Source organism: Crocodylus siamensis, chromosome 6, assembly GCF_052110815.1.
Source record: "Crocodylus siamensis isolate JL-2025a chromosome 6, ASM5211081v1, whole genome shotgun sequence".
Taxonomy (NCBI): Eukaryota; Metazoa; Chordata; order Crocodylia; family Crocodylidae; genus Crocodylus; species Crocodylus siamensis.
Window position 1 is genome coordinate 62,876,962 of NC_143400.1, and position 288,358 is coordinate 63,165,319.

Genomic DNA, 288,358 nt, shown 5'->3' on the forward strand with positions numbered 1-288,358 from the left:
ACTTTTTATTTTCTTTGATATTTGTAGCTAGCTGGAGTTCCATCGCAGCCTTGGCTTTCCTGATTTGCTCTCTGCAAGTCTGGACTAAAGCAGAGTATTCCCCCTTGGTGGTGGTTCCAGTCTTCCATCCTTTGTAGGTCTTCCTTTTAGGACACAGGAGTTCTGCCAGTTCCCTGGAAAGCCAAGGAGGCTGCTGTGCCCTTTTGCTGTCTTTCCTCCGAGACAGGATGGACTTTGCTTGCGCATCCAGGATTGCTCCCTTGAGGAGCAACCACTCATCCTGAACTCCCCTCCCCTTTGGGTTGTGGCCCTTTAGGGGCTCACTGACAAGCCTCCTTAGCTTGTCAAAGTCAGCTTTCCTGAAGTGGAGGACTTCTGTATTACTGACTGGCTTGCCAGCTTTATGGCAGATGGCGAAGGTGATCAGTTCATGATCACTGTCACCCAGCTTCCCTTCGATTGTTAGGTTGCTGATTAGGTCATCCCCAGTTGCCAGTACAAGGTTGAGCAGTGCTTTACCTCTTGTTGGCCCGTAGACTTCCTGTGTCAGATAGAGGTCATCCACACATGAGAGAAAACTTTGCAACTGCTTAGATTTGGCCAAGCGCTCCTCCCTTGAGATGTCTGGATAGTTAAAGTCTCCCATGACAACCATACACTGGGATTGTGAGGCCTCAGCCAATTCTCTGGTGAACTCCTGGTCAAGCTCTTGACTCTGGGAAGGGGGTCTGTAGTAGACCCTCACCATAGTATCCCCTGTGCTGTGTTCCCCATGGATTTTAACCCAGAGGGTCTCAAGTCATCCACTGTGGGTGCCAATGTTGGCTTGCAGAGACGTGTAGCTTTCCTTGATATAGACAGCTATGCCCCCACCCCTTTTATCCACTCAGTCCCTCCTGTACAGGGTATAGCCATCTATACCCATGGTCCAGTCATAGGTGGAGTCCCCCCAGGTCTCCATTATCCCAATGACATTGTAGTTATTTGCATTTGGCAGGAGAACAAATTCCTCCTGTTTATTCCCCAGGCTCCTGGCATTTGTGTATAGACACACAAGTGTCCCCTTAGGGGCCCTTGCCTTGCCTACATTTTGTTCCAGGGCTGGGGCTCGGGTAGGATCCCTTATGTGCCTTGGCCCGCTGGCTTTGCAAGGGCCACTCAGTGGGCCAGCAGTGGCAGTAGTCCCCCCATTCCCTGGTGGGCTTAGTTTAAAGCCCGGTGGAGCAGGTCAGCCAGTCTAGCTGAGAAGAGCCTCCTCCCCAATGGCGAGAGGTGGAGGCTGTCCCTTCTCAACAGCTCGCTGCCTCTCTCCCCAAAGAGCGGGCTGTGGTCATGGAAGCCAAAGCCTTCCTGATGCCACCAGCACCGCAGTCTTTTGTTGACTACATGGATCCTCCTCTTCCTCCTCAGCCCATAGCCTGAGACTGGGAGGATCAAAGAAAACACCACCTGTTCCCCTAGACCCTTTAGCTCCACACCCAAATCCCTGTAGTGGGGTTCTCTTAAATTCAGGGTCATCTTAGATTCAAGCTAATATAGTAATATTAGTATTTAATAAAATCTAAATGTCCAAATAATATTAATCAAAATGGTCCTATGTAACTTGCTATTAATTATGTCTGTTAAAATGGCAGCAGTGTATGCATGCAACAGACTCCTGGAAATCTTAAGGTGTACTACATAGTAAATACAACAATGATAGTATATAGCTACATACTTCAAAGATTAGAGCCATGATTTACAAAACAGAAATGAAAAGGGCTTCTGAGGCTGAAGAAAACATGGGGAGGGGGAGGTTTAGGAAATAGTAAGTAGATGATCTTATTTATTGAGTGACCTTTTTTTTTAAGCCACTTTGGAAAAAGTTACTTGTAGCTATTTTTATTGACCAGACAAAACTAGGAAAGTAACATTTAGCAATGTGTCTGAGTCTTATGTACTTGAAAGGGCAGAACATGCAGATCAAGAAGGTTGCTAGAAACTCCCTAGCAAAAAGGCTCACTATACTCATGACTAATACAGCAGAAATAGAAGATTTTAAAAAGCCACTTCCTTTTAGCTCCATCTACCTTTTGGCCTGGCTTTTGTTTATTTAATTCAGCATACCACAGAGTGACCTACTTGAGAACAAGTGGGTCATGATTCAAGTTTAAATCAGGAAGCCTATAAACCACCTTCTTCTATTCAAAAAAATAGAAAAAAATGTTTGAGTAAGAAACACTTTCTTTTTTATCTTTCCTCTTAGAATAACACTTTGGCTTAAGAATGAGAGATTTTTGGAGTGTGTACTGTAGAGCATAAAAGAGTTGCGGGAACCTCAGGAAGATATTATTCATTATAGTTGTATTCATTTTGTTCTACATAGTTAAATTCAGTTGTTCTCACTACTTTAGCTGAGTTTTTATTGCAGCCTTTCAAAGGCATTTAAATGTTGACTGAGAAACATCCATCTTAACTTTTTGTAATGTTTACAGAACTGGTGCAGGCTTAAATGCAACAACAGTGGACAGGGAATAGTGGATTTACAAGTTAACTTTATACGGTGCTGATGACAATACTTTTGATCTACATGCTATACCAATTGATAACCCCATCCATAGATTAAAAACTGGTTTATAACTTGACAGGTGGCACGTCTACATGAGACATTTACTGTGCAGTAGACTAATTAGCTTTACAGTAAATGTCACATGTCTACACCTGAGCCCGTATTAGGCTTGAATAAACTAATAAACTCCACAGCAGGATGGTACTTTTAAATACAAGTACTATCTCCGCTGTAGAGTTTTTTTTTTTTGGTTTTTTTTTACTCCAAAGCAGTGCATGTGTAGGTGCTGCCCCAGCTGGCAGAGGCGCAAGGGTGCATTAGTGCGGGGCCTGCCTGCCAGTTAGCCCCACACTGCAGCACCCTCATGCCCCAGCCAGTCCCTCTGCAGCACTCTGAGACAGTGCACAGTAGTACCAGGCTGCGAGGCTGACCCCTGGGGCCCTCTGCCAGCCAGGGCTTCTCAGACACAGGTCAACGTGCTGTGGTACTGGGCACACACTCAAATGGTGTGCCTGGGAGCAAAAAACTCCAGAGCAATTAAGCTCCAGACTTTATTGCTTCTCATTAATAGCATGTGCAGTTGGTGAACTCAGACTGGTGGGGCAGTGGAACGCCCCACAGGAATGGTGGAGGGGGAGTGTTTGCAGCTGGCTGGGAGTGTGGCAGGGTGGGGTTGGGGGGGGTTGCAGCCTGCTGGGAGTGGGGGTGTTTGCAGCCTCCCTGCTACCAGCTGGAGTGCCCAGCTGGCTGCAAACCCCACCCCCCGTGGGATGTTCCACAGCGCCCCCGCCCAACTCCTGTGGGACGCTCCACCACCCCACCAGTCTGAATTCACCAGCCACACCTGATATGTAGATATGCCCAGGGTGTCTCAGCAACTTAGATTTCTTTCTGGTGTCAGTATTTTGAATTACACATAGTGAATGCGTCTTTCAAGTTTGCCATTCTTTTGGTATTTAATGTCTGCTCTCTGAGATTGCCAGGCAGAATGATTTTACAGTAGCCAGGACGACTTGCATCGCCCCTCTATATATTCTTTGGAAATTAGATTGTGGGGGAGGGGAGAAAGGTACTTACAGGTGGATCTCAGCAATAAATGGCAAACTTCTTTGACTAGACTTGGGACCGAACGGATGCCCACAGCTGTTTTGGCTGGACGTAGACTTCCCATTCCAAGGGCTAAAAGATGTTGCCCAGTCTGTCTAGGAGTTTTGGAACATACTATTCATAATGTCTTAGACTCTCCTCTATATAACAATGTAGGAGAAACTATTTATCATTGTTTTTGCAACAATTGACATACTTCTCAAAGAGAGAGAAATGAATATGGCTTCTCCAGCAGACAGATTCATATTTAGTAAACTGTCTTGCAATTTTTGCTTACAAGGCTGAAGTGATCAGAGTTAAACATCCTTTACTGTTGTTATGACCGATATACTTTATCACTTTGTTTTTACTGTGTTAATTGTGGACCTATGCACATTTTTATAGATTCATGATCTGATTTATTACCATATTTGTACTTGATTATTTTAATTCTAGGAATAGGAATAATACTTTTAGAATGGTTGGCCCAATTTTATTATTATATTTGCATTTCTGTTATTTTTGTTTAAATTTATATTATGGTTGTATGTCTGTTATGTTGTTTTTGGGACCATGGCTTTCAGCCAGAATCCTTAAGAAATTGAAATTGAATGTCTGTTCTCTGTGAGCATGTCTACACATTCATTAATGCACTTTAGGTAATGTGCACTAAATCTAGTACCTCTAGGTAGCATTTGAGTCTGCTGGAGTGTGCTAATTAGTGCGCTCCAGCCAGCCTCTTGTGTCTTGTGTATCAGTGTTCCCATGCTTGAAAATGGTCGTGGGGACACTTTAACTAAAGCTTATCAAATGTGCTTTAATAAAAGCGTCCCTGCCACCAGTTTGAAGCACAGGGATGCTGATACACAAGATGTTGCTCTTGGAGTAGCTCCAACTAAAGGTCCCTCCCCCATTAGCCCTAGAGCATGTATAAGAACACTCTCCATTTTGAAGTACAAGAAAAGTGCACATTAGCCTATTTTAATGTGCATTAGTGAAAGGGCACGTGTTTTTTTTCTGATGCCTTAATGTGCGTTAGGGTGTTTGAAGAGTTTTGATGGTTTTAAATAAATTTGTGTCATGCAGACTAAACTACATCCTAATGTAGTGTTTGCCATGTTGCAAATAGCAATGATGCAGCTGTCAGCTCGCTTCCCAGCCACAGGCTCCTCACTGCTCCTGCTTTCAGCAAGCTCCTGTGGCTGGCTGGATGCCTGAGGCCTGCTGGGAATGGACTGGCCTGCCCTGGGGAAGTGTGGGAAGATAGCAGGAGGGTGGCTGGGTTTGCTGGTGGCCAGAGTGGGTGACAGGGATGGTGCATGAAGGGCTGGAAGCTTAGGCTGGCTGGATGCTGCCCCTGCTCAGAAGTGCCTGATCCAATACTTCCCTGAGCATGCCTGGGCTTTCAGCACCCCATGCACCATCCCTACCACATTCTCTGGCCATCAGCAAACCCAGCCACCCTCCTGCTGGCTCCCTGCACTGACCCAGGGGCACGCTGGGTGTGCTGGTGGCTGGAGAAAGCAGTGGGAATGGTACATGAGGTGTTGGAAGCCTGGGCAGGCTTGGGGAAGCATTGGATTGGGTGCCTCTGAGCTGAGGTACCACCCAGCCAGCTAGCAGCCTGCCCAGGCTTCCAGCACCCCATGCATTGTGCCCATCACCAGCAAACCCAGCCACCCTCCTGCCACCTTCCCATGCTGCCCCAGAGCCAAGCTAGCCCATTGCCGTGTGGCCCCAGGCATCCTGCCAGTCACAGGCATCTGCTGAAGGCAGAAGTAGTGAGGGGCCCAGTGTTTTTTTGGGGGTTTTTTTTGGTGGAGTCTGCCTGCCCCTGTCCTGTGGCTGGGGGTGAGCTGCCAGTAGGCCGAGCAGACCATGAGCTGTGGGGGGGTCCCAGTCCTTCCCGCCACGGTGGTGGTGCCCCCTGGGAGGGCTGCTAATGGGCTGGGTGCTACCCCAGCTTGGGGTCGGGGAGGAGCTGGATTGGACTGGGTGCTGCCTCCGAGCTGGGGTAGCACCTGGCCTGCTAGTAGCCCACCTGGGTGGCCCCAGGGGGCACTGCCACCATGGAGGGAAGGATCAGGGCTGTTGGAATCTTCTCCCCAGGCCATGGGCAGGCTCTGGCTTCAATAAAATGAAACAAAACAAAGTGATTGGGCCCATAGACAGAAGAAGAAACTTTTTGGTGGGGGGCTGACTGCTCACTCATGCCTCCGCAGCAGGAGAGTCTGTGGTGGGAGAGGAAAGGGCCATGGGGTTGGAAGGAGTGGAGCAGGGGCGCTCCCCTGTTGGGGTGGGGTGTGGGATGGAGCTGTAGCTTGTCTGGGGGATGTGCAGGAAGGGGTGGCTCCCGTCACTGCATGTGCCCTGGAGGGCACAGGGGTCACATGCCCCTGTATCTGTGTGAGGCAGGGCAGACTGCCACAGCAGGCTGGCTTCTGGGGCAGTCCTGAGCTCTATTTGGTGGGTGGTGGCAGCTCTGGGTGGGGGGTTGGGGGTCTTAAGTTGAATTTTGAGGTGGCTGCAGCTCTGCTTGCCATAGCCTCCTCCTAGAACCACTGCCACACACACTGAGCACAGCCTGGCCAACCCCCTCCCCCTCCCCCCCCCCCTTCCCCCTCCCCACCAGGAAGAGTCTGGAGCCATCCTGCCCCCAGCCTAAAGGCAGAAGCCTGCTGTGCCCCATGCAGATCTGTGTCCCTCATGCCTCCCAGGGTGCATGTAGCAGCAGGAGCCGTGCCCTCTGGATGAGCCGCTCATGGCTCAGTCCCGCGCCCCACTGGCTGTGCAGCACCTGCCCCTCCCTGAGCCCCAGACTGACCCTGTCCCAGTCCCTCCCTCACCACTGCCTGTGTGCCCCTCCCTATTCCTGCTGCAGCTGCTGGAAGTCTCCAGCTGGGCTACCTTGTGGCCCCTACCACTGTCCTGCATTTGGGGGAGCTAAGCACCATTAGCCCCCCTCTTCCATCACCTATGATTGGGCCCCTTGCTGTAATGTAAGGTAAAAACTGAAATGGTAGGTTTAAATTAAAAACCCACCATTTCAATTTAGGAGGCACAGAATAAAACCATGAGGACATCCCTGTCACATGTACAAATGCCCTTAAAGTGCACATAGATGCACCTTCTGAGTACTAGATGGCATCAGTTTTGCCCCATTGTGTTCTGGGCTAAGCTTTCTTTTCTTAACGCTATATATACTGGTTGGCTGTTATCTTCCATCTCGGGGGAGGTTGCATTTTATGAGGCAATATGATTATAATACTAGCACTGATACAAGTTTTAATTAGCTGAGCTATATACAGGCAGTCCTCGAACTTTTGACACAATTGGTTCCTGAAAACTGCATCTTAAGTCGAAATGTTGTAACTTGGAACCAATTTGCTCATAAGAAACCATGTTATAAATATGGAATTGGTTCCTGAACCAAGGCCCAATACCCTATTTTCACCAAAAACACCCCAGAATTTTGTACTCAATCAATCAGCCAGGTCTGACTGCTCACATAGGTTCCTAGCCGAGATACAGGACCTCCATCTAACCCAGGAGGTGCACAGCCCCACCAGGGGAGATGCCTTGTTGGATCTGGCCCTGGCCATGGGCAATGAGCTGGTGAGGGGTCAGCAGGTGCTCGATCACTTGGGCAACAGTGATCATCGCCTGCTGGAATTCACCATTCAGCGCAACGTGGCAAAGGCCTGCAGCAAGGCTTCAGCCCTGGACTTCAGGAGGGCGGATTTCAATGAGGTAAGGAGAATATTTGTGGAGGCACTGAGTTCCTGGAGGGGAGAGGAGTCGGGTATACAAGAAGAGTGGTCGTTCTTTAAGGAGATGATCCTTCAAACCCAAAGGGAGGTAATCCCAACACGGATCAAAGGGGGCAAGACGGCACAAAAGCCCCACCCCAGCCCCAGCCCTGGAACAATCTGCAGTCCAGTAAAGAGGCTGGGGCCCCCAAGGGGACACTTGCTTCCCTGTACATAAATGCCTGGAGCTTGGGGAATAAACAGGAGGAACTTGCTTAACACAAATAATTACTATGTCATAGGGATAACGGAGACCTGGTGGGACTCCACCCATGACTGGACCACAGGTATAGATGGCTATATCTTGTACAGGAGAGATCGAGTGGATAAAAGGGATGGAGGTGTAGCTCACTATGTCAAGGAGAGCTAAGTGTCCCTGCAAGCTGATATTGGTGACCAGGGTGGATAACTGGAGGCCCTCTGGGTTCAAATCTATGGGGAACATGGCACAGGGGACACAATGGTGAGAGTCTACTACAGACCTCCCACCCAAAGTCAAGAGCTTGACCAGGGAATTGGCTGAGGCTGCATGCTTCTGGTCCATGGTTGTCATGGGAGACTTCAACTACCCAGACATCTCATGGGAAGAGCACTTGGCTAAATCTGAGTGGTTGCAAAGCTTCCTCTCATGCATGGATGACTTCTATCTGACACAAGAAGTCTATGGGCCAATGAGAGCTAAAGCGTTGCTCTACCTGGTACTGGTAACTGGGGACAGCCTAATCAGTGACCTAACAATCGAAGGGAAGGTGGGTGACAGCAACCATGAGCTGATCACCTTCATCATCTGCCGTAAAGCTGACAAGACAGTCAGCAATACAGAAGTCCTTGACTTCAGGAAAGCTGACTTTGACAAGTTCAGGATGCTTGTCAGTGAGGCCTTAAGGGACCGTGATCCAAAGAGGAGGGGAGTTCAGGAAGAGTGGTTGCTCCTCAAGGAAGCGATCCTTGATGCACAAGCTAATAGTATTCCATCTCAGAGGAAAGGCAGCAAAAGGGCACAGCAGCCCCCTTGGCTCTCCAGGGAAATAGCAGACCTCCAGCAGCTAAAAAGAAAGACCTACAAAGGATGGAGGATGGGATCCACCGCCAAAGAGGAATATTCCACAATGGTCCAGACCTGCAGGGAGCAAACAAGGAAAGCCAAGGCTGCAACTGAACTCCAACTAGCTACAAATATCAAGGATAATAAAAAGTCCTTTTTTAGATATGTGGGGAGCCGGGGGAAAAGCCAGGGCAACATTGGACCCCTGCTAAACTAGAAGGGACAACTGACAACCAATGCCCAGGAAAAAGCCAAACTAATAAATGGGTACTTTGCGTCGGTCTTTCATCAATCCCACGGGACGCCCCTGCCCATTACGGGACAGGGAGGTCTGGGTGAGGGAGATTCCTTGCCCTCCATAAATGCTGACCTTGTGAAGAAACACCTTGAGAGGTTGGACACCGTCAAGTCAGCTGGCTCGGACAATCTACACCCCAGGGTACTCAAGAAGCTGGCTAGCATCATAGCTCAGCCCCTGGCATGGATCTTCGAGAACTCCTGGTGCTCTGGTGAAGTGCCTGAAGATTGGAAGAAGGCCAATGTGGTGCCTATCTTCAAGAAAGGGAGGAAAGTGCATCCTGCAAACTACAGGCCCATCAGCCTGACCTCTATCCCAGGGAAGGCCTTAGAAAAAATCATCAAAGAGGCCATTCTTAACAGACTTGCTGATGGCAACATCCTGAGGGACAGCCATCATGGGTTTGTTGCGGGTAGGTCTTGCTTGACCAATCTTATTTCCTTTTACGACCAGGTGACCTATCACCTGGACAAAGGAGAAGAGATTGATGTTGTATTTCTTAACTTCAGAAAAGCCTTCGATCTGATATCTCATGATGACCTCTTGGCAAAAATGGTCAACTGCAGCCTTGGGTCCATCACGATCCGCTGGCTGGGGAATTGGCTCTGTGGTTGGACCCAGAGAGCGATGGCTGATGGAAGTCAATCGTCATGGTGCCCTGTGACCAGTGGGGTCCTTCAAGGCCCTGTCCTTGGACCCATTTTGTTCAACATGTTCATTCATGATGTGGACATTGGAGTCAGAAGCTGACTGGCCAAGTTCACTGATGATACCAAATTTTGGGGTAAAGCATCCACACCTGAAGACAGGAGGGTGATCCAGGCTGACCTTGACAGCCTTAGGAAATGGGCAGATGAGAACCTGATGGTGTTTAACACCAAAAAATGCGAAGTTCTCCACCTTGGGAAGAAAAACCTGCAGCATCCTTATAAGCTCAGCAGTGCTACGCTGGCTAGCATTACAAATGAAAGGGACCTGGGGATCATGACTGACCACAAGATGAACATGAGCCTTCAGTGTGATGCTGTGGCTAGTAAAGTGAGGAAAATTCTGGCTTGCATCCTGTAACAGGGAATCCTAGCCCTGTTACTAAGAGACAGGGTGGTCTCTTCAAATCCAGAACCTTCCAGTCATGGCTGGCCAGTCAAGTAGGGGTTAAGGCTCAAGCCCTGCCGGCCGGTCAGGTGACAGGAAGAGGAAGGCCAGGATCCTACAAATGGCAAGTGGAGAAGGCCAGAGGGGCAGCAGGGAGGTGGGCTCCCAATGACCACAATGCCGCAGCTGCAGCTTCTGTTGGAAGACTACACCATGCTGTGAGCCATCCTCATGATCATCTAAAGTAAGTAGGCATGTTGCTGTCTTGTTTCTGTATTATAATTTTTCCATTATATGGCCTTAGAAGCCTGTGTTTTGTGTTGAATGTTAAAACCGGTGGTTTGGGTGAGGCTATTTGGGGAAGGAGGAGGCCTCAGTGGGGGCCCACTGCAGTAAGGGGACCCCAGCACCAGAGAAGGCACAGTATTTTGGGGTGAGCAGACCCCAGTGCCACAGAGGGTGTAGGAGCCTGAGTGAATTTTTTTTTTTGAGAGCTAGAGCCTGGAAGTCAAACCCTGATTATTGGGGTTTTTTTTGACTGACAGGCCTAGCTGGAGAGAGAAGGGGTAGGCCCACAGTGGGTAAGACCCCAACATAAGGAGGAATTTACAAATACCATCTGCGAGGCTTGGGCTGTGGTGTAGGGGAGGAACGGAGCCGCAGATAGTGATCCCTGACATTGGGGCATACAGTGGGCAGCCTCTCACTTAATGAACAACAATTAATTAGCAAGGCATTGCAGGTGAGAAGGCAGGTGGTTGGCCCATAACAGATGGGCAGGGCCACCAGTAGACGGAATCAGAGCAGGCCACCCTGTTACACATCCATAGATACTTCTCAAGCAAATCCCAGGACGTCATTTTCCCCTTGTACTCAGCCTTGGTGAGGACGCAGCTGGAGTACTGCGTCCAGTTTTGGGCTCCACAATTCAAAAAGGATGTGGAGAAGCTTGAGAGAGTCCAGAGGAGAGCCACATGCATGATCAGAGGTCAGGAAAACAGACCTTATGATGACAGGCTGAGAGCCATGGGACTCTTTAGCTTGGAAAAGCACAGGCTCAGGGGCGATCTGATGGCCACCTATACGTTTATCGGGGTGCTCACCAGGATCTGGGGGAATGATTGTTCACCAGAGCCCCCCAAGGGATGACAAGGTTTAATGGTTATAAACTCCTGCAAGACTGTTTCAGACTGGACACAAGGAAGAATTTCTTTACTGTCCGAGCCCCCAAGGTCTGGAACAGCCTGCCATCGGAGGTGGTTCAAGCACCTACTCTGAATGCCTTCGAGAGAAAATTGGATGTTTATCTTGCTGGGAACCTGTGACCTGACTTCGTGCCCCTGGGACAGGGGGCTGGACTCGATGACCTTCTGAGGTCCCTTATAGCTCTAATGTCTACGAAATCTATGAAATCTATAGATAAGTAATACAGCTACATTAATATATTTATATTGTAAATATCAATCATATATATTTGGAAGGACTTTTTTGAGGTGACTTTGTTGGACTTTGAAAGGCTCTTGGTTGGACTTTTTGAAGGGTTCTTGGCTAGAGCCAAGGATTCTTGGCTGCAGGTTTTTCTGGAGTCTTGTCTGTTTTCTTAAAGAAAGCGTCCAAGGAATTTTGGACAGATGTTCTCCAGGGAGATGAGCAACACAGCTACTTGTTCGCTGGCATGGCATCACATCGGATTAAGCATTGTAAAGTCGAAACTGACATCATTAATTTGAGACAGGGTGTCAATTTATAAATGTTGTAAGTGCAAAATGTTGTAAGTCAAAACATTGTAAATAAAGGACTGCCTGTCTGGGAAGACCATATCGCTCCATTCAGGCTACAGTGTAACAAGGAACAGTGTAACCAAGTTCATGTTGGGTTACAGCTGGGCTAATTAGCACAGATACTCAGCATTGTCATTAGCCCACTCACAGCATCACCTGAATATGGCCATACTGTTTCTGGTTTGGGAGGTAGCATACTAAGAGTATACTGTTGCAAGGCACAGTAAGTTATTGATGTGTATGTGCCTTTATTTAATCCAGTTTTTTAAAATTCAAAACCAAGTTAGATGGAACTTTTTAACCAACTCCTACAATGGCTGATCTGCTTCAATAAGTTAGCTAGTATGTAATGATTTTCTAGCAAGACCAATGCTGTTGGAGGAGAGGGTCTCCTAAGTGATGTTCTGAGTGCTATTGTAATTTAAGGATTTTCTGAGACTGAATGAAAGTTTGCCAAACTATATTGAATGGGGTACCTTAATTGAATCACTCAGACATTTACTATAGTTCAGTGCTTCTCACACTTTTTAGACTTGAGGCATTCCTGGATAGATTCGAGGCACTCCTAGTTTTCATTCTTTTTATGCCTACAGAAAAATAATATAGCAGTTTTTTTTCAGTTCCAAAGAACTAAAAAAGACCACAGCTATTAATTTATATTTGAAATTTCTGGGTTTATCCTATTTGTAAACCTAAGTGCGTGTAGCATCCCGCAGTACCCTTGAAAGAATTTCAAGGCACCACAGTGTGCTGTGGCACTCTGGCTTATAACCACTGAGTTAATTACTATCCAATCAGAGTAAGATTGTATACAGTATACACAGGCCTGTACTAAGTATGGGTCTGGAGCTCTGTTTCTCCAGGTGGCCATCTGGGGAAAACTCTGTCTCAGAAGGTATATCTTAAGATGCTGCAGCATGCTGCCCTCTTGTGTACTTAGGTAATTTTTCTGGCCAGTGCACTGAAGCAAGGCAACTAGTGCCCTGTATTTACTACTCCTCTTTTGAATTGTTTGCACATCAGGGGTAACTCAGAGGGGGCAATTCCTGCAACACCTTTCATTCCTTACTCTTGCCCCCATGGGAACATGACAAAAAGGTAAGAGCCAAGGCCAGTTTAGCTCCTGCTGTGACAAATTACTATAAACTAATCTTCCTAATGTACCAGTGATAAAAGACTGTAATGCTGGTGGTAGTATAGCCTCTGAAAATGTTGTCCTAGATTTATGGACATTATGGGCACATCTACACATGCAAGCACATGTGCGTGCAGCAGCTCAAATAGAAGCGGTGCAAATTTGAGCTGGGGCTTTTTGCCTCGGCGCACGTGCTCAGACATACACTTTGGTGTGGAGCAAATTGTGCCACTTGGGGCAAAATAACCCTGCCTGGCTCCTCCCAGATCTGCAGCCAGGGGGAGCTAGAGCCTAGGGCCAGCACCTGTGCTGTCCCCAGCAGTATAAAAAGCTGCTCTGTCCTGGCCCCATCCATACAAAAACCTGCCCTGGCAAGCAGCTCAGGGCTACTTGCTCTCTGGAGCTTCTGGGGCCCAACCAATTGATACCTGGGGACACTACCTCTTGTGCCTGCTGGACTGCTGCAGCAGCATCCCAAATCCATGTTTTAAAATACCCCCAAATCCATGTTCTTCCACATTTAAAACAAAAAACCACTCTATATAGAGAGACAGTGATAAGTTGGGTAATGCTTTATTGGTATATTTACAATGTTAAAGCAATTTGGAAGCCTACCAGTGTCTCTATCATCAGGAAAAAATAAATTCTAAATGCCTATATGTGTTGATGTGTGCTTTTGGTTTTCTTCATACATGATGGGTGTGTGATGGGGGGATGTGGTGTTTGTAGAAAGGGGGTGATAAGGGGTGTGGGGGAAGGCAGGTGGGTGAATGTGGAGGGATGTGGGTTGGTCTGTGGGTAGGAGTGGGGCAGTTGCTGGGGGCACTGTGGGTGTGGGGGACCTTGTGTGGGGGCTGCTCAGGAGGGGTGGGTCCCCTGGCCCCCACAGGGTGCAGGCCCCCCAGCACATGGAATCCCCCTGCCTGCCCAGGGTCCCAGCTCCCCCCTGGAGGGCCACAGCCCCCCTGCCCAGGGTCCCAGGCACCGTAGAGGACCCCCTGCCCAGGGTCCCAGTTCTACCCTGGAGAGCCACAGGGCCCCAGTCCCCCTGCCCAGGGCCCATAACTAGCCTTTAACAGCAGCAGCAGGGGGAACATGAGCTGAGCTGGCCCTGGGGCTGCTCTTGCTGCCCAGCAGGGCTGGTCTTGTGACAGGAGGACCTGGTGCAGCTCGCGGCTCGCCAGCCGGGTCCTGGGTCCCCTCTGCAGCCCAGGTGGGCTGGGCCCATGGTGACAGGACTCAGTGCGGCATGTGAGGACTGCGTGCCAGGCCTAGCCAGGTCCTGGGGTCCCTCTGTGCGCACCTCCCAGAGCCATGCAACCCACTCCGGTGCAAAGCCAGACTAGTGAGTCTCAGGCATCTGGGCCAGGTCCTCACTCCCTGCAGCCCCAGGTACATCCCCCCCCCGCCACTTTCCAAATGGCCCCCATACCCCCTGCCACCCCTTGCCCCCTTGACGCCCATGAAACCCCCATCCCAACTTACCTTGGACAGTGCCGGGGGCAGCAGGAACACCAAAGAGATGCTCTGGCCAAAACCAGAGCGTCTCTTTTGGAGGACTGGCTCTGGGCATGGTCTTGAACTGTGCCTTGCTCTGCGGGGAACATTTTCTTGTTCCTGCACATGCCTGTTGCCCCACCTCAAAGGGGTTTGAGGCGGGGCAACAGGCACGTGCGCGCTTATCTGGACGTACCCTATGAAGCAAGAATGCTTCTCGAGAACAGCACAGTAAAAACACAGGAACGGAATTGAAATGATTCAATATATGGATGAGAGAAATGTTTGCCATAAATTATTTCAGTGGAGTGGCAAGTAGGCCTAATTTATATCACTGAAAGGAAGAATCAGGCCCATAGTGTTTACAAATATTAATAAAGGTGTATGTGTTGTCAGGAGAGCAAAATGGAGGAGTTAATTGGGAAATGGTGTTTGTGACATTCTGGTTCTTACGATCATAACACAAAAATATAGTCTTAAGGATGGCAAATTTGTTTAAACTTGGAAATGAACAATATGACAGACTGCAGATTATGATGATAATCAAAAGAAGTTAAAAGTTTAGGAATATGGAAGCTGTCCAAGGAAATTATTTGTGAATAGCTCTGTTCCCTCTTTATTAACTCAAAGGGAAATCTGTTTCAGATAAATCAGTAATGAAATTAAAATGTGTTTTCATCCACCCCAAAATAAGCAATTTTAAAAATACAAACAAGACAATTCAAAACACTAAAAAAACCCAAAAGTTAAACAAAAAACAAAGGAACCTCTTGTGCTCAAGTAAATCTAGAATTGATTATTGTTTTGTTTCCTGTCTTTCAAGCACAAAGGGCTGTATTCAAAAAATAAGCTGCAGGGAACCATAAGGATGTTTTGAAAGTTGTGAATAATTAAACTCTGACTTATGTTGTCCTATTTGAATGGTCTTTCATCTGCTATGGGAAGAGTTTTTAAAACAAAACATACCCATTGCTTCCTCCTGTAGGTCCTCTGTGTTATTTCTTCATAAAACGTTTATCAGATTTACTAAGAATCATTGTTTTGTGATTCCATACTGATTATTCTGTTCATACAATATACATTAAAGTCATCCATCATTTGCTTCTGATCAAGATCTACCATACTTCCACACACTTGAAATAGAAGTGGTTTAGATATTTGGTGTGTGTGCGCGTGTGTATATATACACCCCCCCCCAATTTCTTTCTTAGTCATTGGTTCCTAAATCCCATTTAAATATTTATTGAAATGGTGCTTCTCTGCCATTACATGTCATATGTTTTATCACTTTTCACTTCATTATTATGAAATGCAATCTGCAGCTCTTATAGGAAATGTCTGAATTGACTTAAATGGCTACTTCTGTGAATGAATGGATAGTAGGACTGGGCCCTTATTCTGGTGTGAACTGAAATTACTTCTATTTTTCTTCTCCTTCGGATCTATTTTTGTCTTTTATATCAATCCTCCAACCTGGAATAGGAGTACTTTGAATATCTTTAGCCTTATCTAAAATATATGATTTAAGATATCAGATTCACCCAAAGAACCTTGTCTGCCTATGTCCTTACACCAACACGGCTACAACCTACACCCCTGATTTAAGCATCTGTATTTTCTCATTTCTATGGCAATTTTATTTTATTGCATTACTATTTACACCAGTGGTTCTCAAGCTTTCTGGACTCTATGCACCTTCCGTAAGTTTTGTGAATTCAGTGGCACCCGATTTCAAGAGCTCATTTATAGATAACAGTACTTCCTTGTACAGGGGTCTGACAGTGGGGTTGGGGATGGTCAATGCAGGGCCTTATCTACTTAGTTTGTCTGCTTATCTCCTAATACCTCACTTACATTTGCACACCTAGTGTATCCTTCAAAAGATCTGGTGGCACCCTGGTTGAGATCACCGATTTACACCATAAAAAATTAGGCAATGGTTAAGAACGGTGTCTTTGTTCCTCTTTAAATGATACCAATTCATCTATACTTACTGCATTGTTGTTCTCTTCTGTTGGCTTAAACTGGTTTTAAAAATGTCTACAATTTCTTAGAAAAGTTATAAACCTAGGAACCAAACTCTTTTCAGTTATCCCCATGTAATACCAACGAATTCAATAAGGATGTAAATGATGGCAGAATCCAGCTCCCTACATTTTATTACTGATTTTCTTTTTATGTTTTTTTCATCAGCAATACACTTTACTTTTTTATGATGTAGGACATCACCAAACATTGCAATGACAGCTGCTGTTGTCAAGAAATTCCAGATGGCCAAGGTATGCAGCATACTAATGAGCATGACCTTTCCAGGTTGCAAAGGATGATTACACCACAATGCATAAATGTAAGCTATTATTTTTATTACTATGATGATTATTGTGGGATGTCACGTAGGACCACAGCATCTGGACACCCTTCATGTTATTTAGAAGTGTAACAATTCTCCAGAGGAACTTGGAAGTGCTTTGAATCTGTCAGGCATGTGCACAGATGACAATAGCTGTTTACAAAGCTGAGGAGGAATTTTGCAATTGGATTATGCCACTTTAAAAACTGAAGTGATTCATGCTGCCTCTTTCTGACCCAGGAGCCCTAGATCACTATGTCCCAGGGGTTTTCCCTGTCGAGATCTGAAGTGCCTACAATAGACTCAAGGTCCCCCTCAGGCAATGGCAGCTCTTGGCTTTCACTCTTTTTTGAGGACAGAAAAGTAATAGAGCTTTTTTTTGTGGCCAAGAGCTCAGCAAAGCCCCAAGCAGAGCAGAAGGTTTTTAACTCCGTGGGTTCCTGTCTGAAATGTGTTTCTCCCCCAACTCTTTTGCTGCATGCCCCATGTCTGTGGCCCCAACCTCCCTCTGGCTCTGGGCAAGCTGCCATCGAAGACTGGGAAGGAGGCTCTGGCGGGGCAGCACCCTGGTGATCCAGACCCATCTTTCTGCCCTGCGAACTCTTCTGTTCATGTTTCCAAGCCCCTTTTCACAGGTTGGGGTCCACGGGCTCCCTCCGCTCATTCAGGGGACAGTGGGTGCTGGCCCGTGTGTCCTCTTCGGGATCCCTTGTTACTAACCGATGACTTTGCTCTGCTCCCTGTTCTATTTGTCCCGCGAAGGCAGTTGGTCACCGGACGCCCCCAGGTCCCCCTTACAGGACCGTGCTGTGTCGGGCTGGGCCCACGGGCACATCTCACGTCCGTCCGGAGCCGCTGGGTTGCTGTTGTGAATGAAGGGTGCGCCCCGCCCGGGCCGAGAGCGGCTGCCCCGCGGGCTCGGGACGCGCCGGCCGCACGGGCCGGGCCGGGGCCGCGCACCGCCCACCCCCAGGGCCGGCCATTGGACGCCTTCGCCAGCCCCCTCTCCATGCCCCGCGTCAGGGGCTCTGGCTGCGCCTGCGCAGTGCGGGCGGCGTCTGTTTGGCCGGTTTCTATGGTAACGGCGCCGGGCTTCCAGCTCGGGCGAGAGGATGAAGCTGAAGCGGTTCCTGCTGCGCTACTACCCGCCGGGTGCGGACGCGGGGCCGGGCCGGGGGGAGAGGGGGGCTGCTCGGGGCAAGGGGCTCTCCCCAGCGCGCGGGCAGCTGTAAACTGCGGGGGCGGCGCCAGACGGCCCCGCCGCCCTCAACCTCCGGGCGCGCAGCGCCCAGGGCCCCAGTTACGCGCCCTGCACGTGGCCCGCTTCTGCGGAGAGAAATGGCTGCTGGGTCCTGCGGTGTCTGCTCCGCTGCACTGGCCGGAGCAAAGGGTTTCGTTTGCATTTTAAAAGACCCCCTTCCCCTCCCCTTCCCTCCTTTCCCCCCCAGCCCTGGGTCCTGGAGCTCCACGGCCTGTGTGCGGGCCCTCCCCGGGGGCAGCCCCGCGGTGCAGCGCGGCCCCTGCGCCCCCTCGGAGTCCCGCTCCACCCAGGCCAGCAGCCTGGGGGACAGCGATGGGGTGTTGGTTGTAGCCGTGTTGAGGACACGGGGAGGTAATCTTTTTTTATTAGACCCACTCAAATAGTTGGAAAAAAAATTCTTTGCATGCTTTTAAAGTGTGCAAAGAAGAGTTTCTCCAACTCTTTGAGTTGGTTTAATAAAAGATATCCTATCTACCCAGAGAACCTGGTCTGGGAAAGGCGGTGGCATTTCTAGTCAGGTGGCACTGTGAGAGGCTCCATTTACTTCATGGTTCATTGTCACCTCCTGCTAGTTTTTCTCTACACCACAGGTATCCTTAGCCTTTACCTTGTACTGGTCTGGAGCCAAACTATGGAAACTCCTTTATCCTGCAGTGCTGCTCTAGCCTGGGAGCCAGCCCTGCCTCCTCTTCTGTTCCCCAGCCCTGCACACTGCTCAGCTGTGGTGAGATTCCCTTAAATGTTGAAATGACTAGTGAAGTATTGGAGCCACTGCCAAGGTGCTCAAGAAGGCTAGGTTTTGTTTGAAGAAACTGGACAAGATATGTGCATTTAACTGTCATAACAGCAGGACTAATGAAACAAGTTCTTATGGCTATTTTGTGGCTCATTTGTTGTGCTTTTTAAAACAAAGCATCTAGTTTCTGTTTAACTGAAGAGAAACATGTCTTGTATTATCTGTGATGATGTGCCCATGGTCATAATCACCAGGAATACCAGTTTCACTCCAGCCTCACTGTATTGTATTTTGTGGGATGGAACAGGTAAAAGTGAGGGTAGTATTTGATTCTACAGTTGAAACTAAGTGTCCTGCCTAATGTCAGTGAGATGCCACAAAGGTGGAAGGTTTCACATATCTAGAGTTTAATTGCAGGATCAGGACTGTAGTCAACCAAGACAGAATCCAGATCACAATCCCATAGCTGCATTGACTCTGTGGCTTGAAAGAATAATCATAAGTAATAATAAAGGAAAACTAGTGTGAACTTGGTTTTTGTCCCTAAGGTGAGTAGCTATGAATCAGGACACATATCTCTTGAATAAAAAGGTACCTGTAGCAGGGCGGTCTGGCCAGCCTTGGATTAGGAACTCAGCTGTGAGTGATTAGATACTAATTAAAAGCTTAAGGTAGGTGTACCAGGGAGCTGGAGCAGTAGTAGTTTGTGGGCAGGAAACAGACTACTGTGATTGGGAACAGACTTTGGACTGCTGTGTTTGGAAAGTCGTGAAGCAGGGTCTATGTTGCTTTGAGATGGAAAGGGTCAATGATGCACTAGAGAAGAGGCATCGGAGGCAGGCAAAACAAAACAGTACTTGGCATGTCAGTGGAAGCTCAACTGGATTTGTATGTGCAACTTGCCACAGGGTCTGCTTGTCGCACATGGGATTCAGGCACTCAAGAAGCTATACCCGATAACCCACCAAGGGTGCAATCTCTATGGTCTTGCAATGCCGATGGGTGCCAATGATGAATGTGGCAAAACACCTTAATTCTTAAGCTCAGTGGTGCTATATCATTCTCAGTCTTGGGAAGTGTGTTTTCAAATATATATGGTTCTTCATGTAGACCTTTGCAAATTGAGAAGTAAACAACACATTTTTGATATATTTTAAAAAGGTACTACAAAACACTTAGTACTACATACTTCAGAGCAGCACAGCATTTGAGTTTAGAACTGGTCAAATATGGCAAAAACATGATATGCAGAAGAAATAAATTATTTGTAATAGTTAATTTGACAAATGGTGGCAATTTTTGAGCGCACCATACATTATCTGCTAATATTTAATCAGCTCTAAGTTACTTGAACAGGGGTTGAGAGAATCCTTAGATAGTTCCATTTTGAGGCAGAGAAACAGGGTAGTGGCTTGACAGCATACAAAAAGTGCTGTATATTAATTCTGCATCTTCCTTGGAGGCTCTACCCATGATTGTTCTGATATTGTTTTCTTTCCTTTATTTGAACTGGGAATACAGCATTTAGAATGATAATATCCAATGTTTTTATGTTGTTATTTAAACACTGAGGGCCTACTTGGTAGTTATCCTAATTTTCATCTTGGTTACAGTGATGTCATTTAGGAATGACTCATACCTCTGTAAGGGTTAGAGCTACAATATGTGTCCTGAGAAGCTAGCCACCATAATAAACATCTAATATGGAATTGTTTATTATGTTTCTTTCAAGGCATTATTTTGGAATATGTACAAGGTGGAGAACTGAAGACTAAATCCATTGATTTACTTGATCTCAGCACTGGGTAAGTATGAGATTATTTAAGCAGTGGAGTTAAACATTACTGTATTGTAGAATTTCACATAAGTTTCACATAAGTTTATGATAACGTTTTCTTGCCTAGTTTAAACATGCTTTGGAATTAATTTTTTCTTTTAAAAAAGAGAACTTAGTCAAGTTATGATCCTAATATTTTCAATTATATGATGGCATTAAAAATAATGTATTCTGATTGGTTATGGCCATGCCTTAGTCATAGAGTCATAGGGTCTCTGTATAGATGCATGATTTACTATTCCTAAACCATCTCAGACAAATGTTTATTCAGGCTGTAGGTATATGTTTGTTTATAGTGCTACAAGCATATAAATGCTTTAATGTATAAGCTGTAAATGTAATGTGTCCATAGTCTCAGCAGCTTCATGCAGACCTCCAATGACAGAAATTCTGTAAGTTCTCTGGCTAGTTTGTTCCATTGTCCTGCTGTTTTGGTCACATATTGTTGCAAGTTGCTCCAAGGATTCATCCTAGGCTGCTGAAGAATTTAGAATCATAGAATCAGAGGACCGGAAGGGACCTGTAAGATCATCAAGTCTGGTCCCCTGCCATGGGAAGGAGATTATTGGGCTCAAGCAGGCTCAATGAGGTGCTTGTCCAGCCTCCTCTTGAACACCTCCGAGGACAGTGACTGCAGCACCCCTGCTGGGAGTGTGTTCCAGATTCTAGATACCCTGATGGAAAATAAGTTTTTCTTAATGTCCAACCTAAACCTTCCCTCAATTAGCTTGTACCTGTTGGTCCTCGTCCTTCCTGAAGATGACTTTCTGTCGCGGTGCTCCCCCTTGACATACTTGCATTGGCGATGGGGGGTGGGGGGGAATACCCTCACTGAAATTGGCCCTTGCTGGCTGGGGAATGGGAAGCACTGGCTGGTGCCCCCTGAGAAGCACTGATGGCAGTTCCGGTTTGCTGCTGGAGCTTCTGGGGTTGGTGATTGGCTCCTGGGGTACTCCCCACCCCCCATCGGTGCATCACTGCTGGGGGAACCCACCCCCCATCGGCAATTCCCTACTGGGGGACGCCCCCCCCCGGTTGGCGATCAGCTGCTGGTGCTCCTCCAGAGCCAGGAGGCACCAGTTGCCCATGCATACTTGTAAGCGACTATCAAGTCTTCTCTTGTTCAGACTGAACAAAGCCAGTTCCTGGAGTCTCTCCTCATAGGTCTATCCTCCAGGTCCTCGATCATCTAGGTGGCCCTTCTCTGCACCCTTTCAAGTTTATCTACATCCTTCCTGAAGTGAGGTGTCCAGAACTGGACACAGTACTCCAGCTGTGGCCTTATCAATGCCGAATAGAGGGGCAGGAGCACCTCTCTGCATCTGTTCACAACATGTTGGCTGATACATGCCAGAATCCTATTTGCCCTGCTGGTGACTTCATCGTACTGTTGGCTCATATTCATCTTCTGATTGATTGTCACCCCCAGGTCTCTTTCAAATACAGTGCCAGCCAGTGGACCACCACCCATCATATAGATATGGTGAAGGTTCTTCCTACCTAGGTGAAGGACTCGGCACTTGTCCCTTTTCAACCTCATCTGATTGTGTTCAGCCCATAGGACCAGTCTGTCAAGGTCAACTTGGATCCTTGCCCTATCCTCAGATGTGCCTGTATTTCCCCACAGCTTGGTGTCATCCGCAAACTTAATCATTGCTTTTTCCACTTGCTCATCCAAGTCACTGATAAAGATGTTGAAGAGCGTTGGCCCAAGCGCTGATCTGTGGGGGATACTACTGGAGACGGCCTTCCAGGAAGAGGCCATCTCATTGATTACAACTTTGTGGGATCGCCCCTGAGCCATTGCCAGCCCACCTCGTTGTAGCCTGGTCTAGGTCTAGGCCAGTACCCTCCAGCTTAATTGATAAGATCTCATAGGAAACCATATCAAAGGCCTTGTTGAAGTCTAGGTAAATGATGTCAACCTTACACCCCTTGTCCAGCTGATTAGTTACCTGGTCATAAAAGGTTTGTTAGGCATGACCTGCCCTCGACAAATCTGTGCTGGTTGCTTCTTAGTACAGGCAGTCCTTAGACTTACGACACAATTAGTTCTTGACAACCACGTCTTAAGTTGAAACGTTGCAACTTGGAACCAATTTTCTCATAAGAAACAATGTTATAAATGGGGGATTTGTTTCTGAACCAAGGCCCGATACCCTATTTTCACCAAAAATACCCCAGAATTTTGTACTCGATCAATTATAGATGAGTAATATAGCTACACTAATGTGTTTATATTGTAAATAGCAATCATATTGATTTGAAAGGATTTATTTGAGGTGACGCTGCTGGACTTTTTGAAAGGCTCTTGGTTGGACTTTTTGAAGGGTTTTTGGCTGCAGTCTTTTCAGGAGTCTTGTCTGCTTTCTTAAAGAAAGTGTCCAAGGCAGTTCGGACAGATATTCTCTAGGGAGGCGAGTGAAGCAGGGAACTTGTTCTCTGGCATGGCGTCACATCGGATCAAGCATTGTAAAGTTGAAACTGACATCATAAAGTTGAAACAGGCAGGGTGTCAATTTATAAACCTTGTAAGTGCAAAACATTGTAACTCAAAACATTGTAAGTTAAGGACTGCCTGTACCCCGCTACTTACAAGCTTGTGATTGATGGCCTTCTTGACAATTTTTTCAAACATTTTTCCCAGGACCAGTCTGTAGTTTTCAGGGTCATCCCTCTTCCCTTTCTTAAAGATGGGTACCATGTTAGCCCTCTTCCAGTCATTCTGGACCACTCCTGAATTCCTGGACTCTTTGAATAGCTTTGCCGGAGGCTCTGCTATGAGCTCAGCCAGTTCTTTCATGACTCTTGGATGCAGGTCATCTGGCCCAGCAGACTTGAATACATCCAGATGATCTAAGAGTACCCGCACCTGTTTGGGACTGATTTTATGTGGACTGTTGTCTTCCCCATAATCCCTGGGCCTCTGGGCAGGTGAACAGCTCCCATCTGATTTTGGGAGCACAATGTGAAATAAGTATTTAGGATTTAGGAGCTCTGCCTTTTCATGGGTATCAGCTGTAGGCTGCCCCTGCCCCCTGCCGAATTCAGTAGGGGTCCCACAGTGCAGCTTGATTTTTTTTTTTTTCTTGCTCCCTATGTACCTATAGAAGGACTTTTTGTTGTCCTTTATTTTGATTGCCAGCTTGATCTTCATGCCTGCCTTAGCTTTCTGCATCTCATACCTACAGACCCTTGCCATGTGATTATATTCCTCTCTGGATGCTGAACTGTTTTCCCATTGCTTATATGCTTCTTTTTTCTTTTTCAAAAGTTCCCTGATGTCCTTGTTAAGCCAAGCAGGTCTTTTGGCCCCTTTCCCACTTTTTGACTGTGTGGGGATGGCCTCTTTTTGGGCAGTGAAAATTTCCCCCTTAAGGAAGCTACACTGACCTGAACTCCCAAGTCATCCAACTGATGGTTGTGGAGGGCCTTTCTAACTAGGCTCCTGAGCTTACCAAAGTCTGTCCTTCTGCAGGCTAGCACTTCTGTTCTATTGGCTGAGTTCCCAGCCTTCTGGTGGATGGTGAACCTAATCAGGTAATGGTCACTGTTGCCCAGATCACCTCCAATCTTCAGGTCCCCTACCATGTCTTCCTTTTTGGTCAGCACCAAGTCCATTTCATCAGGCCCTGCCAACTTCAGTCAATTCTTCTGTAAATCTCTCTGACACACTATTTATGTACCATGATCTGTAGACCTCTCCTTTGTCTATATTAATCTTTGTCTATATTAATTTTGTTAGCTTTCTGTTTGCAATTTATTTTTGTTTGTGAAGATTGAGGCAAAGTAGTCTTTGAGCAGCTCTGCCTCCTTTGTGTCTTCTGTTAATAGCTTACACTCAACCCCAGTTTCCTTCGTCTGTTTCTTTTTTCTGACAGAATTTTTTTGTTGTTTTTAACATTGTTTGCCAGCTAAATCTCATTTTTTCCCCTTTTTTCCCTGATTTTTGTCTCTGTGAATTCTTGCTTGTTGGTATACTTCCTTAGTAACTTGCCCTTTCCATTGACTATGTTTGTCTTTTAGTTTTGATATAGTGACAAAGCTCCTTGTGTGGCCACATTTGTCCTATGTGGTAGTTATCTTTCCACTGTGTTGGAACACCTGACAACAGTAGATCGAGCATTTTGAAAAGGGGGGTCTGGCCAAGATTGAACCCTTGGCTTCTGGCACTGACAGAATCCTTTACTTTCTTGAAGATGGGCACCACATTGGTCCTCTTCCAGTCATCAGGGACCACTTCCAAGTTCCACGACTCTTCAAACAACTTTGCCAGCAGTGCTGCTATAAGCTCAGCCAGTTTTTTCAGGACTCTTAGATGCAGGTCATTTGGCCTGGCAGACTTGAAAATGTCCAAGTGTTGTAGGAGATCCCTCGCCTGTTCAGGACTGATTTCATGTAGTTTGCTGTCTTCCCCATATACCCTGGGCCTCTGGTAAGGAGAACAGTCCCATTTGATTTAAGGAATACTGATGTGAAGTAGGTATTTAGGAGTTCTTTTTTTTCATGGGGGTTGCCTGTTAGCTGCCCCTGAGTATTCAGTAGGGATCCCTACTGAATAGAAGGCAGTCAGATTGGTCAGGCATGAGTTGCTCTTGGGAAATCCATGGTTTCATAGTTGGTAGGGTTGGAAGGGACTTGAGCAGATCATCGAGTCTGACCCCCTGCCATGGGCAGGAAAGAATGCTGGGGTCAAATGACCCTGGCTAGGTGATTATCTAGCTTCCTTTTGAAGACCCCCAGGGTCAGAGCGAGCACCACTTCCCCTGGAAATTGGTTCCAGATCCTAGCCACCCGGACTATGAAGTAGTGCCTCCTGATGTCTAGCCTGAACCTACTCTCAGTGAACTTGTGGCTGTTATTCCTAGTTACTCTTGGTAGTGCCTGGGGGAACAGGCACTCTCCTGTTCCCTGCAGGTCCCCCTTAGCAAGTTCGTAGATGACCACCAGATACCCGCTCAGCCATCTCTTGTGGAGGCTGAACAGGTTCACGTCCTGTAGCCTCTCCTCATAGTGCCCTGCTGCCCCCTGATCATGTGAGTGGCCCTCCTCTGGACCCTCTCAATGCTGTCCACATCCCTCCTGAAGTGCGGTGCCCAGAACTGGATGCAGTACTCCAACTGCAGCCTGACCAATGTTGCACAGAGGGGGAAGGATCACTTCCTTCGACCTGATTGTGATGCATCTGTGGATGCATGACAAGGTGTAGATAGCCTTACTGACTGTGTCCTCACATTGGCGGCCCATGTTCATCTTGGAATTAATAATGACTCCAAGATTTCTTTCTGCCTCTGTGCTGACACAGAGAAGGGAGTTCCCCAGCCTGCAGGTATGCTGCTGGTTCTTTCTCCCTAGGTGCAGTACCCTGCACTTGTCAGTATTGAATCCCATCCTGTTCTCATCTGGTTGTATCCTGTTCCCTCCCTTCTATCGTGTCCACCTCTCCCCACATCTTAGTGTCATTGATGAATTTGAGCAAGGTGCTTTTCACCCTCTACCAGGTGATTTTTCCTAATCACGTTGTTCTCCTCCAAGTGCTTAGAAATGGATTCCTAGGGGACCTGCTCCATGATTTTTCCAGAGACTGAGGTGAAGCTGACTGGTCTGTAATTCGCAGGATTCTCCTTTTTCCCTTTCTTAAATATGGGCACTATGTTTGCCCTTTTCTTGGCCATGAATTTTCAGATGATGACCGGTGGCTCTGCAGTCTTATCTGCCAACTCCCTCAGCACCCTTATGTACCTCCTGTCCAGTCCCATGGATATACATATGTCCAGGTTTTTTCTAAATAGCCCCTAACCTGTTCTTTTGCCACTGTTGGCTGCTCATCTCCTCCCCAAACTGTGCTGCCTGTGCTGCAGTAGTCTGGGAGTTGACCTTGCCAGTGAAGACTGAGGCAAAAAAGGCATTGAGCACTTCAGCCTTTTCTGCATACTCTGTCACAAGGTTACCGCTTCCATTCAGTAAAGGACCCACGGTTTCCCTGATTCTCCTCTTGCTACTGATATACTTATAGAAACCCTTCTTGCTACCTTTCATGTCCCTTGATAGTTGCAACTCCAATTGTGTTTGGCCTTCCTGACTTCAACCCTGCATGCCTGACCAATGCTTTTGTACTCCTCCCTATTTATTTGTCCAAGGTTCCACTTCTTCTTAGCTTCCTTTTTGTGACTTAGTTTACTGGAGAGTTCCCTGCTAAGCCAAGCTGTTCTTCTGCCATACTTGCTAGTCTTCTGCACATTAGGATTCGGCCCGATATCAGATCGGTACTAATATAAAGAAAACGGTCTTTATTGGATGTTGGCCTGATGGGGCCAATAAATTGACCGATAAATGCCCGTGCTGCAGACAGCTGCAGTGCAGCACTGAGGCAGCGAGGAGCACAGCTGGCAGTGTAGAAAGCTGCCTCCAGCTGTTAAGTCCAGTGTGGTGGAAGGGGAGGGGGGAGAGAAGGGACATGGGGAGGGGTAGATCAATGCCCCTGTGGGGTGGGAGGGGGCAGGGGCAGGCACTTCCCAGGTGGGGGGTGGGTGGGGGCAGACCTGCAGCTCATGGGGGGGGGAGGTGCTTCCTGCTGCTGCTTGCACCCCAGGAGGGTGTGTGGGGAGTGTGTGTGCCTCTGGATCTGCGTAGGGCTGGGCAGGGTGGGCTGCAGCTGGGGCTTCCAGCAGTGCTGCCTCCAGCCACCTGGTATAGTCCCATCTCTTCTTGGAGCATGGGTAGAGATGGGGCATTGAACTGGAGCTGCTCTGGGTGGCTGGCGGTGGTGGCACTGGGAGTATAGTGGTACCAAAGTCTGGGGTGGAAGCAGCATCCTCCCAGCACCGCCGGCACCTGCTCCAAACACAGCCCCCACTGAGAAGATCCCTGGCTGCAGCCCACCTTGTCCTGTGCAGATCCAGGGGGCACACATCCCACTATGCCCTCCTGGGGTGCAAGCAGCAGTGGGAGCCACCACCCCCACCAATCTCCCCCAAGCTGTGGCTATGCCCCCCCAGCCCTTTCTGGGCAGTGCCTGCCCCTGTCCCCTCTCTCACTGTAGGGAGCACTGATCTGCACCCCTCCCCCCCACGCCCCTTTCCTCCCCTGTCTCCTTCTACCACACCGGACTTACCAGCTGGAGGCTGTATTGGAAATCGGATCAGTATTGGCTGATATGCCTCCTTAAATATCAGCTATCGGTATCATCCCGAAAAATCTCTATTGATGCACCCCTAATCAGGATGGTTTCTTTCTATACTCTCACTAAGACTTTTTTAAAGTACAGCTACCTCTCCTGGACTCCTCTTTCCATCAGACTGGCTTCCCAGGGGTCCTGCCCATGAGTTCCCTGAACAAATCCAAGTCTGCTTTTCTGAAGTCCAGGGTCCTTACTCTGCTGCTCCCCATCCTTCCTTTCCTCACAATCCTGAACTCTTATCATCTCGTGGTCACTGCTGCCAAAGTTGCCATCCACTGCTACATTCCCCACCAATTCTTCCCTGTTTGTGTGGAGCTGGTCAAGAAGAGCATGGCCCCTAGTGGGCTGCTCCAGCACTTGCACCAGGAAGTTGCCCCATCACTCTCCAAAAACTTTCTTGATTTTCTGTGTACTGCAGTATTGTCCTCCCAGCGGATGTCAGAGTGACTGAAATCCCCCATGAAAACTAGGTCTTGTGATTGGGAAATTTCCACTAGCTTTTTGAAGAAAGTCTTATCCACCACTTCCTCCTGGTCCTATAGCAGACACCCACTACAACATCACCCTTGCTGCTCTCTCCTCTAACCTTAACCCAAGAGTCATTCAACAGGCCTATTTCTAGCGTCATACTGGAGCTCTGAGCAATCACATGGCTCTTTTGCATAAAGTGCAACTCCTCTTCTTCTTTTGTGCCTGTCCTTCCTAAACAGTTTGTACCCATCCATGATAGGGCTCCAGTCATGCAAGCTATCCCACCAAGTCTTTCTTATTCCAATCGCATCATACTTTCTTGACTATGCGAGGACTTCCAGTTCTTCCTGCTGGTTTCCCAGGCTCCTTGCATTCATATACAGACACCTAAAGTAACTAGTTGATTGTCCTGATTTCTCAGGAAGCTTGAGAACATCTATCCTGTTGCCCCCTCCTGCTTGCTCTTCCTCCAGGTGTCCTGCTTCCCCACTTACCTAATGGCTTTGGTCTGCATCCCCTGGTGAACCTAGTTTATAGAGCTGTAAAAGCAAGGTACCTTCACAGGTAATAACTTCAATTTAGTGGGGCTAATGGAAACCTCGTGGGACCCTACCCATGACTGAGCGGTACACATTGAGGGCTTCAGGTTGTACAGAAGGGACAGAGTAGGGAGGAAAGGGGGTGGGGTTGCTTTCTATGTAAAGGAATGTTATACATCCACCCTAATCAAAATGGAATCAGAGGAGAAGAAAGTTGAGGCATTGTGGGTTAGGTAACATGGAGGTCGAGGGGAAAGGGACTTGGTGGGTCTCTGTTGCAGATCACCACACCAAGAAGAAAAGCTAGACTTGGAATTCGTGAGGTAGCTCTTGGAGGCTGTACAGTCTAGGGACATGGTTGTCACAGGGGACCTAAACTAACCAGACATCTGCTGAGAGTAGCAGTTGGCCAAATCCAATTGTTCGCATAGGTGCTTAACCTATGTGCGGGACTTTCACCTAATGCAAGAGGTATATGGTCGCACTAGGGGAACGCCTTACTGGACTTGGTATTACCTTGGGGACAGTGACCACCAATCAATCAAATTCACCATCTGGCGTAGGGTGGGTAAGATAACTAGTAGGGTGGAAGTGCTTGACTTTAGGAAGGCTAACTTCAGTGTGCTCAGGAGTGTAGTCAATGATGCACTGCAGGATAGGAGTATTGGTGAGATGGGAGTCTAGGAAGGGTGGTCGTTCCTAAAGGAGGCAATCCTTTGGGTGCAGAGAGAGATGATCCCAGTACGAGGGAAAAGGGGGAAAGGAGCCAAAAAACTTCCTTGGCTAAACAGGGAAATCCAGGGGAGCCTTAAAGCAAAAAAGAAGGCATATAGGCAATGGAAGCAGGGGGAAGCTACCAAGGAGGAATATACCAGCTTGGCCCGCACTTGCAGGGAGGCAGTTAGGAAGGCCAAAGCAACTACAGAGCTGAGGCTAGCAACACAAATTAAAGACAACAAAAAGTCTTTTTTTAGGTATGTACGGAATAAAAGGAAGGCGCGGGGCAGCCTTCTTAAACAAGAAGAAGCAATTAGTAACAGACGGGGGGACAAGGCTGAGCTGTTCAGTGAGTTTTTTGCCTCAGTGTTCTTGAACAGGGGTCAAGATAAGTCTCCTAATGGGCTGTTAGACGGGCATCAGAGGGACACCAGCCCACGAATGTCGATGCTGATTTGGTACAGAGTTACTTGCATGGACTGGATGTGTTCAAGTCAGCAGGTCCAGATGAGCTTCATCCGAGAGTACTGAAGGAATTGGCCAGTGTCAATAGCAGAACCACTGGCACGGCTGTTTGAGTGTTCACGGCACTTGGGTCAGGTCCTGGAGGACTGGAGAAGGGCCAATGTGGTTCCTATTTTCAAGAAGGGGAGGAAGGAGGATCCAAGTAACTATAGGCCAGTCAGTGGGAGTCCAGCGGGAAAAATAATGCAGCGGGGCAACCAGCATGGATTCGTAGCAGGTAGATCATGCCTGACCAATCTGGTTTCATTTTATGACAGGGTCATAAAATGCTTAGACACAGGAGCAGAGGTGGATGTTGTTTTCTTGGATTTTAGCAAGGCCTTCAATATGGTATCTCATCCCATTCTCATAAATAAATTAAGAGGCTGTCATATAGATGTTTACATGGTCTGGTGGGTGGCAGATTGGTTTAGCGGTTGCACCCAGAGAGTGGTAGTAGATGGGTCGATACTGACTTGGAAGGATGTGGGTAGTGGGGTCCTGCCGGGTTCAGTTCTTGGACCTGTACTCTTCAATATCTTCATCAGTGACTTGGATGTGAAGTGTACTCTGCCCAAGTTTGTGGACAATACTAAATTGTGGGAACAATTGCAGGCAAACCTGGACAGGTTAGAAAAGTGGGCAGTACACAATAGGATGCAGTGCAGCAAGGACAAGTGCAGAGTGTGGCACCTGGGGCACAAAAATATCCAGCACACCTACTGGCTGGGAAGTGACCCTCTCAGCAGCACAGAAGCGGAAAGGGATCTCGGAGCCATAGGGGACTCCAGGATGAACATGAGTTGTCAGTGTGATGAAATCCTCAGTAAAGCTAACTGCACTTTATCATGCATCAGAAGATGCGTGACAAATAGAACCAAGGAGGTCAGACCGCAGTTGGAGTACTGTGTCCAGTTTTGGGTGCCATACTTCAAGAAGAATGTTGATAGACTCGAGAGGGTCCAGAGGACAGCACTCAGAGGCTTACAGGACAAGTAAGAGGTGAGGAGAGACTGAGAGACCTGCACCTCTTCAGCCTCCTCAGGAGAAGGCTGAGAGGTGATGTTGTGGCTGCCTACAAATTCATTAGGGATCGGAGCAAGGGATTGGAGATGATCTGTTCACCAGGGCGCTTCTTGGGGTAGCAAGGAACAGTGGTCACAAACTGACAGAGAGCAGATTTAGGTTAGATATCAGGAAAAGCTTCTTTATGGTATAAGGGTGGCCAAAATTTGGAATGGGCTTCCAAGGGAAGCTCTCACCTATCTTGGGGGTCTTTAAGAGAAGGCTGGATAGGCATCTGGCTGGGGCCATCTGACCCCAGCACTCTTTCCTGCCTAGGCAAGGGGTCAGACTTGATGATCTGTTGCGGTCCCTTTCGATCCTAGCATCTATGAATCTATGAAATAGTGCTTATTAATTAGCAGAATTTCCTGTGACATAATTTGTAATGGTTCATTTAATTATGTTTAGTTCTTATATGCCATAGCATTCTTATCTTTAGAATCTTTCCCAAAGAATAGGCCTGATTCTGCTCTTAGTCATGATTTTCTAATTTAGCCATATTGAAGTCCTTGAAATTACACTGCTGCAAGTAAGTTCACAGTCAGTCTCCTTAACAACACTGTGAGATGGATAAGTATTAACAATTATTCCTTTCTATCTGGGCAGGGAAGCTAAGCTAAGCTAAGCACCTTGTCCTGTTCCAATTGAACTTAACAAAAGTTGTCCTGCTGACATAATTGGGTCATACAGCAGAAAGGATGTGGCCTGACTCTTTAGAAGAGTTCATCATCCCAAACTCCTCGTGTTCCATTCTTCACTTGTAGATGCTTGACATGTCTGAAAAATCAGACTAAATATGAAATTAAAGTATAGAAATTGTTTCAAAACTAGTTTTATAACAAAAGATAATAAGACTTTTTGGTCAGCCTAGGGGACAGGGAAATTTTTACTAGACACAGTACAGAACTGTCGCAGGGCTCTCAGTCGCCCTGCAACTGAGAGTAGAAATGGCTCAGGAGAGACCCCTAGTGGCGGGAAAGCGGAAGCACAGCTGCCAGTCACCAGGACTGTGCAGGTGCTGGTTGCCCTAGCAACCAGGGAAGCCTAGAGCCAGGAAGGGGTGGAGCTTAGCCCTTCTTAAGCCCAGGCAGAAGGCCAGGAGGGCAGTTCCTCTCCAGTAGCTGAAGGAGGAGGAACTCAGCCTGGGCAAGGGGAGAGCTCGGATGGTTGGAACACCCTAGTCCCTTGCTTGGGGGTGGATGAGCTCTCTCTCTCTCTCTCTCTCTCTCTCTCTCTCTCTCTCTCTCTCTCTCTCTCTCTCTCTCTCTCTCTCTCTCTCTCTCTCTGGTAAGGAGAGGTTTCTAGTTTTTCGGACCAGAATGGTCTAGTTTTTATGTTGTAGCCTGGGGGCTTTGCGTTTGTGTTTTGTTCAACTGGAGGACTGGGTGAGGCTGTAGGGGTGTGAGGCGGCCTCATGGGAGCTTCCCAATAATCTGGGGGTTCCTGGTGCCCAGAGGGCACAGCGAGTGGTGCCGAAGAGGGCACAGCTTTGTTTGGGGGTATGTTGGCTCAGCCCCGGAGTTAGGGAGCGAGGAGCCCTGGAGTTAGGGAGCAGCGAGGAGCTCAGAGTGAGTGGGCAGTGAGGGGCCCCGAGAGTGAGAAGGGGCATCAATGAGCCCCGAAGGCAAGCAGAGGGACGGGACCTAATATCATGGCCCTAGAGGGATCACACCAGCACCATCTGCGAGGCTTGGGCTGCGGTGCAGGGGAGGAAAAGGAGCTGCAGACGGCGCCCCCTGTCATTGGGGCGCACAAAAATGGGCAGCTTCCCGCTAATTTGAACCATTCATCAATTATGAGCAAGATCAAGATGTGGCAGGTGAGAGTAGGCGGGTGATCGGCCCATTGCAGGAGGCTGGAGCCGCACGCCCAGCGAGGCTCCGGAAGCGGCACTCCTGTTACAAGAACCTAACATCATCAAGGGCCTGCAGCTCAGGCTCTCAAATTGAGATGGAAGACTGACTTCAGGCTGAGGCCGAACTGTCTTCCCTCTGAAGAATGTGATGTGTTCATTATAGTAATCAGTTGAAGGGACATATCAATCTAGTAGGCCACCAGACTGAATTAGACTGCACACTAACTGAAAGAGTTCTTCTGGAGGCTCTTTGTGACAAGGCAAAAAGTGCTCTGCATACTCCAGAGCTATAAGGGCTTGTTCTGCTGCGATTAGTACCTTCAGGTACTTTGGATTCTCTATGCCTGCATAGAAATCCAGTTTTTGGGACTTTAAAATTATCCCACCAATGCATTATGTTCAAGGATATGATTATCCTTTAAAAATTATCAGATTTCATGCAGCTCTCCAGCCATCTCTTCTCCCATCTGCATTCCAAATGCTTCAGCTGTTTCAGATCATTGCCAAACCATGGTGGCCTCCAAGCATGAAAAATGATGAGGAATGAGAGCTGAGAGCCCTCTAACATTGCTGATAAGAGCAATCAGTGAAATTAACTGAAATCAACTGGTTCTGGCAGAAAGGGATATAAAGAAAGATTAAATATGCCATAGCACCAGTTATGGAGGTCTCTAAAATCTGTGGACCTTTTTAGACTTAGAAGCCATCAAGAATAAGACGACTATGATGCTGATATTGGTGTGGAAATGCGTCTGCAGTAGAACGTGAATTGAGTGGGGTGGGCTGTGCAGCCCTAATTTTCACTTGAATCTTAAACATAAGGCTGATTGACTGAACCTTGAGAGCTTTCCTTAATACTGTGGGTAGACTACAATGAGTCCAATTGCTTACAGGAAACTGCAAATTGGCTCATTATGTCAGCAAAGCTGGTATATGTGTTGAAAAGACAGTAAATTCATATGGGCTTCCGGAATATCAATTTAGAGAACTCGGCTACAAAGTTCTCTATGAAATCACGATTGGTATGCCAACAGAAGATTATACCTTTTTCAGTGGGACTGTTGGTAGACACATGGCTACCAGCAGTTTTAGTTTTCGGTTTTCAGGTTTTAGTTATGTGAACACATGTAAAAACGATTCATTTTCACAAACAGAAATAGCTTAAATGTTGTCCATATAGTTGCTATTGGTTGCTTAATTTATATATCAAGAGGCATCAGCTTAAATTTAAAATTAATTTTGCAATACATTTTAAAAGTAGCAGGTGGGTCTTGGCTGCATATCACTCATAGCTAATTGTTGGAACCTTTAAAAAAATTAAGGATCTCTGGCAAGCTACAGGTGTTTTTTTAAAAGGTCTTGTATAATTTGTTTCTACAAGTGGAAAAGTTATGAGAAACCAGTAGATTTACATATAAAATGTATATTTTAAGTGTCTTTAAACCATTGTGAGATAAAATAGCAGCATAGCATCTGACTCTTCCTCACTTTCTCTGTAAGTAACTAATTGTAGCCAGAGGTTGAGAGAGATTTTTTTTCTATGCATTTTAGCACCGATGTTGCTGCCTTAGCGGAAGAAATCCGAAAAGCAGAGCCTCTTATTACAGCTTCACGTAAAGATCAGGTTGTACATCTAATACTAAGGTTACAAGAGAAGCTTGGGGAGCAAGAGGATCACAAATTCTATCTCTTTAAGGTAAGAGGTTTGTTCAGAATAATTTCTATGCTTTTTCTGGTCTTGGCTATACTGTTTTCATCGTTAGATTTAATTAGAGTAACAGAGCAGAATTTTATTCCCATGGCCAGATCTTTTGGCCTTTTCCATTACCTTTGAACTGCTGTGGTGGCATAATAGGGACCAAATCTAGTCCTACTTGGTTTGCTTGAGATCCTTCCAATTTGAAGGGAGGGCAAAAGCTTCTAAATCCCCTATCCAATCAGCTTGAGGTACAAGGCTTTGGTTGGGCTGGAGAAGGAGGCCTGGGAGGATAGATATACTCATCTGGAATATGGATCTTTGAGGACCATTGTTAACTGGTGCAGATTAGAGTAGCCCCCAGGGTTAAGGTTTACATATAATTTTGAGAGTGAATCTCAGAGGTTCGTAACAGAGCTGCTGTTATCAAAAGTCTCAAAGAGAAAATCATCTAAGGGCTTATAAGCATACGGTTTTCTACTTCATTTAATGGAAGCATTTTTTTTCTTTTATACTAAATACCACAGTGCACAATTGTCAGTTCTTCTTTGCCAGCGAAGTGAACTTTTTAGTCAGGCTTTTTCATTGAATCCCTCACAGACGAGTGTTCCTCAAGCTCCTCCCCAAGCTGCACAGGTGGGTCTTCCCTGTATGCCCCCCACCACTGTACGGTCTTAATGATATAGTGCTGAAAGGATTCTCCTGCATCATTAAGTCCCATCCCCAAGTCTACAGAAGAGCACCAATGTTATCTGTATTTTGTTGTAAAGTCAGCAGTATTGATTTTTTTTTCTTGTGTCCTTGCAATAAATCACACTGAAATCTTGATTGAATATTACATTTTACTATCCAAAATAATTTTTTACTGTATATTGTTGCATTTCATCAGCAGATGGCACTGTGTAACTACTAGAAATTGTTGGTCAGTCATGCAAGTGATTTTAGTGTTTAATCTTCAGGTAAAAGGTTTATAGAAATGCACTTTTAATTTTACAGCATTTACAAAACTGATTTATGAGAAGAGTTGATTAAAAATATATAGCTTACAGCAGCCTGAAGGTGTGTGGGCTTTCTTGACTTTTTTGGGGATTTAGTACATATGACCAATCCTACTGGCAGTGACAGGGTCTCTCTCTCTAACTCTTTGGAAATGTAGCCTCATGCAATAATAGAATCATCTAGATAAAAAATAATGTTGTACCTCCAGGCATATTGTCTGTGTGGTGATAATTATAACCACACTTGTCATTTACAATTGTTCTTTGTTGACATATCAGATATTTACAGGCCATCATATACACGTATTTCAACAGGAAAAATGTATTTAGACTGTGTTAGGGGTAGTATAGCAGTTGATTTATCTTATTTAGCAGTACAAGATCCAGGCTAATTTGACTGGTTTTGGCATGTTTTCTGTTTGTCAAAAGGAACTGAAGATATGTTAATTATGACAGTGAAGACACTCAGTTTTATCTTTCAGTCTCAGATAGCACACACAAATACTACAGAGCTGTCAGCAGCTGCTGTTACATTGTTGTAAAAAAGCCAAAAGTGTCAAAGGAGTACTTGTACTTGTTTGCACTGTTTTGGAAGCTGGAGTTTTACATCATGGAAGGAGGTCAAGCTTAAATTTGATCCTGGAGGTGGAGGCAGTGGTATAAACCTGTTTTCTTTGTTGTTTGTGTTAGGCAAACAGTTATTACACCCACTTTTTTAGGAGCTGGAGGTTGTTATATGGTAATAGCATGTTATATACTGTTCTAGCAATTTAATCTTATGAACTAGTGTTGCCTAAATTTCAGTACTAATTGTTGTGATCACTGCATTCAATAAATGAACAGACATACATGAATGCGTAAAACAAACAACAGATTTTATTCTGCAGTAACCAGCCCTTGCAGACCCTATGTCTGACTCTGACTCCTAACTAGCTGCTCTTTGGGGGACCATCTCCCAGTGCTTAACTCCCTCAGTCTCCCGTTCGGGAGCATCTATAATTTATAACTTCTGTTACTACATGGATTATGTATATTTTCCGACATTGTAATAGAGTTTGATTCTATGGCTATTTTGCAAAGACATCTCTCATTGTCATCAGAGGGGATTCTATAAATGGCTCAGCTGCAGTGTGTCCTCTCAACAAAGAAGAGCTAACAGGGAAAACGTTCTGGTCCATGCTTCAGTGTAAATCCGTCTAACTTTCTTTACTTTGCTGTTAATTGCCAGATACATTTATACCCCCAAGAGGGGGTTATTTCTCAGTATAAGAGCAGCCTGGAGAGAGCCCTAAAAAGCTGGAGATCAAATCTCCATATATTTCCATAATCATTTACGCTAATAAGCCTATATTTGTGTATTCAGAGTGTTTTAAAGAAAGCAAAATGCATTTTTTTTTTATTTCTCCATCTTTATCGTCCATTCCCATTGCAGAACCTTCAAAGACAGCTTATCCTGCTATCCCTGAAGGAAATGTATGTGTGTGTGTGTGTGTCTAACTTTTTTTTGCCTTTTCTTTTTCCCCTTTAGCTATTCATCACCACTTTTCCTCTATTTCATCACCTCATCTTCCTTTAAGATCCATGAGTTCTGCTTATTTCCCTCATTAAACAAGTGGTTAGCTAGGTAGGGGACCAGAGAGAGCAACTCAAAGCTAAATGCTCTGGGTATATGCCAGAGATTAAGAAGCATTGTTCATCATCCATTTTTTCACTCTTAAAGTTCCACATATAAAAAATATAATGCTTCATTACTGAAGTAATGACATCATCGTTGTGTCATTGTCACCAAATGCTGTCATTTAACAAATAAGGTTATGTTGTGACTGAATAACAAGATCAGTATGAAGCTGGTTTGTGAGAAATAAGTTTTATTTAAACACGAACCAGTTTTAAGACTAGGCAAAGAAATGTAGAAACTTGTTGGCAATGTAATTTATTCTTATATGTGGCAGCAGAGTGACTTTTGTTTATCACTATTAATACTTATTTTAAATAAGCCTTCACTTTTGATGTCCCTGACAATTAACAGAAAGTATAAAAATAAATGTTCTTTGGCCCAAAATTCTTATAGCTTATGCTAGAAAAATATATTGGCTTCTATAATCTAAATGATGCAGGAAGTGGTTATGTCTGAAATCTTTTTGAGTTTTATCCTGATGGTTTTCTGTTCTGACATTAATTTGCTTTTTGATTCTATTCAAGTATACCAGATTAATAGATGATTAGATTTAATGGGTGTTTATACATGTGTTCTAGAAAGGGGTGGAGCGTCATGTGTATCAGAGTTCCCGTGCTGGAAAATGGTGGTGGGGGTGCTTTAACTAAAGCTGATCAAAAGAGGGACGCTGATACATGTGATGCTAGAGTTTACTGAAGTACAGTAATTGCCACGCTCCAGCAGACTTGATTAATTAAACCTGCTGTGGTGCAGAGAGCAGCCTCTCTGCACATACATAGGCACTCAATGAGATGACTCTCTAGGTGTGGAATTGTGACTTGGTCTGCCTTTCTCCCCATTTTTAAAAACAGCATCTTACACTTATTTGAAATCTTCCACTATTTTATCTCATGGCCCACAATGTATAATCCAACAGCAAATATCAAAGAAAAGCAGTCTGGGCCATATATATTCCAGTAAAGTCCTCAGTTATGATCCATAAGACCTCATTAATTTCCACACTCTGCAGCTTTGACCTGTGGTTGCTTTTCTCTTCTTAGAGAAGGCAGCATGCTGAAATATGCGGAAAAGATAGTCTAGTCAGTTCTCATATAAACTGAATACATCTTCTGACCATAGCCTTGGTGGCCACTTAGCGGCATAGCTGCACAGCTGTCAATCCAAGTGAACACGAATATTTTCTTTATATGGATTCTTCAGTGGTAATTGCTTTGATGTGCTTTCTGCTACCTAGGGGTTAATATGCTACTGTAACATCTACTAAGCTGGTCTGACTCAAATTGGAAGAAAATATTGAGGTTAGGTTAATTTAAAAAATCATAGTAATTTGATTTATTTTTTCTTTGAAAATTCACCAAATCTTGTTTTTCCTATATTTCAGGTTCTTAGGGCACATATATTACCACTGACAAATGTAGCATTTAACAAATCTGGTTCTTGGTAAGTTTTTTTTCTAATTTAAAATATGTAATGACTAATAGAAAAATATTTTTATGTATAAATGAAATTGTAAGTGGATTTTATGCTCAGATCTAGCTTGGAAACTGAGGTCTTCAATATTATATGTAAGAAGGCTTTGAGTGTGAAATCAGCTCTTTAGACCTCTTATGAAAAAAGTAATGGGGACTGCCAAACTTGTGGGTAAGATTAATAGATGGTACTCTTTCTTTTCAGAGTTGCTGACAATAGCTGCATACCAAAAGGATCAGCATAGAGAAAGTAGCAATTCTAGTATAAGTGGATTTCTGCTATAGCTAACTATTGCTTCCTTAAGCTGTAACTTTTCTTTCATTATTTTCTTTAAAAAGTAAGGTTAGCTTTTCATTGTCAAATAGGATGAATTCAACACTAGTATTATCTTTTCAAGAATGCAATATTTATTATATTTTTGAAAATTGCTTAATGTATGATAATTGCCGTAATCAGTATTTATGAGGATAACATGAAAGGGAAAATAGGTTTAGGATCCAATACAAAGCCAACTGAAATTTATTTCAGAAGTTTGTAGTGTTCAGGAATTCACTTTGTCTTTTTTCATTTTAGCTTTATCACTGGAAGCTATGACAGAACATGCAAATTATGGGACACTGCATCAGGAGAAGAACTACGTACATTGGAGGGACACAAAAATGTTGTCTATGCAATAGCTTTCAATAATCCCTATGGGTAAAGATGTCTTCAAAATGTCTGAGGCACCTTATTATTACCAGTTGTGCTGTGTTACAGAGCCATCATCAGAACTTTAAAGTAAAATAGATTCTTTGTGACAAACTGAACCAGAAGACTTAAACTGGCCAGTCACCACAGGAAGACAAAGTATATTTGTTGTATAAAATAAGTGGTCAAACTTGTTTTCAGCTTGACTTCATAAATTGACATTTATAAATTATTAATTAACTTAAATATTTAGATATTTAGTGTGAAAATTGTTACAGAATTCTGATCAGATACTATATCATAGACAATTAGGGTTGGAAGGGACCTTAGGCAGTCATCTAGTTCAATCCCCTGATCAAAGCAGGACCGTCCAGTTTTGGGCCCCACAATTCAAAAAGGATGTGGAGAAGCTTGAGAGAGTCCAGAGAAGAGCCACACGCATGATCAGAGGTCAGGAAAACAGACCTTACGACAACAGGCTGAGAGCCATGGGGCTCTTTAGCCTGGAAAAGCCCAGGCTCAGGGGTGACCTGATGGCCACCTATAGGTTTATCAGGGGTGACCACCAGTATGTGGAGGAACGTTTGTTCACCAGCGCGCCCCAAGGGATGAAGTCGAACAGTTATAAACTACTGCAAGACCATTTCAGGCAGGACATAAAGAAGAATTTGTTTACTGTTTGAGCCCCCAAGGTCTGGAATAACCTGCCATTGGAGGTGGTTCAAGCACCTACATAGAACACCTTCAAGAAAAAATTGGATGCTTATCTTGCTGGGATCCTATGACCCCAGCTGACTTCATGCATTCAGGTGGGGCGTTGGACTCGAAGGTCTTCCGAGGTCCCTTCCAGCCCTAATATCTATGAATCCCCGAATAGATCATTCTAGCTAGGGCTTTGTCAAGCCAGGCCTTAAAAACCTCCAAGGATGGCGATTCCATCACCTCTCTAGGTAACTTGTTCCAGTGCTTCACCACCCTCCTAGTGAGAGAGATTTTCCTGATATCCTCCTTCTGCAAGGACCAGGCCTTCCTTGCCTCACTGGTGTTACACAGTCACTGTCTCACTTCCATACCAACCATCAGAACAAAATCAACATAAAGTACAGCAAATAAGTAGCTGCTGTTCTGGTTGAGGTCCCTCATTGACCTAGAAACATTTTGTTAGATAACCACATCCTGAAATGTACTCTGATATGCAATATAAACCTATGCTGCTGCAACTTCAGGCTACTGCTCTTCATCCTGCTCTCTGCAGCAGGAGAGAAAGGGTGTTCTCCCTCTTCTTTATGGAAGCCCTTCAGATATTTGAAGACTGCTATCATGTCCCCTCTGAAGTGCCTTTTCCATAAGCTGAACATGCCTATTTCCTTCAACCTTTCCTTATATGGCTTGCCTTCTAAGCTGCTTATCATTTTTTTTTCACCTGTCTCTGGACCTTCTTTTTAACTTTTCTGGCTGTGTCCAGACTAGCACAGCTATGCAGTCTGGCGCTGCACACCTGTATGCAGTGCCACATACCGCACATTCAGGCATTCCTCGCACTGGTACCTTGCAGCATGGAGGGGGGCGGGTTTGACCCTGGGAGATCCCAAGGCACAAAGTGTGCTGCTGCTACTTGTCCTTGGGGAACCAAATGACCATGCTCATCTGAATGCGGCCTCCGTGTCCATTTCAAAATATGGAACCCAAATCTGAACACAACACTTTAGATGAGGCCCAACCAGTGCTGAGTAAAGAGACACTCCCACCTTCAATGTCTTGTACCCACTTCTATAGAAGTATTTCAAAACCACATATACCTTTTGTGCACCTGTAGCATACTGCAGCCTCATATTGAGTCTGTAATCAACTAAGACTATCATGATCTAATGAGAGAATGAACTTGTTAAAGATCTTGATGCAGGGTAAAATTAAAAGCTTATGTCAAATGCAAAATAACTAGTTTACCATGAATCTTTAGGTATATATTATATCCGTTGCTATGGTAGAAGAGCATTTAATGGCACTTGTTATGAAGTATTTTATAATGTCAAAGTGAAAGAAGGCTACAGATATAGGAAAAATTTTTACTGAGCAGAAGATATTTTAGGCCCAGTCTCTCTCTCAGAGAGATCATGATTATTTTCCTTTGTTCTCTATAGGAAGAGAATCAGACCTTTAAAGGTAACTCTGATATTACATATGAGAAAATGGCATATGTAATAATCTTCTTGTATGTTAACACCCTTTCAATTTTTAGTTAGATTGTCTGTAAATTAGGCTTTGGACACCTTTGTACTGATGAGTTGGCACAAAGCTGTCCCAGCGTACCAAGGAACTGGAGTCAGCTTTTCTAATTTGTAAATGTAAATAGGTTTCAAAACAGCTGTGAGACTCTAGTATTTTCTTGTAGCTTTTTCCTTAAAAAAAACTTTTGTCTCAAAGCACATTTCAGGATCTGGTTATCTAGCAAAATGTTTCTGGGTCAATGAGGGAGCTCAACCAGAACAGCAGCTACTTCAGTTGCTGCCCCTTACATTGATTTTGTTCTGATGGTATGGAAGTGAGACAGAGTGACCATGTAACACCACTGAATCAAGGAAGGCATGGCCTTTGCAGAATGAGGGGAAAGGACTCCTTATTAGTCCTCTTTGAAATCAGGATATGGTCAGCCATAACTTGGTGCATAATGTTTATTACTAATTCCTAGTATTGTTCATGAGATGTTGTACTGCATTAAAGACTGGGGGTATTTTGCAAGTTTTTGGGGGAGGATGTGAGGGGGTTACATTTTTTTTCATTTAAATACAAATAAACTGTTTTCCCATTTAGTGACAAGATTGCCACTGGATCGTTTGACAAGACCTGCAAATTATGGAGTGCAGAAACAGGAAAATGTTATCATACCTTTAGAGGACACACTGCAGAAATAGTGAGTGTCTGAATTAAAATTGTAAATCTTTGCCTCCGATTGTATCTTCATATATTGTGTAACCTTCATTTTCCAGCCTTAGTAATCCAAATTCCTCTGCCAAGAGATGCTAATTATTACATACATATTTCCCTCAGACATTGATATAATCAAGATTGTAACAGCATCTCTTTAACAAGCACTGTTGTGGCAGGTCTTTTACTTTTGTTTTCAGAACTAAAGCTCTGCTGGTTTTTAAAGAATTGCGCCTTGTTATTTGTAATTAATACTATTTTCCTGTTCAGCACCGTTAGTAAGCAGCCTTTCAGTTTTTTCAGACTGTATTGCTTTTGACCTTAACTGCACAGGAGAACAGAATCCAAAGAGAACCTACTTACACATGTTGGGCTTTATTTCTCAGTCTAGAGATCTGAGGCAAAGGAGCACCTCTTTCTTAAGGACAAAGGGATTGCCCCACTGGACCATATTTATAGTTCATCTAGTCCAGCAACCTGATTCCACCATGGCTGGTACAAGATGCTCCAAATAAAGGTTTAAACAATCCCATAATAGGAAGACATAGAACAATTTGTCACCCAGGGGTTTTTCCCAGACTCCTAGTGGCAGGGAGGGCCAGGCACAGATATGGGGAGGCAAAGGGCAGAAGGTGAGTGGCAGAGGGCAAGAGGCATGGGCATGAAGGGAAGATAGGTGGCAGGAAGGCAGGTATGGAGGTGGGTAAAAAGCAGGGGGCAGGTAGGAAAGGAGCAAGGGGTCCTGGCCTCTTACCCCCCATCCCTGCTGCTTTCATCCTGTTGTGGGGATGAATTGTTTGATACAACCCTCTGATCATTAGATTGTATACATGGAATAAGAGATTTATAATTTTCCATGTACAGAATCAAATTATTGCAGAGGTCATTTTAAATGTGAAGTTGTCTTGGATTTGGGTAAATATGGTAGAACTTGGTGCTAAGGATATTCTTTGGCAATGAGATCCACATCCTATTCATATCTTGTATTCAAATTGTGTTCTTTTTTTTTTTTTTTAGTTCCCTCTGTTTCACTGAATGTTCCTTTCTTGTTCATCGTCTGATCCATGTTTTCTGTTCTGTATGTTCTTCTGTATATGTTCTCATTCATATTTGTTGCCATCTTCTGTATCAGTGGTGTCAAACTTATGGCCATGGGCCAAGCCCATAGGGCTGCTGTATCTGGCCTGCTGGGCCACTGATGGATTACAGGAAGTTGGCAGAGCATGATGGGGGGAGTGGCTTGCCACAGAATCCAGGGCTTTTGGGCCCTGTTGGACATGGTGATTAGCGACAGAACGGTTGTTACAGTTCAAATTGCCCTTCAGTTGCCTTGCCCATTGCCACTGCCATGGCCCTGCTGCCACTGTCCCACACTCCATGCTAGACCTGGAGCTAGTGTCATCATCTCCATGTGCTCCAACTGGAGCCAGAGCTGCCACCCTATCATACAGTGTATTGGCAGCAGAAGCTCCAACTCCAGTGTTGAGCATGGGGTGGGAAGACTTGTTGTCATTGTAGGAGAGAGCTTAAGTTCTAATGTAAAACTGCACTGAAAACATTGAATGTGGTATACAGAAAATTCAGAAGCATCAGCAATGCAAGAAAACAGCGTGGTTTAATAATTAGGGTGCCTTGTTTCCTCTTCAGGGAGTTTCAGTTAAAAATTAGTGTGGATCTATTGAAACACTTGCTTTTTTCTACTGAGATAATATTTTAGTTTAAAAAAATTTTTAATTTATCATTCAATAGAATTTCCAGTAAAAAGAATTTTAGAAACAGTGGGCATGCATTTAATTTGTAAGTAGCAAAGGTGAAAAATGGCTTGAGAAAAATGTTGCTATGCTGCTTTTTTTTGATGTATAGAGCATGTGCAGTATTTCGTGTTTTTCCCCTCTGGTACCGTGAAGGACCTGATATTTTAAAAAAGGCCTCAGTTTAACTTCTAGCAGTTTTATGTTTGCAAATCAGGTAAATAGATATCAAAAGTTCTGATCAATTTCCTTTGACTTCAGTGTTAATTTAAAAAGGCCCATATTTGTATGAATTATTCCTGAAAAAAAATTGGTAGAAGATTATGCTAGCATAAACGGAAGTTAGTTCTCCAACTCAGGCCTGCGTTTCTAAGAGTGTGTATATACTACACTTGAACAACTGTCCTCTGTGGTGTCTAGATCTGTTTAGTAATGAAATATGAAACATGATGTTTTAATTTACCATCATATATAATTGAAAATGCAGCTTGGTTTTAGCATGCATTTTCTTTTTTTCAAAGATACCAGCTGTTCCGTATTACTGTATTTATTCAAATATAAGATGACCCTTATTATAAGATGAACTCCTAACAGTTAGATTCTACATATGGAAAATTTATAAATTTGTTAAAATGTTCCAGGAATAGAATCTAATTATTAGAGATTTGCTTTGGTTTTTGTCCCCTTCACACTGGTACAGTAGGGGAAATAAGTCTGGGGGTTGGTTAGAGTTAACAGTGTTTCAAGCCATGGTGACCCCATACCTTAGCACTGCTCAGTATGTGTGTATACTCCAGATTCCCCCACCCCAAAGGATTCATGTGTTAATTAGCCCCTTACTCATGACTGGAACTGGGTGTTCTTGTCATAAGTATGGAAATCCTCCAATAATTTATATGTAGATGAGGTGCAAGGCAACTTGGTCCAACTGCTGCTCATGGACGAGGAGACCACACTAATCATATGTGCTAGGCTGAGACAGGGGCCAACAGAGGGAGTCTGGGTAAACTATTTGAGGCCCTGTTTGATGTTTGCAAGACATATAAAGCTGGTGAAGAAATGGGAATCACTGAAAATGGGAAAGACAGGTGCAGCTCAGCTATGGGAGTGAAGAGGATGTCAGAATATATTGAACTCACCATGACCTGAAACAGAGCCAGCACTGAAGGGGGACTGGGCAAAATGGACACTACAATATATCTAATTTAGATGGGTTGTGCTAACCTTTCCTTGTAATAGTCTTCTATCGGTTCTGAAAGCTGATTAATGCCTTAAAGCAGGGGTGGGCAAATTTTGGGCCCATGGAGCATGTAGAGAGTTTTGTGGAATTTGTTACAGACAAAATCAGCAATTCTCTCATTGCAACAGTTCACCAAACCACCTTATATGGGATGGGGCCAAGGGTGGGGAGCTGGCTTGGCACAGGCAGCAGCTTCAGCAGGAGTAGCTCAGCTGGGTCCCTCACCAGCACTGCCTTCAGGCTGCCCTTCTACCCCAGTGGGAACCTACTGACTATGTCCACAGTTGATGCCAGCACCTGCCTGGCGCTGCTTCTGGCACATGGGCCAGGAGCTAGTGTGAGTTGCAGAGATGTCCTGTAGGTGCAGGATGGTTTTGGGGCAGGGGTGGGTGGGGAGAGAGAGAGGTCCTCCTGCACACCCCCTGCCTAGATGAGTGGCAGTGGCTGGTGCTGGGTGTTTGGAAAAAGTGGGACCTGGCAGCGGGTACATTTGCCGCTGCTGGGGCCCTTCTGGCTGTGGCCAACTGGAGCCTTTGCCAGGGCTGCTGTGAGGCTTCTTCCTGCTACCACCAGTGCCACCTCTGGGCCACCCCAGGCTCATGGGGTGGCGATGGGGAGGAGCTGCAGGATAGCCCCAGCGTGGGGTCTGAGTGGCTGTAGCCAGAAGGGCCCCAGCAGCAGCGAGTGCACCCACCGCCAGGTCCTGCTTTTTTCTGGCACCCAGCACCAGTCGCTGCCACTCATCATGGGCAGAGTGTGGACAGGACCATCTTTCTCTGTCTCTCCCTCCCTCCCTCCCACCTCCCTTCCCACCTATAGCATGTATCAGTTTACACCAGCTCCTAGCCCATGCATTGGAAGCAGTGCTGGGTGGATGTCAGCATCAGCTGTGGATGAAGTTGGCAGGTTCCCGCTGAGGATCAGAGCATCTGCCCTGGTCCACAGGTGAAACTGCTGCACCAGCATGTCAGCTGTGATCTCGGACAGTCACCCTGATCCCCAGTGAGAATTTTTTTGCTGGAAGTGTCCATGGCTCATGCTGACGTGTACCTGGCACTGCTTCTGGCACATGGGGCAGAAGCTGGTATAAGCTGCAAATGGGGCCAGGACATACCCACCCACCTGGCACGATGCAGCAGCTGGAGCCACTGGCTCCCTGCAGGGCAGATCCCATGACTTTGTGGCTATTGACCTGGGGGCCAGATATAATCATTTGGCGAGCCGGATTCAGCCCGCAGGCTATATTTTGCCTACCCCTGCCTTAAAGGCAGAGAAAGGGATTGATAGAGTATTTTGGTGTAAGGAATAGAAGAGAGAAACCCAAAGCTCAAAACAGTGGCAGTGGTGGCAAGTAAACATGGGGTGGTAAAAGAGCTGAAGAGCGGAAATGAAGATCTGGAGATAGATGAAGAGTGGATGATGGTGGAGAAGAAAGGAAGAAAGAAAATGGTAGTGAGAACAACAGTGGAGGCAGTAATGGTGAGTGTAATGATGCTAGAAGGAAGACAGGAGCAGAGGAGCGTGGGAGACAGTGGCAGCTGCAGGAAAAGGTACATCAGGCAAGAAGTGGGGGGGGCAGCAGGAATACAATGGCAGGCCAGCCCACTAGGGTTAGCATGGCGGGAAAACATGGAAGTGGGACCAAGAGGAGTAGAGGCTGCAGATAAAGACAACTTTAACTGGAAACGAGGCAGATGGGATCGATAATGAAATGAATATTATTTCCTGGAAAAGGTTCTGTTTGAGATTTTGGAGGTGCAGTTGGAGCATCTCACCCACCTGATTGCTTTCTCAAATCAAAAGACTTGGGAACTGACTTAATGGGATGGAGAAGGGTATGAGAATTTTTGGAAGAAGTATGCAGAGAAATGCGAGAGAGAGGAATTAAGAGGGATAAAGTTCATAGCGGGGGAAAAGTGAAGAGAGAGAGTGATTATAGTTTGAATATACACACATTTACTAGAGACGAAAGACATAGAAAGATGGATGGAAACTTCCAAAGTACTTCCAAAGGGTAATGTTGATAGAGAAAGTATGGGACCAATATGGTATCTAGATGGGGTCTTGAAGGGCATGAATAGTGTTACAAGCGAGCAAGTGGATCCTAGGTGGAGTACTGCATCTCCTATCGGTGATCAAGATTGGGGCAAACCAGGTTTATAATGTAATGCAGGCAACTGGAACAGTGCAGCAAATGCAGAAAGGTGAGGCACCTGTCTGCACACTGTCTCCTAATGGTGTGCTAAACATGCGAGGGGATGGGGCATAAAGCAGCAGAGTGCCAGGAGTCCCTAACATACAGTATTTGTAAGGGAGAGGTACACTTGTATTGTAGGTGTCCCAAAGCCTTTGAAAACATAGTCAGACCCCCTGGGGAACAGCAAAACCTGGAGGAGGAGAGGTTGGACACTGACTTAGAAATTTTGGAAGAAATCCTGCAGGAGAGTGAAACAGAGGAGGGGGGCAAAATTTTTGTGTTTTGAGGCAGTGGAGGAGGAGATAGAATGGAAGGGAAGGCGGGTACAGCAAACAGCTTAGACATGTAGGTGGTGGTGGGGAAGAAGGAAGACACCCTACAGACAACAAAAGTGCAGATGCAACAAGAGAGAGAACCAGAAAGACGGGCCAGGAAAAGAAAGAAAATGCAGGGCGGAAGACCAGTAAGAAGAAACCTGATAATGACAGAAGTGAGTTGGAGGAAGAGCTGGAAAGCAGTTTCCTGTCTCCAGTGCCTCTGAAATCCAGCCTGGAGCAGAGATCATAAGGCAGAAAGAAGCAGGGAGGTGGGAATATGCATGCCTTCCTAAATGGGAAAGTGATTCGGCAGCTTGAAAAGGCTACAGGAAGGTGTGTGAGGAAGGGGGATGAGTCGACCAACCCAAGCAGTAGTGCAGACAGACTTTAAGGGACAGGTACACTCAGCTCAAAGCAAGCAGGGACAAACCTTAGAGGGACAGGCACACTCATTTGAAAACAAGCATAAATGGCATTAACAATAGTTTTGCTTAACATCAGGAGTAATTTAACAAGGAAAAGATTGGAACAGATAAAACCAGTATTGAGCCAAGTAAGGGGAGACATAATCTGCCTACAATGATGTGGTATATCAGGGGAGAGGGATTATAAATGCTTTGAGAAAAGGTGGAGATGGGGATCTATCTTGGTGGTCAGGGACAAATGAAAACAGAACAGCAGGGATAGCAATATTTTTCAAAAACCGAGAGCAGGTAGATGAAGTCATCGGTGGCAGATTGCAACAAATGGAACTATCAGTTGGAATAGAATCAGAATTTTTCAATGTATATGCATCACTGGAGAGGGAGGGAAGGAATATGCTGCTTAGAAAGCTAGCAGTTTACATGGTTGGAGGAGGACCATCCATAATAGCAGGAGATTTCAATTGTATAATTGAAGTGGGTGTCAAAACAGGGGAAGGAGGAAATGGAGTTTTAGATAGCTCATCCAGACAGTTTACAAATGTAATAAGACTTGCTAAGAGATGCATAGGCAGGGGAGAAAGTTTTCACTAGGACAGACTCCAGTGGAAAGAATCAAGAATTGACTTGTGTTTATTTCAAAAGAAATAGGAATAAGGCTGAAAAAACCCCATGCATATGGCTTTCAGTATGCTGAAGGTGGAAATGAGTCTTGATAAGAGACCCATGACAGGGAAGGGACTATGGAAGTTAAATATGTGGCTGTTACAAGAAGAAGAGATGTTAAGCATACATGAGACAGTATATGGGGTGGTGAACACTTGAAGAAATATTTCAGGAGTATCAGAGAATGGTGGAAGAAGGTGAAGAGGGTAGGAGAATTCTTCGGAAAGGAAGGCTGAAGGATGTGCTGGGAAAAGAATGACAGAACTAAGAGAGCTGCAAAGAAAAATGCAGGAGCTGCTAATGGCAGCCACAGAAGGAAGACGGGTATGAGAAGAGGTAGAAGAAACAAGGCAAGAATTAGACACCTGGTTTAAAAGAAAGATGAGAAAGAAAATATTCTTAACGTAAGCACCCTGCGTGGGAGAAAATGAGTGGTCCCAACTGTTTTTGCCAGAGGAAAGGCAGCAGAAAGAGAGCTTAAAGCAGAGTGGGAAGAAGGGGGGAGGGACTTGGAGAAGTAATAAGAGAGAGAGAAATTGCATACTAGGGATCCTGTTAGACACCAAAGGACAAGGTAATACTGAATGGGAAAAGGTGAAAGCCAAGCTACGGGAAATGTTTTGGTTATGGTCTGGAAAGACACTACTCTGTGTTGGAAAAGTTGTGGCATTTAAGGCTCTGCTACTGCCAATCATTCTATATACGGGAATTGTATTCCCACCAACTTGGTAGCAGATAGCAAAAGTACAGAGGGAAATATGTGTGTTCTTATGGAATGCCAAATGAGAGGTTGGCTAGAGCTGACCTGTACAGAGCAAGAGAGATGAGGAGGTGGGGGCTGCAGGACTTGGGACTGTTCATCTATATGAAATATGTAAGCATGATATGCGAGGCCATAATGGAGGCAGAGGGGCAAGCAGTGCGTATGACCCAATTTCACATGGCTGCAATTTTGAGGAAATGGGGAGTATATCAGACCACTTTGAAGAGTCCATGTGGGAAAGGGTCTACCGCTTTCTGAGTGTCTCCAAAATAAACCTGTTATTAGTGTGGGAGGTGGTACTATATGGACATACCTGAGGGACCAGAGGAAATGTCATTAAGGACTTTATTAACATGGTTAAAACTAGTTTATGGAACATACAAAACCTCTGGGTGTTCAAGGGGTAGGCTTTCACTGAAAGAGTGCCTGAAGTTGCGGTTGCATGTATTGAAACACTACATTAATCAGGACAAAGAAGAGATAGAGAGGAAGAGGCAGAGAAGTGGAGGGAAAAGGATGGACACACTTGTTTTATTAAACAAAGGGAGAGGACTGATAGTGGTGGAGAATTTCAGGTGGTTACTGAAGTGTACCAGTTTTTCATGGGGCTCTGTATGAAGAAAAAGATTTCTGTAAGGGTTTTTTTTTTGTGAGAAGTTGATGTATGTTGTTTAAGGGCTTAATATAGTTGTATGTTATGATACGTAGTTGTTTCTGTGATGTGAAGTCTTGATAAAACAAGGGGAAAAAAGGGTTCCCATCAGCATCTCAGCCTTTTTGGCTGATATCAAATGTAGCGTTTTTGGCACCAAGGGGAAAGGGCTGCTTCTGGCCTTCTCAGTGCCTGCCTGATATTGCAGTACCTCCAGGCCCAATGCCATTCCCTGTGGAGGGAATATTCGCCTATTTTCTGTTTAAAAGCTAAAACAAAAAAAAAAGGTTCCCATGAACATTTTTGACACCTGTGGGGAGGATGTTGGAGGTTGCCTTGGTCTCTCTGGGTGCTGACCTGTTATTGCAGACCCAGTGCTCATTCCTTCCTTGGGGAGCAACTGCCAGTTATTTTTGTTTGTTTTTTAAGGGCCACATCAAAAATAAAAGGTTCCCATCGATACAGTCGCCCATGATGGGCTGTGTGTTTTATAGTCATGCTCAGTGTTGGCTGTATTTTAATCAGCTTCATAGTAGGTTTCCATTACTGAGCACCTGCTAGTTTTGGCAGCAGTTTAATGATAGACAGTGTATTTAATAAGGTTTCCTTACATGCAATTGTAAACGAAGATTTCTTTGGGGGGGCGGGGAGAACCTCCACTTATATTTGAGTAAATACGGTATGGGATAGAACTACCATACTGAATAATTACTGAGGACTAGATGTTGATTATATCAGTTTTCAGTGAGAGAGAAGAGTTGGGGACTTTGCTTCATTTTTGTTATTCGACAATATAAAATGCAGCTATATCTGAAAAGTCTAATTTGAATTTAGGCTCAAATATGTTCTTATAAACTTTTTCAACACAAAGTCATTTATAAAAGAACCAGTTAGGTCAGTCCACTGATTTATCACCCAGAGCTTTGATAAAGATTTGTTTCTTCTCTAATAAAATCTCAGAAGGATGCTCCAGTTGTGATCACAGTTTTAAAGTACCATTGCTGTATTTATAGGTCACAGACTGGTAAGCTGTAGTGTTGCCGTATTTTGAAATAGTAATTTCAACCCACTTAATTTTTTTTAATTGCATATTTTTTCTTCTACCACTTCCCTCTTCCATGTGTTTTTTGTTACAGGTGTGTTTATCATTTAATCTTCAAAGCACTCTGGTAGCAACTGGAAGCATGGATGCCACAGCCAAACTATGGGATATACAGAATGGAGAGGAAGTGGTCACCTTAAATGTATGCTTGCATTCTTTATAGTTCTGAAGGTGGTTGCTTTTTTTTTTAAAGTTACTAATTGAGATAGAAGGGGCAGAAGTACTTAATTATCTCTCTTAGTACTTTTAGGCATATAATTTATTACCATCTGAGTCCCTTAATTACTGTAGCTAAAAAGTGGATTAAGAAAATACAAAAGGAGTAAGAAAGCTATGCTTTTTTATTAAAAACCATAAAAGCCTGTTCCATCAAATGTCAGATTGTCACAATTCAGTGTAATTACTGTCCTAGGCCAGAATGCCTGACTTCTGTCATTAACATGGTCTTATCATTATGAATATTGCACTGTAATTATTCTGAGAGATAATGTAAAGTAACTTCAAAAATTTTAATGTTCGAGACTACAGTTCATCTTTTTCAGAATGTATGTAGGGTACTGAGACTACTAAGTTTGTCTAAGCTGTGATTTCTCTTGCCTGTGTTTGACTTACTAAAATCTTGCTGTTCAAATACTTCTGCCTAAACTTATAAGTATATTCAAGTCCCTTGCATAAATTCTAAATATAAGTGCATAGTTATCCTTTTTCAAGTGTCTGACCTGTGGAACAGGGAAGGCAATACCACCTTCTCACTTTCCCATATTATTTGAAGAAAAGCATGCCTGGGAAAGGTGGGGCTGTAGAAAATGTGGATGTCTTTGGCCTATGTTTAAAATAATCAGGGGACATGCAGGAAACTGCATGGACTCACAAAACACTTTGAACAGTTTAAATGCAGTTTAAACCTGGAGCAGACAGACATACAAGTTTGTTAAAGTTGTTTAAAGCCTCCCTGGAGTGGTTCAGAAATGTACCTGAACTATTAAATACTGTTTTGAGCTGGTATACTATGAACTGGTTCAATGTTATGCATGGACACTAAGTGTTCTGTGATACCAGTCTGCACAGTCCTTCACACTGCATCACCCTTTCCCCTTTACTGCTGCAACTAGTTGCTCTAGTACGTGGCCAGAACATTCCTGCCCCCTTTTTTTCCCCCTTTTTTGGCACCTTTTATCAATGAGCTTCCTTTCACTTGTTCAGTAAAAGCTAACATCTTTTTAACAACCAGTTGCAGCCATTCACTCATCATGCTCCTCCAGGCAGCCCTGGGAACCATAACGCATACCTCACTCCTCCCCTATCCCCTTCCATCCCCAAGTCAGCTAGGTACACTGAAGTCTTTGGTCTGTTGCAGGCTATTGAAGTTTATTGAACTCATGTTTGACAAGATAAAGCAGAAAAGTAAAAACAACCCAGCCACAGGTCAACCTTGCCACCCCCTTCCTGGGACCTGCAAAGCATGGTTACAAGCATTCCCGGCCTCTGTCCCACTTACCCTGCACCCCACGCACACTCACTCCCTGCGAGTGGTCCTGGACTGCTGCTTGCTCCCACCCCCTGGGAGCCGCAGCCTTTCACACAATTGTAGACCAGCTCTTAATCAGTTACATTTGGGAACAGTTCAGTTGTTACATGTGCCTGCAGCCTGTTCCACAGCAATTGTGAACTTGTTCCCAATCACTAACGTTTTGGACCATTTCAGTTGTTTTGTGTCTGCACATACTTGCATGCTTTCTCTCATGCTGGCTTGCTATGGCTACTGACAATCCAACCCTTAGTTCATTGTAATTAAATCATCTGATTATATTGTGGTTAGCAAATGCTATTACATGTGAACTAGATGTAGAAAAGACCTATCAGATCACAGTTAAAATTTATTCTTCCTGTCATCACAGAATTGTTTGCAGTATGCTTAGGTGACACAGGCTAATTATTAAATGCCTTTGTAATATAGGCAGTAAGATCTAACAGGCTGTGGTAAAGACAAAGTTACAAGACACTAATAAATACACTAGATTGTCATAGCAAAGGGCTATATGGTATAATAGAAATGGCAATATGTAAGTGTGTATAAATAAAGTCTAGTATTCTTTGTTATTCTTTGTAATGCTACTACACAAGTTATTTACTGGATGAGATTCATGCAAAAGTTTAATGTATATCCTGAATAACCTTTTGTAAATATTTTTAGGGGCACTCAGCAGAAATTCTTGCATTGTCCTTTAATACCACAGGAGATAGGATAATCACTGGCTCCTTTGACTATACAGTTGCAGTGTGGGATGTTGGCACTGGCAGGTACTAAAAGATTCATAAGCCTACTTTGCACTGTCTTGTTTTAATGACTTTTTTTAAAGGGGTACTGCCAAGGACTACAAATTCTAAACCTTGCAATTCTGCTTTGTTTTGAATATTCAGGTCCTTTATATTTCCTTTATCTGCCTTGAGTGCAGACCTGCCCCCCCTCCCCACCAGGAAGAGCTTGGAGTCACCCCCAGTACCAGCTTGCAGCGGCAGCCTGCCCTTGCCCCATGCATGTGCCCTTCATCCCTCCCCTGGGGGTGTGCAGAGTGGTGAGAGCCCTGCCCCCATACCCTTCCGGTGAGCTGCTAGAAATTCCATCCCACGTGCATGCACGTGGCATTTATTGGCAACATTATCGGCCACAACAGCCAAAAAACCCAGTTTGCGATAATGTCGATTTTTCCTTTTTATCGGTGCCTATACGATATGGACCAATGTACTGGTGCATCTCTAATAAGGTGCCATAAATCCAGTGTCTAAATTTAGTTCATGATTTTTTTTGTATTTGGTAGGTTGATGAAGTGAAATTTGTAGGTTCATTTGTGACAGGTGTTTTGTAAATTGCCTTTGAGGATTAGAACTGAGAGACTGGAGAGAGAATGTTTTCTGTGAGAAGTGTGCCCCCACAGGTAATAGGGTATTCTTGTCTTTGATAGATTTCCGGTGTCCATTCATTCTGGTATGCAGTTGTTTGGTCTCTCCTGTATATCTTTCATCGGGGCGTTTAGTGCAGTGGGTGAGATATATTACATTACTGGAGATGCAGGTGTAAGATCCAGGAATGGTGATGGTTCTGTTGTGGGCTGTAGTGATTGTGGGAGTGGTGGAGAAATGTTGGCAGGTTTTTCATTTCTTGTCCCGGCATTTTCTGGATCTGTTCAGTGTGCTTTGGGCCATAGGAAGTTTGCTTCTGGTGATGAGATTCATTGCTTGTTTAAAGGCTAGGATGCATGGTTCTGGAAAGATCTCTTTAAGAGTAGGGTCTTCTTCTATTATGGGTTGCAGTTGTTTGAGGATTTTCCGTGTAGGTTCCAGGGAGGGATGGTATGTCATAACTAATGGTGCGTGATTTGTGGGGATTTTCTTTTTTGTACTGCAGCAGTTCTTCATGTGGGATCCAGGTGGCTCTTTCAAAAGTGTGATCTATCTCTGGAGGAGTGTCCTTGTCAGGTGAAAGGCCCTTTTGAGATATGCATGGTGACGATTGTGGGTAGTCTCCTCAGTGCAAATTTGGTGGTATCAGAGGACTTGCTTGTGTATTACGGCTTTCTTGGTGTGTTTAGGTGATTGGTGGTTTTGTGTAGATATGTATGTTGGTCCATGGGTTTCTTGTATATGGTGGTTTGTATTTTACCATTCTGGATAGACCATGGTGTCTAAAAAAGGAAATGTTGGTGCTGGAGTATTCGAGAGGTAGTGTGATGGAGAGGTGATGATTATTGAATTTGTGATAGAAATCAATCAGAGACTGCAGGTTTTTGGTCCAAATGATGAAGATATCAGCTGTGTATCTTAGGTATAGCACTAATTTGGTTCAGTTCTTGAGGAATTCTTAGATCAACATGGCTACAACCAACAACCCTAAAGAAATCAGTCTTATTATTGTGTCTTTAATAAATAGAGAACGTTTGATTTCCCTCTTATGCTGGTGTTGTGACAATATAAATCTATTGATTTCAAAGACTGGTGTAATTGATAGAAGAATCAGGTGCTTTAGCTAGAGTTCAGGATTATGCCAATACCTGGCATGATGTGATAAAAATAGCTGAACATTGGCTGGTAATCATGGGTGTCTGGTGCCTCTTGAGTCGGGGGGTAGGGACATGTGCCCCCCCGACAGCAGTCAGTGATCTGGGATGGGGAGTGTCCCCCAGTGGCCAGTACCACTGGCTGGGGGGAGGGGGCGGGGATGGGTTTGATTTCACTCACTGTAAAAGTGGCCATGCCGCTTGTGGAGCTCCCGCGGCTTTTGCTGGCATCCCCGCTCCCCAGCTGGTGCTTGCAAGGTGGGGAAAAGATGTTTCCGCCTGACCCCCTGCCTGCTGGCTAAATGGGGAGCATGGCTGGACAGGGGGTGCACGTACACACCCGTGGATCCCCCACGCATTGCCCCTGCCGGTTATATTGTTTTCACAAGTCCTAGTTTATTCAGCGGAAGACTCGATACAAATGACATTCTAAACCACTTGATTATAGTAGATAATGTAATTTATTTTTTATTGTTGATATGAAGACTTCATTACATTTTCATGAGGGATTTCTTTCAATGTGAAACAAGGCAGAATCTCTCTGAAATTAGCTTGTGAAGGGAGTAGTAATAAACTGGGTGATATACACTGCAACCCTGAAGGTAATCCTGCTGAGAGAGAAAATAGTGTGCATGTGAATGATCTTTTGGCCTGATCCTGAAACACTAAGAATTATGCCACTGTGCCTCACAAGATCTCAGCAGCTCACTAGATTGGGTCTCTGGGTGGTAATTTTATTCTTTTATTCCTTTTGTTATTGAAGATATTTGTATTTTGAAATGGGTCTTTCTTTCAGCTTCTTCTTGTCTGATCCTGCAGTGAAGTCAGAGTCTTTGGATTTTAATGTTGCATTGTTTTTCTACAGAAATGGTTGCGATGTTACAGGTTCAGCACTGTGACTTCACTTCAGGATCACATTACAGATGGACTGGTAAGGAGGAAGCTCTTGTTTAAACAACAGTAACTCTGGTAATTAGCAGTGTTGGAAAAAATAAAAAAATGAAAGTCAATTTGTTTAGTTTGATATGCATTAAAATTTTCCCCAGTATAGAAATCACTTATGAGCTGGTTGACTGCTGCCATGTTCATGAAAGATGTTTTCCAGCTGGATGTATCAGTGATTCTTGGCATGTTAATTATAAAGGAATAACATAAGTAGAAAGCAACTGCACAAAATGGAGTAGGAACCAGCAGTGAAACTGCTAAGAAGTGACTAATAAGTAACTATAGGCTAAAATGTTAACTGGTGAAATAATCATGCTTGTGTAGTAGATTAAGAACATATCTCCTTTGAATAGAGAAGTACTAGAAAGCGAGATGATCACACAGACATTAGAGATATCAGGAGTACCCAGTAGTGTCCATGCAGCTTGTAGTAGCAATAGTAACCTGCTTTACATTCTGCATGGGTTGCAATCGCTAGAGGGCAGCATAGCCATGCCACGATTTAGGGCAGTGGTGAAGGAAAGAAACACTTAAAATACTATTTTAGCTGATACAATAATTCACTGTGAAAAATAACCCCCACTAATTTGACCTCGTTTTCTGTCCACTAAAATTAATCTGTGGCTTGTAATTTTTTTCTTAAGTCATTTTCTGTTAATGTGCACCAGATACTTTGTGTTTCTTTTCTTTTCTTTTTTTTTTAATCTCATCAAATGTGATTAACTGCATTCTGTGGAGAACAGGTTTGGTACTTGACATTCTAAATTTCAGTTTTATTGGCTGCTTGTGATTTGATATCAGTGTTACATGTTATCTAATTCTGTTATCCGACTGGCTAAGCACATACTTTATTATCATTAGGAAAGCTTGAGAGGACACGTGGACTTTGAATCTCTCTAAAAGTTAGATTCACACAAGATAGGTAAACAAGATGAAGGAATTTCAGAAAACTTTAACCTTAATATTTTATTGATGAGTCAAAAGATGAAAATTTTCATTTTGTTAAAAATCCTTTTCATCAGAAGTGTTTCAGTAAGGACAATTTTCAACCAACTCTAGTCTCTGTTGAAAATGATACATTGTCTCATTTAATTGCCTATAATTGGGGCTCATGAGAGACTATGAGGTAGTATCTCATCATGTGAGATGCATCATATATGGTGCAACAATTAGACAGTTCACTGTCCATGGGCCTTTGTACCAGTAAGAGTTGGCTACTCTAATGGTCATGGAAAGTAAGCACAACAGAGGTATGCATGTAACTAAATTAAAATGAGATATCTAATCGGTGACTGGTTAGTTTCAGTGATATGTTCCAAACAATGTAATTTATTAAGTATATTGGTTTACTTTTCCATCCAATTGGGGCACATAGAAGTTTGACCAAAGACTTAATCTTCCTTTAATCTGCCTTTGTAAACCTGGGTTTTCCATCCTTTTGTGAGATTTTGGGTTCTGTTATAATATGACAATAGTACTGATGGCCAAGTAATAAATTCACAGAGCCAAAATGCTCCTCAGCGTCTAGTTAGTGTAAAAAGGTCAACTCAATAACAACAAAGCAGGAAACATGTAATTAGAAAATAGACTAATTCTTTAAACGGACACTAAGGTAATAGCTTTATTTGTTGTTGTTACACTAAACAAATATAATGTTCAGTTACTCCGAAGATTTGCTGTTGTGAATGTTTCATTTAGCATATACATTAATTAAGGTCTTTCTATTTCTGGTCTAGCCACTGAAAAACGAGTATTCTGGATTACACAGATTCACTCTGTTGCTTGTCTGGTCATTAATTTGATTACTAGTTAAACCTGTAGCTGTATAATGTGATATATATCTTAATTTGTAGTCCCTTCAATATGTTTGTCAATTAATCTTCTCTTAGTTCTAGTGCTTTATAGCACATCATTAATTAAAGCAGGCATCAGTGGTTAATTATTCAGCACTTCCCAGCTAAAGCTGCTTGAAGCATTTAACAAAACTAGTGTTGCTGGTGTTGTACGTTTGTTCTGATAAGATATCTTGAATTTAACATGATCTGGGCCACTATAATAATGTGGAATCCTTATTTGCATTGTCATATGATCCTGATCCGACCTTCATTACTCTGGCAAAACTATCCGGGATTTTAATGGAGATTTTGTGTAGAATTGGGAACATGATTTGATAATTTTTGATGTTAGAATTGATTTGGGGTCTTCTAGATTTGTATTTAGTTTTGTTGGTAGCTTATCTGAAGAGAAGTACAGTACAGTTATTTTGATTATTCAGAAGCATACTAATAAATTATAATTTTTTTCTGGTGGTTCTGAGGAGTTATTTCTAAAATGATTTCTAGAAACATGAAAGTAGATAGTAGGAAACTCCAAAGAGAAGCCAGTATGAAAGGAACTTCATTCCATTATCCCCCTCTCCATCACTTTTGGGTTGAGAGAAGAAACATGCGTTGATATGCCACTAGTATGTTAAACCAACCTTACTGCCTTCTGGACGTAGTCAGTCAAATCTTGTTCCGTCAGCACTAATACTCTCAATGATATTAGTGGATGAGGCAGGAAGGGTTTTAGCCATTAATTATATTGTCTTCCCAACTATAACATATACTTGTATTTTACTATCACTTTACCAGCAAATGCACAACTAAATTTTAGTTCTCTTTTGGTAGGAAGTTACATACTTTAATAGGTCATCGGGCAGAGATCAGCAGTGCACAGTTCAACTGGGACTGTTCCCTAATTGTTACTGGATCAATGGACAAAACATGCATGGTAAGATAATTGGAACTATACCAAATGCCTTCTGTCAATTGCTGCTTGGGCCATACAGCAAATAATCTATTGTTGGGTTTCATTTATGATGAATACTTTAAAAATGTGTTGTGTGTTTCAGAAAAGCATTGTAACCTATTCAGAATCATTTTGCATACTGCACATTTTGACTGCCTAATGATTTATAATGGGTACCCATTGCAGCTGAACTAGAAGACAGGATTTGAGTGATGTTACAGCTAATTTGGTGAAATAAGCATAAAGAAGAGAGGACAGATATTAGTGTGGTCTGACCTTGGATTCTGACTCAGAAGAGCTATTATCTCCTGGGTGTGCTGCAAACTTCCTTGATACCCTTGGGTAGGACAGATTTTCTAAAGAGATGCCCAAAATCCATGTGGCCTGGGAACTTCTTTTGTGTTGATGGCAGAAGAATTGGCAGACGAATTGGAGTAAATTCCACAAAAGGTTATGGGGCTTTCTTGCTCTGTGACTTTTTTGTGCAGTGTCATGATTTGGTGCATACTTTTCACAGCACTACAGTGAAACAGTGATCTTTACACTGCATTTAATCCTGTGGGGTGTTTTTTTTTCTGAGTAATGTTGTTTTTTGTTTCCTGACTCAATGGAGCTCATAGACTTGGTGCAGAGATGAACTAATTGAGTTAGATTAACTTAAAAATCCTTTCCATCATCTTCAGTACATTTTGCATTACCTACCTTGAAAATAACATTTCTCTTGACTAGCTTTAAATAGCTGCAGCTTTCCCCTCCCTCACTTCTTTAGATTACATTAATAGGATGTAGAATTTCTGATACAGATCTGTTTTATCCCTGCATCCCTATGACTTTGACAGTGTGATTTCCACTGAAGCTTACTCAGCTTCTTGATTTAGAAATATGCATTCCTTACAAATGAGCAACATTAATTAATTAGTACTGTAATGTAGTACCATCAGTCCAGCTCTTATTCTGAAGAATAAAACATCAGTTTTTAGACCTGAATGCCCTGTTCATTTCAGTAGAGAATTCTGCTTAAATAATGGTATGTCCCAAACATATTGGGAGTTTATAGACAGGGTCCAGGAGGGGGGCACTTTTAATTAGAGCGGCTCTGAGAGCTGCTCTAATTAAAGCGCTCGGAGCATTACGTGTATCAGTGTCCCTGCGCTGAGAAATGGTGGTGGGGTGCTTTAACTAAAGATCATCGAACAAGCTTTAGTTAAAGTGCCCCCACCACTGTTTTTCAGTGCGGGGATGCTGATGCACATTACGCTGAAGTAATTACCGTGCTCCAGAAGACTGGATTAAGTCTGCTCCAACATGCTGTAATTACAGGGCATTGGAGCAGCCTCCCTGCACATGGACAGGTGCCTGTTAAGATTAAAACAAAGCAAAAAAAAAATTAGACCTCTAATGATACTTGTTTTGCCTTGTGCTAAGCCAGTACATTTTCCTTTCTATTTGTTTCTATATCTGGGTGAATATCATATTGATAGGTTTCTTAATATATTTACATTCTCTTAGGCACCAAGGCAGTGCATATATATGCAGCAGTCATGGTACTTACTGATTGATTACATGCATATCAAGCAACTTATTTAAAATAAATGGCAAGATTACTATTGATGGCATGTAATTATTTGGATAGGTTTTCATTTATTGCTTTTTATCCTTATGCAGCTTTGGAATGCGGTGACTGGGACACGTATGGCTACTTTAACAGGTCACGATGACGAAGTATTAGATGTCTGTTTTGATTATGCAGGCCAGCGTATTGCAACTGCCTCTGCTGATGGTAGGTGACTTGATCAGGGCTGGACTGCTTTCACATGCTGGTAGTTAACAAAAAATGAAAGCAGCTTTTCTGCCCTAGGGTGATTTCTAGAGTGGAGGAAGATGATTTTGTTTCATTTCTGGTACTTGAGGGTTTTGTTAGGCATATTATTTTTCAAAATATTAATATTCAATGTTAAAGTATCCCAATACCCAAAAGATTTTTCCCATAATACATATTAAAGAAGCCATGTGATACTGCATACTACTAGGTTGTACTGATTTGCCCATTCTGTTGAAATAGTTGATGTTTATCATTGTCAGAAAAAGGATTCTATACTAGATGGGCTACTTATTTGGTCTAGCTTGGTAGCTCCTGTGTTAGGAGGTAAAATAATGCAGTTTATGAAGATAACTCGTCAGTGGTTAAACTCTGACAACAATAGATTGGTGAAAACTATCACTTGGACCATTTGCTAGCTTGTATTTTTGCTCATGTTTTATCCAGAGTGCAAATGGCTTGGTCAAACTGTGGGTATAAATTTAAAGGTTGCACAATCAAAGGTAGTAAAAAGCCAACATTTTCCTACTAGGCCATGGGTTTTTTTTACTTGTGTATATGGCAAATTTGTGGTGATTTAAAATGTCAGTGTTGGTAAATAATGACTTCTTAGTAGTAACTATTGCTTGGATGAACCTTGACAACATGATAGAAGTCATTGGGTTTCCTTGTGTGAGGGGAAAAAATGATTCACGTTTATATGTGCGGCATTGGACCTTAAGTTAGTTATTTATACTCCAGAACAACTTCTGTTTCCATTAGTGTTAATGTCAAGATTCTTATTAAATTCAATAGGTTGAGTATGAGGCCTTTCATTCTAGTAAAAGTAACCATTTATGAAAATCCAAAACAATTACAGATGACCCCCTCTTCTACTCCTACAGGATCAGCAAGAGTTTACAATGCAGAAACAAAAAAATGCATTGCAAAACTGGAAGGGCATGGAGGAGAAATTTCAAAGGTGACTTTTTTTGCGGTGATGTATGCTTATCTATATTATTTCCAAATGATGTGCTAACCATTAATTGTTAGGTGTCCCAGAAACGATGAAAAATGTAAGCAATGTTCAGATTTTGGGGGGGGGGGCGGGGATTGTTAGGGTGCTTTTGACAAGTTCTTATTTAGAATATTACCTTCTGAGATTTCAGTACTTTATCCTATTCTCTTTTACACCTTACTTAGTACAGTACTGTAACTCAAATCTTATGTTTGATATAGTAGCTTGTACCCATTCATTCATCTGAACAAATCCAGCTATCTGAATGGGTTATCAGCCGAAGCTTTCCAAAGCGGGTAGAATTATTGAGGAATGTACTATATTAACATCCCTCAGTGAAAGATGTTAGATTCAGGAGGGATAGTTTTATCTGAGTTAATATAATGTATAAAGTACATCTTCTAGGCTCACCTCAGGCTTGCTGACTGAGGGCTCGCTGCATGGTAAAATTAAAGCTGGATAGAAAACAGCTATAGAGTTGTTGCACATTTTCAAGCACTAACTTTGTAGCTGGTTGGCTCTTTTTATAGCTGGATAGTCATTTTTATGGTATGTTAATTACTTTGTACATGTAGCTGGTCTAAATCGATTGCATGATTTAATCAGTTAGTTGCCTAATATATGTAACATAGCAGGGGCCTGAGGGACATTTCCACAGGCATATTCTTAACAAAGGAAATGGCCAGTGACATCCTCATGGTCTTCAATTCTGGAATGAATTTCTTTATCTGGGAGCTGTAGTTTGCTGGGCATGTTAAAAGATGGATCTGTTTTTACACAGTTCTTTGTGGGAGGATGGATGTGATAATTCAGGGAATTTACTGTTTTGCAGGTTGATTATGAGGTGGGGGTGGGGAACAGGATATGTTGGATATCATTCCTCATCAATAATTCAGCAACAGTCTGTGTAATGAAAACATTAAATTAATAATAAACTTGATGCAGTAAGGCTACTTTTATGATTATACATGCTAGGAATTAAAATATGTAAGCAAACTGTCAACATACATTTAAGAAAGCAAAAAGTCAGCCAAAGTAAATTGCTGGGAATTTAGATATAACAGAGAACTACCCTATTATTGTATGACTGTGGCATACAAATAAATTATGCAGTAGCAGAGCAGTCATTATTTCTGGGGCTTAATATCTGAAGTGTAGATCTTGATATTGGATCTACAGGGAGCTTCAGATGCAAAGGTCTGCCTGTGTGAATCCAGCAGCAGACTACATCAGGGATTGCAAAACTAACCACTAGGCCATGTTCCCTCTGAAAGCTATACAGGCTGACATACTAAAGGATGCTACATGGTCTTGCAACTTTTTTTTAAAGATCTGCTTCAATCCTCAAGGGAGTCGTGTTCTAACAGCCAGCTCTGATAAAACAGCTCGACTTTGGGACCCCAGTACAGGACAATGCATTCAAATATTAGAGGGACACACTGATGAGATATTCTCATGTGCTTTCAACTACAAAGGCAATATAATTATTACAGGTAACTAATGTTTGACACCTAGAAGTGAGACTGTTTTTATTTTTTTTAAATGTTGTTAGAGCTTGAAAAGTTAGACCATGGGCTTGATGTTAGATCATGTGCTGAGACTGTGCTCAGGGTCACTACTATTAAACATAGTATAACCAAGGTTGAATGAAATACTCACTTAAGATATATGGCTCATTGTCATACTGTTGCAATCCAAATTTAAATGTGTTTCAGAGAAAGTGTTAGGACTGAACACTTGTACCTGTTGTATCAGCATGTATACCCACAAACCGTCACCCCTGTTCTCATACTGAATGTGCAGTGAGGAGATACTAGATGGGCAGGATACAGAAAGCTTCTGAAAAAGGGCTGCATACCTCTATATATCTGGACCTGGGGTCTGTGCAGGCTCCATCCATTTTCCAAGATCAGGCATGAATAGTGACTTTGCAATGATTTGGCGGAAATGTCCACTTAGGCTTCAGGGATGAGTGCAGAAACGCAGCATACCTCCACTGTCTCTTCACAGCCTGGAGCTGGAGGGGCTGGAGGATTTTGCAAACCAACTACTTGTGTGGGCTGCACCCAGTAACTATGATTTTGATATTAACAAAGACATAAATGGGAAGGGCAAAAGTAATCCCTTATAATGTGTATTTATTACTAGGGAGCAAGGATAACACCTGTCGGATATGGCGCTGACTGAAGATGAGGTATGACTGATTGGCTAGAAGCTTTGATGAGCATCAGGAGTTTCTTGAAGCCAATAAACAGCAACTCTTTCAAAATCGTTTTCCTTCAGTCTTTTTCTGCCAGGTTTCAGCCTTGCTAAAGGAGACAAATTACCTGAACTTTTGACAGGTCCAACCCTTAGGACTGCTGAAGTCAGCTAATTATTTGAAAGACACCACTGCTAGCACTATTATAGAAGGTTTAGGTGCATGTTTTCGTATGTCCATGTTTGTTTTTCTTGTAACACTTTTAATAAAAAATAGAATCATGATTCTACAAAATGCGTCTAAGATGTCATTTACACATCTTTGAGTGTTTCTATATTACATTAATGCTTTTGATAAAAAAGCTTACCTTTGATAAAAAGCTTAAGTAGAGAATTTGTGGAATGTCCATCCCGGAAAATTTTCAAGTGGAGACTGGACAGACACTTGGCTGGGATGGTTTATTCAGAGATGATCCTGCCTTGGACTAGATGATCTTGTGAGGCCTGCTTTCCTGTGATCCTAAAATGTCAAGTTGTGTTCATTGTAATGTGATTTTTTTCTATCTTGGAAGAAAATCCTGTATGACCAGTTGTTTCTAAGCTGTGTTGCTGCTACTAAATATGAAACTTTATTCTGTTTAAATAATAAAAAAAATATTTTTCATTTAGCTCCCCACCTGCAATCTCTTGTGGTATCTGCCTGTCCCCTCCCCATCCCACCTTCCTCCAAGCAGAACAGCTGGAATATTTTTTTTTCACAGAAGGGCAAGGCAAGTGAAAGGAGCAGAGGCCAGCCTAGACAGTCCTAGCAGCAATGGTGGAACCTGTGAAGAGGTAAGAAAGGAATCAAATAGGCAGTGAAATGAGAGGGGTGTTTAAAGTGTCTCTGTATGAAGAGGAAGAATCAATTGGGAAAAGGTGTGTGCATGTGTGTTGCATTTGGTTGGTATTTTTAATCCTATATAGGGTATCTATAAGCATAAATTAGATGTGTGCAAATCAATGAACAGAATTGCCTGTGGTTTGTTGGGCAAATACTGTTTTCAGGAGATGCTCTCTTGTGAAACTATTGGGTAATATAACTTACGTAATTAAAGAAATCTGTTGCTGAATAGAATTACTGACATAGATGTTGAAGTCATGCCTAGAAGATCTACTTTTGCAAACTCTTCATGCATAAATCCCTTTGATATCTAAGATGTACCTCTAGTACAGGATTTGCAGGATTGGGTGTATAATCAGATGGATGAGATAAGTAGCTGCTAATTAAGAGAAATTGAGGAAAACAGTTTAAAGCACATTATACAGATGTCATCAAATAGTTAACCCCCAGGTTTGATCTCCCATGAAGCTGTCATGCAGTGGGAAAAACTCCTTGGCACTGTAACTAAACAGTAATTCTTGCTTAATCTTTCATCCTGCATTTTCTCCTGCTGTTATTGTTCATTACTGTTCTTTTTCCCCTACCATACATGAGAGATTCCACAAATTACATGTCTTCAGAAGCTTTGCATTTCAGGTCTTGTCCTATTTTTATGGCAAAACTTTCAGTTGTGGTCTCATAGCTTGAGTATGGGACTGGGAATTGGGATAGCTGAGTTTTCTTTCTAACTTTGACTAAGTTTTGCTGTGTGACCATGGACAAGTTTATTGAAAGTTTATTGCTTTATTGAAGGCTGAGAGAGGGATGGGGAAGAGATTTCTTACTACTACAGGCGATGCCCCCCCTGCAAGCACTGGCCGGGGAGTGGAGTGCCATGGCACTTCCAGAAGCAGCTGCAGCCACTTCTGGAAGTGGCCACTGCAGTCAGCCACAGCGATTGGCCATCTCAATATCAGCCACGAGCGGATGCCTGCACCCCATCAGTGAGATTTGGCGACCGCTTACTGGTCTCTGGTGGGGGCATGTGCCGCCCCCCCCCCGACTAATACAGCACCAGTCACCCATGGCTCAGGGGTTATAATACTTCATTAGCTGTAAAAGGGGGAGAATAATGACTAGACACTTGTCAGTCCACCTACATTTAAAGTGGAAGAGTTGCTCCCCATCTGCAATCCTATTAATCTATTGGGGATATTCGGTGGGGCCAGATAGCGTACGTGTTTCCTGATGAACATATTTCATTGGACTAAAATAGTCAATTTTTTAAACATTGCTGCCTGCTCCATGATAAAACTAGCAGTAGACCCCTTCGCAAAGTACTACTTCCTTCTGACTTCCAAATGTTGCAAGGCAGCTCATTTAACTATGTCCAGGTATTCTTGACCCATGGAGCCAGGCAGTAATTGAAGGGCATAAATTTAGAAAAACAAGGACTTTAGAGCTTTTCCAATAGCTGCAAAGCCAAGGCAGTATCCTCATCCTGGACAATAGAATGGTGTGTGTATATATGTGTGTAAGAGAGAGTAGATGATAAGGAGGGCATATAGAGAGTCAGATTCATGGGACAGCTATACTTCAGCCCCACAAATTCCACACAACTACAACAAAGAGATTTCTTTTCACATTATTCTCCAACTCGAGCTTCCTTCCCTCAAAAGCAGCCATAAATACATCAACCTGGGCATTCTCATTTTGGGGGTGCTGAGACTTAATGAAGGGATGGGAGGTCCATTCCAATTTACCTTTTTCCTTTGCTGTTCCTGCAACTTTCTCCACTGTCTTTGTCTTCTCTGCAGCTGGTTGGGGGCACAATGGCTGCAAAACCCATAGAGAATCTTCACTACAAATCATTTTAATTAGCTTGGTAGACCAGCTGTCTCATATAACTGTTTATCCTGTTTAAATGTTAACAACTTTACAGCTACAATCAAATTCTTTTCTAAGGGTCTATTCCCAATTATAATACTGTTCAGAGGACTGGGTCTGAAAAATTTAAACCACTAGCTTTATGTTTGCTTATAGTTGCCAAATGTTGAATACAACCATGAGTAGTGGCTTGGTTTTGAATTAAATGTCTTCCTGTTCTGGTCAGCAGCTGTGTGTACGCTGTCTATCTAAGAGGGAGGTGATTTCTATTTATAAAATAGCTCACATGAGCTGTATTCATTTCAGCATTTCCCCTGACATTCTGAAAGTGTGAATACATGATTCATGGTTAAATTTCTTTTTGGTGTGTCACCCAAGCCTGTATTAAGGCCATGAGACATAAACAAGCTGTATCTGCAGGAAAATCACTCTATAGCAAATAGCTGTGTCTTGAATTTAACTGAATGAATGTGGGTGGAGGACAAGAATTTATACTGTTTAACCTAGGAAAATGTATCCAGCCTTGAGTAATACATCAAAGGTATTATGCGAGGATAATCTTTGATATTGGCACAAGGAATGAAGATTTAAATTGTCAAAAACTAGCACCAATAAACATAAAATCGGTTCCTGTATATATTGAAAATTTAAATTTTTACACTTCCAATGCAGCACCAAGATCTGGCATACTAAACAAAAGTATGTGCCTAATTTTGACGCCATTAGTGACTTGAATAATTAGTTCTATAGTCATACAAATGTGGGCTAGCTTTGCATTTCAGAGAATCTTTTTGCAGGTCAGATCCTGTCTGGTCATTATGTAGGTGTGCAATAAAGTGAATAGAAAGGTCTAAGAAATCTCCATCCTCTTTCCACAGACCCCATGCAAAGGGAAGGCAGAACCACACTTTGGATTTGTGGTGCTTTCAGAGTGTAGGTGTTGGTTCTTACTTAAGTCGTACACAGTATGAAGGTCTCACTTCTGGTGTATTTCCATAATGCTAATTACATTTAAAATGGACCATAATATTCTGATAACTCAAGTCAGTCAGACCCAGCCTTTGGCGTGTGCAGCGTTTGAGCAAATTAAGTAAGCTCACCTGGGCTTTTCTGTATTCATAGAACAATGACAATTACAAACTTGCCTTAACTCCTTGCATTTTTCCTCAGCTGGGTAAAAAGTAGGGTGCAGCTGGGATTATGCTGGGCTGGATACTGAAATACCAAAGTGCTGAACTCTCTTCTGTTTCAGTGGAGGTGCAGGTGCTCGGTATTTCAGCATGAGGCTCCATATCACGTAAATAAAAGCTTGAAACAAAGCCACAGCTTTCATAATGGCAATGAAATCAACCCATCCTTTAAGGAATCTTTTATATAGCTATTTATTTGCTTCAATGTCCTATAATTACAGTGCATTGGAGCACTTGATTAATCAAATCGGGAGTGGCAATTACTGTGCTTCAGCAGCCTCCTGCATCTCGTGTACAGGTTTCCCTCACTTTATGCAGCTTCTGCTTGTGCAAATTCGCTCTTATGCGATGACCCTTTTTATACCAAAAATTTGTTATATGCAATGTAAATTCACTCGTATGCTATCAGTGTGGTGGAAGCCCAAAGTCAGCTGCTTTGTGCGGTGCATTGTGGAAGTGATATGCACCAAGCTATATTCTCCTGTATGGATCTGTACTCCTCACTTATTGTCTGCAACGTGTTTCTGTAGTTGCCCATCCCCATTATGGATTCTAACTATCCTGCTACCTTATCTCCTACCCTTCTTCCTGGTCCATCAGTGAAGCCTTCACCTCTCACTCTTTACACCAACTAAACATTCAACACCACCCTGTGCTTGTGTGTACTGTCTGCTGTTGGTAAGTATCAAAATTGTCTTGTAAAAGTGGTAGAAATGAGTCTGGGGGTCAGTACAGTTGAGGTCTTGGAACGTATCCCAATGTGTTACATTGGGAGCCACTCTAATTAAAGCGCCGCTCTGCTTATTAAAGCACTGCTTCACTAATTAAAGCGCTGGTCTGAGCCACTCTAATTAAGCCTCTGAGCCACTCTAATTAAGCCTCTGAGCTACTCTAATTAAAGCGCTGCTCCCCCCTGAAGCATGTGTAAAAGTGCCTTCAGATCAGGGGCAGGCAATTATTTTGGGTGGAGGGCTGCTTACTGAGTTTTGGCAAGCCATTGATGGCCTCATGGGTAGCCCCACACCTTGAAAGGTGTCCCACCCCCTGGTCGCAATCTTGGGACCGAAAGTCCTACCCCCTAACCCCTGACCTTTGCCACCAGAAATCCCTTCCCTTGCCCCCCAGAATTGTTCCTTTCAGCAAGGGGTTTTGCCATCTCTGAACCAGAAAAATACAAAATTATTCTGAATATACAACATTCATTCATTTCAAAAAATATTTTTGTCCTGATTTACCTGTGTTTGTATAGTGTACATAGAGGTGATAGTATAAAATCTTAAAAGGAAGTCTTACTCTTGTATATTGTGGGAGGGTATGGGGGATATGGGGGGTGGATATATGTTTGTGGGTATGTGGAGTGTGTGGGAAGGTGCGTGTGTGTGTGTGATTTGTGTTGGGGGGGTGGAGGGTATGTGTGGATCTGTGAGTTGGTATGGATTTTGTGGGGTGCTATGCATGTGTTGGGGGAGGGTTGTGGCTTGTGTGGAGAAGGAGGGTTTGCCCACAGTCTGCCCCTCTCTCCCCCCCCATGGCAGGCAGAGCCCTCACCAGCACTTCTGCAAGCCTGGCCTCTGCGTTTCTGCCACTCCTGGCCCTGGGGCACAGGTGAGGGTCTCGTCTTCCTGCTTGCTGCCATTTGTCCTGTCTGCCACTGCTGCCCTTCTCTTGCTACTTCCCTGTACCACCGTCATCCCCTTTTCCTCCCACTACACCTGCTCTGGCATCACATTCCCGGCACTGCAGCTGGGAACCATGTGATGCTGGAGCAGGGTGGGTCGGGGTGGGGGTGGTGAGGAAATGGCTCCAGGAGGCAGGGCAAAAGAAGCACTGAGTGGCTGCTGCAGCTGTTTAGTTCTGCCACCGGCTTCCCTTGGGTCCTACTGTCCCTGGCTCATGTCATCTTTGACAGGTAGGCGGGGCATATAAATATTAATTTTCTTATTTTTTTAAGGGCCCCACAGGCTGGATAGAATGGGTTGGTGGGCTGGATCTGGCCCACTCCTGCTTTAGATACTGTTAGTGGGACTGCTGTGGAGCCTTAGTGTAGGCAGAACTGCCTGGTGTTTCACCTGAAGGCATCCTCCTGCAGCAGGACAGTGCCCTCTCATGTAATGCAAGGATTCAGGTTTACTGCTGATTCACTTTCTTATGGCATTATAAGAAATTATGGCATTTATTTCTCTTGCATTACATATCCACAAGTCTGACCCTGTTCTGGCTTCTGATACAATCTAATCACCTACCTAGAGTTTTAAAAAGAGAACTACAAATAGATATAATTAGTGGGTTCTAAGGTGCTGAGCAACTGCAAATCTAAAGAGTCTCATGTCATTGTGAGCTAAAGGTAATTAGTTTCTTCGAAAAGAAAGGTACAAAAATAAAGCTAGGAGCTTGACCCCATGAAGTGAGCATCCCTAACTCTAACTGACTTTTTGTTGTAAAAGGCTCCATGCCAAATATTGCATTCCACAGAGGAAGCTTTATGTGGATCCAGTGACCATCATAAATGCTGTGTAGTTGGTCAGATAAAATGCATCATACAGTTAGTTTTCAATAAAACTCTTTTGTAACTTTTAGGAAGACAAAGAGGACACATGTTGTAACATAAATTTATTTCTGAATAATTTGCGACAGAACTACTGTACAGAAGAAACTTCATCACACTGTTACAACTCAGTCAAGTTATTTGTGCTTTTTAGGATAAGTAAATATTTATTCTATCACAGCAAAATGTTTACATACTGACAACTAATGGTATTTGGTCTAAAAATAAATACATTTTTCTATTTATTAGATCAAACAAAGTACTTTCAGTCTGGAATACTCAGCAATTTTTTATTAACATTCAGTTTCTTGGAGGTACTGAATACCCATAACTTCCACTGATGTCTGCAGGAGTTGTGGGTATCTAGCACTTGCCAGGAACAGGTCCAAAAGCTGTCCATTCACATTTAGTGTATGTAGTAAACTCACCTTTATACTGACAGTAAAGTGACTTTTACTGTACTGTGTGTACTGCAGAGTAGATGCAAAGTTAGCCATGTAACTTTTTATCGCATGTAGATGTTGATACACTGACAATCTTTTCTTTAACATATGAGTGAAAACACATGCAAGTGTGGAAATGAATTTAATGCTAATATATTATGGCTCTTTTGTTAGAATTTATTTAAAACTATTTCAAAATCTTCAAAAATACTTAGTGCAAAAGGATAATTTCCCAGGACATATTATGGAAGCATATACTGTGATAAGGAAAATAAATATTCTCTTATATATTTTCTCAGGGAAATACAAGCAGAATTTCTTATAGTATTTTATTTAGGGAAACATGAAATGTGTTGTTTTTTCAACTAAGTAAATCACAATATATATGGAGTTCTTTACTATAAGTTCTTTTTCCTTTGAATTCGAAACGAATCTGTTTGGCAGATTCGAGAGAGAGTATAGTTAAATGCATAAAACTAACTGATCATTTCAGCTGCAAGATATTGTAGTTAGATCTTATCAGATAGTTATATAAATGTTTTCATAACATGAGCTATCCTGTTTCATCCAAACATCTACATCCAAAATGAGTGGTTCAATCCAAATGTAAATATACATGTATTTAACAATAATACTTTATTCTTGTAAATACTAAAAACAAAACTAAATGCATAATGTATATTTATGACAACACCGTCTAGTTTCTTCAGGCTGATTTTCTTCTTAATAACCCATTTATTTAAGTTAGATTAAAATTTAAATAAAATAATATGCTCTTATAAGTGTTTTTTCTAAAGATCATAGAGCACTTTACCTAAGAAAGTTACTATTAGTACCCCCTTTTTGTAGCTAAGGAAACTGAGGCACGGAGGTGAAGTAAATTTCCCAAGGTCATATGGCAGGTCAGGGGCAGAGCTGGGAAAAGAACCTAGATCTCCTGATTCACAAGTCAGCGCTTCCTCCACTGGCCTGTGCTGCCTTTGAATAAAATGAAAAGGTCACAGACTGTTTTTAAAGAGCAATATTTTGAGTGTCTGGATTTCAGTTCCTTTAGAATAAAACAATTATAGAAAAGCTTGGAAGCAAATAAACATCTCTCAGAAGAAAATTAAATGCATTAAACAGAAATCTTTTTTTTAATCGTCTACCTGTAAAGATATAAGACCTCCAAGTTTTCTGCCCCTTTTGTAGGTTGCTGGGATTTTAAAAAATAATTATATATATTTCTATATTATGTATCTAGAGACACATTCTCCTAAGCATCTGGAAAACACTAGTAGTCTAATAGTTAAACTGTACAGATAGTGTTTTAAAAATGAACGTTGAGTCTATAATTCCACCGCAGTTGATTAAGTTAACCAAAGGATATTAACAGAATATTCGATTACAGAAATATGTCCTGTTTTCATCCAGTCATTTTTATAGTTTATTCATTTAAAAGGCAAAATTCCTCTTCTCTTAGTACAGTACACTCTAAAACACAACACGTCTAAAGTCCCTCACATGATGTAACAGTATAAGTACACCTTGATTTCACCTGGCTCAGTGCACACCTGTGGAATGGACCTGTATTGTGCCAGTTGAGTTTGTATATTTGTGCTCATTTTATGTACTGATTTCTGAAAATTAGAGCATTACACAAACCACAGCCACTTAAGCGGGACTTAAAAATTAAATGCTGAACATTAACAGGTTCCTTATCCCAATTCGAGAAGCCAGTCAAAGAGGCTTGGTGTTAGCTCTCTGCTTTCCTCATGTAGCTTGCAGTATTGAACCACTGCACGAAAGATATCACCCACTTTCCAGGACTTCTGGTGAACTAACTGCACAACATCTAGAAACTAAATAAAAATGGTATACTTAGGGATTTGTTCAGTTGAGTTTTCTTAAGTAGTTTTCATTAAATGCACACAAACCATTCTACAGTGTTTGTCAGCATGATAAAATCACGGCCCCACTGTGCGTAACAAATAGCATTGAAATAAGTTTGATTCTGTCATTTATAAAACACAGATCTGAAATCCATTTTCATTTGGCTATTTTGAATTTTGCATTTCAATTCAAAGAACCCATGTAATCTACAAGATCCAGATTGTGATCTCAGTGACACTAATTAAATCAATAGTAACTCCTGTGTAATCAAGTTAGTTCCTGCAATGTAACTTTAAGCCCGAGAAAGAAATGCAACCATCTTTGATATTGATAACTCAGTATCAGAATAATGGTATTGTAAATGTTGAGAATTGAGAGTGCCAACATGAAGAGTTTATATTTGAAGTAAAATATATTTGTTCATTACCATCATCACTGGTCTTGTTATGTTGCATTTCATTTAGTCTTGAACAGCTGGAAAATCCTACATTATGTCCACTTTTGTACTTTAATAATGGGCTTCATAATGTCATGCATCTGGTCCTATCCTTTCTTTGGCTTGGAAATGAAAATCAAAGCTTTTCATTTCCTTGAGTTTCACAATCAATAACTAATTAGGTTCCTCTGTATACAGCCTCCAGTTTTAAACCACATGAGAAAATATTGCATATCTGCAGCTAGGGTAGCTGTTTGCCATTTTTATGCTGCACCCTAAACTTTTAATATGTATTTTAATACTATTTAATAGGTGTGCAATCTCCAGAAGCAGCATTGTAGGCAGGATATGCTTCATTATTCTTTAGTGCATTTTAGCAATTGAATTAACTGTTCGCAAAAGCAGATGGGTAAAGCTGACAGCTGCTTTTTAATAAGATGCAATTTGGACAGTTGCTGCTGAATGCATTTTAAATTATGTTTATGATTCCCAAATGCATGTACTCAAGAAATACCAAACAATATCTCTGCTACATAAAATGATCTACTTATAGAAATTATTTTAAAAGTCCAAAATATTGAAGTCAATAATTTTTCTTCATTAATATATTTAAATACTCTAACACTTTCATGGAGTTTGTCACGCTCCATGGAAAATGGACAGTGTGAAATGGCAATCTGTGAGCAGCTCCAACCCCTTAGTATAAGGAACAGCCCCACTGTACCTGAGGAGCTACAGTTTTTGAAGGCATTTGGGGCTTCCATGTTGATCTCAGTGATTTGGTGGCTTGAAATAACATTACAGTTGCATTTAAAAGGTCTTTGAAATCTGCATGCTTCTCCATTGGAGCTATGCTTTCAAGGCAGTGGGTAGTAGAGTAAGTAAGGTTTGATTAGTAGTAAAGGGCCCAGTGCTACATGCCCTACCACCATTTTGCTATTCTGTTTGGCAGGAATTCCTGATGTCCATGGGACTTCACAGAACCCTTCAGTAAGCCTCATTTCTGAAGTGACAGATTTGCCATTGCAAAACTGGTTCAGTTGGAAATGCTGACTCTAGTAATACAATGGTGACTAAGTTTTAACTCGGGTGCCCTGGTGGACAGCCTGCTGATAATAAGTTAACAGATATATTAGCATAGTTTATTTTGCAACATAAGCAATATAAGAGTCGCACTGAATCTTCACAGAACACTTCCCTACATATCTGAGCACGGTGGGTCAAATTCTTCAGTACACTGGAGCGCTGTATACCAATTCCACCAGCCCAAGGATAGTCTGAAGTCAATACATCTGGCCACAGTAGAAATCTTTGAGTGTAAGAGCTGCCATGGCCCATTCAGGGCATCACTGTGTTCCAACTATTCTCAGGTATAGAAATCTTTGGGCAGCACAGCAAACTCAAATTAAGTGAGATTTCTAACTTGTATTGGGGGCTGAAGCAGAGAGAGGGGGCCAGAACAGGCCCATGTCAAATTCTGCCCCTGCTGTCATTAACATCAGAGGGGCTGAGGTTCTGCTAAACAGGTTTAAGTGGCCCCTAAGCAGTAAATAAGACTTTGTTTGTATACTGGAGTGATCAATTACCAATTTGTTAAACTCCACATAACATTTGACACTACCCCCTTTGTTAAGCTCTTTTTGACTAATAGTGTCTGAATTTAAGCAGCTGTCCCTGATATGGCTGACATCAGGAGGTGCATTCTAATTGCTGGAGAATATTTGATTATTTTTGAAGTAGTGTGATTTTAATTGGTGATTATTCATTTGTGCAGCTGCTGTTGTGCACTCAAACTAATGGGGCATTTAAATAATCTTAACTCATCACTGGTAGACAGCAGTGCTACAACTATTCTAACAAAGATCTGTTGCCATTAAATCTACTCTTAAGACCATTTCAGTGACTTCAATACAATCAAATTTGTTTAAGAGCTTTTGAGCTTAAAAAACACTGATGTCTATGCCCAGGAAAGGAAAATACTACCTTTTCAATCCTATTTTCCTGAGATTTCTTGAAGTAGATGGTTGGGATTCCAAGTTCAGAGGCAGCTATCCACTGAAGTGTTGCTCTGAGCTCTGCATCAGGGCACTCTGGCTCCAGATCAAAGTTGATCACTAATAGATCCTTTTGACAATTGGATGTCCCCACTGACAGCCCAGAGGTGCTTTCTGAAACACAGTCATGATGGCATTATTTTTATTAACCTCAAATACTCTATGGCAAGTCAGATGCCAGTACTACAGTTTAAACAGTTCAGCTTACCCTCTGTGTTCTCTGGCTGTTCTTTAAGGAACATTTTTTCTTCTATTAATTCACTTAAGGGGAAAAAACAAGAAAACCTGTTAGTAATATTTTGGAACCATAAAAGCATAGTTTCATGCCAGGTGAGGTGGCATATTTATCTTATAATGCACAATTTGAATCTATAATATTACAAAGATGATAAAATATATAAATGGAAAAGATACAGCAGGGTACTGTATATCACAACAGTTTCATCAGGGCTCTAGACACTACACAATACTACCACAAGAGTACAGTGAACTGTTTGCAGTGTATAATCTACATTGCCCTTCTTTAAGTTTGACAGTATATTTTTATGGTTGATAGTTGTGTTATCTTGATGGGAAACTGCAAGCCCTGTGATTTGGTGAAATACTGTAATTTCTATGTGCGTACCTTTTGATGTCGCATTCTGCTGTAATTGCTTTCTTGTACTCTCTCTGTCTGTCATAGCTGAATGTAATAATAACGCATTAGTACCTCCAGCTGCTATTTTCTAGGATTTTAGTTCTGTTCCGATAACTGGATTATATTAAAATCATCCAAAAATCTCAAGCAATCTATACTTTGTATGTTGCACTATAGCAGACAAACTCCAGTACAGTGTCAGAGATCTGCCTTTTCCTGCCCTCCTTCTCTGAGAAGTAAGGCTATGCACATCTACATTCTGCAGAAGGCTGTCAATCTGGTAATGATACTATTGATTTTTCTAGTATTCCTAGAGGTTTAACAACCACTCACTACATAAGCTTCCATTTTTCTCATCAATCAAGGAGAGTTAAACATTGGAGACTTTGGCTGCTATTATGGAAGAACAGTATTATCTGCCCTTTGGGCCCCTACAGTCTGTAAATGGCATGATGGAATCTGAAGGCATAACTATGGGTTCTTGCACCGGATCCCATTCTGCTATATGGCTGGTGCAGGGAGATCCCGGGACTGACAGGTAACAAGCTTGGTTGTTGGGGAAACACACCATGAGCTCCCTGGCTGGAAGCCCTGATCATCTGGACTCTGAGAGATGTTGGACTGAAGTGTCTGCATGCAGCAACCAGCACTCCATGTTGTTGAGGGAATGGAGTACATGTTTTACTAAGGCTAGCAATCACAGCTGCAACAAAATATTTATGACTTTACAGAAATATCACTGTCCAGTGTGTTTATCAAAAAGGTTAGAATTTCTGATAGCAAGAGAAGCTAGTGCTGCAGGATGGCATCCCTGAGATGAAGATACGCTACAAACCATTAATAGGTTGTTAGAAATGTTGGGGGTCAGGGTTGTGGGGAGGGTGGTCACAGTGACTTCACACTGTACCATGTTTTCTGAATGATATACAGTATACTTACTTCCACGGGTGTTACTGCATCACACCATCTACTAGCAGGTCATACCATGTTTCAGGGTACCAGAATCTTTAGGCAGGTACTTGCACATCTCTCTCTCATTTTATTCCTATTGAGCAAGGTTGGTAGAAACATGCCCAGAGACAGCAGACAAGGAGTATCTTGGGCCAAATGATCACTTTTTTTAAAAAAAGAAGCTTGGTGTTTCTCTTTCTTCAACTTAAATTGGCTGTATTGTACTTAAGCTTACAACTGTTACAGTAAGCCTTGAGTAATAGTTGCAAAGTTTCCTAGCGAGTAGTGCCCACCCAAGGGAAGTGGATATCTCAGTTTCACCTTTAAGCAAAGCACATGGTGGCGATGTAGCTCCTTGAGACATCCACATGGAACAGCTTTACTATAGGCTGATATGGCCAGTCTGCAGGAAGCTAGCTGTATGTACATTTATCGAAGATTAACAACTGCTGAGGCAGCAGCTTAGAAGCACAGTTATTACGGGTTTGGCACATTCTGTATGATATAAATTATTTTCAGCTGACATTAGAATAGTACTTCTAAATACCAGACTTCATTTTAGTAGCTACTTACTTAATCATGGGAGAAGATGGCATGTTTTCCTGATAAATTTCCAGGTCCATAATGCCAAGACTGCTAGTTGTACTGCTGTTGCCATTGCTGACAAAGCAAAAGTTTAAATATCAGTGTCAACCTCCACCCCTACATGTGCCCATACGTTTTCTAATATGCAAGGAAAAGTCAATGGGCTCCTCCCCCTGGAATTCATAGCTACAGCTTTGACCCCAGATTCTACAAAATCAGGGCATGCAACTCCAATCATGCTCAACAAATGATTCCCAAGAAAAAGGGCACTGACATGTTTAAAATAATATGAGACTTTTCTTAAATTACTCCTGGATGAGTCATGCATCTACTGATGCTGTGATATAAAAAAAAAAAAAAGATGGACTCAGGTTTTTTGTTAATAGTTTATGCAGTGATATGTGAATTTCAATCCAACTCCTAGCCTTTAATAGGAAAAAAAACAACTGCATGAGTTCTTGTACAGGATGACTAGCAAGTGGTTAGAGATGTCTTTGACACACCTGCAGAGATTCAGATACCGCTGAATGTGGTGTTTTAAGGCAAGATATTTGACTGCCTGTCTTACTGTTTACCTGCTAGGAGAAGCCATGCTCATATTATAAGCGACTGTTTCGGTGTAGGAGTCAAACCAGCTTAATACTGCAGAAAATCTGATGGAACCTAGAGATACAGTGGCAACCTCTTATCTTCCTGCCCAGTATGAAAGACAGAGATTTCAACTAAAGATGCTGTTTTCATTAAGGGCAATAGCATTTAGAAGTTCTCTCTGGCTACACTGCAAGAATTAAATTCTTACTCTCAGCTTGTCTGGAATAATAATACCTGTTCACCTTATGACACTGCCATGAATCACACAATAGAGTATATATGATCAGCACAACTATATGACCAATATGTGATTTATTTACTGAACCTAGTGTGTATTACACGTTTACACTTGGGATCTGTATGAAATTGAACTACTCTATTTTAACTAAGGCTACTAACATTACAGTTGCTCACTTTGCTGTGAGAAAAACATAGTACCTCTCCATCAAGTTTTACAAAGTCAGTGTGTCAATGCTCAGTGCATTGTGGCTTGCTATACTGATTTTTTTTTTTAGTGCAAAGAGCCGTAAGGCACAATATATTAGATCTCCCATGCTGAAGAATCTACTAATAGCTGCCACTGTGTACATGATGAGATGAACATTCACCCAGACTAATATACACAGCTATGCTCAAGTGTTCAGTTACCCAACAATGCCATACAACGTTCATGCATTCTCTTCCTTTTCTCATTACAATGTAGTGTGTTTCTCATGTCCTCTACAGGGCTTAGGAGACTGACATGACTGATTGGCAACATTTTAAACTTGATCTCAAAAGTCTGTGAAAAAATCCTGCGAATAGGAAATCTTTAAATGGCTAAGGTTAGGCAGATTGTATAACTCTATTTCACTTAGTCTATGTCCTGCAAAGCAGTCTCCTACTCAAGCATTCTACAGAATAGAGAAACCTCTTGTCTCTTACACAGGACTAGTCACAATCTAGCCATAATTTTCAATTTTGTGTTCATCCCAATCAGAAGCTTTAGACTACATCATAGAATGTCAAATGACCCCAGCAGATGGTGGCAAACAGCAACAGATAAATCACTTCAAGGTGTGCAGTAATTAGCTTGTCTGATGGCCCTTTCACTATAATGGTCATCAGGAAGTTGCTTGGGATTGAGTAGTTGCTTCTTTGTATGATTCCAACTACTAATGGGTACAATGTCATGGTTAATAAGAGTGATATATAATGCAAAAAGAAAAACCAGAAACAAAAAACCCCAACATCCTGCAGCCTATCCATTTTTGGAACATTTCATCTACACCTTGAGTCTGTGCTTTGCATATTCAAACCTTTAACTTGGTGGTTAGCTCCTACTGTACAACAAACACTGACAGAAATCAGGTACCTCATGGATCTCTCACTGAGTTGTAAGTAGCTACTTGTATCATCAGGATTATCCTCATCATTCACTAGCTGAGACCAGCTGCCCATGCTTTCATCACTGCTGCTGAGAGGGTTTGGGAATTCTTCAGCTGTTTTTGTTTCCACCACAGTTTCAGCATCTGTTCCATTCCTAGTACTAGTGCTGGCAAGGTTAAAAAGCAAGGCATTACTGAGATGTTAAGTATATAACACAAGCAAACCTAAACTAGAATCTCTAATTTTCAGGTAATGTTGAGCTGTGTCTTATTGTTCTTGATTTTCAAAAAAGCCAGAGCAGGAAGGTATTTTAGGCAGATTCAGATTTGCAGTTGTCTATGGTGGGATACCTGTACAACACTCTTTTATCCTCACATCAGTGTAGATTCAGGTTATGCTCCTCATAGAGTGCTGAATCACAGCAGCGCAAACTCGTGGGAGATCAGAATCAAGCCCTCAGCTTGTGGACAAAATGAAGCTAAGTATATGGAATAACATTCCATTTAAAAAGTCCTTTTAACTATATTCCTGTAAATACAAACACAAAACAAACTGGATCTTTCAATTTGTTGGTAATAATATTTCTCCAAAAGATTTTGTTTAGGCTACAAATCAAAGTCACATTTGTCTCGGGATAAACCATTTTATTCCAGGATGAAGTATAATCATTCAGGTTAAAAACAAATGTTGCATTTGATTCAGTTCTGGTTAATTCCAATCAAAACCTAGGACTGGCATAGCCCTTTACACATGCAGTTTGTCTCTGGAATGAATGGCAATTAACTTGATTTGGCCACAATTATTCCAGGAAAAAGTGTTATCTTGGATATTTCACAGGTACTTGAAGTGGAAATATGGATTTGTACATCTGCAGGATCCCAGGATAAAAGGCTTTTTCCTGGGATAAATCTGATGTCTATTTTTACCCTCAGACATCTGTGTCCATTGTCCCGAGATAAATCCTAAAATGTTCCTGGAATAAGAAGTACTAACAGTTTAGCCTGAGACACTGCAAAGTGCATCTGAATGGTTATCCCAAGACTTCATTACTGAACCCATGGCAGAAAAATGGCTGTGCATTCTGCCACTCACTAAACCCTGATTAAAAGGATGGCAGGTGTACACACCCATTTCGTGATATTTCTGTTCTGAGATAAATACAAACACAACTTGTTGAGGGACAAATGCAATGTCTGTTCCTAGCCATGCAAAAGGAACTGTCATATTACAGAATACATGGTACTGTATTACAGCATGATGAAAGTCTCTAATTATAAATTAGCTATTTAAACCCACATGTGCAAATATGTGCTTGTCTGGCTAGAGAAGAAAGTGGATGAAATTTACACTATACATTGTCCGAGATATATTCTGAATGCCCTTACATTCCTTTGAATAATTCTTAGTACTGATACAATATAGAATGTTTTACTTTCAAAGCACTGTATAAATATTAATTTTTTTCATTATTTTCAGAATTTTAAAAATTTCTTAAACTAAAAAAGTATCACTTTTTATACATTAACTTTAAAAAAATCTTTTTTAAACAACAAAGTGTACAATGCAGATACAGATTGAATCTACATTTAGGTCAATTAAAAATCTGTGGAAAGTAATACTAGTATGATAAAAAGCAATATTAACATATTTCAATGTGAAATTATATCAAAATTAAGGTTAACTATGGATCCCATTTCATCTTAAGTAGCTCTGTAGGACCTTTAATTGGAAAATGAATGTTTTAATTTGATATTTACATTCATATCCCCAAACCTATCTGATACTGAAAGTGCAGAAGCATTGTGCAAAGCCATCTTATGAGTTCTAACTACTTACTATCCAAAAATTCTCTTATATGTTTGCCAACATAAATTGTTCTGAATTGTTTAAAACAGAACATCTTGCTTACATAAACCAAATGTAGCTACAGTTTTGCTCAGTAGTGCAGTCCCCAACTTTTGAACAAAACTTGGCCATTTCAAAAACACACGGAAATCCCTATAATGTTCAACCTTCAGGGCAGTATTGTTTCTATTTACAGGAAATTAGTACAATAAAATTAACAACAACAACTTTCATAATGAAGGATCACAAAGTGCTTAACTTCCTATTTATAAACAAATCTCATGGAAACCCAGCCAGCTCTTTTTTTGGACAGTGATTGATTGAATGAAGCACAGAGGCACGTGAAGGGAAAATTCAACCATGGACTGTGTTACAGCTACCTCTGGAGCATGCCTAGGAAACACGTTCTTTCCCAATAGGATGCCTGTGTATATCCAGAATCATATTTAATTTCTTTAGTCACACGAACTGTTGCTGCTTTAACTCCTGTCTGTTCTGAATAGCTAACATGCCTTAGAAAGTATGCACATTAGATTAATAGGGCAAACATTTTGTCTTTGCTTGCACCAGTGTAATTCTAATAAAAGAGTATGTGGTTGTATAAGTGTTGCTGATTAGAAAAAAAGCTAACACAATGGCTTCAGGAACAGAACCGAGGTGTAACTAAATTGAACTCCAGGTACATTCTAATTGCTGCCTCTTGTCATTTTCTAGCCCAGTGCTCTGTCTTTCTCCTCACTTTGTCTAATGCAGTGGTTCTCAACCTTTTTTGGACTCAAAGCACTCCTCTATAACTTTTGTGAATTAAGTGATACCCAATTTCAAAACTAGTGTATATATTACAGTGCTTATCTCCTTGAAGAGGAACTAGGCAGTGGGTATAGAGGATTGCTCAGAGGCAAGTACAAGCCTGAGCCCTGGCATCTTGGTTGATAATTGCTGGACTACTGCTATGCTACCACTTTTCCAGAGTGTAACCAATAGATTTGGATAAGCTGCCTAGCCTTGTGGCCCCTTATACTGAAGGTGAAAGATCACTCAAAAGTTTCACTACCCTGGAAGAGATTAATTTGGCTTGGGATAGAATGAAACACCATTACGCACATCTGCTCCTGCCTTGCTGCCTCACTTAGGACAGCTTCTGAGAAGTTCCTGTGCCAATGCTGGAGATGAAGCTGAGAGTCAGGAAGTGCAGGGGACTGCAGAGAACAAAACCTACCACATTTGCTTGGTTCACCAACCAGGTTCATACTTGTGGGCACCCATACACATGCCTGATGCCTTCTCTGACACATGCTAATTACAATATGCCAGAGCAGACCCGATTAATCTAAATAGGGCTCTAATTAGAACGCTCCAGCAGCCTTGGCTTTTCATGTATTCAGCATCCCATACCTCAAAATGGTGGTGGGGGGCATTTTAAGTAAAGCTTGTTGATTGACCTTTAGTTCAAGCACCCTGCCGCCATTTTGAAGTGTGAGATGCTGAATACACAAGACATTGCAGGCATTTTAATTAGAGCTCCTAAGATCTACTCTAGTTAACGCCCCCTCTCGCCCTGAGCACATGTAAAGATGCCCTATGGTGTTATGTTGTGTAGACATAAAACTTTTGACCACCTCTACCTATACCCAGTCATCCTAAAACAGCATTCAGCCTGCTTGCTGAACAGGGAGAGAGGACAGTAGAAACACATATCCTTTATTACCGTGTCAGCCGCATCTAATATTTAGCTCTGATTTTCCTATTAATGAGTGTTTTTTCTAGTTAAGCAACTGGAAACCACAACATAAAAATTTCATACTAAAAGATAATTCTTTCCTCATTGATTCTACAGCTTTGCTGCATGTTGAAACCCCTTTGGAATTGCAGGGAGTTCTGGGTGTGTGGAGAGTGACAGGATCAGGTGCCGTGTGTTACCTGCACACTTCCTTTACAGCTACTCAAATGTGCTACATTTCCCCCCACCCTGAGTATTTTTCTTCACCTGTTGCATGAACTAACAAAACATGAAACAACTCTTTTAGAAAGAGTTACCTTAGGCATTGAGAGCAAGTGGAATAATACCACTTTTCTTCTCGGGCTTTTAAACAAGTAGACTTGAATGAATGTTGCACTTTGCTGTTTTTTCAAAGCCTGCAACAGTCTGTATTTCTTGAGAACATGAAAGTGCATGCTCAGTGCTTTGCATGGCAGATCTGTATATCAATTTAGGAGTATATCTACTCCACAAGCGCCTTTTCTGTAAATTTCACATAAGCACATTGAGAACTGTTCACTAAAGGCACTAAGAAAACACTGCATATTTGTCTTAGAGCAGAAGAAAAAGCCATTATCCAAAAGTTTCCTAAGTTACTGAGAGGCAGAAAGCCATGATTCCAGCCAGATTGGTTTCTTAATGAATCCTATTACAAGGTGGCTGCGCTTGAAGCAAGAATCACTGTTAGCAGGAATCAGCATGATACAGCAGAGGCAGTATGCTAATTATCCACATAACAGGTGTGTGTACATGCTTTTCCACTTCAATATAGAGGTCTGCCTAGGAGCCAAAACACAGCCTTTTATTTGTGGGGGGAAACGCAATTATTTAATCCAATAGTTTCTACCATTAGCAATGATAACCTAAGATACTATGATGCTTCCATATGACAGTGACTGGCATTTCAGCTACTAGTCAAGAAGTTGCAGAAGAAACCTGGCTAAAATAGATAATTCTTAGAGGGAGAGTGAGTGACCACTGCTATAAACATTGCCCCATAATGCAGCAGGACTTTTTTTCTAAATGGAGAAAGTGGCAGGTGTAGGGCTCTTAAGAGTGTGCAGTTGCAGTAGGACGGGGTGTGCTAAAACATGGATGTGTATAGACATTTAACTACTAGAGGCATTGCCCATGCTAAAGGAAAAATCATGCCATTCTAAAGTGAACAATGTTAGCACTGTGCTGTAGGTTTTTGTTTGTTTCTCTAGGATGTTGTAATAGCACTTTATCCTGAACAGATTAATGCATAGTTAACTTATGGAATTCATTGCCACAGGAGCTGGTGGAGGTAGACAACATAGCCAGGTTCAAAAAGGGACTCAAAAAATTCATGGATGATAGATCTATTAATGGCTATTGAACAGTATGGTTGGAGATGTTTCCGCTGACATTTCTAAACCAATAATGGTGGATGCCAGGGATAGATTATTCTAGAGATATCCAGTGCAATGGTCTCCCTGCATAGATCTACTTCTGCCTCTGTCGGAGTGAGAATACTGGGCTGGATATACTGTTGGTCTGACCCAACATGTATGCATACCATTGGTCTGACCCAGAGGTATTCTTAAATTGGAAAAGGTAGGATTCCTCCACTAGAAGCTGGTTTTTACTGTTAAGAGTTAAAAAGAAAGCAAACCATTAACTTGTTCTGTCACTCACCTGCTGTTCATTAAGCAGCTTGAAACCACGTGCTTCCCAGAAGATGCTTCTGGAGGCTTTTCTTTGTTGGCATGTTGTTTAGCTTTTCCACAGGGGATGCTACTAGAAGTTAATGGCTCTGGGTCTTTATCCAGGTCTTCTCTTTGATCAATTTCTATCTGAATCAAAGGGACATCCCTTGGGCAAGGAAAGGAGCTTATGTGGCTTAAAGCAGGGGATCCAGGGTTTGTAATATGTTCTTTTTTCCCATCTAAATGTATTCTGTCCCTTGGTGGTTTTGAGTGACCTTGTGTTACACTTGGGAGATGTCTGTTTTCTGTGACATGTTCTCTGCTTGTATGGTCAAATGAATCTTGATGGACAGCAATTAAAGTTTTCCCACTTTCGACAATATTTGCAGCCAGTCTATTTGCATACTGTTCTACATGCGGTGGGGAATCACTGGAAAACTGATCAGGATCTGTAACCTCTGTATCATCCACTATAATTTTGTTCTTACGCATTAGTGATTCAATTGAGCTTGCCCATGTCTCATGAATTAACATGTCAGTTATCTGGTCAGTCCTACATCTTTGGTATAGGCATGAATCTGACTTGCAAAGACCTGAAGAAGATGCAGTACTGACTTGTATGCTTAAGGAGTCCAAGTGACTGCTGTGGGCAAAGCCATCTAAAGAGTTTGCTTTTACTGGGGCATTCACTGTTAGCCTGGACCCTGATGATCTGCTGTCTGGCATAGAAGATTGTCTAAAACAAAATGGTGTTCGCAGAGGAGGTGGTAGCAGACTGCTACTCCAGTCTCTTGAACTCCTGGTGGAAGATAAATTATCTTTATTTTCCTTTTCAAGTTCTCTTAGCATGTACCTATAAAATTCTTCTGTTATGCTTTCTGTGCTAGACTGCTTGGATGGGCAACTAGGCCTTATGCTGAGGTGGCCGTTTTTCCTGGCTACCTGTTGCAAGGCAGAAGTTAAGATGTTGTTTGCATTTTTCCCTGCATAGTAGTCCAGTAACAAATCAAACCCTCTTCCTTCATTTTCCATCTGATTTACCATAAATCTTGAAAATTCATCTGTAATGCTTTCACAGCTAGACTGCTTGGAGACAGAGCTGGTCCGACTCACTGGCTGGCCTAAAGTATTCATTGGGCCCAGCATATTCAAAAAGCTCTTGGAGTCTGAATCCTCCTCTGGTATGCTCTCACAGCTTGAGGCCTTACCTCTGCTCCACCTTTCACAGTAAAGTCTGTTCCTCGGATGATTTGGACCCTGCCAGACATTATCAACCATGGACAATTCAGTTAAATTCATAATTTTAGCAGCCACTTCATTTGCAAAGATATTGACAGAATCTGGGGTATCTTCAAGGTTTATAGATTCATCCACTACCCTGTTCATCAGTCTTTCCTTTAGCTCAGGGTGCTCATCTGTTTTTCTTTTGATCTCACTAAGCCTAGGTGGCCTGTGCTTCCTAACAACTGAGCCATTAGGTTGAGTATCCTTCTTTCTTTTTATGGTTCTGCATGATAAACTTTGGGTCACCAGAAAGTCATTTCCTCTTTTCCATGCACAGAACCAGGGTTGCTTGCCATTTGAATTTTCAAGGCAAATGGCCGCTATTTCTGTTGCCATAGAGACCACTGTTTCTGCCAATTCTTCTGCAAAATCTGTTATGCAGTATTTATCCCTTGACTGTTTTACCTGTAGCATGGGCTGAGAAGGAAGCAAGATATGGTTACCTAATAAAGACACATTAACTTGGACTTCATTGTTTAGCACATTGTCATACTTAACTTTATGCTGACTTTCTCTGTTCACAATGGCATCAGAAAACAGCTGTTCTTGAACACGGTGTCTGCATTCATTGGCTCTAAGTGTGTTATCTCTATCTGAAAAAGATCTGAGATCTTTTTTCTTTTGGTTATTACTCAGATTTGGGGATTTGTAGCAATCTCTTGTGGTTCTTTTCAGATATCTTTTTTTGGGGGATGTTCTTGCAACTAGTGAATTTTGCCCACGGATTCTACCTGGCAGGTCTGACTGTAGTGTGGCACTTTTCATGCTATTTGGCACTATTTCACTCTCACTAACTCTCGTATTTGGTATGTTACTATCGTCTCTGCCAGCAGTAGCACTGTAAGGGGTACTAAGCGGGTAGTGGTTAGAGTGATCTGGAGCATTCTGTGATGCTTGATTAGCTGTTGTCTGTTGGCTTTTTGTTTCTGCATCTTTTTCTCTACTTGAATCCTCAGAAAAGAGAAGTGAACACTCATCAACCTGTGCAATATCGCTCATCTTCTTGCATGTGAAATATATCACATTAAAAAGCAGTTCATTTGCAGTTTCCATAAAAATGTCATATGCATTTGATTTACTGTCTGGTCTAGGGTGTAGCTGCCTCTTCTTTTTAACTTCCTCGACAGAATGCCTCAGAATGATGTTGGATAGGTTTTGTGCAAGTTCGTCACTCATCATTTCATCCACATGTGAAATCTGTGGGCTTGTGGCAGTTTCTATAATTCTCCCATTGATGGATTCCATAAAGTCTCCTATATTTTTGTATGTATTGGGCTTTGTTAAAATTATGGATGCCTCTTTGAGGAGTGCCTCTGCAATGCTATCATTCAGCTTCTCCATGCTGCTTCCTATGGCTATGCTACAATGGAGTGTAATAGCTGCAGAGGCCTCAGCTGCAGACAAGAGTCCACTTGAAGTTACAGGGTACTTATCTTCCTTTGTTTCACTTAAACCACAGACTGCTACAGCACTTGCTACTTGAGTCATGCCGCAGAGAGCAGATGGAAATGAATATTCCAGCTCTGCACAGCCATCAAGCCCTTGTGAAGATTTTGTCTGCAGCTCTTCATTATCAACTATTTCGCCCTGAGAATCTGTGCTTTCTTGTTCTCTTTTGAATCTCTCTGCAGCCTTGGGGCTTGAAATGGTTCCAATCACTGTAGCTGCACAAGCTAAAGCCACTTCCAGTGCACCCTGGCTGTTCCCGTTGGAACTGTCCTCCTCCAAGTAATCTGAGACTTCAGAATTTTCTGATTCAGACCAATGGCATAGATTTGGAAAACCAGAACCAGGCCATTCTGATGTATTTTCGTAACTGTCTGGACTTTGTACAATGACAATTTTTGGAAGTTCATTCCATGATCGGGATGTTGTTACATCTTCATTTGTACAAGTGGCTGAATTTAAGGAATTTCCAATGGAGATGCTAACAGCAGCCTCCTCCATAAAAGTGGGTTGAGATTGGGACAATCTAATAAATGCATCTTGTAAAACAGATTCTGCTAAGTTTGTAGCATACTGTCCTGTAGTTGCTCGTTCATTTTGCAAAGGAGAGTGAGGTTTCCTTTCACATGTAATGTCCTCTGCATTTACTTTACTGTTTTGTTCTGATACTGTGTCATGCAGAGAAGTCAGTTCTTCCTTGGCCATTATGGTTAGAGATGCATCTTCAGAGGTGCACACTGGGCAAGTATTTTCAACCTCACCTGTTAAAGAATCTTCTGAACTCTTAGTACTGTGGGAGGAGCTAGCTCTTCCAGCTAAATCATTCTTCCAGTGTAGTTGCTGGATTAACTTATCCCCACTTTGTAAAAGGTGGTCTTCAGCCACAACAGTCACTGCTGCTTCTGAATTCCCTAAGGTTTTAGCAGAAGCCACATTTTCTGTACTAACACAATTCTTATCGAGAGTAAATGGCAATCTGGCCTGCCTATAATGAAGATTCTCAAGTCCTTTTCCTTTATGCTTCCTGGGATCTGACACAAGTTCTGTGACATTTAGTTTTTCATGGCCTAGGGGAAAAAAACCCAATAATTAGTTTTTATTAGTAGACAACCATCTGTCACTTTCTAAAATGCAGTTGCACTAGAGTGATTTGGACTGCATGACTGCTGCACAGACACTGTCTACCCCATCTCTTGAGCAATGATTTTAAAAAGTGTAAATTATTTTTATTTTTTTCATAATCCTTCTTCTAAACTGCAATTACATGGATGCATGAAAATAACCCCACAGGTGCAATTTATGTGAGCATTACCTTGAGGTTTTTTGCAGTATGGACAGTAACAGAACAGTGGAAAATTGCATTGCATTTACCATTTGTATATTCATCAGTCTCATTCTCATCTTCGAGGTGCTCTGATGCTGTGAGGAAATCTTCTTCGATTGAAGATACTGAACAGTTTGTATCGTCCTCAGGCTTTAAGACATTGGCTTCTATCTGTAGCTGTCTCTCCTGCACAAGTTCCAGTCCAATCAGAAACTTGTTTATTTCAAAGATAATGCAGCTTGTGCTGTTTTTTCTGTCCCCTCTTGCACACTGAACCAAGCAGACATCTGTCAGCCAAGAACACTAGAGGAGAAAATAATCTCCAAGAGTTAGTTAAATAAATGAGGTCCTGTTTTTTCCCCTTACTTCCCCTGCAATAAATTTCTCAGGAATAGTCAGCTGTAAAGAAGCTTGTAACATGGTTTGAAATGACATTTTCAGTTACAAACACGCTGTATCAGGATTTATCAGGTGTAAGCACCTTTATCACATGCATATTTTACCCTCTCAGTCAGTTTCTTGTCCTGCTTTCAGTCAGTTTCTTGTCCTTTATTTGACATGCTGCTTTATCTACTTTTGCCCGTGATGGAGTTTACCACTCTCTGCAGTAGGTACATGCACTGCTGTATATTGCTTAAATCTTTAGGGAATAGTTTAAGGCAGTCTTAGTTCCTCCTTATGACTATTTCTGCAGATTACAAGGCAGCTGAGTTAGATGACCTATTAAAAGCTTGAATTTTAATACTATAAAATGGCTTTGATTTTGATTTTGTTCCCTGGCCTTGTGTCAGTATTTTTTAATATTTATATTACAGTTGTAGCCAGAGGCTCCAGTGGACATCAAGGCCCCACTATGCTAGGTTTTGCACATCTGCACAGTAAGAGACAATGGCAACCCTAAGTAGCTGTTGCTGAATTCTAGTGTAATGTACAGAGTCTATGTACAGACTTTCAGTTTCCACCAGGAGAATTACCATTCTCCTGGTAGAAACCAAAAGTGTGCGGACATTCAGGCTTTTTATCCCGATAGCAAATCTGGCTGCTCCCGGAGAAAAATAACAGCCACAACCAGGGTGAAATCACTCCCAGGAGAGGTTCTCCTGGGAGACTGAATGTCTGCGTGCTTTCCCTTGCCTTTCTCAGTTACTCTGATCAGGCAGATCAGCCTGGGCCCAAGTACTGTCAGGGACTCTGACCAGGCAGGTCACCCTGACCCAACTACCTCAGCAGGCACATCTACAGTTAAGCCTCAGTTAAAGAAATCTGCCCCAGTTCAGGAGCAGTGAGCATCTCGATTGGCCGCTGGGAGTGCTGCCTATCCATTTAACACCAGCTGGGAACTTGGGTTTGCAGGCCAGTAAACAGTTCTGCTATGGCAAGGCTCCTTGTTCCTGCATTCTGGTTCCTGACTCTGGTTTTTGACTTATTTCTGGATTTTAGCTTTGGATGTTCCTGCAGATCTCTTTCTGGCTCCTGATCTCAGCTTGGCTTTGTTTTCAGATTTTACCTTGTGGATTACCCTTTGGATTGGTACTTGGCATCTGACCCCCAGATCCTGACCCTGGACTTTTGTAGACCCTCTGGTTTTTGTAATATGGCTCCTACTCTCTGAGTCAGCTCTAGGCCCCTGCTTTCCCCCAGTGGCCTGACCATTACACCAGACCACCTACACCCTGGTCCCTTACACATTTAACCCCTGGGGACCAGGGGGAGTGCAGCCAGGAGAAAGGCTGTCTGCCTTTCCAAGACTTGGGTCACACTAGTCTTGAGAAGGTGTAGGGGGCAGCTGCTCCCTGCTCCCATAAACTGGGAGGTGACAGGAGCAGCAGCCTTCATTCCCTGTCTCTTTTCCTGGGCAGTCCCTGGTTTGGGGAAAAGGCAAGGGACTTTGCTGCCTTCTGCCAGCTTCCCCTTGCTGCCCCATCATGCACCTGAGCGGCAGAGCAGTGATTTAAAAACCAGTGGCCAGGAGCACCATGGGCCTTTAAATTGCCACCCCACAGTTCAGCTGGTCTGCAGTTGGCACTTGCCACTTGATAGCCTGCCCCTTCCCAGGCAGGGGAGAGGACAGGCTGTTAATAGTTCCCCAAAGTGCCCAGCGAATGCGTCAGTAGCTCTCTAGTGCAGTGGTTCTCAATCTTTTTTTTACCAGGACCCATTTGAAACATCAATGGTCAGTCCTGACCCCTGACCCAGTAAATAGTTTAAATAGAAAACAGCCTCCTGGCCCTGCCAGTGCCCCTCACTTCCAACCCATACCCCTTCACCCCACTAGTACCCATCACTCCTGACCCATTGCCCACCAACCCCAGGCCCTAGCATCCCAAAGTGTGGGGCGGGGGGGTAGGTGTGCAGGGAGAGGGAGTGTGGGGCATGGCGAGGGATGTGCTCCCCCAGATTTGTGCACCCATAGTGGACACAGGGCTGCAGTCAGGCTGAACCGGCATGAGCCTCTGTGGCCCAGTGGGCAGGATTCAGCATGGGAGGGTTTAGTAGGGCAGCTAGACTCATTGCTGCTGCAGCCCCCATGCAAGCCATGCCACCAGCAGTGCAAGGAAGGTGGGGTGCGAGGGGCAAGGAGTAATGGATGGTGGGGAGGGGGACTGCGCGGTCTTCACCTTTTCCTGCTGCTAGCCGCTTGTGTGCCATACCACTGCTCTGCCTGGCTGCCATGACCTGGCCACCACTCCCCTCAAGCCACGGCTCTACCCCGGAGAAGAGGTGGGGTGGCAGGTAGTGTCGCCTGTGCCCCCCACACCTCTGATACATCATCTATGCCCCAACCTTGTCCCTGCCTCATAGCCTTACTTGTGGGGAGCCACAGGAGCTGCTCTCCATGCCACCTGGCTGCCACGTTCATGTGTGCATGTGCACATGGCAACCCCTACCTGATCACCCTCCTTCACTCCCCACAGCAACAGGCAGCCCTTTGCAGGCTGGAACTCTGCCAGCCTGCAAGGTGAAACCCGTGTTTTCCCACGTTTTTTTCCTTTAAAAAAGAATTCATTTTTAAAGGTTGTTCACAGCCCTTTCATATATTCTGGAGACACACTTTTGGGTCACGACCCACAGGTTGAGAAATGCTGCTCTAGTGCCCCCTGGTTTGCCTGTGAAGTTCTCCAGCCAGAAGGCTGGAGGAACATCTGTTCAGTTTGTCTCCTGGGCTATTTTTCTACTGGAAGAAATTTCTTCCATTGAATATGAATGTCTGTAAGCAGCCAGACTACTATGAAAATGCAAAATAATGAAGTAATGTGAAACTGTGAATGAGTTTATATTTTGTGGTACTATGAATTTAAATAGAAAGTAAAATTTTACTTTAATGGGGTTCTTTAATGGACATATTTTTTGGTTAATTATATAGGGGCTATTGAATTTAAAACCTAGAATTAAGGGCAGCATGGGGTGTGGTGCCTGTGCCTGGTCCTGCTATCCCCAGGTGTGAAGCAGGGCAGAATCAGCCCAGCACCCGGACTCAACTTCCGGGCAGCCCCATGGCTCACTCTGCCCAGTTACTGCTGTCAGTCTGTCCCATGCTCACTGCTGGGAGCACCAGATGAAGCAGGTGGGATCTCCATGGAGACAGGCCCAGGACCTCTGCAGGCAGACTGTGCTCAGCTGGGCACATGGGATGGGGCTGCAGGTGGGCAGGGAGTGGCATGCAGGAGCAGGATGGGTGGGTGGGGCCAGGACCAGGATCATGGGGCAGTGACATTGTGGGGTGGGGGCGCAGGGCAGAACCATGATATGCTCTGCATACATCCCTGCCTGTGGAACTGGCGTCTGTTGCAGGGACTCAGAGCAGATTGTGGCTCTGTCCTGGGCCCCAGCCCTGAGCTGTCACTGTCCCGCAATCTTGGCCCTGGCCCTGGCTGTTCCTGGGTCAGCATCCCCTTGCCCCTGTTGACTCCTGGGTCAGCACTTCCCCCGCTGGCTCACCAAAACGCCTTAAGTGGCCCTTCAGTCTAAATAATTGCACACCCTGGTATGGTGATTAGAAAGTGAAACTGACTGGAAACCAAAGTGAAACTAAGGCATCTGGGTGCATGTGTAGATTTAATATATGTGAAAGGACTGATCAGTGAAGAATGAAATCCACTTACGAGGCAGTCCAACCTACATGTGTTTCACTGCCAGTACACCACCTCACCTCACCTCGATGTGGAAAACATAATTCTTGGATGAGATCTCAAAGTCATACTCTAGCTTTGGCCTTTCCAACAGCCTTGGCAGCAAGGGTGCCAACTGTTTTATGATGTGCATACTTTCTTATTGATGTTCTGAAAACTGGATCAAGAGCAGCAAGCTCACTTCACATAGGCTACCAAGTAGCCCTGGGCTTTTTTGGAGTCCCTACCTCTCATTGCAGGTCTGCCCTTAGCTGCAAAACCAAATCCTTTGTTGTTTAAAATATGCTGGACTTTATGTTTTAAATGCGGCCATAAGAACATAAGAATTGCCATTTACTGGGTCAGTCCATAGATCCATCTTCCTCAGTATGCTTTTTAGTGGGCATTGGCCCACAGTCTCTTAAGCAACAAATAGGCCTGTGTCACACAGCCATTAAGTATAAAAAACAAGTACAATCTAATCACCCAGTTTTTCTCTTAAAAGTTCATCAGTGCAACATGAAATACAATGATCTCCGTAGTACAGAGACTACAGGGCCAGCGTCTTGATAATTTATGTGCATGCACATTTCACTAGAATGTTGTAGCTGGACCTGCTTTTTGTAGCTCAGTGAAACAAGAGATATGTGGCCTAATTTTAATCTTAATTTATGTACGTTTTACTTCAAGATAACTTCATGGACTTTATGAAGTATTCTTGATTTACATCTGGAAGAAAAATATTAAAATCAGGCTCAATATATTGAGTTAACATGTAACTCTTCTTGGCACAGCCAGCAACTATAATGAGGAAAAGGGTAGAGCAAAAAGACATTGTTTCACCACAGTAAGTGGTTAGAGCTCCAGGGTGCTTGTACATGTGATGGGGGTTTAATTCCCAAAGGTTTATTTTATGCCCTGTAAACTGAAATGGTGGGTTTTCAATTTTTTTCAAGAGGGCAGCTGGGTGTGCTAGAGGCTGGAGAAGGTGATGGGAATGGTGCATGGGGCGCTGGAAGCCTGCCAAGCCGAAGTTTCCCTGAGCCCGCCAGCACTTCCAGTGCCCCACGCACCATCCCTGCCACCTTTTCTGGCTGCCAGCACACCCAGCTGCCCTCCTGCTGCTTCCCTGCACTGCCCCAGGGGCAAGCCAGTCTGTTTCCAGGTGCTTTCAGGCAGTGGAAGGTGGCAGGGACAGTGCATGGAGTGCTAGAAGCCCCAGTGGGTTCGGGGAAGAGTTGGATCCGTCTGGGTGCTGCCTCTGAGTTGGGGCAGCCCCAGCCCACTAGCAGCCCACTGGGGCAACCCTGGGGAGTGCTGTTGCTGTTCAAGGAAGGACTGGGGCCTCCCACAGCTCACGGGCCACTTGACCTGCTGGCAGCTTACCTCCTGGCTGCGGGGGATCGAGCAGGCTCTGTGAGAAAAGAAAAAGGATCAGGCCCCCCACTGTTTCTGACTTCAGTCAGATTCCTGCTGAAGGCAGCAGTGGCAAGGGGCCTGACTTTTTTGTTTTTTCCAACAGAGCCTGCCTACCTCTCCCATGGCCTCGGGGCAAGCTATCAGCTGCATCATTGCATTTTGCAATGTTGCAAACTAAACTACATCCAAATGTAGTTTAGTTTGCAATGATGCAAAGTCATTTAAAAGTGCCAAAACTGGCACACGTGTAATGCATGATGCCATTAAGCCACACAAATTACATTTCCATCATGTATACGTCACGATGACCCTCACATGTACAAGCATCCCCAAGGCGTACATTTAAAAATGGTTATAGGTCCAGTTTCCTCCTTTCTCTATGGGGTACTGAAAATTATGGGATTCTTGGCATACAGAGCATTGCTGAGCAGAATGCTCCACGATCATCAGAACAAAGGGCCAACCATGCTAGCTCTTTATTTTTGTGGCTCAGAGAAACTAAACACAAGATGGCTGAACCTGGAAACAGCACTTAGGCTATTAAGTCTAGGACTTCTCCATTCTTTTGCTGCGTGTGCTCATGAATGTCTGAATTCCAGACAGAATTCAGTCTAAGGGATGTTAAAGGCCTATTATGAGTTCTTTTCAGTGTTGCGTTGTAAGAAAACCTGGACTGGGGAAGGAACCAGGGAGCACAGCGGAAGGTGGTGGGAGAAGGAAGACTTTACTTAAAAGGAAATCTGTAGAACTAATTTGTTCCACCAGGAATAAAGCATTACATCTCTTTTTCCTGCTGCCTCCAAATGGCCCACTGGCCCTGCGCAAGGTTTACCACCACTGCCTGCCTTTTCAAAGGACACACAGTTAATGTAGCTTAAAGTAGTATTAATGGCTGCATAGTTACCCATGGCATTTAGAGAGCTGGCAGGCTGATCCCTGACTCCTCACTGCCTGTTTCTTGGATTTGGGCTACTAGTTAAATAATTGTACAGATTTTAAAGAACCAGATGTATTCACCTGATGTGTGTATACCTGTGCGGTTCTCAAGCTGATATTTAGCTACGTACTTTCAGCTTGTTTTTTTTCCCTCTCCAAATTTTGGATGCTATCCCCAATGACCGCAATATGCTCCTAAAGATTAATTTACAATTCCTACCTGGGGAACTTCAAAATCAGTCTGAAGGTTTCCTGATGTTAGTCCGCTCAGCAGGATTATTTCATTTTCTTTAGGTGGTTGTACATTCATAGAGCTGATAAGTTTTGGGAGATTTGGAGAGACACTGATCAATCTCTGCAGTATGAAAAATAGGTTTGAGGCAATGCCATTCCATTCAAGTCAGTCATGCTGTCAAACTCATGAGCATTAAGGTCAGTTTGTAGGGACTCCTTTAAAAAAGCATTCTAAAGTAAAGTTAATACTCAGAATAAAGAATAAGTATAGCGCTGAACATGAAAATCCTCTATTTATGTATCAAACAATTACAGCAGGGTAGTACAATTCATGCAGTGCCCTACAAGTGCAATCTGGACACGATCACTTTGAGATAAAGTAGTTCAGTTTCCACATGCATCAATATCCTTGGCTTTTCTATTAAGAGACCAAGAACACTGTATGGAGTGGGGGAGCAGTAGGGGCCAATTTTTTGGCACTCTTGCGAGAAATCAGCCTGGAATCTTTCCCGAGCTCCTGTCTTATTTGCCACTGTACTGCCTGTCCCCTCCCCAAGCTGCTGCATGCCACAAACAGAGGAAGTCTGTGCCACTAGTAGTACTTATGCTGCAGGTTGTCCCCCACACTGTACAGCATTAGCCTATACAGCAGGAAAAGATTCACTAATTCTCTATGGGCCAAATCTTGCAGTTTTTACCTAGCCCTATGATTAGCAAGAAACTAGTTTTACTTGAATGAGACCCTGATTTTTGTCCTGTCAGATTAATCTGGCATTATGCTTTTGGCATAATTATAATAATGCATTTAATACACAGATGGAATGACCATGTCTTAGATTTAAGATGCTCCGCAGGCTACATTGATAGGTTACTGTCTGGGATGTGAAAAGAGACCAGCTTTCTCTGGCATGTGTTTTACAAGACACACAATAAATCTGACCAAATTTAGGATAAATGATGATGATGATGATGATACTTTGTAGAGCTGTTGTATCCTGGGCACTGTCCTAGACCAGGATCACAATTTGCTGTTGTTCATCATACAAACACTGAACAAAACCCACCCAAAATGATTACATAACACCTTCCTGCCATGCTTTATGAATACTATGGAATTAAGCATCACCAAACCTCTATAAGGCAGGCTGTCACTGCATTGTCAGAATTATTGTTGCTGCATTATACAGAAAGGCACATGATGAGTCAACTTGCAGGATCATGAGTGTAATCCAGATCTCAGCATCCAATCCTATGCTTTACCTTTTCAAAATGATAAAGCTTATACTGCTGATATTATTCCTTAGAGTAAATTAAATTAGATATAATAAAACTTTTGGGCTTGGCAAATCCAGTTTAATTTTGGGGAACAATCCACTTTTCAGTAGATTGATCTTTGGTATGACTAAGTATTTATATTTGACATAACTTAAATTCAGTGCTTCAATTCATTCTGACATTTTAGTCTAGCAGAAAAAAAATCTCCTTTTCTTTTTTCAAATTATAACCTTTCTGTTATACACATTTCTTTAGGTGACTATATTTTCTCTTACTTAAGTTTCTACATTTATCAGCTTACTTGGGTTGGAAAATATGACATTTAGAATTTCTCTCTCTCTCTTGTTTCCCTGTTTGAAATGAAAAGGAAAAACATAGGAAGAAAGTTCTTTAAATTCATAACTAAGAACTGGAGGCATGGAAAGTAGGACACCAGCCCTGGATTCTGACTATGAGAGGGAGTCAGAATCATGCCCTCAGATGTTTTTGCCACGGCAAGGGCAACCCTTTTCTGCCCCTGCCCAGCTTTAGGAACTGTGAAAGGCAGCACCACACTAAATAGTGTTACTTGGCAGTGGGGAGGGGGTAAGTGGAGGCATTAGTGGAGAGAGCAGAATGGTGCTCCTGACCCACAAAGAGCCTTTGTCACAGCAGATGCATCCCACTACGTATATGTGGGGGAAGAAGGGAGCAAAAGGGGCACCACGGTTGGCTCCCAGTGAGCCTGGACATAGAGCTGCTGCAACTAGAGCAGAACTGATGCTGCTACAGCACCAGCAGTGGTGACCATACTAGGCTGGAAACGTTCTTGCCTTCCCTTTACTCACATCCTACTCCTTCTACAGTGGTCAGCATGCTCCTGAATCCCCCCACCCTACCCTGGGTGCCAGTGAGCTCACTACGCCTCTGTAGTAGTATTTTTACAAACCACTTTTGCATTTACCTATATTATAAATTATGCATAGAAATTTAGATGGACAAGCTTCTCTTCTAAAGGCTGACAGAAAATGCAGACTTCCATTTTGGTATTATAGGTTTTTAAATGTATGCTACCAATAGAGGAAAAAGAAGTCTTCTCTGTTTATACCTCTCAAGCATTCTGTATATATACTGGAAACCAGATTTCTAAAAGGCCAAATTCTATAGACTGAAGAACGCCTACATACACAGGGACTCTAAGGCTACAGTATCTGTTGTGCTGCATGGGATATCCCACGGAGTGACCATGCAGAGGAATTATGAGGAGCAGTGTGCTTAAGGCAATGTAAGCGCTGGGACCAGTGAATAGACTACCTGGAGAAAACCCATCCATTCGTGGAGTGTTTCCAAAGCTATGTTTTGCTTGTGGGAGAGGATTCTATTCCCAGATCCTTGCAAAGAAAAGATGTATATTTAACTTGGGTTTTGCAAGAAGCAGGGGTTTCTCAATGATATCTCTTACCTGACAGCTGTTATTGGACCAACTGTACAACTGGGAAAGATGTTAGACTTGGATTTTGAACAGATATCCAGATTTAGCCTTTATTAACAATCTCTTAGTCATTCATTAGTCCTCATGACCTGATACAGTGTTAGGTCTTTAACAATATGGAATAAATATGGGCTCTTTATAAACAACAACAATTATTCCCCAGACTTCATGACATAATCCAGAACTTCTGTGGATGTCGTGATGTTAAACTTCTCAATCTGGTGTGCACATTTAAACAGCTTATTCAACAGAAAAAAATAATTTGTTCTGGAAGCTGTACATATTTCTGATGTTTGCATCTTCACAGCTCCAGGATACAGAGAATTTCTTGTGAAAGTAATTCCTGCTAATGAATCACTATCAGAAGGCAATTAGGCCCCACTATCGCTCAACTAAGACTACCTCAGCAAACCACTCTCCATGTTTCATGGAGGAGCTCATTGCAAATGGACAGTGAACCCCTAATGTATTCACTTGCCAAAAACTTAATTCACCTTGGTAGCCGGATGCTTGTCATACATGCCTCGATGGGATGATAGAAATGGGAAGGGTAAGGGAAGGTTTAAGTTAAAAGCGTATTTGTGCTATGCTTTTAAAGTGTAACTTTCATAATGGTGCAATTTTAGTAAGGTGCAACCATGCACTGGTGAGACCTCACCTGGAGTACTGTGTCTAGTTTTGGGCCCTATTCTTCAAGAATGATGTGGACAGTTTAGAAAGAATGCAGAACAAGGCTACAAAAAATATTAGGGGCCTGGGAGGCAAGGCTTATTAGGAAAGGTTGAAAAAACTAGGGTTATTCAGCCTGGAGAAGACAAGATTGGGGGGGCGTGGATTTTCTAATAGTCTTCAAATACCCGAAGGGTGACTATAGAGAGGATGGAGATAAGCTTTTCTCTGTGGCTGTGGAGCAATGACCTGAAGTTGCAGCATGGGAAGTTTAGGTTGGTGATTAGGAAGAACTTTCTGACTATGAGAGTTATTGGGCATTGGAACAGGCTACCTAGAGAAGTTGTGAATTCTCCATTTTTGGAAACTTTCAAAAGCATATCAGACAGACATATGGCAGGGATGGTTTTTAGTCAGGGGTGATCCTGCCTTGTGCAGGGAGCTGGACTAGATGACCTTATGAGCTCCCTTCCAGATCTACTTTTCTAGGATCCCTATAAAAGACCTCAACAGTGTTGTTTTATGTACTAGAACGTCAAATTAAACAATTACACCCTATAACTACTATACCACATGCACAAGTGTTTTTCTAAATAAACCCAAGGCTTAGGAGGAAGTCCACTTACAAGCCTGTCATTTCGCAAGTCATTACGAATTTAAAACCCAATTTTATGGTAGATACTATCTGAGTTGGATGTAGGTCACAAATAGTAGATGTGGAGTCAAATCCAGATTTCAAATGCTGCTGCTTGGAAGGATTCAGATCTGATGTTTTGATTCAGGCTCTATTAGAAAAGGGGTCTTTTTGTAAAATTTAGATCCATGCATAGATGCAAAAGTCCTGGTGAGAATGGGGCAGGAAACAGGGGAAAACTGTATTGAGGAATAGAGCATAGGCTTCGCTCCAGTTCTTGTGATACCTTGTGAATGATGTCAGCATGAGTGCTATACACATTAATAAAGCTTATAAATCTTCTTACCTGTTTTAACTGCTCATCACTGCAGTCATCTTTCTTTGCATCTAGATTCACAAAACAAACCTGGAAAAAGAGACAGAGAAAAATGGTAGCCTCTAAAGTTGCTATAGTAGTTCTGAACCTTTTAGATTCAAGGCTCCCCTTGGAAAATGCCAGCTCTTAATTTTCACTCATTTTTTGACTACAGGGAAATAATAGAGCATTTTTTTTGTTCCAAGGAACTAACCCCCGCCCCCCCCACAACAGGTTAGAATGCTTTTAACACTATGGATTCCTGTTTGAAATATATCGGTTTATCTTGTGATTCATGTTTGCACACCTAACTTGCTAACATTGTCTCACCATATGGCATGCTTGAAAGGATCTCAAAGCACCCTGGTAAGGATCATTACTTTAGAAAATTTAGCAAGTCATTTTAGAATGCATTTAAATTTATTTTCCTCACTCAGGGCTGCACATGACACCATTTCATCAAACAAGGAGAACTATCAAAAAGGTCAAATGGCCAACCACTCAGCAATAATGTACAGTGTATTATGAAGGAGGAAAAAAGGAAGAGAATTAAGAGCTATTATGTTATCTATTCTGACACTTTACTTGTCTTTGTCAAATTGCTAAAGTTACCCTATAAACTAGTATGCAATGGATATAGGAAAAGTTATAGGAAATATTGAATGCCTCAGGCAACTGCTGTTGCTACACTGTTCCTCCACACTTCCTGCAGCATGACTCCCACAAAGGACTAAAATGCACATTAGTAAGATGGGGCTTCTCTGATTCACCTGGGCAAGGAGTTATTGGAAATAGAATGCTGTGGTGGCCAGTTACTCTGTCCAGCACTGCTATTAACAAAGAGATTTTCATGGAGAAGAGCTTATCAAAAGGTATGCAAACAATTATCTTTCATCCTAAAATAGCTGGCCAATCTGGTATAGCAAACTCCCTTGGTCTAAGTTAAACACTGTGTATAGCACAACCCATGTTAAGAGGCTTTAAACCTAAATGTGCAGGGAATGTTTCATACTATGAACAGTCAGAGCTATCATTTTCATAAAGAAATGCATGCTAAAACAGGCTCCTCAATGTAAAGAAAATCATCAGTGCTTTGTAATTATAACCTTGCTTCCCCCTCCCCTCTCTTTTTCTACTTCTAGAACTGATTTTAGTAAAGAACTAGCAGGATTCAGGCTTTCATTCACACAATCTAGTTATCATTCATCATTTGGCAATCCCTTGCAGTCGAGGATGATTGTTTTATCTGTGGGTCCAAAGATGGCTGATGAAGCCTATCTGGGATAGATAGACTTGCATTTTAGGCAGGCTTCTGTGCAAGGTGGGTGGCTCTGGGTTTTTTATTTGGTCTTTAACACGCTGTTTTTACCACTCCCATTTTTCCATTTCCTGTTCTTGTCATAACGTTTCAAAATACTGAGATGGCTGTAGCAGACTTTTCCTCCATTTGGGGTGGTCCTGGGTGACAGTCTCCCACAAAGTCATGTTAATGTTGCATTTTTTCACATTAGTTTTGAGGACATGCTTGAAGCACTTTCTCTGCCCTCTTCTTGAGCATATACCTTGACTAAGCTGGGAGAATAAAACTTGCTTAAGGAATCTGGAGTCAGACATCTGCGTGATATTAGATGATCATTGCCTTGATGCTCATGGTGTTTGCTTGGGAGAAGACGCTAGCTAGCATTGGTAGCTGTCTTCCCACTGGATTTGAAGGATCACTGCAGGCAGCGTTGATGGTACTTCTCCAGTGGCTTAAGATGTATCCTGTACTTTGTCCATGTCTCAGCTCCATAGAGTAAGATGGGGTATTGCTACTACTTGATAAACCATGAGCTTGGTTTCAGATCTGATGTTGCAATCTTTGAACACCCGTTTCTTCAGGCATCTGAAGACTGCCCTTGCACGTTTGAGGCAATGTTGAATTTCTTCATCTATATTAGACTTCTGCAAGAGATGGCTTCTGAAATATGGGAATTACTCAGTGTTTTCCAGAGTCTCACCATGAATATCGATTACTGGAGCTGGGAACTGCTAATTAAGAGCTTAATGATGAAGGACCTTAGTCTTCTGAATGTTAAGTGTCAGTCCCATTTTATTGTATGCCTTGGTAAAGGCAAAGACATTGTCCTGTCTGAAGGTCTGCTTCAGAGTGAGCACACACTACAGCATCATCGGCATACTAGAGCTTGATGACTGAGGTCAGCGTGGTCTTGGTTTTGGCTTGGATCTCACACTTGGGAAGTCTAGTTATCATTATGTATATATTGTACAACTAAAATCCCATGGAAGATTATGAAAACTTCCCCAGAAGCTTTTGTTAAGTAATTCAGAGGTGCTTTTAATTTTTGAAGGGTAACGTAGGGTTGGGGCAGAACTTGGTGCTGGTCCAGCATGGAGGCATGGGCCCCTACAGAATTCCCTGGCTCCCACACTGCCCTGCACCCCCTTGCCAGGACCTGTGCTAACCTGTGCTTCAAGCAGACACATGGGTCACCAGGGGTAATGAGGGAGCTGGAGAATCACTGGCAACCCACGCCTCCTTGCCATGATCTTTACCAGCCTGTGCCTCATGCATAGGCATGAAGCTCCAGGTATTCACCAGCTCCCATGCTGCCTCAGGACCTGTGCCTCTGTGTGAAGCAGAGGTCAGTGTAGGACCTGACAAGGGGCAGCAGAGACCTGGGGAATCCCCAGGCAAAGGGAATACATCTCCTCTTATCCCTCATTAGGTAGAGGGCCTGATGCAGGACAGGGGGTGATGTACGTGTTGCCCCAGAAAGCAGGACATGTCCCACTGCAGCTGATTGGTTTTGGTTTGTCGATGTCTGCTGCTACCCTAAGAAATATCTTTCTCTGAACACTTACTAGATTTTCTGTTCAAATGAGCTACTGACCATTTTTCGACATCTAACACCAAAATCTGCTCAGTTATCATACTTCTGTGTATTGCCAGAATGTATCTGTACCTTTGCAGTCCTGTTTGCTTCTACTGCTTTCAAAGAAGTAGAATATATCAGATGGCACAATATTCCAATTGACTTATAAATGCCTTGGGCTACAGCAGAGCACTCTGGCAACACAAAGACAACTACTGTAGCTGACTTCCTTTGACAGCTAGCACATTTTGTTTAGTAAGTTGATGCTTTTGAAGGACAAATGCACACAACATTGCCATTTTTATACACTACGTCTGAAATCAAAGAGAAATGATTGAGCATCTTCTTCGTTTGGTAAAGATTTTACCAACTCATCTTTTCCAACTCACACAGGAAAAAGATACTGCAGTACTTCTATAGCTTCTAGGTAAAGTCTTGAGCAAACATTTATCTTGAAAAACATACTATAGTCCATCCCCATAAAAAAGCACTGAATTTTGAAGCTAGCAGGAAAAAATCATAAATTTAAATGCTTTCCTGAATAGGATGGAACAAAGCACACATTTTCCTGATATGGATTAAGTCCACAGTTTTAAGACAAAGGGTAGTTTTGCCAGAATAATGAATACAGGGTTGATCCAAGTTTTACAACCTTGGTGGTAATCTCACTTTGGATGATGTGGTTGCTTTCAAAAGCTTTGGTTCAGAGCAGCGCTGCTCAAACTGGGGAATATATACCCTTGGGGGCATGCAGTAAACTTCTAGAAGGTAAGCCAGGGGAAGGCATGAGAAAAGGGAAATATAAATGATATAAAGGAAAGAAAAAAGATAAAAAGAAGAACACATCTGCAATATCTAATAACTTGTTGGAGCAGTTACAGTGTGGTTTAAAAGTGTTACATTATTATCCATAACAGAGCATCATAGGTAGGTATATACAGCTGTATAACAAACTTAAAAAGGAGTATGTGATATAAAAGTTGGAGAAATAGTCTGAGAGATACTCATTATAACATGTAGTTTTAATTCATTTCCTAGTGAGAACAGCAACTGGGACAGGGAAAACTAGAAAAAATTACACAGGTTGATCAACTGGTTGAAATAAAAATAAAGGAGTTTATAGAGCCTTGGTTTGGGGTGACATGGCTTAAGAGTCTGGGTGGGTCTTACATATTCATAACAGCTTAAGTATTTTTACCTTAGTGGCACATGAGCGCTCTGTAGCCTTAACCAGGCGCTGCAGTTACCACAGTTAGCAGAACATTTTTTACTTAGTAAGCTTATACTTGGAAAGTACCTGTGTTACCTAGAAGGGAGGGTTTTTTCAATTGTCAGATGACCAGCTCTAATCATTATTTAACTACCAACAGTGTGCTTGCATGGTGCATTACAAAATTGACAAAACTGGAACCTTATACACAAAGCCCCTTCAGTTTTTTTTTTTTGTGGGAAGGAGGGCTATTTTCTGAACTGCCTTTTGTGATTTGGTGCTGGGTGAGATCCAAATCAGTAATTCCAAACTGGGCTAGCTCCTCCTATTTTATATGTTGTAGAAATCTCATGACAACAGTTTGAAAGAGTTCTGTGTTACCTCATCTTAACCTAAATTACACTCCAGATTCAGGATTTTCTAATTCAAACCACAGAAAAGACTTAACTCAGATTTAGATCCAAACTCTATCTACTTAATAGCACTGGATGAAACTGTTTAGGGAAATAGTATATATAGAAATAAAATATATATTCCCTCACTTCCAAGAGCTATAACATTCACGCAGAAACATAAGAAATTGTTAAAATACTACTTCTCATCAATATATTGTACTTAGACATTCTGGTTCATGTTGTGTGTGTGGTTTTACCTGAAGCACTGCTTTCAATTTATGTATGCACATACCATATGTACAGAATATGACCATCTGTAGTAACAGCCAGCATAGCAGATGGAAAGATTCAGTCCTCTTAGTGTGAATCAAAAAAATGCAAAGAAGAATGGTTTGTACTCTTTAAAATACCGTATTTTACTTTAATAATGTAAGTCCACCCAAACACAATAAATAACATATATTTTCCACTTTTATTACAATTTATAGAAAAACATTTCTCTGCTTGAAGATGTCAACCAGCAGAATGCATTGCTGTCACCAGTTTTACGCATGGCTAGCTTCTAAGAAATACTTATTCTTAGAAAATGGAAATGTCAAAACTATAAAATATTTAAAAATACCCTGTAGCAATGCAGTACTGTAGTTGTATAGATCAGTGGTGTCAAACTCACCCCACGTCCTGGCGTGGTTCTGGACCATTAGGCTCCTTGTGGGCTGGATCTGGCCCAGGGCATGAGGTGGCTCCAGTAGTGGCAGCTGCATCAGCTCCCACCCCAGTGCATAAAGTGGTAGCAGTGACAGCGGCTCCAGCTCCTGCCACATGCCCCATGTATTTCTGAAGCCTCTGATGTCACCATGTATTTCATGCCAGGGTTGCAGCTCTGAATCTGGCACGGAGCACAATCAATGACAACTCTAGCTCTGGGTTTGGTGCATAAGATAGGCAGTGGGGGCATAAGGGGCCGCAGGGGGGTGGGAAAGGAGCTTGGGCTGTGGCAGCTGGAGGGCAACTGGGGCAGTTTCAGCTCTTGGTCTCCCTCCTTGTCCCATCACCATGGCCCCTGGGGCCCAAGGTCCCTGGATTATGCAGCAAGCCACTGGCCCATGCCACATCCACCAACTTCTTATCCCCTCCCTTATCCCTTATCACCTAATAGTCTTTATTAGGTGTCTGGCTGCAGCTCGATTTTTTTTTTGTAAAGACTTAGGCAAAGTAGCTATTGAGTAGCTCTGCCTTGTTTACATCTTCTGCTAAGAGTTCCCCCTGGCTTGTCAACAGGGGACCCACAGCTTCCTTGGTCCTTCTTTTCTAGCCAACATACTTACAAAAGCTCTTCTTGTTGTCTTTAACCTCTTTCATCAGGTGCAGTTTGTTCTTTATCTTGCCATCCTGATTTTGTCCTTGCAGGTTCTTGCTATTTTCTGGTACGCTTCCTTGGAGACCTGTCAGTCAGTAGTCCAGGGAGCCAGATACAGAGACAACCTTGGCATTGATGAACAAAATCCCCTTTTTTCAATTGGTTCTTAAAGGGGATCAGGGAAAATGTGGGTCCCTTCCTGAATGTGGGAGGCAACCTTGTGACAGAGGATGCAGAAAAGGCTGAAGTGCTCAATGCTTTTTTCATAGTTTCATAGTTAGTAGGGTCAGAAGGGACCTGAGCAGATCATCAAGTTCAACCCCCTGCCATGGCAGGAAAAAGTACTGGGGTCAAACGACCCCAGCAAGGTGTTTGTCTAGCCTCCTCTTAAAGACCCCCAGGGTAGAAGCCAGAACCACTGCGCTTGGAAGTTGGTTCCAGACCCTAGCCGCCCTGACAGTGAAGTAGCACCTCCTGATGTCTAATCTGAATCTACCCTCTGCCAGTTTGTGACCGTTATATATAGTCTGAATCTGGCACAGAGCACAATCAATGACAACTCAATGGTAGCGATCGGGGGAACAAGGACTCCCCCAATGCCTGCTGATCCCCTCTGACTAGTTTGTAACAGGCCACTAGATCCCCCCCTCAGCTTTCTCTTGTGGAGGCTGAACAGGTTCAGGTTCCTGAGCCTCTCTCCTCATAGGGCCTGCCCTGCTGCGCCCTGATAATATGGGTGGCCCTCCTCTGGACCCTCTCCATGTTGCCCACATCCCTCCTGAAGTGTGGCACCCAGAACTGGATACAATACTCCAACTGCGGCCTGACCAGTGTTGCATAGAAGGGGAGGATCACCTCCTTGGACCTGTTCGAGATGCATCTGTGGATATATGACAAGGTATGGTTGGCCTTCCTGACTGCATCACCACACTGCCGACTGATGTTCATCTTGGCATCAGTGATGACTCCAAGATCCTTTTCTGCCTCTGCACTGACGAGAAGGGAATTGCCCAGCCTGTAGGTATGGTGCTGGTTCTTCCTCCCCCAGTGCATCACCTTGCACTTGTCAGTGTTCACCTCAGTCTTCACAGACAAGGTCAACTCCCAGACTACTGCTCTGGGCAGCACAATTTGGGGAGGAGATGAGCAGCCAACAGTGGCAAAAAAACCCAGTTAGAGCAAAAAAAAACAGTTAGAGACTATTTAGGAAAGCTGGACATATACAAGTCCATGGAGCTGGATGGGATGAACTCAAGGGTGCTGAGGAAGTTGGCTGATGCAACTGCAGAGCTACTGGCCATAATCTTTGAAAACTCATGGTGATCAGGAGAGGCCTCAATTCATTGGAGAAGAGCATAGTGCCCATATTTAAGACAGCCAAAAAGGAGGATCCAGGGAACTACAGACCAGTCAGCTTCACTTCAGTCCCTGAAAAAATCATGGAGCAGATCCTCAAGGAATCCATTTCTAAGCACTTGGAGAAGAAGGCAATTAGGAACAGTCAGCATGGATCACCAAGGGCAAGTCATGCCTGACCAACCTGATTGCCTTCTATGATGAGATGACTGGCTCTGTGGATGCAGGGAGACCAATGGATGTGATATACCTTGATATTAGCAACGCTTTTGATATGGTCTCCTATAACTTTCTTGCAGGCAAGCTAAGGTAGTACGGGCTGGATGGATGGACTATAAGGAGGATAGAAAACTGGCTGGAGCATTGGACTCAGAAGGGTAATAATCAATGGCTTGATCTCTAGTTGTCAGCCAGTGGAGCAACTGGAGTGCCCAAGGGGTCAATCCTGGGGCTGGTTTTGTTCAATGTGCTTGTCAGTGACCTGGAAGATAGCACACAGTACATCCTCAGCAAATTTGCAGGTGACACCAAGCTGGAGGGAGTGGTAGATACGCTGGAGGGTAGGACTAGGATTCAGAATGACCTACACAAATTGGAGGATTGGGCCAAAAGGAATCTCATGAGGTTCAACAAGGACAAGTGCAAAGTCCTGCACTTAGGATGGAGCAATCCCATGCACCAGTACAGGCTGGGGCTGACTGGCTTGAGTGCAGCTCTGCAAAAAAGAACCTGGAAGTTACAGTGGATAAGAAGATGAATGTGAGCCAGCAGTGTGCCCTTGTTGCAAAGAAGGCTAATGGCACACTGGGCTGCATCGGTAGGGGTGTTGCCAGTAGATCAAGGGAAATGATTCTTCCCCTCTATTCAGCACTGGTGAAACCACATCTGTAGTACTGTGTTCAGTTTTGGGCCCCCCACTACAGAAAGGATGTGGACAAAATGGAGAGTCCAGTGGAGGGTGACAAAAATGGTGAGGGGGCTGGGGGAATTATGATGAGAGGCTGAGGGAACTGGGCTGATTTAGTTCTGAGAGGACAAGACTGAGAGGGGATTTAATAGCAGCCTTCAACTACCTGAAGGGGAGTTCGAAAGAGGATGGAGCGCGACTGTCCTCAGTGATGGCAGATGACAGAACAAGGAGCAATGGTCTCAGTAAGCAAGGGAAGTTTAGGTTAGATATTAGGAAGAATTTTCTCACTCGGAGGGTAGTAAAACATTGGAATAGGTTTACCCACAGAGGTGGTGGAAGCTCCATCCTTTGGGGTTTTTAAGACCCGGCTAGACAAAGCTTTGACTGAAATGATCTATCTGGTGATGGACCTACTTAAGCAGGGGGTTGGACTAGATGACCTCCTCAGGTCCCTTCCAACCCTAATTCTCTATGATTTTATGATTTGTGTAGTATTCTGGTAAAAGCTGTATTAACAATAGAAAATACTGCTGTCTGATTTTTGTTTAACAAATACAAATTTAAACTTTGCAAATATCCATATAATAATATATGTCTGTGTATATAAAATATGTGTGTGTGTGTGTGTGTGTGTGTGTGTGTATTAACATGCATACACAAATATGTTTATGAAGGGACAAAGTAGTTAAGTCAGCAAATATATCAGGGACCTTTTGAAAACCAGGTGGAAATGTATGCCTTCATCTCTTCTCTTCTTAGGCAGGTTCATAGGAAAATCTGTGATTTAGGTGCTTGCTTTCTTGGGATTATACTAAACCCTGTCTCAGTATATTAAGAGTCTGATACTGGACTGTATTCAGTAGGAATATCATTAACAAAACCAATGAAAGATCAGTTTCTTTCTTGTGGGGGTGTGTGTTTGTTCTAAACATTTTGGGGGGGGGTGGGCAAATACTGTTTGTGCCATTTACTGAATGCCTAAGTACTGATGCTGTGTTGCACTGTTGACCTGAATTGCACACTGTCTCTCCTAACAGGGACATAAGCTGCCAAACTAAAAGTATGCCTTTACCAAGCAACTGCACAGTGAAATTCTCAGCTCTGTTGCATGTGGAGCGCATAGTATATATTTAGCTCAGCGGAAGAGGCAGAACCATGTGCAGGTATATCCATTATTTAGAGTCACATCTCATTTTCTTCATATTTTTTTTAAATAACCTAGTGCATTTATTATATATACACCTAGAACAATACTGTATACTCTATATCCAAATACACTGAAAGGTTCAACTTCCGTAGAAGCTGATTTATTACATTACCTAGTTACTGCAATCTCCTGGCATTCTGTACTCGAGTGGATTTTGCTGATGTAAAGCTAAAGGCAACTGCAGAACAGATGCAGTTAGTGCCACAACAGTTGCTGAAATATACACCAGAAATTATTTACTTTTTGCTATTTTACTGGTCTTACAATACTGTCAAACTCTAGAAGATCCAATAGAGTATACATGCCCAGTTTATTCAAAGTATTGGAAGGGGAAAATGGAACCTGGAAACAATTGTTTTTTCCTTGCCTAGTTGGAATGAAATATATTTGGTGCAGGTATTGGGTTGTATTGGCTTGATAAGCATATGAACATGCTCACTGAAAGACTTCTTTCAAAATAGGGTAAGTGGACTCTGGAATATAATCAAATTTGAAAAACAATGTTAATTGTAGAGATTAGGAAAAGAGAGTGATCTTAGGTCAGAGTTAGTTAATTCCCGTTTAATTAAAAGCTTTTTCCAAGGATTGATTTGGGCTAATACCTTTTACCTCAGTTGAACTGGGCCTGAAACCTAATACTGCCTTGTAGGGCTGGGCGAAGCTTTGGGTGGTAATTCAATTTGGAGGAGATTCGGCCTGATTCGGTACCTGAATCTCCAAATCCTAATCAAATCAGGGGACCAATTTAAAGGTCTGAATTGATTCAAAGCTCTCCAAATCTTTGGAAAAGATTCAGAGTGCTCTGATGATTTGGGCAGTCTCTGGTGGCTGCAGCAGGGAGCTGCAGCTGACTCTGCACTGATAAGTACTAGGGGCAAGGGTAGGGGGGCTGGGGGAGGGGATCCCTGCCAGCCCCCCTGACTCCCGCCCACTCCCCCAACCCTCCTCATTTCGGTACTTTAAATTCCGGTACATTCCGGTGCTCACTGGGTGCTGCCCCGCACTGCATGGGAGGCTCTGCATGATCCCCCCAACCCCTCCTCCCAGCTTCCCCAGCCCCCAACAGTTGCCTTGCCCAGGCCAGCTCTGGCCCTTTAAGAAAAAAAAAGCCAAGAAAAGCCCCAGGACTCACCATTCTTGCAGCAGCCTCGGGAATTTGGGCGCTTGCGCAGAGCCCCCCCATGTGGCATGGGGGGCAGCAGGGATTGCCCCCTGCCAGCAGGAGCAGTGAGTCCCAGGGTTTTTTTGGTTTTTATTTTTCCTTAAAGGGCCAGAGCTGGCCTGGGCGGGGCACCCGTGGGAGACTGGAGGGCTCATGCAGAGACCCCCCATGCAATGTAGGGTAGTGGGAATTGCCCCCTGCCCAACAGCACCTGGTAAGTTGGGGCTTTTTTTTTTAACAAGTGCCGGGAGGTGGGGCAGCCATTGCCAGGCTGGGAGAGGGGCATGTGATGGGCCTGGGTGATTCGGAGATTTGGCCGAACTGAATCAGGGCAGTGATTCTAATCACCGAATCAAATCACTGTTCCCTGAATCAGCTGAATCTGAATTGAATACTAGCCGCTTTTCACAGGCCTACTGTCCTGACCTTAGTGGCTGTGTCCTGATGAGTGTGGCCGTGAGGTTTGTGGCACTGCAAACACATCTGCGGTGCCCCATACTGCACATTTAGATGTTCTCCATGTTGCAAAGTTATGCTGCCCATGTGTGCACTGCTCTGCCTTTTTTCTGGTGTTTTTTTTACCCTATCCAGAGGTCAAAAAAATCTGTGGGGAAAAAAGGTGGAGCAACACACGCACAAGAAGCACGTGTTGCTCAAAAGAGAAGCCGGGCCACCCAGAGGCTCTGCGCAGCACAATTGCTGCTGTTGCAGCTCTGGGACACCCCCAGGACCCCAGGTAAGGTTGCTAGGGCCAGCACTGTTACCCCACATTGGGTAACTTGCCGTGTGCCAAAGTGCACAAGGTACATGTGTTTTTTAGGGACAAGTAGCAGGGGTGCAATGCGCGCCACCACTACTCTTCCCCAGGGAACTAAACGTCCACACTCATCTGGACACAGTCAGTGAGGGAATACCCTAATACTTCAACATGCTAATCCTCTTCCCTATCCTGAATATATACCACCCTGAGACTCCAGCCTTGGGTGTGCCTCACTGTCATTATTCTCTTACCATAGTTCTTATTTGCAAAATCTGGTTGCCCTCATCTCATGCTGGGTTGTTATTTTAAAACTACTTACAAACACTAGCTTACTGATTTTTCTTTTACGAAAAAAGAATCAAATTATATATTCTGAAAAAGAAGTACATGCGCTTTATATTAAAGACAGGTCAAAATTCCAGTGCTGAAAGCCAGTATTTCTTTTTTTTAAATGTTTCTCTTGTTCCAATCTTGTTTCCTTCAAGTTAATGGTAAAACTGCTATTAGTTCTAGTGGAGCAGGATTGAGATGTTATAGAAATGTTTGATATCCCTTTTCTTTTATAAAGCCGTATCTTGTACACAAATCGAAAGACGGATTCTGGATAAGGCATGCTCCACAAAATTCTGTACCCATACACTGTATACTGAAGATCTGCAGCTATATTCTCATTGGCTCCATCCGTAACAGAGAGACTGTCCCTGTCAGGAATATACATGTGAACAGGGGCCTATGGGCCACTCACGTGCCATACCAGGAGACCATGTTTCAGTGAGCCCAGACATAGCGGGGCTCACAGAAATGAGATGGACCCAAGGCACGACTGGGCGGTGAATATCAAGGGCTATAGGCAGTACAGGAGGGACAGGACAGGGAGGAAAGGTGGGGGTGTGGTGCTCTACATTAAGGAGGAATACACATCCTCGTCAAGTAGCACAGAGTCAGAGGAGGGGCACACGGAAGTGCTCTGGGTTAGAGTACAAGGCAATCGAGGGGAAAGAGACTTAACGGTGGGGGTCTACTACAGACCCCCCAACCAAGGGGAAGAGCTAGACCAGGAATTCTTAAGTCAGCTCATGGAGGTAGTTAGGTCAAAGGACGTGGTCATCATGGGTGACCTGAACTTTCCAGACATCTGCTGGTAAAAGCAGTCAGCCAGGTCTGACCGCTCACGTAGGTTCCTAGCCAGGATGCAGGACCTCCATCTAACCCAGGAGGTGCACAGCCCCACCAGGGGAGATGCCTTGTTGGACCTGGTGCTGGCCACGGGTGACGACCTGGTGAGGGGGCTGCAGGTGCTTGACCACCTGGGCGACAGCATTTTAATGGTCCCTAGAAATAAATCATGATGATACTAACAAGAGCTTTTCTGTCAGAGAGACTCTTCATCCTTCTGCTTGGTACAATTCTTGTTTTTCTCTCTCATTTAAACTGTGCAATATTCCTTTCATAGTTTCATAGTTTCATAGTAGCTAGAGTCGGAAGGGACCTAGGTAGATCATCTAGTCTGACCCCCTGCCTTAGCAGGAAAGAGCACCGGGGTCAGATGACCCCGGCAAGGTGCTCATCTAACTTCCTTATTTCCTTTAATTGTGTAATATTTGTATAAAAAAGTACAGAAACAACCCCTATATTTTGGTTGGTTGACACTGTACAACATAAAGGATTCTGGAGACCTTTTTTTTTTTCTGTGAGAAGCTTTAATATTACTTTTGTTTGTTTTGCAACAAGTCTTTGATATGTAGTAAGAGGAAAACCCCAGGATAAGAAAGGGCCTTTCTTTCTCCCATAAAATTCTAATTAGTTTTGCCAAGATAAAAATTGTTAAAAATTCCCATTTCTTTTCTGTCACTTGCATTCCTACAGCAAATTCTTCCAGCCTGCCAAAATAACTATGTGCCAAGTATGTGCCAGCACCACAGCAACAGCTGCTAGCACTGTACTGGGAACATTTCAGAGCTGCTTGAGCAGTTTGGGAAGAAAGAGGAAGACAGACAGATTGTGCTCCCAGGCTAGGGACAGAGACCATTTATACATAACTTTTATTTCTTGAACATGCCAGGGATCTGCTGATTTGGAGCTAACTTGATTAATAAACCATCTGGGATGCTGGGGGACTCTGGTTTAAACCAGTTTCTGATAATTTACAGGTTATCAGGTTACAGGTTTAAACCAGTTGCTGGTAACTTAAAGCAGTTACGTATAACTTCTAGGCATTTGAACACATGCAAGCGCCGTAGTGCCAGGCACTTTGAAAACCACTCAGCATTGCATCACTTGCCATTGTCTAAGCAGTGAAATGCACGTTAGCACAAAGAAAATGGCAGAGGTGCTTTAGTTCAATAGCGGAGGTGCTTTAGTTCAATAGCGTGCTGCTGCCATTTTCTCTGCACTGACACACGTTTTGCCACTTATATAACTACAAGCTATGGAGCACGGTGTGTGTCAGCTCCCATGCGGAGCAGATTCGATTAATCAGGTGGGAGATTAGTTGAGTCTGCGCTGCATGGGAGCTGATGGGCACCGTGATGTGCTGCTTGCAGTCGTATAAGTGGTGAAATGTGTAAGCACAGAGAAAATGGTGCGGTGCGCTTTTGCGCTAAAGCACCTCCACAGTGTTGTAGTTAAAAAGTGGACCACTGGCATTTTCTTTACACTGATGTGCATTTTGCTGCTTATACAATTGCAAGTGACGTGGAGCCTGGGTGCTTTTCAAAGCGCCTGGCACTGCAGTGCTTGCATGTGTGCAAATGCCCAGAAGTTACATGTAAACTAGTTTAAGTTATCAGAAACTGGTTTAAACCTGTAACAGAACATAAGTTCAATGCACATAAACCAGTTTCAAAACAGCTGAAACTGCTTTAAGATAAACCTGGTTGATTGTAGTATCAGACTTACCTGATTTGGGTCAAACCAGTTTATGCAACTTCTGTCCCAGACCCCTTCCTGGTTTCAGTTAAATCAGAGTTCTCCAGTATCCCAGATGCTTTGCAGCTCTGGGCAGGGCTGTGCTCTCTGCTCCAGATAGCAGGGCTGGCCCCTCCACTCTGCGTCCTACCCTGAGAAGGAGCAGGGGCATGGCCAGATGCATGGTCCCCTGAGGCAAAGGGAGCAGGGAGGGGGTTTATTCTCTCCCTCGCTTACTGCGGGACTGTGGCCCCTGTCACCCATTCCCCCACTCCCCAACACAGCGGCAGGGGAGGGAATATGGCCAGAGCACCCCCTTCCTCCCCCTGGGCTTTTAGAAAGCCCGAACCACTACAGGCATGTACCTGCATCTCTAGAATTAAACATGAATGTCTGTATACTTGTAAATCTGTTCAATTTTTTCAGGTTCTATCAATTTGGGTTCCAGCTTTTTAAATTTCTGTCCCTAGCTCCAGATATTACACAAATCCCTTGTACGGTGCTCATGACTCATGCCCCATGCCCCTTTTGGCAGTACCATGTGGAATAGGAGCCCTCACAACTCATGAGGAAAGGGAGAAAATAAATAGGCTGGACTCCACAATCCAACTTTTTCTGTGGCTAACTATTGTAACTGTTCTATAGCTCTAGCACTGGTTGTCTGTGCTAGAATCCAGTGGGTAGCACGGGTAGTTCATGTCCATTGGGTAGTTGTTATGGTTGCTTTTAGTTGTTTGCTTTTTATTTTTCTCCTTGAAACCAAAATTTGGGAAGTACATTACAAAAGAAAAGGAAACCCTTTGTTAGAATAATGTTATTCAAGTTATGAAGTCTAGTATTTGAAAATTAGGAAGTGTGAGATGCCCACTGCAACTTTAAGTCAGTCTGTCTGTGTGCTGGTTTTTCTGATGTAGTTTTTAATTACACAGTCTCATTTTTTTCCCAGGATCCCAGGCTCAGTTACTGTGCACAAAGGATGCTGAAACAGAGCTGGAGCTAGACTTCAGATGCCCCAGGCACAGGCCAAGCCCACTTGCATACTGGATAACTTACACCAGCTTAGCCTGGTGAGAACCTACTGCGGACTGAGTTCCTATGCAAAAGCCTTAGCTGTTACCCCTAAAAAATAGCTTTGTTCACTTGAGGACAGAATTAAGGTCAAGCAGATCACAGTAGATCTGGCATGTCCTTATTGAGGACTGAAGTGCAACCTAAGCAATGTTCTCATAGCATGGCTATTTCCTCTGTAATCTGTATTATATAAGAATTAACAGTGCATGAGCCCATAATTAAAGACCCTATATTAATGCAAAAGAGTGGTGGGACTGAATTCAAATTACACATGCAACCTTAATTTTGCCCTTGCTCCATTTTAGAAGCATGCCTTGTATAGACATACCTGAGCTAGCTCAGGTGGCATTTTCAGTATAGCTACAACAGCACAAAGCGAGGCCACAGTCAAGTGTCTGGCTGAGACCCTGCTCTGGTTCTTTGGGTGTTTTGCCTCAGTTACACTTTCTGGTTTAAAGCTAGCTCAGGTATGTCACCACAGCCACTGCAGCATAGATACCCTGGAAGGTTTAAGGCCAAGGCTTTTGTTCTCTTAAGGTAACACAGCGTTTTACCTGACCTAAATGTTAGCAGTGATCATTAAGTACACAGCACCATCAGTGCTGTGGTAGTAGCAGCCCATCCATTTTCAAAGTTTTTAATAGTTTTGGGGCTGCTTCTAGAAGCACTGAAAATGAGGGGAGACAGAAATATTGGAACTGTCTAGGCCTTTAGGGATATACAAAAAGCAAGGAAAGTGAGGGAAGTACTCAGCTCAGCAGGGGCTGTGGGTAATGCCTACATGGAGCCAAGATGCAGCCTCTAGGACAAAGACCTAATTAAGATGTCTAGGTTGGTAAGGCCTAAGGCATAAATGTTTGGTTTGGGAGGGCTTAAGGGCTCATGAAAGATTGTTTTGGGAACTGATTTCCTCTGAAAGAGGAGGACTTTTCATCTGGTTACAGCCTCCAGCTGACAGGAATATTATCATCAAGGCAGACAACTCAGGCTGCAGTTGCATCTCCATGTTGAGGTGAGGTAAGTCTGCATTAAATTGTTATTTTCACAGGAAACCTACTTTGATGATGGGTGAGCAGTTGTTTTGTTCACCCTAAATATCTTCCAGTTAATGTCTCTGGTTCCTGACAGAAGTCCAGCATTGAGAAGAGGTAGGTAGCCTGCACTTGGTAGGATTGAAACTGGGGTGAGTTGGCAATTTCATTGTGTCCCTATTTGGATGATGCAGGTATGATCCTCTCACAGTATGCCTTGAATTACCAATATATGTATGAGTACACTGTTTTTTTTAACCTCTTGATCATCCTGAGTGATATCAGTAATGTGGTCTTAATGTATTAAAACTATGGCTGCTAGAACAGCACCCAAAGCTAAAGTAAGATTACATATTCTTCCAAGAAAATCAAAACTGCCTGAGCTTTCCCTGCCCTGCCCCATGTAATCCTGCAAGAAGAACTGCTGATTCAAGAAAGCTTATTACTTCTGGCCTGCTATTAAGTGTTACAGTGCTAACAACTTTAACTGCCATTAAATGCATAACTTGGAAAGTTACGGGGAATGCTGTTAATTCCACAGTGACTCTAATGGCTTGGAAAGTTGCTTGAAAGCATTTAATGAAGTAAAAAATATTTTAAAACAATCTCAAGTAGTGTCTGACCGTATTCACTTCAGTTCTCAGTAATCACACTCTCCTGGGACAGAACATTGAGCTGTAGATTGGGTTTTGCATTGCAAAAATGGAATAATAAGTAATTTACTCTAGATTTTTTTTTTACTAGAGTAAAATCACCATCTCCTGTCTTTAAGAAAGCTGATTTAAGTTACCATCATTTCCCCATAGCACAATAACCAAATATAGCTACTCAAAGTCATCACTCATTAGAATGATAACTGTCTATACCATGGAGTATACAGCTGCCTGTCTGCTTCCCACAGGAGCTGAAGTTGGCTTGAGCCAAATAGTATTTTTCCCATCTCACTTCATGTATCTTTAAAATGAAGCAAAATGTAACCCATGGGAAATATTAAGGGGATGGCAACATGCCAGATTTTCCCCCAAAACTTTTAGCTTTGCATATCTGAAAATGGCCAAATACAACTTTCCATATTTCTAACTTACACTAGGGTGGCATAAAATGCCCTTTTCAGCAGTTTCTAACAATACAGCCATCTGCTTTTCCAGCCTATATGACAAGATCACTTGTTTTGATGGATATCAAAATGCTGATCTACAAAGCTTCCAAACAGAAGCTTGCATTCGCTTCTACTTGATAGTGCATTTTTATTACAAAGGTTAAATGCCAAACCCCAGTTCTGATTTGTGTGTCCATCCGGTAGTTCCCTTTTCAGTGTTTTCAGTATATATAACATTATCGTGAGTCTTATATATTTTATTTTATATATTGTATATATTTTTCTTAAAACTCCAGCTTCCTGAGTCCTGTGATTATAACAGAATCTCATCTTCTGTTATTTTTTAAAGAAGGCTTTGTGATCATAATTATAGAGATAAGCTTCAAAATATAACATGAAAATGCCCTGAAGGTGGAGAAAAAATGGGGGGGAAAAATTGAGCTTATTATTCAAAAGTTATAAATAAGTCAACCTCTCACTTTTTAAGGGCCCTGGCTCAGGATTTTGGACCATATGGGATTGACAATCAGAGAAACACAATGTAATTTGCATCTGTTGTGCACACCAGTTCAAATATACAGAGGGATCAGGAACAGAGAGATGTGTATCTTGGTGTAGCTGACACCGTATGTAGCTACTAATGTGCTTTGCCAATAGGTGGCAGTGGACCAAATAACAGTCTGGTTTTTTTCAAACTGCTACCCTAGAATGGATATAGATAGGCAACATCTAGACTGGTGGAGTTTTAACCTCTGATTAGCTGGGACTAAATTACATGGGTTTAGGACTTTGAGTTGTTTCTGTGCTATTTTTTCCCCAACTGGTACAAATGTGTCATGTCTAGGCCTCCATTAACTTTCCACAATCACCAACAAATTATTTTATTCATAATTGAATTACCAAACAAATAAAATCATTACTTAAACTATAATTATTTTAAACATATAAGCTCCAGTCAGGGTTTCATGGTGAATCCATGACACAATCCCATCTTGTCACTCCAAGCAGGTTTTTCAGTTGCAAGATTGATACCTAAGCAACTTGTGTTGTTATGAAGTTCACCAACGCCAATATGAATCTTGTTGGCTGACTCAATGGCTTGGACCATGCCAAGGGAAATGTTTAAAATGAGTTCAATGTATCAACAATGTAAAATTCTGCTTGGATGAGGCATGGAGAGTCGAACAAAAAATTTAAAACGATGCAATGAGGAATTAAAATACTAAAGCATCATTTCAATGGACTGCTACCATCCATTTTGCTTATATGGTACTTTCTGAGTCTTTTGATAAATTAAAATTGTGAGTTTAAAGTTTGTTTTTTCTTTCTTCTACTTGCTGACCTGTTATCATTTGCATGGCCTTTCTTGCCTCTGAGTATTCCTGGGTGTGTGGTGTTTCCTCCAAGTGACCTAGTACCATTCTTCCATCCTTCCCTCCCTTCCAGATGCACTTTTGCTCCCAACTAAAGGTAAAAAATATCATACCCAATCTAATATCTCCACTACCTATTCGTATTTCACTTTCTCTGAGCACATTTTATACTCATTCATTAGCGTTTTCATTTACAGGCTTGTTTTATCAAGTGTCTTTGCTGCTATGAGACTGCACAAAATTACTGCTGACAGAAAGAGTACAGTAACACAGCAACTACCTATAAAATCTTGTATCTTCATTAGTCTTCTAAAGTGGCTTAGTATCAGGGCCTTATGCCTACTGATTTCTTTTCTGTACTGTAGCAGAGAGCAAAGGCTTTCTCACTTTAAGAGGAAAAGAGCAGCAAGGCCAGCTGCTTGAAAGTAAGTAGTCCACAGGCAGCAGGGATAGAAGCTAAAGAACTAGGAGCAGCTATCCTGAAACTAGCTGTTTTGCAAGAAGCTGCAAATGAGCAGACTTCCAGGCACTTGGATAACTAAAGGTTGTGGCACAGCTGGGTTGGGTGAAGCAGAGAGAAACAGACTGGTTAGTAGGTAAGGGCAAAACCCCTGTGCCTGGAGATCACATAACCAGAATGGGAGGACCTCATGTTAAAATAAACTCAGCTTCTGAGCCTGAGAAGGTAGTCTGAGTCAGACTTCTTTAGGAACAGGAGCTCCTGGGGAGTGAGGCTGTTGAAAACAGACCTAGAGGCAACTGAGACATCCTACAGAGCTAGAAGGAAACAGCTGAAAGATGAGTAGGAGTTGCTTCCCACAAGGGACCCAGAATTGGGGTTTAAGTTTTACTTGGAAGCAGTTTGCTTGTATATTTACATAATAAATCTGATTCCAGGGTCACTCTGACTAAAGTGCTGACAGAACTAAATCATTGTTGCCATTAAAGATGCCACCGGGTAGAAACAGCTCAGACCACCTCATCTTTGATAATCTTACCTTCCTTAGGTTTCTAAGTTTTCAGGGGAAAAAAACACTTTTTTGGTAGGGGAAGGAGGTGTGAAGAGAGAGAGATGGGGGCAGGGGGGGTGTGGGGTGTGGAATTGTAACTTGTATAGCTTTTTCCTCGGGTTGCTCCTAGGTGCATTAAGAAGGAGATTTGACTCTAAGATCCCTGTGTATCTCTGGGGATCCACCGAAGGCCTGACCTACTGTTCCCTTGGCTCCCTTGACCCCTCTGTCAGTAGGGCTGCTCATATCCTACAACACAAGCATCTTGCCCTACTGGAAATAATCAGTTAATGGCACAGCCTTTTCACAAAAATGTTGCCAAAATTTAAAATCTTTTTAGCTGGCTGGAAATTGGAGAAGATATCTATGGATGAAATTATTATCAGAATGCCACATGTTTTGGCCTGCTACTCTTTAAAAAGAGCCAATTTATGTAAGGGACTGCTTGGATGTATTTATAGCCAAAATTGTGGCCATCGTGGCCTTAAGTTTACTGTAGTGTTGGTCCTCTGCCTGGATTGCTACTACTACTAGCCTCCTCTAGCAGAAAAGAACTATCTATAGTCCTATATACCAGAGAGATCATCCCTCTACAGCTTCAGTTGCTTGCTAGATTGAATTTTATATCTTGGCTATTTGGTTATCTTTATCTGTTCCTCAAAACATTAAAGATATAAAACTCTACATCTTATTATCAAGTAAACATTCATATTCTCTGGAGGACTCAAAAATACAAGTGCCTATAGGGCTGCTCTAAGTCACTATAAAGGTACCCAATTACAATGTACTACCTCTGCCCTGACCCACTTCCCAACTTAAAAAGGTTCTAGCAAGTCATGCTGAAGTAGAGAAAAACAACTAAAAATATATGTATTCAAATCTCATTCCTCTCATCTGCGCAGGCTAAACAGTTCTATAGTACACTAGAGGCAGTCTCAATTCTTGAGAGTGATAATGGAATATAATGTTGTTAAGCTTAATATAAAACTGCAAATGCTTCCACTAAACAAAGGTGCCAAGTGAAAGCATTCCATAACACTGGCAGGCACGGAGGTTGAGCAACCTGGAACTCCAACTGTTCTTAGTCTCCAGACTGCGTGACTGAGTAGGCAGTACCAAACCATAAGCACATCCATCAACTGGATGGAAATATTAGGTGATGCACTACACAGGAGCCTTTTATATTGGATATAAAAGCATAAATAAGAGAGAAACTTAATTTTAGTACTAACACAAGTGCACTAATCCTGTTCTCCTGCTCCTACCCCAGTTATACAGTTGGGCTGTCTGCTTCCCAGGTAATTGTGTGACATTCTAAGTTGGCACTCTATATTTTTCCCCTTTACTAACAAAACACTGATGTACACAAATATTATTCCATTTCCTGTTCAGCTTTGTATTCTTTATCCTCAAATGGACCAACTCTGCTCCAGATTGAGGTTAAGAGACTTCACTGTGGACTACAAGTACATGTAAATCAGAAATAGTAGTTTGTAGTATAGTTGGTATTAGTATTTTATTGGGCTGAGGGGTAGGGCTTTGTTTATGCCTCAATGGTATAATGCAGTGCCTTGTAACTGCCTGAGCTAGATCCAGAAATGAAAGCAGTATAACCACATCAGTGGTTCATCTAGGCTACTTAGCTCCAATTATACTATCATAGAGTGAACCCTGCCGCTACTTAAGTCCATGCAAAGAAAAATATTTCAGATTTGGGCCCTATATATGAGAAAACACACATTCAACTTTGTTTAGGACAGCCTTCCTCCTCCCTTTGTCTGTAGAGGGTTCTCTCCCTATACCCTTAAGAAAGATAAGATAGCTATTGTAGGATCACCCTGTCAAAGTTAATAAAAACAACAGGATTTTTCCATAGTAGCAGAACCTGGGGCTTGAGAGAGGTTGGGCCGGATGAGATAAAATTACATTATTGCTTATAGAGACGATGCTAGAAAAATCAAAGTTCCAAAGCCAAGTAATACATATGCTAAAATCAGACCCTCACCCCAATCTGTGCCTTGCTCCTCTCCCTATCTTTTCCTCTTTCCTCTCTTAATTATTAATTATTCAAACATGCCCCTTGCTGTCTTCTCCTAGCCTGATGGAGGGCATGGGAGAAGCTCCCTGTAAACAACTTATCCACTTCATTGCTTTCTTTCAAATTCCTCCTTCAGAACTCCCCTTTGACACCTAAGTCATGTCAAAAACTTGACACCATTTAAGTTGCAAGTGTGATAAGATTACCACCAAGCAAGTTGGCCAATACTGTCCTCCTTTCTAGTCTGTGACCTGAACTCCTAGGTGCTCCAATAACACACATTCCTCTGCCTCTGACCTTGGTCAAACTTCAGACCCCTGGTCCACAACATGGAACCATAAATTATGAGAGTACTGGGCAGACTTAACACCATTATTGTTTCTGGTTCCACCTACATTAGACAGAAATACATTTTGGATTACAGACTGAGTTGAAATGTAAACTTAAATCTTTTGTTTGTATGACTGTAACAGTATATTGATTCACAAACCAATGACTTAAATACCTTGTCTTCTAAAATAAACTCCACATTGTACGTAGCTTTTACTTCAAGTTAGCTTGTGGAATGCTTTTAGAAGATAGCCCACCCATATCCTAAATGCTGTAATTCATAACACATGGCTCAGACTTTAAAATTCAACAAATCCTCTACACTTCTCCAAGTCCACTATACTATATTAATCCACTTGCACAAAACTCATTAGTTCTGTGTCTTGCCTGAGCCATGAAGTTGGAAGGGAGAACACATTCCTTTGTGCCACACCTTTCAGGAGCAATAATTATTCAAAAGCAATAATATCTTTTATATCTGTGTCTTCTCCTTTTTCTATTAGACTACCTTGAAAGAATGATGGTTTCATCTATCTCATTAGATCTCTTACCGTGGACTTCACACTAACTAAATGTGCAGGAAAAGGTGGGATGGGATTTAATGAGCAATCCACCCAATCATACCTCCTGCTATGCCACTTGTGGATTATGTGGATCATGCATTAGATCCTATTGTGCCTTATTGCTGGTGCAGGGGGAATAATTTCAGGCTGATGGAATCCCATCAGCTGACTTGGGCTCCCAGCTGCAGGGGGGACCTCAGGAGTCTCTGAGGCAGGGAGATAACAGCGACTGTGATCTCCAGACCACAGTGAGGCTCTATGCATCCCTGCAGCTGGGAGATGGCAGCAGCTGTGGTCTCCTAGCCACGGGTGCGTAATGCCCCCCACAGCTGGGAGCCCTGTCAGCTAATGGGGCTCACAGCCACAGGGGCCCCTGCCCACACATTCAATTAATGGTGTGATAAAAAGCAGCTACAAGGTGATTATATCTTTTATCTTTATCACACCATTAATTGATTGAAGTGTGGCTGGGTGATCATGCCCTAAGTGTAACATGTAGATGGGGCTTAAGGCAGATTAAGCCCTGATTTCTTAGTTTTTGATGAAATAATGTTTAAAATGAAAATGGTGTGGGCTTTTTGTTAGCTTTAAAATCCAAAGTGTATAAGCTGACCTTCATTTCTGCTGGAGGAGACTTAAGTCACATCCGGCTGTTTGCAATGTTATAAGCTTCAGGCTATTTCTGTCCCAGCTGTTACAAATGCTCAAAATAGGTATTGCTACTAAGTAGTGAAATTACATGAAAATGTGAAATATTAGTTTCTTGCTTGCTGAGGTTGTTTGAAAATGTTTTCAGGTTATTTCCCCCGTATTTCTGCATTCTTAAAAAAAATAAAAAAATAAAAATCAAATCTTATGATTGTTGAGGTATTCAAAAAGACATACAAAAACCCAGAACTCTTGGTTCCAAAATGATACCTTTTATTAGACCAAAGGTATCACCTTGGAACCAAGACTTCTAGTTTTTTGTATGTCTTTTTGTCTCAGACCAGCATGGCTACCAAGTACACCCTTGAGGTATTCAGGTATGTTTTCTGCTGTACCTACAGAACCATGCTCTAAACATGGTAACCTGTCCTTAACAAAGAAAGGCAATAATTAAAAGTGCAGGCTTGCCCAAGTGAGATTAGGGGGCAGAATTTATTTGCCAATATTGTCCTTTGTGGGCCATCTCATTAGTTCCAATTGCTACCTAATGGTGTTGATTCTCTCTGCACTCTGAAGGGTCCCTAACACACACAATGTAAACTAACATTTGTGTTGTCAGACAGATTGCTCTGTATGCTGTACATTAGAAGCAAGATGTGGGTGAGACCTAAGCTATGATTCCTTATCTTCCCCACTCTCCTCCCAAGCATATCCAGCAGAAGTTTCCATCTCCTATTCTGGCCCTATCTACACTTCAATTTGTATTGTCCAATTTGACTAGGGGCTTATAGTTGCATGGTTTCTTTTTACTGTACTTCTGCAATCCGTATTTTTATCCTGATAGATTCAAAGCATCTGGAATAGAAGGTAGTGGTAACAGCTATCAAGCCTGTCTCTGAAAGTACAAGGCATGTCAGTCTGCCTTCCTTGTATTGAATGGGGGGTTGCTTTCCTGCTGCTTCCTTTTTTCTTTTCTCTGCATATTTTTAGCTGCTTGCTTTTTTGTGAGCAGTGGTAACAAAGAGCATCTTCTCAGCTACCACTACAAATGTTCCTACAAATTTTCTGAAAATGAATTTGTGAATCACCAGCGCTATGGCACTTGTAGAACTTGTTGTTCAGTTGCGTTAGAAAGATTCATCAAGTCAGTTCATTTGACAGCTTAAATATATGCTCTCAAAACCCTAAATGCCACTGCATAATTAGAAAGGAAGACAGGACTGAACTTCTAAATTCACAATCTTTTTTTCCTCTTTATCTGTAGACCCCATTCTTTGGATTTATCCTTGTGCTGCTGTAGCATAAGCTTGAAATTATCACTCTTTATGCTATTAGAACATGGGCCAGAATTTTGGCCCATGGAGTTTCATCATCTAACCCCTGTGCTGCCCCTGGGTCTCAGAGCTGATCCACACACAGTATATGGCACATCCTGGAATGGCCCCATGCACAGGACCTGAGAAATGCATCACATGCAGTGCCTGTTCCAGCTGCCCCAGAACTGCACTGAACACAATGCTCACTCTGGCCATGTGATGCGGAGGGAGCTGTGGAGCTGATCTAAGGCCTTGTACCTTCATACAGCCCATCAGGCCAGATGAGTAGTTTGAATCCCTGTATTGGAGTGCCTAGAGGCCACGAATATGATCAAAGCCTCGTTTTGGAAACATGGGTAGATGTTGTTATTATTATATTTAAGCAAAGTGTACAAAGGCCTTGGAACAGAATCTGACATGGGACACTGGAGATGAACTATTTAATTTCATTTCGTTTTCTACAGGCTTCATGGGTGACACATAAAGGTGGTGGTGGTGGGGAACCAAACAGATTACTGATTAATTATTAGCCTCAAATGGACCACTGAGGGAAAACAGCTAAGATCTGGTGAAATGATGCATGGAATGGGGTTAGCTGTAAGTACCTAAAAGTGCCTCAAAGTAAACATTTTGGATTTGAAATCTGCAGTATTTGTTCTTGTTTCCAGGATGACTGCCCTCACTCTTACCATGATGAAACAGAGAAGAACCAGGAATCTGCAGCATATAAGCACCCCCTCTTGGGATTTCAGTTTATTAATAAAGGGTAACAGGTCACTGGGGCACAACTTCTAATAGCCTGTTTAGATATGTGTGGCATACACATACCTGTAACTATGTCCACTTGTCCAGTGAAGTCAAGGGGCACTTGGCAGAGAGTTCAACAGGAACAGGCCCAAATATAAATCCTATTATAATCATGAATCAGCTCGATTCTTAGTTTGACCATTTTCATTGTCTGCTCTGAAGATCACAAAGCTGTGGGGTTCAGGCTAGATTGCACATGAAAAGATTTCATGTTTATCTATAACGAAGACATACCTTAGTAATGATTTGAAGGTTTTTGAAATGCTACCTTTTTGCTTGGCAGGAATTTTCCAGCCAAACTCCTTGGATCACTGAACCCTAATTTCTTTCTCTCTCTCTCTTGTTTTTGTTTTTGCAAAGATATTTCGTTTGAACTTTCACAGAATTCTAGGCAGGATTCTGTCAGACTTTGACCTACTTTACCAATAGTTTTCTGGGGACTTTGCGTTGCCTGAGACCATAGCACCAGAGTTGTTGTGTGACAGGGCTCCCTGCCATCAGCTCTAACTGGGGCTTAGCTCCTGGTACCCCAGTAGGGAGTATAGAATCCCTGATTCAAACCAGACTTCTCAGGGCTTTCAGTTTCTCTATAGTGGAACAGAAAGACTAGAAACTAGGAAGGTTCTTGGGTTTCCAGTCCTTCTGCTGCTAATTCAGAAGCCTGAAAGCCCTGGTAGTGCCAGATCCCTGCCATGCTATTAGAAGCAATGAAACTGAACATAACCATTTTAACCAGCTTGTGGGATGCTAGCCAATAAGGTATTTCAAAGACACTAAGGGGTTTCCAAGATTTGTTTTAAATTTCTGGTTGTCAGGGAAAACTCTGTACAAAGAAAACTTTCCCCTGACCCACAAGTCCTCAGTTCTGGCCTGTAATAGCTGCACCTGGTAGATGATGATGTTTGAAGGGGTTTTTTTCCTCATGCTTTTCCTGAAAGAGAGATAGTTGGCATTTTGTATACAACCTATGTGTATGGCTGTAATGAATATTTCATGTAAAATGACAAAAGAACACATACCTTTTAACCATTTAAGGATTTTTGTATGTACAAGCTGACTAGCTAAAATACTTGGGGAAAGATTTTGTATTAAAATATGCATACAGAACTTGCGGTATTTCTTGTGCGCTGGCATTTGAAATCAAGATCCATACTTTAAGAGCCTGAGATGGAAACTGCTCTGTGTTAGTGTAGCAAGAGGCACCTAATTACACAGAGTGATTTCCAGTCTTATCACTGAGAATTCCAGTCTGTATCATTTACTGAGTATTAAGCCATGCTCCTATAAAAAAGCAGTATGGGGACCAAAAAACCTAGGTGAGGTAGAGGTCCACTGGAGAATGCAAATGGTAAAACTATAAACAGTGATGCAGATAACCCAGTAACGTTGTAACAGGCATCTGTTCAATACTTGGAATGAAGCCGGAAGACGCATTCATCCCATGTGGTGTGGGTGGAATTGGCTACTTTCTAAAGAAAAGGAAGATATGAGGCAGCACCTACAAAAACTAAATGTTTTCAAGTCAACAGGCCTGGATAAACAACACCCAAGAGTCTCCTTATACTAACATTAGTTAAAAATTAATGTTGGAAAAGCAGGGAAATTTTAAAGATTTGGAGGACTGCCAGTATAGTCCCAATATTTAAAAATGGCAAAAGGAAGAATTAATTAGTTTGACGTCTATCCTGGGTAAAATAATGGAACTGTTAATTTGGGACTCTGTCGACAAAAATGGAGAAGCTAAAATATAATTAAATGCAAGTGAGCAGGATCGGTATATCTGAAAGATTACATGTCTGGCTGATAGAGTCACGTAAGATAAAATAGCACATGTAGATAGCACACAGGGTTTTCTGACCTGGTACCACCTGACATTTTGAAGAAAGCTTGCATTGTACCCAATTAATACAACACATTGGGCACATCTATATGTGCATTAAGATACTTTTTCTAACGCACATTAAATTTAGTACCTCCAATGTAAGGTACTAAAGAAATTCACATTAGACTGCCTTAATGTGCACTGTAATGAATGTGCACCGTTTTGAAGTAATGCTTGATGCACAGTAGCCTATTTTACTGTGCATTAGCCTAATCACACTTTTTTTTTTTTTACACGCTGCTTTAAGTCACAGTAAAATAAGCTATTTTGCATTAAAGCATAAGTGTAGACACGCCCATTATGTTTAATCTTGGTTCACTGACAGATCTCAATTTGTACTTAATGCAGGGGTGTCACTGAGCAAGGTCATTTCCAGTGGTGTTTCCCAGAGATTCTTGGTCCCAAACAATTTAATATTTTTATGAACACACTGGATTATAAGAACAAATTTGAGCTGGTAAAATCTGCAGAAGAAACAAAACCCATTGTCCTCATTATTTAGTGTTTCAGAATGGTCTGACTTGCCTGATTAAATGGCCCCAATCCAACAGAAGGCAGTAAGGAAGCCAAATACACAGTAATACACCTGAGAGGAAAGAGCAGAAGCAAATATCTACAGGAATTGAGACTGCCTAGGAGTTCCCAAAGTTTCACCCCTGAAGGGCCATTTTAAAGGGGCAATCCTGGATGGCCCCTGGATGGCAAAGTGCCTGCACACTGTGTTTGGTTCATAAGCCAAGAGATCCCAGAGTATGGCCCATGACGACCCTGTCCTCCACTGAGTCATTCTTTTCCAAACCAGTCACATTAGATGTGAAGTCTAAGGGCAATGCTTTGGCTTTAAAAGGATTAATGCAATCCTTGGGCATACGAATATATAGATAAGTAGAAGCATATAAGTGATCTGGCTTTTACACACAGCAGTGGTAAGACCACTACTAAAATACTGCATTCAGTTCTGCTGCTCGTATCTTGAGACAGAGCTCAAAGGAAGACCAAACGCAATACAGGGTAAGATGTGAGACTGGAGAAACATAACTTATTGAGCTTCTGGGAAAGGATGCTGTGAAGTGACTCGGATCACTGGGTACAGGCACTTACACTTTAAAAAAAAAAAAAGGAGCTTCCGGATGGGAAGAAGTTTTATGAAAAAAACCATAAAAGAAAATCCACTAGCAGGAAGGAGAAGGTAAAATTAACCTTCAAATGAAACGTAAGGGTAACTAAACACAGAAACAGCTTACTAGGGGAGATGGCGGACTTGCCATTGTTCTGAGTCTTTAAAACAAGTACTGCTACGAATTTTAAAACAGATAGATGCATTGATCAAGTTCCTGGGAGAATTTTCTTAATGTGTTTAGATGTGCTGTGTTGCGGCTGGATGACTGTGCCAGCTCTTTCTGGGCTTGGAATCTTGGTCCCAGTGAGTCCTTTTTTCTACTTTTCCTCTGCAGCATCAAATTTTGGCCACTGCTAAGACACCTAAAGGGCAGTCCAGTGCTCAGAATTGGTACAGAGAAGTGGTACAGACTTTTCTTATGCTTAGCAGGTATTCCTTGCTCACACACTCAAGGTTAATGATTGCCAGATTTGGAGTTGGGAAGAATCATTCTCCCAAATCAGATTGCCAAGGACCCCACAAGAGACAGGGTTGTCTTTCTACATACAATAGGGCATATACTACCTATGCTGGAGTTGCATGGATGTCTCTCATCTAATTAATATGCAGCCATTGACAGAACAAGAAGCAATCAGTGGCGGCACATAGAGGGTGCACGTGCACCCCCTGAGAGTGCTGGTGAACACCCTGACAAAGCGTTCTCCACTTTGGCGATTGGGAGGGGGGGCAGGTGAGAGCACTGGTGCCCACCCTGACAGCGCTGGCTGTGGAGTGAAGGCACCAAGAGAAGCAATTCCTATGGTCTCCCCCCTAGCTGATCTCATTGACAGGGGTGGGGGTTCCCCCGCGGCCAATCGCACCAACCCAGTCACGCTGACTTGGAACCCTCCCATTAGCATGATTGACCACGGGCACCCCCTGCTCCCCCAGTCACTAACCTCTGGGGGGGCAAGTGCCCCCCTGACTCAGGAGGCACCAGTCAACCCATAGGAGCAATGTTCTCAAGTTGCAGCAAGGGAAGTTGAGGTTAGATATTAGGACACATTGTCTTGCAAAGTAGTAAAACACTGGAACAGGCTACCCAGAGAGGTTGTGGAATCTCCGTCTTTGGAAGTTTTTAAGACCCGGGTAGACAAGGCTTTGGCTGGGATGATCTAGTTGGTGGTGGTCCTGCTTTGAGCAAGGGGTTGGACTAGATGACCTTCTGAGATCCCTTCCAACCCTAATTTTGTATGATCTATGATTCATTGCAGGATCTTGCCTTTGATGTCTTCTATTATCTGTCTGTGGCACACAAAGAAATAAACGCTTAGTTTTAACTGGAGTCTCAAAGCTTAATGCAGGGGTGTCTGAGTGTGATTTATACAAGACAAATAACTTTTAACTGTCTCTTTTGCCACAAGCCCTGACATGCATCCAAAGATGTCCCATGTTGTAAGACATAGCTTAACTGTTTTCACCCCCTAGATTTCACTGTCTAGGAATGAAAGATGGTATCTACATTTTAGAGGAGGAAACTGAAGCAGAAAAGTGGAGTGACTTGCCCTGATTACCTAGAAAACTAGTATCAAAGTCAGGAAGAGAACTTGAGTCTATTGATTTCCCAGCTAGTGCCCACTGAACACTGCCACTGTGTGTAACACAGGGGGTAACAGCCCTTCATTATTTGGAAATGGGATTGGGGTAATGGGACAGCCAGAGGAATGCAACTCTCTTAACTGAACTCTAACAGATATAGGACTAATTATAATTAACAGTACTGTAGGAGAGGCAGCATCTTTGAATGTTTAAAGAAGGGTCTGTAGAACCAAATATGTATTTTTGTTCCTCATTTTCCTAATGACTTGCTGTATGTGGTCAAGAAAGTCACAAACTTTATTTTACTGGCTGTAAGATGAGGCGGAAACAGAGAGATCTTTTATAAAACAGTCTGGTCCCTGACCTGAAGGATGATGTTAATAGCTCATTAAAATAATGCACTGGTGTTTCAATCACAGAGTGAAATCTTATTGTCTTTGTTTTACAAAGTAGCTACTGGTTCAAAAGTACCTTCTTCTTTCTCACTGTCCCATTTTTGCCATATCTAAATCTTGCATTGGGCACCAGTATATACACATGGCTCTATGCTAGTGTGATAAAGGACAGCTAATTTTACCAGACAGAAGCATATTGCTGTAGCCAATCAAACACTAAACTTAGAGTAGTTTTTGCATTCATTCAGGCCCACTCACAATTCCTCAGCTCTTCCTGTGCCATCTCATGCATCCAAGCAAAGAGGAAATAATGATGCTTACCAATTTCAAATAATACTTATTAGGGACTCACCTAATTCCTGGGGGCTGCCCCCTGATTTTGCAGGACAAATATGGGCCTGGGCAGCCATTTCACAAGTGGAGCTCAGCACACCAATGCCTCTGGCTGAGGGGCCCCACTGACTCCTGCCCTCCCCACTGATTGGCTGTGAGGACTCTCCATCATGCAGCCTCACCCCTCACCATTGATTGTTGGAGGAAGAGCACATGACAGGCAGTCTTCACAGCCAATCAGTGGCAAGGGTGGCAGCTATCTTGCCAGAAGCCCTTTGAGCTGGCAACCTCTCCTCCCCGCCCCCCCCCCCGCAACAAGCTGCCACAGCACTCAGTAAGTTGTGTCCCCTCTTATCCCCCTGCCCAGATTTTGTGGAAGCTGTCAAACTGCTACTTCAGTAGGTCCCTAGTCATTACATATGGCTTTCTCTCAAACAGAATAATACACTACCTATTATCTTCTCTATAACTCAGCTGATCAAATACGTCTTATGAAAAAGCATGGCTAGATGCATTTCAGGGCTTGTGGCCAAAGGGACAATTAAAAGGACTAGTTTGTCCTGTATGAACACAGGCTTCATAGATCAGAAAGAACCATTGTGATAGTGTAGGCTAGGGGCAGACATTCAAAAAGCCAGAGCCTGAATTGATTCCATCTTTGCAGGTTAGTCTAACCTGGCTAGGCTAAATCAGTTTTGTAACTGGACAGACATCTTGGAAATGCAGGCACATGCCTGCAGTGGCTCAGGCTAGAAGCTGGGGGGTGCTAGAGCAGCCCTCCCTTCTTTCCACAGCGTGGAGCTGAGTGGGGGCTGACCAGGCTTGGCAGGAACTTTGAGTAGCTCAGCAGGGAATTGATTACAGTGCTTATCACCCAATTAAGAAAACAACAGAGGTACATTACCAGCTACTTATTGATTCTGCCTGTTGATTCATCACAGACAGTAGCCAGCATGTGGTCTGCTAGCTAATACAAAGATACCTCTTCAGCAAGGCAAAGGGGAGGGGGAAATTTCTGTTTAGCAGGGAGTGGTGCAGGGAGGAGGGATGCAGCCCACAGTCTTTGGAGTGGCAGCCAGGGAGTGGAGGGGAGGGGCCAGCCCTGCTGTGGAGGAGAGAGCCCTGCCCAGCCAAGAGAACATGTTGGGATGCTGGGAGGGTCTGGTTTATCTTAAAACAGCAAGGGGTCTGGGACAGACCTTGCATAAACTGGTTTGTCCCAAATCAATTAAGTCTGATACTACATTCAACCAGGTTTATCTCAAACCAATTTCAGCCATTTTCAAACTGGTTTATGGGCACTGAACATCTGTTCTGTTACAGGTTTAAACCAGTTTCTGATCACTTAAACCAGTTTATGTGTAATGTCTGTCCCTAGCCCTAGTTTGAATTCCTGTGTTACATATGTTAGGACTTTTAATGGCATTTTTTCTGAAGATCTTCATGCTAAGGAGTGGGACTTGTGACTTTTCAGCAAACTAGCATAAGGAGCATATAAAGGAAGAAGATGCTGTTCTGTAGCTTTTTAATGTACCTGTCATAAGCTGCCAACTGAAATGTTCTCAGTGCAAAAGCACATCCTTTGGAAAGTGTTCACCTGACATTATTAATGTTTGCTTTATTTTGCACTTATGTTCAGTTATCTTCCTGGTGGCTGATTCTCTGCAATGTTTACACCATGGGGCTTGTATTTAGGATATTTGGATTTTATTTCCTGCTCTCCTACTTATTTGCTGTATCAATTGGGCTTGGGGGAGAGGTGGGAGAATAGCATAATCCCTGTGTTTCTCAGTTCTCCTGCTGTACAGAAAACAATTCTCTGCTGCACAGGGGTGTTCAGGGTTAACTCCTGGACTTTTGTAAAATGCTGTATGCTTCATGCCAGAAAGATTTGGAAATCGAAAAGTAGATATTTCACATCACTTTTTTGTCCTTTACAAGCAGAATCTCTTTTCAATGGATGAATTTAGGCTGATTCTTCCCCTCCCCCTACTCCGACCTCTTCCTACCCCATTGAGGTTACTACCAGTTGTGACTAATATTGGTGACCAGAGTACATTCTGCCTCAAGTTCCCCTATCCTTCATACATGACAGAATTGGGTTCTTAATATTTAAATAAATAAAATAGAACTTGTATGGAATATGGCTGCTGAGGCATCTGGAATAACATGATGTTTACTTAGAAAAAAATGACTTTTCTGGAAGATTATATGAGCTAATTATCCATAAAAAATTGGATGCAGTGTATGCCTCGTTATTTCTCTCATGTTATTTCTGTGCTGACCAAAATGATTTCTGGCAGAGAAATCAGCTGCAAAATGAGGAAATGAACACAGTAGGTGTTTGCTGGATAAGAGATGTTGAAATGAAAACAGGAGGCATTAACACTCTATAGGTGCAAGATGTTCCAGGCCATGACCCCAGAACATGGAGAATTTTGAGCAAACTTTGTGTATTATGATCTGGAATGTACCAGACAGGGCTTGTGCTAGGTCTGGTACTTGGACATACCATTTAATTCTCTAGTTTTACCTTGATTAACAATGAAGTAAACCAGAAGAAACTCTACTTTTGTCAATGGAGTATGTAAGGAGGGTCTTCATGCATGATACTGACAGCAGGGCTTAATGTCATCCCTAAACCTGAGCGATATAAGCAAAGGTGCTGGGTCCTATGGAAGAGAGTGAGTCAGGCTGGGCTGACACTTCCCTCCCCCACACAGCTGTCTACAGGACTTGAGGAAATGACCAACCTTCCTTACCCTACAGTTGTCACCTAGTGACATGCCAGGAATCTTCTTCTGCTCAGTGTATGTGTAACTACTGTAATGACCTCTTACTTCTCTACCCCTCACCCTCCCTTGGTATATAAGAAGATTAATTTATAGTGGGAATTTTAAGATCTGCATAAAATCCTTTTAGACAGAAGGAAATGTTGTTTTAGCAGAAGCAAAAACAATACTGAAAGCTACACATAAGTAGGGACCTACTGAATTCACAATTCTGTGGATTTCGTGGAAACCACAAAATCTGGGATAATCCACAAAATCTACAACAAAAAACTTAAAATCCTGGCTCCCCAGTGGGAGCCAGTGGTCCTTGCTGCTGGGAGGGGAAAGTGCTGGCTGGTAAGGCAGCATGAAGGGCAGCTAACAAGATGGCAGCTGCCCCTTGTCTCTCCTCCCCTGGAGTCCCTCTGCCACTCAGTGCCAGGGGAGGGGAGGGCACCACAAAATGACCATGGAATTAGAGCTTTAGGCCATGATCAAGCTGTGAAAACTGTTAAGTACCCCTGTCATTTAGGTAGACCACTACACATAATCTAGTAAAAAACTACACGTTAATCCTGATCTGACACCTTCCATATTGTCGATGTACAGTGGGGACATGAGGTTAAGTTACTTGTCTGAAAGCACTCCAGATTAGCAGCAGCACTGGAATTACAATGAATGCATTCCTGGCATTCTGTGCTGTGCTTAAAATGAAAAGCATTCTCTTTCCACAATGCTCAGATTCCTGAAGACTAGTATAAGCAAACACAATGAAGACCAGCACAATAGCCACTTTTAAAAATTTCCTTTATCTTCCATCTCTCATTAAAATGCAGCATCTATAAGGAAAAAAACTTCCCCAGGGAACAGAGACTAGCTTTCCACTGCAGACATCTATATGGAGCTTGATAGGAATACAGTATGGTGCAAACAATCGATATTTACAGGTCAACAAGAGTGAGCCATGATTCTTCATTAACAGACTCTTCAGATTAATACAACCTATTGCTGAACAAAGTATGCAAGTCAATGGCTTTCTAGCTCTCCTTTCTTCCTATAACACTTCACTGGCTGATGTCCAACCCCCCAAACAAGGTACTACTCACAACAGCTTCTGGCTAGTCGTCAGTAGCGCTTGAACTATGTTTCCTAACATCAAAGCATCAACATCTACCACTCTAATTCAAGAACCGATCCATGAAGCAGGAGCAATAACTGTCAGATAGCAGTGGTAACTACAGGGATGCCAGGCATATTTACTCAATGTGTTGCATTTATTTTAACGCACAAACCTGGCAATTAGCACTCGTTGACTGAATGAACCACAAAACACTTTTCTAAGCTGTCCTGATAATTTTAAATTATTTGCCAAAACCAGCCCTCAGCAATCTGCTAATAGAAATGTGAAGGGAACCTTCACATAGGGTTCAGGAAGCTCACTTTATATGAGAACCCCTCCCACATAGGTTCACTGCTACTGCCCATGAAGTAGTTGGCTTTGACTCATAAAATGTGGTGGATTGTCCCTAGAAGCAGTCAGCCCAGTGCACAGTTATCTTTTGTGATTTCAAGAGTCTTCTGCTTCCCTCAATTACATACAAACCGGGTCCAGGATATAGTTCTTTGGTAGATATTTTTCTCTTTTCACCACAAGCATATGCTTGTGATAATGGGGTTTGCACTTCAAGAATTAGGAGTGGGGGAGATTATATATGAAATGTAGTCCCAGTTTGCTTTAGCAAGTCCATCATTCACATCTCATTGTGGGATTAAGTCTTAAATCCTGAAATGTTAAAGACTGTCCCTATTTTAATGGCTGGACTGCATCAGTGAATCTAGGGCACTCTTTCATATTTCACAGTTTCGAAGATAGCTGTGAATGTTTTCTTCTCATTAAGGCTTATTCCTTTGGTTTTGATGTAATTAGCTGTCACTTATGATTTATACTTAAAGAAATATTTCTGCTGTGTGCACCATCTGCTTCTCATCACTGCTGTGGAGATACAGTGTTGAACATACTACATTTCTCCACAGCCTGAATTCATGTTACAGTCAGCTGCTGTATAGCTGTGGCAGAAGTAAGTTGTTACAGGTCTGCACAGGGAAGCAGTGGTAAATACTGCCTACAGAGACTGTAGAATCTTCAACTTTGAAGTTTTTAAAAACAGTTTAGACAAACATCTGGCTGAGATGATTTAGACAGGAATGGTATTGCCCTTGAGCAGGGGGGAAAGTAGATGATCTCATGAGGTCCTTTCAGACTTACTTTTCTATGATTCCACGGAGATATATTTTGGAAAAAACAGCAGGATTCCCACCACTTAAGGAAGAGCTCTTGAGTGCATTAGGAAGGTGAGTTTGTGAGACACCAAGGGGATTATGAGCTGCCCTTCTGTATAGCATCAGTCTCTACCCACAAAACTACCCAAAGCATTTTTCAGCTCTCTAACTTTGCACATATTGCTGAAAGTGTAGCCACAGCAAGGCCCCATTGGCTTAGTGTGTGTACAAGTGTTTGTTGCACCTGTTCTATGTTCATGTAGCTTATTGTAAGCTGTGTGAAGGTAGACCAGGAGTGGCATGTACAGCCATTTGCTGGCCCGGAACCATGCAGGGAAACAGAGGTAAGTAACTTGGGGTAGGGGGAGGGACAGGAGACATTCAATACATCAGGTTAACCCATTTCCAATCTATGTTAGTTCACTTCCTCAGGAGAAGTGACTTAGATCAGGCCCACCATTTTTTGCCCAACTTAATGCCCCTGAATACCTTCACAGATGGACATTTAGATTGACTTAACTCTGGTTATATCAATCTAAATGTAACGCCTGTATGTAGCCTTAGAAAGTAAAATGGGCAGTCCTCAACTTACAACTTTTCTATTTATGACAAACAGCACTTACAACCTGTATAAATTGACACCATGTTTCAAAGTTCCGACACAGGTTTCAACTTCAGCACACTCGATACAGCTGCATCCAGCTGGTAAGTCTGTTGTGGCAAAAGGGGAGGGGCAGGGAAGAGGTGTGGGGAGGGCAGATCAACGCCCCTGAGCAAAGGAGGGATTGAGGCAGGGGCTGGGGTAACCGCTGCCCAGCCGGAGTGTGGGGGTGTGGAACAAAGACACAGCTCATCCAGGGAGTGTGGAGGTGGGGGTGGCTCCCATTGCTGCATGCCACTGGTCCAGGAGCTGCTCGTCTGGTAGCTTATCTGGCAGCTCTCGCTGCTGCTCCTGCCACTCATCCGGGAGGGCATGGGAAGGGGGCATGTGCCTGCAGATCTGCACAGGCCAGGGAAGGCCAGGGCTGCACCACGCTGTATTTAGGGTGGGCACAGTGGTGTTGGGAGTGGGGGCTATGCCCTGCCGCCACTTGCCCAGCCAGGGTGGGGCAGCCACAGGACAGAGCTGTTGCTCTGCCTCTAGATGAGCAGCGCACAGCAGCAGGAGCTGACCTCCACCATCCCTGCACCCCCTGGACAAGCCACAGCTCCATCCCGCACCCACCCCTTATGGGCAAGCGGTGGATGGTATGGGGGGGCATGTGCCCCTGAATTCGGGTGGGGCAGGCAGCAGAGTAGTAGGGGCTATGGGGGGGGGCTATGGCTACCCAAAAATTCACCATAGTCCCCCCATAGCCTCTGCTGCCCACCAGGAGTGCAGCATGGTGCGGCCCCAGCCTCACCCACCCCATGCAGATCTGGGGGCACATGCCCGCCCCCCCCATGCCCTCCTGGATGAGTGGCGGGAGTAGCAGCAGGAGCTGGCAGATGAGCAGCCCCAAACCATGAGGCCCATAGTGGCAGGAGCTCCCCCTCTGGCCCCCTGGATGAGTTGCACCTTTGTCCCACTCCCACCCCTCCTGTGCAGTACTTCCCTGGTCCCAGCCCCGATCCCTCCTTTGCTGCAGAGGCATTGGTCTGCTCCCCCATGCCCCTTCCTTCCCCATTTCCCTTCCACCGCAACAGACTTACTAGCTGGACACAGCTGTATCAAGCATTGTAAGGGAACCAATCACCCATTTGACTTAAGACACAGTTTTCAGGAACCAATTGTGTTCTATGCTGAGGACTGCCTGTATATGCTAGAAAGCACCTTTTCCACAAAATAGAACAGGACTACATGCAAAGAAATGCCATGAATTATACTGAATTATTCTCTGTGGGGAGATGCTGTTGATCTTTAAACTTCATGTGGAGCTAAATTATAGATACCAGATTACTGGGCTCCTGTAAGGGACAGCCAGGGGGCAAGAGACTTCTGCGGAACCCTTGGGTGTCTTTACACATGTGGGGAGGCTGCTCTGATACGCTGTAATTACAGCATGTTGGAGCAGACTCAGTTAATCGAGTCTGCTGGAGCTTGCTAATTAGCATGCTCCAGACAGCTTCTGCATCTCATGTATCAGCATTCCCACACTTCAAAATGGTGGTGAGGGGGTGCTTTAACTAAAGCTCATTCAACAAGCTTTAGTTAAAGCGCCTTGCCACCATTTTGAAGTGCAGGGATGCTGATGCATGAGATGCTGCAGGCACTTTAGTTAGAACAACTCTCAGAGCTGTTCTTTCTGCCCTTCTGTAAAGACATTGAGATTTTTTTTTCATGGAGCCAGTCCTCTGCAAGACTGGAGGGAGTAACTGGTAAAGAAAAGATAGGACAATAGCATAGCTTCCTTCCCCACTCCCCCTGAGCAAAAGAGGGGCAGTGTGTGGGTGGCAGGGAACCTTTTGTCCTTCTTGGGTACTACTGGGAGGTGCTGTGTTTCTCAGAGCTCATATTGGGGCAGTGTGACATCACCTCCCAATACAGGACTGTGACTTAATGCCACAATTTAGCCCTCAGCTGTTTGATTCCTCCTCGTCAGGATATAATTAAAGTATTGTCAGACTGAAAAATAAGACGGGGTTTAGAACTAAAAATACTGCTAGTAATTATGGCTTAGGTCTGGAAAATGAGGACTGGATTTGTATCTGTGAGAGATACAATGTAGTTCTGTAAGATGCCTGAATAACCATTAGTGTGAAGGCTGAAACAAACTCTCTCTCCAAATTCCTAGTCTCCGTACCAAATAGTAGAAGTAATTTTGATGGACAATAATATTTGGAAGCTACATAAGCACACAATATATTATAAATAGCCATAATGGACTTTGTGCCATTTACTATGAATTCTTCGTTTTCATAAAAAAAATCATTTACAGGGAAAGCAGACATTTCAGACATTCAAAAAGCCTGAGCCTGAATTGATTCAATCTTTGCAGGTTAGTTTAACCTGACTAGGCTGAACTGGTTTGAAACCAGACAGAATTTTCTCGGGACTGAGGAAATTCAGGCCCATGCCTGCAGTGGCTTATGCTAGAAACTGACAGGTACTGGAGCAGGCCTCCCTACCCTTCTGCAGGGAGCTGAGCTGAGTGGGGGCATGGCCAGGCCCTGGCAGGACTCTCTCATTAGAGAGGCCTGCCTGCATGGTCCCAGACTTTTCCCCGCTGGCTGCTCAAGGGGTGGGAGTGTTGCCAGGCCCCAGCTAGCACTCGGAGGCAAGAAGGGGGTGGGGTGCAGTGTGTACATCTGTTGATGATATAGAGCTTTTCAATCTCTCTCCCTGCTTTGTCATACTGACAGGAAAACAAGCCAGCTGGGGATAACAGTTTTTATCACCTGATTAGCAAAACAATGGCCTCTCTCCATTACTTCAGACTTCTTAAACAGCTTACTGGCTGACCTGTTGATTAGCTCCAAACAGCCCTAAGTAGTCACTGTTCTGTCTGCCTGCCCCAGTGAAATTGGAGAGAGACACACACACAGACACCGTTTGGCATTAGCTAGCATACCACATGCCTAGGGTCCTTGGGGCTGGGGTCCCTGCTGTGCAAGATGGGAGGGAGGGAGGGGAGGATTTTCTGTTTGAGCAGCAAAGTCTGTGTGTGTGGAGGGCGGGGGGACGGGTAGGGCAGGGGGAAGCCAGGCAGACCCTGCTGAGTCTGCAGTCTCAGCTAGAGCCTTACACAGCATTAACTAGCATGCCACATGCTGGCTATGGTCCGTGCTGTGAGAGGGAAGAGGAAGGGATCCCTGCTTAACCAGTGAGTGGTGAGGGGATGTGGGGAAGGGGGCATGGGGAAGCCAGCAGGTGCTGCTGTGCCTGCAAGTCTCTGCTGGAGCGCTGGCCAGGGAGCAGAGGGGGAGGGGCCAGCCCTGCTGTGGAGCCGAGTTCTGCCCAGCACAGAGAACATGCTGGGATGCTGAGGGAGTTTGGCTTATCTTAAACCAGCAAGGGGTCTGGGACAGACATTGCATAAACCAGTTTGACACAAATCAGTTAAGTCTGATACTAAATTCAGCCAGGTTTATCTCAAACCAGTTTCAGCCATTTTCAAACTGGTTTATGTGCACTGTTTTGTTCTGTTACAGGCTTAAACCAGTTTCTGATCGCTTAAACCGGTTTATGTGTAATGTCTGTCCTTAGCCTTTGTTACAGTCTTTCAAATAATACAGTTATGGCAACCCACTATATTTTCTGTGGTTAGCAGATACTGCGGAGAAAAAGTTTTTTTTCCTAGAATGCTTAAACATTTAAATATTTTATCGAGACTGTGTTTTCACTGTCTGCTACCTTATTCATAGGTCCAACTGCACAGGGCTCTGAGGGACTCTAAAGGAGTTTAGAAATGCCTGAAAAGTGTGAGTCATGATGTCAAAATTTGTTATTCTCATCTTCCCAATTGGGAAGTAACTACACTGTGTTTATTGGGAAGCTAGAAATCTCAAAATTCCTATTCTCCATACCTCCAATTTTCAATAATATAAAGTTCCAGTTTCTAGTCCAGCAGGGTCACGAGATAATTTACTTTTGATCTGCAGTGTTTTGTGTGCACAAAACTGTGTCTGTTTGATGCAGGGCTGAATTTTGCCTATCCTGGGCTTTGGCATTTTCTCACCTACTTCCCCTACTCCCTTCCCATTGAAAAATATGCTGCCAGGTAGGGAAATTCTTGTTAGATTCCCCATGCCTCAGAAATAAATAACACCAGCTGGAATACTCACTATTTCATGCTGTAAAAACATATGTGAATTATTCAGATCATGATAAATGAATACAAGATAATCCACTTTTGAATAGTATCATATCTTATCTTGTATCCCCTTCTGTTAAAAAAAAAGGTCTTAAAATTTTGAGTTGGGGGTTTTTTTTGGTCAGTTTGCCAATAAAGCCTTTAATCTGAATTATACAGGCTTTGATGGTAGGAAGAAAGGCTAATGTTTAAAAACCTCTAAGAAATATCCCCAAATGATATTTTTCTGTGCATAAAGTTTCTTTATTTCATGAGACTCCAGAACTAGAAACCTAAATCTTACCCTTTTTGGTAAAGGGGTTTGGTTCTTTACGGTATAACAAACCAATCACAGATTTAGCACTGACAGTGCATATTTCACATCTATGCCTATTTGGTGGTAGTGTCTCTCTCCTGTCAGGATTTTATTTCTAAGCTAAGTTTGTTTGGAAGATATTCAAAGGTGAGAAATGTCAGTGGTAATCCTGGGGAGAAAGATGCTTGGCAAAATGCAAGACAGGTGGTAAAGGAGTTGGAGGTGAGTATGACTGCATGACCAGCTGCAACACCATCACAAAAGAGGGGGAAGGGGCAAGAAGCAAGATGAACCATTCAGACCTCTTAATTAAAGTTCTGTAAATGTATAAACCATTATGTGCATCTTACTGACAAGTAACTCATAGTGATATAAGACCTTTTATCTTATTACATGGCTTTTGATTAGGTCTGTATTCAGTACAAAAAGAAAAAAACACAACCTTCCCAAAAGGAGATTCATAGTGACCGTCATCTCACCGGAGTAAGCAAATGAATGAAGCAAGTGATTGCATCTTTGAGTGCTTATTAAGAGCACACAAACAAGAACTTTTTTTAAAAAAAAAGAATGTTGTATATTGACTGTTGGCTTTCAGGTGGGCATTTGGGTTAAGAACAGTTCTATATGTCTAGAACCAAAATCCAAGTCTAGCACTATCTTACATATTCTGATCTGCTACAGGGATCATATTATAGACAGACACACCATGCATTTATTAATGAAACCTTGAACATTTTGTTCTCTTGTGTCCATTGGCCTAAATAAGGTAAATAAACATAAGCTGATGTGCATTGACAGAATGTCTCTTGGCATAGACCCAACTCAATTAGTTCATTGAGAGTGGGCCATTTTCAATGTGGGGAAGATGTAGATTTCTGCTCTAGATAATATTGAGACAGGCAGGGACGTGGTGGGTTGAGCATATATTGACTGAGACTTCTGGAATGGAAGATCTCACTTGTTCTGCAGCGGAAGCTACAGAACTCCAGTTTATGCATCATTTTCTTATGCATCTGATTTATATGTAAATTAGAAACAGAATTGTCAAGAATAGTTCTTAAGAATGTACTATGTTCAAGTGTGTTAATCACATATGTCACTACTATGCTAGAAAGACATTGCTATACAAGCAGATGGTCAGACTTTGGAGGGGGGTCTGATGATAAGCACCTTCGACTCCTGTTGTAGTCTGGCAGAATCAAGTGCCTGGATCTAAGGCACTTGCATGTTAAATAAGAAACATTTGCTTTCCTTTAACATGCTAGATTATAAATCAAATGCTTGTAATGTTCAAACCAATCTTGCAAACATGGCCATTACAGAGACTAACTTGAAAGGCTGACAATTCATAAAAAATATTCCACTTTTTAAAAAAGTTTATCCATCTGTTGAAAACTCAGAATTAACTATGGGTATGTATGAATGTTGTCAGGGCTGGCTCACCATTTTAGGTGAGATTTCACATTGGTAAAGAAGACTAATTAAACAATGACTTTGTAGTTCTCTGGTTGCTAATACAACAGCACGTAAAACAGCCTGCTCTAAAAGTGCTGAGACCACTGCCATATGGATCCATGACACAACAACTATAACAGGGATGTTTATGCCCATTGCTTTTTAATGATTTCTGCTACTTTGACCCTCTGTTTTATAAGGTAGTGGGCCAGTCTATTTACTTACACTACTTTCTTCTATCATGGTATTCTTTGGACATATTCTGCTGCCCTCCCGGAAGCCTGTGGCCAATGAAAGCAGGATTGAACACACATTAACCATTTCAGATTGTACAACAGTACTGTCCTTTGTTCCAGAAAAGCAAGGGGTGTGTGAAGGGGTTGGGGTAGCGGGGTGGATTGCTCTCTAGGGCCTTTGTTATGTAAGCCCTAGAGGGAGCAATCTGAAGTGTACCTATGGCCATGGACACACATAACAGAACAGTTTAAATGCTCCTTAAACCCAACGTGGACAGGACATACAAGCCTGTTAAACCAGTTTAAAGCTCCCTGTGATTCAACAGTGTAACTGTAAAATCAAGTAATATTAAGTGCGAGTCAAGTTGGTGTTATGTGTGGACACAAAGCATTCTATGACGTGTGTCTGGTTGGTTCTCCAGATATCTTGCACTGCATGGCTCTTCACATCACCCTGCTCCTGCAACTATGTAGCCACAACTCTACTGTAACAACTCTACTGTCCCCTCTTTTCTTTATGCTGGCAGTTGTTACTTTTTAAAAATGTACCAAACACTTGCACTGCTTGGTCAGTAAAAGCTATCTTTCTAACAACCATCTTTGTCCTCACTTCCTACTTGAGCACAGCCACTCATTATGCTCCCCCTTTCTGCCACCTCCCCTTCCCCCAAGTCTTTCTGGGAGACAAAAAGCACAGGTTCAATCCCTCTGTGTCAAGCACACTGCAGACTTCAATACATTTTGATAGCCTGCAATTGACTGAACTTGTGTAGGGGAGAAAGGAAAGCAGAAATGAAAAAGCTCCCAGCTACAGGTTACTCACACCCTGGGATCCCCAGAGCACAGGTGCAGGGAAACTCTGTCCCCCCACCCCCCAATCCCATCCCCAGTTCCACATGAGATGGGTTGGCCTGGGCTGGGCAGGGTTGGGTGCTTACTCCCCACTCCTGGTCTCAGAGCCACAGCACTTGACCTAATTGTGAGCTGGTTCCTAATCAAGGGACATCTTGGAAAGATTCAATTGTTATGTGTGTCTGCAGAGATTTGGCCCACTAGTTTTGTCTATTCATGGAAGCTACCAATTTTACTCTAATGTAGACCACTAAACAGAAAGTACTTTAGCTGTCTCAGAGGGAGGGGGAGGATTTACAATGAAAGAAAAAGTGAAGTAGATCACCTCTAAGACGCAACTGTTTCCACAACATACTGGCCTTTTTTATTAAGCACTTTAAAAAAGTAATGGAATCCCATATACATCAGAAAGATGCATTCTTTTTAATCAAATCCTCACTGCCTCTATTAATGAGAAGCTTGTCACAGTTAGCTAAAATGATTAAGGTTGGCATACTTGCCAGCAAATGTGGGGCAGCCATGAGTCTATTTTTTATTTGTACTAACTGTGCTAATCTGCAGTGGGATATAATGAACAGAGACTGTGTTAGGATTATTTTTACATGGGATATGGGTAAGAAATAAAACCAGGTTGTAAGTAGTGCTTACACTCAAATAAAGAAAGTTGAATACTTAAATGGTAAACTTTTACCAATGTTTTACCAGTGTCTTCTTACCTATTTACAATTTTGTAAACCTATAAATAATATTGCATATTAAAGATAAAAAATATGTGGTTTTGCCACCACACACTGACAGGAACAGCTTCTGCTATCCCTGTAGAAAGAAGTTAATATATGGCCCCTTTAAGTAGGATCTGTTCCACTGGTTAATGTCAGTTAGGAGTGAACATATCATGTATTTCTCTCCCCTCTTACCTCCTTTCTCATTATCCCTGTTTCTAGGTCTTCCCAAAGTCTACCACCATGAGCAGCTGCCTTGTATGGGCGACCCTTGCCAATCATGGGGGAAACGTTCTTGTATCCCCTGTGAATGGCGAAATCCATGAATAAAGCACTGTGTTCACGAACACAGTGCCCCTAGCGGCTGGAGGTGGGAGCACGGCTCTGGCAGGAGCCCAGCAGCAGCAAGCATGGAGCTCCTGAGGAGCTCCTGTAAGTGTATTTAAAATGTGGGTTCAGCATTCAAGAATACTTGAAACTGTGAATGCTGAACCCGCGAATAACAAGGGTTTTCCGTATTGTGTTAGCAGGAGTACTGGGATTGGACTAAGTACCTTCTTTACTCTAGCACTCTTGTGGAACTAGGATTCAAGGTTGCTTCCTGTCCATTTCCATTTTTGTGTTCCTTTTCCCCCCTATGGTGAACAATTGCTTGAAACAGCTTCAAAATAAAATTTTCTTTTAATACTATGTATGTTCCTTTTATACTTCATGAGTAGAAAACAGTTTCCATGTCCAATGAAGAGTGAGGACAGTTTAAAAAGTAGATTTATGACTAATCAAGCCACATAGCAGTAAAACTGCTTTCTATTCCCCTTTTCCATGTCTTGTGTATGTCTTCTCCATGTCTTGTGCATTACTTTAATTATAAACTGCAGGTTCACCCAGGCACTAGGATTTTCTTCTGCAAGCTGCAAAAGCTGCTGCTTTCCAGGTATAAGACTGCTTTCCCTTTGTGCATGGAGTTTAGTACCATTGAGGACCCTTCCACATACAATATGCAGCCTGGGTGGTAGATTGCTAAAACATAAACCAGTTTCAAAATGGCTGGAACTGGTTTAAGATAAACCCGGGTGAATGTAGTATCAGACTAAACTGATTTAGGTCAAACTGGTTTATGAAACTTCTGTCCCAGACCCCTTCCTGGTTCAAGTTAAATCACAGTCCCCTGGCATCCCAGGATGCTTTGCAGCTTCAGGCTGGGCTGTGCCGTCTGCTACAGAAGGCAGGGTTGGCCATGTACCTCTGCTCCCTAGCTGAAGCACTGAGGGCTGGCCGACAAGGAGGTGGGGGTAGGAAACCAGCTGGGTCTGCCAGGGGCAGGAGGGGATGGGGGGGCACAACCCCTGCCAGAATTTTCCCCACTGGAGCAAAGACAGCAAGGCATGGGGCAGAGGCAACAGCCTGAGAGGGATTGCCTCCCCAGGCAAACCCCAGCTGGGGTCTGGGGTCTTGGAAGGGCTCTAATTCCCCCTTCCCCAGCTCAGTGTACCGGTGCCAGGAGAGGGTCTGAGACTGCTTTACTTGCTAGGACCAAAGAAAGCAGAGAACTACATTTACATTATAAAATGGCAGGAGACCAGCAGAATCCACCCCCTCCCACCTCTGTCAAAGATTGAGGCAGGAAAGCAGTTGATAAGGGGTGGGGGAGCAGGCATAATTCCCCTCAGTTCCCCCAGGCCATTGGGGAGGGGGGAAGAGGCTGGGGAACCTGGGCTGGAGGGACTGGTCCCCTGCCACCTGGCCCTGCAGGACCAGACTAAGAGGTGAGAGGTGTTGGCAAAGACCGGGCACAATCATAACAAATATGTGCTGGAGATAGAGCTAAGGGAACAGGAGAGGGACTGTTTGGCCTGGTGTGAGCAAAAAAAGCAGAGAACTACATTTACATTATAAAGCAGAACCTGAAAAGGTGGGAGATAGGAATACCCAAGAGATGAAAGACACTGAATGCGTGAGATTCCTGCCAAAGGTGCTATAAGTGACAAGCATACTAATGTCAAGGCACCCAAGGGGGAGAAGGGGGTGCAAGTGCACCTGTAAAAACCCAAGGAGAGATGAGGCCTATGGGATCTCCACTCCAACACTAAGACAATCTGCTGATTCCCCAAGAAGGACTTTCTGAATACCTGGCTGTGAGGAGACCCGCTGACCTCAGGATTACATAAGACTTATGCAAGGCTTTCTCTTGTCTGTTTTGTTTATTTCAATTTTAAAGTAAACTAAGTTGTGTGTGCTCTCAGTGTGTTTTACCTGGCTGTATCTTAGCTTAGGCGGAGATTTTTGGTTGTTCTCTGTTGTGTGCCTGAGGTTGCAAATTGCTGTGTTCAATACATACTCACTTCAGAGAAAGGACCAATCTTAATCAAGCTTTTATTAATTCAGTGCCACTACCTTTCCACCCCCTGCCCCCAGCAAGGGCTGCCCCACCTCCCTTGAGCGGGGAGCAGGAGGAGCAAAGCCTAGCTGGTACTACCTTCCCCCCCACCCCCTCCCAGGCAGACCCAGGCTAGGCCAGAGAAGGGATTTAACCCCCCACCCTCCAGCATGCTAGCCGCTGGCTGGGGCCTGGCTACACCCCCTCCACTCTAACAGGAATGGGAGAAAAGTCTTGGAACTTCAGTCCCTTCCCTTTAGCAGTGGATGGCAGGCTGGGAGGTATACTCTAGCGCCCCCCCCCCCCAGCTTCTGGCTTGAGCTACTACAGGTGTGTGCTTGAATTTCCTGAATCAAAAGTGAATGTCTGTTCACTTGCTTCTTGGTTTAATCTCTGCAGCTTAGACTAACTTGCAAAGACTGAGTCAATTCAGCCTTGGGCTTTTTGACTGTCTGTACTTAGCCCATTTGTTTAGCTGTGTTAACTCACATTTTTAACTAGAAACTTAAAATACGGAAGAATTCTGTGTGTGTGGGGTACAAGAGCCTTCCCCTTACCTAACATGGAAAGAGGACTTTTTAAATAATTGTGTGGTTTTTTTAATCTTCAGGAGCATTCAACAGAATCTTAAACATCTGCTCTTTTCTTATCTATTTATGACTCAAAGTGTTTCTCTTATTGTCATAGCTTTCTTTTTGTTTCTCTTTCTGTAGTCAACTCTGTGATTCCAAATTAAATGTTTATGTATACAGGCCAAATTCAGGTAAGAATGCTTTGCACTTTCAAGCTTGCCAAACTTTATCCCAACCATGCAGTTAGTCCAATAACTGATACCATGCACAAAAATCCTTGCATCTTGCTAATCTCCAAGTAATATTTCTACACTATACCATATACAAATCTGCACTTGTATTTTGTTTCAGCTGCTCATCTCAATATTTAACTGGAAATCCTAAATATAGATAGGGAGACCTAGTGGCAATTTTTATTAGGTAAGTGACAACTACTACTACTTTTCAAAAAGCACACAGCATTATGACCTCATTAAGACAGCTTCTTCCCCTCACAGCACTTACTGTACTTTTCCCCACATGAATTTAAAGTTTCTGAGTACTTACTGAGGCGCAACTGTTTTCGGACTTGTCTTCCAGAAAGCCGATCCGACATGGTGTCCTCTGATTCTGGAGCCAGTAGTCTGTTGACTCTAGCAGACTGTTGCTGCAGAGTATCTGTTAAAACACATGAATTTTACTTAACCCCCAAAAGCCATCTGAGACTGAGTATGCACCCTTCAAAGTCAATGGGAGTCCTGCATGTGACTTCACATGGTATAAGACCAAGACCCATGCTCCTCTTGAAAATACAAGGTACCAAAACTGAAATGAAATGATGCTGCCTCCTTCAAAGCACTATACATATATATTTTTTTAAAGATATCTGAAGGTAATTTTGGAACCAACAAATACAAGCATTTTCCAGTAGGTTGCTGGGGACTTTCGCTTGGCTGAAACTGACAGACATGAATGGTGAAAAAGTAATCTGGGTTGTTGTGCAGGATTTCTGGTACGCAGGGTTATAATTTGTTTCTTATAAAGGGGGGAGTAACAATTCTGTTGGCTTTCATGCTGAGGATTGTTGGCTTTCATGCTGAGGACTGCAAGTGTCCTGAACACTCTTTATAAATGTTTCTATCTGACTGCTCCTTCAAGAGGTTATAGGTAGGTAAGCATTACTTGTAGCCAGTCTGAAGACAGTAGAGGGGGTTTGCCATTGACTTCTGATAGAAAAAAAACTTGCCCCTTGAGTCAAACTTCAGTCTTTACTTACAACCCAGTGATTTTGTGTTTTGGCCAAATGAAACACAAGCAATTGAGTCTTTTTAGCTCCTCTTTGCTCTATTGCTAAAGACTATTTACAATGGTTGTAACAGTCAAGGCCCAGCAAGGTGGATGCTTTAGAATAGGATGCATCCCTTAAGATGCTGCTCCTGTCAAGCAAGGAAACAACAACCAAAAGAGCCAAATCTCCTTTTTATTAGAGAAATCTCAATATACTACATACGTTTCAGTACTAAAACTTTTTCAGGCTGTTACACTTAATGTAACACAAAAGTTATTTTTTCCTTTAAACATAGCATGACATTTCATTAAAATTATTCTTTCTTTAAGCACAATGGGCGCGTCTACATGAGATGCTTACTGTGCATTAGCCTGAAAATACTGCACAGTAGTGTGGTGGTTAACAACCATGCAGATAGCCTGATAACACTGCCCAGTAGGCTAATGCACAGTAAGTTCCACAAAATAACTGCACCGACACTGCTGCACATGCATGCAATTAGTACTTCTAGCTACTGTGCATGCAATTAGTACTTCATTAAGGAAGTACTAAACTAAATGTACAAAAACTAGGGTACATTAATGAATGCATAGACGTGCCCAGTGAAATCTGTCTCATACTGACACAACACATGTGGAGCATGCCAAGTTGAGAGAGAACAGCACCAGTATGTGATTACAGCTGTTGAGCAAGAAGGTTCTCAATCTCCTCATAGGGCAGGTACAGACATTCAGGGCATTTATACATGTACTTTTTTCCAGCGACGTGCTAGAGAACTGCAGCTTTGCAGCAGACTCGATTAATCGCACCACTGTGCAGACAATGGCAGTGGTATGCTTTTGAACTAAAACACCTCTGAGATGTTTTAGTTCAAAAGCATGCCACCACCATTTTCTCAGTGCTGATATGCATTTCACCACTTATACAACTGCATGCATCTTGGCGCTGGGTGCTTTTCAAAGTACCTGGTGCTGCGACACATGCATGTATAAAAATGCCCTCAGTTTCTGCTGGGAGAGTTGCTGTTCTCCCACAAGAAACCATGAGTGTAAAGATGTTCAGGATTTTTCTCTCGGAGCAAAGATGGCTGCTCCAAGAGAAAAATAACACCTGGAATCAACCAGGGTTAAATCTCTCCTGGAAGTTTTTCTTCTGGGAAAGTGAATGTCTGCACAATTTACCCTTCTCTAGCCTCCTAAGATGTTTGTACATGCCACAGGGGTCTACTTCAGTTTAATTCTCCCTAAATTGAAGCAGTGGGTCTTTAAAAACACCGCTTTAATTTAGGGTGAAGTAAACCCCCATGGCACATACACAAGGGTTGGGCCTGACCCTTACCTGCCTCTCCGGCAGCAGGGAGGGGAGGGTGAGCTGCAGAGGGGGGCTGGTGCTTCCCTCGGTGGCAGTGGAGGCACCCACCCACAAGCACCTGGCCCGAGGAGTCCCAGAAGGCACTGCAGCTGTGGAGAGAATTGCCAGGCCTCTGTGCAGCTCAGAAAGGCAAGCAGGCTCCAGGGAGAGGGGGGAAAAAAGATCAGGCTTGCCGCTTTTTGTTTTTTTCCTTCAGTGGAGCCTGCCTGCACAGCCCCTAAGATGTACGGGGCCCAAGTGCTTCCCTCCATGGCAAACCCTGGAGATGTTTTATTTTGTTGCGTCCCAAAGTCATTTAATACACATTACACCACTGACATATACAAACAGCTGCACCATTAAAACGGTGCTAAAGGGCATTAAGCCACTCTGAAGGCCAGTTTTGTGGCATGTACAAATGATCCTAGAGTGCTTTCCTCCCATCCCCTGCCCCCTGCCTCCCTGAAGGGACACTGTGTATTGCTTGGGCAGGATTCTACTCCTTCAGGCAAGCAGGAAGCAGAACATGCCCTCTTCACAATCCCACACTGTGCTGCAGGGAAACATGGGCTCACTCAGCGTGCCAGGGAAGCCCTGTGCACTGCTGCCATCTATCACCAGGCAGACTCCAGGGATACAGGGGGCCCCTGATTACACAGCATCAGCACTGCAAGCTCTCTGCTCTTCAAGCACAATGTCTATTCATGTGTCTCCAAGGAACTCGGTTATGATGGTAAAGGCAGTCCACTTAAAACCTTCAGTAGATTGGCACCATGCTAGTGATGCTACATCTTCTAACATTCATTGTATGTATGATTTATTATAGGTTCCTGAAAAATGTAACTAACAGTTGGGATAGTTATTTTGGGTCCTTATGTGTATATACTAGATCCTTTGGCTAAAACACAGGAAAAATTAACAATAAACATAAAATTCACTCCAAAGAACACAGATGTAAACAGTCAGTGGATTGGGGAACTATTTCATCAAAACTCTTCAAATATTTGTCAGCTATATGTGAAACAGGCAAATGGTAGCGGCATTCTGTTCCCACAACCCCTCTTCTTCCTATTTAAAATACGTTAGGATTTTTGAGGAGGCAGGAAAGATTATTCCTTTTTAACTTCTATTAAATGCAGCCTAAAAAATAATAATGGGAAAAAAAAGGGGACTTATAATTTAGCTTTCAAAAATGGAGCTGAAGTGTTGCACACAAAATGTATGTCTCTGGTAGTGGTGGGGAAAAATGGTCCTAGACTGGATTTGGAGCTGATGCTTGCACTGTCACTGATGCTCTGAAACCTGGAACTGTCAGTCTTCCTGATACCATGACCTATGGAGAGTCTCATCTCATCCTCGGCTGTGCCATACTGTACCATACTGGTACTTGTGAGGGAAATGGTGAAGGACTAGAATCGTCACATACACAGTTGGCTCCAAGGGAGTTCTCCTTATGGCTCACTGGGTTTTTTTCTTAGCCAGTACACTACTATAGCAGGATATGGGGGCCATGGTAGGTGGAGGAAGGGGAAGGCGAAGCAATGAGAAAGCCTCTTTTAGAATATGCCACAATTTGAGTAGTTTTCTGCACCACCAACCTAGTAACTTCTTTCTGCTGCAGGTTTTTTTCTATGCCAAGGGTGACTTGGCCCTAATACTTTTTAAAACAATTAGATGGTTTCAGAAACAAGAATAACAACAGCAATGACACCAGCTGTATCTTGTGTAGTTATCATCATAATGCAAGGGTGACAGGAATCAGATCTGGCAAATAGTTTCAGATATTATTCTGATTTCTTTTTAAATTACAGGTTTCCTTCACTTTATGTGGGTTTTTCATGTGCAATTTCACTCATATGTGATGACCCTTTTTATACCAAAAATGTATTTTATGTGAGGTAAATTCACTCTTAAGCAATCGGTGTGGTAGAAGCCCGCAGTCAGCTCCTTTGTGTGGTGCACTGGGGGAGTGATGTGCACCAAAATACAATCTCCTGTGTGGATCTGTGCTCCTTGCTCATGGTCTGCACCACGTGTTTCTGTAGTTGCCATCTCCATTATGACAGTGCCCTGGGCTTGTGTGTACTGTACTGTCTCCAGTTGGTGAGTATCAAAATTGTCTTGTAAAAGTGGTAGAAGTGGGTCTGGGGGTCAGTACAGTTGAGGTCTTAGAATGTATCCCTGTTTGTTACATTTAATGTGGGTTCCTTTTATATGAACTGGAGTTATGTGCTGTTTTCCAGGAATGCATGTACACCATAAAATGAGGGAAACCTGTACACCGAAAGAAAGTAGGCACTAACTAGTGCCTCAGCTTTGTTTATAAAATAATAAAGCACATATTTTAAAACTACACGTTTGCTACCATATTTGCAAGAACTGATGCAGTATCTTGCTTTAACACTGTGCTGGGATAAAATTACAAAATAGCTTTTGACTGTAATTTTATTGTATTAGAATGTAGTTCAGTGTTCAAACAAAACATACTTGTTGGGGAAAACACCTACTTCTGAGCTCTGAATAGTCTGTCATTATTGTGAAGCCTTTCTACTAATGCTGCATGAAAAACAAAGAAACAAGTAAGCAGGAACAGTACTACTGGGTACTGAGTGTGCTGTACACTTGTCTACAAAAAGTATGTCTAGGAAATACACTTGGTCAAGTAAGACTTATCTGTGGTACACTGGGCCTCATTTGTGCTATAAATCCATCAACCCATTTTTGTTACAAAAATGACCCAGTATCAAGCAATTCCAAATAATATAAAACTAACCAAATAACCATTGAGTGGCAGTTACCTCTCCATAGGCTGAGAGGTTTTCAGGATTAAGCTTCACTCCTCCACTTCCTCCTATCATTGTTGTGAATGATCCCTGGAATGCTTCCCTTGCATTGATATTAGTTTTGACGAAGTATTCCTGGAGATCATGAGCCTGCTATCCCTATAAAGCTACACTGAACCCACCTACCTTCAGATTATACTCCTGGAGTAGGTCTTTTGTGTGCTAAACTGTTGTGAAGCTTGGAAACGTGTCTTTTTCCCTACTTAGTAGTCCTTGGCCTGTCCAATTACTCAGCCTATTTTGATTTCAAGGTAGCTTTTAGGCCTATCAGCTTGGACGGAGCACCATGTTCATATGGCTCTGCTACCTCAGTGGTGGAGCTAGCTCAGTTGTCACTGCATTCATACCCTTAGCTATTCTTCACATTTTAAAAATGTTAGTGTTTGCTTTGTTCTTAGCCTATCAGAAGGAAAAAATGCATTTACTGTCCCTGAGTTCTGGTAGTCATGGCCCTTTGTTAGGAAAATACCTCTTCTGAATAATTGGAATAGATCACTTAATATGGTGCCAAATACTCATTGGTTATAAAAACCAGCTTTCCTCCTCCAGTGAAGAGCCTGTATAGCCCCTGGTCTCCTGGCCTGCCTCAGTGCCCAACACCTCATATAATCATTTACAGCTGGATAAAGTAGATATAGACTATTCCACAAATTCTAGATGGAAGACTGTACAGTTATGTGACATGTGTGCAAGCAACAATCCAAAGTACAAGCAAAACAGTGGAGAATCAGACTTAGAAACTTTTAACAGTACAGTTTCATTTAAAACAGAAACCAAGCCATCTCTACTAGCACAGTGCAACAAAACAAACATTTTTTAAAGAAGGAAATGAACAATAGTAACAGTCTCAATGCAGTTGCACTGAGCAAGGATAAAGTCTATCATAATGCCTGCTCACACCAGGTGCTCTATGGAACAGTCACAGACTTGCCCTTCCATAAAATTAAAAATAATCTGCCTGCTTTAAAAAAATACAAATTCTATAAAGAAAAGCTGAGAAAATAAACTGGATAAAAGAAAAGGGGTAAAAACAGAAACAAAAGATAAAAAACAGCAGTAAAATGAGAAAAATAAGGGTGGCAGTAGCGAGAAAAAGACTGGTAAGAGGAGAAGCAATAAAAGGGCAAAAAAATACATTTTCCTCTACACTTAAATTGCAGAGAAATTCCTTTGTTTATCAGAACATAGGAATGATCATGTTGGATCAGACTTAAGGTCTTTTTAATGCAATATCCTGTCTCTGACAGAGGCCAGTACCAAATCATTCAGAGAATGAGGTAAGAACCTAATAGTAGGCTGCTGTGGGATAATCTGCCCCTACACGGTTCTCATCCTAATGGTTATACATTTGGCTTAAGACTAAAAGCACAAGTTTATATATCCTTCCTGAGGTTATCATTAATGATGATAAATCTGGATGTTCTTAATATCTGTATGATATCCTCAAAGCAGGAAGCAATTTAGAAAAGGACAGCATCTTTATCTGTAATTTGCTCAATAAAATTCAAAACAGTCATCCATTTTCTTTATAGAGAGACTGGAAATTCCAGCACTTATGTATATGACTTCTCAGTCCTGTCTCCATGGCTTTCATCAAGCTATACTGAATTAAAAAAAAAAATCTTATTTGGTAGTCCGCAGACTTCACCCACTTTCAGAACTTATACTCAAGAGCTGATGTGTTCACTGCATGTCAGAATTAAGTCTCCTTTTAACTCAAATGTTCCTAGAGGTATTAAAGTACTCTTTACTCTTTTTAAACTTTCTTAAAAATCATGGCTATGATTTAATTGCTTGGTTCTTTCTACCCTTAACTCAGCCCTTCTCTCAGAAGCCATTGGGGCTAGGAACAGCCATTCAAAAAGCTGGAGCCTGAATTGATTCAACCTTTGCAGGTTAGTCTAACCTGCCTAGGCTGAACCGGTTTGTAACAGACCAGACATGTGGGCACATGCCTGCAGTTGCTCAGGCCAGGAGCCGGGGGTGCTAGAGCATTTAATTCCCCCCATCTACCCCACCAGCAGGGACCTGAGCCATGTCAGCTGTGTGTTCCTCCTTCGCTGCTGCAGCAGCAGGGCACCATGGCCCCTGAGGCAGAGGAAGGCAGAGAGGAGGGTTAGTCTCCCCTCTACCACACTGGCAGCTGGGTCTGCCCACCGTCATTGCTACGCTCGCTCCCTGTGGGGGAATAAGCCCCCTGCTGTCCCCTCCACCAGATGCCAGGAGGGGGAATAACCCCTGTCGCTATACCTCCCAATGCTGCTGCAGCCCCTGTCATAATGTGGGGAGGCGTGAGTCCCATCCCAGCTGGGGGCTGTGCTGCGGGGTGAGCAGAGCTACGGCACACTCCACATAGCAGCACTGGGACCCAGAATGAGCCAGAGCCCCCCTAGTGCTGCCACCGCTGTGGCCCATAACAGCTTTCCTTGCCCCACAGTACAGCCCCTCCCATCAGTAAGAGGCTTGCTCTTGGGGAAACTCCCCCCTTGTTGCTACAGTGGCCAGGTGGGGGCACAGCCAGACACCACAGGCTAGCAGATTCGACCCGTGGAGGAGCTTTGCCTGCCCCCTGGCAGGTCCCTCAGTCCTGCTGGACCATGGCACCACTCCCTGGGCATGCAGCTGGGCTGGGGCTGTGCACACTTATCCCTGCCGGTACTGCAAAGCTGGGGCTAGCAGTGGTGGTGGCAGTGCGGGGGTGCTCTGACCCACCCTGGAACCCAGTGCTGCCGCATGCAACTCACTGCAGCTCTGGCCACCTTGCAACTTGGCCCCCTGCTCCCCCTCATTATGACAGGGACTGCTGCCCCCATCAAGGTCCCTTTCCCTTCCTGCTGTAGCAGCCAGGTGGGGGCACAGCCAGATGCTGGTCTGCAGGGCCCCTTGGGAGGGGAACAGAGGGGAGGGGGGCAGGGTTGGGGGTTATTCCTCTTCCCTTTGGTATCCAGCAGAGGGGACAGCAGGAGACTATTCTGCCATAGGAAGCGAGTGTGGCTGTGACTGTGGGCAGACCCGGCTGCCACTGGGGTACAGGGGAGTCTAACCCACCTCCCTGCCCCCCCCTGCCTCGGGGCCATGGTGTCCCGCTGCTGCAGCAGCAACAGGGGAGTGCCTGGCAAACTCAGTTTGGGTCCCTGCCAGTGGGATAGAGAGGGAGGAATAAATCCCTCCCTGGCCAGACCCTCACCCCTGCCTGTCCCTGCTTGGGCTGGAGAGCAGAGGAGTGGGGCCAGCCTGACTGGGCTGGAGCAGAGAGCATGCCAGGATCCTGGGGATGTCTGGTTTAACTTAAACCAGGAGGCGATCTGGGAGAGACACTGCGTAGACTGGTCCGAGCCAAATCAGTTAAGTCTGATACTACATTCAACCAAGTTTATCTCAAACTGGTTTCGGCCGTCTTGAAGCTGGTTTATGTACACTGAATGTCTGTTCTGTTACAGGTTTAAACCAGTTTCTGATCGCTTAAATCGGTTTATGTGTAATGTCTGTCCATAACCTGGGGGTCAGGAGACACGATGTGAGACTGTTGAACAAGAGATCTGGATGCTAGTTCTGGCTGTCAGAATTTGGGCAAGTCAGTTCCTCTCAATGTCCCATGCACGGGGCCTTGTAACCATTTAATACACTCTGGAATGTGAAGTGTTAAGAGCAGTTCTTGTTCTTTTAGCTATAGTCAGAGCTCCCAGTAATCTACATCCTAACAAAGTTCTAATTAGGGCTTCACAATATGTTGTCTTCCCTTTCTCTCCTGCCTTTATCTAAATTTATCTATAAAATAAATCTACAAAAATATTTATACTTTTCAGCAATATTTAACCTAAGGCACTGGATATGGAGCCAGAGTTCTCTTTATACTCAACCTCTTTCCTGTATGAGGTGACCATGCTTCTTGTCATCCAAATCACCCTCCTTGGGAACTCTATTTTAAGTGAAAACACATGTTGCTAGCCCTGAAGTAGTGGGGCTGTTTGGTAATCCTTCAGAATTAATGCTTGGAAAAAAGTCAGATTTATCATGTTTGTGGTCATGCACTGACTAGTACAATGGTGGCCAAACTGGCTTGTGAGCCACATGCGGCTTGCTGGCACAGTATTGCGGCTCTCTGGGGGACAGCGTTGCCCACTTCTCCCTGAGGCAGCTCCGGGGGCAGCGCAGCCCAGCACTTAGCCCGGGGCATGTTTCCCACAGGCAAAGCCGGAGTGGCTTGGCGGTGCAGTGGAGGGATGGTCACCTCCGCTGCAGGTTGCTCAGCCCCCTCCCCCCACTCTCTGACTTCAGTGGAAGATTGGATGTGGCTCCCAGGGTGAGTAACTCTGGCCACCCCTGGAATAGCACAAGATAAGCTGACTGGTACACTGAACTTCTTGCTGGTTTGTTATTTGTATTTATATGCAATTCTTTTCATGGAGCTGAGGATAGAAAAGAAGACATATTCATATGAAAGACTGATTTGAAAGCAAAGTCAGGACTCCATTCTTAGCATGGGCAGATTCAGGATTTTGTAAAGGATGCTGCAGGAGCTAGTGCTGCAGGATTGGCTGCAGCCCTGCTTTCAGCTTCCCCCTCCGACTGCCCAGAAGTCAGTCAGGGACAGTGGCGGCAGCAGCAGGGGCAGGTGGGCTCTGGGGTGGGGGTGGGGAGGGCAGACATGCTGCTGAGCACAAAAAAGAAAAAGGAGGTGGGGAATTTCTACAAGATTCGGGGACTTAAGTCCTTGACTGCTTCTCCCAAGGCATGGCCTGAAAGGGAGTGCATGTCACTGTGGTACTGCATCCCACCTCTGGATATGTCTCTGTTTTCTAGTCAATCAGATGAGCTGAATTGCAACAGAAGGAAAACATTCTCTTGGACATTTGGACCAGATTCTGCCCTCAGAACCGTATGCATGCATCTGGTGCAGAATTTGGTTCCACCTTTGGAAATTCAGGGAAGAATGCAATATGTACACATCTCGGGAATATCAGAACAGATGTTAAAGAGAAAACTCTCCTTTTGGTTTAGAAAAAGGCCCAGGATCATAGGTGTTTTTTTGAGGCCATTTGGATTGAAAGAGGTAGAGAAGCTGACAAGAAGAAAAAGACTATTTATGGAGAGGAATGTGGTAAATACTTGACTGCTGCTTCTATAGAAGAAGCAGGCCTATTGTCCTCTCTGTCATCTAAGAAAGTTAATCAAAGCTTGGGGCTGGATTGCATCTCCCAAGAAAAAGGATGGATGAGGATCAAAGATGCTATGGAGACATGGGGTGGGACATCTATCCCACAGATCTCTGTGGCATGGTTCTATGGAAGAAGGAAGATGCCAATCAGGACAGCAAATGGGAAACCCTCATACATTCTTCCATTGAGGTAGGGGATCTCTGCAACAGGAACCTCAGGAATATTTTTACCCTCAGACCTCTCTTCTATTGCTTCTGAGAGGGAATAATCTGAAACACTGTGTGAGTAATGTTCACTAACAGCCTTCCTGTAGTGCCTAATATGCAGTGATAGGAACTGCATGAACACTGGACTTTTCTGATCAGTATCAGTTAACACATCATATGGCATGATCCATATCCATATGCATTCTGTTAGATTTTAAAAGACCATCTCAGGCTTGATCTATGATCTCTTTACTTACAATGTATATAAACTTACTAGAATCTTAATGTTGAACGATTTACTATTGAATTAAATTACAGACCAGTCTGACTTGTGTATGGCCATAGAAATTTTCTGAAATCACAGAAGTTGCTTTAGCTTTATAGTGGTTTAACTGAAAGCAGAACTTGATTCAAATAATATCCTTATGTGCAGCAGCATATACACTGTGTATCTGGTATGTAGTGGAATCATCACATTTGGAAAACAGTGTATGATGCAGATTTATCCTGAATTTAAAGTGAAATAAGCAGTAATTCATTGTTCTAAAAAAAGTTTTCCATTCCCATCATGGGCACCCTCTCCCCCATACACCAGGGCAGCCAGAGACAGCAACAACAGTGGGAAGGGAAGGGTAGAGGAGGTGCTGTTGAGCATGGAAGGGAAGGGAAAGGAGAGTTCTCACTTCAGAGACTTGAAAAGATCTCTGGCTGCTTCTCCAGCAGTGTGCTCAATTGAAAGGGAGGGTCTGCCTTAATTCCTCTAGACCAGGGTGTCAAACTCATTTGGCCCTGTGGATCAAATGCAGGTTGATTGGGCTGGTCTTCTGGCTAGGCCAGGACTGACCCCCTGTGCAGCAGTGGGTCCAGCCTTCGTGCCGGATGCAACACATACTGGTCACAGGGCTTGTTAGGAAAACACCACACGAGATGGGCATGGGGACCATGCTGCCCATAATATGAGCTGGACCCAGTGCTTCAGGTAGCACAGGGCGTCAATCCAGGATGCTGCCTGCAGCCCACACTCTGGACCCCCTGTGCCATGTGCAGTGTGGGTCTAGCCCTCATGCCAGAAGCACTGCATACCCCATGTTAGGCTTGCATGCTGCATGGTGCCTGCTGCGCACAGTGCTGGGACTGGACTGGCTGCACATGCTGCATGTGGCACAGGTGGCTGGGGGAGGGGGCAACGCTGCATGCAGCTCCCTGTCAGACAAGCCCATTGTGCTGGTTCTGGCACAACCCAATCCTGACTAATCCTGGAGCCAGCATGCAGGGCTGGGCTGGCAGGATGCTGCATGCAGAATGTGCCTTGAACTGTTCCTCTGTGCTGTGTACAAGGTGTAGCATGCAATGCCAGGGCCAGTACATGGGGAACATCTAGTGACCCACAGGCCAAATTGTACTGCTTCACAGGCTGCATTTTTGCAACCTGGATCTAGTCCATCAGCATCATTCAATGTTGTGAGTCTGAACTAAACTGCCCCCTAGCAAAGCACAGAGTTGAAAAGTCACTCCTCCCCAGGGAAGAATACTGCATAAACATTCAGTTTAACAGCTTCCTGCTCCCTGATTAGATCATTAGACATTTAAAATAAGTAAATATCTACAATTGAGACAACATCAAAAAGGCTCTGCTCTGCAAATAAGACATCTGCATGTTCAGGCCTGATGATCTTAATTTCTTCGGTTAATTACTACTCATCAAAAAGATACGAAAGTGGTGCATGCAGAATAAAATGAGATATCAAGGGGTGTATCTCCTGAATACTTTTCAGCTCAGTCTAGGCAGTAACAGTCAGCATCTCATGCTGCCCTAACAGGAACTCTTTATGATAAAAATAGCTACTCAGACCTGCTACTGGATGGTCTCGAATGCCTAAATTGCTCTCTGCCAATGGGAATCCAAGGCAGCTCCAATCCACCAGTAATTACAAATTTTTATTAATCTTTTTTAATTAACATAATTATGAAAGAGAGAGTGTTGTACTGACTTGATCTTTTATATACTTTTATCCACAAGGAAACAGTTCCAGAAGAAAACAGTTCTGTAAAAAATGCTATTAATATGGATGAAATGTCAACACTTGGACAAGAGCAGGACAATGCTGAATTGCTTCTTTTAGCATGACTGTGCAATGAAAAATTAGATTCATGGTTTATAATTGAAAGCATAAATGCAAGGGTGTGGGCAGATGAAACATCGCTATGTTACAGGTGAGGGGGTTACCCTTTAAAACTCTGAAGCAAGCTCAGTGTCTTTGGAGGTACAAGACTGATCAACTGAAAGGTAAGGCCATATACAACCGCAACATAACCTTCTCATCCTCCGCATCCTGACAGTGTTTCTCAGTTGCATGTAAGTAGCTGCTTCTCAGGTTAATGGTGTACATTGCTTTGTTAGTATTCAATATTCTTTACTATTTTTACTGACAGGCAAAATACAAGAAGTATCAAGATATTATTTACACTTAGTGGTAAACCTGGGGTTTTTCCCTCTAAAAATAGGGAATGAACTTGCATATAAACTAACCCAAATAAATTAAAACAACATACTTCCCTTTCCCATTAAGATCTCTGCTATGGCTCTTAGCTGCTGCCCTGTGTTGGAGATAAGTTGGAGCTGCTCTGCATCAGAAGAAGCACTGGTTTCAAAGAGTTGTTGAAATTTCACTGTAAATACCTGTTTGAGCAAAACGCTTTCTCGTTCTCAGTGTGAAAACTACCAAAAAAGCAAAATGTACAGTAAGTTTCAACTTTTCAGGGTGTGTGTGTATATGTGTATATGTATATTTTATACAAAATTATTGTTTTTCAAGAAAGCAAATATATATAATTGTTTAATAATAATATTTAATAAATTTGTTTGTTTTTTTGAAAAACAACTTTTGCCCTAAATCTGATTGCAGGAGCAGGGAGCAGTTATGGGAGATGTGAAAGAATTTTGCTAAATCTCTTGTGAAACTGGACTCTTTGAACAAGCTATTGAGTTCTCCCTCTAAGAAGGAAGCACTGTTTAAGCTGTTCCTGAATGGCCATGGGCTGCAAGCCTCACCTCTTCTAAGGCTTTCTGCTAGCATCCTCCCCCTTACGTCCATATCACCACGACAAGAGTTGTGATCCTGCTCTACAAAACATTACATGCATTTCAGTATGGTATGAGGTTCTTCAGTAGTGTATTCTCATTCATGCTGAAATACCTGCATGTATAAATAAATATCAGTCCTGCCCACATCCATCCACATTGTTTCTAGCTTAAACTTAACCTTATGTCAAATAATGAAACATGAACATTTTGGTCCCTCTGTCTCAGAAGTATGTTTGAACCCTTTTCTACATGTGGAACATAACAAATGGAGTCAGAGAAGGTGGTTAGGTTCGAGAGCCTTGTCTACAGGGCTGGAACCCAATTACAGTACAGTTCCAAGAGCATTTGTACTACCTATTGCTTTTATTTCCTTGCTTCAGGTAAAAAGGGAAAAAAAACTAGAAAATTACCTATGAAAAATTAACCTTGCCACACATGTATGTAAAATATTTCTAGGGTCAGAAATCACTAACCAGCATAGTCTGGTCAAGTAAGACTGCAAAGTCCTACAACAGCACAGCAATTATGATGTTTATTTTTTTTCCCTATCATTACTTTTTGATTTTGCATACAAAATTGTTTTGTAATCCCTGCCAATGCAAGAGCTAAATTGCAGAGCTGCAGTGTTGGCTAGATTGGCATTTGTAAATAATGTAAATTTTAAATTTACCTTCTTACATGCTGTGACACAGCTGCCCAAACTGCTTCCTGAACTGTCTGTGCCGCTTCCTTGGTTTTCTGAGACTTCATACATCAGTGGGCATTCAAAGTTGCTGAAGAAAGAGAACAATAACAACAAAATCCTTCCAATGACTCATCTATGTAAATAAATTAAAATGACTGCAAAAATACAGCTCAATTTCAAGAAATGTATCTTAGCCCAGACTTCACCAAGTTCTCTGTAGGCTGATACTGCTAGTCCTGAGCTGTCATACTGTGATTATGAAATGGCACCCTGAAGCCTTTTTAAAGAACAGAATACAACATGTAACTGGACATAATCACGTATCCTCATCTTTAATGATATATGATAAAATGTAGTGCTATCACCTCTTTCTAAGCAGAGTTTTGAGAGCAAATGACATGCTTGGAAGACTAATATAAAAGAAAATGCATGTTGTACCTTATTACCTGCCTGGCATCTGAGAACTGAGTTAAAGAGCATTTATTAAAATGCACTGAATACAATGGGATTGACTGAATTACAAAGTTCTTCTCTCTCAGAGATTCCTGAATTTTTTCTTTTATTGCATATTCCTTTCCAGATTTACCAGCTGCCTGCATCCTGCTACCTTCATACATATAATATTTTAACCCCTTAAATGCCAATTATACTGAAAATGAAATCCACTGTTACACAATTTCTCCCGCATACCCCCCAGAGATGACTTGCATACCCCCAGGGGCACGTGTACCACAGTTTGGAAACCCCTGGTCTACCTGGTTTGTGGAACTGTAGACTTACAGCAGCAATGGGAGTTGCACATAGATTCTGTGTTATGTCTTGAGTTCATGCTGCTCAACTCTGCTTACTGAAGGAACATGCAGATGTGAAAGACAAAGTCATGCAAATCAGGCTCCCCAATCACAGTATTTATATACACAGCTGATACTAATCGTCACACATTGCTTTGGATTAGCTTAATTAGATCCTATAAAACATCAGACCTCTATCTAAATAATAATTAATATCAAAGCATAGTAAGTTAACTTCAGTGAAGTCAAACTAAATCTCTCTTCCTATGCATAATTTCAAACTAGCTAAGGATCATATGGTACAAAGGGCCCATCCCTGCCAACACTTACCACCAATGTCCAAAAGGTCTTTATGGTTAACTGTATTTCTGACTGCACTAAAATGTATGCAATGTAATGCTATCTACTGCATTTGCTCAGCAACATCCCTTAAACAGCCTTAGAGACACATAAGTCAGAAAGACCTGACCCAAAGCATCCTTGTTAGAAATCAGAATCTGGCACTGCATTTTAACTGTAGGGCTACGGGTATCTATATCAGAACACAGGAAACATTTGCAAGGAGTTAAAGTGCTGGCTGTAATAAAAGCACATCTCTTATTATGGGCCAAAATGCAAAATGATAGCTTCTAGTTTTGTATACTAAATACTTTTAAAAAACAGTGACCTTGATGACTCTAGCCCTAATAAAAAAACACATCTGCACGTAAAAGTAATTATCATCCTTGCAGACAGATGTAGCAGATGGTGTTGTATCAAAATTCCCCAGGTTATTACTGAAAAATATTAATCTTGTGAAACAGTATCAACAAACTTCAATTTTCCACCATCTCTAGCAAATCTTACCAGCTTATGAAAAGTTGCTGTTGATGTTCAGTAATTGTTCCTATATAAGGAATGTGCCCAATAAATACTAAGAGCCTATTATAGTTTTTATTGAAGTAATCCTATTAAAGCTTACTGCTTTTCGTTACGATCCTTATTTTCAGCATTTTGCACATACACAAAATGTTGATCCACGAAAGAAAAAAATCTTGGTGAAGTGAACTGAACTAATACAGTGAGCTTTCATAATGAAATTGACTTCCAGCTATGCTATACTAGATCTGCAATGTTTTCCTGATAATGGGACTGAGGACTAGCAAAAAATGAATGCCAAAAGAAACTTGAAATAAAATTCTAGGACAAGTAACTCCACCAGCCCTTTAGGGTTGGCAGTCTTGAAAAGTTCTGAAAAACAGATATGAATCACCAAAGATTAGGTATTTGTATGTTATCCAAAGTTCATTAAATCCATTGGAAGCTTTTCCTCTGTGTTCTATCCTTTTTCATTATTCCATCTCTCCCCCAAAACTCAGCTTTCTGTGAAACTTTCTCCAAACTTAACCAGTGCTCTAATGGACTTCAGACATACACAACTGGACCCCAATGACTCCCATATGCTTTTCAATTTTTCCCTATGTTTTCCTCTTCTTTCATGGTTGATAACAAGGCTTGAAGATCATGCTTTATTACTCCAGCTTGTTTTCCAGTCCACTTTGTGTAAATCTGCAACCTTAAAGTTCTTGCTTCCCAAGGCAGGAGATACCTGAGCTGGCACTGTCACCCTTTATGAGTAGGACATAGCTGGAGACCACTACCCAATGAAAGGTGTCTTACAGACCAGCCTAAATCTTGCCTTGAATTTGGCAGGTAAAAGATATAAGGCACTGCTGGAAGTCAGAGAATGGTAATTAACTAGATCTATGTAAGCTTGATGGTTGAGGATCAACTCAGCAATTCTTCAACATAATACACAGCAACACTACATAGCAATTCAAGACAAGAAGCACATGATATCTCCCTGATCAAATCCAAGGGCAAAATATAGGGATGCATAATGTGATACGTATGGGAATTTAACTATGACAACAATTTTTATATGATAACACTATAGTTACAATTTAGCATGTCAGGCCAAAGTGTCTGTAAATACCTCACATTATACTGCACAGATTACCTCTTGAAATGGAAAATCATGGTCATGTTTATGCAGCACTGCAGACAGGTTAATTAGCATGGGGTAAGCTAACTGGCAATGGCACTTAGCAAGGCCCTACCTGCAGCAATTCATGAACCTAGCAACACTGTTGCTGGCTCAAGTGGTAGCCTATGTAGCAGGTGTTTGTAGGTATCCTGCCTGGCCCAGGAAATATTCCATGTGGACATGCCCTTATTCTTATGGAGTATCACAGAACCTATCATGAATGTAAGGAGCCATGACCTTTGTTTCTTGTCCAATCTAAATGACAGCGTTTCTAGTAGTGCATCAGTTCCTACTCCAAAACTAGAGTGTTTTGGTCCAGTAATGATTCAGAGGGTAGACTCCCAGACACTAAACAGGTAATGCCCCTTTGCAGATCTATGCATTTCCCAGAGAGCTCCTATGTAGGGTGGGTGTAGTGCTTAGAAAGGTATTATAGGAAGAAATTGCCTAGCAATCACTGACTTAAGAAGGTTGCTTCTTCTCTGATGTTCAGAGACATGAGAGGATCATAGTGCAAAGTAGTCTGATGGCCACCTAGAATTACTCAGCCTGGGTACAACAATGTGGCAAATGTCTTATAAATTTGGGGCTGGATTTAGTAATGGCATGTTATAAAGGGAAGAGTTCAGAGTTATGCTTCTGTATTTGAAACAATTCTCTTTTGTGCATTGAAATATATATATACTTGGGGGACACACACACACACGCACAGGCTGAACTAAATAAAAAAAGATTAGGAACAAACCCTATAAGCAACTAACTAAATCTAATGACCCTCAAGTTGAATTTTTGCTACTTTTAATATAGAATTTAAATGGTTTTACTTTTTCTGAGTAAACCAAGCCATGAAGAACACGACGAGCTTGTGTGGGCTCCCAAAGGTGAACCTGGGAACTCAAAAGGATCAGTCCCTTCTTGAGTCCTCTGACAAACCTTTATATTCTGAAAATCTGCTCCTTCGCTGCAGCCGGCCATCTCTGTTGACTAATGGGAGGCCCTGTCACCTTCAGGACAGTTTGTTCACCAGAGTACAGAGGTTGAACTTGAATCTCTTCCCAGTCATCCAGTCAAAGGCCTAAAATAATCTGGCTCTCCATGGCTACTGTTTCCATCTATGAAACGTGTTCTATACCAATGGGGGGGGGCAAACCTTTTTTGCTGGCATGCCAAAATTAGCCCCATGCCCTCCCCGAGCGTCACTCTCCTTCTCCTGTTTTATCTGCTGTTTCACTTTCTGCTCCCTGCTCTATCTGCCATTGTCATGCCATCCCCTTCCAATTTGCTATGTGCTACCTGTGGTATGTGTGCTATAGGTTGGCAACCCCTGCTCCATGCAGCATGTGCTGCATTAGCAACTTGAAGTACTGTTTCCGTATGGCTTGAGGTCAATGATTAGCCAGGACTTATGCTACACTGATCCCAATTCAGCCAAGGGTCTTTCATGCACTTACCCTACCTAGGCAACTTGACTCTGATGTAATTCCGCTAATTTACACCAGGAATTAATTTGATCCTAATCTGTTTGTAGGAAATGAATGGCACAAGGAGACTGACCCTTCATTTCACTGAGGGCTTTGAAAAACTGAACTGCATTTGTCAAGAATTCCCAAGAGGGTTAGCCTCTGAAATAGTTTCCTTGATTCATTTATTTTCTCCATGGTACTTTTGTACTTGCTAGATGTCATAAGCCTTCCCCTGAGTTGCAGGCATTTGAATTTATTCCTTTGTCCTGACAAATTTGTTAAAGAAATAATAAAAAAAATCTTGCACACATAATGCAGAATTCATCTTACTGTCCCTTCAAAGAATTCAATAATGTGGGATGCAATATTAATGTGATCTGTATATCATTAAATAAACAAAGGAGCAGATCAAGCTTGGGGCCTTTCCAATAGTGATCTTAGACTATCTTAGTTTTATCTAGCAAGTATTAAATGTACATTTTCTTAGAAAAATTTCTGGGTACGGGGGAAAAAAATGTGAAATGTCAGTGCTATGAAAAACCCAAAGTGGGCATGTCTACACATGTAATTATTGCACATAAATAAAACTCTGGAGCTTTTTGCTCCCAAGCATGCCATTTGAAACGCTGAAGCACACTCATGCCCCACCCAGCTGAGTCAGCATCTACATGTATACTGCTGTGCACAAAAACACTCCACAGCAGGGTAGTACTCGTATTTACAAGTACCACCCTGCTGCAGAATTTATTAGTTTTCTGCGCTCTAATAGGGATGCATGTGTAGACGCTGAGACGTTTACTGAGGAACTAATTAGTCAGCTCTTCAGTAAATGGCTCATGAAGATTTGCCCAGTATGTCTCTTTCAAGAAAGGCAATAGGTGAAGCATTCAGGCTAGGGACAGACATTACACATAAACCATAAAACAGTTTAAGTGATCAGAAACTGGTTTAAACCCATAACAGAGCAGAAGTTCAGTGCACATAAAATGTTTGAAAATGGCTGAAATTGGTTTGAGATAAACCTGGTTGAATGTAGTATCAGACTTAACTGATTTGGGTCAAACCAGTTTATGCAATGTCTCTCCCAGACCCCTTGCTGGTTTAAGTTAAATCAGACTCCCCCAGCATCCTGGCATGCTCTCTGGGCTAAGTGGGACTCTCTGCTCCACAACAGAGCTTGTCCCTCCCTCTGCTCCCTAGCTGCAGCTCCAGCAGAGACTTGCAGGCACAGCAGCGTCTGCTTGGTTTCCTCCTGCTGTCCCCTCACCACTCTTTGCTAAGCAGGAATTCTCTGTCCCCTCTGCCCTACACAGACACCTCAGGATTAGCTAGCATGCCACATGCTGGCTACGGTTTGTGCTGTGGCAGACAGCAGTGTTGGTTTAGGACTTTTTGGAGCTAATCAGCAGTTCAGCTGGTAATGTCCCTTTGTTCCTTCTTTAAGAAGAGTTTGAAGTAATGAGAACCTCAGGCTTTTAGAATGTCTGTCTCTAGCCTCAAGATGCAGTATTCATACTTATAGGTCCTTGGGCCCGCACTGTTCAACATCTTCATCAGCGATTTGGATGAGGGGGTAAAAAGCACCCTGTTCAAATTTGCTGATGACACTAAGATGTGGGGGGACATGGGCACATTGGAAGGATGCAACAGGCTACAATCAGACCTAGACAGGTTACAAGGGTGGGCGGACGAGAATAGGATGGGTTTCAACACAGACAAGTGCAAGGTGATGCACCTCGGGAGGAACAACCGGCACCATACCTACAGGTTGGGGAACTCCCCTCTTGTCAGCATGGAGGCGGAAAGGGATCTGGGGGTCATCATTGACTCCAAGATGAACATGGGCCAGCAGTGTGGAGAGGCAGTAAGGAAGGCCAACCGCACCTTGGCATGCATCCACAGATGCATCTTGAGCAGGTCCAAGGAGGTGATCCTCCCCCTCTATGTAGCACTGGTCAGGCCGCAGCTGGAGTATTGCGTCCAGTTCTGGGCGCCACACTTCAAGAGGGATGTGGACAGCATGGAGAGGGTCCAGAGGAGGGCCACTCGTATGATCGGGGACAACAGGGCAGGCCCTATGAGGACAGGCTGCGGGACCTGAACCTGTTCAGCCTCCACAAGAGAAGGCTGAGGGGGGATCTTGTGGCCTATTATAAACTAGTCAGGGGGGATCAGCAGGCATTGGGGAAGTCACTGTTTCCCCGAGCACTGCCAGGAGTGACCAGGAATAATGGTCACAAGCTGGCAGAGGGTAGGTTTAGGTCAGATATCAGGAGGCGCGACTTCACAGTCAGGGCAGCTAGGGTCTGGAACCAGCTTCCAAGAGAAGTGGTGCTGGCCCCTACCCTGGGGGTCTTTAAGAGGAGGTTAGATGAACATCTTGCTGGGGTCATTTGACCCCAGTATTCTTTCCTGCCATGGCAGGGGTTCGGACTAGATGATCTGTTCAGGTCCCTTCCGACCCTAGAAACTATGAAACTATAGCCTTGTAACTGTATAGGCCTAAGGATCTCCAGGGAATTCAATCATCAGTACCTTGGATCTAAAGGTCCTATTCCACTTAGAGCACTGGCTGACTCCAGGATCCACAAGTCCCACCTAAGAACATGTCTGACCTAAGTTGATTCCTTAGAGTGGCATCAACTTCTGGTGTTTTCTACCATGCACTGTTGTGTTTCAGCTTCTTGATGGATCTTACAATGACTGTTCCTAGTAATTTCTGCCTTCTTCCAGGCAGCCATGCTTCCTAAACTTCAATAGAGGCCTGCCTCTATTGGAACTGCCATGATTACATGTGTGTAAGGAACAGTACAGGCAGTCCTCAACTTACAACTTTTTAAGTTTTGACGAATGGCACTTATGATCTTTATAAATAAACACCCTGTTTCAAGGTTCTGATATGGGTTTTGACTTTACTATGCTGGATACAGCTGCCTTCTGCTGATAAGTCCCTTGTGGTGGGGGTGATGGGGAAGGGAAGAAGTGTGGGAGGGCAGACCAGCATCCCTGCAGCGAGGGAGAGATTGGGGCTGCGGCTGGAACAGGGGCTCGGGCAAGCGCTGTCCAGCCGGGGCAGGAGGAGAGGTGTGAGGAGGGGATGGGGAGGCTGTCACCACTGCGTGCTCCTGGTTTAGGAGCTGCTCTTCTGGCAGGTCATTTGGTGTCTCTCACTGCTGCTCCCACTGCAGATCTGGGAGGGAATGGGGCGAGGGGGGCATACGCTCCTGGATCAATGTGGGATGGATGGGGCCAGGGTTCGGGCTGCTCTCCAGCCAGGCAGCGGCAAGTGCTGGGAGCAGGGGGTATGCCCTCCTGTCACTCACCCAGACGGAGTGGGGCAGAGCTGCTGCACTGTCTCCAGACAAGCAGCGTGCAGCAGGGGGAGCTGCCCTGACTTCCCCATGCCTCCTGGATGACCAGTGGCTTTGTCCTGCATACCCCCACCCCACCCCAGCTGGGTGAATGGCTACAAAGCAAGGCGGGAGGGTGCCTCCAGATCAAGGTGGAGCGGGGGGAGCTGCAGTTGCACTGCACTGGGCTCTGGATAAGCGGCAGAGGCTATGGCAAATTTTAAGGTGGCTGCAGCCCCCCCCAATCTTCCACTCTGCTGCCTGTCCCACTCTGATCCGGGGGCACATGCCCCCCCACCAGTGCCCAGCTGCCACTCACCCTGCTGGGGCAGGGTGTGGAGATGCAGGACGAAGCTGAGAGGTGTGGAGAGGCACAGGGGGGCTCCTGCTGCTGTGTGCCACTTGTCTGGAAGCAGCACAGTACCCCTGCCCTACCTGGGTGAGTGGCAGAAAGGTATAGCCCCCAGTCCCAGCACCTGCCCAGGGTGCAGCCCCAGCCCCGCCCTCCCCGCACAGATCTGGGGGCACGTCCCCCACCCCTATGCCCTCATGGACCAGCGGTGGGAGCAGTGACGAGAGCTGCCAGACAAGCCGCCAGACAAGCTGCTTCTGGACTGGCGATACACAGCAGCGTGAGCCAACCCATCACCTCCCCATGCCCCCCTGCCCCAGCTGAGCCGCGCTTGCCCCAACCTCTGTCCCAACCCCAGCTCCAATCTCTCCCTCACTGCGGGGGCACTGGTTTGCCCCCCATGCCCTTTCTCTCCCCACTCCCCCATGACAACAGACTTACCAATTGGATGCAGCTGTGTGGAGCATCATAAAAGAACCAATCCCCTTTTATAACATTGTTCCTATGGGAAACTTGGTTCCGACCTACAACGCTTTGACTTAAGAGGCGGTTTTCAGGAATCTATTACATTGTAAGTCTGAGGACGGTCTGTACTTGCAATTGCTTCATATTGCCTCAAAAGAAAAATCATATCCAATACTGGCCACTGGCAAATGAAAGAGATGTTAGCACGAGTCAACATTAAAGTCAGACACCCACCCTTTGCCATTCCATTTTTGCTTTCACACTCAATAAAAACAATGATCTTTGCTATTACTGTATTTAATACATGCTATTACTGTATTTTTAATACATAGATTAAAAACACCAGGATATTTTGTGCTCAGAACTCCACTAAACTTCATGTGTCAGAAAGTTACTGGTCTTCAAAATGATGTAAAAGATATGCTGAAGTGTACATAAAGCCATTTTGGAGACTTTTTATAGATGTGAGAAAAATCCTAAATGCACATGGTACTAAAAGTCCCTTCAGTCACCTACCCTTTGTAGAAAGCTCTTTAAAACATTAGGATATCTGAACAGGTCAAACTGAATTTATAAAGTCCTGTGACTGCTTATTCAATAGAAGAGATAGTTTAGAGCTAAAAATAATTGTCATTACTCACAGCCATGCAAGGAAGTACAGGCTTGTCCTGCTTCGCCAACCTGAGAGGAAGTCAACCTGACTACTGGATGGGAGGAAAGCAAGTGCTTTTTGCCCAATCTGTCCCTTATAAAGACATGGGAAGAGGGAGGGAAGGGAGTTCTATGCACCAGTCAGAATAGCAGGCTGAGTGTTCAAAATTAGTCTCTTTGATGCTCATTTGGCAACATACATCAATCAGCATGATTGTCACTTCAAGCACGGGTAAGGCCATGGATTTCAAACAGACTATGCACAAGCTTTAAGGTAAAAGCTTGTTGAAAATAGGCTCTAAACAAGCAGCCCAGTTTTCTAAAGTTCTGGTTTTCTAAAGTTTGTAGTCCTTAAACAACTCCTACTGATTTTGTGGCTTAAAACCTTAATGACCCAGTTCCTAACAAAAGGACTACTCTTGCGTTTCTTTCAACTTTTCTGTTATCTTTTGGATTTGGAACTCAGTTTTAAAGTTTAACTGTGCATATAAATGGTCAACAGTCATTGGCAGTAAAAATCTTCAGATTTAACACTGTTGAAGATACTATTTTAATGTTAGAATTGATTTTGATTCAGTGTGGACCATGTGTGTACTTCAATCAGAGCACAGATGGTTAGTCAAACAGGCAACCTATAAATACCTCAAACAAATGTCTGATTTTTCTTATGGATGTGGGACCCAAGTACATAATATAATTGGTGGCAATATTAGGGTATGAACCTGAAGGATGCTCAGGGCTTCCTGAAAGGTTCCTAGCTCCCTTTGCTACTAATTCGGGGCTCCTGAATTCAGTAGAAAATGAAGCTGTTGAACACTTTCTTAACTGAAGTTGTCAGCTAATGTCGTCTACCAAGTAATTGACCAAGATGTTAGTTTCATAGATCACTGCACTACAAAAGTAAAATTGTATTGCTTTATTTTTGAATCTCTAATTCCAACACTTCCACTGGGTGCACATGCTGGTATTTTACAGCTAATCTATATTTCACCTTTATTGAAGTAATGCAGCTACAGAAATGCCAGGAATTATGCTAGAAGCTAATGCCTATCAAACAGTGGAGAAAAGGTAAATTGTCCTACAGTAATTCTGATTTTAAAAGTATATATATATTTCCATTCACTGACCCCTTAATGCATCTATTCCACTGTCACTGGGAAAATAAATCTGGAAGCCTTTTTCTTATTATTTTAAATATGGTTTAAAAACTATTAAGTGAGAAATCACTAAGTCCAGAATATATCTGAAGAAAATATTTCCATGATCTCTTTTTAGAAACCTTAATTTGGTGATTGATTCCTAAAATAAGAATAACTAGGTTTATATACATATGTCCTAATTCAGTTGTAAAGTGGAAACAACTGCTTTTGAGTCAGATGAGTCACACCAATATAAAAATGAGCTGAGGAAGATGAGGATCGAGTCATGCTGGATCAGTAGCCAGCACCATGAAAGGTACTTGGTTTGAAGCTCTTCTGTCTGAGACCGTACAAACATAACATTGTAGCTTCCCAAGGGATGCCTCAGCTATGGCTTCCCAAGTGATCACTGCTTTCACAGAATGTTACAAGAGCTTTGTTTTACTCTTGTATATGTTCAAGGCACAAAGACTTCTAGGCACTAGAACAGGTTTGTTTCTACCAGCACAAAACCTGGCCTAAGGCCCCTGCTGACTGTTAAGTCTGCCATGACATGGGACTGGGGAAGAATTCATACGCTATAAAAGTGCCATATGGAAGTGGCTGGTGGGGAGAGAGGTAGGATGTATAGAACCTAAACAAACAGATCACTGAAAATACAAATGCACTAACTGAATTTACCCTGCTCTTCCACACCTGTGCCTAGCAGGGTTGCCTCCCAGATCACACTACAAAGCTGGATTAGAGTGGGATGGGCTGCTTACTAGGAAAACCCTCTGGAGAGAGTGGAGTTTATTGCTAAGAGAGTGGGAGAATCACTGAACTCAAAAAGGACCCCGTGAGGAGGGAGGTGATAAATTGTCTCTGGGGAGGATGAAAGGCAGGAGCAGGAAGAGACCTAGAGTGATGGAAAGCTGGCACTGGTTGTCATTCAGGGGTCCCTGGAGAGAGTAGGAGGAAGCTCCCTTTGAATCTTGGATCAACATATGGAGACTGAGGCAGATGTTGCAAGCTTAAAGACTATTCCTTGAGCCTAGAAATAGCTAAGGAAGGATATCACTGAATCTGCAGAGGGCTAAAATACACTGGAGATGGGATGAAAGTTTATTTGAACTCATTCTTTGCCCAGAATCCAGGCCAAACTGTTGATCCACCAAACAGACAACTACAAACTCCCAGTCAGCAAGGAAGCCAAAAGATAGCTGATGACCTGATTCCTGACCAGGTAAGCAACCATTTTATTGAAAAGCTTCTTCAAATGCCCTTCTAGGTCATTTGCAGGTGTCTAGTGTAATTTATGCAGTGATGGCTAGGTAGAAGGCTGTGAAATATGTTGATTCAGTAGCCCTCAAAGGTGGGGAACCTGTTGATGTCCTCCACTGGAAACTGAAGCTGCCTTACACTGGTATTACTGTCACTTCCCTACCTGGCCATGGCTGGTTCTCTTTTTTTTCTTCTTTGGGCCATAAGGTTGAATCTAGCCTGTAATGTACTATTAACATCTTAACAAAAGGGTCTCACAAAAATGTCTTTGTTCTCATAGTCTGTGTGTGTTGTAAAGAGGGAGGGTTAAGGGTTTGGGAGGAACTTTTTTTTTGGGTGGGGGGATAGGGGAAGGAGTTACTATATTAAAATAAAGCCTGTTAATTGTTACTAGGGAAACTGCAGGGTGGGGTAGGGAGATGAAAATCAATAAGGCAAGAGAGTAAGTTGTATGTTTGAAAATAAAACACATTCCTTTGGAAAGAAGTGCAAAATATGCTGTTAAATATAGCACAGCATAAAACTAAAGAGGATGCAGGGGAAAGAAGGGGAGTTGTCAGAACTTGTAAGGGAAATGTAGGAAAAATACCTACTATTTGGTGAAATTTAAAAAGCAAAACACCTGGCTTTTTTCCATAATTGTTGTTATGAACCTTGTGAAGAAACTATATCTAGTAGGAAGGGGATGGTTTAGCGGTATCAAGGGATGCAATGAGTTCTAGTGCGAAACAAAAATAGTCCTAAACTGGTGAGAGAATATTAACAGGACTCTTGAGGAAAATCTAATCTGCTAACAGGGTTTGTACAGAGGGACACTGGAGAACTTGGGCTCACTAAAAATGCCACACTGCTCTTGTGTTTACATGTTTGTGCCATTTCATTGGGAGATTGAGTTGCTCTCCCCTAAGCTTTGGTTGAACACTTACTAGGATTAGCTGCTCAACTTGCATGAGGTAGTAAGCTTCAGTATTTTTCATTCATGTAATACTGATTTGTTACAGGCTAAGATCCAGGATAAGGTGGGGTATTTATTGTGCTGACTTATCTGTATAAAAATCAGTAGGATAATTACAGTAATTCCTAGGGTCCCCAGTATTAGGTGCTGTACAAATACAGAAATAGCTGGTCCATGGTCCAAAGATTCTTGAATCCATTTTGATGAGGAAGAGGTATAACATAAGTAGGGAGACTGATGTAATGTCAACTGTCATGTTACCTGTATGTATATGAAATAATGAGCTACTAGGAGAGAAAAGGGAATGGAATTGAATGAAATAAGAGGGTTGAGGGATACTGAGCTGGGTGCAGGAGGCTGCCACAAACAGCCATAAGCCTAAAGCAGGAAAAAAAATCTAGTCAGAAGTAAAGTTCTTAGTGTGTCTCAAATTTCCTGACTTTTGCTATCTTTTTTAGGTGGCCTCTGTAGTTTTTGCATAGTGCCACCTGGGAGGGGAGGTTGCAGTGGCTTGGACTATCTGCATTCCAGTACCCCCAAGAGAAAAGAAAGAGAAGGCAGAAGGGTTGGCTCAGGAAAAGGCCCATTTATCCCTTCCCTGAGATGCCCCAATCTATGATCTGGCTGTTTTTGCTCTCATCATAATAGTCTCTGCCTGAAGCTCTGCACACTTTCTGCATGCTCAATCCCTGCAGATGAAAGCCAGTGCAGAATCTGACCCTCTAGCTTTAATAAATTCTGATGGTGGTATAAATTCTTTCTTTGGATAGCTATAGTACAAGCCATTAAGCATGTGCTAAACCACTTGTAAAGTGTCTCAAGCAGCAGGATATTGTAGAAAAATGAAGATTTAAACAATTAAAACATTCTGTTCTATGGCATTATATTATTTGGTACTGAAATCCTTGATGGTCACCTGTGTGCTGCTATTTAACTTTTAGTGGTGTACCTGGTTTGTTTTTAAGAGGAGGAAGTTTCAACAGACATTCCTAAACAAAAAAATTATTGCAGGTTTATTTTCTAGGTCCTATTCTGCCAATTTACCATAGGATGGTACCATAGCAGTCTCTTACTCTGAGTAGCCCATCAAAATTATTGGGTTGCTCAATACTTGGGTGCCAATATAAAATTGAGAGGCTCAATTCTTGTTACCTGTTGCTGCCCCCACCCCACCCCCTTTTTAAATTGGTTAATATTTAACATTGTTTTCTGAGTCATCTGGCTCTGCTTAAATATAAGATGCCCTGTGTTTCAGTCACTCCTTTTGAATGTGAAGATAATGGTTGTTGTAGGGCCATATTAGACCAATGTAATAGCCACACACATTACAATGTTGCATGTTAAGCTGCACCATGTTTAATCTTTGCAAAGTCAGTGGTCACTGAGGGTAAAGTGGTTGGAGTGCAGCAAAATATTTGGAGTATAGATCAGGAGAGGGTCTCCATCCAACAAAACTGCCTTTGCATGGGCCTCCTGTTTCCAAGTATTTCGTAAGAAATTTCTTCTGGTGCAGAGAAAAGTGCAAGATCTGAGGCAGGATTCATAAGGGACATTGGCTCTATAGCCTCACCAGAAGCAGCATCTCCAGAGAGCAGGAGGAGAGACTGGAGTCTGTCAGGGCTGTGCCCTTCTACAGTCGAAGCAGCCCAATTTTCAAAAGTGATCAGTGATCTTCAGGGGTCAAAATGGGGGATGTGTTAGGTCTGTTCTTCAGACATACTGGACACCTGCAGCTTCCATGGACTTGACTTTGAGAGCTGCTGAGCACCCACAGCTCTTAGCAAAGCCATGTTCAAGGTGTCTTCAACTGGGCTCCTAAAATAAGGAACCCACAAACCCAAAGGCAAATTTTGAAAAAGAATGATGTCCCGGGACCCGAAGAAGCCGGGAAAACTTACCAGAAGGACGGGCGGAGAGGAACACCGCGGCGAAGGGAGAACCTGTGCGGCTTGTCAGCCGCGTCTATGTACAGCTGCGGCCGGCAGCTGACGATGACGTCAGACGCCGGCTGGGAGATTTAAAAATGGCGGCCACTGCTTTGGAGGCGGCGGATGGCTCAGGGATCATGCGGCGGGACAGGAAAGTGCCAGCAGAGGACCCCGGGGACAGAGCCTGCCGAGCTGGAGCCCTGGAGGAGGAGGCGACCCTGATTGAGAGCCCGACGGGGACGACGTCCGATCGTGCGAGGAGTGACAGATCGGGTGAGCGACGAAGGATTGGGATGATCCAAGAAGAGTTCGGGGACTCCGAAGTAAGTTCTGCAACGGTGGGTGCGGGACTCACTGAAGAGGGGCGGAAGACCAAGAATCCCCGGGCTGAATGGAGATCAGGGCAGGATCGCCGCCAAGACCCAGGGACGTCGGGTCAAGTATCAGGAGTGGGACAACTGGAGGGCTACTGAGGGGGGGAATCCCTTCCCCTCCCGTCCCAGGCTACTTAGGAACTGGTGGAGGGATAGCGATATAGTTAGTGATGACACAGGGGAAGAGCCACACTGGGTGGAGGGCTTGTGGCGAGGGGTCGATAGAGGGTGCAGATTAGGCTCTGGTCTAGGTCACGGTGAGGAGGTCAACCGAAAGGTAGCGGCATAGCGGCATCCTACAGTCTGTGGGATTGAGTAAGTAAGCCGTGGGAGAAGCCGGCGGAAGCAGCAAAGCCTGATCAGAGAAGCGGAGCCCAGAGGTGGCGGGAAGCCGGGGTGTAAGGGGTGGCGGGGCCCATGTGCAACCGGTGGGCCAAGCCCGGGCCACTGAGGGACCTGTGCACTAGCCCTGCCCCACTAAGGAAACACCAAGTCGTGGCAGGCGAGAGCGGGGTTTGGTGACACGAGAGAAGATCACCCACGGAGACAAACTGGTCCAGAAGGGGAATAGTTTCCAACCAGGAAAACAGAGCTCCCCGGAGGGGACAAGAAGGCCCGTCAGTGACAAATGACTGGGACATCTGCAAGTCAGAAGGCTTTCTCTACCTTGTGGCTCATACCAGTGAAAGACAGAGAGGATGGCTCTTGGGAAAATCTAACGGAAGAGGTAGCTTAGGAATATCATAGCATCATGGTTTAACTAGCTTATTGAGAATCTTTTTGGCATCTTATGTTGTCTTGGTTTGAAAATTTCTGTTCAGGAAAATTTAATCTGTTCATGCGGTATCTCCATGTACTTGTTCCATGTCCCGAGCCTCTGAAGGGCTGTTGCAAGAGTCATAGGAATAGGCAAGTCTGTAAGGACAAAGTATACAAAGTGATACAGTACTGCTTAATTCTTTCTTACAAGCTGTTTCTTAAACACGGCTGTGTACAAGCTTTTAGTTGGTTGGATTTCATACTACTGCAATTCAACAGTTTTGAAAGGAGAAGAATTTGAAAGCAAGTTTAAAGTTAATTTTTATTTTATTTAAATGAAAAAGGCATGTAACTAATTAAAACTCACTAGATGTCCCAGTGTCATTGAAATATAGTTGTGCTGTCAAGATCACCTGTGTTAAAAATAGGTTGTTGTATAGCTTTACTTAGAAGTGAAAGTGCTGATTTATAGAGTTTGCTTACAATGAACACTGGATTTGTCTTCAAATATTTACTGAGAAGCTTGTGAGTGTTTTACACTCATGAAAACAATTTTATGTATCTTCAAAAAGGACAGTGGTATTCATAAAGGTAAAAAGCTTTTGGCAAACAAAGGAAAGCCGATGAAACACCATAACAAAAATTCAAGTTCTAGATAAAAGTGTAAGCGAATAGCTTGTGTGAATTACTGAGTTGTAAAACTTGACTGTTGCGTATTCTCTACTACAAACCCATAAGACTGTGAAGAAACTTTGCCATGAGAATTATTAAAAAAAAATTCAGAAAGTCTCCAACTTGCAGATGGGGAACTTGTGTGAGAGAGAGGGTAATGCAAAATAGATTACACGTATGTGAATCCTCCAAGCTGTTGAGAACATGTAAGGACTAAAGTACTGGATTCAAGAATACACAAAACACTAGAAATTCATAAAGAAAGAACAGAAAGAGGCAGTCAGAAGTTTGGGATGGTATAAAATGAATTTAAACTGTTTTTTTCAAGGCCTCTTGCCATGCACAGAATGTGTTCAGGCAGAACTGGAGTGCTCTTTTGATGACCCTACTTCTCATCTTTCCTAATGGACCATTCCAGCCAGTGGAAATCAGTGTAGTCCTGAGTTGGTTTTAATTCCTGATTTTTTTTTTTAATTTTTTTTTTTAATCGATTTATTTTTTGGGGGGGAGGAGGGAACAGGGGGCGTTATGAGGGAAGGGGAGAGAGTAAACTAACATCATCCCAATCCTTGTCCTCTTTTATACCCTCAGAATTGGGAACAAGGCTGTCATATATTTGCTTGTTCAAGCATAGTAAGACTGAATTCCAAAATATCTGCTCTGAAGTGCACAGAAAAAAAGAAAATAAATCATAGCATTAAACCATTTATAAATTCCTGTATTCAACAAAGGAAAAAAGCTCCCAGAAAGAGCTTTGTAAGTAGTTATGTCCCTTTCTATAAAAACCCATGGGCTAGGAAGACTGTGGGTTAAATTACCATATGTTCTACATATGTGTTTAACTGCCTCATTTAAAATAATTGTGTATTTGGGACTTCTGACTTTTTGAGTAGGCATACTTCACTAATAAACTCATGTAAGACATTCATTTTGTCCTGGGAGAATTGCTGCTGTCTCAGGAGGAAAACCTGACTGTACAGATGTTTTCTCCCAGAGCAAAAAATGGTTGCTTCAGAAGGGAAAAAAAACCTGGAAACAACCAAGATTAAATTACTCCCAAGGCAGTTTCTCCTGGGAGAGCACACTGTCTGTACAATTTACCCTTCTGAGAGAAGCCATAGCATAGTCCTCCAGCATCCCAGGGTGCTTTGCTTCTCTCACTCCCAGGGAGACAGCATGTCACTCACTGGATTCTACTAGTCTAGTTGAGCAGGGAACAGAATGCACCCCCTTCATAATCTCAGATTGTGTGTCAGGGAGACGCAGGCTGACACTGTGCAATCTAGGTCAGCCAGTCAGGACTACCCTATGTGCTGCTGCTATCTGTTGCCAGGCAGACTGCAGAAGCCTGCTAAGATCCATGCTGTGCCACCAGGGGGCTCTTGTGCACACATTTATTTTCAAGAGCTAACTGAATAGCATAATGAATTTAGCTAAATAACTGAACCCTTTCGTCTATTTTGAACATAACTTCTTAAGAAGTAGGGTCACTATTTTCACAGAAAGACTCACATAAACCATTTTTGCTGTGACTGAAACTGCATAGTACTGAAAACATAAATTCTTAATTTCAAGGCATGTAATAGAATAGGAAAGCATCTTATACTGTAGCATTATTGTAACAGTCAATTTACTGGTAGTAAAATATTTTAATAAATGTTACTTATTACTTCAAATCTAAATGGTACAAAGTTGGGGATAATTTTCTAGTATTAAAATTCATCAGAGTTCAAAACTAAGCCGCAAATCTGACAGAATGTATAATGTGTTGATTTTATAAGAAATCAAAATTTAGTATGTTTTTCAAAAAAGTTCTTTGTAACAAATATGACATTTTAGAAGCTCACCTCATACTGGGTTGGGACAGATTGTTTCAATGTATTTACTTTCTACAGAATTTAGAGGAAGTAAAAAAAACAATTAAACAAAAATCCAGCATCACAAGGATTGTTTAACTATAACAACATACGCTTTTACTTGGACAATAGACAGGCAAATTCCATGGGTGCAACTGAAATAAATAAGGCTTATGTAGCAAAATATTAGGTAGTTGATCTCTAGTCTCAGTGATTCCAATTAATAAATAATATCTAATTAGAGCGTCTTAATCTAATTGACTTTTGTAAATTCTACTTGCCTAATGAGAGAGTGTTTTTATGATGATTTTTAGTTCTGCTCCTAACCTCTCAAGTTAAAATATGGGTCCATTCTGTGATAATTTTTATGCCAAAGGTTATACTCCCTCATCACATGCTTACAGAAAAATTCTTATTTTAACATAACTTAGGAGGCTGCTGCATTCCTATGCAGGTCTATTTCCCTATTGATGTCCCAGTAAAAACACAAATCTAACTGTTTTACTTGCAGATGTTACAGATTTAACTCTTCACTGATATAAAAGTCTGAATTTTCGGACACTGTACTGCAAAATCACTTCTCCATAGGTCTTATTTGCACTCACTGTGTTATCAGAGGTATGAACCAAAATACCTTTTCAGCATTTTGACCATCTTTGTTTTCCTTACCAAAAAACAAAATGCTTCTGTATTATTCTTAGCAAAATGTCAACAATGCTGTCTTTTTTTCCAGTGTGTTCCTTAATCTCTGTCTCTCTTCCTTTTTATATGAACTGATTCTCAGATACCTTGTGGTATGTCTCATCAATGCAAAGTGGATTTAAAAGCAGTAATATCCTAATTACATGACAGCTTGCAGATCTGTAAATGCTTAAAGAGAAGAAGGACATTGCCACTACCTTAGTTTTTTGGCCAAAATGAAGTCACAAAAGAACTGTATTATGGCACTGAGACATAGGTCATAGACCTCAAAATATATCAAGAGGGAAGAGGGTCCTGCTGTCCCTAGTGTGTTGTGCAGGTTTTCCTCCTGTTGTGGGAACCATATTCCTAAAATTCAGTCAAAAAGAAGCAACTGCCTCTGAGGAAAGAGTTCTTTATATATTTTAGAATGCCAACAGTATTTTTTTGGCAGGCAGGCAAGTATCAAGATGCTTTTGAAAAGATGGATCCAAGTTTTCGCAGATAGTGAACAAGGCCATTTCGATAGTAGGAGTAGCCAGTTAATGCTAGAAGTTAAGCGTTCTTATGGCAAAAAAAAAGATTATAGAGTTAGCATAGCAATGAGCTGCAGAATCAAGAGATCGTTTCTAATGCCAACTTGTGAATAGTTGTATCTTGCTATGAAAACCAAAACGCATGTAGAGTACAGATATGATACTCAATTACTAGCTGCCCTTGTAAAAATTAGGCTGAGGACAGTCTGACAGCATTTATACTTTTATAAGTATCCCAAATTACTTCTCAGTTGAGATTACTCCTCATCATGGAGCAAACTCTCAAGAAATCCATTTCTAAGCACTTGAAGGAGAAGGTGATTAGGACCAGTCAGCATGGATTCACCAAGGGCAAGTCACGCCTGATGAACCTGATTGCCTTCTATGATGAGGTGACTGGCTCTGTGGATGCAGAGAGACCAATGGAAGTGATATATGCCTTGATTTTAGCAAGGCTTTTTATGGTCTGCCACAACATTCTTGCAGGCAAGCTAAGGAAGTACAGGCTGGATGAATGGACTGTAAGATGGACAGAAAAATGGCTCGAGCATTGGGCTCAGAAGGGTAGTACTCAATAGCTCCATGTCTAGCTGGCAGCCAGTTTCAAGTGGAGTGCCCCAGGGATCAGTCCTGCTGCCCTTTCTGTTTAAATGTCTTTATCAACGACCTGGAAGATGGCATATTTTACATGCTCAGCAAGTCTGCAGATGACACTAAGCTGGGAGGAGCGGTAGATACGCTGGAGGGTAGGGCTAGGATTTGGAGTGACCTAAACAAATTGGAAGATTGTGCCAAAAGGAGTCTCATGATATTCAACAAGGGCAAGTGCAAAATCCTGCACTTAAAACAGAGCAATCCCATGCATCACTAGAGGCTGGAGGCTGACTGGCTGAGAGCAGCTCTGCAGAAAAGGACCTGGAAGTTACAGTGGACAATAAGCTGAATATGAGCCAACAGTGTGCCCTTGCTATAAAGAAGGCTAATGGCATACAGGGCTGCATCGGTAGGAGTGCTGCCAGTAGATCCAGGGAAGTGATTCTTCCCTTCTCTTCAGCACCGGTGAGGCCACATCTGGAGTACTGTGTTCAGTTTTGGGCACCCGACAACAGAAAGGATGTGGACAAAATGGAGAGTCTGGCAGAGGGTAACAAAAATGGTGAGGGGGCTGGGGAAAATGAATTATGACAAGAAGCTGAGGGAACTGGACTAATTTAGTTTTGAGAAGAGAAGAGAAGACTGAGAGGGATTTAATAGCAGCCTTCAGCTACCTGAAGGGGAGTTTGAAAAAAGGATGGAGCTCGACTCTTCTTGGTGGTGGCAGATGACAGAACAAGGAGCAACGGTCTCAAGTTGCAGCAAGGGAAGTTTGGTTAGGTATTAGGAAAAACTCTCTCACTAGGAGGGTAGTAAAACACTGGAACAGGTTACCCAGAGATGTGGTGGTGGAATCTCCATCCTTGGAGGTTAAGACAAAGCTTTAGCTGGGATTATCTAGTTGGGGATGGTCCTGCCTTGAGCAGGGGGTTAGACTAGATGACATCCTGAGGCACCTTCCAACCCTAATTTTCTATGATTCTATAATTAAAAACAGGATTAAATATTTTTTTTAATGGGAGAAGAATAATATCCATTGGAGCTCTGGGAGCACAAAGGTGTTCAGAAAACAGCTGAAAGACAAATCCCTAAATAAAACATGCAAAGCACAAAAAAACTCAAAGCCTTCTAGGACCAAAGGACCAGGAAATTAGCTGAATACAATACCTACAGGCTTTTTTCTTTTTTTTTTTTTCTTAAATCATGGGGCAGACTTTTCAGAATGCAGTAAGCAACAGATAGTGAAAAGAGGTGTGGAACTGGTGGGGAAAAATGTGAATAACATGAAGTATACGTTTTCTGATACTGCACAAAAACTAAAAGGGAAAAAGATATTAAAAATAGCCATGATCCATCATTGATTGAAAGTAGAGACACAAGATATGGAGATACTGCAAGACTCATGCTGGAATATGAAGGGCCAAGAGACAAAGCAGTTGGTTACTAGAGCTCACCCTTTAAGGATGAAACAAAAGACATGTCAGCAAAAGAAAAGTTGCCTGGGGGTATAAGTATACTAATGGAATTCTGCCTTTTCCTACGGCCTTCCACTGAATTATTTTTTTTTTTTGAGACTATGTAAAAGGGTTCTGGTCTCACAAGACTGCAGTAAAGACAAAATAATATGTTTGTACCAATCCCAAAAATGGTGACTTATAATTATTACATTTTTTGTAAGATACTAAAAAAAGTCTTATGTCATTATTAATGGTAGAGCATTAAGAAGGCAGTGGCTACTAAGCAAATTGTTTTCAGAAAATAGAGAGAAACAAGGAATCAAATCTGCACGCTATAAAGATTATTGGAAAATGTTATGAATGTAGAGTACCTCCTTACATTTTATCAATAATGCAGAAGATTTTGACTGTGTTGCTCTTTATGGAAAGTGAAGTGGAAATATGGAAAGTGATGTGTGAAATGGGATTTCCTAAACACATCACAGAATGGATAAGAAAGTTGTGTGTCGGCCAATAGGCAGCAGTGTAAACAGCCGCAGGTTTGACAAGATAGTTTAAGAATATTGTAGTGTCTGCCAAGGATGTGTGCCGTTTTCTCAGCTTTTAAACTTATTTGCTACAAGATTTTGACGGAGGAATCAAGCTTGAAGGGTGTTGCACAACCAATTTATAGTACTTCAATAATGGTATGCTGCTCTGTGGGAGCATCAGAGAACTAAAACCATTGAGTGTGAATGAATTAGTGCCAAGAAATGCACAAGAGTACAAAACAAGAGGATAATGGTTAATTATAAGAGTGATCCAAATAATGGATTATAGATTGGGAAGTTGCTGAAGAGATCAAGTATTAAATGAAGCAGTGAAGAAGACATCAGATGGAGATTGATTATTAAACTGAAAGCCTTACAATAAATTAGCACAATTTGGAAAAATGATAGGATTTTCCTGAACCTTTGGTTGTGATGTCTGAGAATTATGGTGTTCTCAGACAGCATTGAATAAAGGATGAAAAGATGCCTTAAACCAGCGGTGAACAAACTTTTTGACAGGTGTGCCATAAGTTGAACACCACTCTTTTCCTGAGTGCCACTCTGATTTCTCAAACTCCAGAGTCATACCTGATAGAGGTTATGCCCTGGGGCACTGAAACAGAAGCAGAGCTCAAGCCTCCAGCCTCATAGAGCAGAGCTGTGTCAGGATGCTGCTGCAACTCCTCTTCAGGATGCTGCTGAGAAGACTGTTAAGTTTCTCTTCTAAAGTTTAAAAATTAACTGTGCTCTTAACTATACACAGAGTGTAAGATGCTAAATCTAACAGTACATGTCTGATGAGCTGCATCACTGCGTTGGTAACTTTAAATCTAATTCAATTCTTTTTCCCCTTGGTGGGATGACACTGTAAAACTGCAGAGCTTCTACAAGCACTAGATTACAGTGAATCTGTAAAACTACTTTGGGGCCTTGTTCAGAGTATGCTTCTCTCTTGTTTTCATCTGTACATAAAGGGCCTGACTTGACCACTCACATTGACTGCTGGGTTAAGAATTTGCTCTTGGGTGCCTGGGCAGCTAGAAATCATTGAGAAATCATGAGGAATTTTGGGTGCATAAGAATCATATGGTCAAATGCTACACAGCCTGGTTCTGCTCCACTTTCTCTAACACTTACACGTGCGATCCTTTTGCATTCTCAAGGATTGCCACCTGGTAAAAAATAATTGTCATTACTATTCACTGCTCATCTGTGAAATGTTGCATTAGTATGCCAATTACTAAGCATCAGTTTCAAATGCACACAACTGCCTTTTGGTGATTAATAACTTTATTTTCTTTTGATCTTTGACTAGGATGAAATGAAGTAGAAAAGCTTTTATTAGGAAGATTTCTTGGGCCAGGATCTGATGTCCAGTCATACTGGGCATGTCTACACATGCAGTTAATAGGCCTGAATTTTCTGCACTGAAAATTCAGACACATTAAACTGCGCCCCTGCATGCATCTGAACATGCTCCCATTGGGAGTGAATTTCCTTCTGACAGGAGCAGTTAAGTATGGGGCTGCTCCTGCCCTGCTCTGCCTGCCAGCAGCAGCCAAGGGGAGCTCCAGGCTCCCTTGGGTGCTGGCCCCAGGCTTTCAAAGAGCATGGGGGCTGGTCCTGATCTTTGCAGGGCTGGGGAGAGCTATCCTAGCTGCCAGGAAGCCACCTCCCAGACCCATGGAGATCAGGATCCATCTCCATGTGGCTAGCAGGCAGCATCCCACTGAGCCAGGACAGTTCCTTCCACCCCCTGTGGCTCCCTGGTGCCTACATGTGTGCTTCGGTGCATTAGTTTAATGCTACAATTTCTACAGGCACTAGAAAATGGCATATTAGATTAATTTGATATACAGGAGTAGATGGTGACACTTTACAGTGCATTAGATTAGTTTAATGCATAGTAAAGCGTCCCATGTAGATAGGCCCTCTGACTGGTATCGTACTCCATATAGAATCCTACAGTGACTTCAGTGGGGCTGTTTGTGCAGTTGGCCCTACTTAGTGTGATGGGGGATATGTGATTTTTGGTCTGCTTGTCCTCACAGTTATATTTCTTCTAAAGGGATTTAAAAAAGTCAAACTTATTAATACAGTTCAGGATTTATTTCAGTTTTTACTTTCCACAAAATCCTAAAATGCTGATCAGCCACAATTCTGTGTCCCCATGGACTTCAGAGAGATTAGAGACACCCTTCCCCCCCCGTCCCTGGGGTCCCAATACCAAAAAGTGGTTAAGTTTTATGCTGAAAGACCTACGCTTTGATTTCAAAAGTGGCTTAAGAGTTAGTGGGACATTTTGAAATGGGGCTTTTCGGAATTCTGGCTTTTATTAGCTGTGAACTACAGTCAGGATTTCAACTACAGGAAGATGCCATGCATCATGTAGATATTCTGGTTTGTATAACCATACTAATTCTGGTCTATAGAAATCTGTTTCTAGGGCTCCATTGACATTGACTGAATTAGGATATTATGTTTATGATTCAATTAGCTGTCTCCTTTTTTTAATAACAATTAATTTGGTCATTATACTTTGTCACAGTGCATTAGATTAGCTTTGTGATAGCCCACAGGATCCCCCTACCACCCACAGCTGCTGGGCATTTGTGTTCCTCATGCACACACATCCCCCACTTACACGCACACCCCACACATGCTCAAAAACATACCTCACCCCCCTACACCTCCCCCCATGCCGGTGACTTGGGGAAAGGGGGAGTGGGGGGCAAGAAGTGGGATATCAATACCAGTTCACCCAGGGCACCATTCTCCATAAGGCCAGCTTTGGACTGAGGTAAGGGATGGGTACACTTGCACTTGAGCTTTCTAGGCTCTATGTGACACACAGGTCCCATGTTCTCTCTATAGAGTGCTGAATTTCATAAACAGAACAGCTATAAGATTTAGCCTGTTTAAATAACTAATCCACACAAGACCCTGTGATACAGTTAAGGACTGTATTCCTGAAGCTGTGGTCCATGCAAGTCCAGACACTATAAATCCCATGCATCTTTCTGATTAAAAGGCTTTAGTTCAATGATACCAACTGTTCAGCAGATCTGACTCTCGGCAAGAACTGTTGCAGTACTCCTAAACTGACAGTGTCACTACAGGGCTTAAGTTAAGTTGCCCTATTGGTGCCCCTGTTTGGAAGCTTCTGCTGGAACTGTTTAAGGGTACAAAGAGTTCCCTCTTGGCTCTCTGCACAAGAATACTTTTGATTAACTAGATATTTTGCCTGTATATAGACTATTTCATTGTGTTGTATATTTTTCTACAACTACAAACCTTCTCTCCCACCAAATTTCTTTACTCTTCATCAAACATATTCTTTTTTTAAAAATATGCTATCATATAATATTAGACAAGAAAATATGAATGAAAATTGGCAGTTCTTAAAAAGTTGGCTAATATGTCATGATGAAGACAGAAGATAACTACGATAGTTTTTAGCCTATTAATTTTTTTAGCCAATTAATACAGCAATTGGACATAAAAAAGAAAGAAAAATCCAATATATTACAAATGGAGAAAACAGAAACCAATAACAGTCAATATAATTTAGAAGTTATGAGTTAAGTGTAGAAAATTGCAACGCAAAGCTGGACACCAGGGAGGAAATCAAGGCTAGAAGAGCTGAGGACAAAAGAATGCTTTGGGAAATAAATTTATGTTGGGAAATTGAGGGGAAAAAAGAAGCAGCTATTTTATGATCCCATTGTTAACTGGAAATGGTGAAACTGTTAATGATAAAGAAAAAAAATCAGAAACCTCTTTTATTTGGAAAGAAGCAGTAATATATTCTTATTACACAGAATGAAGAAGCACCTTCTAATTTGTTAACGGGACCTGGACAAGGAGGTAAAACAATATCTCTGTGGATGAAATCCTGATTTAAATTGGCAATCCTGGATAAATAAAAACCCAAGTGTTAGAAAGACAGCCAGCCAGAAAGAAATCAATCTCTAGTTGGTTCAAGAGATCTTTAGCATGTACCTTCTAGATACTGGAATAGTGGAGATATTTCATTAGACTGAGCGAATACTAATGTTGTAACATTATTCAAAAAGGGAAGGTAGAGGCTAGTTTGCCAAACTTCAGTTCTGGACAAAATAATAGAAAAACTGATATGGAAATCAATCGATAATTATAGAATTAAGATAATAATCACTCAGCATAGTTTCTATATAAAACTCTACTTACATGAAAGTCCTGTTTAAACAGGGTTTCATTCTTTCAGGAGATATTTTGGCTAATCAATACAAATGCAACAGTGTTTGGCTTAGTACTGCCTGACATTACATATGTATTTCTTTTTAATCACAGTATCTATAAGGTATGCATCAAATGGATTGAGAAAAGGCTGAACTGACAGATATTAAGGAATAATAACAAAATATTGTCACTGAATGGGAATTTTTGTGGTTTTTTTCTGTTTATTTTTGTTTTCCACTGGGATCTGTAGTGTGCCTAGCACTTAAACATTTTCACCGATTATCTGGAATATAAAGTAAATGCTGATAAGGTTCAAATGGCACCCAGGTGGGTGGACAATAAACAACAATGGTACAGCAGTCACACATGATCTAGCAGTCATACCTAATGATTCAAATGTACTTTGGAAATGGTCAAATGCAAAGATACACATCTTGAAACAACATAGGCCACAGCTGGGGACTGTAACCTGGAAAGAACAGACTCTGAAGAGAATTTAGAGGCCACACTGCTAGATCCATAAAAGGACTTAAGTAGCTGAATCCTGTCTAGCTGCCCACCCTTGCAGAGCCCGAACCCTAGATCCTGAAGGCTGCCAAATAATCTTGGAGATGCCTCAAGTGTAGTTACCGAAGTTACCATAAAGTCCCTTGATAGTTGAAAGATCTGCCTCTGTGTATACCCAGAACTGCCTCATTTTTAATGGTGCTGAGCAGCAGTTCGGTGCACATGTTCTGTTGGAACCCACAACCTAGTCATTCTTCTGTCCATTTCCCCTGCAGGGCTCAAGCCGGTAGGTGTTCTTAGAACAGACCTCACACGGGTAGGTCTCTCAAAAAATACAAATGGAAGAGGAGTTGCCAGTAGTTAGAGCATTGACCTTGGAAGTGGAAAAACAAATTTAATTCCCACCTCTGTTAAGGGGATTTGAAGCAAATCCTTTAACAACCATGCCATCTAGATACAATTATTAATATCTGCTGTAGAAACTACTCTAATTTTCAGGGAATAATCAAATAGTCATTGTGCCAAAGAAGGTTAGAGAAAAGTAAGCACCTAGGGCAGGGGCAGGCAAAATACGGCCCATGGGCCCCAGTTGGCAATCCCATGGCTACTGAGTTGTGTATGTACACTTTCTGATCTGATGTATCTTTAGGTCATAAAAATGAAACTGTTTCAACACGAGGGTTAGAGAGCCCTACCCAAAAATACCCTGTAGCTTGTTGGTTACAGCCGTCAGGTAGGAGAGATGCAATCAACCAGTGAAGAAATAGAACTTGTATCCTAGGTGAGGGCTTTAACCATTGAGCTATAAAACAGAAGCAGTGGCACTACCACTAACCAGACTTTGTAACAAATCGTTGGATTAAGTATGCAACTCTAAGAAATGGTTCAAGTTGTGAATCCCACAAAAATAGGGACCTTGCTTTGAGATAGAGGAAGGTGCTGAAATCCTGGAGTGCAGTAGGTTGGGAGAAGCAGGGGATGGAGGAATGCAGGGGAAGTTGGATGGATATGTATACCTCTTCTCCTTGGCATTTCATGTGGCTACTTTTAAATACCTATTCTTACAGTCTTTTAGCTTTCTGGGGATCTTATTCTTTAGATGTCTATGCAACAAAGCACCTTTGATGCCTGTCACTTTAAGGGCTTTGAGTGGCAGCAGGGCAGCCAGCAGTGAAGGCCGGCCCTGATGAGGTAGTCATAAGACCTGGTGAGAGCCATGTGATTGGAAGAGAGAGCTGAGCAGACTCCATTTTAGCTCAGGCACTCAGGGCTGAGCCAGCAGTACAACATCTGGCTGGGCAGCTGCTCAGGAATGTCTTGGAGGTAAGGGCGGGAGCTATGGGGATGGCAGGAGGCTCCTGGTCCTGGGTATGACTTGAAACTGCACCCTACTGAGGAAGAATGGCCTGATGGGGCTGCCTGTGGCAGGGCAGCTCCCCAGAAATGGCAGGCCAGTTGGCTACCAGTAAAAGGCAGGTAGGAGCATCTTATAACCCTAGCCCCCACTACTCAGTGGTGATAGAACAGACAGTGGGGCCAGGCACACCAAGGAAAAGGCACCTGAATCCTTGGGGGTGTAAGACCCCAAGTCCCAGGAAGGGGGCACAGAGTTAGCCCCAGTGAGGGGTAGAGAGTGGCCCCAGAAAGAGGGACAGGAAGAGCCTAATGCCTGGTGAGGGGCTAGTGGCTAGAGTCAGTCTAGTGTTAGGCACAAGGCCAGTCACCCATATAGGCATCCCCCCATGCTGGTGCCCCTTCCCCCATGCCCTACATGGATGTGGTTCCCTGCCTCCCCCCAACACTTTCAGCTCCCCATGATGCACACTACAGTGCCCTGCCCTCTGGGCAGGGGCAGGATGCAGCAGGCAGAGGAGAGGAGGAGAATTTGGAGACTCCAGCTGCTGTTACAGCCAGAGCAATGGGGGATGTGGTAGCTGGCCAGCAATCTGGTATGAGCTTACAGGCTGATGGGACAAAATGAGCTAACATAATCCTTGGAAGTACAATCAGGGAATAAAAATGTGCTAACAGTTTAAGAAGGATATTGGAAAAACTGGAAACTGAGAAAAGAGTCATAAAAATAGGGATTGGGAAAATTTCCTTAGAATGAGAAATTTGGAGCTGAATCTGTTTAGCTTAACAAAAAGGTGTGATATTGTGTGACAACAGGAGAAAAGACCGGCTCTGAAAGAACTGCTTCATCTAGCGGAGAAAGATGCAGCAAGAATAGGGTGACCATACATCCTACACTTCATAGGCTGGTCCTAGACGGTTGGCAAAAGTCCCAGAGGCAATCGGACACGGGAGCAGGGCATAGTCCAGTGGGGAAGCAGAGTGGCATGGTGTGCCAGGCAGGTGGATGAGCAGGCACTAGGAGCAAGGTGGGCAGACTGGAGCAGTCCCCAGCCTACTCCCCACCTCCAGCTGCTGCTTAGGAGAAGCTGGACTGGGCATACACACCATGTTGCTCCTCCTTCCCAGCAGACTGTGCCCTGTGTCCTTGCCTGCCTACCTCTGCCTCTAGCAGTGCTTACTGACTTGTGGGGGAGAGAGGGCAGTGTCCCGGATTTCTTTAAAAATCATATCACTACCCTAAACAAGAACCAATGGCTGGAAGCTAAATCCAGATAGATCCAAACTAGAAGAAAGGCATGCATTGAATATGATGCTGAGGTAAACACTGGAACAAAGTGTCAAGAAAAGAGGTAGATTTCTCTGCCTTGTGACATCTTCATATTCTGACTCAGTGCCTTTGGAACATACGTTTTAGTTAGAAACAAGTTTCTGAGCTCAACAACACAGGGCCAAGTGGATGAAATGTCATGGCCTGTGAAATATAAAAAGTCAGATTAGATGATCTAAGGATCCATCTGGCCTTAAAAACTATGAATCCCTTGCATTATAAAGCAGTATTTTTTTTTGAGATCTGTGAAAACATGTCACTGCTTAAAAACTAATTTAATGATACAGTTAAGTATTCTGGTCCCTGATCCTGCAATTGCTTCTTCACAGGGATCTGAAAGGTTGAGGAGAGAAAAAGCTATTTTCAGGCTGTGAATTATGCTGTGGCAGAGATGTTACTGCTATGGTTTGAGAGAGAAACTGTATTATCAAAAAAATCTGTTGCAGTCAAGCATAGCAGAAGCTTTTTTTGGTGGTGGTGGTGGGGGGGGTTATAGCCAAGTTGTTTACTTAAAGCTTTTCAGGTAAAATAAAGGCAAAATCTCTGATTTATTTTTTTTTTTAGTAGTAATCACATAAGGAATTGTCATGCATCTTGAGTTTTCCTTCAGGCTCCCCGGCCCACTGAAGCTAACGGGAGCCTGAGTAGTTCTGCATATTCTGCAAGCAAGCTATTGCTTTGCATTTCCCACAACCCCATTTTTAACTGCGTGCATGTCTAGTATCAGCACTTACTTTAGTTCTCATTGGGTGCATCTACAGGTCATGATGCTTTAGTACTTCTTTTTGGAAGTACTAAAGTACAGTACGGTATGGATGGTTACTGCACGGTGCACAGTTAGATTTTGCCGCTATGTCACTGTAGCAGCGCACTGTACCAGGAAAGTGTGCCGCTAGAGCAACATAGTTGGCAATCGTGTAGACCCTCAGGATCACAGTGTCACCGTAGGGTGATCTGTAGTTGTGCCTTTTGGGTACTTTACATGCAGCAAAAATGCCATCCTACTGTATCCACTGAAAAACATGAGGGAGGCTTTAATCTCTTACCCTTTTAATTCAACCATGTACACAAAATAGTTTTGTCTATCTGGTGTAGTCAGAAGTAAACAGAATTTTAAGATTAATCTTAAAAGTCAATTGTAATCACATTTTCCTTTTTATTTATACATCCATATTCTCTCAAAGGAAGTTTTGTTTTGATTTACGCTTTACTCTGATGCATAGCATCTGCTAGGTTTTTTTTAATGCCTTAAATACCTCTCAGTAGAACAGAGGTAACCAAAGACTCCTGTACTTCTATTTTATTCTCTGCCTAAACAGCATGATTGACATATGCTGTCCAGTGAAAAGTGTGAAAAAGCTTAGAAGATGTCACTTGTATTGCTTTACTAAGAAACCATTACATATAAATTTTAATTTTAGTCAGCACTGAAGCAATGGAAAGCAAACTACTTAACTTAAACTCCATTTAAACAACTACATTCATGGGTACTTTAAAAAAAACAAACACACTTGTCTTTCTGATCTCTCTTGCCTTGTAGAAGGCAATGGAGCCTTATAATGTACAGCAGTAAAAGCTTAATTTCCGTATGTAGAATGTATTAAACCTACTTCAGTCCAATCTTGTTCTTCTAGACCTGTGGTCCTCAAACTTTTTAGATTCATGGCATCTCCTCTCAGAAAATCAGCCAGCTCTCACTTTTCCCTTGTGTTTTTTGACTACAAAATAATAGAGTGGTTTTTCTGTTGCAACCAACTCGAAAGATCTTAACAGGACAGGCTATTTTTGACACCATGAATATCTATCTAAAATCTCTGGGGTTAACCTGTGAATTGTGTTTGTGCCCCTAAATGCTGAATAGCATCCTGCAGCACTCTTTTAAAAAAAAAAAAAATCTCAAAGCACCCTAGGGTGCCAGGGGGCCCTGGCTGAGAATTGCTCTGCTAGGCTCTATTCATGCGCTTGATCACTTTCGGTTTACACAAGAAGATCTTGCCCGACACCCCTAAGCGGTTCAGACACCTGCTCTACTCTCCTGCCTTAAGCGGTGGCGCCTACTAGGGCGGCAGGGAGCCCCAAACCGGGCCTGGAGAACAGCAGCCCCCTGGGACCAACGCGGTTACAGCAGCAGGGCCGGACTCGCCCTATGCACAAGCACGAGCGGGTGCTGGAAAAGCCTCCGCCTGCCCCGGAGCCGCGCCTGGCCCTGGCTCGCGGCGCTGGCACGAGGGGCACGGCCGGGCTCGCCCGCCGCGCTCCTGCCCTGGGCCGCGGACCTGCAGGAAAGCCGCCCGCACCGCGCGCCCCGGCGGGTTTCCTACTGGACCGCTCCCGCTCCCGCTCCCTCTCGCCGGCCGCACGGCGCTGCTCCCGCGGGACGCGCGGGCTCGGCTCCTCGCGCTGCCGTCAGCGTCCCGGCATCCGCGCTCCGGCCGCCGCGGACGGCTGGGGGAGCGGGGAGACTCCTGGCTGCCGAGCGGCACCGCCCCGGCCCCGGCCCCTTCCGTGCCCCCGGGCGGCGCGCCCCGTCCTACCTGGGCACCGTGAGCAGGGCGCTGCCGGCCATCGCGCCACCGCTGCAGCCGAGTCCAGGGCAGCGCGGCTACTCCCCCGCCTCCCCAGCGCCGCCCTGCCCTGCCCTGCAGTCGGCTCCGCGCCGCTCGCGCCTCCCCGCGCCCCGCGCCCGCCGCTGACCTGCAGCCCCCGGGAGGTGCCCTCGGAGCAGCCGGCCCCGGGGTGCTGCTGCTGCTGCTTGGCGGGAAGCAGCTGCCCGCGGGCCGAGCCAGCCCCTGCCGCGTTCTTCGCCCGCGGCCGCTGCGGCGGCGGCTGCTGCTGTAGCAGCGTCAGCCCGCTCTGCTCAGGCGGCAGCATCCCCGTGGCTGGACTGCCCGGCACTGCCCCTGGTGCCCCGTTCACTCCTCCCATACCTTTATCTTAGGCACGGGGTTGCACCTGCTTGCTCCAGGCGCCCTGTGCCTCCAGACAGGCAGGGCAGGGCAGGGCAGTGCTGCGCCACAAAGCGTGTCTCAGGCGCAGTGCAGTGCCAGACTCTCAAGAGGGCAGTTTTGGTGCCCAGAGTTGGTGCCCTGCTCACCCTACCTCTCGTTAGGCGACTGCTCTGGATTCCCACATCTTGTGACTCACGTCTGCACACTTAATAGCGCTAATGGTGCGCAGCACCCCACAGCGACCTTGCAGGATCTCAAGACCCCCAGGCTACCATAGCATCCTGCTTGAGAAGCATTGGCCAGGTCCTGCTGGATCCCCTTTTACTGAACCCTTATCGCCCAACTTCTCTCAACAGTCAACATGTACTATGTGGCTGCAGTAATCCAATTCAAGAGCACTAGGATATTGGTGGATCCAATAATTGTGGGCCATTTTTCTGAATTCTACTATGTAAAAATAGTCCCAGAACGATCATTTAGAGTCTCTGTTAAAAATGTGGGTACTGGTATGTTCTGCCATATGAGCAGTTAAAAAACCTAAATGAGGGAATAAATCCTTTTGCTTTAAAAATTTCAAGGCAATCAATTAAAGCTGGTTCAACTGCCAAATTTCAGTATTATGAGATGGAATTAGATCAAGACACCAGAGCTGGGTTATGTTGTGTTTACTGATAGCATATTGCTCACAGATCTTTCTGACATAAAAGGATCACTGCACTAGAGGTCAGGATTTCTTTTGTGCTGTTCATGTTCCTACTCCTAGAGAGTAATGGCTAAACATTGGATGATTGCAACAGGATTCATGTTAGTCCAGCTGTCCTTGCTTTATTGCAGATCTCTGGGTATTTTGTGTATCATCTTAGGGCCCTAGGTCCTGGAATCATGTCTTTTAAGTGAACATCTTTTTTAAGGAGAATATTTCAAGCTGTCATGGCTAAGGAGAAATTTTGAAAATGTAAAGTTTAAAAAGGTCAAAAATAAGACTCCAACAGAACCAAACCCTTTATTTTGTGGGGGTTAAATCTCATGCTTCTAAGCCAATTTTAGGAGATTGGCCTTTTTTTTCTTTGGTATTGTAACTTTTTTTGTTTATTTTCTAGGGAGTTTTCATAGTTGGCTTTGATAATACTGAGTCTGTTGAATCAGGGTTTAGGGTACTCGTGCACCAAAGTTAAATAATTTGCTACTATAGGCATGATTAGATTTGCCATCCATTTTAGCATGGGACCATGGCACCTTCAGACGCAAGCTGGCTGGATCCAGAATGAGCCGGGTGCCTGCAGTACTAAGGATCTGGTTCTGGAGTGTCTTTGGTGCAACAGGAGCTGGTGGAGGCCTTTACTGAGGTGGTTTAATTTTCATGGATCCAAAATTGGGCAGGATCGGAAAGGTTTTAGTGACATTCTGCTTCTATCCACACTGTTTTCAACACTTGATCTTCACAGCCTCCTACCTTCTCTCAAAGTCTTTTCCTAGAGCAGTTCTTCACATGCTTCTTCTGAGTTCCTGCAAGTCCTAGAGTCATATCCTTTCATGCCTCTCTTGACTTTGCACACAGTGTCCAGAGATAGATCCGGGGGGCAGGGGAGAGTGCAGTGGTGCAGTTGCACCCTTCCCCTTTAATTCCTGCTCTACTGAAAGTTTAAACCTAACTGCTTGGCAGTGGCAGCAGGATTTCTATTCAGGCAGCAATTGTGGAGTCAGTCACTTCATGGCTCATTATAATCTATCTGATTCCTTCTAAACGCTCCATTCCACAGGTATTAACAACCCTCTCTTCTTTTTAATAGTCTTGATGGTCAGCTAATCAAACCATCTTTTCTGCAATTTTGCTGTCTGTTACCTGCTAATGTAGCTCCTATTTCAAGTTTACCTAAAAACATTAACTCATGTGGACATAGCATTCAGTGAACCATTGAATGCACTGTCAAGATGCTCAAGTAGGCTAGATTTTATTTTATGAATCTGGAAAAGGGGCCCTTGGCAGACATGCAATTGAAGGTGTGAGGGAATCTAATGGACACGTGCATGGCAGGAGGCATGATTGTGGGATCCAACATTATTATTGCTGATACAGGGGGAGCCTGGGATTACAATCCCCACCCCCTTCCACTGGCAAGTAGCTGGCTTCTGGGGTAGGACCCCATCAGCTGATGGGGCTCCCAGTTTAAGGGTGTGCTGTTGCAGCTGGGAGCTCCCTAGCTGATGGGGCTCCCAGCTGCAGCATGAACCCTGTGTTCCTGCAGGTGGGAGCCTCCAGTTGATCTGGGCTCCCAATCACAGGGGTGCAGCATGCACTTCTCTGTCAGCTGCTCTGGGCTCCCAGTCATGGTGTGTACCCTGCAGCTGGAAGCCCAAGCCTTGGCCACACGTCAATTAATGGCGTGATAGGAACCAGCTACAAAGTTATACGTAGTTTTTGTGTAGTAACTTTGTGGCTTATTTCTTACCTTATCATAGCATTAATTGTATTAAGGTGCGGCCAGGTCAATTAATTGGCACCATCATTCTTTACAGAGCATGGTGTATGTGCCAATGAGTTCTTTGGCTGCTGAGTCCAATACACGAGTGACTGTTCCACCCACAGGTAGGGCACACCCATGTGCTAGCAATGTTCTGAATCCAAGCAGCAGATTCTTTCCTTCTCTGACACTGGTCATCACACAACTTGATCCAGTCCACTTTGCCGTGGTTTGTTCTATCTGTAAGCTGACGCTGCCAACCAGAGTGGAGTCATTCATTGTATTAATACAATCATTATTTGTATTAAGGTGTGACCAGTGATGTACTGTTGGTTTCCAGTGTCTGGGAGCCTATGCTTGTATTTGCGCCCCCCTGTGCCCCTCTTCCCCCCGGTCCTTCTTGTAGTAACACTTAGTCACATTGCACATAAGAACTCTGAAGGGCCTGGCCAGTGGCCCCCCCCATCCGTCTGCCACTGGGTGGACCGGGTAATGATGTAATTAACTAGTTAATCATATCTTAAGCATAATATGTGCCAGGGTTCAGAGATATGTCCATTTAATTCTTATGATCCTAGGAATAATGAAACGATGTATTTTGATTATTTTTGTTTATCTTGGTTTTTTTAATGCATAATGGGGAGGTCTCCACATCACTACGGTGATGTAGTGACGCACTACATTGCCATACGGTGTGCTATGGCAACATAGCAATCACGCGGGTCTACACGTCGCCGTAGTGGTGCACTCCCTGGTTATAGGCGAAATCTAACCATGTGCAGGGCGCAGTAACTGCCTGTACTAAACCACTGAACTGAAGCAACATCACTGTGTGGCAAGGTGTAGATGCACCCAATATGTGATATAGCAAATTAATGCACAGTCCAATAGATTTAATATTTGTTTTTGCTCTGATTTGAAATTGAGTAATGTAGTTCTAGGTCACTATCTTATTAAGAAAGCTTGTAGTTTCTTTTTAACTTGATAAAAATATGTGTTTTGTTGTATGTGATAATGTACCACACCATCTGCATTACCCTTTTCAAAATCTTAGATCTGCTTGTGACATTGTCTGCTTCTAATTCACTCAAATTCACTGTCTCTCCTTGCCTCAGTTTCTTTTTAACAGTCCTCCAACAATTACCATGTCTTACCTTGTAGATCACCTCCTCAGCCTTTGGTATCATCCTACCCACCTCTTGGATGGCTGCTTCTTCCTTCATCCATCCTTCTCAAATACCTCCTTAAATCTTCCTTACCTGACTTGGCATCATATCTCTGTTTTTGTTTTAAGTGTCTTATAATCAATCCTTTTCTTCCTTGATATACTCTTTCCTAAACATTCCCGTACTCCCTTCCATTACTTACCTAAGGCTATGCACACTTTCTTTTTGACCATTACATATGTCTCTCTAAGCCTTCCATAATACTCACTTCTTCTAAAATAAATGTGGGTTCCTTTCTTTGGTCTCTTTGTGGTAACTATGCTCTCTCTTTTCTTGCATCTCTGTCACATTTCTACTCCTCTTATTCTTCAACTTCTCAGTTATAACTTTTTAACAACGGTCTTCACATTAAGTGCTTCTGGACTCCGGAACAACAAACAGCAGTGGACATTGGGGAGGGGAAGTCCCATTGGACCACCCCTTATCCTGTCAGAGAGGTGGTGTTGCTGTGCTACCACATATTGATCTGAAGTCCAGGAGCCCCAGAAATTCCTCAGCCAGGTCTCTTCATTTCATATTCCCTGCTCTAGTGAGCCAGCAGCAGAGTTGGAAGCAGAAAAGCTCTCATAGACCAGGGAGAAGAGGCAGATTAGAGGGGGCTGTGCTGCTTACACTCACTCTTTCTTTCATTTTCACTCCATGAGACAACAGTAATTTGTCTTCCATTAGATGATTTGTCCTCTTATATGCTATTTTTTCCATCATACTGACTGCCAGTTACCCTTTTCCTACTTCAGTAGATTGCGCTGAGATTATACCTGTACTCCTTCACTCTGATTTTTATCACATCTTAACACCAGTTCTAAACATTCATTCCTATCCTATCACTTGAGTCCCCGCCCCCCCTTTTTTATTCAATTGGACAGCAGTTTGTCATACTCTTATTAGTTGCAAAAACACTACTTCAAGAATCAGTTTGGCACAATCACTGGTTCCACCTCTCACTCATCCCTTGCTGTGTCAGGCTGCCAGGATTTATCTCTATCACTCATTCGTTATCACTCATTCCCTCCATTTGAGCCTTGCTTCCTGATTTTTGCCAGTCTCTTTCAATCTGTTATTGATTCCCTCACAATATACCATTGACTCCTTCATTCTTTTATATTGCAGGTAGCTAATTCTCTTTCTTTCTGAAATCTATATTCTTTGTTTATAAAGGAAGTAGGAGTGTTTGGCTTTGTCCCTTTGCCTTCATTGCTCCACTAAATTGACACTGCTATTAGATATGCTAAAATCTCTTCTTTCCCCCACATAACAGTACATATCTAATTACTGCCACTTTTCTTTTTTATTCAGACCTGTCACCCTAACTTTGAGATGTGAATTGGCAGCAGGAAGGATATTATTATGCCACTTTATCTGCCTCAGTCTGCATGTTGCATGTCATAATCTAAGACACTGGTCGGCAACCTTTAATAAGTCTGGGCCAAACAATCTGGTTCTGGTCCAGCACAGGCCAAATGACTTCAGCAGCATGTCAACAGCTGGCAGCTTTTCCTGGGTCTACACAGGAGTCAGACAACCAGCAGCTGCACCCATGCTGCTTCTCTCAGCCTCCCCTATGTCTCCAGCTCCAGTGTGGACTCAGCTTTCAGCCAGTGGGGAACTGCACTGGGGCTGGGACAGCTTCCAGTTTTACCAGTGTTGCAGCTGTGAGGCAGGGAGGGGGTGACGGGGAGCAGAGAGAAGCAGGGGCAGTAGAAAGGCAGTTTGCAACTTCCTAACCCTGGTGTAGTTCCCCACTGGCAAGAAGTTGAGAGTGCACTGCAGTGGGATGGGGAGTGTGGCAGCAGCTCCCCTCTGGCCTCCGTGTGGGGGCAGGCACAACTCTCTAGGTCTGCAGGCTAGATCTGGTCTGTGGGCCATATGCTGTTAACCCCTGGTCTAGGGCATAGTTATGGAGGGAGTAACTGAAATTCATCAGCACAGATAGCACCATGTTCTGAGAGTTTAAACTTTCCCAGTGCATTGCTTGCAGATTTGGCCAGTCTATACAAAACAATCTAAGCTTTCATTAAAAAAATTCTAGCTCATCTGATTAGAAAAATAGGTTTAGCAGAGTAAACTCCTGCAATACTATCGACAGGCGGAAACTGAAACAATAGCACCAAATAGGGTTGACTGCTATATCACAAAATGTGCCAGTGATTCCTGAAAGGGCCTAGGGAGCAAGGTTTACACTGAAAACTTGATTTAATACAGAAGCCTTGCTCACTCCTAAGCAAAGAACTGTCTTTGAAAGCTCTACTCAAACATTATCCCGGTACAGTTTGACATGTTTTAGCAGACCTATCTAGATAAGGAGTAGCCCATGTTTGTTCCATAACTTGATGGTCAAACCAAGTTTCTAAGATTTAAATATATTTGATAATATTAGTAAGTCATTTTCTATTTTACTTCCCTTTTCCTGTCAGAAAAGCATCTCAATTTAAGAACACGTTTATTCAATGGGAATGTTCTGTTATGTAAAGATAAGCCTGTGGCAACTCTTTGCTTAGTTAGGATATGCAAAGACAAGACCTTAGCAGTGTTCAAAAGGAGCATTTGTGCGTGTGAAGTTAAGCACATACATAAATATTTCCAGATCTTGCACTGCAAATCTTTAAGTCAGGGGCCACATCTTCTTCTCCCTCCCTCTCTCTCTTTTGCATATAATTTAAAATTTTATCCAAAATCCAGTACAATGAGGACTCAATTTTAATCAGAGCCTTTGGGTACTACCACAGCTCAGTGATGTTTATGTGCTCTTTGGAATAGTATTTTTGTGATAACATTTTGAGTGTGCATTCAGCTGGATACCTATCTAGCCATTTCTATACAACTGCAACATTACCTTCCATATTAACTCACAAAAGTGGTGTTATATGGTTCTAAAATAAGTGTTTCTTATTTAAAAGTTAATTGAAGAGCATCCCAGGTTCATAGTATATTTTACCTGCTAAGTATTCAGTAAATTCAAAAAGGCCTTTGACCTGGTCTCCCATGATGTCCTTGTGGTCAAATTGGGAAAATGTGGCCTCAGCTACTTCATTGTCTGGTGGCTAGATAACTGGCTCCGTGGTAGGACCCAAAGGGGTACTGATTGATGGAACTGAGTCATCATGGTGGAGAATGACCAGTGGCATCCCTCAGGGGTCAGTACTTAGATCAGTGATCTTCAACATGTTCGTTAATTATTTGGATTCAGATATTACAAGCAATTTGGCAAAGTTCACTGACGATACCAAACTGGGGAGTGTTGTCATGCTCGAAGATGGGCTGGCAATGCAGGAGAACCTGAATTTGGACAAACTTGTGAAGTGGGCAGACCCCAACCTGATGTCATTTAATGCAGAGAAATGTAAAGTGTTCCATTTGGGGAGAAATAAACCACAACGCACTTACAGGTTTGGCAGTGTTCTGCTTGCCAGCACCACAACTGAATGAGATCTGGGTGTCATGATTGACAACAAAATGAACATGAGGCACCAATGTGATGCCGTAGCTGGCAGAGCTAACCAAACACTGGCATGCATCCACTGAGACATCTCAAGCAAGGCAAAGGATGTCTGTCATCCTCCCATTTTACTCGGTCTTGGTGAGACAGCAACTGGAGTATTTCATCCAGTTTTGGGCACCGCTCTTTAGGAAGGATGTGGAGAAGCTTAAAAGAATCCAGAGGAGGGCCATGCACAATTAGAGACCTGGAGACCAAGGCATATAGGCTGAGGGAACTGGGATTGTTCAGCTTGGAGAAGAGAAGACTCAGGGGGGACTTGGTTGCAGCCTATAAGTATATCAGGGACATACACCAGGGTTTGGGGAAGCATCTGTTCACCAAGGCCCCCCAGGGGAGGACAAGAAATAATGGGAACAAGCTGATTGACTTTATTGATAAGGTTGCATAATTTCATTTTGCTTAATTTAGATTTGTTGAGTTCTGTAACCAGACATGCATATTTTCCCAATATCAAATGTACTTCGCTAGTGGAATTCTACTAGCTAACTTAACTTTATTGGGCAAGTTTTTAATTTTAGTTTTGACGTGTCTAAATGTAGAATTTTGCTAACAGTATTTTAGATAATTTCTGGGGTTTAATTCAAAATTCACAGGTCAGTGGAAGTCTTTTCAGCAACACTGGGTTGTGGGTTTGGTTTGCAATTAGTATGCTGCATATTCATGAACAGTAATTAGAATGTTTTCCATCCTACTCATGTTACTAACTGTATGATAGCCCCTACTGGAACAGATTAGAGGTCCATATAGTCCATTAACTTGTCGCTGACAATAGCCATTGCAAATAGCTTCAGAGGAAAGTGATTAGGCAAAGAGGTCTTATTGGGTAGAGCCAAAATTGAATGATCAGTTTGGTTAATTGCACAGATTGCAGTGGAGTAAATGGCCCCGCAATTTAATACATATTGATCATTATCATGTCCATGGTATGTAAATATATATGCATTTCTCTTTCATTTTATCTATGCATACTTATGCTTATATTTATTAATTTGCATTAAAATGAGATCCTCCAATCCCTGGGTGAATTTACAAAAATCAAATATATACATTCAGGCTCAATGTTTTGCCATTTTAGGAACCACTTTTTTTTAATGATATTTTTGATGTAATTGAAAAAGATGATTGCTAATAACGGCAAAGTAACTGATATGCTGGTATAAATGTGAGAAGACACTCCAATTGAGTTATACTCCTCTTGTATATTAGTGTCTGAGGGGATTCAGTCCTCAGGCTGGTTAATATTGGATTCACTGGATCTAACAACTAGTGTGCTCTATTTTACAATAGTGTAACAGTACTATCATTCATGTTCATAAATCACTTGGCTAGGTAATGGGGCAAATCATATAGATGTATTTCTATAACAGGGATTATTTTGTTTGAACAACTGTGTTAGTTTTGCACTAGACATGAACTTATGTCTCTCCTTGCCTAATCAATATTGGAAAAGATACTTATGCCTTAAATTATCCTAAACGCTCATTAATGGGAGAGTATTATCCAAAGGATCAACCTAAAACAAAAACAGATTTACCATTTTAATTAAGAGACATACTTTTGAAAAACTTATTCTTAAAAGTAGAACAGAGCTACAAAGCCTTTTTGCATTAGTGAAACCATGCAGCTAAAAACAGTTCAAGCATATGGAGTATTGTGAAATTGTAGCTTTTCTATCAATATTTGTTTTATTATGTGTGGATAATTTAGTAAGGCAGTGAGACACTATTTTCTTCCAATAAAATTGAATTAATATTTTATAACTGTCCATTTTTTTCAGGCATACCAAGACAAGTGTTTCTCTTTCCAAATCTCTGCTCCTGATATCACACTTAAAATTCTAGCCATTCGTTAGTATTGGGTTAGGGCTGCCACTTGTGCTCAACTGCTGATACCAGAAGTGTGAGTCTGTTATTAGTTACTATTTTCATATTCAAATCAAAGCTTAGGGTCTAAACTGAACTGTGATTTACAAAGATGAAAAACAATTATCCTAATCCATAGCCACCCATTCTGTTTCTTTTTGTTAAAATGATCATATGGAAAAGGAAACATTTTTGCATGTTGTCATACACTACATATTGTGGAAGAGCCCCGACCACAGAGAGCCCCAGGGCTGACCAGGCCGGTCGGAGCACGCCTGGCCAGGGCCGGCAGCGCGGGAACGCGAGGCGCGAGAATGGTGGCGCGGCCGCAGCCGGGACAAGAGCCCGTGAGGCGAACCCCACGTGGGGCTTGGCGGCACGCGCCTTAATTAACTTCCCCAGGTGCGGCAAGGAGCCGGGCGGCTCAAAAGCGGTGCCGGCGCAGAGCTTCGGGGGGGACCGGAAGAGCCAGTGGAGGAGGAGGCGCTTCCCGGCGGGGAAGCGGCATGACGGAGGACGGCAGATTGGCACCCGGCGAGGGTCTTCTGGAGCCGGGTAGGGCCCCGCAGGGGCAGGACATGAGGGACGGAGGGCCCTGGGGGCCGTTGACCAGATTGTGAAGGCTGGGGTGGGGGAGCTCCCCATCCCAGCCCCAAGCAGCGTGGCCCGTAGCCGGAAGCGGTGGAGGCGGGCCGGCCCGTGTGGTACTGGGCAGAAACAGAGCCCAGGTAGGAGCGGCGTGCTCTGGCCGCACAGAGGGAACCCCAATCGGGGAACACAGGCCTCCGGCAGGAGGCGGACGGGACTCACCAAGAGACCTGAGCCAGCCCCGGCGGGGAGCTGGCAGAGCGGTTCGCATGTCGTTAACAGGACAATTTTCTTTCGAGGGACTACCCCACCTCAGCTGAGGAGAGGGGGGCACCCCTTTCGACTCATACCGGAGGCCTGGGCAAGGGTGTAGGGGAGGTAGGAGCCCTCACAGACCCCAGACCGGACTGGACAGGAGGTACCGCTTTTGGACATGCGCGCGCCAGGGAATTCACTGAACCTAATAACAGCAAAGTCGTGGCAGGAGGACTTGGCGAGAGCATCCCAGAAGCGGGAGCCACCCCTGTAACAGGAGGGCAAGCCCCACAGCGATCCGCGGGCACCCAAACTTGCGCCATTGTGGGCGGACCCGCGGACACATATGTAGAAGATTATATCAGGAGACAGTCTACTGTTAGCTTTTTTGTTTGAATAGGAGTAGTATGTTACATAAAAGAAAAAATCTATTCTTGCAATGACTGGAAATGGTAGATGAATGGTTGACCTCCTTCCAGGTCAAGGGAGGACTTGGGGATCTCCCATACTGTCCAGCCAGAGGGTTGGACCAAGGTGGTCAAGGGCCCGAAGGCCTGTTGAACCAAGGTCTCCTCCCCTCTGGGGCTTTGGAAGAGGTACAAAGCTCTTGCACCCCCAGTAGAGCTTGCAGAGATGCCAGCTCCTGCAGGCAAGGGAGGATCACCCACCCCTACTCTCCCTAAGATGAAATGCAGAGTGCTCGTCATGGGAGACTCCCTCCTGAGGGGGCAATCTGCTGCCCCAACCCCCTAGCCCGGGAGGTCTGTTACTCCCCGTGGGCCTGTGTCCAGGACATAGCTGAGAGGATCCCAAAGATTATCCAGTCCTCCAACCACTACCCTATGCTCCTCATCCATGTGGGCACAAATGACACAGCTCGGAGCATTTCCAGCCAGGTCATGAGAGACTACAGGGCTCTGGGAGCAGGGTTTAGGGGGTTGGGGGCACAGGTGGTCTTTTCCTTGCTCCTGCCAGTTGTGGGTCACGGGCTTAGGAGGGAGAGACGGGTTGAGTTAGTCAACCAAAGACTGGTGCTGGTGTCATCGTGAAGGCTTTGGCTTCCACGATTACAGTCCGCTCTTTGGTGAGAGAGGCAGTGGTCTGCTGGGGAGAGACGGCCTCCACCTCACGCCACTGGGGAGAAGGCTCTTCTCAGCCAGACTGGCTGACCTGCTCTACCAGGCTTTAAACTAAGCCCACCGGGGGTTAAGGGGGTTACCACCGCTGCAAGCCCTCGGGGCAACCTTTGTAAATCCGGCAGGCTAAGGCACTCAAGGGAACCCATCCCTACCCTAGCTCCAAAACAATCACTGGGGAAGGCAAGGACCCTTAATGGGACACTTGCCTGCCTGTATACCAATGGCAGGAGCTTGGGGAATAAACAGGGGGAACTGGTCCTCCTGCTAAACAAGAATGATTATGACATCATAGGGATAATGGAGACCTGGTGGGACTCCACCTATGATTGGGCCACTGGTATAGATGGCTATAACTTGTACAGGCATGATCGTGCAGATAAAAGGGGTGGGGGTGTAGCTTTCTATGTCAAAGAGAGCTACACGTCCCTTGAAATTGACATTGGCACCCAGGAAGGATAACTGGAGTCTCTCTGGGTTAAAATATGTGGGGAACATGGCACAGGGGACATCTTGGTAGGAGTCTACTACAGACCTCCTAACCAGAAACAAGAGCTAGACCAGGAATTCACCAGGGAACTGGCTGAGGCTACATGCTCCTGGTGCATGGTTGTCATGGGAGTCTTTAACTATCTGGACATCTCATGGGAAGAGCCAAATCTGATTGGTCGCAAAGCTTCCTCACATGTGTGGATGAACTCTTCCTGATCCAAGAAGTCTATGGGCAGATGAGAAGTAAAGCATTGCTGGACCTGATACTGGCCAAAGGCGATGACCTAGTCAGTGACCTAAAAATAGATTGAAAGCTGGGTGATAGTGACCATGAGCTGAACACCTTTACTATTCATTGCAAGCTGGCAGTCAATCAGCAATACAGAAGTCCTCAACTTCAAGAAAGCTGACTTTGACAAGCTCAGGCTTGTTGTCGAGCCCCTAAGGGACCATAACTCAGCAGAAAGAGAAGTACAAGAGGAGTGGTTGCGATCCTGACAGCACAAGGGATGGCCATCCCATCTTGGAGGAAGGGTAGCAAAAGAGCGCAGCAACCCCCTTGGCTCAGCAGGGAACTTGAGGACCTCCTACACCTCAGAAAAGAGACTTATAAAGGATGGAAGGCTGGAAGTACCACTAAGGAGGAGTACTCAGCGCTCGTCCGTGACTACAGGGAGCAGATCAGGAAAGCCAAGGCTGCAACTGAGCTTCATCTGGCTTCACATATCAGGGATAACAAAAAGTCCTTTTTCAGATATGTAGAGAGTCGGAAAAGAAGCAAGGGTAACATTGGACCCCTGCTGAACCAAATGGGACATCCAGGAAAAGGCTAACCTGCTTAATGGGTACTTTGCATTTGTCTTTCATCAGTCCAATGGGACTGCCCCACCTAGCAAGATGTGGGATGGCCAGGGTGAGGGCATATTTTATACCCAGCATCGGTGTTGATCTAGTAAAGGATCACCTTGAGAGGCTAGACATAAGGAAAAATGTCTTTACTGTCTGAGCCCCCAAAACCTGGAATAGACTCCCTCCAGAAGTGGTGCAGGCACCTACTCTGGACTCATTCAAGAAACATTTGGATGCTTATCTTGCTAGGATCCTTTGACTCCAGCTGACTTCCTGCCCCTGGGGCAGGGGGCTGGGCTTGATGATCTTTGAGGTCCCTTCCAGCCCTAATGTTTATGAAATCTATGAAAAACATTCTATAGAATATCAAATAAGAAGTCATTATTTCTTAACAGCAAAACCATTAAGTATAACCATGCCAGTTTCAAGAGAATCTTATGATTATCAATAAAATTATTGGAAGTTGTAAATTAGAGTAATTGTGAACACTTCCATTTTCTTCATATTACACTTCCATTTTCTTCATATTGTGATGATATCTAGCGACTGAATTATATTACTATACAACCGTGCTATCTGTTTTTACAGCCATGTATTTACATTTTCATTTTCATGTAGGAAAAATAGTTAAGAAACTAAGTGGAGCATACCTAGCATTTGTATGTATGTGGCTTACTAGTCACAGTATGAGTTAGATGTACATCTTCCTGTTCCTTGTTTTAAAAACTAAATTGAAAATATTTTTAGTGTATTTGGTAGCTTTTAGTGAACAATCCATGAAAGAGTTCATTCCTACCTGAATCGAATCAGCTGAATTAAACAAAATATTGCAAATATAGCTGTGCGAGAAACTGAAGGAAAAAATATCAGGTGGGATGGAACTGAAAAAATATATTTTTTTAAATAAAATGAAAAAAGGGAAAAAGTCTGTTTCAACCCAAAACATTTTTGTTTGATCCAAAAGTAAACAATTTTTTTCATTCTGGATATTTAAGTCTCTTTGTTATACACTCAAATTTAGATAGTTTTTAAAATGAAAAATGCCATTTTGAAATGGAAAAGTTAAAAAAGGTTTAATTTTAAAAATGTTAAAATGAAATTTTGGAATTTCTAAACGAAACATTCATTTTGATATTTTTTAACATAGACACTTGACATTTTCTTCCCTTTTGCAGCTGAAACTATTAGCTGAATTTGACCCAAATTCACAAATAATTTCATTCCCCTTCCCCACCAACACTCCATTTTTGGTGAATTTACTGTCCATCAAAAAATCGCCTTGCTGTAACTTCAAATTTAAATGTCAAGGGTAAATGATTTACTCACTTTGTCCACCCCAGCTATGGGCCATAAACAGTATAGCCTTCCTTCCCTCAGATAGCCATGAAAAATGTAAACTCCAGAATCCCATTTTCAGATTAATGTAGAAGGAAGGAGGACAGGATAGCTCAAGTCTGAGATACTATCTATGGAGCACGGACAGAGGGCAGATGCAGAGTTTGGGCTTCCTTAAATTTGGATCGAAGCGTGACATGTCCTTTAAACTAGGTTGTGTTAAAAATGCTGCTTGAAAGTGTTCATTAATTGTAATTGTTTGACAGAAGTCTTCATTAGTTCATAGATAATTTGTGAATTGGAAAAAGGACAAAATAGATCTTTTTGTAGGTATTCCTACAAGTTACTAAGTCCTGAATAATTCCTGTACAAGAAACAGTTTGACAAGTTCAGGTATGGAGCCTTTTTGTGAGTCTTGATGTCTCCTAGAACAGGGGTAGGCAGCCTTTTATGGATGTGGGCCAGAATGACCACTCCTACTCAGGCTGGTTCATTTGGGAGCTAGGACACACCTTGCTGCTGCTTATTTCCCTGGTGACACAGGGAAAGTGCTAGCAGCCTGTGCCCCCTGTCACTGATTGCCATTGAAACTTCATGTCTGTGAGCTGGAATCAAAGGTTCTGCAGGCGGTTGGATTCAGTCTTCAGGTTGTCGGTTGCCAGCCCATATCCTAGAAGATTTTTTTCTTGGTGATGACAGTATTGATGATGTAAAGCCACACTGAAACTGTTCAGTCCTTCACAATTCCCAGTGAAATGGAGAATGATGGGATTTTAGGTCATTTAGTATCTTAAATACCTTAAAGATATGGCCTGTGGCCCGAATCTGCATCACGGAACCACATCATTTGGCCCCTACAGCTGGCCACTGTAGGGTCAGTACCAAGCACCCCTACTTTACATGCCAGATCTGGTGCCTGCAGTGCCCAGTCTGGCAAGTCTGGGACTACACTACACATGCCAGTTATGGCCGGTTGGGAACATGATCCACATGTGTCTGCTTTAGCCAGTCCTGGAACAAATATCGTATGCAGCGTGGGTCCCAGAGCAGGTCTCATGTGTGGCAGTCCTGGACCCACTAGAATGAGCATCATGGGTGCTGGATCCAGCATGCTCAGAGAAGTGTTTTGTAGGCCTGATGCAGACTATGGGGCCTGCCCTGCACTGTTTACCTGGCCTATGGACCAGTCCCAGGCCACTCATGAGTTTGATACCCCTCTTGTATATGAAAGAGGGAAAATCAGAGAACTTAGAAATTGGTCTCATGCTCTTGTTCGAAAGAACTACAGTAGCATAACCAGTAATTTCAAGAATTAAATGTGTTAATACATGGCTCTTGCATTTAGTTCACTTTCCAAAGAGCTTCTTCTTTTACACCAGTGTAAACAATGAATAATATTCACACCAAAGATGTTAAGATATGGAACTGATCTGAGATGAGAATCAGAACTTTAGTGTTTAACTGTTATGTTAAAAAAATAGATCCAGCTGTATAGCATCAACATTTTTATTTGGCACATTAAGAAAATCAACAGGATCTCTGCTACTAAACTGTAAGATTATACAATTAGACTACTGAGAGTATTTAAAATGTAATATTATGACTTTCTGACATTAACTCTTTAATCCATCAATGTTTATTTAGCATTTCCTACTGCAAACTGTTAAAGACCTTATAGCAAGTTACTAAATTTTCCTCTCTGAGACCCTGATTCAGAAAGGCTTAAGAGCTGGCACAAATCACCTAAAAGCCTGTTGGCAGCGAAGGGGTTTTTTTGGTAAATCAGATATCATGTATTAGACCAATTCAGATAGTTGGAAAAATTCTTCTTTGCAAGCTTTTGGGTACAAATACCCTTTGTCAGGCTGGGGAAACACCTGCAGTTGGTGTGTGCTCTTACTGGGTGGAATGAATAGTAAAGAAACCAGAGGCAAGAAAGGCAGTCAGTGAAAATGTAAACTGAGGAGTCAGCATGTGAGAGAGAAGCTGGGGAAGGGGGAGAAAGGGAAGGGGAATGAATGCAGCTGTTAAATAGTGGAGACTGGGGACTCAGATGTTAGGCAAGTTATAATGTGTCATAAATCCAGTATTTAGATCATTATTTTTTGTATCCAGTAGGTGGATGAAGTGAATTTTGTAGGCTTGTCTGTGAAAGGTGTTTAGTAAATTTCTTTTGAGGATTAGAACTGAGAGACTGGAGAGAGAGTGGTTTTCTTGTGAGAAAGGTGCCCCCACAGGTAACTGGGTGTTTTTGTCCTTGATAGATTTCTGGTGTCCATTCATTCTGGTATGCAGTTGTTGTTTGGTCTCTCCTATGTATTTTCCACCAGGGCATTTGGTGCACTGAATGAGCTATATTACATTTTATGGAGGTGCAGGTGTAAGATCCAAGAACGCTGATGGTTCTGTTGTGGGGGTGGTAGAGATATGTTGGCAGGTTTTACATTTCTTGTCATGGCATAGTCTGGATCCATTCAGTGTGTTTTGGGCTGTAGGAAGTTTGCTTCTGGTAATGAGGTTAGTGAGGTTCAGTGCTTGTTTGAAGGCTAGGATTAATGGTTCTGGGAAGATCTCTTTAAGAATTGGGTCTTCTTCTAGTAAATTCTTTTATGAATTGGTACCCAAGAGAATTTAAGTTATTTTTCAAAGTCTGGTTCTCAACTTATAATATATTTAAGTACATTTTGTAAAATTTGAGACAATGGATTGGATTTTTCAAAAAAGATGTGCTGGTTAATTATTCAGTCCCAGAAAACCGTGGGTCTGATAACTCTAAGAATGTTTAATGGAAGTAAATTAAAAAAAGAGTCCTTGAATAAAATACATAAATAGCCCTGGGATGATGGATCAGAGCCCAGGGTTCCACTATTTCCAGATGGGTACCTAATAGGGGTGTGCAAAATGGACCGTATTTGATTTGGATTTGGCCGGAATTGGGGGCAGTAATTTGATTAGTTGATTCGGATCATTGTCCCTGATTCAATTCAGCCAAATCTGAATCTGAAGATTTGATGCTGATTCAGAGAATCAACAATTCGGCCATAGACACATCTTTAAATGTTTTTTTCTACATACCTCGAGGTACCAGGCATGGCCCGTGAACACTGCAATGGTGGGGCAGATGGTGCATCCTACAGGAGTGTGGGGCCCCCCCCCATGTGCTCGGCAGTGGACTAGAAGTACTTCCAGTCCACTTCTGGGTCCGCCAGGGAGCGCATAGGCCCCTGCACCACCCCAACTCAGCAATCAGCCATGGGGGGGACCCCAGATGCCACCCCAGACCCAGGAGACACCAGTCGCCAAGCTGGGGAGGGCGTGGGGGAGTCCCCCTGTGTGCTCCCCAGCGGACCCAGAAGTCGACCAGAAGTGCTTCTGGTCCACTTCCGAGTCTGCTGTTAAGCACACTGGGGAGCCCCCTGCCTTCCTGTGGGACACTCCATCTGTCCCAGCATCTCAGCATTCATGAGCTGTCTGCTACTGTGAGGTATGTAGAAAAAGCATTGTTTATGGCCAAATCTTTCTGATTCTTTCCAAATTGAGTCATAGGGTTCTGATTCAATTCCTAGAGATTAAAGGATCTCCTGATTCAATCTGGACATTTGGACACTGAATCGGGCCATACCTCTGCTGAACCCAATCAGGGACCAAAGCTTCGCACAGCCCTAGTCCCTAACCACCAGGCTACAGAACATCACTTCTTTTCCTTCTCTCTCTCTCCATTTCTGCCGCCCGCCCCCCAAAAAAAACCAAAAAACCCCCCCAACCCAAAACATTTTGCATTCTTTCCTGAATGGTGCTTTGGTTGAATCATTTATTTTCACTGTTATCACCAGTCTTGAAACCACTGTAAATCATGGAATGGGCAGACAACATTTTTTGTCCAAAATCTAGATTACAAAAGAGCAAAAAACTTTTCTTTGCTTGAGACATACTAGCATGCTTTTATACTTTTTTGGCAAACCTGTGATGAGAACTGTAAGTATGACAAGAGGGAGAAGTGATGGCTTAATATTCTCAGGATAATTTAGTGTATGAGATGTTTTGCACAGGAAAACTTTGTTTCCTAATGGTCAGCGGTAGAAGTGCTAATTCTTTAAAAACAACTGTAACTTATCATACTTACCAAAGCAGGCCACAGTTTCCAATTTGTAAATACAATTTATCAGGTTTTCCTGTTACATTCATTTGCTATCTTTTAAATGACTTCAGTTTACCTGTAGAATCAGGAATTAGTTTTTTTCTGTGTTTGTGTAAATTCAGAGAGGCTCCAATGAATCCATAACCCTCTCAGCAGCTCTAGGAAATACAGAAAGCATGACCAGTGAGCAAGTCTTACCGAAGCTGCTCCAATCTGTGGGGAAGACGAGCTGTTTGTTGTAGTGGCAAGCACAATGTACTTTGAAGAGAACTGTGTCTCTATGTGCCTTTAGTTTGAAGCAATGTGTGTGTAACTTGCACTAGAAAACAGCCTGTCTGTCTTCTTCTTGTGGCTGGTCCTGCAAAAAAGTATGAGTATAGCACTATGGACAGCCATGCTGTTTGAGGTGCTCCAAGTGCCTCTAAAGCACTTAAAACAGCATCAGTACAGATGTGCATGGCTGAAGAAATACTTGCAAAATGGCTGAGGCGCTTACAAAATTACCCTTATAAAAATGGGGAATGCCTTCAGCAGGAAGCATTTCAAAGTGCCTCCTAAATGTCTGTACATTCTAGCTGTCCTCCAGCCTCCCACAGTGCACTGCTCTCCTGGCTTCCACAGGGAAGGGAAGCAGGGCAGACTGCCAGTGAGCGCTCTTCTGTGTTCTTGGGAACCTTTATGCTAGGGACAGACATTCAGAAAGCTGGAGCCTAAATTGATTCAGTCTTTGCAGGTTAGTCTCACCTGCCTAGATTGAACCAATTTGCAAGTGAACAGACATTGCCTCTGGACTTGGAAAATGTAGGCACATGCCTGCAGCTGCTCAGGCCAGGAGCTGGAGGTGTTAGCGGGCACCCTTGGCTGCTGGGAAGCTGTGTGGGGGGTGTGGCCAGCCCAGGCAGTAGCCTGGAGTGAACTGGCCAGGGAGGGGGTTAATTCCCTCCTCCCTGGTCCACCAGAACGGATCCAAGTTGGGATCCACCTGGCACTTTCCCCTCACTGCTGCAGCAGCCAGGGCACAGTCAGATGCCAGCAGGCATTGTCCTCTGAGGCAGAGCGGGCAGAGAGGGGGCTTATTTCCCCCTCCACCCCCTCTGCCGCAAGGGGACTGCAGGGAAGTTTGCCTGACCCAACAACTGCCTCCTCCAGTTGCTCCCTGCGTGGGTCAAGTAGCGGGATAAGCCCCCTTCTGCCCCTCCACCAGGTGCTGGAGGGAGTGGGGAGTAACCCCTCAACCTGCCCCCCTCAACTAAGGGGCCCTGCTGGCCAGCCTCTGGCTGCACACCTGCCCTGCCGCTGGAGTGGCGAGGAAGAAGGGACTGTGATGGGGGCAGCAGCCCCTCTCATGGTGTCCAGGGAGTGCAAACCTCTTCCTGGCAGGGGGGCACCATCAGGGGTCTGAGCTACTGCAGACATTGTGGGGTGAGTGGTGGCACTGGGGCTCAGAGGGGGCCATAGGCCCCTCAGCTCCCCCCAGCACTGCTGCTGCCACTCACCCCACACAGTCTGCAGCAGCTTTCCCTGACCTGCAGTGTGGTGCCCCCACTGGGAATCGGCTCACACTCTGGGAAACTGTGACAAGGGCTGCAGCCCTGTTAAGGTCCCTGCCCCCTCTTTGCTCCAAAGGCAGGGCAGGGTATGGCTAGAGGCCAGCTAGCACACCCCCTTAGATGGGTGGTCAGGGAGAAGAGCTACTCCCCCTCCCTCCAGTGTCTGGCAGAGGGGGCAAAAGGGGACTTATCCCATTGCTCGCCATGAGCAGAGAGTGATCAGTGGTGGTGGCTGGGGTAGGCAGCCGCCAGCTGCTGTCCCCTGGGGGCAGAGGGGGGAATACCCCCTCTTCCTGGCCCCCTGCCTAAGGGGCTGTACCAGCTATCCTCTGGCCATGCTCCAGCCCTGCTACTGGAGCAGTGAAGGGGGAGCAACCATGATGGGGGCTACAGCCATCATGGTGACCTAGAGTGCAAGCCACTTCCCAGGAGGGGCTGCACTTCAGGGCAGGGTGTGGGGGGAAGCTGCTGCAGATTGGATGGGGCGAGCAGTGGCAGCAGCGCTGGGGAGGGTTTGTGGGGCTTTGGCCCCCTCTGAGCCCCAGTGCCCTGCGCAGTCCATGGCAGCTCAGACCCCTACTGTTGGCCCCTGCCAGGAAGAGAGTTATGCTCCCCAGACACCATGGGAGGGACTGCTGCCCCCATCATGGTCCTTGCCCCCTGGCCACTCTAGTGGCAGGGCATGCATGATCAGAGGCCAGCCAGCAGGGCCTCCAGCAGGCGCGGGGGCAGGGAGAGGGGTTATTTCTCCCCTCCTTCCAGTTTCTGGTGGACGGGGCTTATCCCACCGCTTGCTCCCTGTGCCACTCACTCCACACAGGTACTTTCAACCAGGTTTATCTTAAACCAGTTTCAGCCATTTTGAACCTGGTTTATGTGCACTGAACTTACAGGTTGAAACCAGTTTCTGATCACTTAAACTGGTAACTGTTTAAGTTAACTTCTTAAATGTATAACTTAAATGTTTTAATTGACTAAGAGTTAAGTTAACTGTTAACTGTCCCTAACCTTGGAGACAGGAAGTATGCTGAAGGCGTGCAGAGGCCTGGGAAGTAGTAACGTGACTTCATGGCCATATTGAAGCACTCTGGGGCAGGAGTGGGGGCACCGTATGTCTATGGGCTCATACTTTTAACTCTGACAGTTCTGTGTTCAAACCCTATAGCAGTACTGGGGTATGTTAGTGTTATGTGTAACTTGGTTTGTCACTTTAGTTTATACTTTTTTGAGTTGTTTTTGGGTTTTGTGCCTTTTAAAAAAAAAGAGGTGGGGTAACTGATGATTGGAGGAAGACAAAGATATTTTTAGTTTTCAAAATGGAGGTCAAGGAGATGATTGACCACTTGTTCCTGTTTTTTGATTCAGTCTAAGCTTGCAGGAGTGTTCAATAAAGATATCTGTAGTGTGCATGGGAAGAAAAGTGTCTTTAGGAAAGAACCCATTCAAATTCATGGAACAGAGCTCCGTAAGACAACCCTGACAAGAATCTGAAGAAATTTTAGATTTGGAGAGAAAAAAAAATGTAATATTTATTTCACTTTAGTATGTTGGAGTGGGATGAATATACTGAGGGCCCTATGTAGGGTCCAGAGCAATCAAAGAATTATAGAATCATAGAAAAGTATGGCGGGAAGGGACCCCTGGAGGCCAATTCCCTGCCTGAGGTGGGATCATCCCTATCCAACATCCCATACAAATTCTTGTCTAACCTATCAATAAAACTAGACAATCAGCCCTATCATATGACCTATCTTACCACAAGTAAAGCAGAGGAGCAATGGGCTTAAAAGCAGCTTGCACATTTAGCATCATTGGCATTTATCCCAATTGTCATATGTTCATTTAGGAGATGGAAGCATTTCTTATCTAAGACTACATAGCTACAGCTTGTCTGTATTCCTTTAGCAGTTACATTGTCTTAAAGTTTGATGGGTTTGTCAGTAATTGATAGCCCCTGGAGACTGCTAATGCCTTCAGCTCATTACCACGGTAGCCATGTCATTAAAGTTTAATCAGGCCACAATAATTCAGTGACAGTAAAAGAGTATGCTGAGGTCAGCAATAAGCTTTCAGCCTGGACAGCTGGAGGCCTACTCTGCTTGAGAAATGAATAATACAGAGATTATTTCTAAGAAATAAGCCTCTTGTTGCATGTTGGGGTATTAGTTGCTGAGTGCACTTCACTCTGACATAAAATACTGTTTTATTGTATGGACAGTTGCTTTTTATACAGATTATATGTCATGGTACCTGTAACTAACAGAATAATTAGCACCTTTCAATTCAACAGTGTTTTGTCTTTTTTTTCAAATAAGTAAAACAAATAATTTTATTCTTGCTTATTGTGGAACAGGAACAATAAGAATAGATGTGTTATGTTGTCAATACACCATTTCCATAATAACGCATCCTTTTTATTGTGGAAATAATAATAAGATTATTGTGTAAAGAGAGGACTTTTTCTTAAAAGGGAAATCAAGTCTGTAAATGTTATTCTTACTTGTTTATTAACTTTACCCATAAAATATATTTAATTTAGGATATTCTAAAATGGAGAGCATTTCTTGTTGTTTCAGTAAGAATTTGAAGTGAAAATCTGTCAACTTTTGTACTTATTACAAGTGCTATCTAGTATGTGGGGCAGGGGTACTTACTCTGACGTACTGAAGCTGGGAAAAATATTCTCAAAACTTTTGAGAAAGTGATAACCATTCTAAATTTTAGCTAGTCTTGAATTCAACAATCCAGCCCTGCTTTTGCATGTGGTATTCAAATACAGATCCATGAAGTCGATTTTACTTTCTTCTGCTTTGGCTATTAACTTAATTTACCCTTTGCTCTGACAGACATGCTTCCAATTACTCTAGCTTTTTATAGTTCCAGTCTCATAGCTAGAAGTAGGCTTTAATGGTGACAGTACTCAAGATTGGCCTATTGATGTTCCTGCTAAGCTCAGTTGACCCTGAGAGGAACAGAATTGAGCTACAATTTAATAACTTTTGAGTTCATGGTGTCTGTATTATATTTTTCCCTGAATCCAACCTGCCACATTTTGTCCAGAACATTTAATAACTTTGGAATGTTTTTTTAAATGCAATTTTTTTGTTTTTGCCACAGATCTGTTTTTCTTTGCCATTTTTATCAGGTTTCTACTCCTTGCTTACTGGCTGACTCACGTTTTTCAGTAGCTGAGCCTGGTTCACAGTGAGCACAGGCATTAACTGGAAGTTTTCTGAAAATAGAAGTTCTCTTTCTTGAAAATCCTAGCTACTAGCTCAGGGGTGGGCAATTATTTTGGGCGGAGGGCCGCTTACCAAGTTGTGGCAAGCTGTCAAGGGCGGCATAGGTAGCCCTGCCCCTTGACAGGTGCCCTGCCCCCGGTCACCATCTTGGGACCAGCGTCCCAATGTCTTGGGACCAAAGTCCCAGGGCCAGCACTGGTGGGGCCCAGAGCAGGGCACAGGCTGGCAGGGGTCTGTGGAGCCGGGCTCAGCTGCACCAGCAGGGAGAGCAGGGAGCTGGCCCGGCTTCATAGAGTCCCTGCCAGCCGGGACCCTGTACCTTTGCCACCCTGTTCAGGGCCTGCTGGCGCTGACCCTGGGACATGGGTGTGGGCCCTGCTCCCTCACCCATTCACTCCCATTGCCACCCCCATCCCCACAGTACAGGTGGGGGGTAGCGCGTGTCCCCACCCCCTGCTTGCTGACAGGGAAGGAGCTGGTGCGGAGTGTGGGGGAAAAGCAGCCCCTCGCCCGCCCCATGGCTGTGCTCCCTGCTGCAGCCACTCGCAACCCATGCAGGACTGTCCTGAGCAGGCACAGGCAGCCCCACATGGGCTGCAAGCAGCTGCAGCATGAGGCACGGGCCATGGGGTGGGGGAAGGGCTGCTTCCCCCCCACTGCGCTCAGCACCAGCTTGTAACCCACTCCGCTGTCAGCCTGGGCCTTGCACTGGCTCTGGGCTTGCCTGTTGGGGCTGCACAGGGTAGCAGCAGCTGCGGCCCCCCCACTTGCTGCGCCGGGCAGTGTTTGCTGCTGCTGCCTGCCTAGAGTTTGCGCGCTGGGTAGCACAGAGGTGTTGTGGCAAACACTGCCTGGCATGGCAAGTGGGGGAGCCACAGCTGCCGCCATGTGCATCCCTAGTGGGTGAGCCTGGAGCTGGTGCAGGGCCCAGGCTGGCAGCAGGGGCGGGTTACAAGGTGGTGCTGAGTGTGGGATAAGTGGCCCCTCCCCCAGCCCATGGTTGGCACCCCATACTGCAGCTGCTCACCGTCTGCTCAGGATAGCCCTGCACGGGCTATAAGCAGCTGCAGCAGGGAGCACAGGCCATGGGGTGGGGGAGGGGGCCGCTTTTCCCCTGTGCTCTGTACCAGCTCGTCCCCTGCCCTTTCCCCTCCTCCCCTTATCTGAGGTTCCGGTAAGGGGCAGTCACATGGTCCCAGGCCAGAAGCACCTGCTGGGGCTTCTGACTGGGGGGGTGGGGCTGGGCAGGCCCTGCTGTTGAAGGAGCCCTGCAGGGCTTCCCCTGGGTCCTACTGCCTTTGGTTCCTGTCAGCCGAGGACAGATAAATTTTACTTTTCTAAATTTTTTTAGGGGCCCCATGGGCTGGACAGAATGGCCTTGTGGGCCGGATCCAGCCCACAGGCTGCATTTTGCCCACCCCTCTACTAGCTAGTCTCTCATGAATTCACTCTGACAGCAACATTACAGTACTCTGAAGTGCAAATCTATGGACCATGGAAATACTCCCATCATTTTATGAAATCAAACATGCTTATAAATTTCATTCCTTGGAATCTCAATCTTCCCAGGTCACTTGGAATGAAATGTGCAAAACTTTAAAAATGATATTGTCATCCTTCAACCAACAAAATTGAAATAAAGGTAGTTTCAGCTTCAGTCCCTATAACCGCAGTGAATTAATTGATCTGTACTTTGTTACTATTCACATTGAGTTTTGGAACTTGGCTTCATACCTGTTCTTTAGCTGGACAGCCACAGTCCAGTGGTGTCTGTTGCCAGAGGTGATAAGCTGCCATCTTCCACCTTCTCGAGAACCTGCCTTTTCTGTGTCTTCCAATTCCCACTCTGGCTGTGCCTCTTCTGTGATGCTGGAGGTCCCTTTGTGTACTAAGTCAATGAAGGCCTTGGGCTTATGGAAGCCTCTGAGCCTATCCATCTCCTCCTGCAGCTTTGTTACCTTATTCCTGAGAGCACCCACCAGGAGGCACTTCTCAAACTGCAAGCACTCCCCCCGCCCTCCCCCCCCCGTTTCAGCAAAGACACACCAGAACGTGGGTGCAAGCCTCCATTATCAGTGGCCATGCTTGAACACAGCCCACACAGGTACAAGCAGAGAAAGAGCTGGCAGTAGCAGAGGTTTTGGCATGAGTATAGGGACAAGATTGGGTATGTAGCTAGAACTTCCCCAGATATCTCGTTTGCATTATTTCTGAGGCAAGGTGAGGTTATAGGCTATTTGTTAATATTTTCTTGAGGTTGGAGCTTGTCATAAAAGAACTAATTTTAAATTAGCCCCAAGTCGGTGTCTCAGGACTTACGCAGAAGAAATGCCTCTGGTCAGTTTTACTCTCTTAGTTAATTCTGTACACTTTAGTAAGACTTTGCTCTTGCTCAGCTCTCAGTAAGCAGACTTGAGCTCTAGACAAGTCCCTTTCATGTCTGTCTCATGCAAAATTGAATTAGTGAGCATCCAGTGATGTAGCTAGCTCAGTTTATACTCATAGGCCCTAAAGTACATGTTAAAGGAATTGTGTAATTAACTAGTTAATTGCACAATTAACTGGAGACCAGCTACATGTACAAAGTAGCTATCACAATAAAAAGCTCCAACCAGCTATAAAGATAGACCTCAAAAATGTGAACTAACTCTTTAGTGGGTTGCAATCCAGGTTTAATTTATACATGTAGCAGAGTCTCCCCTGCAGCTGGGAGCCCTGTCAGCTGATAGGGCTCCCAACCACAGTGGTGTACCATGCTCAGCATGAGACCCCCAGGCCCTGAGGATTGCAGCTGCCATGATTCATTGGGCTCAGAGGTGTGTGAAATCCCTGGACCCTGCGGACTGTGGCTGCTGCAACCCCTAGGGCTCTTGGGTGTGGGAAACCCTCAGGGCTGGAGGACTGCCACAGCAGTGATCCACCCTGGAGGTAGTGGGCACCCCCATTGCTCAGAGCCCCTCAACTAGGGTGTACGGAGCCCTCAGCCGTGGGAACTTGCTTCTGGCTGGTGCAGCTGGGCTCCCTCTGCACCAGCAATAAGGTGTGATGGGATCTAATGCCACATGTGGCATGGCAGGAGGTGCAATTATGTGAATTGTGCATTAGAACCCACTGCGCCTTTACTTGCACATGTAGAGGGGGCCAGAAATATGATTTTTGCTTATGTATATTATAAAAATAGACATAATTATGGAGTTTCATTTTGGACGTGTAAATTCAGATGGGACTTAAGTAAAATATGCTTTAAAATCATTGATGATCTTACATAGACTGCTAAGGGCTGTGTCATGCAGTTTCTGTTTTGGCACTAGTAATCACATTTATTCTGTCTTCTTGGAATTCTTTAAGTATGGTAGATTACAATAGACTCTTAAATCTTGCAGCTGCTACTTTATTTTTAGTTACTTTGGGCACATCTACACATGAAGCTACATCTGTGGGGGTCTACACGTGACCAGCAGCTACTTCACTGTAGTGACATGATCCCCCATTATAGCTGCTACAGCGAAGTAGCTGCTAAAAATAACCATGTGCATCACAAATGGTGCTGTACAGGCTAGAAAAGAAAGTACTGAATCATGGTGCAGTAACAATGTTGCCATAGTGACACATGTAGACATGCCCTTTGAGCGATATTTATGAAAGCCTTAAGCTCACAGAATTTGGGCTTGTTTTTTAGAGAAGACTGGCTCTCCCTCAGGCACCTGGAAGAAGTGGCTGGATTTTCATAACTTTGGAAAATCTATCTAATTTATTTAGGTGCTTAGATTGGAACTCTTGGGTGCTGTGCACACAGTTCAGGGCTATTTTAAAAACACTTTTATTACAAAAAAAGGGAGCAGATATTTAAAATTTGTGAAGTACTGTAATAACCATTACAACTGTATTATAAAGGGAAAGCATTTACCAAACCTGGGCAAACTTAAAATAACATTCTAGAACAAAAATATTTCCAGGAGATCACTCTTGCTGTCTTCTGTTCCCCCTCCTACCTACATTTGTTAAAGACAATAAAATTGGCATCAGCTACAGGGGTGAAGAAAAGGCTGACTTTGATCAGATCAGATTGAAATATTACAGACGAGTAATTATAAAGCACTAAAAATGGATGGGAAACACAGGCAGCTCCTTAACTATACCAGAGCTGGTAGATGGCTCTATAATTAGAAGAAAATTGTATTCTTCCATTCTGAAAGGTAATTGCATGCCTTCTTAAACCTATGACAGAGTCTGCCATCTTCAATCACTCTGAATCTTTTGCAATAATATAAGATTTCTCCTTCCCCGTTTAGGTAGTATCAGATATAGCACACAAGGGAGTCCTTTCAGGTATAATTAAAAAACCTTTAAGGCAAGAATGGTTTTATGTGACCCTGTCACCAAAGGTGCACTCAGTACTAAACCAATAATAAATACAAATAATATTAATGTTTGTGGATCTTATTGGAACAGTAGGTCTCTTGAAAAATGAGAACAGGAAGCTCAAACATTACAACTAAAGTTGTACAACTTAAAGTTTACTCTTAAAGGTAATGACCAAAAGAAACAAGAAAATACCCAACAGGAATCTGTTGGATTTCAGATTGATGGACCTGATCTGTAACTGCATTGAAATCAATGTAATAATGAATTCAATGTAGCATACCAGGATCTGGTCCCATTGCTAATTAACCCACATACAACAAAATAAAGTGCTCCTTTGAATGCTGATGTTGATTGTCAGATAGGAAATTTGATGCTAGACCTAATCATGCAGTTGTTTGCCTATGGGATAAGAACAACAATTATCAGCAAAAGTACAGAAGCCCCTGGGGCTAAACCGAGAGTTCTCCCTTAGTGAAAATGTTCCTCTTATCCAGACAGCCCTAGAAAAGCATGAAATAAAGAATGTAACTGGTAGCCTTCCCATGAGCATAAACCAGGGAAGATGCACTTACATTACATAGGGCTTACAGAATGCTGGAAATGAATTACTTGGGTTAAAACTATCCTGCTGTTCATGAGAAATCAGATTCAGTGCATTAGGTTATTTTGTGTTTTGTAGGAAAAACTATGAAAGGATTTGCAGAAAAATTGGCAAGCAGATTAAGAAAGAATAACACTAATGCTATGAATATAAGTCAGAGATGGGTGAAGCAAATTCAGTTCTCCCTGAAATTCCATACAGATGTATTTGTTTGTAAAATAAAAAAACCAGACTTGCTGTTTAATATGTGTTCTGAGTGAAGATAACTGGCTTCAGGTCTGTCTGACCTGCTCTAATCAGACAGTTAAACCATTACCATACAAGTAATAGATATGTGACCAGGTAATCGGCAGATCACCACATCTTGTTGAGGATGGAGTCTAAACAGGAAATGGCAAAAGACCTTTCTCTCCACTGGTTATATGGTAGCAGGTAAGGAGATGCACCAATCATTACTCAATCCTTTTTTCAGCTGCAACAACTTCAGAGACTAGCTTCTGTAGTATTGTCAGGTAGGGTATCTTAGCATAGTAGAGAAAACCACTGGAAAGAGTAGGAGCTTAATTCCACTTAACTCTGGAATGAAATCCTTCTGATTAACAGAAATATGTTCCATTTACCTGCTACATTTTCTTCTGAACAGTTTGGAAGGGAAAATGTGGTTGAGCTTCTCAGACTGCATCTGGTGAGGATTGATACCATCTACCAAATGGTAAAAACAGAACTTTAACATATCAAATCCATAACTCCAAAGAAAAAAGAGAGAACGGTTATTTGAATAGATAAGGGCTGAAAGACTGAAACTAATCATTGTTACCTGGTCTCAAATGGCCCGATACTATTGCATTAAAGTCAGTGGCAGCTTTCCCATTTTCACCTGGTGGGGGGCGGCTGATCTCACTCACTAAAGAGCAGCTGTGCTGCTTCTGGAAGTCTGGTGGTCACTTTTGCTGGCAACCCTGCACCCCGGCGCTCACAAGGGAGGCACCAGCACTCCTGCATGCCCCCCTGCCTGTCGCCTAAACAGGGAGATCGGCCTGACGCGGTGCCCCAGTGATTCCAGGGGGTGCATGTGCACCCCTGTGCATCACCACTGATCATATCTCTTTTCTAAACAAAGATACTAAAAATATTTAACATTTTTAAAGAAAAAGCCAAGTTGGAATAAAAATTGAGCCGTATAAAAGTAACCTTATTAGACCAGAATTAGCTGTTTGAATGGCCTAATTAATGATGATAAAATTAGATCCCACTTGATCCTCTCTCCATTTCAGAGTTCTGGGGCTAATTTATTAAGCTGATCTAGTTGTAATTTTTTGTTGTTTAGCTTATTTGAATGGATAATTGAATGCACATCTGTTATGTGAGCGTTTATTCTTTTTTAATATATGCAGTAGTTGGAGTCTTATTCTATAATGTACACTTTCAGACACAACTACACAGGGATGTGTACACATGCAGCTCTCTACCTCTTGTGGAGAAGCTTGAGAGAGTACAGAGGAGACCCACACGCATGATCAGAGGTCAGGAAAACAGACCTTATGATGAGATGCTGAGAGCCATGGGACTCTTCAGCCTGGAAAAGCGCAGGCTCAGGGGGGGCCTGGTGGCCACCTATAAGTTTATTAGGGTGCTCACCAGGTCTGTTCACCAGAACACCCCAAAGGATGACAAGGTTGATGGTCACAAATTCCTGCATGAGCGTTTCAGGCTGGACATAAGGAAGAACTTCTTTACTGTCCAAGCTCCCAAGGTTTGGAATAGACTGCCACCGGAGGTGGTTCAAGCACCTACTTTGAATGTCCTTAAGAGACATTTGGATGTTTATCTTGCTGGGATCCTATGATCCCTGCTGACTTCCTGCCCCTGGGCAGGGGGCTGGACTCAATGATCTTCTGAGGTGCCTTCTAGCCCTAGTGTTTATGAATCTATGAATCTCTTACATGATCTGTTTCCCCAGAAAATATACATACAACCATTCCTGTATATTGCTGACTACTAGATAATATTATAAGGATGGGGTCCTTGCTCATAGGGATTATTATTTTGTTGGCAGACGCAATAATAAGAGCCAATCTTGCCTGAAGTCAATGGCAGCATTTTCACTGACAACAACATTTGAAAGATTTTTGAGCAACTGCTTTATTAATTCATGGGGACATGCACAGTTTTTACTTCAGAGGCTACATACAAGTATATTGAACTATGGAAAAATGAAGTACCATGTATACACAAAATAAACTTGAATCTTCACTACAAAATTAAAATTGGAACCAAATCTTTTTAATGCATGCGTTACTTCATGAGCAGGTCTACATATGCTATTAATGTGATCGAATAAACTCTGGCACAGTTTGTGTTGGAGTTTATTGCACCTGGATGCCATGTTTACATGTGTGCCCAGGACCACAATACATTGAGCCAGGTTGGAGCAGCCCTGGCTGGCAGGGACCCAGCTCAGCAGGCTGCAGAGGGGCTGGCTAGGGCACAAGGGTGCTGAAGTGCAGGGCTAGCTGACAGGCAGCCCCTGCACTGAGGAACCGTTATGCCCCAGGCAGTCCCATCGGCATCTACATGTGTGTTGTGGAGCACTAAATAACTCTGCTGCAGGATAATGCTTGCGGTTACAAGTACTAACCTACAGCAGTGTTTATTAATTTACTGTGGCCTAATAGGGCCACATGCTTAGATGATGAGACTTTACTACACAGCTAATTAGGCAACTTTTCAGTAAAAATTTCATGTAGGTGCACTCCCTGTTCCCTAATGGTATACAAATTGTTGAAAGATCTCTAAAAGCTTATTTCATATTATTTCCAGCGAAATCTTGCAGGCTTGAGAGTCTCAGATGAGCAGAGAGTCATTTAATTTCTGGGATGTGTGTGTGTGATAGGATCTTAAAAAGTACACACACATCTAGTGATTATGGATGTTGTAGCTCTTTATCTTTCTGGAAGGCTAATGAATCTGTTCTCTGGACAGTAACTTGGGACTCCTTCTATCACCTTCAAATAACTGCCTTAAAAAAAAATCTTGAAACAGAAATATTTTTTGCTTTTCCCATAATTAATTTTAAATTCAAACCTTTGTGAAATATTTTATATAGTATAAGTGCTGGGGCAAAGGTAGTGGGTCTTTGTTTTACTTGACATAGATTTAATCTTACTGATCATGTTCCTCTAGGGAAGATCTAAAAATGCTCTTGGTTTCAGGCTTTCTGATCTCTCACATAGCATCTGACTCAGAAGGTCATTAAACTCCATCAATAGGAGACTTGGACTATGTGCTTATTGGTGTGAGAATCAACCCTTTCTCCCTTGACATAAGTGGAAACAGCAAAGTAAACACTGAACTGTGGAAAAAATAATTCTCAAATAAACAGAATTATTTTTTCTTTTAAAAAATGTAGGGGAAGGAAGGCATGGACCCTGGAGGTCTCCATCCATTCCAGGTGTAAATCCATGTTTGCAAAACCTAACGTTATGCTAAGGATGAATTTGACTCTGTCCAAGTGGTTTTCAAACTTCTTAGAGTTACAGACCCTTTTCATATCACTTCTTTTGCTGTGGAACCCCTGCCCCTATCCTGGAGACTGATGCAAAGTTCGGCAACCTGGCAGGGGTGGCACCAGTCTCTTCCTGGTGTGGGGGTTGAGGTGGGCCAGACAGAAAAGTGGGGTGGAGGGGAGAGGCTGTGCTATACATCTTCTGGCCAAACATACTTATTAATTTTTAACAATACCCACTTAAACATGTGTTTTATTTATGTTATCTGCAAAGGAGAACAAGTATACTGTATGCAAACAGATTGGTCTGGTCCAGGTTGGGAGTGCTGCCCCTACGTGGGCTGTGGGTGGGAATAGGGCAGGCTCAGATTCCTTGGGACAGCAGTGGTGGAGGCCCAGAGGGAAGGCAGGGGGCTTGGACAGGTACAGTGCTAGGAAGGGTGGCTATGAGGGGGCTAAGGTAAAATATGGGGTGGCTTTAGCGCCCCCAAGCTCTGCCCTAGTGCCATCCCTGCAACCTGGCCTGGCAATGGTGGTGCATCACCTCCTGGCCCACTCTGTCATGACTTCCAACCTCTTTGCAGAAACCCTGATGACATAGTGCAGAATGGCAGGGTTCCACAGAGCGCAGTTTGAAAACCTACTTTATCCTAGTTAACACTTCTCCTCATGGTGACATCTCAGCATTTCTAATTAATAACCTTTTCTGGAAGAACAGCTCTGAGCCTGTTCTTTCTACACACCTTCAAACATTTTCTTAGAGAATTATAAGGATAGTTTTCCATTTTCTCTAACTTGTTATGGCAATCCGGTATCACTGTTCAAGGCCAGTCAGTGTGGTTACTGTTGTGTCTGGAAAGGGCTCCTAAAATATTGAGGAGTTTATCTGCAGATGGGTTTATTCAGGAACAGCTGTTTCTTAATAATGTCATGTGTTGGGTAACCCTTAACTCACACCTTCAAATAGCAATGGTAAAGTTCCAGGTTTTCTGTATCTGAATTAGCTTCTTTGCAGTATTGTCCATTCCCTATCCTAACAGTTCTCTTTGCCCCCCAAGCACAGTATTCAGTTTTAAAACATTTGCTTGTATTTGTAAAATAACAGAAAAACATACCCTCCATTTTGACTATAGTTTAAATCAGGGTTCAAACTACACTCAGACTCCTGGGGAAGCCTGCGGTGGTGGCAGCTGGAAGCCGGAAGGAGCCACTGCCACTGCTGCTGCCCGAGCGGCGTAGAATGGCATGGGCTCGGCCGCGGCTCTTGTCTCTTATGGGGACAGGTCTCATCTCTTATGATGGGGCTTTTGGGGGTCTCTCATCTGATATGGGAAGGCTCAGACCCCCCAAACCTCTATATTTCCAACACTGATCTAAATAGATCTAGTCTTTAAGCACAGATCACAATACTGCATGAACTAATATGCTGTCTACTTAACTAGATGATACTGACTACAGAAATTAATTCGTTGTTTGTGTCAACTAATAGCATAACTGAAGGGTGGAAAGAGGAGATTAACAAACCCACACAAGACCATTTAAGACACTTATGCTGAAAGCAGTTCAAATGTTGGGTGACTGCAGTTTGTTCATACAAAAGTGAACACACAAAATCACGTGATTTTTTTTTGTTGTTGCCAGAGAGAGAAAAATGGCAACTAGCAGAGTTTCTGTATCAAATACTTTCTTATTCAATATATTGTCTTCTGTTTTAAATAAATTAAATTGAGCCTAACCTGCTATGAGGCAGGCCAGATCTGGTTTCAGTTGAATTAATGATTTACATCGACAGCACTGGGTTCAGTACCAGGGCTATTATCAGTATTGTAAATCACATCTGTTAGGCATAAGCTCCATTTTTATTGGAACACTGGGATTTCACAGTGTCTGTGCAGGTTCTCTGATAAACTTGAGGCCATGTTTGCTTTTTGACTTCTGCTCTGGATTTAAATAGAAACATGCAAATAACCAAAATTGATGAGGCTTGCTTGGTTTGGGGCTCAATTTTACATAATTTTGAAAAAAAACAGTATCTCTGTTTTTCAGAACTCACAAACAGATAACAGGTTCACCTGAAATTCCTTAAACCTACTAGACCGAGTAGGTTCAAACTCCTTGAACCTACAAGAACCTAGACTGAGTTCTGAATTTGCAATGAAGCTCAAAGACAACTGCAATCTCTGTCATTTGTATTTCTCTGATTAATTCTCATGAAAGATCTGCTTTTTTCAGCATTTTAAACCGCAGTCATCTAAACGAACAAAAAAGCAAAACAAACAAACAACTGCTCTGTAGCAGGGCACAAGGGTGCCTGCTACTGGATGGTAGTGAATGGGCTAAGCTGACACTCAGCAGGGCAGCAGGTGAGAGTTACCATGGTAACAGGGTGGGTCAGCTGACCACCAGGGGGCAGGACCTGGCCTTTATAAACAGAGAAGGCCAAGGACAGACCCAGTTCCCCTCTGGCAGCCGCAGGAGACCGGCTGCAAAGATGCAGGGGAGAGAACGCTAGAAGATGCCATGACTAAAGAGCCTAGTGAGTGCAAGCTTTGGGGTTATAAGCCGGTAGGCTTCTTGTTTATGTTGCAGCTGCTTGGCTCATGGTTTTTGTTATGGTTAAACTGGAGGACCGGGTGAGGCTGTAGGGGTGTGAGGAGGCCTCACAGGAGCTCCCCAATAATCTGGGGGTTCCTGGTGCCCATTAGGGGCACAGCGAGCGGTGTCAGGGTGGCACGGCGTTTTGTGCTACAGTGGGCACGGCAAGAGAGCGCCGGAGAAACGCTCGGCGTGTGGGGTTGGGACCCCAGCCTGCAAGGGCTGTTGCCCAGTGGGGTGCATGACCTGGAGGAAGGGTCAGAGGGCCAGGCACGGCTATGGGCTACCGGAGCCCCGAGCGCGAGAGGCACGGCGCAGTGCGGGAAGCGCGGCATAGGCCCCGAGAGAGTGAGGGAGCGCGAGAGGCGTGGTATAGGCCCGAGAGGGCGAGAAGCGCAGTATAGGCCCTGAGAGGGCGAGGGAACGCGGGAAACACGGCACAAGTGCGAAAAGCACGACACAGGCCTCAGAGGGGGCGAGAAGTGCGGGAAGCGTGGTACAGGCCCAGAGAGGGCGGGAAGCCCAGAGGGGGCGAGAGGCCCCAGAGGGGACAAAGACCCCCGGAGCCAGGGGGCAGCGAGGAGCCCCGGAGCCAGGGGGCAGTGAGGGGCCCCGAGAGGGAGAAGAGGTGGCAAAGGGCCCTGAAGGCAGACAGCAGGCCGTGGCATAATAACATGGCCCAGGGCCAATTACACCAGCACCATCAGCGAGGCTTGGGCTGTGGTGCAGGGGAGGAAAAGGAGCCGCAGATAGTGCCCCCCATCATCGGGGCGCACACGAGTGGGCAGCCTCCCGCTAATTCCAATTATCCATCGTTTATAAATAAGATCAAGGTGTGGCAGGCGAGAGTAGGTGGGCGGTCGGCCCATTACAGGGGGGCGAAGCCACGTGTCCGGAGAGGCTCTGAAAGTGGCACTCCTATCACATGCTCCCAACTGCTGCACCTGCAACATCCACCGATGAGCAGAAACAAAGAATTCAATTACCCTTCAAATTTTGTCTCTGGAAATATAACTTAGGTAGTCCTTACACTTATAAAAATCCAGACTGATACTAGTTTCACTTGATTTCTTATCGTGACTACCAATTAGTTTGTCGCTGGTGGCAGATGCCAAACTTTCCACTTCTCATGGAGTCATGAAGGTTGTTGTTCTCATTAGAAAGCATTTTCAAATAAGCACATTTTAGAACAAGACATAATCACTGTGTGGGCTTATAACATACTATAAGTACATGTACATTTATACCATTTATCAAAAGCTCATGTATACCATAATTGTATAAAGTCAGTTTTGCAGAACTTTAAACAAAAAGTGTTTTCAATACATTGTAAGTTTATAATTTGTCTTTGGTTTACTTCTTGAAATCGCAGAACCAACTTAATACATCACATAACCATATATGCCATATGACTGGAAAAGCATTTACTGCATCAGAGTTGCTTACGTATGTAAAAGTGTATTAGCTATAGCAGGCTACTGGCTATATTTACTGCAGAATTAAAATGTAGACAATTTTAAATTTTCTTTATGTTCATCTGTACATATATTTCTGTTAGATGAGAAGACTTTTTAAACGGAAAAGCTTTTGTACACAAAACCTTAACATATATAAAAATCCATTTAAAATCCTTTTCTGATTTTAAAAGGTACAGTTTTTGAAAGAGGAAGAGAGAGCAAATGAAAGAAACAGGTGCATTATAAACAGTATAATATAGAAGAGCAGATGGGGATGTATACACACACAAAGATTTGAAGAATATAAAATATACAGTACAAGGACCCTTAAATACATGTATAACAAATTCTCATTGTCTTTTATTCTTAATGCAATCTATACTTTGTTTTGTGTATTAGTTTTTTTTTAGTTACCATCTTAAGAAAGGTTAACCACAGTGGTGTTCCCTGTCCTCAGATTTTGCTGATTTTTAACAGCATTGACATTCAGTAGTGAGGGCCCCTGACTTTTTAGTTATCAAGATTCCTAAAGCAGTGCACCATTCCCTTTTTAAAGTTTTCTTGGCACTTTGCATTATATAAACAATGAATTTGTTGTCACCTGTACTGGTTTTTAATGGAAATGTGTTCTAAAGCTTGGAAAGCCATTTATGTCACAAAACATTTCCTTACCATTATGCAAATGGCTATCAGTTCAACAGAAGTGAATTCAGTAGTCCTTAATGAAACTTCAGCAGACCCTTGACTTCAGCAGGACTGTCTTGAATGATGAATGAAGGTATGACTAGATGCCATACTGCAATTCAGAATCCTGAAAGGAAATTAAAAACAGAAAAAATTCAATCTGATCCAATACGTGTCTCCTTTTTTGGTTTATCTACTAGTGTTCTGTAGTATGACTCCAGAAAGACATCTGCTACAAGTAGCATTTGGAATATTTCCTGTTTTTGTTTTTTCCTTTGAGATTAAATCATAACAAGGACATTAATGACAATAGTTAATAGTGACTTATATATACAGAATGTCTTCCAACCAAAGATTTCATAAAACTGTATATATTACATATACACAAAGAGATCACCTGCAGTAGAAAAGGTGGAAAGTGGAAGTTATTTGCAGTTAAACAGTATTAGCTAACACTATACAAGAGTTTGAAAGTGAAGAATATTTACCAAGGTGGAAATACATTGGATCTTTAAGTAGGCAAAATATAATTATAATCTCTCCTATCATTTGGCACATCTCTCCTAGATGTTGTTTTCCTTAAAAGCCTTAAGGTGCATTTAGTTGTCATATATACGGCAGTTGGACCAATTTTCATTGTGGCATGCATCATGATCTGGTATTTATGTATTGGAATGTGTCAGCTGGAACTGTTTACATCAAGTCTATCTGATGCAGAATGTAAAAACCTACACAAGGCTTGAAAGGTCACCCCTAAATTAAATGATTTCTCTAGCTCTCCAGGTATATTTTATGCCAAGTCCTCTAGAAAAGAGGATACTGTAAAACTGTGTGAAATATTTTAACTCAACCCTAATATAAAGTGTTTGGTTCAAACTATGCTGTGGCCAGAAAGCACAGTATGCACTTCTGAAAGGTAGATGACCATCAACTAAGGTATTCAGGTATTTGGGAAACCAGTAAATCCATGTCAGTGCACCCATCCTATATAAAGGTAGAAAGAGCTTGGGTCATGAGTTGCTGGACTGAAGAGAAGCTAGGTAGATATTGTGGAAGTCTGGATTTTGGCAAGTGCAGGGGTCCATCCATTAGGTTCTTTACAAACTAAACCCCTTATGCTTTGCTGAACCTCAGAAACGTGTTGACTTACCTTCACTGGTGAGCCCTTAACCTTTACGTGGAGGAGAACAGCTTCACCTTATTGAAGGAATCTGATTTCCACAGAGCCAGTGCACTGAAAAGCTCTATATGCAGTGCTCACCTTTGGTATCTGCCCTTGAAGATTATCACTGTAATTTCTCCTGCACTGAAGCCTATACACAAAATGGAAATGGAGCTGCAGGCGGCTCATCCAGGAGGCATGGGGAGCAGGGAGCGGGGACCACTCCCACTGCTGCATGCACCCCCAGGGGAGGCATGGGGGGTATAGGCCCTCTGGATTTGTGCACACAGAGAGGGCAGGCTGCCCACTGCAGGCTGAGGCCAGGGCTGCACCTGCTGGGCTGGGACTGCGCTTGGAGCATGTGAGGATGGGGTAGGTGGTAGCAGCACTGGGAGCTGTGGGGGGATATGGAGAATTTTGAGGTGGCTGTAGCCTACCCCATCACTCCCTCATAGTTCCCCTCCAACCACTGCCACTGCCTGCGACTTCTCTCCCCCATGCCCTTTATTTCCCACAGACTTACCAGCCAGATGCTGCTGTCTAAGCTGCTAGGCTGCATATCAGCACTCAGATCAGTATTGGCCAATATGGCTGGTTAAAAATTGGCCAACAGTATCAGCCAAAAAAATCTTTATTGGTGCACCCTTACTAATAAGGGGCATGTCAGGCAACCTGAATATTAAGTGATGCTGCCAAGCCCACCTTACAGTTTTAGTGTGCTTGTTTCTCTAATCACTAAATTCACAGCCACATATATGGGACTGCTATGGGACAACATTTTTTTTTTGGCAGTTTCTTGTGATTAGCACCAGTTATTTTAGGATGCAGGATAAAAAAGAGAGGAAAATCCTACCCATGCTAGTAGAGCTGTCCAAGAGTGAGGGAAGGGGAACACTACTGGCTGAGTGCATGCCTCAGTTTATTGCTGGCATACAGTCAGTAGCCGGGTACATCTTACTTCTACCCTCAAGAGGAGCAGCGATTAATGTACATGCTGGCTCAGGGGATGTGCCTAGTACTCTGCTACTGTCTTATTTGCTGTGTAGGCAGACAGCACAGTGAGCGTTTCCTTCACACAACACAGTCAGAATTTAGTAACAAACTTGCATTTGAATAATAAACTATACTCTACTTATGTGACTCTGTGTTAAATTAAAACTGAATCCAAATGGACTTAGTTCTTTTGTGGCATGTGGGATTTGCTGCTGTGAACTGGCATAAAGCTTAACTTTTCTGTAACACCCTTTCCCGAGCCCTGACTTAATTGACTTATCTCCTATTGTAAACAGCCGTAAAGCAATACATCTTACTATGGACAAAAAGATGGGTCAGTTCAAGTAATCAGTTTTTTTTATGCAAAGAATTAATATTTCATTCAGAAAAGATGACATAGGATGATCAGTTGTCTAACAGCATTCCATAGAAAATGAAAAGAGCAAAGGGTGCCCAAGAGCGAATGCTTGCAGGAACATAGAGTAGTTTCAATTAAACAAAGTTCCCATTCACACATCAAAGTGATAGGTGTGAGATGGATGCAGCGTCTTTACGGTTTACTTACATGGATGCACTGGCACATTTTCTTATGTCTTGTTATTACATGCTTCCTGTAAAGGATTCTGCCTAGGGAACTTCTAGCAAAAGTTCTGTGTAAAAGAAAAGATGAACTGAAATATAAGTTGCTGATAGATGTATATCTGCTGTTTTGATTGTAACACAATCATAGTAGTAGATTCAGATGTTATTGTGCTCATGCACCTAGTTTAAATGGCCTATGGTTTCTAACATTTAACTGTTTTTATCACCTAGACCTTCTTTGACAAAAACGATATCCCATGGACCCTGATAACGAGTAGTTGTGTTTGAAGTTAATGGAACTATTCACAATATGAAAGGTTGTGTCTTTTCTGAATTGGGGGTTTCTGATTAAGAGCTGGTAGCCTAACTTCCAGCTGTAACTACTGGAGCATACTGATCACCACCTGCTTTTGCCCACAAATTAAAAAAATTGGTCCATTTGGTCAGTTTGACTGATTTAATAAATAACTAGTATGAACTAAAGCTGAGAATTAAGTTTGTATTCCCTAGGAAAAGGACTGAGTGAATGGGTTAAGGATATTTCTTAAAAGCAGTGGGTGTTTTGTAGCTCTGCCATTGTAGTTGTTAGAGAGCATGTTTCCAGGTGCTTTAAAATGGTCTGGTGTGGAAGAAGATTTTCCTTTCTCAGAGAAAGCAAGGGGAACTGCTACTATTGCAAACAGAGAGGATACAAAAGAAATATGAGTATACAGAGAAGTTGTTAGATGATTTCAATGTGGGCGTGTCTACACATTGTACTACAGTGACATAGCAGCATGCAGTGTCACTGTATGGCATGCTATGGCGATGTAGTGATCACATGGGTCTACATATGATTACCAGCTATGTCACCATAGCGGTGTGCTTTCTGGAAATAGCACATGGATATGGCAACGTAGCAGGGAAATCTAAGTGTGCGCCACCAACGCGGCACAGTAATCGCCCATATTGTGCCGTGCTTTAGTACTTCCTTTTGGCAGGATGTACCCTGCTACTGACTGTATGCCATATGGCGGTGTGTAAATGTGCCTGCTTGTATAATGCCAAGAATATTCTATGGTTTTGCACTGATGGTCTTTATTTCTCAGTTTAAACCAGTTCAGAAGCTAAATGAAACCACCAAAGAAAGGTGAATGAGGGAAGGTGACAAAGTGTGACTGAGACATAAAGCCAAGCAAATCCATACAAATTATACCATTTAGTGTAAAAAACTGGGTTATTTCTTATTTTATTTTGCCATCCATTGTGTTCAAGGCTTTCAGTCACTTGATCAGCAGAACACCTCTTGCCACAGTGCCATTTTTAAACTTCTGGTTCCTCTGCTACCAAGACAGAGGACTGAAAGAAAGCTAGAGCAGAGAAGGTAGTGTGGAGAGAAGCAACTGTTTGGTTATACTGGGTCTTGTAGGAGAAAAAAGGAACAAGGTTCAGAGCTTTGCCCAAACCAGTTTATGCTCACTGTTATTTGTGTCCATTCAGGAAACCATCTGGGAACGCTCCCACTGCAGTATAGAACAGTAGGAAAGTAGGCATGGTCTTGCTGTGTAGGAAAAGCCTGATTGTTGCTGGAATGTGTCATCCGCTGATCCACAAGGTGAACAATAATTGGAAAAAGTTAACCAAATGGATGCCTGAGATATGTGTATGTTGCTATTATAAAACAGTTACTTCCTGTCAGTGGCAGTTTCTCTAGTCATGTGATTGTCACTACTATGACTGACCCATGAAGGATGTATACAACACAGTTACAATATTTAAAAAAAAAATACCAATTTGTCCTTTTTGCCTGTTCTTGTTATGCTATTCCTTATTCCTCTCCCAGGTTGGTTTGTATTTTATACTGAAAGTGGAATGTAGTTCCCCCTGGAGTTTAGTCTAACTTAGATAATGCACAGATACATGTAGTCTGGACACAGGTCAACACTGGTAGAAATTTGCATGTCTGTATCATATGCAAAACCCTTCATTATAAGAACATAAAGTCTACCAAATCAAGCACTTCAAAGTTAGGAGATGCCACAGTGAAGAGTCCTGCCTGTACAGATCTAATTTGGCCAGTGCCTTTCTGTACAGTCTTTACTGACATTGCACCCCCCTGCAGCTCACTCAGTAGGCCCAAGCACATCTTGAGTGGCAATTTTGTGGCACAGTACTTCATGTCACTTCTCAGTGGGCACATCTACATGTGCAAATAATCTGGAAGCAGTTTACTCTTGAGTAAATTACCTGAGAGTAAACCCTCCTGGGCACATGTCTACATGTGCAGAAATGTGGGAGAAAATTTGCTGCTCCCACTGCCTGTGGCTCTGCAGTGGGCCTATGCAGCAGGCAGGGGGAGTGCTGAGCTCCACCTGGGTGCTAGCCCAGGGGATAGGAGACAGCTGTCTCCTGGCAGGAGCTGGAATATTGCTCCCTCCCCCCCAGGAGCTGCCTGCTGCTGGGGCAGGCTCTGTCACCAGAGCCTAGGCACAGACAATGTCCCCTTGCCCTGGCAGCAGGGAGCTCCCAGTGACAGCTCCATGGTCACAGGGATGGTGCTGAGAGATTCTTCTCTCAGCCTGAGCCCCGCAGTCATGGGACCCAAGCTGAGAAATCCTTATTTCCCAGTACCAGCTCCATGGTCGCAGTGCCAGTGCTGGGAGACAAAGATTCCCCATCCCAGGTCATGCAACTGTAGGGCTCAGGCTGGGTGATAAGGATCTCCCTAAACTGGCCCACAACTGTGGAGCTTGTGCTGGGAGATAAGGTTCTGCCATCCCCAACCTTTCAATTGTGAGTCTCAGGCTGGGAGATACGGGTCTCCCAAGCCCAGCCCTGTAGTTGTAGAGTGGGGGCTGGGAGCTCCCTGCTGCTGGGGCAGGGGGACATTGTCCCCACCCGGGCTCTGGTGGTAGAGCTTGCCCTGGCAGCAGGCAGCTCCTGGAGGCAGGGAGCAATCTTTCATACCCTGCTGCCTGGATGCCCAGGAGTACATTTGTTCCTGGTCAGGCGTCTACACTTGCGCTACTGAGTAGTAAGTAATATTGAGTAAATTTGGTACTTGCATTTGCAGGTAATAAATTCAGCCATGATTAGAGTCAATTACTGTGCAATAAGTATTTGCATGTGTAGACGTGGATGCTTACTGCGCAGTAGTTAGCTCTACTGTGCAGTAAAGCATCTTGTGTAGGTGTGCCCAGTAAAACATAAATACATATCTGTGCCATCTCATAGCTGAGGAAGAGGCGTGGAGACATCTTGCTCTTAGAAGGGCTTTATTGCCACTGCTAACACACACTAAAGAAGGCTGACAAATTCTTGTTAATGTCAGCCCTTAGGAAGGGAGTTAACCCTTACTACTACAATATCCTTCTTAGGAACTGATTGTTTAATATCAGTATGGTTCTCAGGAGCCCGTATTTTGAACAAGTCTATTCTTGATTTACTTGTTTGGGGTCAAGAACTTTGGTAAGAGAACACAGATGTAGTTACATTCTGTCTTTTAGGTTTCTTTGCATTTAAGGTTTTCTGTGTGTATTACTGTATATCAAATTATTTGTTGAAGGGAAACTAAGATTTGTTTGCTAACTGTCTCATGACCAATGGGATAAAAATAACCAATACATATCTGTGCGTGAAGCCTTGTTTTGTTTGTTTTTAGTGGCAAGCTGTTGTTTTTGGCCAGTTAAGGCAATTGCTCCTTGAACCCCTCTTTGTATAACTACTGTATTTGGAATGATCAGGAGCAGCCCAAAGTAGCAGAAATTTTAGAAACAGAATAGACCACAGAAAATTTTTAAAGTATGATCGTTAGCAATAATGAGACAGTGGAATTGTATTCATTTTAGTTTTGTTGAGAAAAATAGGACTAAAACTATCCAGTACAAATTTAGTATTGCCTGATTCAAACAATTAAAAATCCTGAGTTGTGTTCACAAAACTCACAAGAATGCCTTAAAATCATGAATAAATAATAACTTTAGGGGTGGGGGTTATATATTTCTCCTCTGGTTTTTGTGCCTTTAGGTTTCACATTTTCTCTACAGCTATGTTACACAGATGTTTAATGAAAGCTGAGGGTCTCAAGTAGTCACCTGACTTCAGGGACTGAGTCCTTTCCTAAAATCCCAGAGTTGAGATGAAATTTGAACATTAGCAACAGTTGCAGATACTGCATAGAAATGTCTTGAAAAGTATTTATTTACAAAACAGTTGTGTCAGTATGATACTTCCTGTGTTCCTCTTCATGTATTACTAAGAGCATTTGGATGAAAACAGGCTCCATTTCCTAACAGTTCATTTGCACGTTTTGTTTCTCTCTCTGAGTCAGAGTTTTGTTTGCATCAAAAATTCTGTCACAAATTCAGGATTGCAACACAATAATTCCGGAAGGAACAGATAATGTTTTAAAAATAAATATCCTGATTTCATGCATAGGTCCTTTTTAATAACAAAAAAGTAAAAATAGGAGGTATGAATATGTATAAGGAGAATTATTATTAAATAGAATGACTTTCAAAGTTTGGTGTATGTAGGGTGTGTCTACACGAGATGCTACTGTGCAGTAGTAATGAGCTACTGTCGGGGCAAAAAATGTGCAGGAATGTTACTGTGCAGAACCGGTGTTACTGCACAGTCATTTAGTACTTGGTGACCCTTGGTGATTTTTCCTGTTTTTAGGCTTTATTGCAAATCTTGCTGAGTGCTCTAAAGGTTAAAAAACATGCCTCTGGGCCCTGATGCTTGGATTTCCCAGCTCCCACAGCAGGGAGATGGAAGCCAGGTATCCAGGTTTTCCCGGCTGAGAGGCAGAACGCAGGTGTTCTGTGGTTTGTGCCCGGTTGTGAGCAGCTGCACAGGTTCCAGCCCCAGGTGGGGGAAAAGGTCTGGACAGGGCTGGGGTGCACCAGAGGTCCTTGGTGTCCCTCTTGTCTGCAGACCCTTAGAGGCTGAAATGCTGGATCCAGGATGGTTGCCTGGACACCTGCAGAATGCTAGGGACATGTGTGTAGATGGCTCCAGTGACGTGAGGACCAAAGAGGACCATTGATGTCTGGGGGTGGAATGGACAGGTTGGTGACTGCTTGCACCTGTGGTGCTGCAGCATTTGAATGAGTCATCCAGGAGCAGGAATGTGAAGATACAAGAGCGAGGTCCAGGGATGACCAGCCACTTTAAGGGAGGTCACATGCACTACTACGGAGCTGAGAGGGTCAAAGCATCAGGAGACGTTTATGCACAGGCTCAAAGCCCACTTGGTATCCAGCTACAATACTCCTGAGTGGTTTCAGTGCCACCTCACATGGGGAGATTGTTGCCCCCCCCCAGGCCAGTGTGATGGGACATGTTGCCACCCAACCTTCATCCCCTGGCATGGAGAGCCCCATTCCAAGGACTCCTCCCTAAGGTGTTGTGCCTGAGAGTCTTGGGCTGGGGGAGGGCACACCGTATGGCAGTCATGGGGGAATAGTTCATATTATGCATTGATTGGAGGATGCTGGGGGCTGGAAGGGTCCTGCAACAGGAGATATGACACGTGGGAGCTGCTGACCTAGTCTGAGGAACCAGGAAGGTGTCTGTTGGGGCCCACTCCAGGAAGCAGCAGTGTGGGAGGCGAGAGGGCCAAGGCTGCCAGATATACAATATCAGCACCAGCATTGGCTCATCCCATGTTCCAGGGCCAAGCTGTTATGCCTGGCTACTGGTAGTTGCTCACGTAGGTGTAGGGCCCAAAAGAGAATGGGGGTTAGGGGAGGCATCCCACCGCGCCAGGCCACTGTGGGCCCAGGTCCTGCTGCAGCCCACTGGGCTCTGGTCCAAGTTCTGGAGTGAGCAATGTTCTACAGTTTTTCTTTATTATGCACACAAAAAGTTTGGCAACTGTAACTTTGAATTAAACTGAGGGGTGGCATTTCCCCTGCCACCTCAAGGTTTCATGTTTGTTAAGTTGAGCCCCCTGTGGCTACTCCTTCCCCAGTGGTATAATCACCTGGTGCAAGCCATGTCTTTCCCCACTCTCTCTATGCTAACTGAGAAGGTTTTAAGTTCCAGGGTGGGCAACGTTGTACAGTTTTTGTTTAATAAACATGCTAACCATTTGGTAATTTCAATATCTGATTAAAATGAAGCATATTTCTTCCGTTCGCTGCATTCCCCACACCCTGGTGTGTGCCCCCCGGGGGAGGATTGCAGAGGGAGAGAGGAAGGGGAACACTGTCTGGGTAGCCAGGGTTATGGGCAGCACTGCCTGTGATGCAGGGTTAGAGGAGCCAGGGTCAGGAGACCCAGGGCCTGGTGCCAGGGTGTAGGCACTTGAAGACTTTGGGTCCTACTTATCTAGGGAGGGCTCCCAGTCCATGTACGAGGGGACAATCAGCCAGGGCTTTGTGGATATGGACATCATGCCACAGTATGGGACTGAGGCCACACATCAGTGGGGGGGCTCATCCTCTCCCTTATGTCTGCACCATGTGAGCTCAAGGTGCCAGGCCCAGTCTATAGCTGAAGTGCTTCTTCTGGCAGTCCAGCTGCCCCTCATAGGGCCTCATGAGCAAGCACAGGACGGGGTAGGATGAGGATTGTGGGAATGATGACACTGCTGCTGATGAAACTGGTGCCCTCAGCACTATGAGGCTCTGTGTGGGTTGACTTACCTTGTAATGAAACAAGATAAATGTGCCTCTGTGGAAGTCTGTGTTGTTATGGGCAGACTGTTTCTGGTTCCTGCCTCAGCCTGTTTAAATCTGACTTGTGTAGTCTGTGGTATAGATCATCTAAGACTGATCAAAATCACGCATCCAGTGATGGACGGATTCAGGAGCCGAAAGTGCCATGCGGTGTCTGAGTTCTGCTACTAGATTAATGGGGGTAAAGAATCTTTCCCACCTTACCCCACAACCCAAACTACGCCCTCAAGTCAGGCCTGCTTCCTTCTGCTTTGCATGGAGGAACAGCCCTTAGGATCAAAAACCCGCCACCCAAAAAAAGAGCAAATGCAGCTGGAAGTGTCCTATCATTCCATTTCTGTGTATTTGAATGTGTTGGCAAACACGCATCTTGCTTTGTTCCATTATTAGCAAGGTGTCTAAAGCATGCATGATGTCCACATTGCTCAGCACAGTGTTCTGACAGTCCACAGACTCCAGAATCTCATGTATCAGTGTCCTCACACTTAAAAATGGCAGGGGAGGTGGGCACTTTAACTAAAGCACCCCCACCGCCATTTTTAAGTGGGCGGATGGTGATACAAGAGACATTCTGGGCACTTTAAGTAGAAGGGCTCTTGGAGCCACTATAATTAAAGTGTCCCCTACCCCCACACTCCAAGAGCATGTGTATAAATGCTCATTGTGCTGAAGACTCATTAGTATGCCAATTTATAGATTTGATGTGGGGAACTTACATTCAACCACTTAGTCTGGAAGGGGCAATTGTATGTTAAACATATACAGGAAAGCCCTTAGTTTTAGTGCCTTATGAGTCATTTGTGGACTTCCTCAGACTGCTTAGGTCTTGCACTCCATTTTCTGCATAGAAGGGTAAGGATTTCTTTTCCCAGATTTCTTTCTAATTTTATCAGAAAATTCTTAAAGGGGAATAAGTTCTTTAAAAGAGAATAGAGAGCAAGCGAGCATATGTGCCCAGAAGCACACAAGCCTAATCCTATTCCTAGTCAATGGGAGTTTTTAATAATTTTATTTCCTTGGGAACTGAGCTGGGCCCTAAAATAGTAAAAAAATAAACCCCAAAAGGACTTAAAAAAACCCTTTTCCAGAATAAGCAAACAAAAAAACAGCATGAGTGTTTGTATACTGTGTGCATATATACATACACACACAGCCTGTGTACCTCCTATATATCTGCCGGTAGATGTGTACAGGGAAAAATATGTGAGAAATACTGTTGGACCTTGTATGCATTTGAAGCAGAAAACTAATTTGCTTGTCAGTGCCAGAGGGTGGCACTCACCCTCTGGCAGCCTCACAAGCATATGACAGTCAGTGAAGCACGGGGTGTAATCTTTTTTTTTTTTTTGATGTATAACTAAAAAACAGAAATACAGGTAGAAAATGGTATAGGAAACTGATGTAATTCTAAGTTAAATTTTGAATTGGGTGTTGCAAAGCTAACGTTCTGCAGGGGTTTAGCAGAAGATTCCTGTAAAATGCCACTTCATGATCAAGTGAATTATCCATGTGTGAACATGGGAATTTATGTGCATTCCTGTAGGAAAAAAAGGCATATGGATCATGCTGGATAACTTTTGGATAAAAATGCTGCAAAAGCCTGTAGAGTACCAAGTACATATGAATGCCACTTATGCTATGCATCTTTAAGTTAACTTTTCTAAGTCAATAGGCAACTGTCGATCCTCTAGATCATGGTGTATGCATAAGAGGTCTAGTCAGATGCCTGATGAATCTGTTTGTGGCTGGTAAGCCCAATTCAAGAGTGACACAGCTTGTTACAAGTTTCACAGATCCATGTGTTGTCTATATTAGCATCCAAATTTACAGTGTGCTGCTTTCTTTTTGCTCACTTTGCTTCCATCCTCTGGATCAGAGTTGCTTCATGTTGAGCTGCAGTGCTAGTTGTTTGCAGGTAAAATTCTGGCTTGCATCTACCGGCACATCTCAAGCAAGTCATCCTCCCTCTTTACTCAGCGTTGGTGAGGTTGCATTGGGAGTACTGCATCCAATTCTGACCTCCACGCTTTAAAAAGGACATGGAGAAGCTTCAGAGAGTCCAGAGGAGAGCCATCAGAGGTCAAGAGAGCAGGCCTTATGAGGAGAGGCTGAGAGGCATGGGACTCTTCAATCTGGAGAAGTGTAGACTTGGGGGGACTTGGTGGCAACCTACAAGTACATAAGGGATGATAGTAGTCAAATCTTGTATCTTCACCTTAGCTGATAGTTTTCTGTTATTCCATGCATGTTTCTATAATAGTCCAAAATTCGTATCTCTTTTTGCAAATCTGTTAGTCAATTCAGCCCGAAGGTCAAGATTTCTTCTGACTGTAGAATCCAAATAGCAAAAACAAGCAGTGACACCAAGAGATTTATCTTCCAGAGTGATGTCAGGTATTGGTTCTTTCACCCCTTGGTACATGATCACAGTCTTCTTGAGACTAATTGTTACCCTGCAGCTCAATTGCACAATTTGGAATATCTGCTCAAGGGATTTTGCAAGGAAGATTCACTATGGGCAACCAAAGCTGCATCATTTGTAAACAGGGGATCTGTTAACCAGTTCATTAACTCCTGGTTTTCACTCAGAACCTTGTGATGTTGAACAAGCCTCCATCTAACCTGGTTTGAAGATAAATGCCATGATTTCTGTCCTTGAATGCATGAACAAGAAGGAATGAAAAGTAGATGTTAAAAAGCACAGGGGCTAAGCCACACCCCTGTTTCACCCCATTGTTGAGGTCAAATGCATTTGATTCTCTGTTTTCATACACAACGGTTGCCTTCATACCTGAATGTAATGAACAAATGATGTTCAGTAGTTTGGGGGGAAAACCTAGTTTCCTCAAAACAGTTAAAAGTCCATGTGTGTTGACTGTATCAAAGGCCTTCATCAGATCAATGAAGGCTATGTCCAGAGGTATTTATTTTTTTCCCACACTCCTCTTGCAGTTGCATGACCAGAAATACAATATCAATGGTGGAGCGCCCTGAGTGAAAACAGCACTGACTTTCAGGATAGTGACACCATTGTCATTTAGATCTTTCAGCAGAGCTGTTTTCTTTTTGACTGGGCCAATTGCTTGTTTGATGCTTTGTACATTCCACGGCTATCACCTGTGTCAACTGCTTTCTGAAAATCATTAGATATTTTTGGTTTCAATCAAAAATCTTGGCACACCTCTTAGCCTCCTTTTGCATTTCTCTTTGAGCCTGTCTCAATTTTCCCAGGTCGTGGCGTTAGGAGATTTCTTGCAGATGGTTAATGCTGTCCTTTTGTTCTCAAGCTGTGGCAGGTTTCAGTGCTCTTCAATCTGCATTTTTCTTGCATTTTTTGCCAAACGTTGTTATAGCAGCATTATACATTTTATTTTTTAAGTTTTCCCAAGCATTGGTGGCTGAGCTGTTAGGTAAACTTGCTTTCACAGCGTCTTCAATGAATAGTCTGCATTTTTCTACATCTTCAGTTTGGCTGATTTCAATCTGGTGGTTTTGCTATGGCAGATCTTTTTGGCATGGATTCTTACTTTGTAACAGACTAATGGTCAGTATCATAGCCAGCACTGTGATAAGACCTTGTATGCAGGATTTCTTTCAGGTGGTTATACCCAGTTAGTACTAGATCTAATTGGTGCCAGTGCCCTGATCCTGGATGTTTTCACCATGTTTTTCTTGTGATTTTTTTCCCAGCTAAGCAGGTGTTGGTAACACACAGATTTTGACTGGCACAACGTTCAAAAGTTTGCTGGCCATTTTTATTTATATCACTAATTATGTTTGCCCAGAATACCGAGCTAGTTCTTCAAATTACATCCGATTTTTGCATTGAAGTTGCCAAGTATTATAATGGTTTCATTTTTGTGAGTTTTCTCAATCTCTTCTTCAAATGTTGGTAGAAAATGTCTTATCTTCATCACTAGCTTTAAAGGTAGGCACATAGACACTACACAATCTGTTGAAGACATTCTGTGTATATATTCTGAGTGTCATAAGTCAAATAGATACAGCAATGGGGCTTTCACAGAAAGACAGTAAGCTGTTTCTAATAGTAAAGCCTACTCCCTGCTTGCTCCTTTCTCCTGCTGGTTTCTCATGTCAGAATATAGTGCAGTGGTTTCTCAACCTGCTTGCTATAGTGGGCCACACTTGCAACTCTCAATGTGGGCTGCACCACATAACTGAGGGGGACCCCCAGCTGCCAGGGCTCTGGGACCAGGGCCTGCAGCCCCCTGCCTCTCTCCAGCAGGGTCCAAGCCCTGGCTGCCACCTGTGGGAGGTGGTGGTTGCTGCAGCTGGTTATCCCCATCTCCCACAGAGGCACAGCTGGCATGGAGCCTGTGAGGGGAGAGCAGATGCAGGCTGCCCGATATAGGCTCAGGGCACCCCACTCTGCTGCCCTCCCTGTGAGACCTCTGGAGCCCAGTGGGTGGGGGCCCAGTGCTGGCGGGTGGGGAGGTTTGGTGCTACCACTGGGAGCCCCACGCTGACTGCACTGCCATGGTGAGGTGCCCCATGCCTCCTGCCTGCCCAGCAGCAGGAGCAGGGCGGAGTTGTGCTCCCTGCTGCTGCTAGGTGGGTCAGGGGTGCCTCAGCATGGTGGTGCAGCCAGCGTGGGGCTCCTGCCAGCAGCACCAAACCTCCTCACCCCATTCTTCCATGGAGGCCCCTGGAGGGAGGGCAGGAAGCCCCAAGCCTGCCGTGGCAGCCTACATCCACTCCCACTCCACTCCCAGATCTGAGGGGAACATGCCCCTCCTGCCTCTCTCCTCTGGAGCGTGTACTGTGGCGGGGAGCCAGCCCCCCCACTACCCCATGGATGAGCTGTGTGTCACTCCATCCTGCTCCCTGGCTGGGCCCCACAGATGTACATTCCTGCTCCAGCCCCGGGCGCCACGTACCGCCCCGGCTGGGCAATGCTTCCAGCCTAGCCCTGCCCTGCTCTACTGTAACCTATTCCACTCTCTCCTTCCCTCTCTCCCTCCCTCACTGTGGGGTCTCAGTCCACCACATCAACTTACTTGGAGGGAGCTGTGAGATCTGTTCTCCATGCTACCTGGCTGCCACCTGCATGTATGTAGGTGATTGCCCTCCTCCCACTCCCCCCCAGCCCAAAGCAGTCCCTGAAAGGCTGGAACTCCTGCCAGCCTGAAAGGGGAAAGCTTTCCCACATTTTTCTCTTAAAAGGAGAAAATCTGAATTTTTCTCCTTTAAAAGGGAAAATCCACATGTTTCCATGGTGAATGGAAAACCTGGATCCCTGACTCTAACTAAGCATGGGCTGCAGTCTTTACTTTTTTTTAACAGGATGTCACATGCAGCAGTGTGCTGATTGGGCTGCATGCAGACCATGGGCTGGGGGTTGAGAACCACTGATATAGTTTAATCATTCTCTTGGGTAGAACCTGTTTCTGAGAGTGACGTTTCTGATAATGCAGCAATGTCAGTTCTGAGCTAACCAATTCATAACTTAGTAGTGCCGTTTCCTATAAGTCTGAGTCTGAATTGAACCCAGAGGTCAGAATATAAACATTCCAGCATGCCCATTACTTTATCATTTTGTCTAGTATAGATCACACCAAGACCTTCAGTGTGTACACCGAGGCAAGAGTGTGGTGGAGGGGAGGCTTACCACCTTCCTTTGGGCCATGAAGACAGAGTCAGAAGGACAGACTAAGTCCAGCTGTTCAGTGCCTTGATGGTTGTAGCTTCTGCCGGAGAGTAAGAGATTAAAGCTGTTCCTAATCGCTGAATGCCTCAGAGAGGGCATATTTCTGTCAGTTGATGTCCCTTGTATAGGCATTCAAAAAGCTCGAGGTGGAATCAGTCCAATCTAAGCAGGTTTCTTTAAGCTGCATAGATTGGATTATTTATGAATGGAACTCATGTTTCATAGATTGATAGATGTTAGGGTCGGAAGGGACCTCACTAGATCATCGAGTCTGACCCCCTGCATAGGCAGGAAAGAGTGCTGGGTTCAGATGACCCCAGCCAGATGCCTATCTAACTTCCTCTTGAAGACAGCTAGGGCAGGGGAGAGCACCACCTCCCTTGGGAGCCCATTCCAGATTTTGGCCACTCTAACTGTGAAGAAGTTCTTCCTAATGTCCAGTCTAAATCTGCTCTCTGATAGCTTATGGCCATTATTTCTTGTAACCCCTAGGGATGCCTTAGTGAGTAAAGCCTCACTTATTCCCTTCTGCGCCCCCCATGTTGAATTTATAGGCAGCCACAAGGTCACCTCTCAACCGTCTCTTGCAGAGGCTGAAGAAGTCCAGGTGCCCTAGTCTGTCCTTGTAGGGTGTGGCTGCAAGCCTTTAACTATATGAGTGGCCCTTCTTTGGACCCTCTCCAGGTTATCCATATCTATCTTGAAGTGTGGCACCCAAAACTGCACACAGTATTCCAACTATGGTCTGACCTGTGCCCTATAGAGGGGAATTATCACCTCCTTGTTTCTGTTCATCATGCATCTGCTGATGCACAATAAAGTGCCATTAGCTTTGCTGATGATTTCGTCACACTGACAACTCATGTTCATCTTGGAGTCCACTAGGACTCTGAGATCCCTTTCTGCTTCCATGCTGCTGAGCAGGTCATTTCCTAGGCAGTAAGTGTGCTGAACATTTTTCCTCCCTAGGTGCAGCACTTTGCATTTCTCCTTGTTAATTGCATTCTCTTGTTTTCTGCCCATTTGTCCAAACTGTCCAGGTCTGCCTGTAGTTGTTCCCTGCCCTCTGGTGTGTCCACTTCTCCCCACAGTTTTATATCATCTGCAAACTTGGACAGAGTACACTTCACTCCCTCGTCCAAGTCATTGAAGAGAATCAGTCCAAGGACTGAGCCCTGTGGGAACCCACTGCCCACATACTTCCTGGTTGATACCAACCCATCCACCATCACTCTCTGGGTACAACCCTCTAGCCAATTTGCCACCCACCAGACTGTGTAATCATCCAAGTCACAGCCTCTTAATTTGTTCACCAGTATGGGATGGGATACTGTATCATAGATTTCATAGATTTCATAGACATTAGGGCTGGAAGGGATCTCGGGAGATCATCGAGTCCAGCCCCCTGCCCAAAGGGCAGGAAGTCAGCTGGGATCATAGGATCCCAGCAAGATAAGCATCCAACTTACTCTTGAAGGTGTTCAATGTAGGCGCTTGAACCACCTCCGCTGGCAGACTGTTCCAGACCTTGGGGGCTCGGACAGTAAAGAAATTCTTCCTTATGTCCAGCCTGAAACGGTCTTGCAGGAGTTTGTGACCGTTCGAACTTGTCATCCCATGGGGCGCTCTGGTGAACAGATGTTCCCCCAGATCCTGGTGGTCACCCCTGATAAACTTGTAGGTGGCCATCAGATCACCCCTGAGCCTACGCTTTTCCAGGCTAAAGAGTCCCATGGCTCTCAGCCTGTCATCGTAAGATCTGTTTCCCTGACCTCTGATCATGCACGTGGCTCTCCTCTGGACTCTCTCAAGCTTCTCCACATCCTTTTGGAATTGTGGAGCCCAAAACTGGACGCAGTACTCCAGCTGCGGCCTCACTAAGGCCGAGTATAAGGGGAGAATGACATCCCAGGATTAGCTCGAGAAGCATCTATGGATGCACGCCAGCATTTTGGTCGCTTTACTAGCCGCAGCATCGCATTGGAGGCTCATGTTCATCTTGTGGTCAATGATGACCCCCAAGTCTTTTTCTTCTGTAGTGCTAACCAACGTAGCACTGCCGAGCCTATAAGGGTGCTGCAGGTTTTTCCTCCCAAGGTGGAGAACCTTGCATTTTTCGGTGTTAAACACCATGAGGTTCTCGTCTGCCCATTTGCTGAGCTTGTCCTGGTCAGCCTGGATCACCCGCCTATCTTCTGGCGTGGATGCTTTGCCCCAAAGTTTGGTGTCATCGGCAAACTTGGCCAGTCCACTCCTGACTCCAGTGTCCACATCGTTAATGAAGATGTTGAACAGTATGGGTCCCAGGACAGAGCCTTGAGGGACCCCACTGGTCACAGGGCACCACGATGAGTGACTGCCATCAATCACAACCCTCTGGGTCCGACCACGAAGCCAATTTCCCAGCCAGCGGATCGTGGCGGAGCCAAAGCCACAACCGGCCAGTTTGGCCAAGAGGTGATCATGGGATACCAGATCAAAAGCTTTTTTGAAGTCAAGATATATGACATCAATCTCTTCTCCCTTGTCCAGGTGATAGGTCACCTGGTCATAGAAGGAAATGAGATTGGTCAAACAAGACCTAACCGCAACAAACCCATGCTGGCTGTCCCTTAGAATGTTAGCCTGGGCCAGTCCCTCAAGGATGGCCTCCTTAATAAACTTTTCTAAGATCTTCCCCAGGATAGAAGTCAGGCTAATGGGCCTGTAGTTAGCCGGATCCACTCTCCTCCCTTTCTTGAAGATCGGCACCACATTGGTCTTCTTCCAGTCTTCGGGCACTACACCAGAGCGCCAGGAGTTTTCAAAGAGCCCAGCCCCTGGCACGGATATGACGCTTGCCAGCTCCTTGAGTACCCTGGGGTGCAGGTTGTCAGGGCCAGCTGACTTGAAGGTATCCAGCTTCTCAAGGTGTTCTTTCACGAGGTCAGCATTGATGGAGGGTAGGGGATCCCCCTCACCCAGATTTCCCTGTCCCATAGCAGGCATGGGCATCCCGTGTGACTGATGAAAGACTGACACAAAGTACCTATTTAATAGGTTGGCTTTTTCCTGGGCGTCAGTTGTCAGTTGCCCCATCTGGTTTAGCAGGGGTCCAACATTGCCTTTGCTTTTCCTCCGGCTCCTCACGTATCTGAAAAAGGACTTTTTGTTGTCCTTGATGCCTGAAGCTAGTTGGAGTTCAGCTGCAGCCTTGGCTTTCCTGGTTTGCTCCCTGCAGGACCGGACCAGTGCGGAATAATCCTCCTTGGAGGTGAATCCCATCCTCCATCCTTTGTAGGCTTTCCTTTTTAGCCACAGTAGGTCCACTAGGTCTCTGGAGAGCCAGGGGGGCTGCTGTGCCTTCTTGCTGCCTTTCCTCCGTGTTGGAATAGATTTAGCTTGTGCACTGAGGATCGCTTCCTTGAGAAGCAACCACTCTTCTTGAACTCCCAACTCCCTGTGGTCATGGTCCCTGAGGGCCTGACTGACTAGCCTCTTGAGCTTGTCAAAGTCGGCTTTTCTGAAGTCAAGGACTTCTGTGTTGCTGACTGACTTGCCAGCTTTACGGCGAAGGTGATCAGCTCATGGTCGCTGTCACCCAACTTCCCATCAATCACTAGGTTGCCGATTAGGTCGTCCCCCGTAGCCAGTACCAGGTCAAGCAGTGCTTTGCCTCTCGTTGGCCCATAGACTTCTTGAGTCAGGTAGAGGTCATCCACGCACGAGAGAAAGTTTTGCGCCCGCTCAGATTTAGCTGAGTGATCTTCCCAGGAGATGTCCGGGTAATTGAAGTCACCCATGACAACCAAGGTCCTGGAGCAAGCGGCCTCAGTCAGTTCCCGGGTGAACTCCTGGTCAAGCTCGGGACTTCGAGTGGGAGGTCTGTAGTAGACTCCCACCGTTGTGTCCCCCGTGCCGAATTCCCCACGAATTTTTACCCAGAGGGTCTCTAGCTGTCCATGCCAGTCGCCAACATCAGCTTGCAGGGACATGTAGCCTTCCTCCACATAGAGAGCTACACCTCCGCCCCTTTTGTCAACACGATCCCTCCTGTACGGGGTATAGCCCTCTATGCCCGTGGTCCAGTCATGGTTGGAGTCCCACCAGGTCTCCGTTATCCCAATGACATCATATTTCTTTGCACTGAGCAGGAGGACGAGCTCGTCCTGCTTGTTGCCCAGGCTCCTGGCATTAGTGTACAGGCAGGCAAGTGTGCCCTTAGGGGCTCTTGCCTTGCCCACAGATTGTGCCAGGGCTGGGGCAGGGGTGGGCTCCCTTAAGTGCCCCTTTAAGTGCCTTGGTCCGCTGGCTTTGCAAGGGCCGTTCAGCGGGCCAGCAGGGGCAGTAGTCCCCCCATCCCCCAGCGGGCTTAGTTTAAAGCCCGGTGGAGCAGGTCAGCCAGCCTGGCTGAGAAGAGCCTCCTCCCCAGGGGAGAGAGGTAGAGGCCATCTCTTCCCAGCAGCTCGCTGCCTCTCTCTCCAAAGAGCGGGCTGTGGTCATGGAAGCCAAAGCCTTCCCGATAACACCAGCGCCGCAGTCTTTGGTTCACCGCATGGATCCTCCTCTCCCTCCTCAGCCCATAGCCCGAGACTGGGAGGATCGATGAAAACACCACCTGAGCTCCCAGACCCCTAAGCCCCGCTCCCAGCTCCCTGTAGCGCCTCATGACCTAGCTGGGGGTGCTCCGAGCCGTGTCATTGGTGCCCACATGAATCAGGAGCATGGGGTAGTGGTCTGTAGGCCGGAGGAGCTGCGGGATCCTCTCCGCAATGTCTCGGATGCGGGCCCCCGGGAAGCAGCAGACTTCCTGGGCTAAGGGGTCGGGGCGGCAGATTGCCCCCTCAGTGCCCCGCAGGATGGAGTCTCCCACAACAAACACTTTACGCTTTGTCTTGGGGAGAGCGGGGCCAGTAGCTGCGGTCGAGCCTGGGTTGCCTGCGGGAGCCGGCAACTGCGTGGGCTCTGCTGGGGCTGCAAGAGGTGCGAACCTGTTGCTAAGCTCCGGCGGGGCAGGGGCCTTGGTGCGGCGGGCCTTGGGGCCCTTGACCACCTTGGTCCATGCCCCTGACTGGGCAGAGCGGGAGGTCCCAGAGTCCTCCTTAGTCGTGAAGGGAGACAGAGCTCTCCCCTGCAGCTCCTGGGGGAGAAGGGCCTGGCAGTAGGAGTCTATCTCCTGCTCGCAGTCCCTGATGGCACGCAGTCTCTGGACTGTGGCCTGGAGCTCCTCCAGCTGGCGCGCCACAGACCCCAGCAGGGAGCAGACCCCGCAAGGGGAGGGGGCCATGCTCCCGGGCCCCAGAGCCTGAAAAAGGGACAGGCAGCCCCCGCAGCCAAGAGCCAGGGGCTCCGTCTGCGTGGAGCCCGGAACCACGGGCTTCATCTGGGTGGCCGTCTCTGAGGTGCCCAGTGGAGGGGCCGCAGAGCCCGAGGGGACTCTCGGGGTGCGGCGCGTGCCCATCCGTGTCATGCCTCTCGTAGGCTGGCTACGGCTGGGGCTGACTACTGTGGGGGGGGTCACAGGCAGGGTCTTGTGCCCTCCCACGCCCTCCCCGTGCAAACTCCGCGCTAACTCAAGCGCCTGTTTACGCAGCCTGTTCGCGCGGCTCCGGTGGCAGGGCTCCCTGGGGGGCTGGGCCAAGTAGGGGCCTGGGTGGGGGCTTGACCCGACCCGGCACCCGGCAGCGGCCTCCTCCGAGCAAGCGAGGAGTTAACCCCTTCCCACCACAAGCCCGCTTACCTCCAGCTGTGCTGGGGTTCGGCAGGGGGCTCGGCGGCTGCTGAGGGGGTGTCTGGGGGGCTTTGGGGGAGTGGGGGCGCAGCGGGCTTCACCCGCGCGTCTCTCACCGCTCCAGAGCCTACCTGAGTGTGGGTTTTTTGTTTTTTGTTTTTTTTATCCCCCTGTTTGGCGGGCCCTTTTAAACTACGCGCATGCGCAGTGGGCCTGCCGTCGGGGAACGCTGGCTTCTCAGGCCAGGGGAGCCCTGCCCAGGATTTGGGGGGCTCTGCCCTACAGGAGGGGGACTGGTGAGTACCCCCTCCTTCACTCCTCTCTCCCTGGGGGGCTGGGCCAAGTAGGGGCCTGGGCGGGGGCCTGTTCCCTTTGAGCTGGGGTCTGCACTGCTCGGGAGTGATGGCAGAGGGAGAATGTGCTCATGGCCTTCCTGAAGTCTAAGTAAACGATATCTACCCCTACTCCTGTGTCCAGGTGTTTTGTAACCTGGTCATAAAAAGAGACTAGATTAGTCAGGCATGATCTACCTGCTACGAACCCGTGATGGTTTCCCCTCAGCATAATTTTGCCTGCTGGACTCTCACATATATAAGCCTTAATAATTTTTTCAAAGACTTTGCCAAGAATGGAGGTGAGACTGACTGGCCTGTAGTTGCCTGGATCATCCTTCCTCCCCTTCTTGAAAATAGGGACCACACTGGACCTTTTCTAGTCCTCTGGGACCTGGCCTGTGTGTCACGAGTGCTCAAATACTCTTGTCAGTGGCTGTGGAGTGATATCAGCCAGTGCCTTCAGTACCCTTGGATGGAGCTCATCTGGGCCTGTCGACTTAAACGCATCGAGTCCTTCCAAGTGACTCTGCACCATCTGAGAGTCAACACTTGGTAGTCTGGCACCCTGTTGTTGTTGTCTCTCTACCATCCCATTGTGAGACTTGTCTTGCCCCTTGTTTAGGAAGACTGAGGGAAAGAACTCATTGAGGAGTTCAGCCTTGTCCCCCCTGTCTGTCACCAATTGCTTTTGCCCATTCAGTAGTGGTCCTATACCACCCTGGGCCTTCCTTTTACTCCCTATATATCTGAAAAACAGTTTTTTGTTATCCTTAACTTGGGATGCCATTCTCAGCTCCATGGTAGCTTTGGCCTTTCTAATTGCCTCCCTACAACTGCGAGCTGAGGAGGCATACTTCTCTTTAGTAATTTCTCCCTGAAATTAGTAGTTTGCTCTTTGGTTGGGGAAGGCAGGCACTGCACTGGCTGAGGCCAGAAGGTGGGGAGTGATCCTACACGCTTCCCAGCCTACTAGACATGGCCGAGGGCAGCTGAACCCAGCCGAGTGGAGGTCATTCCCGATTGGTTGCCCAGCACTGTGCCCCCAGTCCATTTCTGTCAGTTGCAGGGAGGTGGGGAGACTCTGTCCCCATCTCTGCAGTGGCAGGGGAGGGGTGGGGATTGGAGCCACCTGCCTCAGTCCTGTTCCCTTTGAGCTGGGGTCTGCACTGCTGGGGAGTGGTGGCACAGGGAGAATGTGCTCATGGCAGGAATTTTCCCTCTGCCTGGCCGGCCGGGCTGCACAGTCCCACCCCTGTGAGTTACTGCCTCTGACCCATGGGAGAGGAATGGAGCCCTCTGCCCTGGTCCCAGCCCCCCTGAGCTAGAATTTTCCCAGTTGGGGCAAGTCCCACACTGTGGGGGCTTTCCCCCTGCCCAGCTAGGCTGTACAGCTTTTCCCTCCACAAGTTGCTATTTCTGACCCACAGGGCAGGGAACAGAGCCTCCCACCCTGGTCCTAGCCTCCTCTGGCTCCTTCCCCCTGTGGGTCAGAGGCAGCAACTCATGGAGGATGGAGCTGTGCAGCCCAGACTGGCTGGATGGGGGGAAAATCCTCACCATGTAGGGCTCCCCTCAGCTGGGTAGACCCTAGCATGGGTCGGGGGGAAAAGTGTGAGGAAAGTGTGAGCTGGGCACGGCCCAGTTTGAGGTGCTGGGACCAGGGCAGGGGATGAATCAGAGACAGTAGCTGTCAGGGGGCAGGGCTGTACAGCTCAGCCTGGCTGGATGGGGGAAAGGCTCCATTCCCCTTGCCTCTCCCCTACTGCTCCACCCAGCTGAGAAAAGGCAGGATGCAGGCTGGGGAGCAAAGGCTTTGCTGCCTCAGCTTTGTGACAGCTTGGGTTGAGGCTGGCATGGCTTGGCTGGAGCAGAGGAGCACAGGCAAAGTCTAGCCCACCCACCCTGTGAGGTGGGAGTAGCAGGGGTCCACAAAGCATCCTGGGATTCCATGGGACTGTGACCTAACTCGATTTGGGCGGGGATCTGGAACAGAAGTTCGATATACCAATCTAACCTAAACTGATTGAATCTGTGGGACAGGGAAGGGGAAATTAAACCCCTCTCTGGCAAGCTCAGCCCAGGCTGGCCATGTCCCCCCAACACAGCTTCCCTGCAGCCGAGGGCATGCTCTAGTGGCCCCTGGTTCCTGTCCTGAGCAACTGCAGCCATGTGTCTGCATGTTCTCAGTCCAGAGGGAGTGTCTGTGCTGTTATAAATTGGTTCAATCTAGGCAGGTTAGACTAACCTCCCAAGATTGAATCAATCAGGCTCTGGCTTTTTGAATGTCTGTCCCTATAACTTGTGAGAGTGGGTAGTGACTGGTTCCTAATTGGATCTAGATTTGAGTTTCTTGGGGTAGCTGTCGGGGTGTTGTTGGTGCAGGATCTGCCACTCTACAGCTTGCTCACTTCCTTGATGCAGCAGATCATGACATGGTATAAAGCCTATCTGTTCATATAAGTCTGTATTTTGAGGAGGGAGTTAGATGTGCTTATTAGAATTAATTATGTTTTAGTCATCCTATATGCCAGCAGCCCAGGAGTTTGTGGTATTGGGTGCAAGAACATAGGATGATACCGTTACTAAAGATGGAGGGTCTTTTTACATCGTGCAGTTGGTTTGAGAGTTTGTTTAAGGGGCAAATTGAATTGATAGGATGGAATGTGCAGTCCTGGGCTCTTGGGTACTTTAGGGAATTGAAATCAAGAATTTATAACAAAAAGAGCCATAAATGTTGTATATTTGTTTTGTTTTTTTTATCTTTAGAAATGTATTGTTTGTGGCTGTCTGGGCTACATTTATAATAATGCATCTCTTGATCTGGAGATCATCTAAAATCCTTTTTACTTCAGGAATGGGTCTTTGCTTTATTTCTTTGAAAATGTCTCTGGTTTTAAAATCACCTGAGATTTGCCTACAAAGTTACACTGGAAACTTGGAATGAAATCCACTTTCTCTGAGTCATATATGTGTTTGGTATGTGGGTGTAAGTCATTCTTTAGAGAAGAGCTTTCATAAATAATGATTGCCTCTGTTAATTATAAGGCAAAAGCCACGTGTGTTTCTTTTGTAAATAATCAAGGGCAAAGCCTGAGTGTAACATGCCATTATAAGGCATGGTTTAAATCTGTGGGGTTTTAATGCAGCCATTTATCATTTGAAGAAACAGAAGTTGAAAGAAGCAAAAATAAGAGCATTAAATGGATGTCACTAAGCAAATCTTAATACTTTGCTTTTCTTCTCTCTTACCATAAACCTGAAAACAGCAAAATAATTATGTACTAGCAGGAAAACAAAAGCATGATAGTTACTCAGGAGATGAATATACATAATAGAAAAAAGAAATAGCTTCCTTAGCACATACCTCTCGCCTATCTCACAGGAATATCTGTGGAAGTTTGTCTGTGAGAAGGACTACTCTGCACATCTGAATTGTATTTCTCTCTAACCTTTCTTTTTGGGAACTAGACTCCCAGCCCCTGTATGAGCTATAGATATACCTCTCTGGTCCAGAAGATCCTCAGATATTCACATTGGTCTTGTGCCATGCATTGGTCACAGGAGTCATCTGTGTGGAACCTTATGACTCATTGCTGACTCTGAGGCCCTTGAATTCTGGATTAGCTTTCTAGCAGGCCAGCTGCAGTCCATCAATAAATAACAAGAAAGCAGAATTGTTGGTTGATAAACCAGCCTAAAATACTGAGTGTGATCCTACAGGATGCTTGCACACTCAAGGCCAACAGAAGTTAAAGGTACTTGATACCTCTTGGGTGAGGTGCTTCTCATCTGACAAGATTAGGTTTGAAAGAATTATGTGGACCCATGTATAGTGTTTTCCCTAGGTCCTTGGATTCTAGGGATGGGGAACTCACTCAGACCTCCATGTCGCTGGGGTTCTGTCCGCAATTCATCATTCAGCAGAGACTGGTGGGATGATAAACAACTTCATCTTTAGGAAACAGGATTCAGCAACACATGCACTTCAGCTTGCAGGGAGAACCACCCACCACCTCCAAACTGTACGCACACAGCATATGGGGGAAAACTGTACCTTTCACCGCAGGCCCCTTAAGTTACATTCCATATACCACACCATGTTCTTACTACTTATTGTAGCTTCTTAGTAGTGAGGACATGATTTCACATAAAGTGTACTTTAAAATATCCTGCAGAATCATTAAGTATCATATACTGTGATATGTTTGTGGGTATGGTGTTGACTGTATTTCATGCATATAGAATACTTATAAATTATCATTAGATGAGGACAGTTTCTGAAAGTATATCAAGCCTTATGGAGGACTGTTAGCATAATTCTGTTCTTGTTAGAGACTTCACCAAGACAATGCAGTCCAAAGTCCTAATGCTTATTACAGTACTGGGATCCCTTCTATCTTTTTACTTAATGGCATAGGGGCTCATACAGCAGCAATTTTTGATCTTCCCAAGTCCCTCAACCCTTTTCTGGCATAACCCTGACTCTTCCAAAAGAATTTCTGGGTCTTGAAGCCCTAGGACAGCTGTTGCCGAACTAAGGGTCACATGTTCTAGGTTGGCTTATGTAGCAGAACAGTGTGACAGCTGTTACTGCTTCTGCTCCCATGGGTGCCCCAGGCAAGGTGTTAAGTAAACCTTGGTACTAATCGTATGGCTGAAGCATGCTTGTTTTCATGCTTTCATAGCTATTCTGTACACATTTTAGTATGTTGCAGAAAGTAACCAATGATTTCCATAAATATCTCTTAAATAACTTTCTAACCAGTTTTTTTTTTAATATATATTTTTAACCCTGGTACCTGCTTTGCACAATCATCTTTTGTGCTACACGTTCACCCCCTTGGCCTAGTTCAAGTCTCATTAATAAAATAGAAATGTCAGTAATCTCCCTTTCCTCTCCACACAAACTTGTACCACCCAGAACTGTGTTTCTGCTGTACTTGTTCCTTGGTATTTAAACCCCTTTAATATGTAAAACTACATTATTTATGTGCAGAAAAAGAGTAAGTAGACCATGCCCCATTGTTTTTTTTGGCCCAGTGTGCTTCCTTTTTAACATTTTGGGGATTTTTATGCTGAAGTTTTTTTTGCCCTTTAAGAACAATATTATAATCATAATGCCACCTACTGACTAGCCTTTCAAACACTTCACTAATAGTGGATTCACTCATTCAGTATGACCTTCCATAACTTACATGAGGGGCAAAACTTATTGCATTTTAACTTTCCTCATGGCACCTTTAAAAATACATTCAAAATTTAAATGTACATGGCAGTTACAATTTTATAAGCAATTTCAAGTAAAATGCATAACCTTTAATTTCTTGCTGTGGTTATTCTACATACAAAGGTTATACTAAACCTTTGCAAAGCTTGACTTCAGTCGTATGCTCAGAGCCACATGGCCATTTTAGTTAATGGTTTATTTTTAACAATGTTTTAATGAATTTTTTTATTGCAGGTAAAAATGAAAGGCCATTATATTATCCTTACCTTTATAGTGCGTTACTCAACTTACAGGGAAATTAATTGGCTATGAGCTACTAGTATCACATCAAACATCATATAAAATATCTCTAGCTAGTGTTTGTCTAGCAGACTAGGTGAAATCATTGGGCTTCTTATATCTATTGCATTCACCTCAAGAGTCACCTTTCCCCTCCTTTGTACAGGAGAATTTCTTTTTGGTAATGACATTTATGACTCTTACTGTAAAATGTATGTCTTTCTTCATGCTATTACACCCTGCCTGATAAGCTCCCAGTCAGCTGTTGAGATGAATATCTGTCTTTCTCCACTGGGCATATAAAGATGCCATCTATATTTTTTATGCAATCCACAATGATCATAAAACAAGCTATACCTAAATAAAATTATAACACTGAATGGTGGAAGAAATTATATTAGGAATGCATCTCAGGAAACTTTTTTTGGACTTGGGCTTGGAGCTCTGGTCACCTTTTGGAATTATGTACTAGAGATAGAGAAGGAGCTGCAATAAGGGAATGGAACCAAATTGATAGAGGGATTTGATCAGATTAGGATTGCAGTTCTAAAAGGTTACATAAAATGAGGATTACAGTATATGTATTCTTATGAAAGGCTGTAGTTTAGAGGGGCTCCTACTAATGCATCTAAATTAAGTGTATTGTCCTCTGCAAACAAGATTATTTGCGTAAATGTGATATCTTTTATTAGACAAACTTAATGGTTGGACAATTGTTCTTTGCAAGCTTTTGGGCAGGAACACCCTTCTTCAGGCATTAGGAGAAGAAGCAACTACCGTGAAAAATATTTTTAACCAGAATTTTTATGGAAATTGTTAGGAAAAGCTAGCTAGTAATTGAAAGAGGGAAATATGCCCTATCAAGACAAATCCAAATTCTCTATCCTTTCTGCAGATGATGATATAGCTTCTTTGTGGGACAAGAGAGAAACAGAGGAATATTCAGATTGAAGACTGTGCCAAAAGGTACATTTTAAAATTAACTGTCCAAAAAAAACCTAGCATTGAATCTCTAAATTTAATTTGTGTGTGAAGGCCTTGACTGTTCCAAGGTACAACAGTAAATGTAAAAACAATTAAAAAAAAAAAAAAAGGAACTTGGTGCAAACTCTTTCAAGTGGATATATCCGTGAGCTTAGTCTTCAGGCTTACTGGGAGCAGATAGGGAAGACCTCTGGCGATGTAGTTTTCATGAAAATTAGGCTATACGTGGTTTTCTTTGTTTGACCAGAATTTAAGTAATTTGGTTCTCTATCAGGAATGCTGTTATGTGACAAGAGAAAATGTTGAAGCTGACTGTGACAGATAGACTTGTAAGGCGTTCACCCAAACTTTTACTCTTTCCTTGGAGAGAAGTGGGGAATAGAGGACACCGTCTTATGGAATCTCTTTCATTAGAGCAAGACATGAGTCAATTCCACAGATAACTTTATCTTAATTTTCCTATTCCAGTAAAGTGGTAGTGAATGTTTTAACTCATTAAGCTTTTTCTACATTTCCTACTTGGTAAGGCACAATTGTGAATCTTATTTAAAAATAATTAGTTTCTCAAAGTGAAGATCATGGATCAAAACCAGATCTGTAAGTTGTGCTTAATACATAACTGGTGTTAGGCATATAATAAGGAAAACTGGTTGTTCCTTTATATCATCAGTTATATTGTTTTGACTCCATAAATGGAACAGACCAATTTAACTCCTCTTGTCACTCACTGGCATCTACACAAATACTCTAGGGATAAACCATACCCTTACACACAGAAAGATGCTGTGATTTACATACTAACTCTAGTACAAATTACAGCATTCCTGTTACCAGGTTATTTTTTTTATATTCCTGTCCAAGAAACAAATGTGGGAAATGTGATTCCTGTGAAAATATTAATGCATTTAATATTGGCATGTACAGTACATACTGTGGCCTTTTCATTGTTATTATTTTGTCACATAGTAAAACTCCCCCATTCTCACTTCACTAATCAGCAGGCCCAATAGATCTGAACAATTTAAATACTTACCTTTCTGTTTTCTGGTATGACTCAGGTTTCTTCTGTTGGAAATGAGTCTGTATGTGAATGGCTTTAAATTTCTGTATGTTGGGATTAGATATTTCATTTTAGAGCACCAAGCCTAAAGGGCCTTTAATCTTCACCAGTGTGCAAAAAGTAATTTCATGAGGAACAACTTTTGAGATCAAATATCTGCTCTGTGATTTTTAATATTATCAAGATTTTCTTTATAGCACAATAACATTTCTTGCTATTATTTACATTTCCTCTTGCTTTAAGCCAGAAATCAACAGGTTAGATTCTCTGCAGTGTTTTGTATGCGTCACTGTCAGTAGTAGAAGGGTTAGATTATACTCTTATAAGGTGACCTCAGGAGTGACATAGACCCTACATTTCATATATTAATTTTTTTTCCACACACAACTTCTGTGTCCATAAGAATGTTGAGACCCAAGTCCTATTCTTGAGAGACATCAAATGCCTTCAGACTGTTTCTATTCCACAGTGAATCTCTTAACTGACTTACTATAGTACAGCAAATCTCTTGAACCACCAACTCCTGCAGTAGGAATTATTTGTACATTGTGTCACATGGATTCATCCCTCTTTTATTGTATGACTAACAGAAGGGCGGTGCGCAGAAGCTTTAAGCAAGATATCAGAAGCATTACTGCTAAAATGCTTCAATATGCTCACTTAAATCTAAACATCAAAATCCTTATTTAGATTTTAAACTCTTCAAAGTTGTCTTGCATGTTTGGAAAGTACATAATGTCTTGTGGGGACATATAACTTATAAGTGGTGTAGAGTGGTGGAGCACAAACGTTTAGAGCCAATGGGGTAGGTACTTGTGACCCAGCTCAACAGCAAGCCACCGATTCCGCTTTGCTCAGGGAGTGGGGTGTGGGAGGGAAGGCAGTGGCAACCGATGTCAAAGGTAGAGAAAGGAGAGAGGAAGAGAGCTTATTTCCAGTAATCAGAAGCTGTCTAGGGGATGGGAGAGGGATAGAGTAATCATTGCCTATCATAGTGGGAGAGCAGTGAGGGCTGTGGAGGGGATCACAGTGTCATAGTGCGGGGCAGGGAAGGAGAGGCACTGGGTCATGCTGCTTGCTGCTGATCCCCCTTGCTGTGGGCTAGATCTGGTGGCTGCAAAGGACCAATTCTCAGGTTCATAATAAATTCTAATGTATTGTACAGGGTGTGAAGTTACCAATAAAATCATAAATACAAACTTTGAGTTATGAGGGGTACTGGTCACCTTAAAATATGCGCGCACACATGCACTCATTCATTCAAACCCATGTAATTTAAACCCATGTAGTATAGTGTATAGTAGCTTTTGTAGTGATTGTGTGAACACTGGTGTCAGTACATCTACCTATCTGAGGCCCTGGAGTCTGCTGTTGATAGTCAGCTTCCTTCAAGGAGATGCCTTCTTCAGAAGGGGGTCGCCTGCTTGTCCTTTTGTCTCAGTAGGCCAGGTGTTGGATGAGATGGCGCTACTGAGGGTCACACTTCACTGCCTTTTATCCCTTTCTGGCAGACTTGTGTGATCACCCAGCATCATTTTAGCTGTCCGATCCGGAGGTTCCTGTCCCATATTGGTTTTGAGTGGTACATGACAGCTGTTGGTCATAGGGGTCTCTGCCTGCTAGTACCTGAAGTTTCAGGAGTCCACCCTTGACTTATTGCATGGTGTGGCAGAGTGCTGTAGGTGCCTGCCACTTTAAGGGCCTGAACCAAGCTGCCAACAGGTGCCTGATTTTGGCAGCCATTTTAGATCCTGGGCTGCCTTTATAACCAGATCAGTTTCCTACTGGCAGGGCAGGCAGCAACACTACCTGGCTGCAGGGTTGCTAGTATCATCCTGGAGGTAAGGGAGGAGCTGTAGGCGATGGCTAGGAGGCTCCTGGTCCTGGGCATGACCTAAAACTGCACCCTGCTGGGAATGAGTGTCCTGGTGGGGCTCTCAGTGGTGCAGAAGCACCCAGGAAATGCCAGGCCAGTTATCACCCCGGTCAAAGGTGGATGCCTTAACCCTAGCCCTCACCTTCTGATGGGTTTTGCATAACACTGGAAGCAGTTGGGGCCAGGCACGGCTATGGCCACCTGAGCCCTGTGGTATGCAAGACCCTGAGGAGGGAGAGTGGGGGCCAGGCACAACTGCAGCCACCTGACCTCTGTGGGGTGCAAGACCATGAGGAGGGAGAGTGGGGGCCAGGCACAACTGCAGCCACCTGACCTCTGTGGGGTGCAAGACCCTGAGGAGGGAGAGTGGGGGCCAGGCACAGCTGCAGCCACCTGAGCCCTGTGGGTTGCAAGACCCTGCGGAAAATTATTTGGGGCCAGGCATGGCTATGATCACCTGAGCCTACCGGGGAGGGAAGCTCCATGGCCCCAAGTGGGTGGAGGGAACCAGAGGGTTGAGAGCCCAATATGTTTATATATAGAGAGCACTATGACATACTGCTCCGGTGGAGGAGTGAGAGTCCCTGTGAGACTCTGGAGCACCAGTCATGGTGTGTGCAAAAAATAACATCAAGGGAGGAGCAGAGGCCAAGTAAGCTTCTGGAAGTGCCTGAGCCAGTTGGGGAGAGACCCCACAGGGCCAGGCATGCTCCCAGGAGTACCTGAACTGGGATTGGGGAACCCCATTCCGTAAATGCAGGCAGGAGGTAAAGACCCCACTGAAGGACTCGACTGGTCAATGTTGGGGCTGGGACCTGAGGGTCAAAAGGGCCAGGGGCCCACCACAAGGGACACCCACGATGAGCCCAGAAGCTCGGGGCCATGACTGGGCCTGAGATGGGGCCAGAGCTTATGGAAGCTGGAGGCCTGCAGTTGGGGGCCACAGCTAATGGGCGAAGCCAGGGGTTCAGCTGACTGTCTGAGATGCCATCTGCGAGGCTTGGGCCACAGTGTAGGGGTGGAACAGAGCTGCGGCTACCCCCCTAATATCAGGGTGCAACAATGGGCAGTCTCCCACCTTAGTTAACAACTTCATTAATTACCCACAAGGCATGGCAGATGAGACAGGCAGGCAGCGTGCCCAGAAGCAGGTGGGCAGCTAGCTGTGGCTAGTGAGGGATGCCCACCTTGCCACACATGGATTACAGGAATAAGCAATAGGGTGGGCTCCCTATTGCTCCCCTAATAGCTCAGTTCCAGGAATCAATTCCTTGGCTTGATTAGCTTAAAATGGCCTGTAGAGTAGAGTTTTGTAATGGTAATCTCCTCTGGCTAAGGCTATTGTCAATTAACAACCAGATATACTTGGTTTGTCATTCATACTTGTATTCATTTAAGGGACTGCCCAAAATAGCAGATTTTATCAATTTACAATTACAGTTTCAATGCAGTTTTTAATAATGGTCCAGGGCATAACTTCATTCTACATTCCTTAAGGTTTTAAAAGTATAAAATAGTAAATGCCATGGTAAAGATGAGACAGATTAAATATAAAAATGCACTGTGAGAAATATATAAAAATGCACTGTAAGGTAGTGAGGATCAAAGGCTACTAGGGATAATAAGTGAGTTAGGATAGCACCAGGATATATTTACAGTCTTTGAAGTGAATATTTTAGTTCTTTTGTTTTCTTTAGTGACACTGAGCTTAACTGATATGTAGATGTAGTTTCTAGGTTTCTTCTACAGAAAGCCACTTCAGCTTTCTGACTTGCTCTGAGCCTTGCCACACCCATACAATGAGCATGCTAGGTCTCTGCCAATACTTAGAAGAAAAAAGTAATGCACAAAATGGGTCAGGGGGAGGGGCATACAGGTAAGATGAGACTTCTGTTATATCAATGTCCAGAAGGGAAATGTACAAAGGGGGCTTTCTGCTACAGATCTAGTCACCTTGGAGGCCAGATCCAGCCCGTGGACCTTAGGTTGAGTACCACTGGTGTAGAGCATTTATATCCTTCACTGAATTTATTTAGTAATCATGCTCATGGCCACACACTATGGGGGGAGTAATTTACCTTGGATTTTACTATGTAGTAAATTCACTCCATAGCAAGAAAGATGCAGGATAAGCTTTCCCAAGGTAGCTGCCTGGAGCAAATGCTATTACAACATTTCACCACTAGGTAGGAGATAAACTGGGTGGATACACAACACTTACCTGGGTGATTTACTGCACAGTAAAATTATTACAAATTTCTTCATCAGATTTTTTTTTTTTGTGGATTTTTGCAGGTATCTTCACCATGGAAAAGACTGTGTATTGCCTGTCCGTTTCACTTTTAATATGGGATCAATTTACTCCATTCTTACTTAAGTAATGCTTTCAGTTCCCATGTTTGGAGATTTGCTCAAATTCCTGCAATATACTAGTAGAGTCAGGTACAGAAACAATTTTTGACTCCTGGTCACCTTGGCTAGAAAACTGTTATAATCCAGTAGTGCTGTTGCTATAGTCTAATTATAGAACATCCCATGTGTTGGGAGGAACATGCATAGGGCCCATATGCTCTGTAAGAGGTGGTCAAAATGCTAAATGTTTTGGAACAAAGAAGGTAGAGACAGGCAAGGGTGGCATATGACGTGTGGAACGTCTGATCCAAAATATTTTACAAGAAAAGAGAAGTATTGTATGTTACCACATATGTGAATAAATGTACGTAATTTAGGGCCCCCCCAAAAAAACTTTTTCCCATACAGCTTAATTTTTGGGGGTTTTTTTTTGTTTAATGTGTCTAATAATTTTGAGGAAAAATCCAGTTTCAGTGCTGATAGCATGAATACAATTTTATAAATTGAATGACAGTTTTCTTCTGTTCACCCTGTAGCAGACAGACTTCTCAGTGATCACTAATCCTTTACAATGAATAGTGATTTGCCTTTCAGAACAGGAGATATGACCTAAGTGTGCCTATACATGTGCTCAGGAGTGGGGAAGGGGCATTTTAATTAAAGTGTTCCCGGAGTACTGCTCTAATTAAAATGCTGCAGTGTCACATGTATTAAGACCCTGTGCAATTAAAAATGTCTGCGGGATGCTTTACTTGAAGCTCATTCCATGAGCTTTAGTTAAAGTGTTCCAGAAGCCATTTTTAAACCCTCAGGTGTTTATACACGTGAGGCTGCGGCAATGTTAGAGTGTTCTGATTAGACTGCAGAGCAGACTTGATTAATCATGTCTAATTAGAATGCGTATGTGTATAGGCACAGTAAGAATCTTGGGTAAGTTCACTTCTGGCTTCTCATAACACTGTGCTACAGAGCTTCCAATTTTTCTATTTCTAATGCTACTTGTCCCAGTTGGGGCAGGGAGCTGTATGGGAAGTGGGGAGCAATCATGTTTCTATTCCAGTAAACATATGGTGTTTCCTCAGCTGTTCCAAATGGCAGATTGACTGTCTTCTTTGTCAGCTGGTTCACATGACTATTTCAAGGTAATCTATGCCATTTGGATATGCAAATCATGGCCAAGTTCTGTCTCTCAGTAACTACAAAGAAATCTCAAGTCATGAGGTTCAATAAGGAACCAGCATTATGTTAGTTCACACCTAGTTAAGGATTACCTGGAGAGCTTAGATGTGTCCAAGTCAGCGGGCCCAGATGACCTTCATCCGTGGGTGCTGAGGGAATTGGCTGGTGTCATCGCGGAGCCATTGGCACAGCTGTTTGAGGACTCCTGGTGCTCAGGCCAAGTCCCTGAGGACTGGAAAAGGGCCGATGTGGTCCCTATTTTCAAGAAGGGGAGGAAGGAAGAGCCTGGCAACTACAGGCCAGTCAGCCTCACTTCTATCCTGGAGAAATTCTTTGAAAAAATTATCAAGGGCCACATTTGTGAGAGCCCTGCAGGGGAAGTGAGGTTGAGGGGTAACCAACATGGGTTTGTGCCAGACTGATCCTGCCTGACTAACCTGGTCTCTTTCTATGACCAGGTAACAAAGAGCTTAGATGGGAAGGAGGAAGTCTATGTCATCTTCTTGGACTTCCAGAAAGCCTTTGACATTGTGTCCCACCCAATTCTGGTAGCAAGCTGAGGGACTGCGGCATTGACGAATGCACAGTCACATGCGTGGCAAACTGGCTCCAGGGGTGCACCCAGAAGGTGGTGATGGACAGGTCGATGTCGACCTGGGAGGGTGTGGGCAGCAGAGTCCCCCAAGGCTCGGTTCTTGGGCCAGTGCTGTTCAACATCTTCATTAGCGACCTGGACGAGGGTGTAGAGAGCACCCTGTTCAAGTTAGCTGATGACACCAAGCTGTGGGGTAAAGTGAATACACCGTCAGGCGGGGACCACATCCAGGCAGACCTGGTAGGTTAGAGAAGTGGGTGGATCTGAACAGGATGCGGTTCAACAAGGACAAGTGCTGCACCTGGGGAGAGGGAACCAGCCTTATGGTTATAGGTTAGGGGCTGACCCTCTCGGCAGCACAGAGGCAGAGAGGGATCTCGGAGTCAGGATTGACTCCAGGATAAACATGAGTCGCCAATGTGATGAAGCAATAGGCAGAGCCAACTGCAGCCTGTCCTGCATCAACAGGGGCATCACTAACAGGTCCAGAGAGGTCTTGCTCCCCCTCTATGCGGCGCTGGTCAGGCCACAGCTGGAGTACTGTGTCCAGTTCTGGGCACTGCACTACAGAAAGGATGTGGACAAATTGGAGAGAGTCCAATGGAGGGCAACAAAAATGGTTAGAGGGTTGGGGCACATGATTTATGAAGAGAGGCTGAGGGAACTGTGCTTATGTAGTCCAGAGAAAAGAAGACTGAGTAGATTTAATAGCATCCTTCCAGTACCTGAAGGGTGGCTCCAAAGAGGATGGAGCTAGGTTGTTCTCAATGGTGGCAGGTGACAATACAAGGAACAATGATCTCAAGTTGCAGAAAGGAAGTTGAGGTTAAATATTAAGAAAACTTTCTCAGTAGGAGGGTAGTCAGACACTGGAAGAGGTTACCCAGGGAGGTTGTGGAATCTCCATTCTTGAAGGTTTTTAAGCGTTGGCTGGAATGATCTCGTTGGGGATAGTTCTGCCTTGAGCAGGGGGTTGGATGAGATGACCACCTGAGGTCCTTTCCAACCCAATTGTTCTAAAACTGTATGATTATAGACCAGGTAATGCATTAGTTATTTGATTCCCTGTGTCCTGGAAGTTTATTGAATATGAATTTGTCCTGACCCTATATTAATGTTCCTGTTTAATTGAAGCCCTGAAACATTTTACAACTGGCTGTTAGTCTCTTTTTTCACATTGCAGGCAGTGCTGATCAAAGGTGGTGGGGAAAGGACCATCTCCAGGTGCTAATTTCCCACTTACTAGGTTTGACATTTGAAAGATTCTTTTTCACACCCTACTTGCCATTTCAGCTAACTGAAAGCACAGTTGTATCAAGGAATGAATGTAAATTGGCCAGAAGACCAGGGTGTTCTGGCATCAAACATTACCAAAAGAAAGCTAAGCTGCCAGCTCTTCAGCCTCATATAGCAGAAACTGCAGCACTCTTGCCTTTCCTTCTGATGTCGAATGAGGTTGCTTAGCTTTGCCACTTAGACTTATGGTTATCATGTACGTAGGAACTCAGAAAGCAGTGCCACACTGAAATTTAAGCTGTTAGTCCAAGCTAAATTAAGAAGGAAATATTCATAGTGCGTATGTCAGAGCGCTATGCTAGTCAGCTGATGTCAACTGGATTAGGGTTATTACAATCAACAGCTGGGGTTATAGATAGCTTTCTACACAAGTGAAGCAAAGTCTTGGTGGCTTTTGTGTGGGCATGCTCAATAGTGGGGCAACATCTTGTAAACAAAACAACAAACCAAAATAAAAAAGCTTATGTTATAATCTTTTCTGTACTCCAACTTTTTCCTCTTGTTTGTAAAATTCTAAGTAGTTTCTTAGTTGTGGCCTAGGACCTTGTATATGCTGGTATGCTTGGTCATAACACAGATGAGACCTTGGAGACAGTGTAGGTAGAATTAAATTGTCATAAATTGATATTGGAAACAATACATGGAAAAAACTGCAATGGGGAAATAACTATAAAGCATGTCATTAGCAGGGACAAATGTAAGATGATGAGAACATAAAGCCAAAAAGTGGAAAGAGAAAACTAATAACAATGGCAGTTTTCAGTGGTATAGCTTTGTACTGAGGCATGCTGATAGGAGAGAACAAGAGTAAATTGGTTTCTTATTGTGGTACAATACTTCTTTCTTCTACATTAAAAAGGATGCCAGAATTGGGGCCACTTCTTAACACAAGACTAAGCTGAGTTAGTTAAGGTGTTCCCACTGAAATCAAAGATAGCAGCTGCCATATAGAAAAATCCAGAATTTGGGTCAGAAGTATCAAACCCAAGAGCTAGACTCATAGAAGCATACTGAAGGACCCAAAACGAGCAGTCTGTTTTTAGTATTATTAGTCTGTTTTTAGTATTATTTAACATATTAGTACTGTCCGTGCTGGGACACACTACTGCACAGTATATTTTGGCTACTGTACAGTCAGTGTCTCATGTAGACATGCCCATTGTGTAGCAAACACAATGTGAGGGGACTCGGCTAACAGCAACAACATTAAAAGCAGCAATCAAATTTTGTTTTGAAAGAAAAATGTAAGATTGTTTTTTTCATGTCAGTAACTTGTGATAATGGTGCCATTAAGAAACTCTGTAAGTGTACAGTTTAAAATGTGCAGGGACACAGGCTTTTCAATTTCATAATTTTAAGATTGTCCCCCTAATTTCTCAATTCTACACTATGGTACAACTGATACAAAGTGTCCTTTACTAATGGATAATTCATATCAACTTAAAAACGCAAAGAAAAGACTGCACTGACATCTCCATAAGGAATACTCCAGCAAGTTCTTAATTTATGGTCTTTCAATATTGGCCTTGGCAACTTGCCTCGTATCTGTATTTATGGGTCTCTACCATGAGTAATTGAGCTACGACAAACCTGTTACCGTAATGAACAATTTATTGCAGATGTGTAACTATTTCTGCAATATTTTTTTCTTAATTATATTTTGGTTACTAAGCTGTGACTGCTTATCTTGGGCTGGAACAAATGAGGCGCTTGTTGCAGTAGGCAAATCTTTTTTTGTGTGTGTGAGGTGAATTAATGAAGTGTGGAAATCAAAGGGGAGCTGTCTGAGCCCCGCTCGAATGGAATCTCTTCCACATTATTAATTGACTTGAGTCTCTGTCCCACATGGAACAGCAGGAGATGTTGTCAGGGAAATCATTTTGACTACCAAGGTTTATGAATAAAATGTATGTGGGCTGCTGGCACTTTTCCTCCCACCAGTAAACTGAAATTACTGGGTTAAAACCTATTGTGAGCACAGGGTTAGGATGACATTTTAGACAGATCCAGTAGTCCCATGTTGTTTAGTGGGGACACTTTCTGTAACTACCATTAATCTCTCTCTCTCATTGAAACAATTATTCAAGGGCACAGTATAATAGCATTTGAACTGCCTACTTGGAAAAGTTAAAAACCATCAAAATTAACTGTCAAATGTTTAAGTGGCTTAAAATTTCATGGCTATGCTGGTTTCTTTCCATTTTTATAAATGGACAAAACCTACCTTTCAACCAAGGAGTATTAAACTATTTACTGAATACAAATCAAAAATTGTTTCCACTGAGTGGATGACAAAATGATTGCTAGCTGTTGTGTTCAGTAAACCCAGTCTGTGATGGAGCATGTTGTACACAGCCATCATTTCTAATGAATAAGTAAACAGTTGTTAACCTTTGCCTGTAATGTATGTTTTGCCCCCAAATTGTCTGTCTTATTTTTAAGTGTGGCATTGATTTTGGTTCTTAAAAAATTCTAATGGAGAATTTATGGCTATCTTTTTAAAAAATGTCGAATTTTGCAAATTTTGAGACTGATCTTTACATCCCTAGTTGTGAAGCTCTCATTGATTTGATTGTTTTTCCTGGAATACGTTAAGTGTATATCTCACTTTAACAATTTGAGGGTTGGATTCGAGAGGTGCTATGCATATGCCTAGATTTCTTCCTCAATAGGGGCATACAAATCAAAAAAAGGGGATGGGGGAGGGAGGGAGGGAACAGATTTAGCATATACCGATAAGACCATTACTTTCAAGCCACATTTACTTATTCCCCATTTTAGATTAGCTTGTATCTGATTGTCGTATAGAAATGCATACTCAAAGGCCAGGTCCAGATGTGCTTGCAGTGGCAAAATTAGTAGCATCACAAATCTGTGCTGCTAATTTTTGCCACAGCACATGCCCCTGTATGTGCACTTGGTTGAGGGACAAATTGCTTTTTGCAAATTGCACTTATCCAGCTCCTTCCAGCTTCTGGCATGCTGGAGGAGTCGGGCACAACTGAAGGAGTGGATATGCTCTGTCTGGCAGCCAGTCTCCCTGGAAGATCAAGCCTTTGTGTATGCCAGCGCACACTCCTGTTGGATGCAGTGGGCCGCTCTTTTCTGACACTTTTCCTTTGCTGCCAGGCAGCACAGGGCACATTTTTAACATTCCCTGTGTACAGTTTGTGGCACCACAAGGAGGAGTGTGGTGCCACAAACCACGCACCCCAGCTCATTTGGATGTGGCCAAAAGGTTCAGAGTTGCCTGATTCTATGTAGGTGTATCCCTTAGAGATCCCCTCTACCAGTCTGCTTGTATTTTACTCTTTGCTGTACTTGAAATTATATCTGAGCAAATAACTTTAAGAATTATACTGAAATGTATTTCCTTGTCTCCAAAAGTTTTTTTTCTCCCTCTAGGTTCTGATCACAAATATCTGATTAATCAGAGAAGTCATGTGAATTTGATTTTATTCCCTGATTAGGTTAGATTAGATTGGGAATTTGAAATGTCCTTTCCAGTATTCTGTGTTTACTGGCAAAAGAAATCCCCTGAATGATCCCGGAAATGAATGAACATGGGCTAAACATAAAACAAATTAATTTTATGATTTCTTCAAACATCTGCAAAACAATCTTGATAAATTATTTTCTCAGGTCCTTGTTTCAATTATTATTACTACTATTATTATTACTAATTGTTTTGATGAAGGAAAAGAAGACGTGTGATTGGGACTAATTTGCAGAGAACAAGATCTCCAACCTGATTTTTCCCAATTAAATATCTTCCCTAGGAGTGAGCCAAGAGGAACTCTGTTTTATTAAGTGTGGCATTGATTTAATGGTTCTTTAAAAAATTCTAATAAAGAATTTATGGTTGTCTTTTTAAAACATGATTAGATTCATGCTTGAATATTTCTGGCATCCTAAATCTATCAGCGACTGTGACCTTGGGCAAATCATTTATCCCTTTTAACTACTCTGTTAAGTAGTTTGCCAAAAAAATGTTGGGGAGGTATTGCTCCTAGTCAACTTTGTACAGCACTTTCAGACCCCTGGAAAACATTAGCATGGAAGCAAAAATATGCATTTTTAATAGGGAGGGTAAAGTAAGAATTCAGTCTTTATAATTTACAGTTACTGCTGTAACATACAAACTCCTATGTGACAACCTCTCTTTTCTAACATGAGATACAAAATGGATTGTCAGAAGCGAATATCTTTCTAAACAAGTGAGAAATAGAACATATTGAAGTATTTGTGTGTCTTTGTGGGGAGATGGAAAATTAATTCGAAGGTTTAAGATCCCAATATTCAAATGTATTTGTAAAACAAAAGGGTTATTCTGTATCTCAAAACCCAAGTAAAATAACATGTATATAACTATCTTGCTCTCTGGTAGTGCTTTTTTCAAATTTAGTTTTACCTTCCCTGCGAGACTGGTATACTTTTGCTTTTATATTAGGCAAGTTTCACTTTCTAGTTAACTAACACAGCTGGAGGCAACAGGAAATAAACACATCTCTGATTTTGGTTTCTCTGTAACAGAGGTGTATCTGGCCTCCAAAACCCCAGCCTCCTCACCCCCCCTCACACCACTTCACAAACCCCCACAACCACCCCCCCCCACACACAGTATACAAGAGAAATACTTTGGTTTGAGCTGTTATGCAATCACCTCTGTATACGTTATACAAACACATGTAAATCAGGACAAAAATATTTTTTTGAAATAAAATTAAATTGTTATAGTAGATATTTGATTTTTAGTATATGGGTTTTTTTCTGCTTCCAAGATGGCAAAACTCCCTCCCAAAAGGAGTATTTCCAGAGGAAAGGGGGAGGGGGAACTTTCAGTGACAAAGGTCAGGAGCTAAGGGTGGGATTTCTGGCCCCAAGATGGCAACCAGGGGGTTGGGCACCTGTCAATGGGTGGGGCTACCCTTGCAGCTCTTCACAGCTCATCAAAAGTCATTAAGAAATAATTGCCTGCCTCTGCCCTAGAACAAGCTTCCTCTGCTCCCTTTCCTCCTTCACTGATTTTTGTCCCAATTTATGTGTTTGTATAGTGTATGTAGAGGTGATTGCATAATAGCTCAAAATAAAGTCTTATTCTTGTATATTGTGTGTGGGAGGGTTTGTGAAGAGGTGTGGGGGGATTTGGGGTTCTGGGCGGGTTGTGAAGGGGTGTGGGAGGTGTGGGTGGGTGGGAGGTTTGTGGGCAGGTGTGGGCTTCCTTGCCACATGCCTCCCCCATGGTGCACAGCCCTTAATTCTGGTGGCAGGACCAGCAACAGTAGGAGGCCTTCAGGGCACTCCTGGGCTGCAGCAGGCAGAGTCCCCTGGCAGTGCACAGCTCCAGCTGAATCCCAGGAGCTGCACATGGCAGCATGGAGAAAGCCTGGCCCAGCCCAATGGCATGTTGTTCCCAGCTGCAATGCCAGGACCTGCATGTGGCAGCACGGAGCCAGCCCAGCCTGATGGCACACAGTTCCCTTTGGCTTTCGCCTGCAATGCCAGGACCTGCACTTGGTGGCACAGAGCCAGCCCAGCCCAATGGTGCATGGCTCCTAGCTGGAGCGCCAGAAGCCGCAGGGAGTCCCACAATATCAGATTGGGGCAGCTGCATGACTCTGTGGGGCTCCTGGCATTCCATGCGGGAGGTGCATTTGGAGGCACAGAGCCAGCCCAGCCTGATGGAATTTGACTTCTGGCCAGAGTCTCACAAGTTGCATGTGTGGCATGAAGTGAAACGATTGCCTGGGGTTCCCCACCCCCACCAACTTTCTCCCGATAGGAGTCCCTGGAGTCGTTCTTTCCTGTATTTCCACTTTCAGATAGATGGAGGTCTGGAGAACAGCCACAAGGTCACCAGGCAGAAGCCTCTGCTAGGGAGAAGCTTCTGGTCTCCAGACGTGTCTGGGGGCTGTAGGTGGGGCGGGGTGGAGTGGGTCAGGCTGGGGTTGGCGTTGGTTGCTTCGCAACCACAGCCTGAGATGCTGCTGCAACCAGTGCCTCCCATTGGCTTTCAGACAGGCAGCCACTGGCTAGTTATAATTTTCTCTTAGAGGGGCCCTGTAGGCCAAATGGAATGGCCTTGTGGACCAAATCTGGCCCATGGGCTGTATTTTGCCCAAACCTGTTCTAGGGGTTCCCTGACCAGTGCTGGTGGGTGGGGTGGGTGAACTGGAGTCCCCCCTACACCTGGGCACCGCTCCAATACACCTACCCTACAGCAGGGGCTGAAAATCCCCCAGATGAAACTTGCTTTACTCCCTTTCCCCCTTCCCATTCTGTAACTTTTGTCTGCCTGCCTGCCAGACTCTGAACTGTTTTCAGAAGACACTAAGTTTTGAAATGTTGGGCTCAGATTTTTGTATGGTTGGCCATTTTCTAAGCAGTCTGAAACCATGCACTTGTGTTTGGTCATGGATATAGACTGCATTCTGTGGCCAGATTGGGAGAATTGTCATTTTGTCTCCATCCTTGTAGAACAGTGTGCCATATTTCCAAAACCTTTAAAGCAGGAGTGTCCAACATATGGTCTTCAGGCAGGAACAGGCCTGTGGCGCTGTATGATCCAGTGTGTGGGTTCTGGACTGACCCCATGCATGTGCTGGCTGTGGCCCTGGCCCCATGTACTGCATGTGGGCTGGATCTGGTGCCATGCACTGCATGCAGCATGTGCACCAGACTGGATCTGTATGTTGGTTCTGGGGCCAGTCCAGTGGGGTGCCATGTGCAGCTCATGCTCTGGACTCAGACCACCAAACCACCTGTGCATGATGCTTGTCTGGTCCATGTGCTGGCCCTAGGGTTTGCTCTGCACATGGTGCATGGGATGGACCCAGCACTGCATGCAACACAAGAGGTCTGGGGTGCAGGCTGTATGTTGTGCCCCACTGGACTGGTCATGTGCACTGGCTCTGGTGTAGATGGGTGGTCTGGGGCCTAATCTGCACTGGCCCTAGAGCCAGCACATGGGGCTAGTTCAACAGAGCTCCAAACAAAACCCATGCCCTGGACCTCTTGTGCTGCATGCAGCTACAGGTCCAGCTCATGTACTGCATGCAGAGTGAGCCCTGGAGCAGTTCTGGCTCATGCTATGTGTGATGCATGGGCTGGACAGTACTACGGATGCTGCATGAGGCACAGAGGGTTGATCCCAGTCTGCCTGCAGATTAGCCCAGCAACCCCATTCAACTCATGAAGCAGAGTGCGGTTTTGACACCCCGACCCAAATGCTTCAAACGGCCTATGTTCACTACAATATTGTAGTTTTTTCTCTCTTTCTCTACCTTTCTAGACCCCTTCCCCCCACCTCCTGCCATCACTAGGAAGATAAAGGCACAAATATAATTTAGTTGCTGTGATATATAAAACATAAACAGGTCATTAAAAGAAGAGACCTGGTTTGGTTAAAAATGAATCAGTTTGGAATGAGGAAAAAACCCAAGTGACTTTTATGACAAATCACATTAAATAATAATAAAGTAAATGCCTCGTGAACAAAATTATGGGCCAAAATATTTGCTGAAGCTATTTGGCAAGGAATGAATAGATTTGAAGAAATTGGGATTCATTCATGACAAATTGACAGAGATGCTTGCTGAATTGGTAGTAAAAATGGCCAAGTTTTGCATTTTGAAAAGTCTTAGTTAGACTACAGACAAGGAATTTAATTTTTTAATCTGATATCATCCCTTTAATTTATTCTTTTCCTCTTTAAAGTGTCAAAATCACTCTTGTACTTTGCTTCTGGCTCTGAGTAGGTGAGAGACTCTCCATAGATTTGAGTGCTGTGCCATACAGGCAACAGTGGATCCGGCACAAAACTTTCAACTGTATTTATTAAAACAATATAACAACATGTTGGACCCTCTTTATAAAATGATGGGAGACTGTCTATGTTACCCCAAAGCCTCTATATAATGTGAAACCTGCCTAAGATGGAACCTGTAAAAGCCAGAAACCTGCTCAGGCTGGAAAATTTATATAGTCCTGACATGCTTTATGGGGAGTTATATATAAATCAGAAACTATCTTAATGTGGAAATGGAAAGAAAATTTGGGCCCCATTTGTACAATCACCCTACCGTGTATATCAGAGAAAGTAAGTGCATGTGTACACAAAGTATGAGCATGGAGCACAGCAGAGAACGCAGAACTTGGAAGCTTTCCCTATGAGGCTGAAACCTGTTTAAGCCAGAACTTTTTCCCAGTCCATTGCAATTCTATCTTAGGGTATGAGCAAGCGTTTGGAAAACCAGGCTCAGGTTAGATTGCCTACTTTGAGGTGCCTAAGCCTGAGTCAGGTTCCACCATGTGCAAGCGTTTGCCAGAGGCAAGTAAGTCTGGGAGGGGGGAGTTATGTTTATTAGGGCTGTTTGAAACAGCAGCGTTCTGTTTTGACCACTGTTTCGATGGAACACCATTTCATTTCGAATTTTGTTTCGATTTGAAACAGCTGTTCCATTCTGTTCCATTGAAACAGGGTCAAAAAGGCAAAACCGTTTCAATGTTTCTCCCATAGGATATAATGAGGAAGGACAAAAAAGCCTGCACCTTTGTCACTTATGGCTTCATTTGGATGAAACTTGCAGGAATGGTAGCCGCTTCATGCCCTCAGGCCTGCAGTAGCTTCCACTCCACCCTACCGCACCATGCCCCAAGACGGACACAGCTGCACAAGCACCCATGTCATGAGTTTTGCCTGTCAGAAGCTAGGGGTGCAGGGCCCCAGAAGCCCTGCACCTATCTCCCTGACAGTTGGCAGCTTCGTGGCTGCAGTGGGCTAGCAGGCCTATACCTTTCATCCTGCTATGCATTAACACACGCTGTGTCACGCATGCCACAAGTTTTGCTTTTCTGCAGCTTGAGGTACAATTTCCCCCAAACCCCTGCATCCATCTCCTTGAAACTTGGCAGGCTTTGTTGCCTCCACAGGGGCTGGCATGCCTGCAGTTTTGACCCTGCTTAACACATACATGTGACATGAGTTTGGCTTTCAAGATTTTGGGGTGCAGTTTCCCCAAACCCCCTACACCTATCTCTTTGAAACTTGGCAGGCTTCATGCCCTCAGAAGCGGCTACCAGTCCTGCAAGTTTGTTGAAACAGTGTAGAAACAGCAAAATGTTTTGACTTGCCTCATTTTGTTTCAAGGCTGTTTCAACCATATTTGTTTCATTTTGATTTTGCTGTTTTGACCTCGAAGCAAGTCAAAACAGTACCAAAACAAAACTGGTGGTGAAATTTCAGACAGCCCTAATGTCTATGTCTCTGTCTGTGCCTGTGTATGCACCCCTCTCTCCTACCATCGCAGCCTGGTCCCCATGGCCAGACAGCCCTGCTGTCCTCTGCACTGCCAGTGCTGTCCTGCTGGGTGGTGGTGATGGCATGGAGTGGAACCCAGACTCCAAAAACACATATGCAATTAATACAGTAAAAATTTTAATGCAAGAACCAATTAATGCATTACTTGCACATGTTAATGGCGATTAATTGACATCCCTAGTTTTTAACACTATGGTCAGCATCTCAGAATGGAAGTCACAGAAGAGCATGTGCTGAGTTGGGAACTATCTAAGATGATTAATAGGAAATACTGGTGATCCAAATCTTTGGCGTTAAACTCCTTGAGCCCCTTCTGGTACAGTGCCAGGGCTGGAACCAACAGCTTTGGCACTTACCTCCAGGCTGCAACTAGGTATTTACCTCCAATTAGCATTCATATTCTGAATTGTCTTTCCTGTAGTTAACAACTAATTTTTTTTTTTAATGGGGGTTTTCATTTAAAAGCACACCTGTCAGACATTGTGGTGGGTACCTCTCAGTATACAACAGTCTGCTGATTAAAGCTCTCATCATGGTATAGAACACCAGATTCAAGTTTTCCTCTTCCCGTATCTGCCATCTCCCCGGAGACTGCCCTAGCCACTGACTATAGGCTGTTCTGGGGTTTTCTCCACATCTTCTGTTGAAGCTGTTCTGCCCTACAGAGAAGAATCCAAGATTCATTGGGTGGAGGGTAAAGGGGAGAGTAACCACAAAACCTTACTTTGTGGTTAAAGCCCTCATCTAGCAGTGGTGAGACCTGGGTTGTGGTTTATGCTTTTAGAGCTGGTTATGCACAAACCTGGGCAATGACTGACTTGCGGCAGAGGTTGTGAAGATCATACTTCTGGACTTCAGTAAGTAAATGTTCTCAAGTCCCATGCTGGTGTCTTTATTTCTTTGTGGATTTGGTCCCTGGTTCTAGCCACTGTTGAACAGGTTATTTCTCTAAATGACTATAAGGCTGATTTTAATATGGGAGCGCCTATATTCTAATAAGAGAAAAGGTATAGAAAAAGGAGAACAAGTAGAGACATAAAAGAATGGTGGCAACCTTCTGTCCTTGTAAGACTGATTATGGCTTTAGGTTCACAGGATACAGTGAATTTATAAATTAATAAATGTTCTGTTTTTCTCTTACTGTGATAATCGCAGAGGAAACCTGATCATGAAATCTCCATTCTTCTTCCATCACAATGCATGCACTGGTTTGTTTTAGTGTTGGATAGAGGGCTTGACTACAGTTGATAAAATAGACAGAAACAAAGCAAAAAGTTTGTGGCCTTGAACCTATGCAAAAGACACAGGACGCTATTCATTTATTTTTCAAATACAAAAACTATAATTTATGTGGCAGGCTGGCTGGTGGCAGCCTGACTTGATGGCTTCAGCCGGATGGTCAGGCTGATTGGTGGGGGCATTTCCCTTCCCCACCAATCAGGAGAAGGCAGGAGGAAGGTTTGCCCCGCCCTGACCTAGGTGATGAAGAAGAGGGCCTGAGGGGGAACTAACGCCTTAAGCTTTCTCATTGGTCTGTTTCCAATCTGGGGGAAGAGCCTCCAGAAGGGATAAAAGCCTGCATGCCCAGCACACAGGTGGCTTCAATGAGGGATGATGAAGACAAGGCTGCAGAAGAGCTGGTAGAGCTGACCAGTGGGGAGGAACAGTTTCCCCAGAAGCACCCTGAAGACGCCTCTGCCGAGCAGGAAGCAGCAGGTGGTGGCTGCGTCCCAGCCTTGCCATGGACAGAGCTGTGGTATCAGTGCACGGGTCTGTGTACAGAGGGTCCGGAGAGTGGATGGGACCTCTGCAGGTGCATGAGGCAGTGCGGGTCCCCAACCCTGCATGTGGCAGGAGTCCTTCATGCACGGAGCGGTGTACAGGGCTGGTAGAGCTGCAGGGACTGTCATGGCTACAAGAGGCAACATGGGTCCCCATTCCTACAGGAGGCAGGCACCCCTTTGGTGCACAGGGCAGTGCTTGGGGCTGAAACGGGGCTGACAGGCCCAGCAGCTGCATTAGGCAGCTCGGGCCTTCCTGCACTAAGCAGCACCTGGACAGATTGACCACTCTAGTGTGGAAGGAAACCCCTGCAACCAAGCAACAGAGAGAGACAAGTCTATCCCACCAAAACTGCTGGGAGTCAGCTGGAAAGGCAATTACAGTCCCAAGGAGGGGAAGAAAGGGGATTTCCACAGGTGAGCCCTCCCCATTTGGGTGATTGAAGGTAAGCCCCATGATGGGAGAGGGATGACCCCTTTTTTGTGTGGAGAAAGGAGTTAAGGGCCCTGTTTAAGGGTTGCTTCATGGTTACCGGGTCCCTTCTAGTCATGTGACCTAGGGGAGGGAGATGGTGTCTCTGAGGTAATGGGCTCTTTCCCCTGGTATCTTTTCTTCTTTGGGCACAGTTGCTATGCCATTGCTGTGTTCTGGTTCCTTGTATTGTTGGGACTTTTGCTGTAAACTTGCATCCTTATTGCTGTATTATGAGAGGATATAAGATGCTATATTTAGCCTGCTAGCAGGGCCTGCTGGCATAACCCCAACTGTATACCTGAATTCATTGTATTGGTTATCTTTATGCATTGTATATTATTTAACGTAATCTCATTTATGTATGCTCAGTTTATTGTTATATCATTGCCAGGTCTTTATTTGTTGATTTACCATCTAACCTGTGTTTAATCATTGAGTGTTCCCTTGCCTGCTGCCTGGAGGGCCCTGTTGAGGGCAGGGGCTACACAGTAACCAGAAGGCTAAAGAAGGTCAAGGTCTGGTGGTAATATAGTGCCTTCATCTGCCATATTCAGCTGAGACTGCCTGAGTTTAGGGTTAATAAGAGTTACTGTCTTTGTAAACCTATATTTGTAAATAATATATATAATATAATATAAAACTTATAAACAGGTACATATATATATAAAATGCACCTGTTTATAAGTTTTATATTATATTGTAAAATTAAACCTGTAAATAGTTAAGTATCACTGGTGTCCCTGGTCTCTGGTCTGCTCTGCCCTGAAGGGAAAGGAGATGAGCTGGCCTGAAGCTATGCAGTCATGCTTCCATAGCATGCATGCACTCGCTAACATCCCTTCAACTGAAGAGTGGGGTACCAGCTACATACCACCCGAGCTACATTTAAAATGTGGAACTAACATTATGTCTATGTAAAGTAGATTTATGACAATGTTGGGCTATTTAAAGTGACACTGGGTGCTTCTACATGAGACATTTACAGCAGAGATGACTAATTAGCACCACAGTAAATGTTTCCAGATTTACACATGTGCCTCTATTAGGGTGCAGGAAATTAATAAACTCTGCAGCAGGTACTTTTGAATACAAGTACTACCTTGCTTTGGAACTTTTTCATGCACAGGAACACACGTGTAGATGCTGACCCAGCTGCCTGGGGCACAAGGGTGCTTTATTGTAGGACTGCCTGCTGGCTAGTGATGCACTGAATCACCCTTATCCTCCAGCCAGCCTCTCTGCAGCACTTTCATAGATTGTAAGGCCAGAAGGGACCTTGGAAGATCATTGGGTCCAGCCCCCTGCACCAAGCAGGAAAGACAACTTGGGGTCTAGTGACCCCAGCAAGGTGACTGTCTAGTCTCCTCCTGAAGATTTCCACGGTAGGTGATTACACTGCCTCTGGAGAGAGCTTATTCCACAGTCTGGACATCCTGGCTGTGAAGAATTTTGTCCTAATGTTCAGCTTGAATCAGTCTTCCAGGAGTTTGTGGCCATCACTTCTAGTTTTCCCCTTGGGTGCCCTGGTGAACAATTGCTCACTTAGCCCTTGATGTACTTCCCTAATGTAGTGGTAAGCTGTTACCAGGTCCGTTTTCAGCCTTCTTTTCTTCAGGCTGAAGAGTCCCAGATCCTTGTATGAGCCTTTCCTTGTATGGCTTACTGTGTAAGACTTTGATCATACTGGTGGCTCTTCTTTGGACTCTCTCAAGCTTGTCTACGTCCTTGTTAAAGAGTGGTGCCCAGAACTGGATGCAGTACTCTAGCTGTGGCCTCACCAGTGCCAAGTACAGCAGAAGAATCGCCTCCTTGGTTTTGCTGGAGATGCATCGATTGATGCATGCCAGAGTATTATTTGCCCTACTGGCTACAGCATTGCACTGCCAGCTCATATTCATACTGTGGTCTATTATTACCCTCAGGTCCCTTTCATTCGTGGTGCTACTCAGTTTGGTGCCGCCAAGAATGTAGGTATGATGGGGATTGCTCATCCCGAGGTGCAGCACTTTACATTTCTCGATGTTGAACTTCATCAGATTCCAATCCGCCCAACTTACTAGTTTGTCTAGGTCTGCCTGTATCTTCAAGTATGATCACGCTTCCCCATAACCTGGTGTCATCTGTGAACTTGGCCAATGAGCTCTTCACCCCCATATCCAAATTGTTAATAAAGATGTTGAAAAGTACTGGACTAAGCACCGACCCCTGTGGGACACTGCTGCCCACTTCTTACCAGATTGACAGACATCCATTCACTGTGACTCCCTGGGTTCTATGCTGCAGCCAGGTTGTTTGGACCGGCCTCGGGCTAGCAGGCTGACACCAGGGGCTCCCTGCCAGCTGGAGCTCCTCTGACTGGGCTCCATGTGCTGTGCATGAATAAACTCTGGAGCTGATTGCTCCGGTTAATTGTTCCTACGTGCATGTTCAAAAGGTGCACTTGGGAGCAAAATACTTCAGAGCAATAAGCTCTGGAGGTTATTTATGTGCATTAATTGCATGTATAGATGCACCCACTGTTGTTATATTTATTACCTGTCATGTCTAAAGCTTTAATGCTCTTGGCACTGCAAATTAAATATTTGTGGGTGAAGATGATTGTGTTTTTATACATTACCTGTGCCACTGATTTACAAAGAATATAAACTCCTCAGAGAAAGGACAGCCTTTCTATTCTAATTCTGCAGCATCCAGCATAAGTTTGGGAATCTAAAACCTACCTCAGTGAAGATGACAAACAGTTGTTGAAGTCTGCTGCCAAAATTTTTATTAATAATGACTTAAGAACCTGCAGCATGATCCTCTCTAGTCCCACACAGTAGTATTTGACCTGTACATGGAGAAATTTGATGTAGAATTCATTTAAAGGGAAAACCAACAATATCATATGTGTCACATGCATTATACATTCTCTTTAGAAGATAATTGAAGTTTAGGTCTGAATCTGCACCTGCTGCAGTCAATGGTGTTGCATCCATTGACTTCAGTGAGCGCAGGAAGAAATCCTTTAAAAAGAGAAATTAAATTGTGTCACTGATTCAGCAAGTAATTGAAGCTTTTGTAAGCTGTGGATTCAAGAAAATTGCAACTCTTTGTATTAGCATTTCAAGAGCTTGAAATTATAATTTTTGTCTGCTGAAGGGTTTTTTTTCTCTTCTCTCTTGCATGTGGCAAACTTTGACCTATTTTCTTTCCTGGGGTTCTAATGGAGGTTGAAGTTGCTGTATGATTTTTCATTTTTTCTTCATGTACAAGGATCATCAGTGCTATCAGCAAAACTCTGGAAGCTGAGTTGCTGCCATTCTGCCCTTGACTTTGAAGCATTGGAAAACATGGCATTGTAGGGCTTATATGAACATTGGCTATTGTTTAACTGCTATTTCTAAGTTATTTTGATGAGGGTGGTAAGCGTAAAATCTTTATTTTGCAAACTGTCACATTAAATGTTTGCTATAAAGATTTTTTCAATGCATGCATTGGATTATGAATAAACATTTAGTAAACTACTACTAGTCTAACAACTTTCTTAACAATTCTATTATATTCATAATTAGATTCATAGTTATTAAAATCAAAGTATTTATTGAAGTGTCTATTCAAAGCATCTATTTAAATGGTTGTATAGTATAACTTGAAACCATTTACATATGCATATATATTATGCATATGCATAACAGGGATAGTCTCTATTGCTTTTCCTGATGTGGCATAGAGGTATACTCTACATCTTCACAGGCTACTCAGGTTAGTATAGGTAGAACTCAAGATAAGGCAATATTTTTCTATTTGGTAGACCTGAGACATGAAAAACAATAGTATCAAGATATGAAAAATTATTAAAGGAGAGATGAGCTTAGACCATAGAATTAGAAAAAGGATTTGGTAGTATTGGAGTGATGGTGTAGCTATAATGGTCCAAGAACTATGTGAGAGGTAAGGATATGTGGAGTGACACAGGGGTTGGTGTTGTTCAGTATGTTTTGTTCAATATCTTTATTAACAATCTGGAAGATGGGATGGATTGCACCCTAAGCAAGTTCACAGATGACACCAAGCTGGGAGTTGTAGTAGATAAGCTGGAGGGTAGGGTTAGGAGTCAGAGTGACCCAGACAAATCGGAGGATTAGGTCAAAAGAAATCTCATGAGGCTCAACAAGGACAAGTGGAAAGCCCTGTATTTAGGTTGGAATAATCCCATGTACTGCTACAGACTTGGGACCAATTGGCTAAGCATCATTTCTGCAGAAAAGGACCTGGGGGTTACAGTAGACAATAAGATAGATATGAGTCAACAGTGTTAACCAAGAAGGTTAACAGCATAGTGGACTGCATTAGTAGGAGTGTGTAGCAGGGCACCAGGGTGCCTGCTACTAGCAGGAGGAATGGGGCTGCCAAAGCGCCCTGGAGCAACACACATGGGGGTTGCTAGGGCAACCAGGCAGGTCATGTGGCCAGGAGGGGGCAGGGCCGGGCCCTTATAAATAATGAGGCCAAAGCCTAGCTGGCAGGAGCAGGAGCAGGAGCAGGAGCAGGAGCTGGAGCTCTGTGGCTGAGCTGAGCGGCCTGAGTTGGTGGTTGCAGCCTTACCTTGCTGACCGGTCGCAATGATGCTAGGGAGGAGTGAACCCTGAAGGGAGGTACGGTGGAAGCCCTGGCGGGGGGGGTTTGGAGTCTACATTGTGAGCGGGGAGGCTCTGTGTTGTTTGTGTTGTAGCCAGTTGGCTCGGGTTTTGGTTATAGTTATCCGGAGGACCGGGTGAGGCTGTAGGGGTGTGAGGAGGTCTTACGGGAGCTCCCCAATAACTTGGGGCCCCACGTGCCCATTAGTGGCACAGTGAGCAGTGCCAGTGGGGCACTACAGTTTGTGCTGGAGAGGCACGGTGTTTGCGCTGGAGAGGTGCGGTTGCGGGGTTTCAGACCCCGGCCCGTGAGGGCGGTAGTTTGCCCAGTGGGGCAAACGACCCGGGAAAGGGTCAAGGGGCCAGGCATGGCTGCGGCCACCTGAGTCCCAAGCGTGGGAAACGCGCAGTGCGAGGAGCGTGGTATAGGCCCCAGGGTGGGCTAGGCCCCAGAGTGAGCGGCAAGTGCTAGGAGTGCGGTATAGGTCCCAGGGTGGGCTAAGCCCCAGAGTGGGCAGCAAGCGTGGGAAGCACGGCATAGACCCCAGAGAGGGGCAGTGGGCGCGAGAGGCACGGCAGAAGGCCCCAGGAGGGGCAACAAGCGCGGGGAGTGCGGCAAACGGCCCCAGAGAGGTGAGAAGCATTTGAAGTGCAGCAAGGGGTGCCAGAGAGGGCGCCAAAGGGCAAGGGACCCAGACAATGTCCAGGGAACAGCTGCGAGGCTTGGGGTGTGCTAAAGGGGAGGTTTGGAGGCACGCACTGCCCATAAGGCTGGGGTGACAGTACCCCACTTTGGAACGGAGGTGATACCAGCAAGGTGTCATAGGTGTAAGTAGGCATCCTCCCATACTGAACCTTAACATCAAAGACGTGGCAGGCAAGAAGAGGGTGCCGGATCATCCTAATTGGCATGGCAAGGGGGCGCTAGTGAGATCACGGCCGCTCGCGGGCCCCACCCCGTGACAGAGTGTTCTAGCAGATAAGGCCTATCATGGGGGGCGGGGGCAGGAGGGCCATTTGGCCCAGGCCTCTCATTCACGGAGGGCCTCAAATTTAGACTTTTGACGTTATCTCCAAATGAGGTTATGCATAGAGACACAGAAATACAATGACAGGATTGAAAAAAGAAGACGTTCATCATACAACTTTAAACTTGTGTCCCATTACTGGACCACACTGCCTGTAGTACACTATGAATTAATATTTTTTTTAATATACTGGGAGCCTCAAAACATGAAAGTGGCCTGGGTCTCTCTTGACCTCTGAGAGGCCTGCCAGCAGATCAAGGGAAGTGATTCGTCCCCTTTATTCAGCACTGGTGAGGCCCCATCTGGAGTACTGTGTCCAGTTTTGGACCCCCCACTATAGAAAGGATATGGACAAATTGGAGAGAGTTCAGCGGAGAGCACAGAAAATGGTGTGGGGGATGGGGTAAAAGACTTATGAGGAGAGGCTGGGGGAACTGAGCTTATTTAGTCTGCAGAAGACAAGACTGAGGGGGGATTTGATAGCAGCCTTTAACTACCTGAAGATGGGTTCCAAAGAGGATGAAGCTAGGCTGTTCTTAGTGGTGCTAGATGGCAGAACAAGGAGCAATTGTCTCAAGTTGCAGCAAGGGAGGTTTAAGTTCAATATTGGGAAAATCTTTCTCAGTAGGAGAGTGGTACAGCACTGGAATTGGTTACCTAGAGAAGTGGTGGAATCTCCATCCTTGGAGGTTTTTAAGACCTGGATAGACAACTCCCTGGTTAGAATGCTCTCGTTGGGATTGGTCCTGCTTTGACCAGGGGGTTGGACAAGATGACTTCCTGAGGTTCCTTCCAACTCTAATTTTTTATGGTTCTATGATTCTATGATTTTTGTGGGTGATGTCTTTTATTGGACCAACTGCATGGTTGGGATAGATTTAGACAAGCTTTTGAATACTGTGTAAGCATACTAATGTCAAGGCACCCAAGCGGGAGAAGGGAGTGCAAGTAGGCCTTTAAAAATCCAAGTAGAGGTGAGGCCTGTGGGATCGCCAGTCCAACACTAAGACAACCTGCTGATTCCCCAAGAAGGACTCTCTGAACACCTGGCTGTAAGGAGACACACTGCTCTCAGGATTACGTAAAACTTATGCAAGACTTTCTCTTGTCTTTTTGGTTTATTACATTCCATTTTCAGTTAGACTAAGCTGTGTTTTCTCTCACTGTGTTTTCCTGGGCTATATCTTAGGTGAACATTTTTGTTGTTCTTTGTGGTGTGCTTGAAGTAGCAAATTGCTGTGTTCAATACATACTCACTTCAGAGAAAGGACTACTTTTGTTCAAGGACTATCCTTGTTTTATGAATTCAGTGTCACTACCTTTTCTCCCATGTACCTCATCCTCAACCTGGAAGGTACTACCCCCTGCCCAGGCAGACTCAGGCTGGGGTCCCATGTGGGCTGAGGAGGAGATTTAAACCTCTATCCTCCAGCATGCTAGCCCTGGGCTGGGGCCTGGCGACACCCTCTCTGCTCAAGCAGGGAGTGGGAAAAGCCTTGGAACTTTGGTCCCTCCCCTTTGGCAGCGGCTGGCAGGCTGGGAAGTGTGCTCTAGTGCCCCATGGCTTCCTGTCTGACCACTGCAAGCATGTGCATGCATTGCCTGAATCGAAAGTGAATGTCTGTTCACTTGCTTCTCAGTTTAATCTCTGCCTTTTAGACTAATCTGTTAAGATTGAATTGATTCAGCCTCAGGCTTTTTGATTGTCTGTGCTTAGCCCATAGGCACTCCCCACAGCTGGAGCCCATGGGGGGGTGGGGACCTAAAACTCTGGGGAGGAGACAGACAGCAGCAACCTGCCTGTTGCCTTTGCTGCCAAGCCCAGTACCCATGGCCCCAGGCTGGAGTGGGGCACGTGTGGCCTGGGTCTGTTTGGTTTTGAATATCCCTGTCTATGCTGACATCTGATTTAGATGGTCATAGAGTTAAGTTAGGTTAGAATAGCAAAACAGATTGTAAGCCTTTGAATATGTTACTTAACAACCCAGGTTTAGATACTCAAAGTTACTACTTGGATCACTTAGATGAATTTGCTGTGCCACAACATCGTGAATAAAAATATTGTATTATAATAAAGAATAAAGTCTATTTTGCCATGGGGAAAGCAACTCTTGGTGGGCTTGCCTACAACATTTTATGTTTTTCCATGTATAAGAAGCAATCATCTACTCTAGTTAGTTGCATTTATTTTATATATATAAAAAAATCTCCCTTTGGAAATGCAGCATGTTTCGTCTCTGGGACTACAGTGTGCACAATAAATAGCAGCAGTCTCTGCATCTTAGAAGCAGATGTCTTTGCTTTTAAAAGTAAACACTCATAAAAATGCAAGGTATTTGTGCCATGTCAAAAGCTTAAATGATGAGTTCTTTGTTTTCATTGTGTGAACAGTGACAAATACAATAGAGACCTGATCAGGGCTTTTAAGAGGTACTGCAGTACAAATTGTAATAGTCAGAGGTGGCTGGGAATTTTTCATGGACATTTTTTGTGTCTAGGAATGCCTGATGAAACATATGAAAATATGTTTTGGCAAAACTTTTGCCAAAAGGGTTTTCAAGGCTGGATAGAATTTCTAGTCAAAATGAGAGAGAGTTGTTAGAGTGTTAATTTGGCATAGGGTTGCCAACTCTGACTGAAGCTATTCCGGGAGATTTTTTTCCTCGAACTTGATGTAATGTTATTAATTGTACTGTTCAACCTGTTCACAATATTAATCTCCCAGAATGCTTTCAGTAGTCACTGCGAGATCAGTGCCAATTCCGGTAGACTCCCAGCCAATCCATGAGGGTTTGCAACCCTAATTTGATGAGACCCATCTCGAAGTCTCTGCCCTGAATCAGGCAAAGCAAGAACTTGAATCTGAGAGTCCCACATCTTAAATGAGTGCACTGTTACATAGATGCCTGTTGTTTTTTTTTCAGGGAGCCTCATGCCAAAATTTGAAAAATTGCAGTTCCTTTCTGATTCAGTAGGAAAACAAAGTCCATACTCTGACATTTTTGTGAGCAGAAATTTGTTTTTCTGCTCAGTTCTAATAACCTGAACTGCAGACACTGTGACACTTGAGACAGAATACGCGCGCGCGCGCGCGCACACACACACACACATATATTATTACAATAAAAACCCCCAAATGGTCAGAAATTGTTGTTTTGAAAGATTCCACAAAACTTTCTTGAACTGAGAAACCTGCTGTGATCAGACTCTAATTAGCAACGTCTGAACACAATTCCATGACAGTCTATATTACTAATTTTACAACTGATGAAAAATCCCACTAAACTTTTCTCTAACGTGCATAACTATTTTCTGTTTAGAAAACAGATAATTAAATGTCTTCCTCCCCCTCCTTTTTACTTTGTGAGGCATAAGTATATTAGACTGTGCAGTGGAAAGCTTATTTGGGAAAACTTTGCCTCTAATTATGCATCAGTATTATTCACATTTCCCTTTAAAATTCTAGGAGGTGTTTCTTCTCTTCTGCAGTGACCTGTCACATCCTGTTCTCTAGGCTCCCTGTGGAGTATAAAATGGAATGACAAATTTACATCCACATTTGCAAAAGAGTCTTCTTCCGTTGTTTCTAATTCTAGGGCTGTCTGGTTCCATTATTTTAATAGAGAGTCTGTTTACGTATTCTAAGTCTTGAGGGGCTCACTGTTGCACAGCTGCTGAAATAATAAGGCAGGCAATGCGCTTGCTAGACCAGAACAACAAAAATTAGGAATTTTTTTCTATGCGGTTTAAACATTACTAAAGCTTCACCCCCCTTCTTATTCTGTACTATCCAAAATCCTGCCTTTGTTAAGTTAAAAATATTAATGAACATAGAGGCCACTACATTTATTTTGAATACTTTAATTCAGGGGTGTCAAACTCATCTGGCCCTGTGGGGGCTAGTTTGTGGGCTGGATCAGGCCCACAGACCCCTTGCCCTCCCATTCTCCCCCCCATCTCTTCTCTTATGTTGGATCTAATGTCTGCAGCACTGGTTTTAGTACCCCTGCCCACCCACTCCAGGACTCAGACTACATATGGTACCCATTTCAACCAATCTGGGATTTGCACTGCATGCAGCACCTGCAGATAGTTTCATAGTTTCTAGGGTCGGAAGGGACCTGAGCAGATCATTGAGTCCAACCCCTTGTCATGGCAGGAAGAGTACTGGGGTCAAACGACCCCAACAAAGTGTTCATCTAGCCTCCTCCCCAGGGTAGGAGCCAGCACCACTTCTCTTGGAAGTTGGTTCGAGATCCCAGCTGCCCTGACAGTGAAGTAGTGCCTCCTGATATCTAGCCTAAACCTACCCTCTGCCAGCTTGTGACCGTTATTCCTGGTCACTCCTGGTAGTGCTCGGGGGAACAGGGACTCCCCCAATGCCTGCTGCTCCCCTCTGACTAGTTTGTAACAGGCCACTAGATCCCCCCTCAGCCTTCTCCTGTGGAGGCTGAACAGGTTCAGGTCCCTCAGCCTCTCCTCATAGGGCCTGCCCTGCTGCCCCCGATCATGCTATATGCAATGCAGGTCCTGGACTGGCTGGAGCAGGCACCATGCGCAGTGCACATCCTGGATTGGCCAGGGTGGATGCCGTCTGTGGCATGGGTCCTGGACTGGCTGGAGCAGGCACTGAGTGTAGCACAGATCCTGGACTTGCTAATGTGGGCACATGTCCCAGGCCCTACTCACAGGGCCAGTCTGGTAATATGTGGATTGATTCAGACCTAGGGTTAATGATGGGGGCTGGATGACTGGACTCCATGGGCCAAATGTGGTCCATGGGTTCTATCTTTGATACTTCCCTTTTAATTGGCAAAAGGTGATGTTACACTAATAAAAATAGCTAAGGAACAGTGGATATTCCAAGTTCTTAAAAAAAGAATAAAAATCATAATCTCTTTGCAGTCCATAATTTGACCTATTTTGAAGTGGTATAGATAAGAAAATGAACCATTAAATTAGGAACATGCTCTTTGATGGCTTAAATTGTTGTGAAACAGTTTCCCTGAAATGCTTGTGGAAGTACTGCAAAGCCAGTACTATGTGGGCAATTCAGTAATATTATCATCAGGGGAGTTTCAATCTAAACCCCTGCAGCTAGTGATTATCTTGGAACCTGAAGTGTGAGGGTTGGTATCCTTTTTTACATCTTTTAGCTACAATAATTGTTGGTATTTAGATAAATGTCTAATCTGTCTTGGAATTGCCACGTAACAGTGAGCTTTCTAGTTTGACTGTGGATGTATGGCTCTTGAAACCCAGTGCAAAAGGGACTTCACAGACATGAAGGCTTTTATAGCACCTGACTCTGAGATACTGGGCTATGGAAGATTAAATGGAGTTAGGGCTATGTTATTAGTTATGAATGTGTGTGTGGGGGGAGAGGGGGTGGGAGAGCAGAGCTCAAGAAGATGAAC

The 288,358-nt window shown here is 43.8% G+C and overlaps 2 protein-coding genes across 7 annotated transcripts; one reads left to right on the forward strand and one right to left on the reverse strand.

Annotated features, from left to right (window-relative positions):
- Positions 1 to 17,715: 17,715 nt before the first annotated feature.
- On the forward strand, positions 17,716 to 64,738 carry DAW1 (dynein assembly factor with WD repeats 1). 2 transcript variants are annotated; one of them, XM_090051888.1, is made up of 13 exons: positions 17,716 to 17,796; positions 20,374 to 20,446; positions 34,361 to 34,505; positions 38,563 to 38,621; positions 39,225 to 39,347; positions 42,150 to 42,249; positions 51,408 to 51,515; positions 53,568 to 53,674; positions 59,043 to 59,145; positions 60,829 to 60,943; positions 61,867 to 61,943; positions 63,310 to 63,472; positions 64,128 to 64,738. In XM_090051888.1, the coding sequence occupies exons 1-13, from the start codon at positions 17,757 to 17,759 to the stop codon at positions 64,160 to 64,162; spliced, it is 1,248 nt and encodes a 415-aa protein (XP_089908014.1). In that variant the 5' UTR covers positions 17,716 to 17,756; the 3' UTR covers positions 64,163 to 64,738. The 2 variants fall into 2 exon arrangements, with proteins under 2 accessions (XP_089908014.1, XP_089908015.1); XM_090051889.1 differs by lacking the exon at positions 64,128 to 64,738 and having other exon boundaries at positions 63,329 to 63,472.
- Positions 64,739 to 70,710: 5,972 nt separating this feature from the next.
- Positions 70,711 to 193,977, reverse strand: SPHKAP (SPHK1 interactor, AKAP domain containing). Of its 5 annotated transcripts, none has more exons than XM_090053329.1 (12): positions 193,895 to 193,977; positions 161,700 to 161,802; positions 147,666 to 147,776; positions 100,021 to 100,080; positions 95,612 to 95,746; positions 88,975 to 89,230; positions 84,863 to 88,670; positions 79,586 to 79,765; positions 77,629 to 77,715; positions 75,676 to 75,728; positions 75,397 to 75,581; positions 70,711 to 72,946 (listed from the first exon to the last, which is right to left on the reverse strand). In XM_090053329.1, the coding sequence occupies exons 2-12, from the start codon at positions 161,781 to 161,783 to the stop codon at positions 72,803 to 72,805; spliced, it is 5,103 nt and encodes a 1,700-aa protein (XP_089909455.1). In that variant the 5' UTR covers positions 161,784 to 161,802; positions 193,895 to 193,977; the 3' UTR covers positions 70,711 to 72,802. The 5 variants fall into 5 exon arrangements, with proteins under 5 accessions (XP_089909455.1, XP_089909454.1, XP_089909453.1 ...); XM_090053328.1 differs by lacking the exon at positions 193,895 to 193,977 and adding an exon at positions 193,662 to 193,827; XM_090053327.1 differs by lacking the exon at positions 193,895 to 193,977 and adding an exon at positions 193,502 to 193,580.
- Positions 193,978 to 288,358: the final 94,381 nt, after the last annotated feature.

What these genes read in the sequence shown, in the direction of transcription:
- SPHKAP (XM_090053327.1), bottom strand. Translation starts at nt 193,533, where the DNA reads ATGGCCGGCAGCGCCCTGCTCACGGTGCCCAG. An exon ending in CTCAGTGAGAGATCCATGAG is followed by an intron (nt 77,716 to 79,585) that starts GTACCTGATTTC and finishes TTGCTTTGTCAG; the next exon opens with CAATGGCAACAGCAGTACAA. An exon ending in ACAGCCAGAGAACACAGAGG is followed by an intron (nt 75,582 to 75,675) that starts GTAAGCTGAACT and finishes ACTGTGTTTCAG; the next exon opens with AAAGCACCTCTGGGCTGTCA.
- DAW1 (XM_090051888.1), top strand. Translation starts at nt 17,757, where the DNA reads ATGAAGCTGAAGCGGTTCCTGCTGCGCTACTACCCGCCGG. An exon ending in ACAAATTCTATCTCTTTAAG is followed by an intron (nt 34,506 to 38,562) that starts GTAAGAGGTTTG and finishes CCTATATTTCAG; the next exon opens with GTTCTTAGGGCACATATATT. An exon ending in ATGGAGGAGAAATTTCAAAG is followed by an intron (nt 61,944 to 63,309) that starts GTGACTTTTTTT and finishes TTTTTTTTAAAG; the next exon opens with ATCTGCTTCAATCCTCAAGG.